General features: G+C 37.5%; 2 protein-coding genes across 4 annotated transcripts; one reads left to right on the forward strand and one right to left on the reverse strand.

Moving 5' to 3' along the window:
* Positions 1-32,687: 32,687 nt before the first annotated feature.
* DYNC2H1 (dynein cytoplasmic 2 heavy chain 1) lies at positions 32,688-221,715 on the reverse strand. The gene is made up of 89 exons (XM_075050027.1): positions 220,026-221,715; positions 217,370-217,540; positions 216,223-216,358; positions 215,780-215,898; positions 215,068-215,212; positions 214,043-214,275; positions 213,650-213,784; positions 213,442-213,555; positions 213,136-213,247; positions 212,837-212,961; positions 211,335-211,510; positions 209,786-209,981; positions 208,515-208,610; positions 206,526-206,678; positions 206,317-206,415; positions 203,585-203,724; positions 203,265-203,493; positions 202,671-202,798; positions 201,288-201,403; positions 199,906-200,033; positions 196,671-196,820; positions 195,700-195,905; positions 194,697-194,852; positions 194,491-194,605; positions 193,935-194,105; positions 193,366-193,748; positions 192,480-192,612; positions 192,272-192,389; positions 191,992-192,104; positions 191,783-191,902; positions 189,464-189,614; positions 187,732-187,934; positions 187,047-187,229; positions 186,653-186,835; positions 186,271-186,494; positions 185,340-185,455; positions 183,132-183,331; positions 182,227-182,491; positions 181,703-181,910; positions 181,193-181,322; positions 179,654-179,809; positions 178,336-178,595; positions 177,420-177,666; positions 176,513-176,664; positions 175,836-175,980; positions 174,465-174,567; positions 172,835-173,002; positions 172,576-172,700; positions 171,158-171,406; positions 169,584-169,692; positions 168,737-168,850; positions 167,760-167,902; positions 165,594-165,675; positions 164,126-164,280; positions 162,309-162,446; positions 159,217-159,330; positions 157,492-157,652; positions 157,227-157,350; positions 156,330-156,451; positions 155,552-155,638; positions 154,091-154,217; positions 152,172-152,313; positions 151,518-151,627; positions 148,389-148,487; positions 147,044-147,167; positions 143,993-144,156; positions 142,586-142,705; positions 140,056-140,190; positions 139,145-139,288; positions 137,349-137,438; positions 133,566-133,631; positions 130,015-130,065; positions 127,839-127,916; positions 126,561-126,692; positions 124,568-124,640; positions 118,125-118,285; positions 113,368-113,493; positions 109,943-110,053; positions 107,722-107,877; positions 105,631-105,706; positions 103,384-103,595; positions 101,442-101,546; positions 81,250-81,366; positions 67,833-68,042; positions 64,875-64,964; positions 46,748-46,857; positions 46,314-46,395; positions 38,400-38,516; positions 32,688-33,303 (listed from the first exon to the last, which is right to left on the reverse strand). The coding sequence occupies exons 1-89, from the start codon at positions 220,224-220,226 to the stop codon at positions 33,145-33,147; spliced, it is 12,921 nt and encodes a 4,306-aa protein (XP_074906128.1). The 5' UTR covers positions 220,227-221,715; the 3' UTR covers positions 32,688-33,144.
* DCUN1D5 (defective in cullin neddylation 1 domain containing 5) lies at positions 221,639-236,992 on the forward strand. 3 transcript variants are annotated; one of them, XM_075050030.1, is made up of 8 exons: positions 221,639-222,067; positions 224,927-225,018; positions 228,162-228,232; positions 228,627-228,718; positions 234,655-234,763; positions 234,857-234,961; positions 235,816-235,918; positions 236,675-236,992. In XM_075050030.1, the coding sequence occupies exons 3-8, from the start codon at positions 228,191-228,193 to the stop codon at positions 236,728-236,730; spliced, it is 507 nt and encodes a 168-aa protein (XP_074906131.1). In that variant the 5' UTR covers positions 221,639-222,067; positions 224,927-225,018; positions 228,162-228,190; the 3' UTR covers positions 236,731-236,992. The 3 variants fall into 3 exon arrangements, with proteins under 3 accessions (XP_074906131.1, XP_074906129.1, XP_074906130.1); XM_075050028.1 differs by lacking the exon at positions 221,639-222,067 and adding an exon at positions 222,078-222,233; XM_075050029.1 differs by lacking the exon at positions 221,639-222,067 and adding an exon at positions 222,305-223,023.
* Positions 236,993-266,698: the final 29,706 nt, after the last annotated feature.

Below are 266,698 nucleotides of genomic sequence, written 5' to 3' on the forward strand. Positions count from 1 at the left end.
ATAAGCACAGGCAGCCATTCAGATGCAGACTGGAAGCTTATCAGAAGGTGTACACCCTGGAGAGGTGTACTCAGCTTATCATTAATATGGTCACGGTGCTCACTGCATGTTTTTTAGCTCACCTTTCTACCACAACATGTTTTCACACAACTGGGCCCATGGCATGGACAGATTCATAGCCCTGGCTAGGTCCCTACTATTACACCTCTCTCCCAAGTTCACAAAAATCAGTATGTTTTATAATCTGTGTCCTTGTATTCCTATTTGTCTCTGGCTGTAATAGTTAAGTTTCCACAACTGGTAACATGTCTTAACAAATTTATTGGAAACTTTTCTGGTCATGTAACCTCTGGTGGAAAGTATCATGGGTTTAGTCCTTTTTGCTCCCTTCAGGGGTACTTCTTGGGTGTTCAGAGGCATTTTAAATTCGGTCCACAGCTGTGTGTTCAAGACGTCAATGCCCTGAGCAGAAGGCATGCCATCCCATACTGTGTGGATGGTGGTTGCTCTCAGATTCTGTGGATTTGCATATCTTGCCAAACAACTATTACCATAAACTCAATATGGCTGGTGAACTTTTATTACGGCAGCATATTCAACTTATAGGAAGGCTGCCTTTGTATTTAAATGGCTGGGGTGGTTGTTAAAGACATCTGTCTTACTGTGAATGCCTTTCTTCCCTCCAGGACAACACTGCCAGAGTCTTTGAACATTTGTTAACCAATAAGTGACTTATTATCATAAAATATTGTGGAAACTATTGACTGAAGAAAACTAAATCTTTCTTAACATATAATCAAGAGTTCAGTGCAGCAAAAATAATTTAATAATTATGAACTGACTGAAGAGATAATGTACATTATATCAATTCTCCAGTAGATACTGATTACAAAGGTTATCAGATTGAAATTCTCTTGTGTGTATAATAAACCAGGACTGCAGTAGTCTCTGAGACAAGTACAGCTGCATAATCCAAGCTGACACCTGTTTGGGTGCACTATCAGAACTCGTTCCTTAAATTCCTAGATGCTGGTCTAAGATGTTTATTCACATCCGTGAGCACTGAATGAACAATTACCTCGCAAGACAGGTGTCCATTAGCAAAATGGCATGCCTCATTTGGCCTTAAGCATGGGTGACAGCTAATAAAAGCATATGAACATGTGTTATGCATATATATGCCATAAGGCATAATCCTCTTTGCTCCATGCAGAAATATTTCCTATTGCCCTGATTATTGTGAGTGCTAGAAAGTATTTCAGCATGGACAATTATGTCCATAACATCTGTGTCCAGGCTGGAAACAAGCAAATATTGCAGAGTACTATTCACAAACATCCATTTAGAGGTTATTCAGTTCCTGCTGTCTATTGACAATATGAGCCATATAAAGACAATTCACTGACACATGTTGCTTTCCTGCCAGCTGTCTCAGTAGCTGCTGCTGGTCCCTGGCACTGAGCTAGGACCGACAAGTGGCACAAACAATGGCTGATGCCCCTTCCTGGTGCAAAGCTATAACTCAGGAAGCAGAAATTGTTTCTCCGGGCTACTTTCTGAAGCAAATCACAAATGGAGCATCTACCCAGTAAAACAACAAGTCGGTTTCAGCATTCGTGTCTGATTTCTTTCCCAATGCAGTAAAAAGAGATGCGCAAACACCTTCTAATATGCTCCCTGATAGGAAAGATACATTTCATTTTAAATCTTTTATGTGACACAATGTTTCACCAAGTAGATCATAAAAATTTAAATTACTTAAGAGGACAAGATATGCAAGTGCTATGAAGCTTACTGAGAGCTTGTACAAATGTGACTCTGTAGCAGACTTTTGGCTTAGTCAATTGCTTTCTGTCTCCCAGAGAAGAGCTCTTCTACCTCAGAAAGGCTCCAGCAGTGGACATTGATTTCAGCTGCATCTCTGCAATACAGCTAACTGTGATGAATGTGTCAAAGCTGATATCCCCGTTGTATCTGAAAGCAAGCTGTCTCAAAGCAGCAACTGCAGAGCTCCTGCTAGATGAGTTTTCCATTGCAAAACAAGGAACTCTGTTTATCTAAAGCAATACAGTATTTTCTTCCCAGCTGGCCAAATTAACAAGCCTATGGAAGCGTCTATCTTTCAGACACTTTGACAGCAAAGAATTACTATTACTATAGGACACAATCTCAGTAAAAAAGAAAAGCATAAGAAAACATCCTTCATGTCATAAAGTTGGTTTCTGCATCTGACAGTCCAAGTTAACAGCCTCTGCCTCTCAGCTGTTAGATTTTCTAACAGTCACCTTCAAGCTTTCTCCAAACATGTCCTCAAAATTATGAAAATGTCCCCTTAACTGGTCATAAACACTCCATGGCATCGACTTCCCACAAGCTTTCCACAGATGAACGACTACAGAAAATAAATATATTGGCCATGCCTATGCAGTATTCATTATGATCAATATTCTTTCACAACTTCATTGTGCTCTTTATCTGTATGCAACACTATTGTACATTATATTTTGATTTTACACGCGGATCATCATGGCCTTCTGGGTTTGTGTGCAGCACTTAGCAAAATGGTAAATTAATTCACAAAGTCTTGCCAGATGAGGATTCAGTAGTAGGGTGCTGTGGCTTGTATGGTCATTGGAGACACAGAGGCAGCTGATGACCAGCTCCTCCAGTAGGGCTTGACAAGCATCTAAAGGTCAGTGTTCCACAGCATAGTGCTCTTGAGCATATTGTAGACCTTATTCTTTGTGTCATCGCAGCTGTGGTCTTTTCCTCAACATCTTGGTGCACTTCTTATTTGTCTCATTCTTCATTGCCATTTTGGTTTCGTGATTCTTCGCTTAGCTTCCAGGCATCTTTCTACCCTGCTGCGCGGATCACTGCCTATCTTGATGTCCTGATCTCAGCCTATAACCTTGAATAATAAAGGACAAGGGGGAACTGAGAAGCTATTTGCATTCATCTAGTAGAAATGGAAGGGAAAATGCTGAGAGGAGACTCACAAGTGAGTATTCACAGAGAGACCAGGACTAGCCATTAGCTTGGGAGCAGAGGCCGCTCTGCTCATGATAACAGGGAGGTCAGTGAAGAAGAGGAAGCACCAAGAGTTGCTCTCAGGAAGCTCCTCTGTCTGCAGCCAAAATGTGCAAAGGAGGGTGAGTGGTGGTGCCTGGAGCCACCATGTGTGGCACGAGGAGCTGGTGGCTCTGGTCTTCCAGGTCCTCACCAGCATGGAGGGCAGAGCCAAGCAGGGGAACCCAGCCAGATGGAGACCCTAGTGCATGAAAACTGCAAAACAGACTCCCTGTTTCCAAGAGATCATGCAGATATATACATATATTTCCCTGAAACTGAGGCACAGACCAGACCAGAAGTGTGCTTGTTCGGAGCACAGAAAATGTAACTACCAGCATTGCGATTTGGAAGGCTTTCAAAACTGTTCTAGCTGGAGGCAGATGCCACAAGCCACAGAGTTTAATAAAACAGTCCTGACCCAAGGTTTACAGCACTAAACTGCACACTTGAGGCCAGATTAGTAAAAACAGATGGGCAAAATATAAAGCTGCATAGACTAATTGGGCACCCTGTTGGTGGACACTTCCTGTAATCAGGGGAGTTTTGAATGACATATGTTTATCTTTTTCCCCTCCTTGGGATACTATTTCATTATACACAGTAATGAGACACCTGGCTTGGTGATTGCTGGGCTGAAAATCCTTACAAGGATTTTCACCTGCTGTGTGCAAACTTTTCTATTGGTGAAGCATAGATGCTTTACCCTGACCACTCTCTGGAGCCTGACAGAGGGCTGGCTGTCTGGAAATCACAGTGATTGGAGTTATTAGCATTTGGGAGGCATCTCTGCCTTGGCTGAGAAAGGCAGCTGGAGGTTACTTTTTAGCCAGGGAGGAAAGGTAGAGTAGGAAAAGGAAGAAATGAAGTGGAAATAACTTCAGACATGTCACAGACAGTCCAGATAGATAGAGGCACAGCAGCAGTGAATGATGGTGTTCACAAGACTTCAGCTATCACCCTTGTTTGGAGGTGAGAATCCAGCCATTTGGGTGGCCTGCCACTGCTCAGAGCAGCCACAGCACTGAGCCAAATCCCCTCGGAAATCCACATGCAAAAAGCAGACCCCTTCCTCCAAGAAGGTTGGGAGCACTGAAGCCTTCGGGTGGAGGTTTTTGATCTCTTAGTGATTCCTAGACCTTTCTGTTCATATCTCCTGTTCAAGCAAGGGATCCTGTGATGGACATTTGCAAAACTGAGTGGCCATTTCTGACACCTTAAAAGATATTTCTCTCTTCCTGTGGCACAACCTCAATCCCACCACACATCTGATGGTTTTGTATGGCTGGAAGTACAAGACAAGTCCATTTATACCCCTGTCCATTTCCTTCTACCTTTACATACATGTTCATTACACGTGGTGGACACAAGATCCTGCCACCTGCCCTGGGTTGTGTGTCAAATGTGAAGCAGGGCAGGTCTGTATCAGTTGCCACCCCTGAGCACCAGTGGGATTGCTGATATAAGGCTCTGGAGAGGCGCTGGCTCTGGCCACAAAGGCTAAACAAAGCTCAGCACTGGTTGAGTTACTGGAGACAGGCACTGAGTAATCATGTTCCTACCTGTATAAACTGGAATCAAAAGTGAGTTATTCAGTCAGTGGAAATAAATGGATTTTTCCAGCTGGTGTGGCTGACGTGTACTGTGTATATCACATTTATATATCTTCCTTCCACCAACCAGCTCCCCTTTCAATAATCAAGCTCTATAGCTATAACAATTCTACTGACTGGAAAGAAATGTGTGTTCACAACATGCACCAAGAGATAAATCCTGATACAGAACTGGGAACACATTCCGTGCATTACATGTGCCAAAGAAGTAGGATTTATTCGGGTCATTTATGCTCCACTGGAGTGGAAAAAGGAAAAAAAATAGGCCTTGCTATAATAAATTGGAGTCTTTGAGTCCTGCAGAGAATAATCCCTATGCATCGGCTAACAGGGATTGCCATCCATCAAGGCAGCAAGGGGTAGCTTTGTAGGACAGGTCTGTTCTGGTCCCACAGCCATGTGTGTACATTACCTCCTTCAGACCCCGATGGGTACCTACCCTGATCCCTGCTCCCTGCGCTACTCATCCCTGCGGCAGCCCCTCATACAACCATGGCCAGGACTCTTCTCGTGCTTCACAGGAGCACCTCCTGCAGCCTGTCATGCCCTGTCCCACATGAGAGCCTTTCTTTCAGGTCTCTGCCCTTTCTGGACAGGCCACTTCAAGAGAGTTCAATTTTGCACAAGTTATTGTTCATCCTGCAAAAATGCCCAGACCCTGCAGAGTGGCCATTGTCCCATTTGGCTGTGCAGCCGCAAAGCCACAAACTCTTGTGATCTAAATAGAGCAATGAGGAGAGAAAAGGGCAGAGGAAGGGGAGCGCAGCAGGCCAGAGCTACAGCTGAGACCAGAACTGGCTTCAAAGCCACCACCATCCCTTCCTACAAAGGAAGAGAGACTAAATTATAAACTTCTGGGAGTTGCTGCCTCCTCCTCTGTCTATCCTTAAGGCCATGAGCTCTCAGATCAGAAAACACCCCTTCCTCGGTGTTAAGAAAACAGCTAGCACATTGTGGCTAGTGCTACAACTACAGTGGTACCCAATATACATCTGCAGGCACCTGGCTGGTGTTTCACAGCTGCTGTAAATAAACAGCCTGTCTATCTATACCCTTATGCACCAGCGTGTTTTGTTTCTTCATCGCACTTAAAATTTATCGGCACTAAGGAGGGAAGGTTGAGGGAGAAGAACAGAGCAGGAAAAAAAAGGCCAAAGTTGCGTATTTGTGCTTCACCATCAAACAGAATAAACCTGTCAGGACATCACAGGCTGCCTGTCCCCACACTGGGAGAAGGGGCAGCAAGTTCACCTTGTCTCTGATGGGAATAGCATCAGTGGTGCTTTTTAACCCTGATGAGATTGCACTTTCCCCATGAGACACTGAATGAGGCCAAAACAGCAACAAATTATCATGGAATGCAGAAAGGCAGGTGGGGAGTTGTGTTCATGGAAAATTCAAACAGCTCTGTAGTGTTTGAAAGTGAAAATTAAATGTATTTTTCTGGATTACTATCAGTGTAGTAATGTATGTACAGTTCCAAAAGGACATGATCTTTAGTCTTTCATTGTGAAGGTATTTTAGATAGGAAACACCACACTAGAGTGTAGATTTTTACAGTTTTTGAGTAAAAAACAATAGACTTCTAGGACCATGCATTTCAAAGAAATTCAAGCTACACAGGAAGTCATCAATTCTGTATTTGCCATTGCAGCTATCTACTCTACTTCTCTATCAAAACAGGGAGGAAGAAACAAGAACTATTACACTGCAATTAACACAGTCCACTCCTGGGAAGGGACAGTGCCTTTGAAAGAGTGAGGGAAATGGTTGCACAGCTCCTGAGTGTCTGGTGACACTAAGCTTCCTGGTCTTTCTAGGTTGCAGCACTTCATACACATGTACTTGGCATTGAGTTTCCATATTGTCATAACATAAGAAGTCCTGGGGAAGGATGGTTGGATACATCATGACCCACTAGGCACAGAGAATTTTAAAACTCCTCAGCTGATGAGCCAGTCCTAGTCTGGCTTGTTCTCCCTTCAGCCCATCAGCCTCAGTGGTCTGGCCAAGAAAAATGAACAGTAGATACACGGATATGCAGAAGTGGATGGCATGGGGAAATGTAAAAAATTTCCATTTCTTTGTCATTTTTTCTATAGAATGGAAGTGAGAGATCTATCTGAAAGTTACACACTTTGAGAAGACATTGCGCAATATCCAGGCCACAGGATGGAGAACAATAGTAGATGGCAGAGGATCAGCAAAGAAAGGGTGAAATACATAGTAGCACAGGACTTGGGGTGACCTTCTGGGACACTGGTTGTAGTTGGCAACAGTCCCTGTAATCTCAATCCTTATGGGATCACAATCCATTCTGAAATGCGGAAGGATGTTGCCATTGGAGACAAAAGATTTCCCAGAGACCCCTTGCTCTTGCAGTCAGAAACCCACCAATTATTCTGTCTGATCTTACTTACAGCCACATAGGTTGCTGTTTGTTCATACAAATCTTCTCTGCACTTGTTTATCCTTCCCTCCTACTACCCCTAAGAAATACCAGCCCTAAGATTGTTTTTGGAAAAAATCTTACAGTGGCATGCGCTATTACTGCAAGTTTCATTTTATGCTATTTCGTCCTTACCTCCATGTGTTCAATCTTTTTCTCATTCAAAAGTGGGTTTGGTTTTTTTTATTCTGCATGCTCTGATGTATAATTGATGGTATATGGATGCTTAGGCCATGCTTTCCCTTTTTCTTAAATGGAAGTGCTGTGGGGTTTTACTTTCTGGGAAGATATCTGAAAACAAAATGTTGTAGGAGGAAGAGAGATTAACACAATGCGATACACAGCTTTGAGGTGGGAAATGCAGTTTAAGTGTTGTTCACATGCAGGCATACATCGAACTGCAGCTCAAGTTCAAAATTTATAACAAATACATTTAAATATATATGTACTCCATAACCAACAGTTTTAGAGACACAATTAGGTACACTGTTTAGAAACACAATGGATTTGAAATGTTGTCTTTTCTTTCTAAAGAGAGTTGGAATTCAACCTTAACATGGAATGTGCAAAACCACACAAAAGGCAAACTGATTCACACTTCGTCATTGCATGTTTGTCCCTAAGACAGTAAACATATTAGCCAAAACAATAAATGGCAATAATAATCAAAGCAGATATTCTGAATATTTGTGAATGTCCTGATACTTCTGCCTTGCCAAAATCAATAGGAAAGGCAGAGCATGAACAGAGCCGAGGTACAGCAGTGGCTCCAGTACAGCTGACAGAATCCAGTTGCACTGCAGGAGCAGATGGCCCAATATAAACAAAAAGAGTTGTCAGTGTTTTCAGATAGATACATCTGACTAAGCAGCCACTGATGTTTTTTTCACAATCCCCCTCCAAATCAAGTTAAAACTTATAAATCTGCCACTAGTGAAGAAACTGCTCCATTCTTTATTCAGTCCCAGGCACAATGGCTTTTAGAGCAATCCAGATCTCTTCCCCAAGGCATTATGATGAATACAAAGAGCCAAGAACATGCACAGGTTGGGAGGAGATCTCTGAAGTTTTTCATGGATAACTTGTGTCCAGGCCTATACCGTGCAGTTCAAGGTCTGCTTTTAGCATGGGTGTCTCCACAGGCTGAGGTAACTAAGAAGCATCAGTGTCATTAAGCAGAATCCAAAAAGGAGTGAGAAGGTTACCATTACTCATGCTTTGAGATCCTCCCAACAGAAAAGCAGGGCTTTCTCAAGTGAATTTGATAATAGGATCAATAGTGAAACACTGTAGTTTCTCTTCTGCCATATCTTCTATGCATATATTACCTAGACAAATTACCCCAGAAGCAGGAGACTAACACTGTTAATCAGGATAGCATATTAAATATTCCTGATGCTTCGGGGGGGGGGGGGGGGGGGGGGGAGGAAGTCAAATGTAATTGTCTTGAGCAGAATATATTTCCATAACAATGAAATCTCAAAATCAGTCCCCTGTTCATTTCAGCAAAGGAAAAATTAGCATACCTCCAGATATTTTGGGTCAGTGGGGATACCATTATAACCTTCTGAATCTGCAAGAGCCATTTCAAGGTGTATTGTTTTATGATGACTCTGTCACTTCAATGTGACAAAATGGCATGGGTTTGAGTTTAGACCAGTAGATAGGGATTAATCAAGCTGTTATTCTTTCTGTTGTGTACCACCAGTGGAGGCTTTTAACTAACCAGCTGAGAGACTTACAAGTGTGGAAATTGGTTTTTTGCATATTCATTAAGAAGGGGAATTGTTCTCCCTTAGCAGAGCAATCTGCATGACAGTAGAAGACCAAAACTTCCAGTGGAGTCAGGCGAACAGCCTGGTTACAGCTAAGCCACATCTCTGACAGTGGAAATGAGAGTTTGAGTGCCCTGGGAATCTGAACTAGTCCGTAAATAAGGGGATTTTCCCTGCAGACAAAATACCTGCAAAGTTCAAAGGGACAGCAGGAAGCATTACATTTTCTCCTGAAGCCATATAAAAATTAGGTACAAATAGAAAGATCTACTGTGTGCTCCCATCACCTGTGACATGAGACACCATCACCTCTGCATCTGGAGAGAATAAATTTGAGAGAGGCACAAAACCCCCTATCATCTTTACCAATTTCCAGGTTAAAACACTGACATTCAGGGAAGAAACTTTAAGCTGCTGCTGGAAATTTGTGATTGGGCTTGGGGGCAGAAGAAGGGGAGTCTGGGCCTCTAGAGGAGACAGCCTGGTAGACACAAAGTCTGGACATCTGAACCAATTGCCTGAGATAGTTACCTTCACAATCTGCCAAGGAACAGTCATCACCAAAGCAAAGGTGAAACCATCATGAAGTATGTCTGACAGGTCAGATGAGCTGTGCCCTAAAACAGTTTGTGTGTCTCCACTACCCTAGCTTCCCTCCTAGTGCCAGCGTGAGGCCCCGCTTTGTAGAGATCTAAAATTTGGTGAGATAAATGCCACTTTATCCTTAAGTCCAAAAATGAGCCTTGAGATCCTCAGACAAATAGACTTGTGGTCTTTCTGCAGCCTCCTCTGATACATTGCAAAGCCACGTGCTACACGTGCCTGTAGGACACGATGTTCCTGGGCTGAGGTGCGGACAGAAATAGAGGCCCTGGACCAAACCCTGCACAGTACGTAGAAAATCATTGAATTCAGAGATAATTGATGATGAAGACAAGTTTAGTGCATTTGGTAGGTTTATATTTTTCTAAGTCATGGCTCAGACTGGGCCTTGAGAGTCTATTCTTCAATGTCAAATCCTCTAGGAATATAATTTCCAGAAATGTTTAATGACTATTTAATAACAGCTGCATAAAATATCTCTGATCATATTTTAATATTCCCAATGACAGAATTGTTCAGCACTGAAGTATTTTATGGTTATAAAAAATATATCACTCCTTTTTCACAGAGCTGCCCTTAAAGCAAACCCTAGCCATGCAACATGACCCTCTCCTCCTGGCTGAAAGGGCAGCCCAGATCTAAGCCACATGAAGCAGAGGGAGGGAGAGGTGCTTTGTCTGTTCATAGGAGCTCACTGTGGCAAAACCTGTGACTGGCTTTTTAGAAAGGCTGGAATATGTCATCACTTAAGCATTTGCAAGCGGGCAAGTGAAGACAAGATATAGGTAATGAAATTCCTTGCTTGAGGGTACCAGCTGATCACCTCTGGGGTACAAGGCAAGAATTTACCACCCCAATGGCTGCCTGAAGAGCCCAGAGCAGATGCTGACAGGTGTTACCGGAGTGCTTGGTCTTTCCTTGAAACATAACTTGCTGCCCAAAGGTGGGATACAATCTCTGCAGGAGGTTTCCACACCCCAGTTGCCTCTAACCTTTCTCTAGCGAGCAGCCAAGGCAAAGCTGGCACAGAAGGTACCACCACCACCTCCTGTTTGGTTTATCTGAGCCTGCCAGACATACAGAGGGCTCCCCTTTGTGTCTGCCAGGGTTGCTGCTCTTCTCCCAGCTCAGTCTGGCTGCCTTTTGCTTTGGTTTTGGTCGGGGAGCCGGATCCCGCTGGCACCTACACCTGTGAGTTAACTTGCCTTGCAAGAGGTATGTGCTAAGTTCACATGAACCGAGCTGTTTGCTTGTGGAGGTGTGATAATACTGTCATGACTTCAGGGCAAGAACTGTCTCATTTAGAAGGTCTCATTTTTATTTAGTCAGATATCTCCCGGAGCCAGCTAATGGCAGCTCCCTGCTCCTGGGCTCGGAAAGGCTTGGGTATCACTACTGGCCATGTACCCCATTTTGTGCAGTGGCTGTTGGGGTCCACACTTGTTCATAGGGACACCTGTAATAATCCTAAATAGTTTCTGGTCCTAAACAGGACTACTTGCAGGTCGAGCATGCTAGGATGTTTGCAGCCTTCAGGTGGATGAAGAAAATTCATTAAAGCAATTCCCTTGTGAGTGAAATGTGTATGTGTGTGTCTGTACGTGCATGTGTGTATGAAATAAAACATAAAGGAAGAGAAAATTTACATGAGTTTTCAGATCACTAAAAGCCAGTTTCTGGTAATCGGATTATCAGCCCAGTTGACTCAGATTCTCAGCTTCTGCAATTTATTGCTAGTTTTAACAGCTGCCACTCTTCTTATGATCAGGTTCCTGTGATAAATAAAAGTAAAATACATTCTTAAAGCACTTTGCATTCCTAAAGGGGATTGAAGTAATCCTAAACCTTGTTATATTTCCATTTTTAACTGAATTAGTGAGCCTGTTAATATGTGCAGCAATTAGCCTTTTCCTTGCAAATAGAGATGTTTCTAGAAGAAATCTTTTTTTTAAATAAGTCTATCCTCATCACTATTAGGAAACCATTTTCTCTACATTAATTACATTTGCATTTAAATTCCATTTTGAATGGGCTTCACCAGTCTGAGACCCTTGAAGTGCAGCTACTTCTGAGGAGAAAGCACCCATAAAAACTATTCAGTCCATTGCAGAGTATTGATAGGGAAGAAAATTCTGTTGAGGGTCTTGAGGGTTTATGCCTGTTCTTGCAAGAATTTTTATAGGATATTTATGTCTATTTGGAATGAATATTTTCTAAGGCTGTCTATAACAGAACATTCCATGCAAACCTGGAGGTTTCAGTTTATCTGTTCTGGCTACTTTCTAAAATGGAACCATGTCCCTCTAATTCTAGCATTTATGGTAAGTCTGAGTTTATGTACAAAAGCATTGCTAAGTTCTCTGGTTAGGTATCAATCATTTTATTTTTACCAAAGAAAAATGCAGAACTGCCTGTTTCTAAAGTATTTCTTTATGCATTGTTTTTTTTAGTACAAGTTGTATATTAATTACAGAGAATTTACTTGTACCATTTTTTTAAGTGAGGTGAGTGATTGATGTGACTGATGCAACTCATGTGGACTTCTTCCTTGCTGTCTTGCAGGAAGAAACAGGGCATAGAATCCTCTCCTTTCTGTATGTGGAGATGCTTGGTCAGTCAGCTGCACAGGAAAGCTATTGTTTTATAGATTCTTATAGTACCCTGATCTATCATCCTTTTCTAATAGCTGTCTGACAACTTACACTTAATGAGCCTTACAAGGCAATACCAAAATGAGCATGGCTCCTGTCTCATCCTTTGAACAGCATCCAGACCACTGTGAAGAAGTGTTGTAGTTTGATCCTGGTAGGCAGCTAAGCCCCAAGCAGCCGTTGTCTCATTCCTCACCAGTGGGATGGGGGAAAGAATTAGAAGGGTAAAAGTGAGAAAACTCATGGGCTGAGATAACGACAGTTTAATAGGTAAAGCAAAAGCCATGCATGCAAGCAAAGCAAAACAAGGAATTCATTCACCACTTCCCATGGGCAGGCAGGTGTTCAGCCATCTCCAGGAAAACAGGGCTCCATCATGTGTAACCGTTACTTGGGAAGACAAACACCATCACTCTGAACATCCCCCCCTTCCTCCTTCTTCTCCCCAGCTTTAGATGCTGAGCATGACATCCTATGGTCTGGAATATCCCTTGGGTCAGTCGGGGTCAGCTGTCCCAGCTGTGTCCCCTCCCAGCTCCTTGTGCCCCCCCAGCCTCCTCTCTGGTGGGGTGGGGTAAGAAGCTGAAAATGCCTTGACGCTGTACAAGCACTGCTCAGCAAAAGCTAAAACATCCCTGTGTTATCAACACCGTTTTCATCATAAATCCAAAACATAGCACCATACAAGCTACTGTGAAGAAAATGAACTCTATACCAGTCCAAACCAGTACAACAAGAAGATTCAAACATAGCTGCAAAGAAGAATTGTCACTGTCTGAATGGATGCAAGATGGCTCTGCTTATGTAACAGAATAGCAAAGCCTATCTAGCTGACCTGGCTATTGTGTCTGGCAGTGAGAGATAAGATTAGATAAGGCCCAGAGTATGAGCACCCCACTGGCTTATTAAAATTCCCTTTTCTTCAACATGGTGTTTCAAATGCTGAAGAAAAATATTTGTTTGGAAAACTAGTTAAGTAGAATAAAGTGGTCCCAAAAGTGAAAATACAAAGCCCAGTAGGACCCCTAGAACAACAAGGACTTGCAGTCTACAGATGCCAAAAAGGAAGAAGTTCTGTAAGCCTCAGGAAGTACCTCACAGTGGTACTTTGCTCTTGCTGTTTATTTAGAGAAAGCTGTTATTTGCCTTTTTGGTGGCACAGTTAAATACTCAGAGGGTCTGTACAGCTATGGAGAATAAAGGATCTCTAAAGCAAGTTTGAGACAGGTCAGATGCATGACCAACTGCTTGAGTCATGATTAGTCAGAGACCAGAAGGGGAAGGAGACGAAACAGTCTTTAGCACTTTGATATATCCACTACCAGATACACAAATGTTATCTTTTTTCTCCACTCAAAAAAAAAAAAATCTTCAGTGATTTTCAAAAAAAATTGTGTAAATTTACTATCTTGGAACACTTTGTGAATTCCCAGCAGAGATCATAGAATGATTTGGGTTGGAAGGGACCTTTAAAGATCATCTAGTTCCAACCCCCCCTGCAATGGGCAGGGACACCTTTCACCAGATCAGGTTACTCAAAGCCCCATCCAACCTGGCCTTGAACACTTCCAGTGATGTGGCACCCACAACTTCTCTGGGCAATCTGGCCCAGTGTCTCACCACCCTCATCATAAAAAATTTCTTCCTTATGTCCAATCTAAATCTACACTCTTTCAGCTTAAAGCTGTTGCCCCTTGTCTTGTTAGGGCCTGGTAAAAAGTCTCTTTCCATCTTTCTTATAAGTCCCCTTTATATATTGACAGGTCACAATGAGGTCTCCCCAGAGCCTTCTCTTCTCCAGGCTAAGCAATCCCAGAGATGGTGGCTCTGTGCCCATGGTGCAGAGAAATGGAGTATGATGGTGTCTTTGCAGGTGGAGACATTAGAGTCTTGCCTAGGGAAGCAAAATGAATGGGCTGGGGGTTTTCACATACTGAGCAAGACAAGCACACTTGCTCCTGCCCAGAGCCTGGTTCTGAGATCCCTAGGTGGGGATGGTCCTTTCTTTCACCCCAGATCCTGGTCCTACACTGAAAAAGACTGACTGACCTCCTGTGCAGATATAGACTGTGGGATTGTCCCAGGCAATGTGCTCCTTAAGGGCTGGCTACAAACCCAGATCAAAACATCTGCATCCATTCAGAACTTGCCCAGTATCAGCTACATGAGGCACACAAATCTGTGGGGACATGATTGCTCTGCTGTTGCTTCCTTGTGGCACTGGGAAGTGCACAGTGATTCCCTTCAGAATACCATGTTAGGACAGAAAGAGCATTTTTGAACAGTTACTTGTGAGCCAGCCCTCCTTTGGTCTGTTTGCATGGGAGACACATGGCTGTATTGAAAGGAGTCTGAATGGGATTTATTTATTCATGTGGTCTCTGAGAGGATCAGTAGGTATCTCCTGCATCGAGCCACTGAGGACTTGTCCTGTCACATTGTCTGAATCAAAACACAGCTGCTAAACCTGCATGACATCAATAACCTCAGTGAAGCCTTGTTGGCTTTGATGGAGCAAGTGGACATGACATCAGATGCCAAGGATTTGCTTGTCATCTCCATTGTAGCTTCACTTTGGGATGCTTGCTGGGCTACAGAAATCTGTCACAGACTAATCTGCTTGGGATGTCAAGGAAGCCAAAGCTGAAGCCTTGATGTATGAATCTTCTGTGCTGATAACTCTCTGCTGAGCTTTGATGAATGCATAAAGAGTTGGCAGATGAGTGGAGCTTTTGATTAACTGTGCTAGTCTATGCACACTCAAGCTTCAGTGAGATTGTATATTGTCAGCCTGCTGTCTCCTGTGTGCTGAATTCTCATTTAAGCTTTTGTATTTAACTAGAAATTCTGATTTCTCTTTCACTATGGAGTTTAAAATGAAGTTCAAATCAGACATAATTTACAGCATTATAAAAACTGTGTAATATGTTCTGTCTCTGTAAGTAGCTTTAAGATGGAATTACCTTTAATGTTTATAACTTCTTGTATTCACATTTGCATTAATGCATTTTCCTTAACAAGATAAAAATATTTCTCCACTGAGCACATCCATATGGAGTTGTGGTTATGAATTTTTTTGTCCCAGGTAACAAGTTCCTCCATTTCTGCAAAAAAAGAAGTTAACTTCTGCTTTTTATAGGGCAACTTGAATGTAATTGAATCATCCAGACACAGATGAAGACTTAACAATCACTAGGAAGATCAGAATTTAGATCACAACATGCAAAGAAGAATAGATGCATCCTGAGCAAGGCGAACAAATATACAGCAAATAATGTATTCCCAAACCTATAAGAGAAGAGAAACAGTGCATCCTGCTCTTCTTGTAATAATGCTGTTTACTAAAGCGGTGCCTAGACAGCCACCAAGATGAGGAACCATTATCCTAATCATGGACAAATATAATAGGTTGTACAATTTCTATTCTGCTTTGCTTGTGTACTGAAAGCAGAGTGAGGCTGTAGGAACGAGGACATGTAATATAGAAATAGTCAACATTGCAAGGTGCAAATATACCTCCAAGGTGCCTTGCTGGGGTTTATGTTTTCATTTTGTGGTTTTTGGTTTTGTTATGCTAAATATTGGACCTGTTCTTACAGTCCTTAGTTTTCATCAAGTTTCCATTCAGTCAGTGTGTCAGACTATCTGCTGGTGAAAACCAGCCTGGCTTAACTACGGTGTTTTCCTGATTTATATTAGCTGGAGTACAGCTCAATACATTGTACAGAGACTTTTCAGAGCCAGCATCAGATCTCATTTTTGTATAATTGTGTTGACTATAGGAGTCAATCCAATTTACAACCACACAGGTGAGATGGCACCCTGTCTCTGACCCATGAGCTTATACCTCTTTATACTTGACCTCAGCTTGTCCCTATGATTGCAGTAAAGCATTTGCCTGACAAAGAACTATATGGCCTCATCTGCTGTATTCTTATGTACAGTCTCCCTAGCTACTATCTGTTTTCTCCAATAAAATCACTATGGAGCATTAACTCATTAGTATGTGTTATTTAATAATTATTATATATTACAATCGTTCAATAATTGTAATATATTATCTCACTGCTCTGTCTTGAGACCCCTCTTTTGGTGTCAGGGATGTTCTGTTTGTAGGAATGCCATCTCTTTCAATTATTATTTGTGTACAGGAATCCTCTAATCTATTTTTTTAGTTCAGTTAAACAGAGCATAAAATCTAACTCAATACAACATAAAACATAGCAATAGAGCAATTTGTTAAGGCAAGTCATCTTCATGGTATGATACTCCTGGAAAACAAGGGACAAGCCGGGGGATAGCAGGCACTGGGGTTTACCTGCCATGTTTTGCATTCCTCAATGAACGTATTTCAGAGAAGCCTCTCAGCCTCTTTTCACTCCTTTTTATTATGATGGGTAAAGGTAGCACTTATTGCCTCCACCCTTTCCTGTACCCTTTCCTGTTTCTAAGCCATGCAGGACTCCAGTCAAAAGTTATGGTCTGGGTGTGCTGGGGGTTTGCTGCTGGTGTGGTTCTGCAGCCTGATGTATCGACAATGTTTAAATATGAGTGTTCACAGCCTCTGTACATCCCATCAGCTGTTCCTTCTGCAGAAATCCCCAAGAGGTCTTTAGGAAGAATTGGTCACAACTGAAGGGTTTTGAAAACAGAATTTCCACTGTCCTTTATAGGGACGGTGCCATTTACCACTCTTTCTGGCAGAATGCCTCTCTGTGCCCAACAGAACGAGGAGAAACCAATGAAGTGAGGCTGAAATCTTTCTTTTATTGCAATGGGGATCTCCCAAGTTTTGAGACAGACGTGAGGAATTAAAGAAAATACATTCCAAAGCCAGTTCATTTTATCGATGTTGGGATTAAAAAGACATTAAAAGGTCTGTCTTCTACTACCAAAGCTTGATATGCATGATCCATCTGCTTTAACAGTCACCCGTCTCTACTGAAAGGTGTGTGAATGATTAAAAGGTACAGAAAAGACAGCGAAAAAAAGGAAAAAGAGGAAAAATCCCACACACTTTGAGCTAACAAAGGCTCTAGTTGGCTGCTTTTGAACATTTCCAGTACAGCAGTCTTCCATGATTTTTAAGGTGTATTTCAGGGTGCATCCTCTCATACTTGGGGACCCTGAGCTCTGGTAACAGCTTTCTTAGCTGGTGATCGTCCTTTCCTACCTTACTTATTTTAAGTTATACCATCTACTTGAAACGTCATCCCTTTTTATAGAGTTTCAAATAATTTCGGTATTTGTCTACTTAAAGTGTCTCTTCAAATTCTGTGATTCTATACTTTAATTATCTGTTTAAAAAAGAAAAAAACATTAGAAGACTACATTTTTCTACAGTTCCTAGTACTTTGGTTACTTTGTTCAACACACTTTTAAGAGGCCAGTTTTTTCATAAGCACTCAGTTTCTTGGAGCAGCAGTCCCCTCAAAAGTGTCTTGGTTGAATTAGTAAATGACATTGATCACCATGGACGTGATGCATTTTATATAAATTATTGCTCTCAAAGTAAGGTGTCAAGACATCACAGCTGGCCATTTAGGCTTTATCTAAAGCACTTGGAGAGAAAGAAGCATCTCTTTTCAGATTGTAAAAAAGGCCTTTTACTGAAGACTTCTTGGAGGAAAATGTTTGTAAGTTCAAGAGATGGTTCATGCCACCTACCTTACATACTAATTTTAGCATAGGATGAAAGGACTGCTACATCTTCACTTAAAAAAAAAAAATAGGGCTGTAAAATAGAGGTGAGCGAAACGCAGTCACAGGGAGTGTTTTATGATAGCTGGTGCCAAAGCAAGCTGCCCTGCCACCACTCCCAGGAGGCCAGGGGATGTGGGGCAAGGGTCTCGGGACCAACAGCTACAGCAGGATTTTAGGTCACATCTTGACAGCTGAGGGTGACTTGCCAGGACAAGTGAAAGCCATACCTAGTCCCAGTTTGGACCAGCTAACTTGGTTGGAAAATACTCAAATACAGATGAGAGTAATTTTGTGTAGAGAAGAATACCCTGGTATTACTCTCAAGTAAAAGCCTGTGTCAACACTGCAGCAAAACCATGGGAGATCTGGGGTTTGCTGAGTACCAAATCCTTATGAAATCCTTAAAAGCAGAAGGTGGGATTTTTCATAAGGTTCATAACTCCAAAGGATTAGTGAGCCTGAGGCACTTCTGAAGCCCGATTCATAATTATAAAAATATCACATCCCATATTCTGAATTCTGAAGGGAAACATTAGTGTCCGTGGTTTCAGGATTGTTTCCTGTACTTTGTTCTGTGGACACAGCTATTTTACTAACTGAATTTGAAATTTCTAATAGTCTTCTTCTCTGTCTGAAAATATATATTTTTTTATATTTCTGGTCTAGCACCTCGAACAGACCCAAAATATTGTAGTAATCTGTAGGAATGAAATAGTATGAAAAAAACAGGGCACATGCCCTACAAATACAGTGAATACAACCTATCTCCTATCATAAGCCTGTTTCTCTGCACAGTGCTACTCATGCTAGTATAATCTGAGCAAAGAGTTCAAAGCACCACATACTTTGGAGTCATAAGCAGGTAGACAATTTATACAGAAGGGATCTAAAATTGTAGTCGCACTTTGGAGGAAAGGCTACAATATGTACATTCAGAGTGTCCAGACTCCGGAAACCAAATTCTCTAGTGACAGAAATGGGTCCCCAAAGTCCACAAAAAATGTACTCATGTATCTTGGGTTAAATCAAATCTCTCTTTACAAAGCAAATTAATTTTCTTGACATATTATTTTAGTGTTAACTGCTTGAAGATACTATTTTGAGATTGGATAATATGTAAAAGAAGCTGAATTAGGCTCATCCTAGATGTTTCATTTAATTTATTTTGGTATCCTTTTAGATATGAAGAAATAAGTTTAAATTTCAAAACAGAAAATTCCTTTGAACTGAGGAATAAAATCTTTTGCATTGCAGCTGTCTTAAAGGGACACTTTAAAGTGTAAAATAACCTTTTTTAATCTTTGGGATCGTTTTCAATGTACTTTCCTTCTCAGGAACATTTTGATTCTAATGAATCATCATTTTCCAATGAAAAAAAAAAATCAGCATAAATTTCTTAATCAGCCCCATGAAAAAAGAACCCAACCAATAAGTTCTGCTGTTCACCACAGCCATGGCCCCCACTGCACAGAGCTGTTTAAGGTTAAATTACTTCAGTGAGGCGTTTTGTCAGCTGGTGTGAACTAGTACAGTTTCCCTGAAGACAACAGAGACACATTGATTTACAGTTGCTGGGAGTGTCCATGTACATTTTCCAAGTTTTCCATGGCACTTTGCTAGGTCCACCCCTTCTGGTGATTTATGTGAATGATGCTCCCCTAGACAGGTCTTCAAGGTGCATAATGGAATATAGCTGACAAATAATTTCTGTGATAAGAGATCTACTGTAAAATCTCATATGGATTAAACAGCCTACGGAATGGTCCAGGCCAAAGATCCACCTCCCAGTCCTCCCCTGTCTCCAGCAACAACCAGCAGCAGATGCTTTAAGCTGAGAGCAAAGATGGTCGGTCCTTCAACAGATGTCTCTCTCCCTTCTTGGCCTTCCAAGAAAACCACCACAACGGTCTTCTATGCTTTGGAAATGCCTTCTGTAATGTTAAAAACAGATAATGCATAATATGCTGAGGAAACAGATAACATGTTTTTGCAGTTCTGGCAGAAAACATACCTTCCACCTATCCTCATTCTCTGTTAATCCATTTCTGTTCTGTTAAAAGATTGGAGCCTGGCAGCAGTGGGAAAAGGTGTCTGCCTGCTCTGGGCAGCTGCAACCACTGGGACATGGAGGGGACCTTCCACCTTGGAAACAATCAGATCTTTGTAGCTGAAGGGACCTGGAGAATAGGGCAAAGAAAGCAGACAGAGGTCAGGGACCCCGCTACACCACCAGAAACTGGCTGGCGTCTGTAAAGAGCTGTATTGGGTCTGGCTGAGATGGAGTTAATACTCCCCACAGCAGCCCTCATAGCACTGTGCCCTGCATCAGTAGCTAAAAAGGTGTTGATAGCACACCAGTGTTTTGGCTACTGCTGAGCAGTGCTGGCACAGCATCAAGGCTGTCTCCCCAACATTTTTGCCTTCCCCTCAATGGCAGGCTGGGGCAGGGCAAGATCTTGGGAGGGGACACAATCAGGACAGCTGACCTAAACTAACCAAACAGATATTCCATACCATATGACGTCAGCTCAGATATAAAAGCTAAGTAAAGGGAGACAGAGGGGGGGCATTTTGTCTTCCGGAGCAACCACTACGCGTACTGAAGCCCTGCTTCCCGAGAAGTGGCTAGACATCGCCTGCTGATGGGAAGTAGAGAATAACATCATTTGTTTTTTTTCTTTGCTTTCGCGCGCGCGACCTTTGCTATCACTGTATTAAACTGTCCTTATCTTGACCCACGAGCCTTTTGTTATATTTTCTCCCCCCCAGCTGAGGAGGGGGAGTGATAGAGCAGCTTTGGTGGGCACCTGGCATCCAGCCAGGGTCAACCCACCACAAGAGCAAAGGGCAAAGCCCAGGCCACTGGATTTGAAGGAAAGTCAATTTTCTTGAGAGGTCCAGAGAGAACTGTGTGGTGCTATTGCAAAATAATTAAGAACTTAAAGTTTCTTTTATCCTGAGTATTTTTGCAGAGAAAATAAGAATTTCTCTGCAAAACATCTACCTCTGAAGCAGTTCCATCTGTAGGTGGGAATGTAATATGATCTATTTAAAAATAACTTTAAAACAAAAAAAGTATTTTAAAGATAAATTTAAAGCCAACATTGCTTTAAAGTAAAATTGCAAAAATAAGAAAGTATTGGCTTAATGGAACTTGGCTAACTCCCCTCATCTAATGAAGGTTATGGATAACCTCTAATATGATATTTGGTTTATCTTGTCAATGAAGGAACACTGGGATAGTGCTGTTCAACAGGATGTGAACCTTGTGGGAAGCAATTTACTTGAGTATGTGGACATCAAATGAAATAAAAAGTTGATATGGTGGTGCCTGAAACATTGTGACCACCTAATCATAAAAAAAAAAAAAAAAAGGAGGAAAAAGATAGTTCAGAATTCAGAAAAACTTAGGAAAATACCTTGAAGATGATTAGATGGAAAATAAATTTTTTCTATCAAGAGACTCTGAAAGACTGTTATTGTTTTGTTCAGGAGGGAATTATTAAAAGGGGATATCATAAACATGTATAAAGTAGAGAATCTAGAAAGAAAAATCCAGTTTCTCACAAGTATCTCTTGGGCTCAAAATTTCAGACAACACAAAGAACGTTTGTACATACATACATATGCATTACAGGAATATTCAGGGATATAGTAGTTAACATAGCATCCCCTGGAAAGGGAATGAAATATGCCCTTTGTAAAAACTGAGACAACCTTTAGTCTGTAGGAAAGAGAAGGAAACTTAAACAGCTTTACTGTACTGCTTTCGCCTGTTGCTGGGTACACTACCATTTTTTTGGTAGTATTTGATAGTGGCCACTGGCCAACAGTGGTGGCATACTGGATCAGTTGGTACATAGTCCTGATCTAAACCAGCAATTTTCACCTTCTATTCAGGCCCTGATCGGGTGCTTCCTAAATTTGACTTATCTTTGCATTATTCTGCCGCACAAGTATTTTCTGTATTGGAAGGCATACAATTTTTCATCAAGTTGATATTTTTAAACTATGGATTAAATTTGACTCTTCAGGGCAGCTGGCATGATACCAGTGGCTGACTAGGTCTTCAGACTGCAATTGCATCAGATTCAAGTAGTGAAGCGCTCTCTAGTATTTCTCAAGAAGCATGGCAGATTTATTATTTGGGATTCTTCAATTATTTTTAATTTTTTTCCATTTCATTTTTAGATTTCTTTTTTTTCAATTTTATGCTGTTTTACCATCAACTTTTTACTGCTTTGTTAATTGCCTGTTTCACTTGCTTTTTGGAAGTCTGCATCAACTTTCTTATACTTCAGTTAAGGCTGGTTTCCAGTTTCACCAGTTCCAACCTTTTCATTTCCATCCAATGAAAGAGAATGAATTCAATGAATAGTAGAATAAAATATATTTCAAACATCTAGTTTAAGCTATTTAAAAATGAGCTTTACAGCGATTAGTTACATTGGCATCACAGACACATGACAGGGTAATTTTGACTTGCCTGTGGCAATACAAATTTCACATCTCATCAGCTCACTCCTAGAAGCAGCTTTGTGCTAGGAAGCGATCAGCTTGAAAGCTTCAGGTATCTTCCTTGTTACTTCAGGAGTCCATGAGGAAGTGCAGTCAGGGTACTTTTATTCATATTAATTCCTATGATTATGTTGTTGCTGCTCCAGGTGATCCCTAGAAGCAGGTGTGATACAGTCTATTCTTTTATATGAACTGGATCATAACTTGCAAGATAAAAGATTCTTCATTCTCCCCTAACACTTATTTCAGTTAAGTTTTCCCTCATTTTAACTTACCTTAATGGCCAACCAGATACCAGATGAATCAGTGAAAGAAAAGAAGGAAGGAAGGAAGGAATCGAACAAACACATTCATCTCCCTTCTTACTGTTAATATGCCTTTGCACCAATTATTTGACAAAGCAGCAGTATCTGCAAAGTAAATATTGGTTGCTTACCTCTTTGCCACCTTTCAGGATGATCAATTATTCAGCATTTGAGAGAGTGGCACAGAGGGCACACAAGTTAAGAGCTAACCTACCCTTGGGGACAGCATACCTGAATGTAGTAAAAGCAGCAAAATTAATGCAGATTTCTCCTTGAAGAAGTATGCTGTTGTACTGAAGAGTGACAGCAAATATCCTGGCCTGTGATTCCTGCTCTGGTAAAAATCAAGTAGGAAATAGAGATCCTCGGCTGTTGTAAAATGGTACAACAATACTCCCTCTCTCCCTCCCTCCCTCCCTCCCTCCCTCCCTCTCTCTCAAGCTTTTTGTTGTACAGCTTGGTTCCTTTTTCCCAACTTCTCCCACATTGTGCAAGTCTCTGTACACTGTATCAAATTATTTTCCTGACTCCATCATAAGTTTAAAGCTTTTTTAAAAGTTAGCCAATGGTTCCTCTAAAATATGACAAAAAACCCTGCTGACCTTTCTTGATTTTAAAATAGTTGAGTATCAAATTTTATTGGTTTATAATTTCAGTAAGTTTTGCTTTATGGAGGACTGTTAAAAAAAGTGAACTCTTCATTCCCCTAGAACCACAGCCCACTTAAATGATGGGTTAGACATTATATTGAGTAGTGAGGCAACATTATGCTTGAGTTCCTTGAGTTCCTTTAGGACTTTTGGATGAGGACCATCTGCCCCTGACAACTTGTTACTTAATAGTCATTTTCTCAGTTTCTTCTAAAACTTCTTATTTTGCCAGGTCAATTTAAGGTGATCCCTAAGGCTCATCCCTGAGAGAGAAAGAGAGAGAGAGATCAGTGTGGGAACCTCCCTCAGCTTTTCTGAAATGAATATTGATGTAAAGAATTTAGATTTGTGTTGTGGTCTTATCTTCCCTGAGTACTCCTTTTACACTTCAGCCATCTAATAACTCAACACTCTCCTTGGCAGATGTCCTGCTTCTGATGTGTCCAGAACATTTATTTTTGTCTTTATGCCTTAAGGTTCCTTTAAATTGTTTTTGGCCTGGCCTATTATGGTTTTACATTTCATTTATCTGTTTATTCTATGAACTGCTTCATTTTCCATTGACTTACCCTGAACTTGTTGATAGCTTATGAGGCAGCACTAAAACTGAAGGACTTGCAGGTCATTTCTATATGGAGCACAAAGTAGAAAGAGCAGAGTGACATTATTTTCTTACTGTAATTTATACACTTTTCTTGGAACAATGAACATGTAACTAATCCATGATTCTTTGGTTCAGTGATAGAAGCATAGTAAAATTCAGGTTGGAGAGGAACCTGGGAGGTCCCCAATAGCAGGGTCAGCTCTGAGCTCAGAACAGATTGCTCAGGATTTTATCCAGTCAAGTGTGGCAACTTCACAACTTGTCTGGGCAATCTGTGCCGTTGCCTGACTGTCCTCATGGTGAAACTATTTTTCCTTATATACAGTTATAACATCCCCTGTCATCCTGCCATGGAACTTGATAGCCTCTTTGTAGGCAATGGCAAGCTGTGAGTAAGTGTCTCCCAGCAAAGCTGTCTCTTCTTCAGGCTGAACAAGTCTGGTTCCTTAAGCCTCTCCCCATAAGGCAGGTGTTCCAGTCCCTTGAGCCTCTCGGTGGCCTCCACTGAACTGTCTCAAGATTTCCAATGTCTTTCTTGTAGTGGAGGACTCAGAACTGTCCAGTCGTTCTTGAGCTAAGCATTCCTCTCTTGCCTCTGCCAGCTGCTGGCTCATGCCACGCTCTCTCAACACTCAAAAACAATTTTTGGTGTCTGAATGCTGTTTGCAGCTTCTAAATATTCCACAGTCTTAGCCAAAACCAGCCATGGAATCTATGGCTATGTCTCAGATAGGGGAGCTAGGAGTGTGCCCAAGTTACCTTGTCGACATTCCCTTGCAATGAGAGAAATGGGTTGCGCACCAGGCACTCCCTTGCATCCTGAATTCTACAGTAAAGAGTAGGGAACACGGACACTGGATTGCCATATGATGTAGCTTAGTGGGTAAGTGTAGGTACTACCCATACGATGTGAAAGGCAGTGTGCAGCTGCTGAAAGTACAACTCCAAAAGGACTAATGAAGAAGTCAAAATAGGATATTAGCTACTTACTAATACCCTTATAATGCTTTGAGAGGCAGTCCCTGTCTTTATTTAAAAATTTTGATCATAGCTTTAAGGTGTGACTTCCAAAGTGAAGTGCCTTCCCTAGACAATCCTACTGATGAGTTTGTTTCCCTTTTATTCTGAAGGGCACAAAAACAATGATCACATTTACTTAGGGGCTCAGTTCCTGCTGCTGATACTTCATGCAACTCTGACTACAAGAGGAATTATCTGTGTGAGAGGATCTTTCTTTAGTGCAAATGTAATTTTCAACAACAAATTATGGCATTTAACCTCAGATGCCAGAAGGAAAAGTGCAATCTCTCCTTCCCATGGACAGCCTGCAAGGACAGTGCTTCAGGAAGCCCAGTGAAGTTACTCCTAGAGAAAAGGCTTGAGAGAAAATTTTCTTGATCCTCTACAAAGAGCAAAAGGTTAGAAAAGAATAAGAGGTAGTTTCATGTAGACGATACTGGAACACAATTGGCCAGTGTCTCTTTTCATTTAAACTCCATTGAAACAGTAACAGATCACAGTGCTCTTTATGATAGATACGACTTTTACTCCTTCACATCTCTTTGCATCCCAGCCCCTCCTTAACTCATCAGGAGAATTCTTCCCAGCGTTGATGGAACCATGAGTGAAACTCCTCTTGCAGGGGACATAGGCTGGATGTCCCAGTGTGTTACATTGTGTTCAAACTGATGAACAAAACCTGTTTCTGGATAGATGAAAATCAAGTATGCTCTTAACAAAGGACATTTTGTGTTTTCCCAATGCCTGACAGTTCCTTCCAATGAAGAAAGTTCACACTGAAAAAACCTCAACTACAAACATTTTTTTCTTGAGGATACTTTGAAAATCCTGAAATTATAGTAAATATAGGCTGGATCTTGACTTCCAGTTTTCTGGCTTTTTCTCTGACATACAGTCTTCTCATGATTTGCAGAAGTTATTTTTATAGATGCTAACTATTAGAGAGAGTTACAAAAACTAGATATAACTAAACTGCTGTCTTCACAGTATCGGTGAGGTGTTTGGTGTATCTTTATTGTGTTGGAAATATACTGGAATTCAAACATCCTTTTAAATTCTAGATTACTAAGTTTTCTTCTCATTTTTCATACACAATTTTTTTACAAAAATCATAAGGAAAATATTTTAAAGCCAACTGACTAAGAACAAGATGGAGTGGACAGGGCGGTATCAGTAAACGATATCGGGATTTTCACTCATTTCATCCTTACTGGAACCCAAAGGATAGAAACATCACTTCAGAGACCTACCTACAATGAACTGGAAGGCTCAATATCTACTGGATACTTGTCTTCCCTAAAATGGGTTTCCTGTTCTCACATCACAGTGTTCCTGATACTGGTAGCTTAAATGGCTCCTCTTCATGTCTAACCATTTCACAGGATTATACAATCACAGAACAGCTGAGGTTGGAAAGCACCTCTGGAGATCATCTAGTCTTACCCCACTTCTCAAAGCACAGTCATCTAGAGCAAGTTGCTAAGGACTGTGTCCAGTTGGGCTTTGAATATCTCCAAGAATGACACTCCACAACCTCTCTGGGCAAGCTGTGCCAGTGCTTGGTCACCCTTAAAAGTAAAGAAAAAAAATTATTACATTTAAATGAGATCCCAGGCATTTCAGTTTCTGCCCATAGCCTCTTCTCCTTTCACTGTGCACTGCTGAGAAGAGTCAGGCTCCATCTTCTTTACTCCCTCCCCTCAGATATTTATACACACTGATATAAGCCTCCTGAACCTTCTCTTCTCTAGGCTGAACAGTCTCAGCTCTCGCAGCCTCTCGTTCTATGTCAGATGCTCCAGTCCCTTAATTACCTTCATGGGCCTTCTCTGGACTCACTCCAGCATGTCCATGTCTCTTCTGTAGTGGGCAGCCCAGCACTGGACCCAGGACTCCAGATGTGTCTCACCAGTGCTGAGCAGAGAATGATCACCTCCCTCGACCTGCTGGCTATGCTCTGCTTGATGCAGCCCAGGAAGCTGTCGGCCTTCCATGCTGCAAGGCCATACTTCTCCTCACTGTTCCTTCTCATGCAGATACTGAAGATGTACAGAAATAGCTGCAAACAGGCCAGAGAGGTCAGTCAGTGCCTTATCCACTTCCACAACCAAGGCTTCTCTAAGTATCAAGAAACTCACTTGGTGAATCACTTATTTCTAAAAAGAAATACACCACAACTAGCTATAAGCATTTTTTTGAGACATAGCTGCTTATTCAGCACCGCTGATAAGAAAATTTCCTTTGGAACAGACTGTTGATGCAATGTTATATATACTATAAATTGTCCTTACCTTCCAAATCCCACAGTTTTCTGCGCCAGCCTCTCACGAGGTTCTAGACCACAGTACCATCTAGTGGCAGACGTTGATATGACCGTGCCCATCACAAAAAAGCTGTTAACCTTTGACATTTCTTAGCAATCTCATTAGAGAGAGAGAAGTGTATGAAAAGCCCTCTTATGCTTGGAAATAGTACCATGTGGGATAGCATGAGAAGAACTCACCTTGTCAGAGACTGAGAGGAGTTAGACAGCTCTGATGATGAAATTGCCTATCTGGTATGCTTCATAAGCATGGTTACTAACTATTTTTCCCAAAGATGATCTGTTAAGAAGATGCTTGTTTGCTGCTCTAAAAAAAGTAAGTGAATCTAACAATGGGTGAAGATATGAAGAATATCTCTGAGACTTCTTTTGAAGACAACCGGGTGGAGCTTGCTTTCTCTTGAGATGCAAAGTCAGTAGTAATTTTGACACACTCTTCCTTAGAAACTGCTCCCAGTCAGAGTATACATATCTGACATTCGTCTTGGGCATCTGGCTATTGCTGTTTAGGTAACTTTGTTTACAGGATCATCAAGGTAGAATGAACACTGGGCAGTATTTTTTTTTTTTTTGAGTATAATTTACACTATACTCAAATTATACGTGCTCTCAGTTAATTTATGTGTTGAACAAGAACACAGTAATGCAGATGGTTTTAATAACAAAAAAGTAGAATAGCAATGTATTGTAACACAGCGTGAATACCCAAATTCTTGTATTGACTAGCCACTCATACCTACAGCACCATTCTAGAATCAGCCTGTGAAAGCTTTCTAGATATTCTATCATGATTCTTTATGCATTATAAAGTGTTTGAATAAATTAAAACAAATTAATTTAAATTAAAAAAAAATAAAAAAGGAAAAAACCACCCCAATCTCCACAAAGACCATACCCTAAGAACTATTCCTCAGGCAAACCACAGTCCATATTAAGAGTAATTATTGTTGTGAAGCTGTTCAAATAAGTAACACCAACTTTATTCTTTGATTTTCTAAAATACAATAGTGAAAACTCTTCTGTTTGTACCAAACCCACTGAAAGTGAAAAAAACCCAGTTCTGATGCTTTCTAGGCATCTTACATAAAGGTGATGAGAACTAGAAATAAGAAATCTAGACCTTAAAGAGAGGCATTTCTTGAAACACATCAATTTAGTGAGCTCTGCTGTAAGCAGCTTCAGTGGCTGAAGTGAAAAGCAGATAGATACAAGAAACAGTGCTGAGCTGTGCAGCCTCACAGACAGGAGGTGATGAGCAGGGGTGAAGGAGGATGGCCCCTCAAGCAGCAGAGTTTCCAAGGAAGCTTCTAATACGTGAAGAACTCAAGCGCACTCACAAAGTTGTACACCTTCAGAGGAGAACGCAGTGTAAGGACCCACAAAGGGTGAGCTTGTTTTCTCAGATGTGACCCACTTGTTATTTGTCTTCAGACTCTTCTACATGTAGTTTCTTATTCACACTTTTTCTTTTCAAAGGATTAAAAATGGAAAAATTAAAAAGATTTAAAAATGGAAAAATTAAAAAGATTTAAAAATGTATATGTAAAATTTTATATGAGAAGTTCTAGTTCTGGTCAAGCCTGCAGATTTTTAGCATGATAATCAATATTAAATGTAATTTATGTAAAACCATTTTTGTCGATGAAAGACAGTCTATCAGTTTAAGAGGTCGTATAATGATTCATATTTGATGCTTTTGAGCATGGAGTTCAGGTTTTTTTCCCCTTTCAGCTCCAACAATTATCTAGCTGTTTTGGGAGAAATTACTGCTCTTCTGAGTGCTGTTCTCTGAAAGCTGAAATAAAGAAATGGAGGGGGAAAGACTAATTTGCACAACCAGTTCTATTTGTACTCAGCATAACTTGCATAACTTCCCTTCCACTGCAGCATTTGGATTTTAATGAAATTCTAAAAATGTTCAGGAAAAAAATCTTAAATCAACTCTACAGAGTTTTCCCTTACCACTACAAACATTTGAGGTATTCTATCACAATCATAGGTCTTGTTTCTGAAAGGTAGTTTACCTCAAATAACAACAAAAAGTGAGTCTGACTCTTCAACAAACATGTATTCTTCTGTTTGGGAGCATAGCATGCTCTGTGACAGTAGACTTGCTGTGAACTTGCTAAATGCACCAAACAGCATGTCTTCCAATGGATGGCAGCACCAATGCCTGATGAATATTTGACTGCTATAAAGTGTAAAAAGAAGAAAACGTTCCTTTTAAAATGTAAAATAAATGCATTTGTAAAAAAAAAAAAAAAAGCTATTTGTATTTTAAACACACTTATATATTACAGCACAATCTTCATTATTTTCAGAGGTTTTGTTATTCTTTAAAGGTTTTTTTCACTCAGCAGTTTGCCTCTTTGATTTCTATTGATAACAATTTGCACTTGCTCAAGATATGCCTCTTTCTCAAGTCTTCAGAAGAGCATGTTTATAGAGTAGTAACATGTGTTCTCTAAGATCTCTTTATAAATTTTTAGTCTTACAAGTTCCTATACCCTTGAAACTGAATAGCAGAATAGACTCGTTGAAACACTAGTCAGACCACTAAGGCATTTCTGATGCTTTTATTTCTTATGTTTCCTGATTCATACTTCTGAATGGCCTATGCTTGTGATACAGCTGCACTTTGGTGGTAATAAACACTCTACAGTCTGCCTTTTACTACCAAAAATATCATTCCTATGATATACCGTAGTAGTTATCTATAGTATCTTTCATTTAGATTACAACATTGTGTGGAAAGAAAGCACATCGTACAATGCATACAGACAATAAATATCAAGGAACACATGAGAAATAATCTCTTTTTCCTCTTTAGGTCACCTGGGAGCCTTCCAAAACATCAGGGTTATGACTAGAGTTATGAGAAGGAAAGATTAGTGAATCAATTAGTCAGAATAAGTATCAAACATCCTGCTTAACACACAGTGAACATAATATACAGCTCTCAAGATTTTTGTGATGATAATATTACATCATTAAAAATCTACTAGATTTCAGCTGCCAAACTAGCTTGAGATTTACTTAAATCAGTTTTTTGTCCTGTGCTAAAAAAATAAACACATCAGACACCTAGGAAGAGAGCTCCTTTCACATTTGTAACGTAGATCAGTCTAGATGAGCTCCCAAAGGACTTCTGCCCAAATAAAAATATAATTCAATGCTCTAGGTATAGCCAAACATTAAGAGGGTTATTTCATATCACTCATGGAAGGACTCAGAAAGAGCAGAGGCCAGCAGACATTTCTGGTAATGTGGAAGGGCTCTAAACCAAGAGGTGAATCAAACAAAAGGAGATTTAATCAAGCTGGCTAACAGTACTTTCTACTCACAGAAAGAAGGCACTCTGACAGAAATGCATGAATGAATGCATGTCCTGAAAACAAAACTTTTGGTGGTGTGAGCTGAGAAATATTCTGCTGTTCTAAATCTGAGGCAGTAGCAGATGATAGATACAAGAGGTAATGAACCTCCACAGCAGAGACTGGCCAGTTTGGAGGGGTTAGGATACAGACAAGTTATCAGTAAGAAATTGAATCAGTTCCTGACTCTGAAATAGAAATAAAGATCGCGTGGTAGGTCTGGAGGTGTCTCTTTTATATCTGTTTTTTTTGTGATAGAGTCAATATCTGTATATTAATAGAATTAGTAAAGACTTCCTAACTAAATATATAAAAAGAGGACACTTGAAACCAGCGGCTCTAAATAATATTCGTAGTTACGCTTGGCAGGATGGAAGGCATCTTTGAAGCTTATGATTAGAAGAGAAAAACTCAACCCAAACTGAAACATGACAATCCCCTCAATGTTCTATTAATGTTTTATTTCAGGGTTTCTACAACTCATTACAGTAGCTTTTTATTTCCCGTAACAAGCAAGACTGGTCATCAAAACCACCTTCTGCATTGCTGGTCTCTACTTTCTGTGCAAGGTAGGTTAAAATATGATGTCTCTTTTCCAGGTATCTTTGCCCTAACATAGGGAGTTACCTGAATATCTGTATTTCTCTACCTGTCCACAAAAGAGAAGCTGGAACTGGTAGGAGCCAATAGATCCCTCAGTTTGGAGAAATACGAAAGCTAAAATCCAATCTGCTTTATGGAAATGTGTTGGATCCAAAAGGGAAGCTTGCAACATGCTCTTTACATGTGCCTAAGGGAATTGAAAGCACAGTTGCTCTCAGTAAAACTTTTTTCCTCTCCCAGTGATGTTTTATCAAGAAAGCTTAGTATGACAGAATACTTTCTCTGGACAAATTACCCTCTAAATCCTTACAGAGCTTGTATGCGCATTTATACAAGTGCTTTCTGTTCTGTTGGAAACTTTGTCATTTTCTCCCAAAATTTTCTTCGCAGACAACTATTTCTAAACTTGCTACATTTTTATTCTTCAGTGAATCAGAGTCAAATGTATAAAGGAAAACAAGACAATTATCTGAAAATTATCAAGTAAATCTATTCTGCTTTAGATAGGATTCAATTTTAAAAATGTATGTGCACTTGTATCAAATCATTTTAGAACATCTCTTTATTAGAAGAACTAAAATGGGAAAATTTGCAGATAGAAGACAAAAGACCAAGTTTAAGGGATAAACAATAGAGCAGAACAGAGAAAAACACTTTCTTCAGGAAGCTAACCTAGAGATGTGGCCAATCTTTTCTCTGCTTTCCTCCCTCCCTCAAACCACCAATGTAAAATATCAAGCAAGTGAAATACAGTCTTAATTTAAATACTACTTTAAAATAGATATAAAATCTATCAGACATATCAATGCCAAGACATCTGTTTTGTTTGCTAAGCAAACTTAGAAAGTGTTTTTATGCTTTTGTCTTTTAAAAATATCTTCATGAGGTGACTCTGTAATTGCAGTTAAAAATCAGGCACTTTCAATTCTTATGTTGAGACTTCATCATTCTTCAGTAATGCTGCTTCCTGCTGGATTTGGGGTTTCCTGCTTCTATTGGGATTTTGTCCAACTGCACACCAAAGCTATGGCAGCATCCCAACATGATACATCATCAATCAGTGAAATCAAACTCGAGTATCCTGCACTAAGAACAAGACTCCAGGGGTCTCTCACATCACAGACCAAAAGCAATATTATATCCCTCTGCTTATCACTTAACAACTGGGTGAGAACCTCTTTTGTTTGTCTAAGGAATTGTTTGTCTATCTTGGGGATTTATGTTCACATTCTTACTGGAATTTAGTACAGATTCACAAAATGGTTTTTTTTCAGTAAATTCTAAATAACAACCACAATGGTAGTCTAACTGAATTTGTAACTCCACGTGAAGTTTATGAAGCTCCTATTATTTACTACCAATACAAAGAAATATGATTACAAGTAAAACATCATTAAAACAGACTGAAACATTTATCCTGACTTTTATATTCAAGTAAAACATTCAATTTCAATTACAACAGGTAAGTTTTAACATTTTATTTTATTAAATAATGGAGGCATAAGAATAACAGTTCAAAAAGGATCATGAAAAAAACTGATCAAAGAAAAAATGCTGACTTCGAATTTATATTCAATATTTATGGGCAAAACATAAGAGATTTCAGCAAGTCTGAGAAAGAGATACAGCACATTACTATCTAGAGAAACAACCCAAATTAACAGTTTGCTAAATAGTGCCATGTTAACTTTTACAATATCCCACAAAGATACTATGAAGTTCTATTTAAGTAGAATTATATATTTAAAAAAATAAACAGGGGAATTTATAAACCATTGCTTTAAAAATGTATAAGCAATGAAACTAAAGTTTTCTTTTAATAAGAAACAACTGAGATGTTTAAATGATTCTTAACTTCAAGAGTTAATTTAATGCAGTTTCAGATTACTGATTTTTTAAAAATAAAGCAGCGCCACATTGAATCCACTGGTCTTGGTTTCCTCCACAAGGTACATCAATATTTGTCACCACACGGTCTCTCTCCACGCTCGTGTAGACTGGTAAAGATATGCATTCCTCTGGAGAATATGGACCACATGCATCCTGTCAACAAACAAGTACTTAGTTATCACTTAAATAGACAACAAAACATGAGAAAGGAAAAATCTCCAATGATACAGTATCTAAAGCTGGATCTTAAGATACAGTGTAGACACTGCAGCCTTGGACAGGCAACTCTTGGTCCAGGCTACAAAGGAGAAGCATTACTAACAAAGCAGAGACTTCAGAAAATTTGCTAGACTACCCCGTAACTAAGCCTCTACTTTTCTCTCCAGTTTGTTAAACTGAAAACATGAGACAGTATGTAATAGGGGTGATCCTATCAACTACATATAAAAATCTTCTTTCAGCTAGAAATCCCCAACATTACCTGTCAAAAGCTTCTGCAAACCAGGGGCAAAAGAAGTGTTGAAGAGTTCCCAGAGGGGAGAAGGCCCCTCGGGAGCACCAGTGCTGTCCTGCAGGGAGCTGCTAACCCGGGTGGGCTGGAGCCCCGGGGCAGGCAGTGCTCTTGGGAAGCCCTGCTGCTGCACCTCCTCCCTCCGGCAGCCTAACCCTGCTGCTCCTCCCGTAATGCAGCCCCGGTTCTCATCCATGTCTGAGATACTTGCACGTGGGATACTTCAGGAACTGCGCCAAAAAAACCCTTACCCCACACTTTCCAGGCTACCATCTGGAATTAAACAATGATTTCTAACATCAGTGAATCCAAATATAAAAATGGTTCTCTGATACAGAGAGAGCTACTATACCTTACATTAGAGTCTCACAGGGCCCCCACTTAATGCAGGATATTAAGAGGAACCCAGAAGTATTAACCACAATTTAGTTAGTCCAGGACTTAAAACAAACAAACAAGCAAAGCCTAAATTCCCTAGTACTACAAACTGTGTGCACTTTCGATGCAGTTTCCTCCTAGGGCTTTGCACAGGGCATTGTCCCTATGCATGACTACAGAACTGAACTCAAAGACTCAGTCTAGACTTCCTATAGCAAGTAATTTGGGATTCAACCCATGATGCATTTATTTAGTGTAAATAATTCAGGGTTTGATTCAATTGATACATATTAAGCATGTTTTCTGTCATACTCAAAATCTCCTTTCCTGTCAACAGGAAAACGTCAGGATTTTCAGGAACCAAATAATAAAGCAGCACACTCATCAGAAGGGAATTTGAAACAAAAATTAGGGTCTTTTTAATGTAAATCACATCAAATGGATCGATAGGCTGAGGCCAATTGTATGAAGTTCAATGAGGCCAAGTGCCAGGTCCTGCACTTTGGTCACAGCAACCCCACGCAGCGCTACAGGCTTGGGGAAAAGTGGCTGGAAAGCTGCCCGGTGGAAAAGGACCTGGGGATGCTGGTTGACAGCAGGCTGAGTATGAGCCAGCAGTGTGCCCAGGTGGCCAAGAAGGCCAACGGCATCCTGGCCTGTATCAGAAATAGCATGGCCAGCAGGAGCAGGGAGGTGATCGTCCCCTGTACTGGGCACTGGTGAGGCCGCACCTCGAGTCCCGTGTTCAGTTTTGGGCCCCTCACTGCAGGAAAGACATGGAGGTGCTGGAGCATTTTCAGAGGAGGGCAACCAAGCTGGTGAGGGGCCTGGAGCACAAGTCTTATGAGGAGCAGCTGAGGGAGCTGGGGCTGTTTAGTCTGGAGAAGAGGAGGCTGAGGGGAGACCTTATCGCTCTCTACAACTAACTGAAAGGGGGTTGTAGTGAGGTGGGTGCTGGTCTCTTCTGTCAGGTGGCTGGAGATAGGACAGGAGGAAATGGCCTCAAGTTGAGGCAAGGGAGATTTAGGTTAGATATTAGGAAAAATTTTTTTACTGAGAGGGTTGTCAAACATTGGAATGGGCTGCCGGGGGAAGTGGTTGAGTCACCAGCCCTGGAGATATTCAAAAAGCGAGTAGACGGGGTACTTCAGGACATGGTTTAGTGGGCATGGTTGATGGTTGGACTCGATGATCTTGAAGGTCTTTTCCAACCTAAATGATTCTATGATTCTATGAAATGTGAGTTAGTGAAGCTCCAATATTAGAAAATAACTAAAAACAGGAAAAAAGGAAACTTGCAAACAATAACTATTTCAATCACTTTGCCTTGCATGTCAAGTGTAAGCCATTTCTAAAGAATTTTCTTGTTCCTTTTGAAAATCAACTTCTCGTATCTTTTGAACATCAGTGTTTAAATCCTTACAAAAGGTCTGTGCACTATAAGAGTTCTATAGAATAACTTAATAATCAGAAGCTGGTCAAAAGAACTCAGCTGTTCTCAGAAGGATTATACTTACCACAATTACCCCTTGGTTAACAATACTGAAGAAGACATAATGGTGGCCAGTCTGAGAGTAAAATATTAATCGGAGAATTTAAGTTTTGCCAAAGCTGGGAGGCCAAAAGTTGCCCAGTTTGCCTTCAAAGACCTCTTTTTACACCTTTTTGGGTCAAAATAGCTGTTCTCGTGCCTTTCTCAATCCTACTGATGTTTTAAGGAATGACATTATTCGAGGGTTAAAACCATTCTGTGAAAGTCTTTTTGAGCCACAAATCCTTATGTCCTTGGCTTACACACAGTCCAAAAATTCTCTGTCTAGACTGCCTCACACATAGTTCCATCCTGCTTAGTGACACCCTTCACAGCTTGGGATCTATCAGTGAATTAAAACTGGAAAGGACCTTCACAGTTTAATGAAAATAAGCATCATGTTAGTAGCTCAAAATACTCCATTTTGAGCACTGCAGCATTTTGAGGGAGTTCTCCCAGAAAAATCCTGTAAGCTTTTTTTTTTTTTGAGAGAGAGAGTTCACTTTATTTTAGTTTGGTTGAAAATTACCTCAAAGCATTGCATTATAAATATATGGATTTTTGCACATTAGATTTCATAAGAGATATTTATGGGGAGAAGAAAACAAATTCAAAACCTAAGAATCCTAAGATAATATGTTCTACTTCATGCACTCTTCTCCTAAGGACAGGATAATGAGACAAGAGGAAGTGCATAATATCCCGACTCTGCCTTGCTTTCTGAGCACAGTGTTTGATTGTGGTCATTTTTTACAGTGAAGCCCACAGCAAAACAACTTAAGGGCAGATCAATTCAGAAATGCTCTCCTTAGAGATACTTTATATCTAAAATCTGGGCAGTTGACAAGTTTTGGCCTGTGTTTTAAAAGAATTATATTTTTTTCCAACACTAAGACTTCAGTTGCTATTAATTTCAAATATGAGGTACACTGGAAGAAGTTTAATTCACTGATTATTGAACTATCTCACTTTTATGTTTTATAGATAAAGCTCTCTGCTGATGTCACATATTACTTCTGAATCTTATCTTTGAAGTTTAAAGAATATAGACAGTTATTCAGAAAAACACTTAAGCATCTGTTTTATCTCTAACACAAGACGAATGGTTTTCAGAACAAAGAGGGTTACTTACAATCCTCATTTTCAGAGTGCATAAGATAAACATTTGGTGTTACCATGTAAAACTATGTATATTACCATCCTCCCCTGCTCCCCCCCACCCCCCTGTGTATATATTAAGATGTCTGGCAATTCCATATTTATCCTATTTACTTTCAAATAAATTAGAAATCTGTTTTATTTCTCTGAACAAAAAACTCCTTGTAAACTACTAAAGAACTGAAAAATCTTTCACTGGTCAACTTTGTAACAGGTTTTGTGGTGTTTCGTTTTGGTTTTTTTTTTTTAATTTTCAGTATTTTCTTTCCCATCAAAGATGAGAGCAGTAGTGCAGATGATGGCTAGTATTTACTTATGTGTTCAAAGTCTAAATCATGACCATTATACTTCTAATGCTGTACTATAATATAATGCTATTCCCTTTGCTGGGAATAACAATGAGGGGGAAAAAAAAAAGTTGGGGTAGAGTAGTGTGTTAGTAATGGAGCTCCTTGCACAATATCTATCACAATATACCACAAATCTCATCATCACCATAATTTATAATTAATAAACTCAATTCTAACTGAAGTTTCAACTACTTGGGTCCAGTGAACTTTTTTCTTTAACATTCTTCTAACCAAACCTAGCCTACTCAAGAGAGAACTCTGCAGAGTTCTCTAGGTTGCTGAATAACAAACTCCTCTAGTTAATAAATTCATTTGCTTGATGAGTTAATGTCTACAGGACAGGGTAAAAGGTGACATTATTTTTCATTTTTTATATACTGCTAGTTTTATTTTTTGTGATAAAGTGGAAAAAACCTGCATCCACTCTGTTTCTCACTTTCTAAATTTACACTTGATTTTTGGTGTAAAAGTCTTAATTTATTTTCTTTTAGAGCTGTCTGTCCCAGAGTTAGCAGTCTAGGCTGTCTCTAGAGTCACATCTAGACAGAGATTTATCCCAGTTACCTTATGATGGGATGGACTTCCTGAGATGCCTATCTTACTGAGACCAAAGAAGGAGCAACTAAGTCATACCAGGCAACTAACTTTTAGACAGAGAAATTTAGATGAGATGAATTCTACAATAAGCTTTCTCTGAGTTATAAGACTGTAAGTATACGAACTTGTAATTCCTACACATCCTTGAATAAGTTCTATGTAACTTTTTCCTTTATTTATCAGAGATTGCTATTACAATTGGAGAGCAGAAGCAGTAACAATTTTTACTGTTTGGATTACTTCACTTTCATCTTACATAGTTCTGCAGACATTGGTTTTTTTTTAAATTAGTGTAAGTAGGTGAAATGCTTTCTTTGCTTACAAATCACATCATATTCTCTATCTTTTTATTGCTATTGCATTTTAATTTAATGCTTAAAATGTGAAGAAAATATATTCTAGGAATGAACTCCCAAACTCACGTATACATTTACTAAATACACTTTTGAAAATATGTTAATGTTTTTTAAAAGACAAAGAAAAAAAGGTATGACTGAAACAAAGCCCTTGTCTTAATCTAAACAATAGAAGCTAAAAATATTGACAAAATGATAATAATTTATTGTTTTCTATAAAAGAAGTAACTGCTTTTCCTATTAAAGACAGGGATTTTTATTTTGAAATGAGGGGGAAAACAGGTCAGCAACATCATACTGAAAAGTTACTACACAGAAAAAAGCAAATTATGGGTCTTGAAAGTTTAGGGCTTTAAATAATTTAGTACCTGTGGAATCCAGGCCATGTAACAAGGGAGAACAGATGACACACTGGGAGAATCATGCAGATTTTCTGAAAGTCGATTTCCATCAAAACTGCAACCTTCCAGTTGTAAGCCACTGATCTGCCGTGGAAATATAAAATATTCAAACATATATAACAGACTTGAAATATCAGTAATGATTACACTGTGCTTTAATAAATGATCACCCTTTTTACTGTGACCAGATTTTTAAATAACAGGAAACTAATTGTTGTAATGTTCTGTGTGAGAATAGGAAACATGATTTAAAAGCAAGATCTGGACCATGCTTTGGCGTGAACTTCCTCTGATTTGGATTCACATTCTTTGAAAAGTTGGAGAAAAATACCTGTAAATTTCATCATTTATGAAACTGCAGTTGCCTGGCATTAGATTAATGGAAATATGATAGCAACAGCCAAGTACACAATCATTACAATGTCAAGAAGAGAAGAACAATTACTGAAATAAGCATGACTTCCTGCTTGGAAGTCTGAGCACAGCTTTCAAAGAATGGAATGTGCAATTACACAGCTTCTGCAGAGGCAAACAAAATATATTGAAACAATATGAGAGAAGATTTTATTTAACATAACTCAAGATTTCTTATATAAACTGTTGTTTGGAAAAAATAAATAAGAATCCCATATGCTTCTGTAAGTAACTATGCAATGCTTTATATGTAACATGTTTTAAGTGCTTTCTTTTAATTAGTAACTACTTTCAGCCTCTGAGCTAAACATTCTCTTTTTTCTTCACTTAAGTCCTGCATAAAGTAACGACAATGATATCTAGTCTGCATTTCTTCCAAATAAAATTTTCAGTATCTGTTGATCATTTTATTTTCCCAGTACAAATAATAATAGATTGCCAGTATAAATAATAATAATAATAGTCAGTTTGGCCTGCTGAAGTGAGAACTTCAATTTCAGCAATAATAAAACTTAACTCAGTAATAACTTTCATGCAGCTTTTCAAAAGACTAAATCTTAAACTGCAAGCAGATGTCTAACAGAAGATACAACATGAAAATCATCTGTTATACTATCATACTAAAGCCCTGAATTAAATACATTATAGCGAGGTAGGCTTTCACCAAATGCAAGGTTCATAAAACAGTGCTAGAACTAGGAAATACAATGCTGTTGGAAACTGGAGGAGTGACCACATAACCAGAATGGAGAAAGGTATCACTTTCTAATACATTTTCTCTTGCAAGAAATTTTAAAAAGCGTAGTGAGTTTTAAGAAGTGGTTAAAGTATGATGTTACAAAGAAGATCAGTATCATAGAAGATGTAATGGAAATAATTTGCTTTGGTAATTACAGTATTCTAAAATTATTTATTTGACAAGAAAAGTTGCAATTAAACAGTAATACAATGGGGGTCACTGTCATGCTTGAAAAACAATGCTTTCCTCCCAAGTGTTTTTTTGTTAATACTCTACTAACAGTATACTAGCTAAGATTACGTTTTGCATTTTTAATAACTCATTATTCTTTTGATTGTAGTCAAGCATTGCAGTCTTCAAACATTTGCTTCTTTAAAGTGGTATTTCTAACGCTGAGCTGAGGACTCTTCCTTACAATGTACAATATGCATATATACATATTCTAATATGAAAAAAAGGTTATAAAAGATTGCATTTTAAAAAGCTATAGAAAAAAGCTGTGTTTCACCTTGGTCAGACAGTGACCAGAGAAGTGGCAACATTCTTTGAAACAATCTGTGCTCCATACAGACTAGGACTCACAGTAAAGCCTACAAAACCATGGATAACCTGAACCAAAACCAAATGGAAAGCTCAGAATAGTATGAGTTTTTCTCTAACTTCCACAAATTATTATAACAAGGCCTTAGTGAAATGAACTAAATTTTTCAGACTTTCTGTTTGGAACTGCAAAAACTTTTTTTCTCCTTCAACTTCTTGTCAAAAGCTTAAGGTCTCTTCATTATGAAAGTGTGACACTCTTCTCCCTTCTCCTGCAAAGATTAATGTGATCTTTCCTTTGAATCTTCCCTAAGATTTTCAGGTCTGTTGCTTTTAAGTTACAGTGTTAACATTTGATTTCTTTCCAAATTCAAAATCTCTCCATACAGATAAGATTTTGGAAAAAGCTGGCTTTATCTAGTAAAACAGAAGTTTGGGTGTCAATAGTCTTTAATGATAGCCTATATACAGTCCAGTGTCACTTCTTCTGTCTTGCAAGAACAAATATGTAAAAAAAATAATTGGAAAAGGCACAAAAGGAATAAAGTCTTACTAATGATTATACTGAGGCTTTCCCAAAGACTCCTTCCTACTGCTCTCTGTTGTTAACATCGATACTTAAGGCCTTGCTTTATTGTATGCACAGGTTCTAGGTCACACTTTATCTCACTACAGTTGTGACTGAGTGCTTTCAAAGCTCTTATTTATCACTATTGCACAAATATTAGAAAGATTAATCTCATACGTTCTTCTTTCTGCCCTTCCTGCATTCTGCAGAGATGTTTGTTATGGAGTTTAGTTTGATAAATATGTGAGTTTGGCACAGTTATTGAGGAAAGACTAGTCTGATGAAGAGGTTTTAAAATTTATTGTTACGGTGTTCGAAGGCCTGGCCATCCTGAACATCTCTAAAAGAAGTTTCTATAGAAGTGGGTCACCTATTGAAAAATCCGTTTCTACTGCACATACATTTCTTCTTTTGATATTGGCAGTTCCTTTGACATTATAGTTATGTAAAATAACATCATTTGATCTCCTGGAAAACTTCAAGCAATCATAGAAACTCTTTTGAAGATGAAGACCAAAATTTTGACTTTGATTCAATATTAAAAGACACTGAAAAATATAAAACACTGGAACAATGTACTTTCAGATACTGTTTGGCTGAGTACTCCCATAGCCATGTTCTCATTTCTATGACAAATGGTGTAGAGGAACTGCAACTACTATGAAGGACATGGATTTCACAGTATTTATAATTAGCATGCATAGTATTTTTGCATTACTCAGCTCAGAGTAATGGCTGGAGTTGACAGTAATTTTTAAAATTTTAATTCCTACAAAGTATTTCACATTTTGCAACTATTGGTACTCGTTCAGTTTCAAAAAAGCTATTGTTACACATTACAGATTATGTTTCTTTATGTTTCTTCTTACATTTGTAGGAAGTGTGCTGATACCATGGTCCAAAGATCTCTGTTTCCAAAATTTCAAATTCTCTGTAATTAATTTTTCTTTACTATTTAATGCCATAATTTCCCATCAAAAGATAGAAACTACAGCAGACTTAACGAAGTCGTATTTACACTTCATTACCTCTACAGGTATTTCAGTGTGGAGGTATACTGCAAAAAAAGACCTCCTAGGGTGCCTTATAACAGTATTTCTGTCAATTGCTAGGAGTATAGTTTTGATATTAATGCTAATACTATGTATTTCAATATTATAGTATTGCAATCAATTTTTGTTTTTCATTATGTATATGAAGCTCTGCCCAAGCTCATAGCACTTACTACCCAAAAAGTCTCTTACGAAGTTTCTTCCTTTCTTTCATTCTTTTCCACAATAACAGAAAATGGAATGCCAAAAGGAATGACTACCTGCTTTTGTACAACAGCACAATCAGTGCACAAAGCAAATAGAAGAGAAGTATTTGCATATTAGTATGTGATTATATTGCAACAGCCATACATTTTCAGTACCGTTTGTTAAAGCAATCCGAAGTGATATTAAAGAAGGTGTAATTTTATAGAGAGTGATTCTAAATCAAATGTTCACCATATCCTACTAGGAGAAATCTACTCCACATCATACGTCTAAACTATCACCTGAATTAACACTGATAATTTAACATCAGATTTGATAATCCACCCAGATTCAGGTGTATTCTTGGCCTGACTGAGTGCTCCTCTGCCTACTTTGTAGTTACACCGACAGTTCTAGCACTTCATACTTCTAACTTACAGATGATCACACGGTATATTATTTGAAATTTTTGGCACACAAAGATCATTCCACATGTCTACAAATGCTGAAGCACAATGCCATTTTTTAAAAGTGCAGGAAGACTGAAAAAGCATTTTCATCATACAGATCATAATGAGATTTCCACCTTCTTCTCCTTTTCAGAACAAATTCTAAGCCATCAAAAATTTTTAAAATTAAAGGCAAGAAAAAAAATCTCGAAGAACATGTCTTCAAAACAGTCATTAACTGACAGTGTGACTAAGAAAATTATACAAAGTGTGTGTGAATCTTAGGTTTAAATTCAATATTCATCTGCATTCCTAATTGTTCCAATCCTTCATCAAAGATATTCTATTAGAATAATTAAATACCCATTGATTCAGGGACTTGAGCACGACTCTCCCATATCCCAAAATGGAGTCCCCCAACCATGTGAGTACAGAATCAAGTCTCTCAGTGAAAATAGTCACACAAAGTAAAATAGCACCATTAGCATAAATTGAGACTGATAAGCCTCAGAATAGCCTATACTACAATGTGGTTCTTGTAGGGGATATGAGAGATCCAGTTTTAAACCTGTAATCTGAATCGTGTGAAGAAGTCAAATGCAGTATCAACAAATCAAATCTCCTGACAAAAATAAATCATATTTACTAATTCTACCAATTATTTTATCACAATCTTTCTGAGTCTGAAGATCTATCATACATAAGAAGAGAGTGTCTTAGCAAAGAGAAATGAATGCAGGTTCATGCCACTTTGACAATGAAGACCTGAAAGTTGCCAAGGGGGAGAAAACCAGCAGGATTGGGTATACCTGAGTTTATCTTATAGATGAAGAGCTGTATGATCAGGCAGGTTTGAAACTGAAACACAGTAAATCATTATGAAAAGAAAACTTCCAAAGGGAACAAAAAAAAGGTATTTGTGCAGACACAACAGTATGTCTATGCATATATACTATTAACTGAATACATTCTTATGGATACATATGAATACAGGATGCCAAGAAACATTTTACATTTATTTCAGTTATCTTATTCTGCACACAGCTGAAATGGAAACAGATCTCCTTTCACTTATGAACTGAATTTTTAAATGGGAAAAATTTCTTAGTTGTCTTATCTGCAGAAAGAAGGATATCCAGTGAGGAAGTAACAGTTAAGTATGAGGCTGAGATACACAATTTCAAACTTGTAGTGGCCTAGTTCACTGAGGATCGTATGTATTTAACCAGATCATGTGTAGCCTAAGCCAGCAAAAGTAGACCTGTTATTTTTTTTGCTAATAATTTTCACCTTGTTTTTACAACATCCTGTTGTGATTACAATTTGTTTTCTTCTATTTCATTCCTATGTAAGATTTGCTATTCATGTACTATACTTGCTATAGAAGAGATCTTACCAGCTCTGGTGCTTTTATACAATGATGATACCACCTTTAACCAAGCAAATAACTGGTGTTCTTCATAACAGCATTGCATAAACTTAACTTATCTTTTGCATAAAGTCTGGAAAAATCTTTAAATAACTCTGATACCCTATGTCTCCATGATAACTGTTTATTTAAACTTCCAAAATGTGACAGGTTTTAAAAAAAAAATAATTTTACCTTCAGGCAATTGATCAAAACTACTGTGGTAGGACCATAGCAATTGTAAGTTTTCTCCGTCAGTGGAGAAAGACAGGTATCTCCTGAAAGCTGTTTAACCCATTTAAGATCTGTATTGGTGCATGTCTTTCTTCATTGACAAAATAAGGCTGGTAAACTCCAATTTCTGATTTTAGTAACTAAAATCAGGTGGGATAAAACAGGGTCCCAGCCACCTCACCACAGCATGTGTTTAAGGACCTACCTATTCCGCTGATTGAAATTTTTTTTGAGTCCCTACTCAAAATAGTTCCCCATTCTATAAGGTTAGCCTGAATTCTTGACTTTAAATTTACCAGTATCAAAATTCATATTGCTCATGTGAACCAAACTTAACATGCAATCAGAGGACACATTTTAGAGGATGATTTTTCTGAACCACTGACATTTTTATGCCCTAGTTACAGTCCATGTGGTATTTAGCTTTACTAATGTGAAAGTTTCTCCCCAGTTCTCCAAGACCACAAGGAAGGACTCACAGAAAGGAATCTAAATATTCAGCATAGCAAAGGGTTCCAGAGCCTTTCTGTACATCAAAGATTCAAAGGAGCAGTGAAGATTCTGGCAAATACTTACTAATACAGATTCACTGAATATTGCTTTTACAGAGGAAAGGATAATATTCAAATCAAGTAAGTAAACTTAATAGAATTCCTACCTTTCGTTAAAAATAACCACTCACCTAACTGCTTCTACTATTCCTGTGGCAGAGAATTTGCTCTTAAACAAAATTCTCTTTTTATTTTTGATTTCTCTTGGAACACAAGACTCATTCTCATAAAGCAATAGAGAATACGTTAACATTTTGCCTACATAAAACCGTGACTGCTAACAGTGTATTCCAACTAATATTACCAAAAATCTACCACATAAATTTCCACACAACAAAGAATAATAAGCTTCAATACACCTAACTGGAGTGTTGTTATAAAACTCTTTCCTGTAATTACCCTTTAATTCTTTAGTTTCCAAGCAGCTATTTCAATCTAGCAACTGTAAAATATTGTAATATTTTTTAGCATATGAAAATACTTGGATAATATTATTCACACATGGAATTCAGGTATCTGACATTGACTTCTGATGTTTTTCAAAGATAGTAGGATGGTTTTGAAGAAGTCCAGGCTTCTAGGATCTGCAGCTGACAGTTAGCCTGAGTTTGAATGAGTGGTCTGAGATGTGAAATTCCATTTTGGCTCACTGCTATGGACTTAGAAGTCTTGGCTGAATCTGGAACCTTAGAACATGTGATTTGCAGGCTCCGAGGTTTATCACATCCCAGGTTTATCCAAGGGGACCAAACTGCCCTAGAAGTCCCTTGGTTTATTTATCTCCAGGTTCTAGACTCCCATCTGGTTCTCATTAAATGAAGCAGGCAACCATTACTCTTATTTAAATACCAAGACTGAATAATTTTCTAAATTATACTCTCTAGTTCCAACAGGAATTAATTCATCAAAGTTCAAAAGACTGTATTGTATGAAGGTCAGATTGGATGATTACAGTTATCTTTTCTGGCCTTACAATCTATTAATACTTTAGGAACATGAATTCTTACACATTCAGTATTAGTAATTTTAGATAGTGTCAGCAGCCAACCCAGAACCCTAGTATCTCCCACAGCCTGTGTCTGCCTGCATTATCAGATTAGAGAAGGTGCCCTGCCACTTGCTTTCTCCCTCCTAGTCTAGCAATCTCTCTGCTTTAGCTGCACATCAGCACATAGTCGCGTGGCGAGTGCCCTTACTTATTCACCCATGTTTCTGTAAGAATGCAGTTTGAAGTGCTGTGCTCTTTGCTGAACACAGCACTTTGAGCTGTGCAGTATCATCATGGGACCAGCATACCCATTGGAAGATGTAGCATAGAAAACTTATTTTGTGAATTTCCTACAAAATTAAGTATAAAAAAGGTGCAAAGAGAACTGGATTCAGCCAAAGTGGCAGTGCCACCTGAAATGTTAAGAAGCTAAACTGAACCATTTGAGGATTCATCTCTGCTGTCTAAGCAATCAGTAGTGACTTTATGGTTGCTGGCTATAGTCCTAAGCATCCGTTAAAAAACTGTTGGGTCTTTATCATATAAAAACCTAGTCATATTATAGTTTACTTTGGTTTGTTTACTTCCTTAGAAGTCTCTTTTCAGCGATACCACTAACCAGCCTTTGTATGTCAGGTACACCAATATTTATAGCTCAGTTATAGATAGATAGAAAGTTTATGGACAGGTGACTTGGACTATGCTAATAAAACATCCTCATAAAATTCTAGTAAAACATCTTAGCAGAATACCTTAACTTGGAGTTTGCCTTCCTGTATTCGCCCTTTCCATGATGCTGTAAATTTAAGGCTATCCACTGAGCAGCTCATTATTCTGCAGAGGAAACATATATACAGTAAATCTTAGAGACATATAACAACATGAAATGAAATACAAAAACAAACCCCATGTATTTTCAGTGTGTACCATACCATACTAAGTCTTACTTTGAAGAAAAATAGATTTTTAATTTCATCTAAAATAAAAAAAAAATAGTCAGCATTTAAACAAGTAACTCACAGCTATTCTACTTCAGTGCAAGTAATAAAAATGAGATGACTAATGACTAATGACAGCAATTGATGTAATTTGTTGGACCTGTGTCCTGAAAATGAAATAACCATCTTCACACATAGGGAGCAATAGCACATTAGCACAAATAGGTAGATTATTTTTCCCTTATTACCGTGCAGTCTCCTGGCGTAACGCATTAAGAAACGTGTCTGCATGAAACAGTTCTGAAAGGTCAAGGGTGTCTGACAGTAGCTTCTGTTTCTCTGCTTTTTCTACCCAATTCTAAAAGAGGGGGAAAAAAAAAAAAAGGAAAACAAAGAATCCTGAAGTTATTGCCTGATTTTTTAACATTTTGTGTTAATGTGGGTTTGTCAATTATTATGATTAATGAAAAATGTTTGTGTAAATATAGTGTAACCTCAAAGATTAATACTAATTTCAATTATTTCAAACTGGTAAACAGAAAATTAACACCATTTAAGAGTATAAAGAAAACCAGCAGTTTATGTGCAATGTGACTCATCCATTCTAAACAAACTTCTGTTCAATTCTTTGTACAGTGCAGTTCACTTGTACAATGAAACTTTTGTCAAGTTTCTAACATTCTGTTGAAACCCTGTTTCACCTTTACTAACAGTAGACTTCATGTTTTCCACCCAAATGGTTGTCATTACTGTCTTTGCTTTACTAAGTTCAGGTAAATAACTGCATTCCTTTCAAGTATGCTTTAAGATCATTCTTTTGTGTAAACTGCATATTAAATTCAAGAAACACCTGATTTTCAATCTGCAGTAAGAGTTTTTATAAGTACTTACCAACAATTCATTTAAAAATATCTCTTAGTATTAGGTTGATGCTGCCATTTTTAGTATATTAGTTTGAGACATGAATTCACAGAATTTCTGATAAGATAAAAACTGGCCTCCGTTATATTTGGTAATAAATGAAACTAATAGAGGTGGGGGGAATAGCTGGCCTCAATGATGCTTACAGAACACATGCCCCAACCTGCTTGTTTCACTCTGTCTTACATGCAGCTATGAAGCCTGTCACTAGGAGCAGCAAGCTTGGAATTTCCCATCAACACAAAGCATTATGTGCCAACATGAGAAAGACACACGTTGCACCTTGCAATCTTGATAAACCATGTGTCTTAAGTAATGAAATCTGAGTTTGATCCTCAAAACACTAACAATCTCAGACTAAAGAATTTGTTATCTTCAGACAAGTTATTTAGGTACCTGAGTGGTTATGCAACAGTCCACACTCAAGGGCACTCAACACAACACTCAAAATCCTTTGTTTTGAAACTTTTATACCGTACATCTTTGGTACAATTTCTTTACATGGTATAGTCACAGTCCTGACTATAGTACTGTAGTACAAACGTTAAGTTACTGTACAACCTACTCTGTAAGTAGTTGCAAGCCATATGCTTTTGCACAGAAAGATTAATGTTTAATACTAAACCAGAAAATAATCAGACTAGGATTCCACATTCTATCACTAAACAAAGACAAATAACGCTCCTTTTTAATACCAACTACTAGAAGATTATGAAATTACTCTAGTCACTGAATAAAAAATCTTGGAAGCTACACTGTCATTACACAATGCACCTGCCAGGCACCCTATCTGCCATTACACAATGCACTTGCCAGGCACCTAAAGTACTTAAAAAGTACTTTACTGTATTTTTCGAGCTGCTGACAGACAAATAATTCCACAGAAGCATCTTGGAAGTAACAAAATCATCCAAAATACAATTAAATATCAGTCAGTAAATTTTATTTTGTCAGTGTCAGACACATCTCCACTTCAAACACTGAAGTTCAAACAATGTTCAAACACTTAATCAGTGATCTTTTTATCTGTCACATCACTGATTATGAGCCTTCAACCCAAATGATTATGAATCAGTTAGGAGATTTTTGCTTTCCATTTTCATTAGCTAAATGTACACACTTAATGACTCTTGTCTGCATGATTCTTTTAATGACTTATATAACAGTCTCTTTTATCATATAGCAGTAACTCTGCATTCTGGTGAGGACAGATTTTGTAAATTGTTTTGTGTAATAAAAGTAGACACAATCGTTTCAACTTGTATTTAATATAATCATTCTATTGCTGTCATCAAATAAACTTTTAATGTAACTGCTAAAGAGAAACACTGTCAGGAACATAGATGCTTATATTCGATCCAATTAAAAGACCAGTATGGGTGATATTAATTCTGAAGTCATATAAGTAAGTAGCACTAGGAAATACACAATAACAAAAACTTTCACTAGATCACAAAAGCAAAGTTTGTAATTGCTTGTACTGCTCTACATAAAGCTGAAGGTATAGCTAATTCACAGCTGTTTAATAAATAATTTAAGATTTAAATGCAATAAAAATGATAATAAAATGTATTTTACAACACAAGTGTAAAAAATATCGCTATGCTTATTCTCCTTTTTGACTTATATGACCACATGGCTGCACGTTAGTGAAGTGCTACAGTCTCAAAATACAACACCACTATATTAAATGGATTGTTTGTCACTAGTACATCCACTACCACTGCCATAACACTTAGAAGAGATCAGGTCTTGAAGGAAAGGAATTTTAAGCTAAGCTGCAGAAAGACTGAAGCGACTTTTCTTGAAAGGGAGAAATCCTGTAATAGATTAGCTACAGTATCTTCATCTCCCTCTTCTATCCCAACTCCAATAAAAACATACATGGACTCCATTTGTCAAAGTGATGCAAAGTTGTTTGACTTCTTATTGATCTTGGATGGCCATGTAGCATTTCAGACTTCTTCCATCACCAATGCAGTAGAAAACTTTGCCTTTCCTGCCAGGTAGGCCAAAATAATCCATGCATATGTCACTTGCCAGCTGGATTACACCGAGAAGGCTACTATCATCTCCAAGATGGTGTAAAATCTAGCTACTTGTCTCTTTGTGGCTCAGGCCAATACCCATGCTCTCTCAACTGCTCCCTCACTCCTACCTCCCATAATATGGTCTTTAACAGGTTTACTGCAATTCAGGATTTGTTTTTCTTCAAAACAGCTAATAGTCAAGATCTAAACTCAATAAAGGCAGCTTTCAGTGTATGAATTAATGCTACATTTTTCATTAGATATGGCAGCTATAACATCTGAGAAAAGGCATATGAAAGCTGAAATGTTGTATAACTTGTTTTAAAAAATAAATTCACATTATATCAATAATTTCTATTATACCAATAATGTGGTCTACAAGTCCAAATATCCTAACCCTGAAAAGATTTATATTACAAAATAAAATTAAAAAAATCTATCATACTCTCTTCTTTGTAACTGTTTATTTCAGTATTTCAATATTTCATTATTTCAATATTTCCTGAATCTTTCAATATTACAATGAAACTGGAAATTGAAGTTTTAACTGTGCATGATAGATTAATTTAGCATATGATGATTATAAATATAATATCAAAACTTATCAGCAATACCCAAAATGCTTGCAAAGCAATACCTAGCAGCATATTTCAAAACTTCAATTAATGTGAGGCTCTGTTTGGTATAATAAAAGGAATTTTTTTTTTACAAAAAGAAATCTCTAATTGCAGTCTCAGGTGGTTCAAATATTTTTTCATGTCTCTTAACATCCAAGAAGCATCTATTCCATCTTCAGAGAGAAGGCTTTCGTATCTTCTATAATCCCAAAGCAAACTGAGCACCTCATATTGAACAGTGGAAGGAATAAAGAGGCTGCCAGATTTTCACATTATCATTTATACAACTTCAGGATCACAGAACTCCTCTACAATGAATCAAGTACTTTTCCTTCAGCTGTTTTAATTCGTTGCAAATGTAGTCTTTTCTACTGTTTTTCTGTTGGTGTGGTCCCAGAAGAGAGATATTGAATAACATACAAATCACTATAGAAGTGATTTTATTTTCTGTGCCTAGATGGAAAATTGTATTCAGTGTTATATGAATATGCATAGCCAGAAACCATAGAGTACAATTCTGGTTTTTCACTCATTTTAGAGGGATTCAAAGTTACTAGGGAAAAAAAAAAAAGCAGGACTTTTTGGATAAGTCAGAGCAAACAATGGTGAGTAGCACTGCTAGTACTAGTACATATTCAGTTAACCAAAGTTCGGATTAAGGCAAAGGTCAACCAAGCAGTTATGCTACAGTCCTATTTTCCTCACGGTGCAGCAGCTGTTCCATAGGTGTGGTCCTAAGTGTTGGCATTCAGTAGTAAATGCCAGCAGAAGTAGTTGTATTACACTCCAAAGAAATGAAATAGAGGTATTTTTTTCTGGCATTGAGCACAGAGGGGGTAACGCGTAGCTTCTCAGGAGCAACTGGCATACAACATTTGCTTCCTTGTGGTAACTTTTTTTGTATGTGTAATCTTTGAGTTATTATTCTTGAGCTAGTTGTCCTTTATTAAATGAACATGTGAATATTGCAGTAATTCAGGTATATGATCAGGTGTTGGCACATACTATCTTTCAAATGGTAAATCACACAGGAATTTTTAATTTAGAGTCTTATTTTTGTTTTAAAATAGTTTTATTTTCTTTTCTCTTTTTTTTTTTTTTTTTTTTTATTTTAGACCATGCAGACCAAACCTGCTGGTTAGTGCTTTAAATAAAATACCTTTATTTCTTTATTTTGGTTTGACATGTCCCAGAAACCCCGTTCGTTCAGGAAGTCTGAGTACTAACACGACAGCATAGTGTTAAGCATAAAAATTCTGAGTCCATTAGCATCAATGTGCTAGCTAACGATGTGCCAGAAGCAGATGTGCAGCAAGGCATAGCTGAGGGAAGCATTAACAAATGTAATCTCATTCCAGTTACTGTATTAATTTATTTTTATCAAAACAGGAACTTAACTTTCCATGAAATGCTGTTTCCTACATCTAATAAGGATACCAGAATGATGATGCTGCATAAGAACTCTAACATCATATTGAGAAGTTCGTGATTGATGTATGCCAAAAATATCTACTTTCAGATATTTCCTATATGGTCACTAAACACAGAATCCAGTTAGACAGTACTCTTACACTTCATGCCTTCTAGTCTTTTCTTTCTCCACAACTGAATAAATCAGTTACTAGGTGCTAGATTGCATTTGCAGTTATGTAGAGTATAACTGGGTAAGGAAGCGTAAGAGCTAGAGCTATTCCTTGGTAGAACCAGAAACTACAAAATGTGCAGAGCAAAGGGGACAAACATTCAAAGAAACTTCAGTGTCTTCTCCTTCTGAAAGAGATTAGAGTCCTACTTCCCACCTCCACTGGTAAGAGGTTGCAGGGGAGGGAAAACAGTGGCACATAATATTAATTTGCAGATAACAGACAAGACTGCCTACCATAATCCTTGGACAAAGTCAGAACTACATCAGACATAATTCCTCTGCAGAGCTCTAGAGCAGGGATGCTGAAATCTAGATTGTGATGGTGCTGGTGTGACTAAACACGGGTACAGAATAGTCAATGTATTAGGTGCTAGTAATGACGGGATGCACTGCAGTGATTTGTTTTATAGTACCAGTTTGAAGGCTATGTTACACACAAGGAGAGCTTATTTCGCTATGGTTCATTTTCTCTGGTCAACATCCCATGAGATACAGATTTTCTATTAAGCATCTCCCTCACAGACCTTGTTCCTCTTCTGAAACAATGACCCCTCGGACTGCAGTCACCAGTCTCTCTCTTCTTTTTTTTTTTTTTTTTTTTTTTAACTGTTTACCAGTCATTTATTTTCTGTTAACACCCTCTCTTGAGGCTGTCAAAATTCAGAGAAAATCTCTCAGCCATGCCTGTGTCTCAGAACTCTCCTCTGTTAGCAACTATTAAGGCTTAACCTAACTCTCAGATCCGTATGCCATGGTTATCAAACACACTGAAGCAATCTAATCAGAAATTGTTTAACTCTGTGGGGTACATATCCCAAAATATACCACAATGAAAAGGCAAACTATTTTTCTAGAAGGAAAAAGAGATCACAGAATGCAAACAGTGGCTGATACAACCCCAGTCTAAGCAAAGGAAGTGTATGATTGCATGGCCATGTCTGTGACATGGCATCCTGGGACACACTATGCTGGCCCACGCTAAAGCTACTTACACTCCACTGAACAGAACACTGCAACATAGGATTACTGCTGAGATTATCAAATGGTTTGTTTAACAAAGCATAACTTTGTGTAGACACGGAAATTAATTAGGATTTTTTTTTTAGTTGGTGTAATAAGCTGGTATGGATTGTTGTTTGTTCCTACATAGTAAAGCCAAGGCATTTAGAGTTAAGGCATCTCAAGTATAATATATGAGTTATTTGAAGCCCATAAAGCCTTTAAACCAGAATGGGAAATTTTTTATTGTGGCCAACCCCAACAGAACAGCTCATCATTAAGGCTGTAGGTGTCTTTCAGATGTCCTGCCACACTTGAGGGCTAAGAGAATACTGAAGAGCAGTAGTATGGCATGAAGCTTCATTCAAACCTGTTCTCAGGAAGTAACCCAGAGAAAGAGATGTTATGGAGTAATTTAGGGAAAAAATATTGCACACTTTGTTAAACAGCACACTCTTTTTTATTTTTTAATTGCATTTTTGTTTTCTTTTTTTTAGATACAATGGGTTTAGTTTTAGAATTATTTCTGTTATAGAAATAATTCATTCATAAAATTAAACAACTGGAAGCAATAATATCTATGTCATTTTGATACCTACTGGAAGAAATTTTGAAATATCCTACAGTATCATGGAAACATAGAATAATTACAGTTGGAAGAACTCTGGAGATCTTCTAGTCCAACTCCCCACCCTCGATGAAGGGCCAGCCCAGGGTAGGTTGCTCAGGGGCTTTTTCAATGATACTTTAAACATCTCAAATGATAAGAGATTCCACAACCTTCTCTGGGCTGCCTGTTCCAGTGTCTGACCATGCTGAACATGATTTTTTCCTTCCAAATGCCTCATCAGAGTTTCCTTTCTTGCAACTTGTGTCTGTTTTCTCTTAGCTGATCTTAGTAAGTGCCACGATTTATGTCTAAGCAACACATGAAACATTTGAAATTTTCAGGGCATATAACTAGATATATCACTACTAAATATTTAACATTTAAAAGAGAAATACTACACTGAAGTGGCACAAATCAAGTGCATATTCATTAGAGCAGATCTGACCCAAAAGGTACATTAGAGAAGTTCTAAATTATAAAATTGTAGACTTTAGGTTGAAAGGGACCTCTGAAAGTCATCTGATCTAATCACAGCTGTAAGTAGGGCCAAATTCAATGTCAGTTTAGGTTGCTCAGGGCATTGTCTACTCTACTTCTGTATATCTCCAAAACTAGAGATACCACAAACCTCTCTGTGCAACCTGGGCAAAGTTTTTTTCAACCAAACAGCCAAAAACTGGACAAGCGCTTCAGATGTGGCCTCAGAAGTGCAGAATAGGAAGAAATAACAACTCCCTTTGACCTTTAATAAGCTCATTAAGAATTTTGAATTTCTATGGTATCATGATATCATGGGTGACACATATTTTTAACAAATTTGCAGCTAATAAGCAACACAATTTTATTTTTATTATTCTAGTAATATCTTACTGTATTTTTTACTTGATGGGTTCTTCTGTTGATACATTCAAATCATCAGTTTTTACTTTCTCAGTCTGATGAGAATAAAATATGTGAATACACATGACTGAATAAATCTTTTTTCTGGCTTCATAATTTCCATATCTGAATAATGAACAATATTTCGTTTAGTTTTAAATTATTTACTGCATTTTGCCTGATATGCAGATAATTTCAGTTGATTAAATTTATCACATGGGATCATGAAATATTAGAAATGACACTGAAAATGGTAATTACAGAGAACCTAAAAGAAAATACATCTTATGTGTAAGGAAAAGCATACATAACACTGTACAACAGTACAAACCTGGTGGGAATTTTGGAAGTCAAGCTCAGATGTGGAGGACAGGTTCCTCATTGGATCATAACTCTCTTAGTTCAGAGTGACTACATGGAATTAACAATATAAAAATATCACTGCCTGCAAATGTGCTTTTACACATTCTCCTCCATGTAACGGCACACATTCTAAGTGAGTTGCTATTTATAGCATTCAGTTGAATACACTGGGAAACATACTATAGAGCAGAAGGGTATTTACCCTTCTTGCCTTTAAGCTTCACGTACATGCCTAAAATGGGGATCTAAGCTTCCTCTCACTCTTAAAAACTCTTCTCCTTTGACACAAGGTTTGGAGTTTTTTTTCCTCAATTACTTACCTTGCTGAGCATTTAGAGACAAAGACCACACCAAGAAGAACTCTACTAAGACCAAAAATACCCCCAAACCCCAAACCAGAATGCCTTTGTGTTTACTCCAGTTTTAAAACACAGTCATGACAACAGAGTTGCTGAATGCACTTGCATCCTGCAATGGTTGCTTTATATGAATGTGAATTCCCAAGAGTAAAACTACTGCACACACAACAGATAAACAAGGATTTAGTCAAAAATCACTGTCATGAAGTTTTCCTTCACAAACTAAATTTGAGATGACAGCTCTGAAACTTTAACAGCTCTGAAATTTTAAAACTTTTTTTATATTTGTACAGGAGAACAATATGAAACTATGTTATCATTTCAACTTCAGCTATATGGATTCTCCTTCAAAGAGAGAAAGATAGGTCAACATGCAGCTATGTTCTGCCTTCCCCCAAGGAAATGCCAAAAAGATTGCTAATTAGGGATGATGCTTGCTTGTGGAATGGCAATGTGTTTCTATTAGAAAATGGGCTTACTTTTTAATATATGTATTTGCAAATAGTATTTGTGGAATAGTTATATTGTGTTACCACAAATTAAAATCTCAAATCAAGAGATGAAATATTTTGTAAACTATTCACCAAGCCAGTTCCCACCAAAACATCTACAGTTCAAAACAGAACCATGATCACATCTAGTTACTTTTTAGTTAAAAAGCTGTTTTATTACTCTAAGAAATTTATTTCTATGTATGCATGTATCACTATGAAATCACAACTGTAAATTAAACAATAAAGGATTTTTAACAGATTGCTTATTATTAGTAGATACAATATTTGTGTCGATATAGTGGTGATCAGAAAAGCAGGTTACTGCAACCGAGTTGTCTAGAAAAAAGCAAAGGAGATTGATGGAAAGTACCTGCAAATTGGTGTATTAGCATGCGTTGCAACCTTCTCATTTATTAATGGCTGGAATTTAAAATTACCAAAGTCTTTGACAGCATAACATAAGGAGACTCATTTTCATATGCAAATGATAACATCCTTTTCTACCACTTGTACTATAATTAACCTTTTTTTGCTTGAGCTTTTGTCAGACAAGACTATCCATTTTACTGTGCCTTCTCTTTTGCACACAGCTTTGTCCATGATAAAGGAAAAGAGATACAATGAAAAACAAATTATTAGAAACTGAGCAATCTACAGTTTAAATTTTAACAATTTAAATGTTTACTGTTTATTAATGTTTTATCATTGTATCTTTTCAGATTGCTTCTTGTATTGTGAAAATGTATTCTGTAGCTTAAAGAAAAAATCAGTGAATGGTAATTATTTTATTAGATTAAATAAAGTATATCAACTACAGCTTTAAATCTTATACAATATATGGTACAGTTTCTTGTAACTTACCAAGTATATAAATACTAAGTTGCATCCATAAAAGAAATACAGAGCACTAAATCTAGTTCTTTTAAATTTAAACTGTGGTTAGAAAAAAAGATCACTTTCTTTAAAATAAGGTAACTTCTCAGAAAGTGCATAGAGACAATGACCTGGGTTTTTCTTCTGTTTTTTGCAACACTTATAAAAAACTTCTTATAAGTGATCATCTTCTGCAATCAATATTCTATAATCAGACAGCTGAACAACTTGATAGTGGTACGATAAAAGGATGCTGCTCAAACTTCTGCTTACAAGGTAGTATTTAATAATTAAAAAAGAATAGCCATTCTCTCAAAACATGCTTAGAATTCTGAGAGTTTAATCAATAGGAGTTGAATTCTGTTGAAACAGATTACTTTTCAAAACATTTAAGCCTGATGTTTATAGAAAAGCCTGTAACTTGTGGATGCCTCAATTTAACAGAGCATCTAAGCTTCATTGGGATTAAGCTTCGACAACTCACAATGAAACCAAACAAAATGCAGGTAGAGATGTCTTTCTTTTTCCAAAGCTGCTTTTTAAAAACTGTTTTTCCATGCATAAAGGAAATTGTTTTCCTAAAACTTGAGATAATCCTTGCTTGTTGACAACCAAAAAATATTTCCATTTAAAACAGCAGAGTTTGCAGACTTAGTGTGAAAACCCACTGTATTCTGCAGGAAAAGAATAATTTCACTACAAGAAATCGTAATTGCAGTACCTCTGGGAAGTAAAGTCTTGAATTGGTGCACAGAACAAAAAAGAAAACTTAAGGGATCCTCCCACCTCAGGCACCCATGCATTAACACAGCTTTCTGTAAGTCACAAGAGAACACAAACTCTCTGACTTCACTTCAGCTTCTGCTTTAGCTTCCTTGGAAACTAGACCTTATTTTCAGTGGACAACACCTATGACCTGTGCAAGCCTGACACCTTCATCTTACTTGCCGTGTGGCCTCTTCTTTGGATAGCGTATCTTTATAAAGCACTTCTAATCTACACTGGCCACTACTTAATCAATACAATCTAACTGAAACAGTGATTAAAAAGGGACATGATACAACAGCTGGATCTATCAGAGCTTCAAATTTGCCTATTACATGAGAGACAAAGAAAAGATCTACATTTTTATAGTAGTATTTGCAAATTTCCAATTTTTACCAAGCAGTTATCACTTAGATAAAAGGTCTTGAAAGATGTATCCTGGCTGATAAATTCTGAACAAAGTGAAATCATGCTGCAACATGATGGGAGCTGTGGGAGCCAATTAAGGCTCAGTTTCATAGCAGATAATATTAGGCTGCAGTTGTATTTTTGTTTTGATATTCATGACAGCTGAAGAGGAGAAGCCAAGAAAAGCAACAGTAAAATGCTAATTCTTCAGAATAAGGTGGAAATTTGCATTCAAATAATGGAATGGGTGGATTTAAACCACAATATTTTTATGAAATTTTGTGCTTTAATATTAGAATACTAAATCTGAAGTATTCTGCACTGTACAGATACTTAGGTAACAGCTGTTCAAATAGAGAGAGAGTGATGAGAGGAACAATGACAAGGTGGGGAATGCAGCCAACCTAATCCATGTGAATCAGCTACTCCTAAGACCATAAAAGACAAACCGTTAAGCTATTGTCGCTGCTGCAAGATCTGCTAAGGCAATCTATTAGACAAAACTCTGAAATGCTATACAAACTAAGTGGGATTACTTAAAGGGGTATAGGTCTTATTATGGAGTGCCAAACTGGGTGAATTTGGGAACTGAACATGACAATTCTGGGATTGTACAAGATTTATTATGGGATATTTAAGGGAAGGACCAAAGGTGGGGAAAGGTGGATGGGTGACAAACATGAATTGGAAAACAGAGAGAGAGGTATAAAAGAGAAGGTTGCATGTAGGGAGGCTGCTGGTCAGTACACTTTGTCCAAATTTGCACCTGATCACCAGAGTCTCTCCTATCCTTTTAAGCTCTATTTTTAGCTATTTTTTGGGGGCAAGTGTGTTCTTGATATGGGGGAAGGGAATCCACTAGCTAACTTCTAGCAGTACCAGCCAGAAGGAGGATAAGAGGTCTGGGAGCTGTGTGCTGCAGACTGAGGGATTGGAAGCAGGACAGTGGAGAGACCAGAAATCAGTGAGACTTGTGAATAGTGTTTTCCTTGATCAATGAACCCCAGAAATAGGATAGGGCTATTCGTGCTGTCTGTGTTTATGCAGCTGCCTGTAAAGGTACCGTCCTCCTCTGTTAGCCTGAGTGTGGTTGGCTGTGTCTGTACAGAGCATGCAAGAGTGCCTATTTTTGGATTCACGCTCAGCCTCTATTTCTCGGATTTTATGTGCATACCATCTATTTTTGCATTAAGACTGATTTATAGGCTGGTCCTCAGAGTTCTTGAACTCAGTGAAAATTGAGAGGGTGCATAGCAAGCTCACTACCCTGGACTTCAGGGGAGCAGACTTCAGCCTCTTCAGGATCTGCTTGGTAGAGTACCATATGATACAGCCCTAGAGGGAAGAGGGGCCCAAGAAAGCTGGTTAACATTCAAGGGTCACGCCCTCCAAGCTCAGGAGCGATGCGTCCCAACAAAGAGGAAGTTAGGCAAAACCACCAGGAGGCCTGCATGGATGAACAAGCAGCTCCTGGACAAACTCAAACACAAAAAGGAAGCCTACAGAGGGTGGAAGCAAGGACAGGTAGCCTGGGAGGAATACAGAGAAATTGTCTGAGTAGCCAGGGATCAGGTTAGGAAAGCCAAGCCCTGATAGAGTTAAAACTGGCCAGGGATGACAAGGGCAACAAGAAAAGCTTCTATAGGTACATCGGTGATAAAAGGAAGACTGGGGAAAATGTGGGCCCTCTCTGGAAGGAAACAGGAGAACTGGTTACCTGGGACATGGAGAGGGTTGAGGTACTCCACAACTTCTTTGCCTCAGTCTTCACCAGCAAGTGCTCAAGCCACACCACCCATGTCACAGAAGGCAAAGGCAGGGACTGGGAGAATGAAGAACCAGCCACCACAGGAGAAGATCAGGTTCGAGACCATCTAAGGAACCTGAATGTGCACAAGTCCATGGGACCTGATGAGATGTATCTGAGTCCTGAGGGAACTGGCAGATGAAGTGGCTAAGCCACTATGTGTCATATTTGAGAAGTCGTGGCAGTCTAGGAAGTTTGCACTGACTGGAAAAGGGGAAACATAACCCCCATTTTTAAAAAAAGGAAAAAAGAAAGACCTGGGCAACTACAGGCCAGTCAGTCTCACCTCTATGCCTGGCAAGATCATGGAGTGGATTCTCCTGGAAACTATGCTAATGCACATGGAAAATAAGCAGGTCATTGGTGACAGCCAACATGGCTTCACTACGGGCAAATTGTGCCTGACAAATTTGGTGGCCTTTTATGACAGGGTTACAGTGTTGGTGGATAAGGGAAGAGCAATGGATGTCATCTACCTGGAATTCTGCAAAGCATTTGACACTGTCCTGCATGACATCCTTGTCTCTAAACTGGAGAGACATGGATTTCATGGATAGATCACTCGGTGGATAAAGAATTGGCTGGATGGTCACACTCAAAGAGTTGCAGTCAACGTCTTAATATCCAAGTGGAGACCAGTGATGAGTGGCGTTCCTCAGGGGTCGGTACTGGGACTGGCGCTGTTCAACATCTTTGTCAGCAGCATGGACAGTGGGATTGAGTGCACCCTCAGCAAGTTTGCCAATGACACCAAGCTGTGTGCTGAGGTTGACATGCAGGAGGGAAGGGATGTCATCCAGAGGGACCTTGACAAGCTTGAGAGGTGGGCCCATATGAACCTCATGAAGTTCAACAAGGCCAAATGCAAGGTTCTGCACATGGGTCAGGGCAATCCCAAGCACAAACACAGGCTGAGCGATGAGTGGATTGAAAGCAGCCCTGAGGAGAAGGTCTTGGGGGTATTAGTGGATGAAAAACTGAGTATGAGCCAGAAATGTGTGCTCGCAGCCCAGAAAGCCAATCACATTCTGGGCAGCATCAAAAGAAGCATGACCAGCAGGTCGAGGGAGGTGATTCTCCCCCTCTACTCAGCTCTTGTGAGACCCCACCTGGAGTACCTTGTTCAGCTCTGGGGCACCCAACATAAGAAGGCTATTTAAGACAGGCTGAGAGAGTTGAGGTTGTTCACCCTGGGGAAGAGAAGGCTCTGGGGAGACCTTACAGCAGCCTTCCAGTACTTAAAGGGGGCCTACAGGAAAGATGGGGAGGGACACTTTATCAGAGATTGTAGTGATAGAATGAGGGGTAATAATTTTAAACTGAAAGAAGGTAGATTTAGACTAGATGTAAGGATGAAGTTCTTCACTGTGAGGGTGGTGAGGCACTGGAACAGGTTGCCCAGAAAAGTTGTGGCTGCCCCATCCCTGGCAGTGTTCAAGGCCAGGTTGGATGGGGCTTTGAGCAACCTGGTCTAGTGGAAGGTGTCCCTGCCCATGGCAGGGGGTTGGAACTAGATGATCTTTAAGGTCCCTTCCAACGCAAATCATTCTATGATTCTATGAGTTCCTTGGCTTTCTAAGAGCAGACTTTCTGCCTGTTATTAGTGAATGAAAATTGAACTTTTTGCCTACATTCCTTGGGTGTGAAGGAAGAATCCTGTGTCTCCTATTCCCAGAAGGTTTTCTAGTAGCTTCAGCAGGCAAATTCCAAGAGTTCAAACCTCATATACCTTGTGTGACCAATCTACCTTTCTGGGTACCTAATTGTTGAAACAGAGGAATAGTAAGGGTTCCAAAACAGAAACAAAGTCATTCTACCTCTAATAGTAAAAGAGTAGTAAAATACTAGAAATCTTATACTAGGGGGTCAAACTGGTATTGAAATTAAATATTACTACCCTAGATTTCACTCAGGATGGAAGGGGACAAGAGATAACAGCATCCCAGAGATATACATACAAGTCTCTTGATATAATACGAAATATAACTTTTTTATACACTATATTAGGATTACTTTATAGACAAACACACATTTTCAACAAAAACTTTCATAACTTATGCAAATAAAGACTTTCAGTATTCATAAACATTTCCTTGATTAGAACTCTGAAAGTAGTGCTTATGATTCTGAGGTCAGTCTTCATTTTCAGCATGTGCTGTAAGCCTTTTAGCAGCTGTCTGACCAAACAGCCATCTAAAGGGAGAACTGTTTTTACAGATGACTTAAAAGCAGCTCAGTCCAAAAGAATGAAATAAATATTTTCATTTAAAATTTAAAGTCTTGTTGGAATAAGAGGGGTTTTTTTTTGGAAGAAGTGAAATTAATCTCTTTATTTAGTTCTTGTGGAAACAAAAAGTAAGTTCCAATCTATTGACCTGAAACATTTTTTCAATGTTGATATTCATCTGACATTTGCCTGGGCTGCTGTTTTGCCTCTTAATAGCTGTAGTTCTGGGTCTCTTCTCTCTCTTTCTCTCCTGCTGGTATAGCTAAGAGAAGACACTTACCTACAGACTGGGATGGACTTAAATTCCTTTATACACTGATGTATGTTATTGCTAAGCTATATTCATGTACCATGAGAGAGGGAAACCACAGAACACATTTAAGATGCCACCATGAGGAAACTGGGAGTATAAGGGTCAAGAATTACAACAAACACAAAGATCTATGATGATTCATAAGCTTCGTATCTTAATGTTGATAGCAAATAAATCACTGTAGACAGACAAGCTGAAACACAATATTGTAAAGTTCAATGTCAGCCTTGCTAATTGGAAGTATTCAGAACTCTTCACCTTAGAAGAACGTTCAATACACAAAATTATTGTTTTAATTTAAAGCAAAAGCTAACATGCAAATATCAGAACTTCCACCTGGAAAGAAATTACATATTTCCATCAGATCTATCACCACAACATAATACACAGCAAAAAATCGCTCTATTTCATTTTGCATGTACTGATTTGTTCACACTTTAAGTAGGCAGATTTCCTTTTTCTATTTTGCTTTTAGTGAGTGAATTCAGACCTGAGAAATGCAACACCTGTTGTTTTTCTGTCTGTTGTTGTGTAATGCACTCAGAACATCTTTACACTTCTATAAATTCTGCTATAATTATTCTACCATCTGGCCTACATTTTGGGTTCCTCCTCATCCCCATTAAATGTTTGTAACAAAGCAGCTGCTTTTATTATTTTCTGCACTGGGAGCAAACATCTTGACAAGGAAGCCTTTAACTAATAACCTAAGTAAGTAGAGACTTACTGCATCCTTAGTAGATGCAATCTTTCAGTACAACTTGGATGTTTCAATGTCTCCTATTTTTCTCTTGAAAAATACCTAAAACAGATCTGTCTGAAACGGTGAAGGCAGAAGTCAATATCTTATAGTGAATGAAACAGAGGGAGGTATGAATAATTATAAAAAAATGATGGAGTTGGTCTTATAAAATTAAACCAATCAAAAATATGTCCTTTATTGAAATAGAAATCTGAAGATAACTTTCAGAGTTAAGAGAAAGCCTTTATTGAAGCCTTTATTGAACTTTTGAATACTAAATCTAGAATTAACTAATGATATACTACATTTGTAAAATCAATAATGAAAAGTTACAAAATAGGAAAGGTAATTAAAAAATCATCAAGGCTAATAAAAATCTTGGTGTAATATGTACAAACATGAATTGGAATCACATTTAAGGAAAAAGATGATTCAACTGAAATTAGAAAGAACATTTTTCTGGTAAAATACATACAAAAATAAAACCATAGAAACTGTATTTCAGATGTGATCTGACTAGAAGCTTGAGAAGCAAAATGGACTGATATTGTGTTATTAAGAATTGCTTCAAATACAACTGTATTACATATTTGACATTAAAAAAAATATAACAAATATAAGAACCAGTATCTGGTCATCTGTCACTACCTTCTATTGTCACTAACAAAAAAATTTACACAATTTACTGCTTATGGATACCATTAAATATCTACTGTAAAGCTCTGCCTTTAATAATCTGTCCCTCTCTTACAGTAAATAAGTGTTTAAAATTGTAAATGATTTCTTCATAATACCTTTCATAAAAATGAGTAATCCAAATGTACAATTTTTTCAGCACTTTGAACAATGAGAATGGAAGATTACTATCATGGTAATATAATGCAGCACACTTGTCAGTAGTTGACTGGAGTAATGTATGGAAATAAAAACTTTTTCAATATGCTTGGTTGAAAATTATCTATTACTGTTAACACTAATTTCATCCTGTTACACTCTGCTACATTATCTCCACTTTGTATGGGAGGTGCACTCCACACAGAAGCTTGAACCGTAATCTCAGGCTTCCATTTAAAAAAAATCGTATAAGTTAAGAAAAATTGCAAGCAGTTTGGTCACAACAAAATAAAGGTAGAAGTCACAAACTGCAAGGTACTCTTGAAGATTGCAAACACTGCTGACTCAGCCACGAATGATGCTTTTTTAATAATAATATATTACAATAATCAGTCAAAAGACAGAGGGGACTAAGTTCAACTCTAGTTATATGACCAAATAATTTCTGAACATGCATTATCATTTGTTGCTATATATATTTACACTTTATTGTTCATAATTTTAGCCTTTTTGTGAACAAAGATAAAGAAAAAAATGAGCATTAGCCAAAAGAAATGGTTTGCATAACCAGAATGTTATTAATACTTTGGAAACATCCATTTGATAGTTTCTTTAGAAAAAGTAATGCCTAGAAATCATATGCCCCTCAAATCTTCCTTCTGAATATGACAGTCAACACTAATGTTCACAGAAATCTTCTTCATATCCCATGGGACAAGATTGTGTTAATCAAGGTCAAAACCAGCAGCTTTCTATTTACTGCCTGGAGGTAATAGAAGATCTGTCCCTCCTGAAGGAAACATCCTCTCTGGAAGGTTCTCACCGTTTCCTCTCTATGCATCCAACATGATGAAATCTGTTTCCTTAAATACTAATTAATTTAGATAAATTACTTTTTTGTCTGCCTATTATCTTAAATATACCTCTTCTGTCAATCAAAGTATAGCTAGATTTACCTTAACTAAAAATTATCTTCTCCACTGTCAGACTTCAGATTGACAGAGTTGTCAGACTGCATCTTCTATTATAGCCCCTTGTAAACCTGGAGAATGCAGATATTTTCTTTATTTGCTTCAAAGACTAGTCTTCTATGAATTTCTACGTCTATCATAATTGCTTCACTTTATCTCTTTATACGTACCTCTCTACCAGATTAAAGAGTGTTTCTTGACTTAGGTGTAGATTCATCTGAGTAAATAAATCTATCTTTATTCCCCACAATTCATCAGAAAGACTAATGACTAAAATCTAAGATGTAAATCTATTGTGAAGTGACTAACCACATTACTGTATTTAAAGTTACTGACTTCAAATTGCTCAGTCTGCTGTCTTCACATTTCTCATCTATCTTTACATTTTTTCATGCCTTTTCACACATCTAAAACTCTTTGGGACTTGAGTTTGGAAAGGCCTACTGTAGTGCAATTCACATAATATCCCATGTCACTGAACACCAACATATCGAGGTAAAATGACTCTTTAAAATTACCTGTATAGCAAGTGCTCGAGCTACAACACTTCTAAGATATTGTAAAGGATCTTCTGGACCTTCCCACTTGCTTTGCCATGAGACGGGACACTGAAATATAAATATATTTACTGAAACTATCCATTTTGAAACCATCATCACTACATTTTAAACTAGCAATTTGAATGAAATTAAATAATCTGGAGATCAAATATATTTACAAAGAAAAAAGGCAATACATGTAATATAATGATCAAAGCATACAACCACTAATAGGAAGGTCATACTCCTGCTAATGCTTTATGTGGTCCGCAGAGATACAGTGGTCACGGAGAAGTTAACAAGAACCTCTGCTATTCAATAACGAAACATCAGTAGGTTCCGCAAACACTTCAAAAAGGCTTACACTGATTCTTTCTTGGAAAGCCACAATGCCATCTTTCAACTGCAACCACAGGTTCCCACTCCTTTGCTGCTGTGTTCTCAGACTTGAACATGCAGTTGTGTGGCTCTGTGGCAAAATGAATCTGGTACAATTCCTCCACAAGATTACTTTCTCATCATCTTAAAGTGTTTGTAGAACAACACCCGAGAATAAAATCCTGCAAGACCTCCCCATACAAATTTCTCATAGACTTCAAAAAGAAAGGCTTAAAATATCCTCTGTTAGATTTTCTCCATATAAAATAAGGATAAAAACATTAATTGTAGCTACACCACAGGAATCTGTAAAGCACACTGAAACTGACTCTGCAAGATTCTCCTGCTTATGTGAAAGAGAACTGATGTAAATCATTACCTATGGAATATTGCACAATACTAAAGATGCCAAGCAGGCCTAACAGTTTATACTGTTCAACATTTACAGTTGCATTTTCAAGAAGGTTCACAATCCAATAGCATATGTGCTGAACAGATTTTCAAAATCTGATCACAGAAGTTTGTAAGAAAAAGTGTCTTTCAAAGTAAATACTCCATATGTACCTTTCATAGGTAAAACCCAGGAAATATTTGCATCTGAGGACACTAATTAATAATGAAATGAATAGACTAGAATACATATAAGACAATTAATAAAGCATAATTAACTGCATGCTTTTTTTGCATAATTATGATTTTTTAAAAAGTTTTTGTATTTGAAACTATTATCCTTGCATTTTTGCAGACTCTTTTTCTAGATATGCATTTACAGGCAGCTCACCAATGTATCATTTGGAAGGCATTCATCTAATGTTGTTAATATATCACTCTCAATTACTCTAAGTTTAAAGTTATAGCTTATCTAATTGTTAGTATGGAAGCGTATTTCAGAGATACACTAACATATAAATTTTGTACAAATAAGGCACGTCGCTGAAACCGCTAGAAGTCACATTTATTAAGTTTCATGTTTCTATTGGTAATCTAGCAGCTTCTTCAGGTGCTATAATCTTAAAAGAGCTACAATCTCCGTGCTTTTAAAATATAAGTTTTTTAAAATAGTCCTTTGTTACATAACGCATGACCACACTAAACTAAACAAGAACAGTATAGAAAATATATGAAACAAACCACTTTAAGATGATAAATATAGTGACGCTTAGCTGCCAGGAGGTTTAGCTGCCATGCCAAGAGCATGGCATTAGCCTCTCTGAAGGGCTGCTGAAAAAGATTGCTTTATGGTCACAATCCAATAAAGTGATCTGTGTCAAGGTAAGTGGGTAAGTAAGCAGATGAAATGCCAGAAACACTGTTCAATATATCAGGAAGCACTGAACTGATATCTGTGAGAGAAAAAAATGCATAGAAACTTTAAGCACATTTTTGTGACAGTGATCAGCTTCATAGTTCCTGCTGCTTCCAATTTAAGAGTACAGCTTAAGCACACAAGCAAGCCATGCTCTCTTGCTCAGTAACAAGAAATGTAACAAATAAAAAAAAATGGCCATTACATGTATCATTTGCATTCACTGTGACTTGTACTCAGCACCAATTTCTACCACACAGTCAAAACGTGTTTAAAAAGGCAATGAGCTTGCTAACATGAAAATGTTAATTTATTCTAATTGTACTTCAATTTTGCTAACAAGTGCTGTCTTGTGAATCTGAAAAGACAAAGAATTTAATTATTGTTTTAATTAGAAATTTGATAGATCAATAAATGGATAACAATCTTTTTAACAGTACTTGTTCCTCGCATGAAGATAAACAAGATGTTAATAGGAATTATTGTTCATTGCAGGGCCAATCTCAATATCCACGTATCTGAATTGACACAACTTATCAATTGCTGCCAGTGAAACAAAACCACAGTTTCACATCAAAGTTTGACTATCTTTGGAATCCATATTATCTAGCTATTCATGACAGAACATGTAAATTTGCAGTCACTAATTGTACCAGTTTATAAACATGCCCAGTTTGATGCCAGAAAACATGGAGAAAGTATATGTACAAATTTTGGTTGCTCTTCTTGTATATCAAGAATATAGAGTGAGATGATAGGTTGGTATGATAGGCACAGCTTGTCTCGTGTAATATGGCAAGAATTCGTCCTGAATAAATACAGAGAGCAAATTGTGATTACAACTGCAGTAAAACTTAAATTTTAAGAAACTGTAAAAACTAAGAAAAGGGTCAGATTTCCATGTTCTACTGGCTAATATATCTGACTTATCTAGCATGATTTGGTATTTGAAATGGAAGTAGTATTCCACAACTTCTAATCTTATCGGATTTGCCCTTAAGAGAAAGCTTGATAAAAGTATAATATACTCAGAAGCTTCTGCAGGTACTTCAAGCAACATTTTCCTGGGTTTTCATTCCAGAAAAAACATGGTTCTGTTTTAGTCCCTATCAATAAAAGAACCCCATTTTAGAGTCTCTGTCAATAAAAGAACTTAGAGCAAATGATGATGTGAAAATATGTATCAGAATTTTGTTCAGTTTCCTTGGTTTTTTTCATTGCTTATAATGTAAATTCATGACAAAGTAACTTACCTTCTGATTTAGCAGAGCACTTGCTAGTCTTTGTACTTCAGAACTCAGTAATGAAGTACCTCTGATGACTTTACTTAAAGAAGCAAGTGACTGATGGACACTTTGCACAAGGCGAATGGCATTGAATTGTTCCAGAGTAATGAATGATAAGATTGGGGATCCTTGCTGCTCCACAGGAGTAGATAACTTCTGATGAATCAGGTTAGAATTCTAAAAAAGAACACATGATGTCCAGTTAATAAACTCAGGGAAACTATTATGTTATACAGTGTATTATTTGTTTAATTCATAATACTTCATATGAACCTGTGAGCCTTCAGGTAATTCAGATAGCCCCTCTTTTCTGACGTTGGATTAAAACTGTAGTGATACTTTCATTGTCCATGAGATGTTCAATAAAGGCACCACTCTTCTGAGACAACTCTGTCTACCCAGTTACTTCAAAAGTACTGGAATTTCTGAAAAATCTTCACTTAGCTGTATCTCTGCTTTTAGTATTTGTGTTAATGCGTCAATATAAAAAGCAGTAGTATACTCAGCATAACAAGATTGTATTGGGTACTATAAACCATGCTGTCAGATATAGCTCCTGCTTTGATAAGACTAGTTCAACCTGGAAGCAAAATAATAAATACAAAATAAATATAATATTACATGTAAATCCTGAGTAACTCAGACTCTGAGAGGTACTACTGCTCTCACATTGACATTTTTATTACTTACTTCCATTCCATTACAGCCACTGAAAATCCAAATTTATTCAATAATTTCAAGAGATGGTATCATTTTGCAAGTCTTAATTCATATGCAGCTTATTACATAAATATGTTTTAGCATGTGTTCTGAAACTGTCAACCTGACATATGACAAGATGCTGCACTGAATTCCAGATATGGAATTTAAACCTTTATTGGAAAATTCTACAAGACACAAGTGCAAAAAGAAAACCCTAGCCTTTGGGAAAAAGCTGTTTTGCTATTTCAATTTCTAGTAATTTATTCAAGGTAAAATTAGATTTTACTTTCTCTGAAGTATCTCTTCTTAAAATAACAAGTAGTTTTGTCTTTTTTTCTTTTGACTTCTTTTCTATCCATTACAGAACACACAGGATGTCTGCCTCCATAATCATTCCCAGGCACTCTAAGTTTGTCAGAACTTTCACATGTGTTTTGTTTCAAGCTCATACTGCACTCAACTACCAAGTAAAAATATGAGAAAAGCTATGTGCAAGAGTCATACAGATACTTTGGTTTATGACCAACAGAAAAATGAAGGATATGGTTTTCCCTCCCACATTATTAAAAAGGTATACAACAAAGTTACTTAATGTTCAAAGTGTAAGAAACATACAGTATTTAGAAATGTTTTGTATTTTGTCTTTGCATAAATCCTGAAATCATAGTTCCAATTTCACTTCAATTTTTCCGAGACCATAGTTTGTTGAGTATATATAACATGTAATATAAAACTAGTAGAAACTAGCTGATAATTTCTTATTGGAGTATTTAATTGCACAAAAAAGAACAAAGACATTGCAACTTGCAGGCTTTGCTGTCTTTCATGTATACTATCTTAATTCACGAAAAACTTACTGAGAAGAGAAGGCCTCTAAGTTCCTCAATACTGTCCTTTACATAACAGTCTCCTAGGAACGGCATATTCATTTAATCACTCTTTCTAATGCTTTCTCCTGAGAATTTGTTAAAACAACCCATCTGTCATTTTTATAGGAAAATTAAACATGAATACCAATATCAGCTGATACATTTAATGTTCTATTACATTCCCTTAAAATCCATTATGTATATAACTCATATCAGCTTTAGAAATATCCTCATGACCTGCTTCAGAATTAAGATGAAGAATTCCTGAAGTACTGAGTGCTTTTCCTAATCGTAAGAAACTGAAAATATGTTCTAATCTTTAACATTAAATACTATATTATGCTACCAATATTAAATTAGGTGTATTTTGAGACTTTGATCATTTTCCCTCTTTCACTTCTGTACTTGTTACTATCTCAGTACAATATAAGACTTCATATAGTCTCATCTAAGCTGTTCCAGAGCTTTTTCTTTGTTACCTTCCTAAACTCAAGCTTTTTCAAACTCCAATATGTTCTGAAAATTGCCTCCTCAGAAATGTAACAAATATAATTAAAATAAACTCATATACCTCCACTAGTTCTGCATTCGATTCAAAATTCAATTTTGGTGGTGGTGGGTTTTAGAAACCTCCATTGGCCTTTTGATATACTTATTCTGCCTCCTCCTTTGAGTCTCTCTGCCTGTTATTTTAGATACTAGCCTCCCACTGTTCATTACACAAAATTTTCATTGTTGAAAATACAAGAAAGAATAGCACTATATTTTTGCTTCACTGATTGTCCTTGGTGAAAAAAACATTGTTCTTTTGTTAAAGCTGAGGTTCCTAATGTTTTAGATAAAAGAGCAACAACCCATTAATTTTCAAAACTACTCTTGCAATTCTTTTGCAGCATTATGAAACTTTATGAAAATAATTAGTCAGCCTTCAATTTACAAACACAACAAAAGATAAGGCAGGACACATCATGAAAGCTTATGATCATATATATTCAGCAAAAATAATTTTGAAGAAGTTGCTTCCAAATTTTTATTATAGGTGGGCCTTCTAACTTTCATGGAGGTACTAAAGGTTTTCGCTGAAACAAGGCAGAAAATGCATCTACCTTACAATAAAAATATAGCACTGATTCCTCTCTCTCTCTACTCATGAGAGATAACCATTTGGACATGATGAAACACTTATGCAGCCCCATTGCATCCTGCTGGTTTTGTGCTTCTCTGAAAACTATCATATGATGGCAATGCCTGAGTTCTGTTGGGCAGTGATTTCCTACTGATCCAGTTATGTGACAATGAAGTGCTTATATAGGTCCTGATCTACACTTTGTCATGGCAGAAGGCTATGTGGGAAGAGACACCAGGACAGAGGTTGGTTGAACTGCTCTGACAGCCCAGCCCTGGCCAACAGGCTGTAGTGAGCCATCCTTCCACATTAAGGAAGATTTTTTTTTAAATTTGTGTAACATTTGTTCGACAAGTTATTCAGTGATGGCTTCATTTTTTTTTTCCAGTAAACAGTCTTTCGTGCAAAATTATACTGAGCATCTGAGTATTTAGGGTTTTTTTAACTTAATGGCAGGTTTGTGAGAGTTTAATTAATTCAATTAGTGTTAAGCTGTTATTAAATAATGCTGAAAGACACTGCAGAAGCAGTTTTAGGACAGTATCCATTACAAGGGTGTTTTCAAATTAAGCTAATATACATGAAAATGTCAAGAGATTCTGTATTAGTCCAGAACAGCTAAACAGAAAGAGGAAGATTGCTTGCGTAACTTTCAACACAGGAGTGCACTGATCTGAACCAGATTTTAAGTATCCATTTCATTTAAAGTAAAATTCGATGAAAAATTCCAGACTCTGCATTCTGGCTGGACTAATAAACCATGGATTAAGGAGAGGCAGTTTCCATGATTCTATTGTTATGGATAGACGAAGAATAGAAAACTCCCCAGCTCAACAATTTCAGAATGTCTGAATAATTGGTAGTAACATTTAACAGGGCTTTGCAAAATGTACGCCACTGAGAGGAAAAATGAGTCCTGCAAATTTCCAGAAATATTTCTGAAAAAGTAACAACATTTAAGTCCTCCTTACTGTATTAATATATAAGAATTATTTCCCATTTCAAAATGTCTAAAATGGAAGCGCCATCTATATCTGCCATTTTTGCTATTTGGCCACAAAGACTGTGATAGCTCTGAAAACTGAGCACAAAGGACTACTATTCACAGAATCACAAAACAGTTGAGGTTGGAAGGAACCTCTGAAGATTGCCTAGTCCAACCCTCTGCTCAAAGCTACAGCAGGTTGCCCAAAACTGTGTCCGGTCAGGTTTTCAGTATCTCCAAGGATGGAGACTCCACAGCCTCTCTAGGCAACCTGTTCCAGTGTTTGACCAGCCTCACAGTAAAAAAGTTTTGCCTTATGTTTAAATGCCATTTCCTGTATTTCAGTTTGCACCCATGGCCTCTTGTCCTGTCACAGAACACCACTGAGAAGAGCCTGGCTCTGTCTCCTTTACTCCTTCCCATCAGCTGACGCACACTGGTAAGATACTCCTAGCCTTCTCTTCCGCAGGCTGAACAGTCCTTGTTCTCTCATCTTCTCCTTGTATGACAGATGCTCTTGTCCCCTAATCATCTTAATGACCCTTGATAATCCTTGGAAATTGTTTCCAAGATTATTTGCTCAATCACCTTCCCAGGTGAGGCTAACTGACCTATTGTTCTCTGGATCCTCCTTTTTGCCCTTCTTAAATAAAGGAGTGACATTTGCTTTCTTCTAGTCCTCAGGAAGCTCCCCAAATCACACTGATATTTCAAAGATAACTGAGAGTGGTCTCACAACAGCAGCAGCCAGCTCCCTCAGAGTTCATGGGTGCATCCCATGAGGACCTGTGGATTTGTTTGTATTCAGTTTGTTTAAACTCTCCCTAACCTGATCCTCTTCCACCAAGAGTAAGAATTCCTTGCTCTGTACTTTTCCACTGCTTTTGGGGACCTGGGACTGGCAAAGGCCAGACTTAGCAGCAAACAGAGGCAAAGGCGGCATTTAGTTCTTCAGAGTTCTCCTTGTCCTCTGTGGCCAAGTCCTCATTTTCATTCAGTAGTGGGCCTACATTTTTCCTAATTTTCATTTTGTTGCTGATGTGACTGTAAAAACCTTTTTTGTTGCCCTTCTAATGGGTTAACAGCACCACACCTGCTGCTAATTTACAGGCTGGAAAGTTAACTCCACCCCAGCCATACCTGGTTGTGGCGGGTTAACCTTGGCTGGACACTAGGTGTCCACCAAGCTACTCTATCACTCTCCTCCTCAGCAGGACAGGGGGAAAAAATAAGATGAATAATCTTGTTAGTCAAGATAAAGGCAGTTTAATGAAAAAAAACATAGGCCACATGAGGAAGCAAAGCAAAACCAAAGGAGATTTACTTTTTACTTCCTATCAGTCAGTTTGGGCCAGCTGTCCCAGCTATGTCCCCTCCCAACCTCTTGCCCACCCCCAGTCTACCAGCTTTTTGCAGGGGTGGGGGGGGGGAACCCAAGGCTGGGGAGACAGCCCTGATGCTGTGCAAGAACTGCTCAGTAACAGCCAAAACACATCAACACCTGTTCTAGCCACAAGTACCCAAGTACAAAGCACAGCACTATATCTGCTGCTGTGAGGAAAGTTAACTCCATCCCAGCCAGACCCAGTACATCAGTACAGCCCTTCACATCCCTCGCCAGATTCAACTCCAGATATGCTCTAGCTTCCCTAATCCCATCCCTGCATGCTCAGTGTTTCTGTATTCCTCCCACAACAGCTGTCCCCTCTTCCTTCTCTTCACTTTTTTTTTACATTCAAGTTCTACCAGGAGCTCCTCGCTCATCTATGCAGGCCTCCTGCTGCCATTACGTGACTTCCTGCATTTTGAGATTGACCACTGAGTGTAGAGGAGGTATTCCTTGAAAAGCAACCAGCTCTCCAGGACAGCATTCCAAGGGATTCTTTCAAGCAGGTCCCTGAATTGGTCAAAGTGTACTTTCCTGAAGTCTAGGGTTGTCACACTGCTTTTTGCTTGTTTCCTGCCTCTTATGATCCTGAGGTCCACCATCTCATGGTCACTGCAACCAAGGTTGTCCCCACTCTTCACATCCTCAACAAGTTCTTCCTTCTTGGCAAGTGTGAGGTCCCACAGAGTGCTTCCCCTTATTGGCTTCTCCATGACCTGAGTCAGGAATTTGTCATCAATGCACTAGAAAACCTCCTGGACTGCTTGTGCCCAGCTACACTGTCCTTCTAGCAGATATCAGGGTGTGTAAATTCCCCTGCAAAGACCAGGCTCTCAGAATGTGAGGCTTCTTCCAGGCATGTGAAAAAGGTCTCACCTACTTCTTTCTGATCAGGTGGCTTGTAGCAGACACCCACCCTAATGTTAAATTCTAATCCAAATTCACAAACTCCCAACTGGCATGTTGTACATCTCTAGGTAAAGCTCCATGCATTCCCACTGGTCTCTCACATAAAGGGCAACTCCCCATCCTCACCTTGCTGGCTTTTCTTTCCAAGAGAACCTGTATCCATCCATGGCAGCACTACAGATGTGTGAGCTATCCCACCATGTTCCTGTGACCCCTATAAGATCATAGCTCTGCAACCGTATGCAAACCCCTAATTACTCTTTGTTCCCGATGCTGCATCCATTACTGTATAGGCACATCAGAGAGGCACCCCATCATGGTGACTTCCCAGAAAGGGTGTGAGAACTTTCCCGATAATTCCGTCAGGTAGGCACTTCCTTGTTTATATGGACACACTTTAGATGGTCCTTCTTCAGCTCTGTTTTGTTGATTTTGTTGATGATGATGTTTACAGACATACTTTGCCTGCCAACCTCATCAACTACTTCCTCCCATAATTTTCAGTCATCCTCTCCCTACCTTGCTACTTCAATTTTAAAACTCTTCTCACCAAGTTGGCCAGCCTGTTGGCCCCACTTAGTCAGGTGGACCTTTTCTCTTTCAAGGAGGCAATCATCAATCCTCAAAAAGTGTTCCAGGATCATAAAAACAAAAACCCTGTTGCTGACACCAGCTGTGCAACCAGTTGTAGGATCTGTCCACTCCTCCTCATGTCCTCCACCTTCACTGTAAGGATCAAGAAGAAAAAACACCTAGGCCCCCATGCCCTTAACCACCACGCCCAGACCCATGTAGTTATGCTTCGTATGCTCCATGTTACCCCTGCCAGTATGACTGGGGCTTATGTGGAAAAGCATGAAGGGGTAATAGTCTGAGGGTCAGACAAGCCTTGGCAGCCTTTCCACAATGTCCCAGATCTGAGCCCCTGGCAAGCAGCAAACCTCCCTAGACGACAGATAACATCAGAAGATAGGAGCATCCTTCTCCCCACAGCAGGGAGTTGCCCACCACTATTCCTTACCGCTTCCTCCTGGTGCTTCTGTGTGGATCAGGTTTAGCTGGCTTGGGAGCTTCATTGGACAGAATTCCCAGCCTCTTGTCAGCAATGAGGGCACTAAATCTGTTCTGTAAGTGCAAATTTTGAGATGGAGAAGCAGCCTTTGCTCCTGGCGCCGGAAGTCTCAAGCTTCCAGCCTTTGCCATCCTGTAAGTCTTCACTTGCTATCCCAACAGACAGACTCTGCCTGCACCACCTTCAGGAAAGTTGGGGGCTTGGCTCTTCAAGCTCAGTGTCTCAGAAAAGACCCAGCTAATCTACTTCTGATGCTGCAAAATCTGCTGACCTCCTCTCACAGCTCCTTTATTTGATGATGCAGATCCTCAACAAGCACACACCTCCTGCAGGTTAGACAACCACCTCCTGCTGCCCCAGCCTCAGGAAGAGGCACCAGGCACTCCCTGCAGCTCAAGATCTGCACTCTTGCATCCTCCTTCTGGAGCTCTGTCCGAGTCAAAGTTGTCATCTCAGAGGGTCCATTGCTCTAAGAGCAGCTGGGTGGGGACTGTGCCCTGTGGCATGTCACTACCATTGCTGAGAAGGTGTATCCTCTGCTGAGCAAAGTTGCTGGTCTCTGTAAGCTCTTCTGCACAAACTGCTCTGCCAACTGCTGTGTGCATTTGCTGCCTGTGTTAGCTGCACTCAATACTGTTGATTGAGAGATTACAATTTGCACTCATGAAAAAATACAAATATTATTTTACATATTTTAATGTGGTAAGATTCTTCAGTGGGCACATCACTAAGAAGTTAAATAGTCCATTTACAGATTAGTGAAATGTTGGCCCATATTAGGTAAAATTTTTGTTTTATCACTGATTTCTGAAATTCACTGACTACATAAATTCTACATTCTGTCAATTTAGCTGTATTATATACTCTAAATTATTTAGACTGACTTTTGTAGGATGAAACACTGATGTTCAGTACAAAGAAATACCCAGTCAAATGCTGTCTATGATTTTATCTAAACTTGGACACTAGATTACAGAACACAGAAGTGATAACCATACGGTATTGAAAGTGTACAGAAAAAAATATGTCCACACTTAAAGACTATGACCAATTATTCCAGTATAAATTGTACAGGACAAACCTATGTCAAGTGGTAAATATTGTTATGCTTCATAATCATCAGCACTTAGATGTAAAGTAACTATTTTCAAAGTATTTGTAAGATAATCCTTTCTGAGTTAATCCTTGATTTACATACTCAGCACTGGAATAAAAATGTTTAAAAACATACTTAATCTTTGTCTACATATTAACAAGCTTCTGAGCATTTTTTGCCTCTGGAATAAAAAGTAGCTGATTTTAAAAACAGCGTTGAATTTATAAATAGATTAGCTAGATTCAGTTCAGACCTATACTGGGTACTTTCTGAGTTTCAGTAGTTTGAAACAGGTATTCAACCATTGTTTCCAACTACCCTTTGTGATAAGTACATTTGACAGGTAGAAGACTAATATTTGCCTCTTCTAAATAAAATGGAAAGTATTGTCAGCATCTATCCCATCTGCCTCTACTTTACTACTATCTGTATCCAACAGATAAAAGAAGATAATAATAACAACAACAACAACCTCATGAAGTTCAACAAGCAAAGTGCAAGGTCCTGCACGTGGGTCAGGGCAATCCCCAGTATCAGTAAAGGCTGGGAGATGAAGGGATTGAGAGCAGCCCTCCAGAGAAGGACTTGGGGATACTGGTGGGTAGAAAATTGGACATGAGCCGGCAATGTGCACTTGCAGCCCAGAAAGCCAACCATATCCTGGGTTGCATCAAAAGAAGTGTGGCTAGAAGGTCAAGGGAAGTGATTCGCTCCCTCTACTCCACTCTTGTGAGACCCAACCTGGAGTACTGTATCCCAGACAGTCCAGAGAAGGGCCACAAAAATGATCAGAGAGCTGGAATACCTCTCCTATAAAGACAGACTGAGAGAATTGGGGTTGTTCAACCTGGAGAAAAGAAGGCTCCGGGGAGACCTTATTGTGGCCTTTCAATACGTAAAGGGAGCTTATAAGAAAGGCGGAAAAAGACTTCTTACCAGGGCCTGTAGTGACAGAACAAGGGGCAGTGGATTTAAACTGAAAGAGAGGAGGTTCAGACTGGATGTAAGGAAGAAATTTTTACTGTAAGGGTGGTGAGACACTGGGACAGGTTGTTCAGGGAAGTTATGGATGCTCCATCCATGGAATTGTTCAAGGTCAGGTAGGACAGGACTTTGAGCAACCTGATCTGGTGAAAGATATCCCCACTCATGGCAGGTGGTTGGACTAGATAACTTTAAAGTTCCCTTCCAACCCAAACCATTCTATGACTCTATGATTCTATAACAAAGAGTCTGCAGTTGAAGGTAAATGCTTCCAAAACTGAGGGGGAAAAAAAAAATTTACAGACTTCAGGAATAGTTTTTGTGATTTTACTTCTTCATACCTGGGAAATCATGTTAGCTCATATTCTGTGCTCATTCATGCATAAATAAAATAATGTGTGATTGTTAACTTAAGCAGCAGTTCAATTATTTTCTTTGTTCCAATTCCCAGGTCTTTATTTAAAACTTCTGAAAACAAACATGATGCCTTCATTGAGCTATCAATAAAGAATTCGAATGTAGAACTGTATGCAATGTATGTGGACTTTTTAAAGATGCCTAGACTTTTTCAAAGCTTATAGGAAGTACTAGTTGAACAGACTATGAAAACTAATTTTAATAAAGGACATTATTATTCAAATTTTTTGAAACACTCAAGCAAATGTCCCCCTCAAAAACCCTACACAAGGTCAGAGGCCATCTTGTTCTAAAGGAGATCTTCAAAAGATAAAGAAATCAACCTGCTAACAGCATAAAAATGTTAGAAAATCAAAGAAATTTTAAGGTAATATAGAATCATAGAATGGTTTGAGTTGGAAGGGACCTTAAAGATCATCTAGTTGCAACTCCCCTGCCATGGGCAGGGACACCTTCCACTGGACCAGGTTGCTCAAAGCCCCATCCAACCTGGCTTTGGCCACTTCCAGGGAGGGGGCATCCACAATCTCTCTGGGCAACCTGTTCCATGCCTCACCACCCCCACAGTGAAGAACTTCTTCCTTATGTCTAACCTAAATCTACTCTCTTTCAGCTTAAAGCCATTACCCCTTGTGCTATCACTGCATGCCCTTGTAAAAAGTCCCTCTCCAGCTTTCTTGTAGGCCCCCTTTAGGTACTGGAAGGCTGCTATAAGGAAGGTCTCCCCAGAGCCTTCTCTTCTCCAGGCTGAAAAACCCCAACTCTCTCAGCCTGTCTTCACAGGAGAGCTGCTCCAGCCCTCTGGTCATCTTGGTGGCCCTCCTCTGGACTCAATCCAACAGGTCCGTGTCCTTATGTTGCTAAACACAATATTCCAGGTAGGGTCTTATGAGAGCAGAGTAGAGAGGGAGAATCACCTTCCTTTACCTGCTGGTCATGCTTCTTTTGATGCAGCCCAGGATATGGTTGGCTTTCTGGGCTGCAAGTGCACATTGCCGGGTCATGTTGAGCTTCTCACCAACCAATATCCCTGAGTCCTTCCCTGCAGAGCTGCTCTCAATCCACTCATCAAGCCTGTATTTGTGCTTGGGATTGCACCAACCCATGTGAAAGATATTGCACTTTGCCTTGTTGAACTTCCTGAGTTTTTTTATAGGAGTCTTTTATTTTAAGATATTACAAGCAGTGAAAATGTAGGTCAAACACAGATGCATACGGTGACTGTACAAATACTGGGCAAGGAGAGAACACAGAAATATTCCATAATTCATTTTCCTGTAGTTAAAATTAAGCAGAAGAATAAATAGGCACCACAGCCTTGATTCAGGCAGACACCTAGTGACATTTGAGATGTCTCATTCTGTCTCTATGTGCTACTCCAGCAGTTCACAGGTCTCCTGCAGATTCTGGGTTATATCTGCCAGGCCATGAATATTTGATGGTTTCTTTAATAGTGCTAGAAGCCTAATTTTTAGGAAATCAAATTAAGTCCTTATGACAGCATTGATTGAAGAGAGCATTTTATATCTCTAAAGAAAGTTCTCGGATACAGTGTGGTAAAAAATGGCTATTTTCAAATCAACAAATCCAAAAGTCAGAAAGAAACTAGCTGCTCAGTTCTCTGAACCGGACAAGCTACAGGGTAACTCACAGGAGGAAACTGAAGAATGGCAGGATGGTCAGTGGCAAGGGATTAGCCAGAGTTTACCCAGACTTTATATATCAGTAAGGCTGATGCTAATCCTTAGCAAACAGATTGGTTTTGTAGCTAAACGAGGCCTCCTGCATACACAGAAGTACTGCGTGCTAAGTACAAGATTTAATTAATATTAGCTTTTTTTGAACTTAAACATAATACAGTAAGCATAGCAAACATTATATAAAATTTTTGTATCCAGTGGTCCTGTAAAAAAAAAAAAAATTGCTCTTGCTAGGAACAGGCCACACTAACTATGTCTTATGCTAACTGTGCAAGGCCCCAGTACTGGCCTTCTAGACTTGTTATCAACTTGTTAAGAAAGCTTGTTGTTTGAAGCGGAATTCAGTACCAGGTGTCTCCTGTTGTGATGTGAAGTTGAAGCATAGCATAATAGCGAAGGTCTTGAAAGTATGGGCACACGTTGAAAAGAGAACTATGAAAAACAAGCTGATGGTCACCTAGTGGTCATTGACAGAGAGCAACATTAAGAACTGCCTAGACTGCTTTTGCTTTAAGACAAGAAGACACAATTAAGCAGGAAAGAAAAACAGCCAAGTGACACAATAAGGTACTTACTGCAGCCTGAAAAATAACCCCATCTAAGCATCACCCAACCTGTAGTTCAGGAACAGAGGTAAAAGGCTGAAAAATCATATGAAAGGAGATCTCAGATTTGAGGGTGACAGCCAGGGAGAAAGATGAGGCCTGCGTCAAGTCCAGCTTCCCTTGTCAAAGAGGTCTCAGGCTTGATTACCTCCACCTGGGTGACTAAGACCATCAAGGACCATAGCCACCATTGGTGAGTATGTGGCTTCAGCTTCATGGTACTGCATACTCACAGCTAATTTATGACACAAGGTTTAAAGAATAAGTGATTTGAATTTGCAGTGCTAATAATTAATAATGATAAAGAACTAGTCATTAGCAATGTGTGCTGTTAATGAGTATTAATGTAGTGCAGTTTTGTTTTACTGTTTAAAACTGGCTTCATGTATCATTCTTCCAAACACTACAATCAAAATCTCTAATTTTCTGATTGTTTATGTATACACATATGCAACAGTTTCATCTAAGCTTTTGCAAGGATGGTTTGCAGGCCTAAATGTATATTTAGCTCTAGTCAGTAAGATATAATGGAAGGTGTCCCATTGAAATATACTGCTTTTTCTTACAGGATCACAGACCTGGTTAACAGCAGTCTACGTTCAGAGGCCACAGATTTCAGCATGAAGTTAGTTAGTACCAAAAGATTATTTTGACAAAAACATGATGTATCATACACTTAGCATGGATTAAATGAGAATTTAATGAGAGATTTAAAAATGTAATTGCAAATTCTCATGTGCACCTCATGTCACTTCTTTCTATGTGGTTATCTGAGTAAGGGAAAGGCTTTTCTCATTCCAATATTGTTGTGTACAAGACATTTTTAGGCCACAATGTCTGTGATCTATTACTTATCACTGAGGAGAAAAATAATGACCAAATGCCTAGGTAGGCACCTAGCATGAGGTGAGATGGATTCTTCCCAACTATGCGTAGTATCTGCGTTTCAAAGAGAATCCGCACATGTTATAGCTAAACAGACACCCACAATAAGAATTCAGTGGTTGGAAATCAAGCTTTATAATATATGTAAAAAAACCCCACCAAATCGAACCAACTCAGAACAACGAAGGAACAAAAAGGAAGTGAGACTGGATATTGTAAGCATTGTAGCAAGGATTTTAATGAATCTCAATTTAAAGCTAGTACCATATTTCAATATTATACAGGAAAGCCTTAATTTAATATTCAAAATTATTAAACATTGCTTTGTAAATATTAGAGAAATGAAGAGACTAAATTCAAATCTAAAATATATTAGTGTTCTTCTTAGAAACACACACAAGATGTTAGTCTCATGTCTTGTGAGTGTGGTCTCACCTCCATATGGAGAAAAAAGTGATAGCCTGTTATCCCACATACAGACTTCATAGCTTATTACATACATGTAACATTGTACTTCCCACCTCAAATGCATTTAATTTTCTTTTTCACTACTTATATTCCAATATTCAAGATAGTTCCATAGACCTTACTTTTAATGTAGTTACTGAGGGAAAAAAGTTGTCTTTTCAAATTAGTTGCTTTCCTACCTGATTAAGTTTCTTCCATAGGTTGAGAACAGGAGAAAGTTCAGTAGACCATATTTCTCTATCAAATTTGCAGCCAGCAGTTACTGACCTGCTCAGGATCCGAAGCTGTGAAATGACCTGAGTGATGAGAATACAAATGCAATCTTGAAGAAGGATAAACAAACTTATTTTAGTACAAAAATGTGATACAATAGCAAATATTTTTCTATGGACTAGACTCTTCTGCATACTTAATTACTAATCATGATCTATTCAAAACATAAACAATACCCATATCCAAATATAGAACATACTGGAGCCTCATTCATATTAAGCCCAAAACAAACAAAAAGATCCATATTTTTCTTATCACAGTCACTGTCTTTTTCAACTATAATTTAAAAACTAATAAGGTGTAAAATTAATTAAAAAGCCTCTTTTCCACAAAATCTACAGAAAAAACTCAGGCTCTGCCTTTAACTAGGCTTCATCTGTAATTGAAAAGAGAAACAAAAAAACAGAATAGGTAACCAAATACATATAGTACCTACCAGGCATCAAAATTCCAAGACAATTATACTCAATGCCTTCTGATCTCCCATGGATCTCTTACTTACTTAGATATTCACGCTACCTCAAATTATTTAAATGCACATTTATAGTTTAAAGCAAGCAAGCAATTAAAAGAATAACTGCAAAACTTTCAGAAAGAAGGGGAGCTTCCAGTTCATTATGTCCAACTGCCTTTTATTGTTAGCAACCCTGGTAACTCCACACATAAACTGATCAAATATATGTATACATTTATAAAGAAAGAATAGTGAAATTAAAATCCTTCAGTGATATTGCAGCCTGTCCCTTAAACTGTATATAAACCCCCTGGTATATTTAGGTATTTTAGCAAAATTTTAGATATTTTTCTCAGTGCATTTTTTGCAGGACATGTTAGAGAACAACTAAGTAATTCTCTCCTCTTTTGCTTGACTTCAGAGAATTGAACTTTATAATAAAATATTTATTAATTGTTCAGAAGTACTGGACTATTTAAATGTTAGACAGAATAAGGCAGGAAATCAAACTTTCTGCTGGCTTTTGACTTATTTTCTATTCTTGAAAGATATGCAATGATATAGTGTTTCCTTTTGTTTTTAATTTTCTTTTGCTGAAGCAAACAGCAGCTTATTTATCAACTTCGATATGGACTATGAAATGCTACAAGATCATAGTACACTGAACCATTTTAACTTATATAACATTTACTATCATTTTATTCTTATATTAAATGTCTTACAAGACATAAAAGATAAATCTACATGAAGTATAAACATGTAAAATCTATCTGTATAACACAGAATCATAGAATCATTTAGGTTGGAAAAGACCTTTAAGATCATCGAGTCCAACAGTAAACCTAGCAGTGCCAAGTCCACCACTAAATCATGTCCCTAAGCACCACACCTACACATCTTTTAAATACCTCCAGGGATGGTGACTCAACCACTTCCCCCGGCAGCCTGTTCCAATGCTTGACAACCCTTGCAATGAAGAAATTTTTCTTAACATCCAATCTAAACCTCTCCCCTGCTGCAACTTGAGGCCATCTCCTCTTGTCCTATTGCTTGTTACTTGGGAAAAGAGACCAACACCCACCTCGCTACAACCTCCTTTCAGGTAGCTGTAGAGAGCGATAAGGTCTCCCCTCAGCCTCCTTTTCTCCAGGCTAAACAACCCCAGTTCCCTCAGTTGCTCCTCATAAGACTTGTGCTCTAGACCCTTCACCAGCTTCATTGCCCTCCTCTGGACACACTGCAGCACCTCAATGTCTTTCTCATAGTGAGGGGCCCGAAACCGAACACAGTATTCGAGGCGCAGCCTCACCAGTGCCAAGCACAGGGGGACGATTGCTTCCCTAGTCCTGCTGGCCACTCTATTTCTGACACAAGCCAGGATGCTGTTGGCCTTCTTGGCCACCTGGGCCCATTGCTGGCTCATATTCAGCTGGCTGTCAACCAACACCCCCAGGTCCTTTTCCACCGGGCAGCTTTCCAGCCACTCTTCCCCAAGCCTGTGGTGCTGCAATAGGTTGTTGTGACCCAAGAGCAGGACCCAGCACTCAGCCTTGTTGAACCTCATACAGTTGAGGTATGAGCCAGCCTGTCCAGATCCCTCTGTGGAGCCTTCCTACCCTACAGCAGACCAACACTCCCACCCAACTTGGTGTTGTCTGCAAACTTACTGAGGGTGCACTTGATCCCCTCGTCCAGATCATTGATAAAGATACTAAACAGAACTGGCCCCAAAACTGAGCCCTGGGGGACGCTGCTTGTGACCAGCCGCCAGCTGGATTTAACTCCGTTCACCTCCACTCTTTGGGCGCAGCCATCCAGCCAGTTCTTTACCCAGCAAAGTGTATGCCCATTCAAGCCATGAACAGCCAGTTTCTCCAGAAGAATGCTACAGGAAACAGTGTCGAAGCCTTTACTGAAGTCTAGGCATAACCCACAGCCTTTCCCTCATCCATGAAGCCGGTCACTTTGTCATAGAAGGAGAGAGATCAGGACCTGCCTTTCATAAACCCATGCTGACTGGGCCTGATCACCTGGTTGTCCTGCATGTGTCGTGTGATGGCACTCAAGATGATCTGCTCTATAATCTTTCCCGGCACCGAGGTCAGACTGACAGGCCAGGACTTCCCTGGATCCTCCTTCAGGCCCTTCTTGTACATGGGTGCTGCATTTGCAAACCTCCAGTCAACTGGGACCTCCCTGGTTAGCCAGGACTGCTGGTAAATGATGGCAAGCGGCTTGGTGAGCACTTCTGTCAGCTCCCTCAGTACCCTTGGGTGGATCCCATCTGGCCCCATAGACTTGTGTGTGTGTCTAAGAGGTGTAGCAGGTTGCTCACCATTTCCCCTTGGATTATGGGGGCTTCCTTCTGCTTCCCGTCCCTGTCTTCCAGCTCAGGGCGCTGGGTACCCGAAGAACAACTGGTCTTACTATTGAAGACTGAGGCATAGAAGGCATTAAGTACCTCAGCTTTTTCCTCGTCCTTTGTCACTATGTTTTCCCCTGCATCCAGTAAAGGATGCAGGTTCTCCTTAGCCCTCCTTTTGTTGCTACTGTGTTTACAGAACCATTTTTTTTAATTGTCTTTTATGGCAGTAGCCAGATTAAGTTCTAGCTGGACTTTGGCCCTTCTAATTTTCTCCCTGCATAACCTCACAACGTCCTTGTAGTCCTCCGGAGTGGCCTGCTCCTTCTTCCAAAGGTCATAAACTCTCCTCCTTTTTTTCCTGAGTTCCAGCCAAAGCTGTCTGTTCAGCCAGGCCGGTCTTCTTCCCTGCTGACTCGTCTTTCAGCACATGGGGATGGCCTGCTCCTGCACCTTTAGGATTTCCTTCTTGAAGAAAGTTCAGCCTTCCTGGACTCCTCTGCCCTTCAGGACTGCCTCCCAAGGGTCTCTCTCAACCAGGCTCCTAAACAGGCCAAAGTCTGCCCTCCAGAAGTCCAAGGTAGCAGTTCTGCTGACTCCCCTCCTTATTTCTCCGAGAATCAAAAACTCCAGCATTTTGTGAACGCTGTGCCCAAGACAGCCTCCAACCATCACATCACCCACAAGACCTTCTCTGTTCACAAACAACAGGTCCAGCTCCTTCCCTAGTTGGCTTCCTCACCAGCTGTGTTGGGAAGTTATCTCCCACACATTCCAGGAACCTCCACGACTGTTTCCTCTCTGCTGTACTGTATTGCCAGCAGACATCCGGTAAGTTGAAGTCCCTCATGAGAACAAGGGCTAGCGATTGTGAGACTTCTCTCAGCTGCTTATAGAATATTTTGTCTGCCTCTTCATCCTGGTTGGGTGGTCTATAACAGACTCCCACCATGATATCTGCCTTGTTGGCCTTCCCTGATTCTTACCCATAAACACTCAACCCTATCATCACTCTCATTAAGCTCTAGACAATCAAAACACTCCCTAACATACAGGGCTACTCCACCACCTCTCCTTCCTTGTATATACCTTCTGAAGGGTTTATAGCCATCCATTGCAGCCCTCCAGTTGTGCGAGCCATCCCACCATGTTTCCACGATGGCAACTATATCATAGTTTTCCTGCTGCACAATAGCTTCCAGTTCCTCCTGTTTGTTGCCCATGCTGCGTGCATTGGTGCAGATGCACTTCAGTTCGGCTACTGATCCTGCCACCTTTTTGGGGGGAGAAGCCCTAATTCCTAAGTGGCTATTCTTAGGCACTTTCATGGTTTCTAACACATCAATAAACCTTGCATCTTTGATGCTGCACGGATCTCCATCCCCTGCCTCCACTGAAGGGGAGACTGAAGGACCTTGCTAGCACACCATCCCTCAAACAATGGCATGCTGCCCTCAGGCTGATCTCCAGCAAGCCTGGTTTTATCCCTTTCCCCCTTCAAATCTAGTTTAAAGTTCTTTCAATGAGCCCTGCTAACTCCTGTGCAAAGATCCTTTCCCCCCTTTGAGATGGGTGAACCCCATCTGCTGCCAGCAGCCCTGGTGTTGTGTAGACCGATGTGTGATCAAAAAACCCCCAATTCTGCCAATGACACCAGGCTCAGAGCCAGGTTTTGATCTGCTGGCTCTTCCTGTTTCTTCCCTCATCATTCCCTGCAACTAGAAGGACAGAGGAGAACACTACTTGTGCAATATAAAAGCAATCACCAATAATGGTTTGTTGAAAGAGGGGCGAGAAGATTATTCAAACCATGAGCCTTTGTAGAAGCTGCCTGTTTTAACTAAGGTCAACTAATCATAACAGTATTTATATAAAAAAATTCAACAGAGTAATTTATTTGTGAACAGTGCATCTAATAACTATGAACAGCATACAGGAACTGCTACTGAGTATCTTCTCCACTCTTAGTGGAAAATTCATACACTGTGGGTTTTTTGCATTGTCAGCACAGAAGAATATAAATTGCAGGTATTAATAAAGGTGGGGTAGTCAAACTTAAAATGTCAATATTTATTTACCTAGTTATTCAATTAATTGTGCATCTCAGCTTTTTAATCTACTGCATACTTTATGGGTTTCTGTGGATATATGCTGCTATGATATTGACCAACACATTATAGCAAAAAACCCACACATTTAGAGAAGTGAAGAGAGATAATGAACAGAATGGAAAGCAATAAACACAATGAAAGATCCCATGTGGCTTCATATGGAACTACTAGAAAGCCATGTTTGACCTGAAACATAAAACAAAAACTCATGGAAAAATAAAAATGAGGAAATGTCATGATTTTAACTTTTCCCTCCCTGGAACTTAGATAAAAACAGATTTCTAGGAACCCAAAATCTATTTCTGTTCTTTACTCATGTACACAATGAAGAAAGAGTCTTGTCTTCAGTAATTCACAACCACTGCAAAAACTGCTACTTCACGAATACAATATATAATAAACACAGGCTTATATCTAAGTCTTGTATTTATTTCAGAGGTAATCTATCCTACAAATCATACAACAAAATCAAATTTGGAATTTGGAATATTACAATTTGGAAAAGAGGAAAGTAATAAAGTCAAAAATATATTGTGAAATTCTGTGTCACTGAATTAAAAAAAATCTAGGATCAATCATTTCTGAACTAAATATGATTACTGCTCTAAGAATACAAAACAGAAAAGATCTGCTAGTCAGATAACTGCTATTTTTTTCAAGACTATGGAACAGATAAAAGGATTTTTATTTTTGTTCAAAAAGCTAACAAACTCCTTTCTAAATCCACAATGTCAAAGCAGATACTCTACTGCCATCTACCAGTTTTAAAAGGATGTAGCGTTAGCACCAAAACCACTTCAATGTTTCATTTCTCTGAATGAAACAATATATCTCTTTACAAAGCTGTTCAAGGAGATATTTCTGTTTTTATAAGACTTTACAGCTCTAACTAAAATACAATGTTATAACATAGTCACTTTGGTAAATATTGGAAAAGTAGTAACTCAGTGCAATGCAACTATGTCTTCATTGTGTCAAGACAGGGAAGGGGTTTCAGTTTGATATGCCTTCTGACAGAACTACATGCTTCCATACTGTTCCTTGTAGTTTGGCTGCAATTAACTGCATGGCTGTGAAAGTAGTCTAAGACTGAGCTGCCAGTGAAACCTCTCTGACTTTCAGTCTGTCTATGTCCCTTGCCTACAAGAACAGGGTCCATGGAGGTTGTTAGGATGAAAGTACTTTAATGGCATTCATAACCAAATCATTCATACTGCACGTGGATGAGTAAGAAACAGTGTAGGTCTACACTTGCTCTTTTGTTGTTCCCTCAAGACCACCTCAAAGCTGCACTTTCACTCAATGAGGATGGGAAGTAGGACTGGACTCAAGACAGAGATACCTGCCTTCTTAATCAAAATACAAAGCAAACAAGGGAAAGACATTGACACCACCTATGTCTTCCTTTATACAGAAGAGGATCATATACCTTTGACACCAGGAAGATCCTCTGTAGAGCAGGGGTTCAGTGGAGGAGGGAAGAAAAGCAGCAGGATGCTGCAGATGGACACCACAAGCCCACTACTAACCCAGTCAGTATTCTAGTTGCACCTTCTCCCAAACAGTAACTAGGGGGTTTACTTTGTAGAGGTTTCCAGGATACATATTACCTGGAGAACATGATGCTAAAAGGAAGGCCAGAAGACATGGCTGACCTTAGCTAGTTATACACCCTGACAAAATGTAAGAAAAACAGAAAACTGCAACCTGTTCTTAGAAGACAACAAACTTCTCATATGCAGAGGACCAATATATTCTCATATATATATAGCACCAATCCTATGGGAATTAATAAGGCTACTTGAAGCACTGCATTGATTCACTGCAATGGTAAAGAGCTGTGTTTTCTGTTAGAGCACAGTACTGTGGCTTCCACTCCATTATGCAGCACAGCACGTTTCTTTCATGCAGCGCCACAGTATATACAGAATACTCCCCATATTTTAAAAATTCTTGTTAAGTACTCAGATTGCTCAATTGCAGGTTAATAATAAATACAGTTTGTTATTACTCATCAATTTCTTCTAGAGCCTATTAGTCATGTATTTGTGATGTGGGATGCGTTTAACAAATGTCAGTAATTATATGCTCTGCACAGCTCATACAAGGGTTATATAAATGCTAAATTTTTTTAAGAAAATAGATTTATGTTCATCCTGACATCTACAGCAATAACACAACAAGTTCAAGATTAATTTCAATTGCATGCTTTTCAATAATTATACCCATATTACTCTATGTGGCATTATTAGAATTATGGAGGAGCAGTAGATATAAAATTAGGTACCAGTGTTCAGAATCCCATTAAGCTAGATTTTGAAAGAGAAGATTTAGTCTGTTGACAAACACACAAGAAGGTACAGCTATCATTATATTACAATTGTACCTTGAAAAATAACCACACACCACAGCCCCGCTATTCTATATACAGTAGGAACACTGCAGTCAGATGTATGACTGTAATATCGGGTGGACATACTCAGCCTAACTTTTCTTTAGCTGACTTGGATAATATCAGCAGTGGAGACTTGGTGTATAATCTCAAGCATGATCCAGCAATCTAAGTGTTCCAGGTGTACTTGCACACCCTCCCATACACATGCTGTCTCTGTTGCTGTTATTAACGAAGTTAAAACCAGCACTGGAACCATACTACAATCATATATCTGACTACAGTTTTAGGAAGACAGAACGCAGTTTTAGTCTAAGTAAATAAGATATGCAAGGAATGGTGAGAAGAGGTACAAAATCTATCAGTGACTTGCTGAAAATAAGAGCAGGTCAGCAACTAATTTAAAAAAAAGAACCCAAGGACAAAATGCTGTTTTACTGAAGTCAGTGAGATCACTGCAATTACATTCAATGAGGCAAAATTCACTTCATGTTTCCCAACCCTGGGTCTTATTCTGTTTGCCTTACTAGATTGCCCTACAGTTTTCCATTATTAGTTTACTATTAGTTTTAACTCAACAAGTATTCATTGCAAAATAAAAAATAGCTATAAAAAAAGATAATTGGGGTTTTTTTCTACTAAATTTCTAAGTTTCAAGCACAGACAGAAGAGTAACAGTAATTATTTAAAATTAATACTATATTTAGCAGCTACACTAAGGTGTGATGTGCTATTCCTTTTGACTTCTAATGTATTTCATTGAAGAAATTGTTGTTTCTCTTTAAGCAATCACATCTATAAAAATAATGCATTCAGTATGAGATTTCTGTGCTAGTGTAATTTCTGTAGAGTCTACAGTTAGGCAACGTGCTTTTTGCCTGATTTTGCAAACCTGACTTTGTTCAGATATCATAGTTTACTTAAGTCAACCTGATGTAATGTGTGAATATTATTTCTGTATTTTGAGTTTCTGCTAGAACAAACTCTTATGTTTTCAAATGATTCAGCTGCCATTCATGACGAGTCTGAAATGTCATGGTACAAATACGTGAAAATATGAATACAGACACAGGTCATTTCTACACACTTTTAAATATTCTCTAGAACAATGTGCATTCTAGTCCTGTACATATCCAAATTGATATTTATAGCAGTGATCTGCAAGAGGACATTTTTATCGAGTATGAGAAATAAAACACACAAGCTTTGTACTATGTCAAAGAACTGCATCAACAAATTTTTCATGGGAATTATATCTTAAAAGCTTGAATAAAATTCATGAGAGACTGCTAGCTTATAAAATTTTAACTCAAATTAAGACTTACCTTTCAGTAACAAAAGCCCTTTTAATACCCTTGTTTGTAACTGTATATATTTTTATTTCAAAATGTATGTTAAAAAGCTGTATTATTAATGATCACATTACTGAAGAAAATTTCTAAAGTGCTGGTTAACAGTCAACATTGCAAATTCAGGCAGGAATTATTATATATATATATATGTTCAGGATAGGCATGAGAAACTGCAGAGTTAAGATTTCGGACTTTAGGAAAGCAGGCACTGGTTTATTCAGGGAACTGTTAGCAGAATCCCATGAGAAGTGGGCATAAGGGAGAGGGAAAATTGAAGACAGTATAGCGGACAGCACATTACTTTCAGCTGATTAAAAAGGGGAATAAAGAAGTATTTTTGAGTGAGCTTCAGAACAAATCACCTCATTGTGCAGAAAGACCAGGATTTCCAGCAGAATGACTGTTGGGGTAAGCAGTGAGTGTCTCAATGGATTGCAAGACAAAAAAAAGGAACATATAAGAAGCAAAACCAAAGACAGAAAAAGAAAGAAGATAAAAGCACTGCTTGGGCACTTCAGGATGAAATTAGAAAAGCTAAAGCCCAGCTGGAGATAAGACTAGCAGGGAACATTAAGGGTGAGATGGGTTTCAACACATATGCAAAATTTCAAAGAAAACATGGGGCATTTGAGGAATCCAAGTGATCATAAGCATGAAGTATTCAGTGGCTTCTGTGCATGGTTTAGGAAGGAAAGGAGCAGCTAATAATGGGAGACAAACAGTCTACTTAGAGAACATGAATATACTCATACATAAACATGGAGTTAAATCCAGCTGGCGGCTGGTCACAAGCAGCGTCCCCCAGGGCTCAGTTTTGGGGCCAGTTCTGTTTAGTATCTTTATCAATGATCTGGACGAGGGGATCAAGTGCACCCTCAGTAAGTTTGCAGACAACACCAAGTTGGGTGGGAGTGTTGGTCTGCTGTAGGGTAGGAAGGCTCCACAGAGGGATCTGGACAGGCTGGCTCATACCTCAACTGTATGAGGTTCAACAAGGCTGAGTGCTGGGTCCTGCTCTTGGGTCACAACAACCCCATGTAATGCTACAGGCTTGGGGAAGAGTGGCTGGAAAGCTGCCCGGCGGAAAAGGACCTGGGGGTGTTGGTTGACAGCCAGCTGAATATGAGCCAGCAATGGGCCCAGGTGGCCAAGAAGGCCAACAGCATCCTGGCTTGTGTCAGAAATAGAGTGGCCAGCAGGACTAGGGAAGCAATCGTCCCCCTGTGCTTGGCACTGGTGAGGCTGCGCCTCGAATACTGTGTTCAGTTTCGGGCCCCTCACTATGAGAAAGACATTGAGGTGCTGCAGTGTGTCCAGAGAAGGGCAACGAAGGTGGTGAAGGGTCTAGAGCACAAGTCTTATGAGGAGCAACTGAGGGAACTGGGGTTGTTTAGCCTGGAGAAAAGGAGGCTGAGGGGAGACCTTATCGCTCTCTACAGCTACCTGAAAGGAGGTTGTAGCGAGGTGGGTCTCTTTTCCCAAGTAACAAGCAATAGGACAAGAGGAGATGGCCTCAAGTTGCAGCAGGGGAGAGGTTTAGATTGGATGTTAAGAAAAATTTCTTCATTGCAAGGGTTGTCAAGCATTGGAACAGGCTGCCAGGGGAAGTGGTTGAGTCACCATCCCTGGAGGTATTTTAAAAGATGTGTAGGTGTGGTGCTTAGGGACATGATTTAGTGGTGGACTTGGCACTGCTAGGTTTACTGTTGGACTCGATGATCTTAAAGGTCTTTTCCAACCTAAATGATTCCATGATTCTACTTAGATCAGTGAAATCCAGATAAGATTCATCCACGGCTGCTGGCCCATGTGATGGCAAGGCTGCTCTTCACTGCATAAGAAAAATCACAGCAGCAGAGAAAATCCTTACTGCTGGTAAGGGTAATATTATGCCTGCCTTAAGAAACGGATGGAGGATTCATGGAATGCAGACTATTCCACCTAATCTCTGTCCCTGGAGAGATCACAGAACACATCAACATGGAATCCACTTCCAAACGCTATAGGGAAAAAGAAGGCAATTGGAAACAGCCAACATGGCTTTACCAAGAGCAAACAATGCTTGATCAACCTGATTGCCTTCTGTGATGAAATGACTATGTGAATGAGGGAAGAGCAGGTGATACTGCTAATAAGGCTTTTGACATCATCTTCAATTGCATTCCTTTTTTGGAAGCTGAGGAAGTATGGACTTGAAGCATGATCTCGAAGAATGGGCTGGGTGGAAAACTGGCTGTATTGCTGGAGTCAAATGGTAGTGATTAAGGGCTGGACATCTGGCTGGCAGCTAGTGAGAAGATAAGGAAACAAGGGTTTGATACTGGGGCCCGCACCATTCGATTTCTCCATGAACAACTTGGATGATGGCACACAGTGCACATGGACAAAGCCATAGACAGTGTTGGCAACAGTTCCACTTAGAGAAGGAGGCTGGACTACATAAACTCCAGAATGCCCTTCTAACCAGCATTTCTATAATTATGTGATCTAAGAAAACTTTCTAACCAGGATTCCAATCCTTTCATGCCAGCTTATACTGGTGTGCATGTCTTTCCTTCTGTTTCTCATGCATTAATTTTAATTTAAGATGGCATTTACATTTTTAACTTAATTTAAAAAAAAAACAACCTGTCTTAATCTCAAACTGCACTCTTGAAAAGTTCCTGTTAGTGGGCAAGTAACAGGTCAGTCTCACAAGCACACATTCTTCCATTAATGTGAATGATGGCCTTGCCTAAGGATGCACCATTAGTTGTGGGAACCATTCACTTGCTTTAGCAGTTGAATAAAATAAAAATGATAACAAACAAAGAAAATTTGAAATGTGTTGGTCTTTCACTGCCCTGGAAAACAAAACAAACAAAAAAAATCTGTTTACTAATTAAAAAAAAATCCCTTTTTCATTTCTTAGCATTTCTAAGAAAATTATCAACATCTTTGAGACAAGCACTATAACCTGCATGCTTTAAGATGCTTGAATTTTCACTTCTTCCTCCTGGACTCTTCAATTTTAAATTGAATACTTATATATGAAATGAAAGTGTAATAACTACATTTGGATTGTTACAACACTCAATGCAGAAATGGGAGAAACAACTGTTTCAATTCCTGTCCCAATGAATATCGAATTTTTCAAATAGTCCAGCTTCCAGTAGAAGAGACACCCTCCCATTTCTGCATAACGAACAACCTGGTAGTTATGGCAGTTTTCTTTCATCTCTTAAATGATCATTAAAATGTTCATTATACAATTTTTAGAAATGCTGTTGACATTATTACAGAGTTTGATCCTAAGTTCAATGGATAGAAATAAGTACTTCCAAAAGATGATTCACCCCCTTATTTTAGACACCTGTCTAAGAATGGCACAAATTATCCCCTGTAGCTGCTTGTCCTTCTTTAGTAACAAAAAAAATGGATAACTAGTTAAGATAAGGTGGCTAATATTCATATGATTCAAGACATGAGATGAATTACACTGGGGCTTCTTTGTTTTAACTTCATTTGGCTTTGAATCAGGCTTATCATATTTTTCTATCACAGCACCTAGACATTTAAAAGAAAAACAAACTCACATGAAATTATTCCAATACTGAACAGGGGAATTAGAAGTGGCTTGAATCAATAAATACATCACGAGTCTTTTCTAGTGGGATTTAAACAAAATATCCTCTAAGACCTGAACTACAAATCTGACAGAACCTCTGTGTATTTCAAAGATACGCTTTTACTCCACAAAATCTGGTTTTAAAATACCATTGACTTGTGGGAAATGTATAAAAGAATAACATCTAAATAAAATATTGGGTATTAACACAGGAGGTATTTTAAGAAATACTAAAACACTAACTGAAGAGAGTATTAGTGAAGGAAACAGGATTTCACAGGTCTACATAATTCACTCTATGGCAGGTAGGAATGTGTTATTCTTTGGAGATGGACTGTAACATACAGGAAGCCTAGGTAACCATTAGATTAGGCACCTAACTCTGAGAAAAATAAAGCTTTGATAGATGAATATCATCCTTAGTATAGAAAATATTTTTTTCTGTTATGCTAGTTTATCTGCCATCCTGTAATGAATACCCAAAAGAGTATGTCCATACTGGTAAATAAAAAGGGAAGTTTGTGACGGAAAAGGCTCCTCCACTTGCAGATGTGCAATTGCAGAATGAGTAGAAACAGGTGAGGAGGAAGGAGTTCTATTGGGGAGGCATATGGACTGCCTGAGCCTGACTCATGGATCAGTACCCGTGCCATTCAGAGAAAGTGGCAGGTGACCATGGACATGGGGACCCGGGTGGTGTTCTCCCCGATTCTGCTTGTGAAGGGAATGGGACAGGAATGGATGCACGTGACTGTGCAACCAGGTCACAACATTTTGTGGCAGAGCTGGAATGTTGTAGACATGACTTTGGCTTTTACAGCTGTGACACCTTGTTTGAGAGAGAATGACAGCTAGGGGCAGACAGAATTCATATGACAAAGTGTAACAAAAGTATCAGCCAACAGGCTTGCTACTAGCAAGCAGAGCTTTAAACTACAGTTTGTCAGGCAGAGATAACCAAGTCCAAAGAGAAAAGAGGGGGCAGAAGGTCAGAAGAAAGCACCTAGAATATAGCATGATGGGAAAGGCATTCCCTTAAACGTGTCAAACAGCAAGTCAGTTATCTTGTTAACAATACAAAGAAGCACATTAAAGTTACAGGAATTGTTAAATTCTTTATGGTGCCTTCATGAATACCAGATGGATTCCATAAAGACATTTTGAGATTAGTTAGATGGGACAGAATAGCAGAATCAATTATTATCAAAAGAGCTGAGATAAATATCCAGGATTAAAAGACAAAGGTGTATCTCAGGGAACCACCATTCTGCAATTACTTTCAGATAATAAAAATAATGGAGCTGCTAACTGGGAGAGGTGAGAGTGATTCCCATCACTCAGTCTGAGACAAAACAGGTGAAGACAAGCATGCAGCTGGGTTTGAGAGAAAGATATCCTGTAAAATTAAATTATCTTATATCCTCTACCCTGCCACAGAAAATACTAGTTGGATTTGGATTACATTTGAGACTATAAAATTTGTCTGAAACAGGTTCCTAAAGCAAGTAATTTTGTTGCAAAATCTGAACCATCAGCACTGCAGAGTATCACTGGCCTGGTTCAAAAGCAAATAAAATTAGAAAGGACAAAATATAGGAGAAATACTCCCAGCAACTTCAGTTGAAGTGAATTGGAACCCACTTATTTGAAGTTATAAGTATTCACAGTTCAACATTTTTAATTGGTATATAAAACCTAGAATTAAATAATTTTATAGTATTTCATTGAAAAATTGGTAAGACACTACAGTCTGTGGACTCCTCAACAATCTGAAGCTCAAAGGATTATTTTACATTTGTGATGCCCTTAAGCACTTTGAAGATGTGGTGGGTTGACTTTGGCTGGTGGCAGTTGCCCACCAAGCTGCTCTATGACTCCGCTCCTCAGCAGGACAGTGAGGGAGAAAATACAACAAAAGGCTTGTGGGTTGAGATAAGGACAGGGAGATCACTCAGCGATTGCCATCATGGTCAAAACAGAGTCGACTCAGGGAAATGAAATTTATTGCCAATCAAAATCAGAGTAGGATAATGAGAAATAAAATCAAATCTTAAAACACTTTCTCCCATCCCTTCTTTATTCCTAGGCTCAACTTCATTCCCAACTTCTCTACCTCCTCCCCCTGAGTGGTGCAAGGGGATTGGGAATGGGGGTTGCGGTCAGTTCACTATATATTGTCTCTGCTGCTCCTTCCTCCTCACTCTCTCTTCCCCTGCTCCAGCGTGGGGGCCCACTCACATGAGACAGTTCTCCACGAACTTTAAAAAGTAAGTTTCAATTATGCATAAACAATCACCCCCCAAGAGGTCCTAAAAAGTGAACTTCAAGTCCACAGGCTTGCTTTCCACTTACCATTACTGGGATGGTGGACACAGAAGAATCAATGTGCTGTACTAGTATACAGAGAGACTGTAACTATCCTTTTTCCTTGGATGGTATGTGTGAGAAAGTGTACTCATTCATCCATGAAAATACCGAAAACAACCTATTCTTCAACCTTAGTGAGACTTACCTGTCTCATACAATAGTCTCTGTGAAGCATTATGAATCTGTACATGTAAAAGAATGCTGAATTCCTGATGCAAGGTATTATTAAAATTATTATACAAGGTATTCTATATAGAAATTAGCATTAAGCAAACTAAATGCTAGCCATATCGATTATCACTGGCAGTCATATTTGAAGAGTCTTGGATAACTTGCCAGTTACTGTATGGCTTTTTTCACAAAACGCTTTGCTATATTATTGGAGAATGTTTAGATTTACCAGTCAGCTGATCATACATAGCTACTAGTTATAGGCTGTAGTCATTTGCTGGCATAGCCATTCGACAGGATTTGATGGGATCACACAACACTAACAGCAGGTTTTAAATGTTACACTCTCTAAGGAGTGCCTGTAATGACTAAGCCTGCTGTGCAAAGAAAGGACAGAGACAAAACAATGGCTCTACATTTTCATTTCATCTTCCTAAGGTGGTTAATGGCAATAAGTCGTATTAGTTGCAGGTATGCTAAATTCTGCACAGAACAAGATAGCTTTTAGTGCTTTTCTAAGCTGTAAAAATACATACACAGGCCTGTCCATTTGAGTCTGTAAAAATTCTATTTATCACCTATGATAAATGTTATTTTGACCAAGACACTTTATGTATGGTTCTATTAAAAGTTACAATAAAGGATGAAATTGGTTCATAGGAATTCATAAAAGAACAGAAATACGGTCCCAAGAATAAGAGACAAGTACACCAGAAGCAAAAGTCCACTTCGCAAGAAGATGATTGGAGAAAGATCTAAATTTTCTCATCCACAGGGAACCTAAACGAAACCTTCACATATTGTGACTGCTCTAAACATTGGTTATAGGTTAGACTGGGAGATTAAACCACCTGAATACAGGCCAATATGCAGGAAAAAATACAGTGTTTATCAGATCAGAATAAAGGAGCATGACTGTAACTGAGTGGTGAGAACTCTTGCTGAGTGTGAGGAAACTTGAGTTGCAGCTGTACAGAAAATCTCTACCTGGTGTAAAGTAGACAGGATGAGCTATGCTGACTCCTGCAGCTACACTGTCAGCTGCGTTCTTTTCTATTTTAACTGCGCTGTTCTGCAGAGAAGACATAGCAAGAGACGTGAGATTACTGATGACCATGTTCAACCTAAGGGATGTTGTGTCAAAGGCTTGTTATAACAGTAGGAAAGGCAGAACTGAAGAGCCACAGTGAACTCTAGGCATCCAGCCTCTAAAAATTTATCTAGCTCTACCTACATAAAGCAACTAAGGACAAAATCTAGAAAAAAATGTAAGTCATGTTGCTGAGAAGATCACATCTATTTAAGTCAAATATTTTCTTAAAACCAAAATGGCTCTTACCAGTGTGCGTGCAGTATTAATACTCTCTGAATTACACTACAGAACATCGTAAGACATAATTTCTAACAATTCAATTAGTAATTACCAGTATTAAAATAATGCAGGTAGCGATATTCAGCTTTTAAATTAGAATTGAAGTTCTCTGCTGGAAAAAAAGAAAAGCTGTGAATATAATCAGTATTTGCAAGGTTACTGAAAAAAGTCCATTTCTTTTTAGTGCTGTTTTAGGTCTACCCAAACATTAGCAATGCAGTAGGTTACAGCAGAGATCTCTGCATGACTGCAAAATGCTGCACTGTGCTGCAGCAAATTTCTGCTAAAGCAAAGTGTGTTGCTGCAGCAATACAAACTATCATTCCTATACATGAAAAATAAATAATATTCATAGAAAGTCTACATAAAATCTACATTTCTATTATCTAAGCATTCCATCTTGTGTAGTGAAATGATGCCATAAAATGGTATCAGATTTCTTGTAACAGAATTACATTAGTTTAACTTAATGGTTAATAGAATAGATCATAGTGTTACCTGTTTTAATACTTATTTTAAAATACTCTGAAGTGATAAAAGATTGCTAACTACAATTTACTTAAAATACATGTATATCTGAATGATTATTTTAAATCTCTGAGCCTAAACATATGACTAAAGTCAAAATTGCTGTCAGCTGGTTTAAACAAGTAACTTCAAAGTAGGTATGTTTTAAAAAACCCTACTTCCCCTAATCCTGAGTTCAGTGGTGTAGATGATACAATTCTGTGCATCTCTGCATAAGGAAGATGTTAGTAAAAATACAGACTAAGAAATGATAATGGCTAGTAGATGAGAAACTATATGGGATAGCAGACATAAATTATAAGAGAATATACCACATACTTAGCACAGAATCAGTGGAGCAGTGGACATGGTATTAAATTTCACCTTTCTGGTGCTAGTGACATGGTGACTGAGCTGGTAGCAACTTATTTCTCACTACCTTATTCATTCAGCTTTTCTCTGCTTTAGCTTGGTTATGGATTTATGAGAAACACTCCTGTTAGAAGGCCACCATTTACTTTCAAATTATGAACCATGGTATCACCTATGGATCTAACACAGCTGCCAAACTGTCAGAAATGGAATGGGATTAGGATTCATAGTTACACAGAAACACAGTTTAAGAAAAATCTCCCATTTCTGTTATTTAAATTGGCTAAGACTTAAAGAAGTACCACAAACTATTATTGGAAGGATGAGGAAATCTCTCATCTGACAAAGAAGCAACTCACAGAGTTGTAACTACAACAGCCTCATATTTTCAAGATTATAATCCATAGTTTATAGATTATAATCATTGCTATGACAGACCAGTTCAGTAGAGTGTGAGTCTGCATTTAAATGCATTCATTACCTATTTCACTTCACACAGGAACTCTGAATCTATTCTGAATTCATGGAGGTTAACTAAGGACTTATTTTCAAATAGTAGTATTTTTAACAACTGCAGCTCTTAACAAGTTATGTAAGTGTAGCTGAAATAAAATAATCAGCAGTCTACAGTGTATCAGGCAGAAACAAAAGCATGTAAAGATGATGTTTATGTAAAAGATTTTAAGACAAAACCAAACAGAGCTGCATTGACTCTTGGTGCATTTTTTGGCTTTGTAATAGAGGAGTTCTTGAGCTCAGTGTATTACCTTATGCACCCTCACCCTACTGATTTGTCTTTATATAGCTTTACAGTTTCATGTGCTGATAATAAAAAAAATAATTTGACTATGGATAGTCAAATAGTCATCCATAATACAGCTATGGATTTAAGTGAACAGATATATTTAAAGAAATTTACCAGTACTATATTTGATATTCAACAAATGCAATACTGAAAGACAATTTTTAACAGAGCAAAGGTCTTGTACCAATAGGAAATTTCTGCATGGAGCCCTTTTTAGATAAGCGTGAGCAAACAATTAGATACTTTTTAAAAAAATGTAATTCTAAGTCTTGAAATTATAGGGAATTCCAGTTATAGGGAATTTCCAATTTATTTTGCCAAGAACGGTTGGACCAGATGATCCTTGAGGTCCCTTCCAACTTGGTATTCTATGATTCTGTGATTTAATTTTATTCCCCCCCCATAACTGGTCCTTATATAAGACAGCGTGCTACGGCTGTGCAGAAGATTAGAGAGGCCTTAATATACAGACCAGTTCACTTCACAGCTCTGATATAAGATTCTCAATTCAATCAACGTCCGTGTTATCTGACGTAATTAATTTACCAGTCAAATAAACTATGCTAATCACTAAAGATGAACTCACAGACTTAACTAAAAAGCAATGAAAAAAAAATAAAGAATTAAAGCTTTGCCTTAAAGTCCTAAACTTGCTCCATATTTGAGCTAAAAGGTATTAGAATGCCCAGCAAACCTGAATAAACAAAAGGTGGACTTTCACCTGCCTATGAGCATTACCAAATTTCAACTCAAACTGAGGTACAGCCACTTCTTAGTCGAACTCCTCCCCAGACTCTAGGCCTTAGTGGCTCAATTCAGTTGTTACACAGAATGCCATTTGAGACTCTGTATGTTATCCAAGAATATGTCATGGATAGGCAGATGTGACACAGCACCTTCAGATCTATGCTTTACTGGATCAGGGTAAACAAATAGTGGGAATCAGTTGCTTAAACACTGGCTTATAGTGCCATTTTGCCCCTGACTTCCAGTTGCTGGCCCAACAAGAATACGTGTTCTCTTGGGTCCTGTGTCATATTTGGCAGCTCCTAGTAGATGTCTTAAATACACTAGGGCATCTCCAGGTGATACAGGATACCAATTTTTAGGCAACTGAATTGACACCTAAGGGAAGTGATAAAATACTAGCAATGAAAAGCTTTGTCCAACAAAGCAAACAATGTATTGATGATGAAGACATCCTGAGTTCAAATCACTCCATCTTTTTCCTTCTCAGACTGACAAAACAGAAGTTATGAGGAGAATGAGAGAGATACTCAGTATTTTCTGGCTCCACAAACGGTGAGGTGAATAGCTGCCCCAGCTGTGCCATTAACAGTACCCAGCATAATGGGTGACCCAGGTCGCTTACCAAGCTGAGGCTTCTACATGCAACTCTAAAACGAATGGGTGAAAAACCTTTGATCACTGTCTATTATTCCAGCACTAAGATAACTGCATTCTCATACATTAAACTTATATTCCAGTCTGGACTATACTGCAATTAAATGATAGCTAAGAACTCTTGACTATGAAGTAGCCATCTGCCATATCTTACAGCTAAAGCAATAATGGAAATATTTAAAATTAGTGAATCTTTAAACTAAGACCTACAAAACCCCTGTATCTTACTTTTCATTATGTTGAGAGTTTCATTATGACATGTTTAAGTATTTATATGCTATTCTTCAGTGAGAACAACATTTTTTTTTTTCACAATTTCACATTTCTAATAGTAAAGGTAGAATTCTGACTGCTGGGAGAATTCTTCAGAATTTCTCTTTCAGAAAAAGCATAAAATATGTTATCCATATTCTATCTGTCAAACTATTATATTAGGATTTGGTGACCAAAACTAAAACCTTAACTTTCAGTGAACAGCAGCTGTAAGAACTATCTCATTGACAGAAGTTAGTTTAACAGTATAAATAGAACTAGTGAAACTACTTACCTACGTGGATACTCTTCAACATGAACTGAATTACATTATTGTAAACTTCCTCAATAATTCTTTGTCTATTTAAGCCCTAAACAAATATCTTTGTAACAAAAGATAATTGTTATTATATTAAAATATTCTACAGTTAAAAGTCAACATATTCCAAAAATTCCTCCATTTTTTCTGACTTTCTTATGGAAATTCATATTTATGAACAGGTGGTTGGATTCTCTAGCTTATACTGGACTCAGAAAAGATTCACAGGTCAATGAAAAACGTAACTTTACCTGGGAACTGATAATACGTTGTGATGAACGAGCAATATTAGCAGGCAGGCCAAAAAAGTCAGGTTTATCATCTTCTGGAAGGCTTTCAATAATATTACGATAATCCTGCATTAGAAGAAAAGAATAAACACAACTGAGGGAACTTTTTGTTCAGCTCATGAAATTAACAGTGTATGCTGAAAAGAATTTCATTAAGTGCACTGCATAACACAAAGATCAAAATAAGTATATAACACATGACATATCTTGGTAATCGTATTTATAAATGTCTTAATTTCATTTATAAAAAACAACCTTATTTTATATATTGTTTCCACTCTAAAAGAGCAAAAAGCAATTCTGATTACAGTGATGCTATCAACTGAAAAGAAAAATATGCTAAGAATGTCTCTGAAAAGTAGTTACAATACTTTTTACAATACTACTACAATAAGTTGAAAACTTAAAAGTAAGATTAATGAAAATATAAAAAAGAAGAAAGAATTCAGCATTTGGAATTTGAATAATAGAGTATAACATTTTTAAAATGAAGAGCACTCACTTCTATTTAAATCTATGAAGATATTATCACTCAAAGAAAGTGAAATCATTTAGGTAAAAATAGGTTTGCATGATCATTGGAGATGCAGTGTAATAGTCACCAGTGATGCTGCTCTTGTACAAAACAGAAAGAGGCCTTGCAGACTAAGGTAGACTAATGGTGCTGGATGCCTCTTTTATTGTGGCTTTCAAGGCAAAAATATTTACTATTTGAAAGTCTGTCTGCACCCTATTATGTTACATCATGTGGATTTTGTCCTTTGCTTGTAGGAGCATGTCCTAGGTTGTGCATGATTTACTTTGACACGGAATCTCACTTCAGAGATAACAACAGTAGCAGACCTCTACACCAAACACTGACGGAACACTATTTAGTAAGAGATATTACTCCAATTAACTTAAGTAATCACACTTACCTTTATTATTAGTGTTCTACTATCAAAACTGCTTGCAGAAAAATATTTAAGACATAAAAGTATAAACTCTCACATAAATAATCATATAAGAAACTGAGAGATATTAAATGCAGTGCAGGCAAGAAGAAAGGTTCATCTATTTGACCATATTATCTACAAGAACAGAGACCAGCCTAGTTTGTTTATTCCTTCCCTCTTTATGCTATTAACTCAGCACATCTGTAGAAAATAACCATCATATTTGAAGTAAAAAAATAAACAAAACCCAAACCTAAACAGTCAGAATCTGGATAGAAAATGCCAAACGACAGCAATTTATTTTAACTGGCATAATTCCATTTACATGAACTCATATTAAAGGTCTAGTATGGAGTCCTACATTAAAATGCAAATGGATCTTAATAATAGTAAGAACAACAATAGTATGTGAAAGGATAGGGAGAGATTAGTTCTTTATCCCTCTTGTTTACACTAAAGGAATACTAAAGAAGAATCAGTATCCATATTTATGTCCAAATAAAATGTCATACACCCTCCATGGCATGTTAGCAGATTATGTCAGATTGTTAATATATTTTCTAAATCAGAAGATATATTTAGATTTTCCTATTTAATTCAGAAGTTATAAGAATGTTTAGCAGTCTGTACAAAAGTGCTATTATGCTAATACACTAAGTTATATAAAAACGTAATGATATCCTTCTTTGTCATAAATTGACCCAATTTCTTTTACTCAGTTATTCATAGCTATGCTGCTCTGCACCATAGTCCAATCAGATATCATAAAAACAGAGACTGACCAAACACACTAGCAGAATAGTTCTAACAACTTAAGAATTAGTGCTCCACACAAAAGAATTCTTAAATAAATGGAGGTATCCTTTGGACTGTAACTTTGGCTTTCTTTGTGGAATTATTTCCGAGAATAATTATTGAAAATAACTTATTTTAGTTTCTATATTAGGTGACAGAAGATGTATACGTACCAAAATACTGCAGGAATTCGGTAAAGACATCAAATGTGGGAAGCTAGTCATCTTCCTGCCTCTAGCATTTAAACTGCCAATGACTCGTGAATTGAAAAGCTGCTCCAAGTAGGACCGAAGAACTCTCATATCGAAGTAATTATCTACACGGCCTCCATAAATTGCATTTTCAAACAAGCCATGCACAAATTCCCACTGAAAATCTTTGGAACCTATAAATTAATTAATACTAGTTTTGTATCAATGGATATCAGTGCATTGTAAGCATTTCTTCTTGTTATTACAGTTCTTCAGTGAAATAAAAATATATAAACATATCAAATAATTAATTTCTGATTGTTTTTCTTCTATATTACCAAGTAATAGAAGTTGCAGAAACTTCAATGAGTTTGTAAATATTTGTCATTGATAAAACAAACACTTACTGTGTTTAAAAATGAGTTATTAGAAATATTACTTAAGTCTTGAAGTGCTTTTATTGTAGATAAACCAGTTGGTTATATGCATTTCAGAAATTATGCTATTAAAATTTTAATTATGTGCTCCTTTGTCATAAATAAAAAGAATTTCCATTGTTCAAAATTTTATACACTATTTTGTTTCACAGTATCATCTGATCTCATAAAATAAACTGATTGATTGAACCAAAACCAGATCATGCTTGAAACAGATAACATTACAGGAAATGTCATCTTTCAAACACAAAGAGGTGCAGACAGGTACTTTGTAAATCATTATAAATAGCACAACATAGCACATAAAACTAAGCATGTTGCTATTATTTTTCTGGTCAGATTGATGTTGCAATTAGATTACCCTGACTCAGCTATATCCCACAGGTTCAAATTAACTCAGTTTCCCTCCCTTCTACCACAGTTGTCCAAAATAACTACATGGGACGATGATCTACTTATACCCTACAGCTTTCATGTGCAGGTAAAACCTTGATCAGAAAGGTACGTCTTAAAAGTCCCTTGAAAAAAGGAAGCAGCAATTACTTTAAGGGGGGGTTTATTGGTAGTAACTGTTGTTTCCAAATATTTCAATCATTCCTTTGTAGATTAATGATTATAATTGATAGTTAATGATTCAACCTCTTTATGTCACTGTATGTTTCAAGTCTGTGTAACTAAGGTCCAATTCCAGAAGTGCTAATCACCCATAAATCTCATTTAAGTCAATGATCATAATTATCTCTAAATATCAGTTCCTAACTTTACTTTGAAATTATGCAAAGACTTAAAAAAAATTACCTTTTTCGTATTAACTAATATTAAGAAATGACTATGCTACTTAACAGAACAATGAAGTGGGCTCTATCTAACAGTGAGTTTCAATATGAAGAATTCATTCATATTCAATTCATTTATTCAATATATGGGGGATTTCACACTGGGAAGGAACAGAGGCAGAAGACTTCGTCTTCCAGGCAATCTTGTATTTCCTATTTACTCCTCTGGAATCTAGAAGCTGAGCAGGATAGTTCTTGGCACAAAGAAATCATTGGTTTACCCAACCTCCCCAAAATGGAATTATGATTTACCAGTGTTTCTAGCTTTGCTTACTCGTGATGAGCTTTGCAGCATCTCCACTCTTACCTGAGTGTTGCAGAAAGATAAAACTCTTCATGGAACATTTCCACTAATGGTGAAATGGGACAGGTCCCATTTGAACTCAGGGTCAGATGGCACAAGGTGGCTTGCATCCAACCATACAGGTAAACTCTCTTTTGTCCTAAAATAAAGTAAACTGCTGCCTGCTGGAAAGAGTCTCCAAGCTCTGCTATCTCATAAACCATGCCTCGTCACTACCTGCGAGAACGCATAAGCCAAATACGGGAAAAAATAAACCTGATCGTGGAATAGATTTGAGCCTGTGTCTGGCCCTTATACCAATACAGACATATCCTCAGAATCTGGATCTACATCCAGAAAAGCCTAATATGCCTAAGCACAGCTGATTCAGGGTCAGACTACTTCCCATACTTAAGTAGTTACCTAACTACCTAATCATGTGTTTATATTTGTGAAAATGTTCCAATGAAGATTCAAATGCAAAAGTTAAACACCTTCAAAGCAGTCTTTAAATAGAATGGCCCCACTCCAAACTCCAAAAGAACAATCATGAAAAGTAACCAATTTATAAAAATTACTGTGAAAGTTTTTAATATGCTAAAAGTGTTAAATGAGACACATCAGAAGGTTTATGCTACAGAGGTGAGAAATCTTTCCTTAAGAAGTGACTTACCCTCAAAGAGTCCATCAATAATGTCAAAACCAGCACGGAGATCAGATAAAGAAAATTCATAAAACTTGGTCCAACCCTATCATTAAGAGAAATCCAAAGAATTTAATTAGTCACACAATGATGATCATAAAGTAAAATAAAAATATTATGTGGTTACTGAATATTGTATAATACTTAATACTGAATGAAAAAAGAGACAACCTAAGTCCTCTAAAGTGCCTTTTTGGAAACATTAGATGGAGGTAGTATAAAAAACATCAGCTCTACCAGGGCACTGAATTTTACATACTTATACAAACTAGAATCCATCGAGTATGAGGAATGTAAACTTAAGATTATTTTATTTCCTAACAGTATTTACTTCAACTAAAACTTCCTGACATCTGTGACTAGATCATGCACTGAATTATGATTTTATTTCTGAGGGCTTTTTTGTATTTCAGTTTCCTTTGGATTTTCCGAAATAGGTTTGATTCTTCAAACACAGTCTACATTATACTTTCATCATCTTACTCCTTAATTCATGTAATTTCTATACTAACTGAAAAAATTATAATGAGAAAAGCAAGTACTGCTACTATTACAGCAAAAATGCTGACCACCACATGCATATTTTAATCATTCTCAGTTTGCAATTCCTTTCTGTTCTTGGTGGCATTTTTCTTTATATAGCATTAATGTGTAATGTCTATGTAATTCTCACAAAAAACTTTCAATGTAAATGGATAAGTATAAATAAATATTGATATATGATACAGAACTTAGGAAATCCAGATCTCAAAGGTATCTCCTCCTGCTCTATCTTCTTATGGCTGTACCTTTGCATATGGATTGTATCATAGGAACAGGTGCATATTACTCATGATGAGAAATGTGCAAATGTGTCATATAACATACACATGTCCATGAGAGATATAATGCCAGGTCAAGACTGCAGCTGCTCCACAGATCACACGCGAGCTATCAGCCAGCCACCCTGAAGGTCATAAACTGGAAAGATGTTGCAGTCTCTCAACAGTGTTCACGGGTTTTTTTTGACAGATCTGTACATGGACCCAAACCAATCTGAAATCCATTATAAAATACAAGAGCTTCTAGCAGGGATTAACTGCAGTCCAACAATGTTAGAAACTGGTAATTTTAAGCAAAATATAAAACTATCACTAAGCCTGCACATGAGACAAACACAGTTACAGTGGAATTAAGAAGAAAGCAGTCATCCTCTCTTGTGTCACTTGGAAAGCTGGTGGTAAATGAACATGAATTTGAACAAAGCCAAATGAGAGTTCATGTGTCAGATCAGTACTTTAAATATTTTCACCTATTCTACTTCTTGAACACCATATTCAAAGTCTGTTACTGTGTGAGACAAACAACCTTATCAATCACAAAGTCAAAACTAGCAAAAAACGCTCAAACATTCCAGGCTCTGCCAGATCAAATCTTTCAGATGACAGGTTAATTTCACCCCTAGTCTAAATAAAAGAAACAAGACATAGAACAGTGTGTTGACTGGGGTTTTTCTTCCTGTTTAATTTAAGCATCTGCAGCCAGAAAGAAATGTTTGCTTTAAACAGAAATTTATCTAAGGAAAAAACACATCACAGTCTCTGAAAACCATTATAATCCTCACAAGAAGCACGTAAATTCCCTTGTTCTTCCTTCTCCTTGAATAGGGTTTGTGTGCAGAAAGAGTAGACAATGTCGTCTCCTCCTTCCCACCAAAGTATCTCTTTTCTCACATCTTCCATTCAATCATGTATGTTTCCAAAATATTTTTCCTGTCCCAAGCAAACAGAAGTCACAGAATCTTTTCCATGGGATGTCTCTCCTGCATCAGTATCAGTTAGTACACAAATCACAAAATAACCCCATGCAGGCAGGAGCAATTTTCAAAGGGACAGGAATTTAGTCTGCCAAGATCCTATTTTGCAATGAATTCAGAGACAATACTGAAGACAGGCACCAGAAGTATCCAAGTTTTTCTCACCTCTGAACATGAACCAACATATACCTGATGAAAAATATGTCCAAGTATAAAAGCTAATAAATGGGGTAAATTTTTAAAAAGGTAGCAAAAAATCCAATTACCTGAGGAATGTAATTTCTTCTTTCTTGGCATACAGCATGAAACCATGCTAAACAAAAGAGAGAATGTGCTCGAGACAAATTTCCCTTTTTATTAATTTGCTCTGGTGTCCAAGATTCATAGGTACGCAACAGATTCTTTTTGAGGCCTGGAGGTGCCTGCATTGGAAGGAAAAACACTGTTCTAGACAGAAAACCTGATACTTCTATGTACTATTTTCCTAAATTCTAACTTATGTTTTATAACTTAATGAAATGACAAACAGTACTTAATAAAACAAAATTTAACAGGAAAAAAACCTGCTTGCAAGAAGTGGCCTAACAAAAGAATGATCTTACACTGAAAATAACTTAAACATACTGAAGGAAACTGTAACCAAGACCAACTGATAGGACTGAACTACAGTAAAAGAACTTAGTGAAAGAATAGTACTCTATGAAAATATGTAAGCATAAAAATAAATTCAATTTTTTCAAGAACAAGAACCTTTCTTCTGATTTTACAAGCTCAACTATCAACTACCATTTCTGTGATCAGAGCCAACTCGCCTTATGCCATCACTGCACTCTGTTAGCTAGCATATAGATACGGTATTTATGGATGATAAAATGCCAGTTCTCTGATTTAAAGGTAGGTAATGTTCACAACCAGTAGAAATAACTGCAGTTAAAGTGTATATAATAACAAAGAATACAGAACTTAAAAGTAAAAACAACTGACACCCAGCCATTTTCAAATTATTTACAAGTGTGAAGGCAAACATAAATTTTAGAGAGAATTGAAATACATTTTCATATTTATAATGTTCTTTCTTCTTTTTGAAAAAATAATGGTTGTTAATGTTTCCATAAGATTACCATAGTTGCATATGTTGCATAAACACACTTGTGGCAAATAACTGCAAAATACTGTAGTCAACTGATGATTCTTTTTTTAAATATCTACATCTTGAGTGGTAACAGTTAAGGGACATACCACAAACATATAATAATCAAATATTGTAAGCCAAGTCATTGGCTATCATTGCCCTTTCATGGTAACAGAATATTTGCTACAAATGAAAAGGTAACAAAAGGATTTAGAACATTGCATCAGTGTGAAGTTCCAATTATTCCAAAGATAGTGGGATCAGCAACTTCAAGAAGCTAGATGAAAAGAAATGTGACAATCCTACACGGTCCTATAATTTCTGTACCATTGAAGACCTCAATATAAGCAAGAAGGTACCCCAGAAGTTTAAAAATACCTGCAAGTCAATATAAAAGTATAAAAATTTTGGCTTCTTGAAAGTCAATGACATTGGACTCTAACAGGTCAGACCTTCTTGGTTTAGCTGTAGGCAAAATCTCCACACTCCATAACCAATGGAATAGTTAGTAGCACCCCTATCCATGACTTTCATAACAGACATTAATGCATAAGTGGGCTAATGATTAGAGCACTTTCCAACAAGTTGGAAGAGCATGGTCCCAGTTATTCCTTAGGTTCAGCTATTTTCATAAAAACATAGAATCATAGAAAGGTTTGGGTTGGAAGGGACCTTAAACATCATCTAGTTCCAACCCCCCTGCCATGGGCAGGGACACCTTCCACTAGATGAGGTTGCTCAAAGCCCCATCCAACCTGGCCTTGAAAGCAAAGCTCTCAATTTTTAGTAAAGGCCTTTAACTATATGTTCCGCTGTATGAGCGACTTTTCTGTTGAAAGGGTCCAGAGAATATAAAGCTATGGGGCCAAAAATTAAAATAAAGAAGAGAAAGTGTGATGCTGTGTTCTTCAGATGAGGACATTCATCAAGAAGGAGGAACTCCTTGTTCTTCATCCATGTTCCAGCACCTGTATAGGTTTTTGCTTTTAAGAAACACTGATTAAATGCATAAAAGAATTTGGAGCACAAAACAGAACAAATACTTCCCCAAGGTAAATTTATTTTCAGTTCAGACTTTCAATTGGGGAAAAACTTCTGGAATTAAATTTTACAAACTTTCCCTTTAAAGCACAGCTGCTGCAAATTTCCTCATATACATTACAAATGATCATCAAAAATCTTTCAAAGTAAATCCATTGCATTTTTGTATTACATCCAATTAAAATATAAGGCAAAACCATTTATTTAAATAGTCCGTGTTATCCAAACTTTATTCTATCTAAACATATAATTTACTATACATCCAAGTTCATTCATTGTAAACATGTAATAAAAGCTTTCCAAACAGATCTTACTTCATAAGTTATTTTCAGACTTGATTGAAGCAAAATCGGGGTAAATTTTTGATGAACTTCAGTAGTAAGCCAAAGGCGAAAGTTTGGTTGAGGTTGTAATGTATTCAGTTCCTATTAAAGAGATGTTATATATTGAAGCAGGTTTTGGGTTGTTTTTTTTTAATATATAGAACAGTATTTACAAAATTATAATATCCTAAATTAGAAAGTTAGGCTTGCCTAAAAATTCTTTAGTTGTTATTACAGGTAAGGTTATTCAAAAGACTATAGTTCAAGGTGTATTGTCTCCACACATTCTATATGCTCGCTGTGCTCAAGTTCGAACTTCATCCTAGCTGTGTCAGTATATTTGCACCTCCCCCCCAGATCCTAAATTCAGAGCATAAAAAGTCAGCATAGCAGTTCTTTCCTTCTTTTAAGTAAAAAAAACACCAGAAGGCTATGTCTAAAAAAGATGAAGCCTTGGAATATGGGCTGCATATCAACACCAGATCTCAATGACTTTCAACAACTGTATAGCTATATTAATTTCTTTTTCTTCAAGTGTTTGTTGTATGCACACTTCACGTATCATGATCCATAGAAAAGTGAAGATAGGAAAATGGAGTTCTAAGAGAATAAATATTGTCAAATGCTATTTCAAATATAAAGGCTTCACAAAAATATGTAATTACTGAATGTATGAAAACACTGCTGGTGCTTTATGTGCATCTGAAACAGACATATTTTCCACTGAAGATACCAAAGTTGTTTGACAACTGACTTGAGAACAATGTCAACGTTTTATGTATGTGTCTCGGAAAAAAAACATAGATCAAAAACCTCTGAACAGATGTTCTTCATTTTGATAATCTCTAAAACATAATCATAATCGTTTTGTTTTCAGTGTTTTTAGTAAAGGAGAAAATTCCGTCAACCCATTAATTGTTCTGCTCTTTAGGCAAAATGACAACTATATCTGGTACCTAGAACTGTATCTGTACACAGAACTGTTGAGGTCGGAAGGAACCTCTGGAGACTGTCTAGCCCAACCCCATGCTCAAAGCAGAGTCAGCTACAGCAGGTTGCCCAGAACTGTGTCCGGTCAGGTTTTCAATATCTCCAAGGATGGAGACTCCACAGCCTCTCTAGGCAACCTGTTCCAGTGTTTGACCAGCCTCACAGTTAAAAAAAGTATTGTCTTATGTTTAAATGGCATTTCCTGTATTTCAGTTTGTGGCCACAGCCTCTTGTCCTGTCACAGGACACCACTGAGAACAGTCTGGTTCTATCTCCTTTACTCCTTCCCATCAGCCAACACACACTAAATAATAGGATTTCCCCTGAGGCTTCTCTTCCCCAGGCTGAACAGTCCCTGTTCTCTCAGTCTCTCCTTGTATGACACATGCTCCAGTCCCTTCATCACCCTTGGGGCCCTTTAATGGACTGGCTCCAGTATGCCCATGCCTCTCTTGTAGTGGGCAGCCCAGCACTGTACACAGGACTCCAGATGTGTCTCACCAGGGCTGACCAGAGGAGAAGGATCACCTCCCTTGATCTGCTGGCAACACTGCCTAAAGCAGCCCAAGAGGCCGGTGGCCTTCTTTGTCTCAAGGGCACGTTGCTGGCTCGTAGTCACAGCTTCTTACCCACCAGGACCCCCAGGTCTTTTCTGCCAAGCTGCTGTTCAGCCAGTTAGCCCCGGGACTGTCTGGGTGCCTGGAGTTATTCCATTCCATGCAAAGTACTTGGTATTTCCCTCTGCTGAACTTCACAAGGTTCTTGTCAGCCTACTTCTCCAGCCTATCAAGGTCCTTATGAATGAAAGCACACCCATCTGTTCTATCAATCAACATTACTCCCAGTTTTGTATCATCTGTACTTGCTGAGGATGCACTCTGTCCCATTATTCATGTCATTAATTAAGATGTTAAACAACATTGGCCACAGTATCAATGCCTGGAGCACACCACTGATACTGGTCTCCAGCTGGACTTTTTTGCCACTAAAAACCCTTTCAGCCACACAGTTAGGCCAGTTTTCAACCTACCTCACTGTGGTACAATCAGGTCTGTATTTCATCAGCTTGTCTATGAGGATGTTATGGGAGACAAACTAAGATATGAAAATGATCCACAGCCTTGGAAGCAGGAGATTTCAGAAAAGAAAACAAGGGAATTTACATGATCTTTCAAGTGGAATCATCTGCAGCATGCATCCTCTGATACGTCATGTTTGGCTAAAAGACAGCTAAGGGCAGTCACTTGTCAACTGTGAAGGTATCATCTTCATACTGATAAAGTTCACATTGACCAGAAGAAGTATTTCATCTTCTCAAATGGAAAGATTGTGAGAACTAAATTTATGTACCTGATTGGAACTGAATTATAAATATGCAGATCTCTCTTAAGAGGATGTTCAAACATTATGAATTACACAGCCTCACACTTGCTAATGGTATGCAAAACAGACAATGGGATGTGCCGAGTCAAACATCAGCAAAATTCAGTCTGTATTAAGCTCAGCAAGAAGTTTAACACATTCAGTATTATGTTCTTGTGGAAAGAATAAGAAACCTCTGATACATATGAAAATTTTAATACTTACAAGATCTGAAATTTTATAATTAGTAAGAGGCTTACAAACCGTTACTGTTCACCATCATATTCAGACTAGATGACACATATCAGTGTTATCTTGCTTTGTCTTTCCATTTTTTTAAAATGGATTACAAGAACATTAAAGGCACATGCATGCCACATAGTCATTGTTAGACAGAAGATAGACTCCAAGTCCATGTGCATGGAGTACTCTTTACAGACAATCATGAGACACTGGAAAATTAAGACTGCAGTAACTGTTGATAGGAATTCCTCACCTTTCTTTTTTTGAGTTAGTTTATTTTGTAGATTTCAGAGTGATATACATATTAAGTCACTTTGATTCAGTTAGCAAGTTAATGATTTTACATGCCATAAGTAAAAGCGTGTTCCTATAAAACATTAGACATTTTAATTTCAAAATAGAAAAAAACCCCTAGTGACTCAGACACAAGCTACACTTAACAAAAAAGAACTACTAAAAAGAAAGTCCTAGAACTGAAAAGAAAAAAAAAAAAAGTAAAAAAAAAATTAAGCATGCATAGATTCAGAGTTCAGCAAACGTGGGCAGTACCCCATAAAGTATCAGAAGTCTCAACAGGAGTGTTTGTTCACTCATTGTGGCAGAAATACTCTACATTGTATGAAAATTAAAGTGCTCACGCAAAGGAAGGAGCTGCTTAGATCTGAAGCATTTCACTTTATTTATGACTGAGAAAACTGCAAAGGTTTATTTTTAAATTGTTGATATTTTAAACATCACCATGGAAATGCCTGAAATGCTTCAGAACTGTTGCTTACTAATTTTGTCTGGTTCCAAATACATTATTCTCTAGTTACCCTCACCTTTTCTAATACAGGAAGCCAAGATGTAACAAGATGCAGGTTCTTTAAACACAGCCATTCTCCATTGCGTGCACATTCTTTTAAAGTTTGAATAGCCAAGTCAGCTTGGCCTTGGCCCATTGCAATCTGAAATGACAGACACAGTTGTATCAGGAATTCATCATACCTCATTTAACAGCTAAATACAAAATCGTGTGTTTCCAAGTTAGAGTGCATATGTAAAAAAGAAGGTGTGCTAAAGATAACCAGAAATTTCCCTAATGTGACTGGCTACTAAAGTAGGGAAAAGATTAAGGAAAATGTAGTTTTTTCTTTGCAACCTATCTAACCAGTTTCTTAAGAAATGACATTACCTAGTCTTTTTATTGAAAAAACATACATCATTTGGTGGCAGTGATGGTATTCCCTGGGAACTCAAAAAGTAATTTAAATATCAGTGACTAAACTGTATTATTGCAGAACTGCTGATATGACAAAACCAAGACATAAATGAGAATAAATTTTCTTCTGACTGTAAGTTAAGAGTACTTCCTTTGAAGAGAAACACTCAATTTCATATTAAGATGAGTGAAAAACTAAGGCTGCTCTCTTTCCAACTGGGAAATATGAATAGCTTAACAAACAGTCCTTTCTTAATTTGTTATAGTACCATACTGCTGCTAAAATAAATTTGGATCTTCAAATGGAAATACAAAGATTCAAAAGTGAATTTTCAGATAAATTGGTGAAAATTGAAAATAAAGAAAGGACTTGTTCTGTGGCACAATTACTGCAACAATTGATATTAAGACTATCTGTAGAGTACGTTCACCTTAGTTCTCCCTTAGAGTCTAACTGGAAGCTAAACATAACAAAAACCCCTGAACCAACCAAGTTTGAAAGGAAGTGGTCTTAGCTAATCTGAAAAGCTTTGTCTTGGCATTACTGCTATAGCAAAATAGAACTATTGTGATTATTATGACTTCATCAGATATCCTTTGAAAGGAAATCCATCCTGTCTTTTTATCCTAATACCGTACTGAATCAAAGAAACTTGAGGCTTTAGCTTTATATGAAGATAGAGATATCCTTTGCCTAAATAAAACTGAGCATAATATCTTGAAATAATTTAAAATAGCCAACAGAAGATAACTAAAAGTCACCAGACAATATGTTAGTACACCACACAAATTTAGTTATGTTCTTTATCCCATATGAGAAATAATTCAACAGAGAGGAAAAATCTGATTTTCTATGTTCTATCGAAATTAGAAAGTGCAGGAAAAAATAATAACAACAAAATATTCTCATTAGTAGTACAACTTTCAGATGATTTGAGCGGTACTCACCGCTCCTTAATCAAATACCACACTGTGTTACATTTTAAAAGTCCATCACGTACAGGATATTTAAGAGACAAACACAAAAAGCCATGTGACAGAGTAAGAAATATGCATTCTGAAACGTTCACAGCTAGATAAACTGGCAAGAGCATCTAAATCTTTACAATTTGATGGGAATAATATATTCCATCAGTGCACATTCCAGGAAAGGAACAACTTCAACGACTATTCAAAAGCAACATTAAACCTGAGGTTTTCCATTTCTATGCTAACCAGTGATCAGCTAGATGACAACTCCTCTCCCCTGAATATTTCTAATGACAGAATGAAATAATGTTTTACAGAAAGGTATAGAGCATATTGGTACTGTGTATTAGGAATATTAGGAAACCACTTGTATCATAGAATAATTTGAGTTGGAATGGATCCTGGAAGGTCTCTAGTCCAATCTCCTGCTCAAAGGAGGGCCAGCTATGAAAGGTCAGACCAGGAGCTGAGGGCTTTCTCCAGTGGACTCTTGGCAACCTCCAAGGATGGAGACTGAACTGGGAAATCTATTTGACTGTTCTCATCATGAAAAAGTTTCTCCTTACATCCAGTCATCTATCTCATTACCATTTATGCCCACTGCCTCTTTCTACCATGCCTGATTGCAAAGAGTCTGGGTCCATTTTCTCAGTGACATTCTTTTAGGTATTGAAAAGCTGTTACTAGGTCATCACAAAGACTTCTCTGCTGGCAGGGTACAGCGCTGGCTCATGTTAAGCTTGTCATCTACAAAAACCCTCCTGTTCTTTTCAGCAGAGGTCCTCCCCAGTCAGTCAATATATTCCCTGTAGCGTTGCAAGGGCTTCTTCTTTCCCAGGGCAGGACTTTGCATTTCTTGAGTTCTGTAAGGTTCCTGTCAGCCAAGTAAAGCCAAGGAAAGCCACGAGCCCACTGCTCGGTGGGGCAGGGCACTTAGTGACAAGGCACATGGAAAAGGTTAAGGTACTCACTGCCATTTTAGTTGGAGGTTTCACTGCTGAGGCTTGTTCTCAGGCCTCCCAGGTCTCCCAAACTTACAAGCAGGAGAGAAGCAATACCCTCAGCAGAGAAAGAGAGATTTAGGAATCACTCAACACACTTAGAAATAAAAGAGTCCACAGGATGAGATGGAGTGCATCCAAGAGTGCTGTGGGGCCAGCTAACATCACTCCTTGTTGTCATCTTCAAAAGGTTACGTTGATCTGGGGTGTTCGATGATGAAAAAGGAAAATGTCGCATTTATCTTCAAGAAGGGCAAGAAGAGAAAGGTCTAGGTAGTTACAGGCTGGTCAGCCTCCACTCAGTCCCTGGAAAGGTTATGGAGCAAGTCCTCCAAAGAAGCCATTTCTAAACACACAAAGAACACAGAGGTGATAAGGAGCAACGAATATAGATTTACCAATGGCAATGACTCGTGCCTGCTCGTCTTCATTGCTTTCTATGATGAGGTGACTGCCACTGTGGATAAGGAGGTGCTAGTGAATGTTGTATACCTTGACTTTAGTAATGTTTTTGACAGGGTCTTCCATATCCTCCTTATGACCAAATTGGAGAAATAAAGGCTGGAGAAGTGAAAAATAACATAGGCAGAAAAATAGGTGTACTGCTGGTCTCACAGAATGTTTAGTGGTACAGAGTCCAGCTGGCAGCCAGTAACTAGTGGTATCACTCAGAGATCAGTGCTAGAGAAAATACTGTTTAATGTCTTCATCAGCAATGGGTTATGTGACTGGGTGCACTCTCAGCAAGATAACGGGTAACACCAAAGGTGGGGGTGTGGGGACCGTGAGCAATAAATATGTTGGAAGGCAGGTTTGCTACTCAGATGGACCTGAATAGGCTGGAGAAACAGGTTGGCAGTTCCTGAAGTTCAATAAGGCAAATGCAAAGTCCTGCACCTGGGATGGAACTACCCTGTACACGGTACAGGCTGGGATCTGCCTCAGAAGCAACTTTGAAGAAAAGGAGGCCCTCATGGACAACAAGTTGAATATAAATCAACAATGGGCCCTTGCAACAAAGGCCGATTCCATAATGGGCTGAATTAGTAAAAGCTTTCAGCAAGTCCAGGGAAGGGATCCTTCCCCTCTCTTTGGCACTTGTGAGACCACATCTGGAGTACTGTCTCCAGTTTTGGGCTCCCTAGTACAAGACAGACATGGCCATACTGAAGTGACTCCAGAGCAGACCACCAACATGGTCAGGGGACACTGAGCAGGGTTTTTTTAGCCAAGCAATCAGGAGACCTTCTTGCTGTCTACAACTACCAGACTGAAGAACACAGAGGAGACAGAACCAGACTCTTTCAAAGGCACATGGTGATAGGACATGAGTGATTGCACACAAGTTGGTATATGGGAAATATTGATTCAATATTAGGAAAAACATTCTCCTGTGAGAGGGGTCAAATACTGGAACAAGTTGCCCAGAGATCTCCATCCTTGGAGGGGGGAGCTCTCCGCTCTGAGCAGGGGGTTGAAGTAGATGATCTCTACAAGTCCCTTCCAACCTAGGTTATTCTATGAATTTAACAGCTACAGTAAATTTCTTCTTAAAAAAAAAGTCATTTTCAACACCCCTGCATAGATCCAATTTTGAAACAGACACAGAAAATATAAAGTGATTTCTTCACAGTACAATTCCTGATTAAAATCTACTCAAGGAGAATTATCTTCACCCAGTTCAGTTTTGTATTGAATGCAAAAAGGTAAGAAGTTGTATACCATGACAAAAAACAACTGTTATATTGGCTGGGAAAATAATTTTGTTGTTGTACGCCTATTCCTGAAATCTGAGGGCTTTCCTGCATGGTCAATCTTAAACACTTATTTTTTTTTAAAGACTTGAAATGTAAGAGTTCTATTCAGGAACTCCCATCAACAATTAATTGGTTAACATTTACTTGTACAATTTCTCAAAATATTTTACAGATTTTCACAAAATGCCAAAGTATCCACAAACACCGAACATCTGATTTATGTTTTCTGTTGAAGAAAGAAATACGCAAGTCCTATAAGCAGAGGAAATTATGAAGTCTAGTTTTCATTGGTTTTGTTCATATTTTGATTATTTCACACCTAAAAAGATAATGTTTCAGCATGTATAACAATTCTCAGTCTCTTTTGTTCTCTTCCATCTATCTTCTCATTTTTCCCTTCTCCAAGTTGGAGGAATGCCTCTCACATGGATCCTGCTTCTGTGAGGATCACTAATTGTGTGTCTCTTCTCCAACCCATTTTGCCAATGAAATCAGAAGTTAGTGGCAAGATAGGTAGGCGTAACAAACACATAGACACCAAACTATGCTTTTACATACTAACTTCCTTAAAAACCAAAGTAAAACAGATACTACTACTGTAAAATTTTACATATTGTGGTTTTTAATCATTATGCTTATCTAAGACTGACCTGATGGTAGCACTCAGTATTTCTTTCAACACTGGCAAGTTCTTGCAACTCTTGAGAAGGATCAGCACCAGGAGAAATAATTATCAGGATGGGCTCAATTTCCAGAGTCTCTTTATACAGACGTTTCAAATTCAGAGGTGATGGAGATAATTCTTTTATTCCTAGAATGAGAATTATTATGGAAATAAAGTGACTACACAGGATGGAGTGGTTAATTAACCACTTTGAAGGTCATCTGGCTGTCGAAGTTCTGTTCAATGGAGACCATAAAACTGGTCCTATGATGAGAAAAATTTCGTTACAATATGCAGGTAGAAGGCACTCTACATTGATAAGAAAAAGACACAAGCACCAAAATGGTGCCTGGACTTCCATCTTGACAAATATAAACTGTAGTAATGTAGTCTTCAAGAAAACATACAAAAAGAATACCTGGAATATAAGAATATGAGAAGCTATGTTATTTGCTAAAACTACTTGTAGCGTGTATGTCCACATGCAGAACTTCTCTCCTGTAGTGTCCTGAGAGCCTTAATTATTAGACTTTGACTTTACACGGTTCTTGGTGCTACAATTATTTTAGTCTACTATTCACTTTAATATACAAATTAAATGTCTAGAATGTTGACCTAGTATAGGCAAGGCATTTATATACCAGCGCAAAGCTATGTGTATAAGTGTATCATAAACTTGAACCGTGTTAAGCACGTATTTTCAATGCATGTTTAGACTAGTCCTTAAATAGTGAAGTGTTAGGTGCAATGGGAAATCACAACATCAAGAAAGACAGAAGAGCCCAAATCAGTGATATCTATGCCACACGTACTAAAAGACGCAATACACATTTTCTTGAAGGCACAGCCTGCTTTCAGACTTGAGCTATTATCTCCACATAGAACAATACTATATAATTTGAATATAACAGGTCAGGCTGGCAAAGGTTAGTATGAGGTCTGGGTTCTCTGCATGTATCTGGACAGAGACTCTAACAGATGCAACTAAACAGATAAAATCACTATCAATCAAAATGCTTTAAAAAATTGAATTAAACAAGACTAATATTGGAAAATATTTTAATTTTACATTCATTAGGCATGCAGAGGTAATATAAGCAGAGGTAAATATATAAACTGAGGCCATAAGGCAATTGATACAAGCAGCTCCCCTGATGAGTTCTGCTGCTCACTGCCAATAAGCCCTAAACCCTAGAAGATCCATAAAATGACATCGAAATTAAAGAAAGGCTGTTCAGTGCTGGACTGAAGCATGCTCAGTGAGGAAGACTCTTCAGGGACTCTTAAGTGTAAGAATCTCAAAAATGTCTGACAAACATCTGCAAGTTGTTTCTCAATGAATCCTCTATTGGCCAAATTTATAGAATCATGGAATCATAGAATCATTTAGGTTGGAAAAGACCTTCAAGATCATCGAGTCCAACCATCATCCATGCCCACTAAACCATGTCCTGAAGTACCCCGTCCACTCGCTTTTTGAATACCTCCAGGGATGGTGACTCAACCACTTCCCTGGGCAGCCCATTCCAATGTTTGACAACCCTCTCAGTCCTATCTCCAGCCACCTGACAGAAGAGACCAGCACCCACCTCACTACAACCCCCGTTCAGGTAGTTGTAGAGAGCGATAAGGTCTCCCCTCAGCCTCCTCTTCTCCAGACTAAACAGCCCCAGTTCCTTCAGCCGCTCCTCATAAGACTTGTGCTCCAGGCCCCTCACCAACTTGGTTGCCCTCCTCTGAACACACTCCAGCACCTCCATGTCTTTCCTGTAGTGAGGGGCCCAAAACTGAACACAGTAAAATTTGGATGCATTTTCAAGGGCCTGAAAAAAGCTTACACTTTGAATGAAAGCTGCCCAGCATACTAGCTTTCTAGTCATTCCTCCAAACTGAGCTTATAGTAACATTTTTCACAAATACAAGCTACTCCAGATTTAACATTCCCTTCACTAACATAATAAATGGAAATAACTAAACTACTGGCAGGGAGGAGAGAAAGAAAGAAAATAGACAGATTAGCTAAGAAAAAAAATGAAATTATATATAACTAGAGATTGGTTTGGGTTTTTTCAACTCAGTCATAATTGAAGCTACCTGAGTCACTCTATGCAAAAAAAGAAAAGTATCAGGAAATAGAACATGACAGCATTCTCTAGGGTAAGAATGTTTGTTTTAGTTAGTTTTCATGAAAGAGTGTTTACAATGCTGAAAATGGAAGACAGTATTATGCGTATAATTAGAAAATCCAATATCAAATGTTTCTCTTTGTGGATGAGGACCACAAAGAAGAGGTACTTGTGATGCGTTCTGATATTTGGCCTATAAACCACTGTCTTGCACCTTAAGCAAGGTCCATACTGAGTTGTATTCACTGTCACTATATTTCACTGTTGAAATATCAAAATATAAATGTTTCATATTAATTTAATATAAATAATAAAACATTACATAAAGCATTAGAACTTAATCACTAGCTACATAAGCAATAAAGATACATTGAGAAACTTAACATCAGATTTTAGATCAAAATTTAATTAAAAGTAAGGTTTTGGAAAGGTAAAATTTAACTTTTATTAACTTTTATTTCAGCAAAGAAAATAATTTTGAAAATCTTCACTACTGTTTCAAATTCTATAAAGAATACAGGACTAAAAATATCTGTTGAAGTCAACAGGCAGCAGGGATACAAAAACCAAACGGAGATCTTTCTGACCACTAATTAACATTGTGGAATGGGCCTCAAGCAATGCTGCAGATATTTGTTATTACATGGAAATGCAGAAGAGATGTACAAGGACGTATAAGACAAATTCATTGGGTCTTTTAAGTACTGTGTTATTACTTCCAGTTGAGAAACCCTGGAGACATAAAACACTGGTCACCGCAAAAGGTTTTAATATAAGCTTGTGAAGTTCTTATACCCTTGCCTTGTCATTTACTATTTGTCATTGACAAAGACAGTAACACGCTAGACAGAGCTCTCCACCTGTTCCAGCATTCTTAAATTCCTGTTCCTAAGACTGCTTTGCTGCTACAAACATGTGCATGGAATATACTACAATCAAGATAAACCAGAGACTGTTGGCTGTATTATTATTTTTAGCAGTGCAAGCAGAGGGCACACAGATTCCTGAGAAGCTTAACTGATTAGGAGTTTTGATATCCTACAAAACTCTACGTTAACTGGGGACTACTACTTTGCCTTGCATTAACTTGGGGATAGAATAAAAAGCTATAATTGGGCAATAGATCAATGTGTGTATACCTGCAACTTAAGTTATTATAATAACGTATTTATGGTAATGATGCTAACTTAAAAGAGGTGCAATTGTAAATGAGTAACTGCCTAGCCAAATATATTGTAGGACCTTTGAGATGCATCATTTAGAAAATTAATACAGTGGAAGTATTCTTTAATAAAACAGGCTGGTTTTTTAGACATTTGGACACAATGTTTAGAAAAAGCATAGCTATGCTGAAGGTGCTTTTTGTTTTAAGGAAGCTCAACAGAAGTGAAATATATAAAATCTAGAATACAGCCAGGATTATGTTTAGAGAACTGGAGGGAAAAAAAAAAAAAAAAGAAAAAGACTCCAGTGTTTTCAGGGTAAATCAATAAGCACTCATATTCAAAATAATAACTATGCAGTCAGAGTGGGAATTCCTGACATACTTTCTGCCTCCATGTTCTGTTCTGACAGAATTTCTTAAATCTTACTATCCAAACTAATATCCTGACATGAGAGGAAAAAGGATATATGAGAGCAAATAACTTTTCAGAAAATGTCTAAATTGGAGGGAATCAAAGGGGAAAAAAGAAAGACCTGACATATAAATACAAAGTCTGGCACAGGATGTAAACTTCACATTTTTTATAAACTGATGAAGTTTCCATAAAGTCAATGAACAACTTTTCACAAAACTTCTCTACTAATGTCAATGCAATTAAATCAATTTACAGCAGCTGGAACTTGAACTCAAAGTGCTAGTTAAGATTCCTTCTGTTGGTGATCTGTACACAGAAAAACAATATAAAAATACCAGTAAATATATTATTACTATTAACAATTCCAATACAGAAAGCAGGAGAGATTTGGTTTTTTTTATTTTGGCAAGTAATTTTATTTTGGCCTAGATGCAATGTGACCATGAGAGCTCTGGTCTACTTTATAGAAAAAGGCCTGTGAGAATAAAATACAGACTAGTTTAGTCTGTACTGATTTTCCTTCTGTGTATCCCTATGTTTTTTTTGAAGAACATGAAAATGTAGCTAATTAAAATCAAGTCTCTTTAAATACTATTTCTGATGTAGCCAGACTCAAAAAACTAAGTTAAAGCAGATATGAAAAATACCCAACTCAATCAGTGATATGGAATGATTTGGGAGTATAGTGTCAATATGATTTTTGCTAACACGGTGCATTTCAGTATAGCATGTAAAATAAAGAAATAAGCATACTTTGGGTGCCCACAAAATACATTTACAGAAAATTCTTATGAACTTTATCTTCAAAAGAAATTATTTTAATCCCCCTTCATCCATAAATTTAAAAATATATATAAAAGATGAAAAAAGGAAAAAAAAACATATCTGGATAAAACAGAAGTGGAAAGCTTTCTTTTAGGCTATTATAGCTCTTTTGAAACTCATTTTTCTCACAGGAAAACAGCCAAAGGAGATTGGAAACTTAATGGTTCCCTTTTGAACTAAGTGGAACAGTTTGTTCAAGAAGTTTCAGGGCAAGGACCCTGAAAAAGACATGGTAGAAAAAAATGGGAAAAAAATATTCATAGACTCATGACCCATTTTATTACTTGGAAAGTGCCAGTCATGATTTATGACATGATCTCAAAATCTCACTGATATGCATAAAAAATCTGTGGATGAAACCTTGCCTACAGAGTCAATGCTATTCTGCCTTCCTCAGTGAGGCTGTAGTTTCATTCACCAAATATCATTCCTTTGTGGAATGCCTCCAAGGAATTGGTATCAAGACAGACCTAAACGATTTATGCAGTACATTAAGATTTGGAAGACAGTAAGTGGGTGTGAATAAACTTACTCTGCATTCAGGTCTCTGCTCGGCTTTGAGCCGCACGTACTGCAGATCACACTTTTCATTTGATTCCAACAGGCAGGGACCTTGTCAGCGTGGGACCTATACACTCGCTATGATGAAAGTACCCTCTGTATCTACTAATAATGTTTGACAGAGCAGGCTAACTTTACTCCTGAAAATACCAGCGTTGGTGGCAGACATGGAACCAATTTTGACCAACAAATAATGCCCACAGGCAGACCATAGAGAGGGAGTAAGATAAACTGTCACACAAATGTCATAAAAACGTAAGAGTCAGAGACCTAAACTTATACCTAATCTTATACTAATAAGAAATGACACGTATGTCAAGAACTTAAAATTACCACAGTCGTCTTTTTATACAGAACTCATCAATTGCATTATCACGCAAAATCACCTATCTCAAGATCATTCAAACTGTAGATCTTCACAAGCACTGGAAATGTAAGTCCAGCCATATTACCCTGGCAGCCTATGAGTGAATTTTCCAGGTTCATTTTCTACCACATTAAAACCAGCCTTTGCCACTTACATTTAAAGTCTTTACAATCTAGATCCTTTCCCTTCTGTTAATCGCACTTCTGTCCTGACACTGTACCACACTAAAAACAACAAATTTTGCCTTGTCTGTGTAAAGCAGAGGGTGACTTTTAAAACTACCCCAATAAGACACTCATAATTCATCTTCCATATGTGCATTGTCATTAACTGCTAAAAAGTGAAGGAAGGCTTTGGTACGCTGTACTGCAATATTAAGATTATTTGGAATATAAGTCCCAAACTTTGAATACAATAGAACTCAGAAACAAACAGATTAGAACAAATAGAAAATCACAATATTGAATCACTCTAAATCATGTATATTTCTAAAGACAGTAAAAGTTGTATTACAGTCCAAGAGACTGACAAAAATGATTGAAAATATGAAACAGTCTTTTGAGATCCAATTTACAAATTCTCAAACCTAATGGTTTTTAAATGGTAGATGACATTAAATGAAATAATATTTTTGGAAAATTTGTGTCTTAAGGAAAATGCTACAGCGTAAAACTTATAGAAAACCAGCTATCCTCCTTTCTTAATTATTCCACTGTTCAAGAATTCATTAAAAGAATCTGACAGATATTTTATTATATTTTAAAACACTATGCAGCATAAACCAAACCATTTTGAAAGCACTTTTTAACAATACTTTACAAGAACAAAATCAGCAATTCCATTTACAGCGTGTTTTCAAATCCTAAAACATAGGGATTCCATAAGAACTATAAACTAAAAGAGAAACATTGGACAAAAAAAGTATTTAATTGTTGTGTGGAATGTTGAAAATGGTGAAAAATCAACTTACCTAGGGTTTTACATGCAAAAAAAGCCATGGCACTCTGTAGCCTGTCTGGTCGGACAGCCTGGACCACAAGTACCTTCAAATAAAATATATTCAGGGGAGATGAGTTTATAAAAGTATACTGCGATAAATTAAAAAGCAAGACTCTCCTCAGAATGCTGAATTCTTTAAACTTCTCTTTAGAACAAAGTTATTTTCTCTGAATATAGACAGCTATCTGATCATTCCTTTCCAAGATAATCTAATGTAATTGTTCCTTTGTAAGTAGCTTGCCCTATTAATAGAATCAGAAGATAGATCTACATCCAATGTCTATTTATAAGCTGGAACTTTTTTTACAGTGTTTTAGAGAAAAGGTAGCTATGTGGGTAGCTAGAATGACAGAAAGCAAACTTAGCTTTATACTGGTAATCTAAATTCTATACATGTATTTGGGAAGTAATGTCCTAACTGGAACACTAATGTTTCTGATTTCAGTGCAGTATCAAAGAAAAATAATCAGTATTGAAAGACTTTTGTTTGTTTAAGCACACCTTTAGCGTTTTACATCTGACTTCTTTTTCTGAGACATTCTGACTTTCAAACCTCCTAGTTCTGCAGATGCTTTTACTGTTCTTCAAAAGACTGCAGAACATGAACAGCTAATCAATTCAGACACAAATTAAATTAGCAGTTTCCCTACCAGCTACCTCTTTTTCAGTTAACTTCCTGCAAATGTTCAGTGCAGGCAACTGCAGGTAACTAATGCAAATTCAGTAGAAATGACTTGTTAAAATCACCACCCCTTCTCCTACACCCTTACTTGCAGATCTCTAAACCACAATTCTGAACCTACCATCACATTCCTGTTTCCAAGTCTGTAATATCTGTTGTTAGTTTCGGAGGAAAAATTTAACTTCACTAAATTTTTAAGAAAGTACTACTTTCTAAGCCTGAGATTACACTGAGTATGACTGCACTATTTTTAACGTACAGTTTGAAAGAAACTAACTTATGAGTGGCATATAAATCTAACCAGGTAGTTTCAGTATATTTCATCAACAGAAACACTCTTAATACTTTCTATGCAAGGAAGTAGATATGTAATATGCTGATTATTGCAGACTTATTTTCCTATAAATGCAGAATTTTTGTGAAAACACATCGCACACATAAGAAATGCTCTTCTGCATTTCATCAAGTCAAACAAGACTCGGACAAATTCCTTTCTAAAATGGTTTGTTCCTAAATTCAATGCATGTTATTTTAGAAATTCTCCTCCTCCACAAAAACTCCAAATAGAGAGCCCCTAAGCGCCAACCAGCATGAAACATTGTCTTATACCCCATCCCTTTTTGGACAGGCCTTCATTTTATATGAAGTGACTTCAAATGAAAAATCATATCATCATTTGAAAGTAAGTAACAACACCCTTTCTTCCATAAACACAAGAGGGATGACATTTTTCTCTTCCAGAGAAGGATCCCCAGGCAGAGGAAGGAACTTGCCTCTCCCACATTTTTGGTGAGTTCTTTAATCACCAAGTTTTCAGGAATAGTAGTATTTCATGACTACTATTCTAAAAAAGCAGTGGCTGCTACTCTGTTTTGCGGTTTTCAGTAAGATGTGTGAGTTTGCACATTTAATGATGAACTAAATTAATGATGCTCAACAAGCTGGCAAATTCTGCAGTAACAAAGCAACAATGAAAGAATTTTAATACCTATTCATAAAATTAATTTTGTGAATAGTAACAAAGAGCTTGTTACCTTACAGGGTATGCTCAGTTGCAGCCAATATGCCAACACAAAAAAGACTCAGATAAGATAGAACTAAATACGTATTATAGAAAAAAAAAATCCTTAGACTAAATAAACTAGTTAAGCTGTAAGACAATGTAGACACTGTCACTACTTATAATTCAACCAGGCCTGAAGCCTAAATTCCCAAGATGTAAAACTTACTTGCAATGCTGAACTCATAATTATTTTAAAATAATTTAATATGAAAAGATTACCTGCTGAAATAAGGAAATTCTTTTTACAATAGTAGATGGAAAGTCTTGTTCACACACAGAGCTCTGAGAAAAAGTGTGCCACAGATCTTCGTCTTCAAAGCAAAGTGTCTGATAGAGAGCTGGGAGAGAAATCTACAAAACAAATAATGCATATTTAACAATAAAGATAACAATTTGGACATTGTATATTTTAATTAATTTCCAAATACCAGTATGACCCTAAACCTGTAAATACTTGTGCATATCACATAATTCAATTCTATCCTTGGAGTTAAAGAAGAAAAGGGTAGATTTTAAAATTAACTATTTGTTTACCTATTCCCTGGAAACTCTAAGCCTGTAATGGTTCTATCTTTTTGGTTTTAAACTTCTAGGTTCTTTGTTTTTAAACTTTGGACTCTACCCAATTGTTGTCCTTTCTTTTAATCATGACCAGGTCCTTTTTCTATCAGTACATGTTACTGATTCACCCAGTTACTCTCACTTTCTGTTTGTTTGTTTGTTTTTTTTTAAACCCCTAACAATCATGCTTGCCACACCATTATTGCAATTGCTCCTGATCCCTGGCGAAGAGAAACGAAAAATAATGAACTCTGGATTTAGCAGCAAAAGACCTTGCCAAAGACCAGTCAAGGTACTCCTTCTTGCTGCTGAGCTACATGCAGGAGGAGATGAGCCTAAGCCAGAATTTCAAGCACTAGTATTTTCATTTTGTTCCCTTCAGGATCAGAGGACTTCAACCTTGACTGTTGCAGGATGATCCAAAGCAAGAAAGTGTTTTTTGTTTTAGTTTGAAATTACTTGATCTGAGAAATAACAAACTCTGAAATACCTTTAAAGATGTGCATGGAAATCTGATAAGTAGAAAACTAGTTTCCCAATTAACACTTTATGGTTTTTAATACAATAGGAAGTGGTTTTGAAAGTCATTACATATGAGAAACCTGCAACTTAAATATTCTTTGCAATTTTTCCTCTGCATATTTTTCTATCTATAAAAGTTGTAGTACCTTGGGTAGGCTTACAGTATTTTCTAACCTCAGTAAGATGACAGGTTCATTCACATGCATTGAAATTCATTATTAGATGGGGTAGAGTTGTACATGAAAAGGCTCAGAAAAATGAGAAGAAATTTAAAAAAACCCAGTTTTTTCAAGTGGATATATATTAAGCCATGGTTTCTGGAAGATAGAATAAACAGTTTAAACTAACAAAATATTTCCATCTGACAAATATGAGGCCTTTTAAGTTAAATTCAACCCACCACGTGATGTATACCTTTAAAGATGCTACTGCCCAGGCTCGGTCCTGTTCTATCCAAGAGGGAATCTGGTCACGAACACTTCTTTGTGAATCCTTATTGAAGCAAGTTATGTTACACAGATAAGTTACACAATTTTTTATGAAACACTATATTCAGTAACAAGATTGCAAAACCCATGTTTTTAATAAAAATAGCATTCACCACAGGAATCCTTCTGTGGTCTTTTGCTAAGTTCATAAATGGTGTAACAAAACAAAAGCTACCAATGATTTAAATTTGAGAATACTGTTCACATTAACATTTGCTTAACCACTTGAGCCTGAAAATATTTTATCATTTAGAGTATCTGTATGACACACTCAACTCTAAGTAGTTTTCTTTGCCATTAAAAACAAGTGACCCAAATGACTGGCTCTCTGCATATGCACTCTGAGCAACGGACTTAAAAAAATAACTCCGTTGCACATATTTGCAGTCATGAAGAAGATGGTTCTTCACACAAAGGGCAATTCTGGGGTAATTCACGAGGCAAATCATCACTTCTGGACATCTGTGCACTGGTAAAGTTTGGCCACAGCTCTATTTTTCTGCTTCTCAGACGTTGGGGATGGAGGAAATTCTAAGGATGAACTATATAGCTTAAGCTCTAGTGGAATCTCTCTATTCACTATATAATTTTTTATAAAAAAATCTTACAGTATGCATTAACCAGTCTGACAGTCTCTGTATGGAAATGTACTTGGATCTCTCAACCACTGAGCAACTTCAAAAGTAATCTTAAATGTTAAGCAGAAAAAAGGAAAGCTTTCTTGTGAAGGTATGTCTCAGCCATGAGTTATGAAGTCTGAGAAAGAACAAAGCTAGGAAACTCAGAAGCAATTATAGGAATAAACTTGAGATGGGTCTGCAATATATATTCCAGTTAGAATTGGGGTTGAATCACGTATGTCCATAATCTTTCAAAAATATATGGGTTGTGTGTTAGGTGGGGGAAAGGTAGGACTAGTATTAGATTCCATTATAAATCAGATCTCATGTAGCTTGAAAGTGACCTACAGCAAGAAAATACTTGACAATCACCAAGTTCACTGATATTTAATTGAATTATAAGGACTCCATAGAGATGAAGAGGGACTTCTATATTCACACTGAAATGCTAAACTTGTAGAGTCATCTAAGGGCTAGAAAAACTGGGAATTTAAGGATCTTTTTAGCCCCCAGCTGCCTAAGTAAGAAAGCCTGAGTAATACATTGTGTTTTAAGTGACTTGCTACTTCTGCCAGCATGCATGTGAACACAGCTGGTGTCATGGATATTCTAAAAACAAGGTACTCACACTGGTCATTTTCTTGTACCATTGGATGTACAAGATACCCTGATAGATATCTAAACAAGGCTAAAGGTTAAAATTACAGCTAAGCCTGATGGAAATGAGCTAGCCTGACCCTGAATGAAGAAGGGGAGACTGAAAAAGAAGAGGCAAAGACTGAGCTCATTATTCCTGATTGGGCTCACGTTTCCTAAAAACACTTTTCAAAACCTTTGTCAAAATATTTGGTTCAAAGAAGGGCTATAATGGATAAGACTACAGAAAGCTTAGCTTTTTTCTCTACCCTTTTCTACTGGAAGGTTACTTGAAAGTATACAGATTCAACAGAATTGAGGGACACTTAGTAAACTACAGCATGATTGGTCAGGCATGCAACAGAAGCTTCTTAAGCTAGCTCTGACACCTAGGAAAATACATAAATACATCTCCAGATGTAGAACTCTGAGGCTGGGGAACAAAGTATGTCAAATTTCGCAAAGTGTGTGGACAATTCCAACAATCCATACAAAAAGTACAACTCATATATGATACCAGGAGGAAGAGGGATTCAGAAACACTGATTTTAGTTACAGAAGACGGCTTAAAACCTCCTCAGTCATACCACTGAAAAAACAAATTGTAATCCTGGTAACAGAAAAAGGAAAAAAAAAAAGCAACAAAGGCAAAAAGTTATGCAAATTAGAAAATGAGTTGCCATGTTCAAAAAGTTTTTATATTTTTATATTACTATCTGAGAAGTTATTTGTTCTTTTAATGTATGAATACGATTAATTAAACAATATGGTAAGAATACAACTTTAACTTTTCAGAATTTAGGTAAATGTTCCTTATTTCAAGATACACAAATAAATGTAGCTTACGGATTTTCTTACGGTATCTCCAACGATCACACCTGTAAAAGTCTCCCATTCCTAGGGGGAATAAATGAACAACTCAGATAAGTCACAAGACTTCTTTAAGAATAAAGATTAATCTGTAGTAGCATGTAGGCAAAACAGGAAGATAAACAAATTAAAGCCTAGATTCTGAAAGAGTTATAAGACATTTTTAAAACTCTAGGTAATACTACCAGTACATAACTTCTTTTGCAGAATCCAAGCTAAGTGACTGCCATCCTTTATTAGAAAAAGAAACAAAAGGAGAAGCCCTATCCTTCCTCAGCACCCACAGCTCCTACCCAGATTGCCTAACTGTAGACGACCAAGAAATAACACGGGGCTGGCAAGGACACACATAGTGCCTGATAGAGTATCAGCAGCCCACACAGAACAGATAACTACAAAATCTACGTCTCAATAGTGTTTCATGTTATAGTATCCTAAAGATGCAGTTATTAGAACAGGAGGAATACTTAATATAATAGATTGGTATTATGAATACTTTGGTTGCATTAAGAAGAGGAAATGTAAGTTGAATTTATGTACAATTAAATCTTTTAGACTTGGTATTTGTAACCAAGAAAATAGCTTTTAATCATTTTAAGACAGATCAGTTAAAAACATACTAGAAATTACATAATCCTGTATTTGGAGGTGGTAAGAAGTATACTAAAAAATCTTTGTAAGTATTGGAAGTTTTAAATAATCAGTATCTATAATTCTATGATAAAGAAATTTTTTTTATTGTTAAAGACAATGGTAACATTCCAAATGAAAAAGCCAATCAACTAGTACTACTCCGATACAGACCACAGCATAGCTTTTTGCACCCATCAATCTAGTTGAGTCCTGAAACAACTCTCTCTTTCAATTACAAACTGATGCTACTCTCCCAATTACAAAGAAAATGCTCGTGCACAGAAAAATACATGAAGGCTCCCCAGTTTTAAAACCAGAAATCATGTCATAATTCTATGAAGAAAAGCAGAAGTATAATGCGTGTAGACATGTAAAACTACCTCAGAAAAATCTATACATGTTGGTTCAGAAAGAAAATGTCTCTACTAAGAGCCAAACCATTCTATAGTATAATGTTGAAGTTGTACTATATATTTCTCATCACTATGCAAAAAAACTCATAAGTGCAGAAGGTTGAACTCTTCAGGGACAGGGACTTAGAATACTAAACTCTCTAGCAGCATAATAAGCAACTTCTAGCCTCATCACATTAAAAGCTTTAAAATAAATAACTTTAAAGGAACAACCACTTCAGCTTCATTTTCCTCAAGAAATATTTTGCACACTCTTTTCTTAACAATTTAATTAAAATAACTTCTACATTTCAGAGAAGTAAGAAAATAATTGATATTATTTGCCTGTTTTAATTCTTGAGTACTCAGACACTGCAGGAATGTGCGCTACATGTAACCTAGATTAAGCTGGTTAAGAGCTCTAATAGCTGATGGAAAAGCATGCTAAACAATAGCAACCAACACATAAAGCAGTACTTACAAAAACTTAAGAAGCCTAGGCAGCCAGGCTTTAATTTACTCAGAAAACTATTTGCAAGTTGCTGCCTTCATGACTTTATAAACTCAAGGACTAGAAAGATAAAGCAAGATATTTTCAGAAGCTGAAAAGAAGTAAGAAAGATGAATTAGGGAAGTTCTAATATTGAAGAGTAGCTGGGGTATGCCTCTACCAACAAGATTAATTTGAGTTAATCAGGCAGCTTCATTGCGGAAAGACTGTGGGGTTTCACCTGGTCAATCCATATGTCTGCAATAAAACTACATTGCATTCATAACATCAAAAAGTTTCAATGAAGCTTTCTTAAACCTGGTACCTTAAGCCCACGTCCTTCATATAACCAAGTTCCATTACTTCCTTCAAATGTATTATCTGATTTTTACCTTTTGCCCTATAATGAACTCTTCTCTAGCAAATTGACATCTACTACCATTTGTTACTCTTTCTGGTCTTCAGCTTCTAGTACAGAAAGCCATAGCTTTGTCTCTCCATTCCATGCAGGTATTTTAGATAATTAAATATGTCTTGGCTCATGCTAATCAGCCACGTTTAAGCAATTGTATTGAGTCAATTGTGCATATTGTTCTGCAGGCAGACTTTATAGGATTAATTTCACTACACTATAGACAACTATAACTTTGGCATCTACCTCTCAGCCAGCTAGTCTAGTCTGCCTGTAAAGGCAATGGAGAGAAATAAGCAATTTCAGTGGTAAACCATCTGACCTATTTTCCAAAATTCATTTATGATGAAACTAACTGCTTCTTTGACAGGTCTGGTTTTTTCCTGTTTCCTGCAAAGACAGTCTAGGATAACCTGCTCAGATGAACTTTAACAGGTGTTTTAATTTTAGTTACCAATTCAATCACTACTAAAAGTACCATTTTACCAGAAACATATAAATTCACTATGAACCTCCACGTTGGACAAAAGCATTATCTAACACCCAAAGACAGGAACATGCTATTACTGAGATGTGTGCTGCCCTATGGAAATAAGCGTTAGCAGTACTTAAGCTCTGCCGCAATTTTGTTGGGAGTAGGGTAGCCTCTAAACAACAGGTAAATTCCCCATAAATTAGGCATTTTCAGATTAGGCCTCATTCAGACCATTGTCAAAAATGTCACACGACATCTCTCAATTTTTCGTGAATATGCTAGTTATGCAGCACTGGCCTGAAAAACTGAATGGACAGCCATTTTTATTAAATGTGGTTTGAACCTATATCAACTGCATCCCACTATGCTATCAAAAATATAAACCATTCCAGGATGAGTTCATCATTCCTGTCAAAGATAGGCCACTATGGTTCAAAGAATCCAATGCTTATGGGGCCAGACAACAACATACAAGGACACTCTCTGTACAGCGCACTTTTGAAGACACTGTTGCAAATGAGGATGTTAACGATCACTGGTCCAGGGATTCCTTAGACACTGAAGAATCAATGGCTGAAATGCACAAAAGATAACTTCATTACTTCATCTTCCAGGAAGACTCTTTGCTTTAAGTGTCTTCAACTGCAGGTTGCAGAATCAGACTTTTACTAATTTCTGCCTAGGTCTTGCACTTCTTTTCTGCATTTCAATACCAAAGCACAATGCTCATGCAACCCTTGGCCACAGTGAAACAGGTGTGTATCCATCACTTTACTTATAAAGGAATGCCTGTATTTAACTGGAAGGATGGATAAATGTCTAGCCACATGGTGGCAGGGAACACTGATACAGCACCTGCAAAAAAATGGAAGAACCCTCCATAAACATCTTATTCAGACACCTATTTAAAAGGCAACCATTTACCTACCTTTCTCATGGTAATTTTCACTTTGAACCTAATAAATATAAAGTTGACATACAAAAGTAACTATCATAGAAAAATAGTAGCATATGAATCTAAAATCCTCAGTCCTACACTTCCTGACAAAAACTTTTTGTCTACTTATTTAGTCTTCATATTACATTTAAGTAAATCATTTGGGGATTTTCTCCTCTAGCACTTACATTCTCTTGAAAAAGTTCAGGGTGCATCCCTCGTACAAAATGTAGAGCAAACATTAGCTGATCAGCCTGAAATAAAAGCAGTAAAAATGTATTTATATGTTCATCAAAAGTCACCTTTCTGGTTTTTTTCTAAGTAGCAATATTTCATTAATAAAACACCTCTAATTCCATAGTAGTGACTTAATGACACATACCCTAATTCAAAATTGCTACATACCTTTGTAACTTGGAGACAAACACTAACCCCAACTGTGTATCTAAGTACATCTATATTCAAGTGAAGAAGAAAAAACAGGTACTTGTAACAAAACAAACATACTAAACAGAATCCCGTGGTTTTTAAACTGTGCATAGGAAATACTTGAAATCTTCTTATAGCAAATTTTTGAAACAGAATTTAAAACCAAAAAAAAAACCAAAAAAAAAAGAACTGTAGCCTTCTGACTTTTTCCTAGGTCTGTTGCATCGCTTGAATTTCAACCAGTCTCTGAGCACTGGAACAATAAATCAGGAATAAGGATTTAATAGAGCCATAGAATAAACCATGCAAACATTCAAGACAATAGTTTTTAAAAGAATATTGGCTTGTTAAAACCGGGATTCCTATGTCCATACACAGAAACTTTCATAAACGCATTTTACCAAAGCTGTGCTCGAAAGCGCAGACTACTGTGTAATGAAGTCAATGTGAAAAACTGGAAGCTGACACTCCGGAAAATCAGGACCTCTCAGAAACCTATATTGAGGCTTCCAATTTTCAAAGTCTTGCAGTAATCTGGAAAATGTATTTTATCAGACAATAGAGATATACTCATATTTTCTCTCATTAAAATTTTAAGTAAGCATAAGGAAGGTGGTACCTCTTTTCCTTTCAAGAAAGTGAAACATAACTGAAAAGCATAAAGCACAGGTGAATGGGAAGAAGAAAAATCAATGATGCATGGGATTGGGTTAAGTCTGCAAAGTACAGGCATCTCAGCCAGCTGATAAACACAACACACCTGCACTGCTATAGAAATCAGTTCTATTCTTGATGATGATGTTTGAATTTTCCATGGTGTGGTTTCCCACATACATGCCTTATGTGTACGTCAAAATGACAGCCTGATTGTCCTTAGCTTCAGAGAATTACCACTCTGAAGAATATTAAATTACCAAGAATACTACTAAAAAATTATTTGCATGGGACTTTTCAGAAGGGACAGGATCAAATATGAGGAAGCATACTCTAGGAAAAATTATGTATGTGTTATAAGATGAATGTTTGACTAATATTGGCTTTCTCATCTCAATGCCTATTATATTTTTGAGACCAAAATTACATAAAAGGGCCAAATTATTTTTGTTTTATCTTCATTATTACTGTTTTCTCAGACGGATGGCTTTTTACAAGCCTGACACATCAGCTCAGAAACAGACAGATATAACAACATAGAACAAAAACATGGAGTAAGGATGTTTGAGATGTTCATCATCTTTGGGATGCTCATGTGCAGTAAAAGTAACTTCAACTGCATCTGTATTTCAAATAACACAGATGTATTATTTAATAATTTACCCAGTGATTAGGTTCCAGAATTATGGTTGACTGACTAAACGGACATACATGGCTTAGAGACCATGTCCATACTAGTTTTAATTGCCCTTGGAATGACTGACCTTGGAAACTACCAAAAGGCTATATATAACTCAATTCATAGGAGCCACAGCTGCTTTAAACTGGATTTGGGTAACTGCAGAAATGCATGATGGCAGTCACAACAAACTCTTGGCATAATTTGTATCTCTATGGATACCGATACATAAAGTTGTTGTTTGCTGTTTTAAATAGTTCCGTTTTATTAATTCTTTCAATTACAAAACCATATGGTACAAAGTATCCCCAAGGATACAATTAAAGAAAATAAAAGACATTATATTTTCTTTTTGCATGTATTTACTATTGGTTTTGTTACAGGGGTAAGACTGGAGAGCAAACAGGCCCCAACTAGCAATCAGAGTCAAACTGTGCAAAGCACTGAAGTTCTCTTTGTATTGATAAATAAACTATGTCCATGAACATCACATGACACTGAGAACAGCTGCCATGGAATGGCTGAAGTCTGCACCATTTGACTCTTTCATCTTCTCAGACAAGGTCTGTAAGCAAATCCAAATCCAAACTGCCTATTAGAATACTGCCTGGATGATTTAGGATCCAAAACTTGAATGGGAATTGTTTGGAAGAATGCTAACTGGCCCAGGCCAAACTTATGACAGCAACTATTTTGACAAATTAACAGTACAGGTGTGCCAGTTCCAGTACTCAGGAAAATTTCTTGGCACCACTTCACTTACTAGCATACATGAAGTCTATGTACACACAAACATAAATATTAACCACAGACAGACAAATAAAACCATCCTTTCCAATTCCAACACACTTAAAAAGGCATAAACTCTATCAGCTATTCCACTTATGAAGACACTAGTAAAGCCTCAGTGTCACAGTAGTCTTTAAAAATTTGCATGGATAAAAGGCAGAATCAGCAGTGGATTGCTGATGGCGTGAGAAGTTTATTTGTTCTCTCCACTATCAGAACATGATACTAAGCCAGATGGACCATTACTCTGAAGCTGCACGGTAACACACTTTCAGTATTTTCTAAACTCAAATCTGACCATTCACAGTGAAAATCTTTCCTACTAGAAATCTCTCTGTGCCTTCCTTTTGAAATCTTTAATCTTTTCTGATATATAAAAATAGCTGTCTTCCAATATTCAAAAGATGTGATGACTTATTGGAAGGCTTCACATAGTCCTGACTTCAAACACAGACATTAAATTATTTTGAGACTATTTCATGAGAATGCACTTGAACTTTGATAAACCAAAATCCTTAGAAATAACTGCTACCTCTGCATCCTCAATATAGTGTTGCTAGATTAGGGGGAGAGGGGAGAAGGTGTAAAACTTTCCAAGATCTCTCCATTCTCGCTGATTAAACTCCAGACTTTCATGATTTGTACTACTGCTCAAGTCATCTATGCAGACCTACTATGCATTCTTCAGCCTATACTATGAGACAAACACCCACTGTTATGACTGTTCCATGTAAAAGTAAAACTTAAAATTGAAAGTGAAAGGCATATCTATCCTAGGTTTTCTCCAAGAAAGCAAGAAGAGAAAAGCCAGCTGATTCAAATACAGAGCAAACAAGAAAAACATTAAGAACATTATATGGAGGAACAGGGGAACAGAGAGAAACAAACAACCTAGCAGAGGTAGACACCTGGTGCAGGATGTGAAAAGAGAAAGGAGAGTATTACAATGGGTTTTTTTTGTTTCCTTTTTTTTTTTTAAAAAAAAAAGAAGAACAAATAATCACATAAAATCTTATCATGACAACTAGGTCAAACATTCATACTTAGGAATGCCAGAAATAAGAGCAAACAGAGTAACAGCGCTCAGAAGACTGCCAAGCCTGGGACTGGCTATGAAGCCAGAATGAGGCAGAGATGAGGAGCCAGAGGTAAAGCAGAAATAGGACTAGACTGAGAATAGCCTTGTCCATTAGAAAACTGCTCTGTGGAGAAATGTGCATAAGAAGTCTTAATTCTGTCATACCCTAATTTTTAGTCCACCTCATTTTGCATGTTAAATATTGCAAGTGTAATTTTTTTGTATTGTATTACATATGTACTGACACAATACTGCTTATTTGAAGTAGATCAAATGTTGGTTGCTGAAAGAATACTCAAACCCAGTGCACTGTATAAAAGCCAGAAAAGAATACAATCTTACCTTAAACAAACAGCGACAAACATATTCATACACTGTATGTTTCAATGAGCCAATAAGTGACTTGATTCTCTCCTCAGTGTTACTTGAATCCTAAAAAGAATGTTTGGATTTCAAAAATTCATGTAAAATTCATGGATGTAAAAATCTTTTTATGTACCTTGTAAATTTCAGCAGAATGACACAAATAATCTGGACTCTATGTGACACTTACTAGTTCTAAAAACATATTATTGAACTCAGCTGAAGTTATCAATGAGCAGACAATAAAATGAGTTCATGCTGAAGCATTAAGAAATTAATATTTTGGCCTTGGATTTTTTGACTGTGAACATTATACAACATTATATATAAGGTAAATACATAGAGAATGAAATAATAGTTTCTTCTCCTAATATAAATATACTTGAAATCTCAATAGTTTTCACTTGGTAAAAAATTGCTTATATATTAAATTACTATATTTAATGTTATTAAACAGGTATATTGACATTAAGTGTAGTTATTAAACTTTCAGCCAAATTTGGCCCTACTGAAGTAGAAAATAATAAATATACTCTGCCTCCAAAGCTTACAGACTAAAAGACTAATTATAACAGGAGAAAACTGAAAGATAGGATAAAGGAAGAAAAAAAGTGTGTGTGTGGGAGGAATGTGAGGGATGTAACAGTATGAGATTTATCAGAAACAAGTTCCTCTCTACCATGCTGGAATTTGAAGAGATGAGTTTATAAAGGAGGACAATTTGGACTCGTAAGATGATTTGACTAATACCTTTCCCATGTCTAAAAGACAGCTTGGGAAAAATGAAGAATTGAATAGAGGAGAAGAAAAAAAAGGAAGAAATAAAGAAACCAGAACCAGAAGTTGAGCTTTAAATAGGTAACATAATAGGCAGGAAGAAAAGAAGTTATGAAAGAGTGTGAAAGAGCAAGAACTTAGAAGCTCATGTTGTGGAAAAGAAGTAATAGGTAAAGAACTTTAAAGAGGGCAAGTTTGCATAGTCAGAACCATGTTACTAGTAACGACTGGAGTTGCAGTAAAGTTGTAAGCACAGATGCCAGAATAAAGGGGAATCCAAAAGCGACATGATGAAAGGCTGGTGAATGCCTTTTTAAAGTGGAAACTAAAAGAAATAAGATGAATTTTGGAGATGCTGAATAAAAAGAAAATGCGTCGTTACTCTAAAGAGTGAGGTGACAAGGAATAAATCCACAATTCTTTCAGTAAGAACATCCTGGCCATATATATAGAAAAGATGGAATATTTTATATTTCTATAGAAAATAGAAAAGCAAAAATTGCATTTTCAACAAGACAGACTGCATGCATGCTTACAAACTGTATAAAAGTAGATAAAGCTTTGATCTTCCTTCAGGTAACTGAACCATGTAAAATATAGGTCTTTTCCTATTCTACCTCTTACTGATAGAACTAGCAGTATTTGCAGATTATATCATTAGTTTGTTTAAATAAAGCCTTCAGTAAAGTTATAATCAACCTTATTTTTTCTAATTCACCTCAGACAAAGAGCAAACCTGAAATTACAAATAAGAGTTACTTTGGTTTCGGATGGCACAGCAATTTTACAATTTACATGTAACATTACATCATTAAAAATTCCATCTGCACATATTCTGAATAGCTAAAGAACAGTTCAGCATGACTAATTATTATACATTTCATCATCAATTATTATACATTGTTTTCTAAAAATGTCCAGAGCAACTAACAAATTCTGAGGATCAAAGCAGATTGATTCTTCTGCAGCATTAACAGCTTCAGGAAAAGAGAAAATACCTGCTCGCTTTGCAAAGCCCTTTGGAAAAGCCGCAGGAAAGCCGCCAAACTAAACCGGTACATATTATTAATTTTGGACAAGTCAGAGATAATAAAGTACATCTTGCTGGCACTCTCAGCTAAAGGGAGATAGGCGTCCCTCTCCTGCGGATAAAAAATCCATACATCTATTAACAAACCAGGACATTACTGCCATCTACCGGTTATCGCATAAACATATATTCATCCCACTGAAAAAACATTTGGATGACTCGCACTGCTTTAGAAAACTGAATCCTTTCCCATTCTCCAAACTGAGGGACATGCACTCAAGACTTCAACACTGTCTTTAGATTTCAAAATTGGAAACAATTTTAGCAAAAAAAATCTTTAAATTATGAAGAACATTTTGGAAATTAATCTCTAGAGCACTGAGGCCTCTTCCTACCACAGAACATGTCCCAGAATTCAATAGAAAATTTTAAACTAAACAAATTAAGAACACAGAGGAAAACTGTAATATGTTACAAAAACAGCATGCAGATGGATAGCATCACCAATCATCTAAATTTTTGCAATAGCAAGTGATATATATTAAGTAAGAACATCCATATGAGCCATATTGTTTGCAATAGTAGATGGCAAAAATAAAGTCAAAACCCATTACTTGCCAATAAGTCCTTAAGGAAAATTCCTTTAATTCAAACTGGCAGACTTTAAATTGTGTAGCTATTCACCGTGTGTAAAACAAAGGAATTTAATGACTGAAAATACTTTCTGTACTTGCATATTCCAAATATCTTTTACTCCAAAAAATTAATTTAGTGTGTTACTGATCATATACTCCTGTGGATGTATATACCCACCCTATATAGAAGATGACCATTTTTAGCAGTAAAAAACAGCAATCAAAGATTAAAAGAGTCTTCTACCTTATCAATGAAACTCTGAAGTCTGTGAGATTCAGCAAGTGATTCTTGGATCAGTGCACTACTTGCTTTAGTCTGATTCAAAGATTCAATCAGATCCTTATTTTCTAGTATATTGCCTTGTGATGTTGCAAGTGTCTGTAAAAAAAAAAAGTCATCTATGTTACATTAAAAAAGAAGCTGTAAAGTAAGCATTTTAGAAGCTGTCCTTCATTCTGACCTGTACATATTTCTGAATCATTGAATGCTTCAAGAGTGCTAGAAAGAGGTGGTTACTCCAAAAACTGAGATGTTGTTTTAAAGAAGCATGGAAAATAAGAACAAACTCAAACAAACCCAAGAACAAACTCAAACAGTCCAGATAGCCAGGTTCTGAAACTTAAGTCATCAGCAAGCTTTTGAGAATGATTTCTATGATCAGAGTCTTACACGCTCATATTCCCATGGTAAATACAAATTAGGGTATTTTTTTTCTCTTTGACTACCAGTTTGACCTGAAATTGGCTACTTGTAATAACTTCCTGTACCCAGTCATTCATATATTTATTTTCCTTCATAAACATTCTAATATCCCCTATACAATTTAGTTCTCATTTCCAACTAAGATGAATATTCACAATTACAACAATTTCAGTTTTGTAATCAGAGATCCCTTCAAAATCCTTGCAGTTACTCCGCATTTTCCCTGAGTTCTTCTGTGCAAACAATTACACTTCTAATAAGAAATAGGAAAAGCTTCAATGATTCACTATTATTTAAGGTTTTTTACTAACGTTCAGTAAATATACTTCAATACAATTTTTTAGTAAGACAACACCACAAAATTTGCTTCTTGTAAGTTAAGTCAGTTCTGAACAACTACCTGCAGGACAGCATTTCAGGATATTTGGAGGTAGAGTTCTCTAGTTGAAAAGAATTTAGGACAAGATCATCTGTCTTTTCAAGGAGTCCCATTTTGCTATGATGAATCATAGTGTGAGCTATGAGGTAGCCACAGCATGTACAGCTTTACTCCAAAGCTTTCGGCAGAAAACCAGTACAGTACTTCAGATGGAATGCTAATGTTGCTTTAGGATTAACTTGAATTGAGCTAGATCACCTCCAGCACTGACTTCTTTGTTGACAAAGTCCACGTAGCACCTGTCAGTTTCCACTGAGCTTTAGGTTTCTTTCTTCAGGGTCAAAGAGTATTCTGATTTCAGTGCTAACAAGAATGCCAAAGCTGAAACCAACCTCAGTATTAATACTTCGCCACTTTTTGTTGCAGATATCTTAGGCATCAATTACTTGACATTTTGCATTTGACAATTCAGATTGGACAAACGTGAAAGATTTTGGAGTTCCAAGATCACACAAGTAGTTATTTCTAAAAAGTGGACATTTTTTTGTTGCATCTCTGAACTCTCAGCTTCTGGTAGACATTAAGATGTTAAACAATGATCAATTTTGAATATGGAATTTTGTTAGAGAACAAGTTTCCCTCTGCCTGTAAGAGAAATCTGCCCCATCACAGTTTTAAGAAAGGTTTGAGCTAAGTTTTTGAGACTTAATAGGGAGTTTAATAGAGACAGTAAATTTGGAAATTCAAATCACATTAGATAATTATGTGCAAAATTCTAGAACTGAGCTATTAATGGCCAGTCTAATAAAGTTCAATTTATTACTTTTTGAGGAATCTGTAAAAACAATTAGCTTATGCTCATGTCTTTTGTGCTGGATACTGCAAAGTTCTATGGCTCAGCTACAGGGTTTTGAGGCAGCAGGTCAATCTCCCTGCATCTATGACATTTTAGAAGGAAGGAGGATTTGAGGATCCATTCCTATGGACATGAAGTACGGTTTCTGTGAAATCCACGACAAAATGCAAACAAAACAGGAAACAGTCCTCTTCCTTGGAAGCTACCTTTTCTTATAGAGCTGTACAACTGTTTCAGAGCTCAATTACCTTCATTCAAATAAAAAGGTAAACTTAAAATCGAGAATATTAACTTTAAATATGAGAAAGGAAAATGTTAACTATAAGAATATGATAGTTCATTACTAATAAACAATTGTGGAGGTTTCAAGTTTTAAATGTCTCTCAACAAATCTTTCCATTTTCTACAGGGGATTTTTCTTTCAGGTTTTTTTTCCTTTCACAACACAGAATCATTTCTCAACTTAAGAAAGTATCATTTGACATGATTCATGACATTAAAAATGCAGCATTTTTTAAATAATTTGAAAAAGAAATAGTATAATTTTTAACAAAGTTTTCTCTCTTTTATTGCATTAAAATTAATCAATCTAAACCACAATTCATACATTTAACTTTGATGATGCTTAATGTATTGAAACATTACAGTTTCATGACAGATGTACATATTTTATCTACTTTACTCTCCAACCGCGCCAGGCTAATAATGCTACTATTTTCTCAAATAAAAAATTCTGAGAGTTCATTATTCCAATACTTTCACCATCTTCATTCAAACACATAATAGTATGAACACTTATTCATCTAACAGATATAGAAGAGGTAAATTTATTTTACCTCCAAAAGAGATTCCTCAAGTTTAGCTAACTGTATCTTCTTATCTTCTTCTTGTTGTAACAGTTTTGTCTTCTGCTCTTCCAAATCAGGCTTTTCGTGCTGAATTGTTAAAGCCAAAAGCTAAAAAGAAAGGAGATTATTCAACAGGATAAAAAACACTCTAACATTTCATAATATATATTCATTAATTATATAGCATAATATATACTCATTAATCATATAGCAGTATATAGTCTATATTTTGGAAAGGAGACTTCCAAGGGTTTACTCAGTTGCACCAGACATCCAACAGCTTTAGATCTATGTAGATATCCAGGATATCCTGCAGTGGCAAGTATAACTCAGGAACTACTGTGGAACTTGCTCTTGTGTATAATGGCAGATGCAAGCCAGGTGAGATACTCAAGGACATCTCAAAAGGCACTGGATCACTTTATTAAGGACACTGATTCACACCCTTTTATGCTGAGACCTAAACCTTTGCACCTCAATCTGAATCACATCTGTGTTTAAATGATCGGCAGTCTTCATTAGTGTATATACTGTTATCAGGTATAAAAAGAAGCAGGTAATAGAATGCACAAACCGGAAAGAATGGTAGCGAATTTCTTTCTAGCAAGTCTACCAAAAGTCAAACCCCTCTCCTGCCAACAAAGAGAGAAAACAAAAAACAAAGCTTTTTCTTCTGTATTTCCACTTAAAGAGGGGGTCAACTCACTTGGTTACATTGTATGATATCGATTCCCTATGTCCAGTGGAGGGAGGAAATCCATATGGTTATCCATGCTTCACATTTTGAATTATATCTTACTTATCAACATCTTATTTACATCCTATTCTAAGCCTTTTGTTAGTTTGGAAAAACTTGTTTCATACCAAAAAAAGAGGGTTTTTTCTCCCTTAAATTTATCTCTTTTTTTTTCCCTCTTCCAGCTGTGTGCTACATTTTGCTTCCTAAACATTACAGAAAAAAACTCAAAAGCTACTAGCATTTTTGAGGAAGTAAAATACATAGCTTTTTGGTTTCATTACATCTTTCCAGTACACAAAGTATCTTGATGCTAGCTTTACTTTCTAACTAGGACACTGGAGGGCAATAACAGAAATATTTCCATGGTACCGTAAATGCATCTTGAACAGAAAACAAGCTTAGGAATTAATCTGTTGCAACTGAAGTCAACGAGACGGTTTCCATTTTCTCTGTTGGACTCACTACTTGGTTCCAAAGTGCATAAAAACAAGATTTTAAAATTTAAATTTAGTTTCAGCATTAATTTTACTATTTATATTTGTGTGCTAGAAAATACCTCCATGACCATTAATGCTAACTGCATCATAGAGCTTCTTCCAGAAGCTGGATGTAGCTATGAATGTCCACTATACACTGTTTTTATTCTAAAAGCCTACCTGTCCTCTTAAGCCACTTCCTGTTGTAGTAAAGTTTACTTCTGTAACAATAGAAGAAGCATCAGGTGGAATGAAGGGATTTGGATTCCTTGTCGATAGAAAAAGACGGAACTCTTCATTATAATCTATCTTTTTTTCACCTATTTGTATAGTGTAACGGGGTCCTGTAAATAATAAATAGATGTTATACTTACTCTGATTGGAACATTCTAGAATTACCTGAAGATAAAGGTATTTGTGCAATACTTTATGACCAATAGACACAAATATATTTTATAAAATTTATGTATAAATTGTTTGGAAAGAAAAATAATTTTTAAAAATTTAAGCACATAACCTATCCTGCATCGTTAAACAAAAAAATGCAGCAATATAGCCCTAGTGTAATCAAGTTACATAGTGAGAATATTTAATACACCGGGGCAATTGAATTGTCCTTACCCAGTACAAAAAGCATAAATGGCAAAAAATGGACTTGAAGTAAAATTAATACTAATGAATCTTTGAAATTTTCAAACAATGAATAGGAGACAAAATACCACTGGAGAATCCCCCATTTGTGTAAGAATCCTGTCATAATCGAAATACATTTTCATTTACACTTCCATATAGGTACACCACTCTACCAAAATACACTAGCCATAATTACATATTGGCTAACTAAGATGGTTCAACATTTTCTGTATGTGATCCAAAACCATTAGATTTCACCTCTGGATCTGTTACATTTGTAGAAAGTTGATGTTGCTGTACAATCATAATTCTATCAAAATATTACTTTCTATGATAATTGTTATAGAGAAAGTCTATGAAACTAAAGATGCTGGAATATCTAGTCAATAGATTGAAAGAAAAATATTCCATTAAGAAATACTCCATAAATTTATCTTGTTATAAATACATTTAATTTAATCACAGTATGAAAGAAACAATTAATTTATTAAATTTCTGCTGTCATAGTTTCAATCTCTGTTTATACTCCTAATGTTTTGACATTTCTCAATACGCCTGTCACAGAATGAAACTATATGTATGGCCTCTCACCACACTCCCTCCAGTACAGGTTTCCATTCTAGCAGGGTCAGAAAAGAATAGACTCAAACAATCACAAGACTAGAGTAAGATTTTGCCTCCTGATACTAAAAAACAAGGAAGACCAGAATTATAAGATGAAAAGTTTCAAAGTGAAAATTTCTTTTCCAGAGAAATTTCTGAGGTGGCATAGTTAGGTGCTTCTCTATTTTTAGCACTGTGAGCAGATCAGAAATTCTCTAAGTATAATTCTCTTGCTAAAACACTGGTAGAGATGAAAATCTCACACCAATTTTGTTTCTGTGCCAAGGATCAGAATAAATTTTAGGCCTATGCTGTAAAAACATCAAACAGAAAATGGAAGCTATACAAAGACAAATTTATTGCAGTATATATATTCACATTTTTCTTAATGCTTCATTCCAAGTAATGAAAAGATGTACAGTCATCACAAGCAAAATAATGCAGACAGGCCCCCACCTCCACGTTTTGACAAAAAGGAGTGTGTGCTTGCTTGTGAAGTAACTAAGATTCAAATAGTGACCCATTCTCCCTTTTCAAAAAACAGGTCCCTAGTTTGGACTTGCACAGACCTAGCATTAACACAGCTCATAAACATGCAAAAGAGGATGCCTGAGTGTTACGAGCAATTTCCCTGAATAAACTAGTATATTTCAATTTAATCTGCTTTCTCCACAGTTCTGCAGACACATTCATCTCTTAAGTTGATTCCTTGAGTAAAATCAGCTAAGATGCCTGTAATACTGTATCTCTGATTTTCGAAGTTCAGCAGAAGCTAGTGAAAAAAAAGAAGTTGTAAAGATGTTCTACCTAGCCTCCTACAAATCCCCAAAGTCACCACTTTGGTGGTGCTCTCAACTCTTACTGAGGATAAACAAGCAAGCACATGTGTAACGGAAGAATTGATTTAAGCTAACATTTTCTTGTCACTGAACAGACATTTCCGATATAGGAGACAAATATATCTAAGAACTCTACAGCATTGACACTTATTTTTACCATGGATTTACACTTAAAAGAATTACTGCTACCTCACCCACTATTAGATCTCAGTATTAGATGAAATGACAGCAAAAAGGATTCTTGAGTTATTTTCAGTGCCCAAAGTTCACACTGTAAATTACATGCACAGACTGTGGTACATGCTGAGGATTCAACACTTGAGGCAGAAATGTAATTATTAAGGATAACATAAATATACTTTAATTACAATAATTCAGAAAGTATTTAAACATACTTTTTAGTATTTTTTAATCCACTCAATTATTTTGATATAATTTCAAAATATGCAACATAATTCAACATAATTCATGCTGAGATACTTACATCATTACTATCTATCTTTGCTACACTTTCAACACAATTTTTCATATCCGCCTTTTTTAAGCAACTAAATCCAAAGCAGTTATATAGAATTATATAGAGTAAATTATCTCTCCAAACCAGAGATACTATAAAATGTAAATTTTTTTTTCCCTTTCATTGCATCAGTTAGGAAGATGCCGTTCACCGATTTCCACCATTTTGCTGATCTCTATGATCCCCTCCATTTCAAAGTCACATCAGGGACAGGCCTGTGTGCCTTCTTTAGTTTTAGGCAAATGAAAGAGAAACAGCAACACCAACATTCTAAAACTCTGATTTCTAACTGCACAACCAGTTGTGCAATTTCTGGTCTATGTATGGCCCAAGTTCCTAATTTCAAACTCATAGTTTTACTTATCACTAGAAATTAACTTAAAATTTAAATTGTGAAGAGTTGATAAAACCACTTTATTCTAATTCCAGTCAAAAAAATTTTCAATATTTTTCCACTTACTAAACAAGAACATATCTCCAACATATTTCATACACTGAAGTGTTAGCAGCAGGTTAATGTTAAAGAGGAAAAAATTACACAATACTCACGCTTTCAGAAAAATTGAGTTTTATATGATATATATAGATCTAACCTACAAAAGCTTTGAGCAAGCATTTGTAAAGATCTTGGTCATTTACCTTGAGCAACAAGATCTTTTCTTAGCAACGGGTAAAGTACAGGCTCCACTCCATCCATTTCCTGTATAATAAGTGTTTTCCCAAATCTCACTGCTAGCTCAAGAGCAGTTAGGAAGTTGGTGTCCTGGGCAAATAAAAAGAAAGTCCTTTGATTCATGTTTTTTTGAAATAGTAACACTTTGGAATTAACAGGAAGACATTATACCAGGAGTCTGAATCTAAAAATCAGTAATATAGCTGAAAAATTCTATTACAAGCATCATACGGTATTTCAGGGTTTAGCCACAAGTGTTTAAATAAGTTTGATCTATTGAGCTACTGACATACAGGCAACCTACTTAACATGCCTAGCTCTCCAAGTGCTGTACCAGAAGAAACCAAGTCTATCATAGGTCTTGGGCCATCTGTCAGGAGCACCTGGAAGTCCTGGCTAGTTAATGCATCTCAAATGTTATTAGGTAGCTATGTCTCAAAACTGAATCAAGACCTAAGGGCAGGATTCACATTGATATTAAGGTATCTAAATGCAATCGTTTGTATGTAGGTGTCTAAACATGCATATCGTGTTTAAGATTTCATTACAGTCAATGGAGATCCCAGACAATGCAGACAACAGAGCCTAAAAGGTATCAAGCCAATCAGCTAGCAGGGGAAGCATTAAATTACCAAAAGATATTTATCTAGTACCATCAGAGAGAATCTAAAAGGCTTGCACAGAGCTGGCAGGGATCTGTGGAAGACCTACCTTCTGTTGAAGCTGTATCTTGAGGACAAGGCAGGGTTCAGTAAGGGACTTTTGAATGGCACTAGATGCCTGACTACGTGTGTGCAACTGTACCAAGCCTCGCCACCCATGTAAACAGTGACACGTAGACAATTAATCTTGGGTACCTTAATCTCAAACTGAAATTCAACCTACTATTTCCAGTGTAGATAATAAAACACAAAAATCCTAGGGAAGAAGTGTATACACACTCTTGAAATCCAGTGAACTGCAACCAAGAATACAAAATACCTCCCTGTTTACAAATCTTTTACTATCTCCCCTGCAGCAGGAAAAACCGATATTCTTGGAGAGTGCAGCACAAAGAGGCAAACCTGTAGAAGTAATACCAGATGTTGATCATCCAATTTTAAATACTCTGATCTCCTCCTTGAGTAAACAAATTTTCAGTATCATGTAAGAATCATTGTAACCTAGAACTCTGAGAAAGTATATGCTGCATGGAACATAACCCCATTTTTGTTGACTGCTATCACACCCCTTTAAAAACTGGTCCCCAAAGTCTGGAATAGAGCAAGCTCAAGCAGAACAGAATTGTAAGACCAAGAATAAATACTGCACCTGTTGGTTAATAACTTCCAAACGTGATTCCTTCAAATGTGTCTTCAACCATTCAGTAGCCCGGAAAGAAGGGTCTATCAAAAATGGGCAAACTTTACTCTAGGGGAAAAAAAATAAATATATATATATGTATTATTTTTTTTTACTGAAATCTATTTTGTTTAAGAATAAAATTGAATGGAGTCCTTTTTTTTCTTCCCCAAACTAATGGTTTAGTAACTTTAAAATCTTTTTCATTAACAAAGTGTTTAAAGAAACAGTAACTGCCTAAAAACAAAATGACAACAAACAACAGTAGAAGGAATTTTATGTCTTTTATTTTATTTCTTCTTTTTAAAAAAAAAAGACCAAAACTCTCAGGTGTTTGCCCTGCTAAAGTTAGGCAGTTCTTCACCTTCTCTTAGAAACAGGAGTCTCTATTCAATTAGTATAATCTACAGCTTTTGCTATTCACAACTGCTTTGAAACTTTGAAGAAGAGGTGTTATTTTTCCTTTTTCTTCCTGTAGTGGCAAAGGTACATTACTTCTGGGTTTGGACCTCAATGCATTTTAGAAAAAATAACGAATATAAGTATTTTGCATGCATAAAGATACAAATAACATTTTACTTGTATCACAAACAAATCCAGATCTCAGACTTGCAAACACTACAATGTAGATTATTTTGGTGATACTGCCTAGTAACATGTATACTGACAAGACAGCAGGTTTTCACTTTAATAAAACCTTTATTAATGTGTGGTTCTCATATCAGTTCTGTGAAAAGCTTCACTATTTTATTATATTATATTAAGAGATGTTATGCTATACACATTGCTTTCTAAATGTTGAAACATTAACCACTGATATACTAATTATGTAAGTGCTCAAAACTTATACAATGGTCACAACACAGAGTGATCACAGAGATGGTAGTTAAGTGGGGCAAGTGAAGAGAGACCTATTCACAGTTGACATGTGCATTTAAGATTTCACAGAATCACAGAATGGTTGAGATTGGAAGGGACCTCTGGAGGTCATCTGGTCCAAAGCCCCTGCTCAAGCAGGGCCACCTAGAGCTGCTTCGCCCAGGACCATGTCCAGATGGCTTCTGAGTATCTCCAGGAAAGGAGACTCCGCCACCTCCCTGGGCAACCTCTGCCAGTGCTCAGCCACTGTCACAGTAAAAAAGTGTTTCCTGATGTTCAGACGGAACCTCCTGTGTTTCTGTTTATGCCCACTGCCTCTGGTCCTGTCACTGGGCACCGCACCACTGAAAAGAGCCTGGCTCTGCCTTCTTTGCACTGTCCCTTCAGGTATTTATAGACATTGATAGATCCCCCCCCGAGCCTTCTCTTCTCCAGGCTGAACAGTCACAGCTCTCTCAGCCTTTCCTCATAGGAGAGATGCTCCATTGCCTTAATCATCTTTGTGGCCTTTCACTGGACTCTCTCCAGTACATCCATGTCCCTCCCATAATGAGCAGCACACAACTGGACACAGACCTTCAGCCCTGGCCTCAACAGTGCTGAGTAGAGGGGAAGGATCATTTCCCTTGATCTGCTGCCAATACTTTGCCTAAAGCAACCCAGGATACCATTAGCATTCCTTGCAGTAAAAGCCCATTACTGGCTCATGTACAACCTGGTGTCCATCAGGACACCCCCAGGTCCTTTTCTGCAAAGCTGTTTCGCAGCTGGGTGGCCCCCAGCACATGTTGGTACATGGAGTTGCTCTTCCCCAGGTGCAGGACTTTGCAATTCCCCTTGTTGAGCTTCATGAGGTTCCTGTCAGCCCATTTCTCCAGACTGTCAAGGACCCTCTGGGCAGAACTTGACCCTCTGGTGTATCAGCCACTCCTCCCAGTTTTGTGTCATCAGCAAACTTGCTGAGGGATTAAACATGTATTTTCAGCAGTTCTCTGGTTCAGTCTGATAGAAGAACAATTTCAGGGTTGTTTCGTTGGGTTTTTTTAGATTCCGAGTCCTACTATTCCCAATGGGGTAACTACACAGATCTCAAACTGGAAGACAGGGAAACGCAGACAATATCCAAGCATCAAAATATGATGAGCACAAAAGCTTGAGAACTGTACTGCAGATGACATTGCTAAAATACCATGTCCAATTCCAGTTTTGAAAGGATGCTGAAAAAAACTACACAAAGAAACTTATCTGAGCTGAGTGAGGGCTTGACAAAGCTCTTCAGGCACAGTGAAATTTTTAAAAGCTCAATATATTCAACTACAGAAAAAGATGAAAATAAGATTTGATTATAGCATATAAGTAGCTTTAAGGGTACAAAATGCTATCTATTGATGAGCTTTTTAATCCAACTGAGAAAGGGTTAACTAGATCGAACATCAAGATGATAAAGCAAGACAAATTTAAATTGGAGAAAAGGCTGTAACTGATTTGAGAGAATCAAATCATCAGTCATCGAAGCAAACTACCTGTGGCAAATGCAGATACTCCTCATGGCGTTAAATCTTTACTTTCTAGTAGATCTGATAAATGACTACATCTTAAATACAATATTATGTACATAATTGTGTGATTGCATATGTATATTTATTATATATTATACATCTATATATAACTATATGATAAAACTGAATCATAATTATAAGCATAGTATTACCATTCTTTCCTCAAGTCTATTAGCTATTGGCCTTAATTTAATGGCATTTTGTATCCTATATCACAGACCTAATCTGATGAAATCTGAGGGTTTAAAATCAAGATGTTTTGAAATGTATCTGCATGTAGCCTTTTCCTTTTTTGAGAAAAAAAGTATTAGAAATGATATGTCAAAGTGAACATACATAGGACATAATCTTCCACTGACTGTATTGGGTTAATGATTAGTCACTTTTTAAGCCTGAATAGACTGATACCAGGTTTTATCTTTTCGACATGTGGAAGAAAATTGTAAAAGCAAAAAAGAAAAACACGTATTTTCTTTAACTGTTTTTTTTCCTTTTGCTACAGAATACCCAGAGTTACAGAAGTATTTGTTTCTCTGTGTGTGTTCTGTGGTGCTAATAAAATAACACAAATGAAATAGTCCAAAATTCCAGAAAGATGCCATGTTACTGAAATTTGTAGAAATTTAAATACTTCCAAGACAAGACAAAAAAACAAATTTACCTGCAAGACTACAAGAGCATTTTCTATTGAAAGGTCATCTGAAGGTAAACCTTCACTTTTCCAAACTAACTCCTCACTTTCTGTACACAGGAACCGCCGTAAATCGAACTCTGATAAATGAAAGAGTATAAGTTTGTGCTAGTATTTATAGTCTGCGTAATTTCTAAGCATTTACCTCTCTATATACAGTGGAGACTCTGTCTAACACAGTGCAGGTAGGTAGATTTCCCTTAAATTTATTATTTTATTGCTTGAACTTATTACTATTAACTAGCTGATGTTATAAAAAATATTTAATGGTGTTATTAACACACATAAATAAAAATGATTACTGCAAAAGCAGAAGCATTCAAAATGTATTGGCAAATTTACAACAGTTAATGTGAATACATTCATTCATGTAAACTTTTCTTTTTAAGCAAGGACTATGGAGCTAAATCTTAAGAATTTGTAAGTATTTATAATCTTAATAATTAATAGGATAACCCTAATAAATAGTCAGTCTGTATACACAAGTATTTATTGAGTAAGAAAATTTTGTCACTTTTCATTTGGGGACAATTGAGACTGTTCGTTAGAACTCATTGGCATTTCTCACTTCCTCAATCAAGCTTAATTACTTATACACACAGACACAGACACAGACAAAATTACTTTCAAGGCCTGCTGATTTGGTCCATTCATCCAAGCTGGTTTTCCTCCGATCCTCGGGAGCAGCAGAGAGATAGGTAATAAATGCAGCTGCTAACTGAGCTCTTTTAGGCAACGTAGCCAGTTCATCTGTTATCTCTGACACCTTAAAAAAAAAAAAAAAAAGTACAGATTGTATAGGTGTACTGCAAACAAAAACTATGTTAATATTTCTCATCGGTTACTAAAAAATCAGAATTAAATTTGCCTGCTATTGAGAATACAGTTGAGACAGTCTCTCTTCTTGCATTTCAGGTATCTATACCTAGCTAAGCCACAGCAACACACACATGAAAGTATGGGAAAAGTTCTTTTTAGCTCTGGGCTAGAGCATGGACAGATGTTTCTGAGAATTCAGCTACTAAATTTCTAAGAATCTGATGAACAGTTCACCTTGTCACTTATAAGCAAATGGGTAAATAGTATTATAGCAAGAAAAATAAGAAATACATGACCCTAGTCACAGTCAGCTAGTGAGTACCACTTGCAATATGTATACAGATACTAAATACTATATGTATCTATTACACTTAAAAATGCGATTTGCTGCAGACATACATGGTAAAATACATTTATCATTTATCTCCAAATAATTTATCTGCACTACATCACCACTGCTTTGAAATGTTCCAGTATTTTGGAAAAAAACAGAGTGTATCAAAATAATATATGACTGCCATAATGGGTTTGAAAGTACTGCCACTTTTTCACTTTAATCAAACTGACATTAAAAAAAAAAGTCTGATACATGAACAAAAAAAGCAACTTTTTATTACTTCCTCCTTACTTTAAAAGGAGATGAATACTGCTTTTTCACCATCCTTAATATGGGATGAGTTCCTGACTACTATATCTGCCAGTTTGGTCCAGAGCATACCATTAACAGATAGTCTGAACTTTCCAAAGACAGGGCTAATGTACCAGAGTGAGAATCTGTGAGGAATCACTTTTAGAAGCATTTAAACTCTGGGGTTCAAATATACCCAATCCTTACTATAGCAGATAGAAGAGCTGTAAAGCTACTTTAAGAGGAAAATCTTCCATTTCTTTCCATTATGCTGGTCAGCCTACAAGAAGGATTCACCTATCCCTAACTTTGGTTCTTCAAAATGCAGGAATTCAGTCTAATTGTTTAGGCTTTTTTCAGTGTCAATGGAGAGACAGGACCATGTTTCTCAGCAGGGAGATTTTTTCCATTTTGAGATACCCAAGATAGCTTGGTATCACTTTCCAGACGTGACAGCTACTTTCAGCTTATATATATATATCTTGAAATTTTCCTTTCTGTTTCAGACTGACGAAGGGCCTGTGTGTCCAAAGGCTTGCCAGTTTCTCCCAAATATATCATTTGAGCAAGTAAGATATGCTCACTTTCCCTACTTTAGAAGCAGAAAAGTTTCAAACACATAAGTGAAGACTTCAAAAGCAACCCACCATTTTGGGTAGGTCTACATTTGCATTTCCAACATGGATGCCATAAAAGAGATAATGTTTTAAGACTATGATTGTTTAATAGCTCCCCAAAATCTGTCCCTTTTAATTGTATCTCAGTTTGGAGGGTCCAACTGCTGACGTGTTCAGCCATCATAACAACTGTGTTATTACTGTGATTGAAAAACGTCGAAGAACATTGTATGTTCTATATTATATACTGGGGGGTTTTTACCCATTCTGTAGCTATGTGATATAGGTAAGGTTAACTTGTACAGTGAAGTAAAAGGAAGTTTCAGAAGGAAGAAAATCTTCTACTTCTAATGAGAAATCAAATATAGGCACAGTTAGGAGACATGCAGAATGGCAATAACTTACATTCTCCAAACAGTGCAAAAATTGTATTTTCAAGTTATCAGCTGTAAGATGTACTTATGAAAATTTTCACTAACCTGGGTGCTCCATCTTTTGTGTTCCCTATCGAGTTGATTTATCAGTACTTCTGCAGCTTTCAATGTTTTCTGGGCTTTACTTAGTTCTGCTTCAAGTTTTGCTGCTTCTGTTGTTCTACTCTGGAACCTGTAAAACAACTACTGTTCGTAATTGCTATCATGCTATCATGAACTACTTAACTTAGGGACAGTTATTTTCAAGGCTGTTTAATTGACTGGATTTGTAATGAATTCCTCCCCTATTGTTCATGAAGAACACAGCTACAATTCTTTTTTATACTTTCTGCTTCTAATTGGCAGATGAGCTTGTTAGACTTTTAACTAACAAAATTTAAATAGATGCACAGGTGAGATTTAAAAAAATATTTGCAGTATAGACTATAACATCTGAAAATCATTCCTCCTTCTGTTTAAACAGCCTGACTTGATTTTAGTGATTGTGTTTCATTCTGCACTTAGGCCAATAGCAGGCTCAACACCATACTACACATTTATACATTTTGGTAAATTTAATCTATGAGACCCTTAAAGGAGAATATTGCTAATTCACACGGATGACCCCAGTTCAATGCACAGTACTCTACTTTGTAAACCACCATGAAGTAAGAAGCTGCCCCAAACAATGGGCAAGGTTTAGGTATTATTTTGCAATAGTTAATATCTAATTAACTTAATTAATATTTAATTAAAATAATTAATGCATTTGATAAATATATTACTTGAAAAAGGTGGGTTAACTGTAATATATAGTATCTAGTTAATCAAAGACATCACTATATAGCTGAATGACAAGAATAATTCTCCAATTTATTTTTTTTTTTGCAGACTACAAAACATGACTTTGAGTAACATGCACATATGTCAGGTTGTAAAGTATCTCCTATACCAACTACCTAATAGAAACATCAAACTAAAAGACTTGGATTAAACTGAATTTGGAGGAGGTACAAAGGTTCACCACAGTAATTTTTATGCCACTGTGAGTCATGTACTTGATGAGATGCTAAGAAAAAAGGAGATCACTAACTAGCTAACTGTCAGAAAAGTAGGCCATCCTAAAAGAAACAGAACTGCCTTTATTCAAGCTGTGATCAGTAGAAGTCTTGTATAGGAATGTTTCCAAAGTCCTAAGGAGACATTAAAGTCCTCTTAGATTTAAAAGGTGAGAGATATACTGCTTATCTTTGACATCTATAATGTCTACACTAAAGGCTTCCAACACAGTCAGTAGTGAGAAGCAGGTACTTTTAAGGAGCATTTCATCTGATTGATGAGATGGAACTGTATTCTAACAGTATTTATATATCTCCACTGAGTGTATAGATAGCCTAATTACCGCTACTTCCGATGTAAATATCTTGCAGAGCAGGGAGTTACATTTGGTTATATAAATTTTATTATTCATACTATAAAATCATCAATGTTTTTATTTATATCTTGAAATAAACAAACCTAACTTACTTATCCTTCAGTTCTGACACTTTTTGACCAACAGAGTTCAGAAGAGCTTCTAACTTCTGTTTCCTGTCTTCTGTTTTCTTGAGATTACTACAAAGATGTAACATTTATGTTAAGACTAAGGATCCAAAGGAAAAGAAAAAAGAGTAAATGTAACAGGAAAGTCATTTACACAGAGATAGTTCAGAGATAGTTCTTTCTTGTGATTTATATTAACAAAAATCTGTTTTCACATGCAAAAGTTCTGACTACTTCTCATCACATAGCTTTAAAAATGGAAAGCAAACACTCCATTCAAATGTATTCTTAAAGATCAGAACAAATTCTTCCAATACAGAATTTTAAGACCTGACAAAACAAACAGTATAGATTGTTCAGGTTATAGATGCTCATAAGAGTATGTAATATCTTTTTGTTCTTAAGGAGAAACTAATTATGCTTGGTACATGACTGAAAAAAGAGGAATTATAGGTGTCAAAATATCACGGGTTTCACTGACGGAATACATTTTCAGCATATCTGTGATGTTCACTGACACATTTCAGCTGAGACAGATAACTTGTGATTGGCTGGAAAATATCCAAGGCATAGCTTCCAGGAAAAACAAAATATTGCACACTTACTTTTTCTGTCTCAGCATGAACATTTTATTACCTATGGATGAGGTACAGTTTCTTGTATCTTTTGTTTTTAATAAACATCAATTCCTCCTTGGCAGCTTTAGTTTCACCCACCACCACTGGAATTAAGAACATTTATTTTGTAACAGTGTCTAACTTACGCTTCCAAGCCAGCCTTTTCTTTTTCCAAAGGCTGAATTCGTTCTAGAACATGGGAATACTGGACATTGGCATTTACCCAAGCTGCTAATGGAGCAGCTGCAGCACTGGCACGTTTAGCATTCTGAAAAAATCAGTAACAGTTACAAGAAAGTTCCTTGAAGTATAAAGTAGACGAGATAAATACAAGATAAATAACTGCAATAGATTTATGAGTTATTGACTGAAATATGCCAATTAGCCAGCTCTTCTACTGAACTGATCTTTTAAATTGTTACTAAGAGATTACATTGTAGGCCATCAATCTGTGTAAAAAAAAAAAAAAAGGTACCTTTACAACTATGAAGCTTCACTGAAGTTAGTAAGTTTTAAACTAGTGGATAATTTATCAGTGTGTTTCTTTTCAGGGAACTACAACTTTCCTTTTAAAGATAAGGAACTAGTATTTAAGAATTCCTTTTTATAACTACTGCCAAATCAATTCTCAAAGATCACCCATACATTTAATCATTATTGGTCCCCCTTTTTTTAATTAAGTGTACTGTTAAGACTTACTGCTACAAGGAGGCCAGAAGGAGCCAGTTACAATTCCTTGATCTGAGTTCTAATTTATACCAGTGACAAGAATCTCTGAGGACTTGACTCTGTAATGACTTCTCATCCCACCACTCCTCAGTCACCAACAAAATTCTCAGTTAGAGGCAGTACGCAACACAGTAATCTCTGCTACACTTTTATTTCTTTATACTGACAAATTCTGTAAGCAGAATTCATCACTTTTTCTCTAATTTAAGTTCATTCTAAAAATTATGTTGGCAAATCAGACAACTGAGTCTCTTTTTTTTTCCTTTTTTTTCTTTTTGTCTTTTTTCATTTTATGTAATGCAATCAGGAAATACCTTCGGATCAAAAGATGTTCTGTTTTTAGAAAGAAGTTCTTCAACACTCTCTCGTATTTCTTTTGGAATATTACGGGCATCAAAGGTTGCTATGTCCTCCCTCACACCTCTTTTGGCCAAGAAACTGTAAAAAGAATTAAATAACTAAGAGGTTATTTCCCTATGAAACCAAAGAATTCTGCACACATGTTATTTCTGAATGTAATGGAAAGTATTTCATATTATAAATTACTCTTTAAGTTTAAAGCTTAAATAAAATCCTCACCTCTTCATGCTCACCCATGATGTATCAAAAATCCCCATCAGCCGTAAAACTCCTTCTAGTATGTCTCTGATTATGTCAGGGGGCATCCGTAGTGACCGGATTTCTGACAAAGACTCTGGCTTTATATTTCCAACTGCTAATTTAGCTTCATTAACCAGTGGCTTAAAACATAATAACACATTAAGAAAGAGATGAGGATACAAGAAACTGAACATTTGCCATTTCAGTTTTCATACAATTTCTTGTTCTTTTTACATATTTTATCACCTAACCAACCGCCATTGATGTATATACTTTTCACGAGGGCATGTAGAGATAGGACAAGGGATACTGGTTTTAAACTGAAAGAGGGTAGATTTAGATTAGATGTAAGGAAGAAGTTCTTCACTGTGAGGGTGGTGAGGCACTGGAACAGGTTGCCCAGAGAAGTTCTGGATGCCCCATCCCTGGAAGTGTTCAAGGCCAGGTTGGATGGGGCTTTGAGCAACCTGGTCTAGTGGAAGGTGTCCCTGCCCATGGCAGGGGGCTTGGAACTAGATGATCTCTAAGGTTCCGGCCATCCCAAACCATTCTACAATTCTATGATATTCACATGCACAAGTTATTAAAAATTTGCCAAGTGATAATAAATATATTTCCATATAAAACAGCCTATTATAATCCTGACATTCCCTAACTTTTCATTCAGCACTTTAATTCATAAACATTATATAGATATTAGTATCAATCATGTTTGCTTGCTCTTTCATTGCTTAAAAGTTCATTGTCATACAGGTATGTTTTAATAATTATGCTAATTACTATTTATAGGCATGCCTGAGGATATCTTTGTAAAGATACGTAGAAGTACAGGTCACAAAAGCTTTCTATTTTCAGTAGCTAAACAAATCCAGACAGCCGTTGCCCTTATCAACAAAGCAACAAAATGATAGGAAAACAGAAGAAAGTTAAAGATTATCATTAAAGACTGTGTGCACCTTGCACATGCTTCATATTTATCAAAGACCACAGAAAGGGATTTACCCTAATCCTATAGTTCTATGTCACTTTCAATACAAGGTTATAATTCCTTGGTACCTATGATATTTAAAAGGAAAAAAATTAAGTTGCTGTACTTTCCCCTTATTCTTCAGTACATTTTTAAAATGGATGGGGTGAAAAATGGAGACAAAAAGCAATGACTGAACACACGTACCTCCCAAAAAAACTGATGCTTAACAGCTGTAAGGTCTCTTGAACAAGCAGCTTGTTATAGTGCCATTAGGATATATAATTTTCAGACTTTAGTAATAGCTGGAAATTCTCTCTCATTAAACTATTTCCATTCACCTGATAGTACCAAGCCCTATGATATTACCAGCTTGACCAAGGCAGAGTAATGTAGTTGGCCTATATAAGATACTAGTAGTTGAAAAACATTCCATAAAATCCACAGAACTCAGCTCTAGACCATGGCAGCATAGAAATAGCAACTGGAGGTAACATTTGGCCTGAAAATTCTTTCTGTAGTTAGGATCTAATAGAACACAAATGCCAACAACACAGTCTAAATCTGGAAAATACAATACTGTTTTCTAATGCATAAAAGTTTTAATATCAAAATAATTTAAAGCAAAATTTAAGAAATGCAGGGATAAATTTTGCAGAACCATTTTGCATGGCAGGATTTCAGTAAGTCAAATAAAATCAGACGGCAAAATCTTACTTAACCTTATCAGCTCTTACCTGAACCTCTTTTAGTTCATCTTCAATTTTTCTTTTTCTTTCTTCTATTTTTGCAGCCTCTTCTGCTATCCTGTGTTTTATTTTTTCCATTTCTGTTTTTTGCTCACTAGCACTCTGTAAAAAAAAGAAAACATTTAGAAATTTTATTCCTTTACATCTATCATTTCTTTTAGTCTTGATTGTAATATAATTTGCACAATAACAATTACAATAAAATAGCTGAGACTATTTGATACTAGACAGGTTGACTAGGTAACTAAATCATATGGAATAAGCATCTTTTGCTTTTACTGTGTCTCCTTCCCTTTCTTTATCACAGACAAGATCTGTATCTCTATTTTTTGAGGCTCATTATGATCCTTTTCTCTCCTTGTCCCTGATTTTCCATTCCTTATCAAGATGTCAGTCCTCCTCTAAAAGGATAAGAGTGACAGCCTCTGTAACATTCTTAGTACATTTGAAAGTAATATCTTCCTGCCATTGTCTTTGTAGCTGCTCACATTTCTGTTTCTTTCATGACACTATTAAAACCCTGCTTTTCTATAACGTTCATAAAAACAGCAGTTTTGTTGGAACTACAGCCTAGTAGCCTAAAAATACTAATACATTATTTACTTGTAAATTTGCACCCATCTGTCTGTCAGGAAACCTGCCTTATGTCCTACACATATATTGTAAGCTGCGTTTACATAGGTTTTTTTTTTCCTGGATTTGTACTGTGCCCACCATAGAGCAGAGAGTACCTATTAGCCATCTCCAGGACTCCTAAGCACTTCAGTACAACAAGAACTAACTAGTATATAAAACTACAATAAAAAAGGACCTTACATATCCTGAAGTTAAAAAACAAAAAAAAACCAACAAAAAAAACCACATACAAACAGGGATTACCAATACCAGTACCAAAACAAGTAATTGAGAATAAATGCATAAAATGCATAAAAACCTAATATTGTAGGCTCAGTTCACCTAAAAGATACAAGACAACAAAGCCCAGAGTTTACATTTTCCCTGCATATAACACATTATTATAGTCGAGCTAAGTTGAACTTGTAGCAGAAGGTAACAGATGTATATAAGCAAAGAAAACCTTGAGATTAACAACAATCTTTCTGAGAACTTAAGCCAAGCTATAGACCAGCATGTCATTGAAGATTTGTGGTGGGTTGACCCTGGTTGGATGCCAGGTGCCCACCAAAGCCGCTCTATCACTCCCCCTCCTCAGCTGGGGGGGAAGAAAATATAACAAAAGGCTTGTGGGTCAAGATAAGGACAGTTTAATACAGTGATAGCAAAGGTCGCGCGTGCGAAAGCAAAGAAAAAAACAAATGATGTTATTCTCTACTTCCCATCAGCAGGCGATGTCTAGCCACTTCTCGGGAAGCAGGGCTTCAGTACGCGTAGTGGTTGCTCCGGAAGACAAAATGCCCCCCCTCTGTCTCCCTTTACTTAGCTTTTATATCTGAGCTGACGTCATATGGTATGGAATATCTGTTTGGTTAGTTTAGGTCAGCTGTCCTGATTGTGTCCCCTCCCAAGATCTTGCCCTGCCCCAGCCTGCCATTGAGGGGAAGGCAAAAATGTTGGGCAGACAGCCTTGATGCTGTGCCAGCACTGCTCAGCAGTAGCCAAAACACTGGTGTGCTATCAACACCTTTCTAGCTACTGATGCAGGGCACAGTGCTATGAGGGCTGCTGTGGGGAGTATTAACTCCATCTCAGCCAGACCCAATACAAGATTACATTCAAATCCATACAATATTAGCTGCGTAAAACTAGATTAGACACTTCATGCAAATCTACATGTACTGAATGATAGCTCTGAATGAGAAAACCTTAAAATTCAGTTGTAGGTCAAAATCCTTGCTTAAGGCAAGTTTAAAAGAAGATTAAAAGAGTCTGCATGTACTAGAGCCCTCTCACATAAACTAGAACATTTGAAGTGACATTAATATGTTAGAGGGTACCTATATTTTATGCTAATCTAAATAATCAGAATTCCACTGTGTTTTTTCTGATGTCAGTGGGCCCATCATGTTTCATTGCTTTTGGCCTATTTGATTTTGTCCTACAATGTCATATTTGCTACCCATACAACCTGTAACTCTACTGGACAACAGCGGACGCAGATTTAAATCAGAAATCAGGGAAAATGGCATAATAAATTCTTCAAGGCCAGCAGTGAACACAGCAAGCCAATCATCATTACTCAAATTCATGTACAGTAGGCACATAGAGCCTAAAAGTATTAAAAATTGCCAACAGAAGTAGACTCATAAAAATGGGAAGTAATGCACCTTTAAAGCACTATGAACCAAATGGTTTGAAAGAGCAAGCATCTACTTTCCTGCATACAGAGAATGTCTTTGTCACTGAGCTTCTTTATTTAAGTTTGCTTCAGACCAATCAGACTACACCAGTGACAAAACAAACAGTTCAGTGACAGCAGATTCACTAAGGCTTACCCTACATTTATGATTCCCGGAAGTATCAATGTAGAGATCTATTTTCTGCACAATTATTTTACTTAACTGAGAAAACACTATAAAAGAAAACAACTTCCTCAAAAAACAGGTCTACCTGTGAGCTGAAGAATAAAAATTCAAGGAGTGATGAACACACAGGTATTACTTAACCTTCTTTGAAGTTAACTTCAGAGGACCAGACCTCATGAAATACATACTTTCTAGTAGTCCACAAATCTAGTTCCTGGTATTTGTTACTTAAAATAGTGCTGCTTGTCAGTATTTTGTTTAAAGTTCCTATCTGTAATAAACACAAAATGGATCAATTTGGATTTATGAAGTTCTAGGAAAACTTTCAGACTAAACTACAGCAATAAATTCTACTCAGGTGCAAAACTTCCACTGATCTCTTCCTACTCAATCAGTTCAAATATGATTTAAATTATATAATACTCTGTCCTGTTTCAAGTTTATTCAAGCCTCAGGGCTCATGCATTCCCTTAGGCAAATTCTTGTAAAAGCATCAGGTTTCACAGCCCTTGAAAGGAATACAAAGCACAGGCACTTATGGAGATCAAAAATAGAAAAGTATCTATTTTTCACTTTTGATGTGATTGTATACAACACCTGCATAGATACTGTAATTTCCTGAAGGGCAGCATCAGCCTCATCCTGCTTTGTTTTGAGTAAAATGCTTTGTTCTCCAGCTTTTCTGTTCAGTTCATCTACCAGGGCTTTAGCTTCATTCAGCTTTGAAACACCTGCCTATAAAAGTTTAAAAGAAGCAGTTATTTAGCAATGAATTTTAAATGGATTTAAAGGAAGGCTGTTTACAAATACTATGCACACACTAAGAGTGATGTAGAATAATATTCTTAATTTTTTTGTGTTCCACATTTTGTCAATATTATTTACATTTTCTTAGCATTATTTAACCCCAAAATGAGACTGTACACTTCTAGATGTGTTGCTGTAAGATCTATTACTACATCAAAAAGCTGAAAACAAAATTCTTAAAATAACAAACATTTAATGGAACAGCAACTAGTACATAATCTTTTTCTCATTAATTCAATAGCATTCAGTTAACTGATATTAATTCCATATATCTTTTCTAAAAGCAAATCTACAAAAATTAAACAAATTGAAACAAATTAATTATCCTATTTCTACATATTTGTACATTCTCTAAATAACATAGATGCACATAAAACAAAGCCTCAGTTATGCTTAACTATTTTCTTTACTCACACTTTCTAAATTATTTGCTCTATGGTAATCAGGTAGTAGAATTATTTCAAGATATATTTGAAAAAAATATTACCTGGAAGATGTTTTGATTTAGGATACACATCTCTAATTTTCATGCAAATGATTACTTTTATTTAACCAGAGCATTTAACAAGTAAATGAGTGTTTGTCACAAACAAACCACAGCTACTTTCTAAATAAATAAAAAAGCAATTTATATCATTACAAACGTAAATCTTCTTAAATTGCTTACTACAGTGATGGAAAAATATTGGCAGACAGAATAAAAACAGTGTAGAATACAAGGCAAGGAATTCATTTAGTTTTGACAGATGCTTTAAGAAGAAATACAACTTTACTAGTGTGGTTTCAGAGTAGCAGCAAGGGTCACTGGGAAAAGGAGCTGAAAGGAAAAGGAGAAGGGTAAAGACAAAAAGTAACATGTCCTCAAGAATCATACAGATGTTTCCAGAAATATACTGGTGGGAGGGAAGGAATTATGACTGGAAAGATAACAAATGGGTTTCAAAAATAAGCATGTTATGCATACAGAACAGGAGTAAATCAACATCTGTGAGATAAACTGCATTTGGTCTAGAACTGTGTAAACGTTTGATTTGCAGAAAAGGAGTTTGAAATCAATTCCAAAACACAAAATGAGAGAAAATCACAATAAAGGGAATCTTGGCCAAAGCTACACAAGAGCACCCTGAGGTTAAAGATAACAGCTTGTTGAACTAGGACACAAGAATCACACAAAGCAGGAAGTTGCTGTAGAGATATAAAGAAAGGGACAGCATATGGAGATACATGGGGAAAATTTATACAAGCAGAGGCAGGACTTAAATTGATGGAAAGATGATGGGTTGTTTGCAACACATTTCCAATACATATGGGTGAAAAAAAGGGCTTTCAAGTACTTTTTATTCTTCCGAGAAAACATACCAAGTCTAGTACTTTCTTGACTAAAAATATTAATGAAAACGAGAAACCACCTCTTCTTTGAGGTATTTGAACAGAGACGCGTATTAAGATTCATACTATTCCTCTCCTGAAACCACAGCATGAGCATATGCCAACAGAGGACACCTCACACAACCACCTTAGCAGCTACAGCCCATTAATAAACAAGGCAATTCCAAATATGAGAGTATTTTGAAAAGACATATGTTAAAAATGTTTTAAATACATACCTGCAAGTGGTTCTGCCTTTTTATCAGCTCTTTTCTTTTACTGTTATTGATGGTACTGTATATATGAAGGAATGTCATATACCGGCTAGGCGTTGCTCCATACATTTTACATGATTCATGGATTGCCAGAAATGACTTCAGAAAATCAGAATCACCTATACAACATAGTTTGTTACACAGATAATAATATACCTATTCTTATCTCACATTAAAATAACTAAAGAAGAGCAATAGAATATGTTTTTTGAGATATAAATTAAGGGCATTCAAAATATCACAAAGAATATACTTTTTTCAAAGTACTCTGAGGAAAACAACATGTAATTACTTTTGAAATACATATTCCTCAGAAAGGAATACACTGAAATTGTTTCAAAGCTGCAAAATATTTCACTGATGTTTGGAAAAGAAGGCAAAATTAATTGCAGATTACTGAGGGCTAATCATAAAAGAAACTTTTATTTTCACAGGAATTAAATTTGATAATACTTGGACTTTTTTAGAAAGGAAGCCCATGTGTTTTTGTCTTCTTCCTTGTCTCTGATGACAGGTAGACTAAAAGGTTTTTCTGAACATTCCAGGTCCTTCAGTTTGTTGAACAGCTTCTCAAAAGAAGCCCAAAGATACTGTAAAATAAATTGTATTAGCCTACAAAAGAAAAAATTGCTGAAACATATCTACATATAAATCAATGTCTTTAATAAGTACTGAGGCACAGATTAAGTACCATGATCTAGGATAAAGATGGATGGTAGCATGAACACTAAATCCTAAGTTTGGCCATTATTCTGATGGGCTGAAATGCCTATTAAAAAGCTATACAAAACAAGAAATCCCAAGTGAACCACTTACCATTTTATACTCTGTTGGCTCCATGACTTCTAAGTGCTACTTAGACTAACGCTTTATAAAAAGTGGCTAAAAGTAGTATTATGCAAATGAGTGCTGGCACTGGTCTCCTAGATTAAGTTTGACACCCTATTTTTAAAAAGGTCAAATTTGAAGTTTTATTATAAAAACAAATTATTCTGAAAAGGGGGCATTACTTACAAGAAATCAGTTACGGGAGATAAGAATTATTAAAGTAAAATGAGCAAGTCTAGGACAAGAATAATGAAAACATATAGACTGAAAAACTCTCAAAATACGAAATGTTGAGGTTGTGAAATAACATCCACATAGAAGGAAGACACAGAACAAACAAAACAAGATGCAGCTTAATCAGTTTATAATACTGAATATACATAGCAATTGCTTGTGACAGAAGAGACTGGATTTGATCAGCCAGGATGTATGCTCCAGACTAATGTTCCCTTGTGCACAATGCCTGCCATGTGACCAATACTAAAGTCTATGAATATGCTAGCAAAAACACACTCAGAGTATCTATGCTATTATCTATGCCCAACACAGGACTGAATAAGTGTTTAATAAGTAACAGTAACTCATGGGTCCACCTAAATATTACCTGAATGTTTTTTCTTAAGTTCCTTATGTGCTTTTCCAGTCTTTTCTTGTTCATCTGAATCATACAGAAGCATTTCAGGTATCTAAAAAAATGAATGTGACTTTTTGTATGAAAATTAGAAACAATGAAAATCTGAGTTAAAATAAAAACCCCTAAATCTTCAATCTAGCTTCCCATTTAAAAAGACTGACTATGATAGCTTTATTCAGAATAAGGTATTTACAGAATATTTATAGCATTGAAAAGATCAATTCTGTCTTTCCCCATCACTGATAACTTCATAACAATAACACAAATAACTCTTACAATAACACAAATGTCAAAGATGTAAAAAGATATACAACTCAACAGGAAATGAGACAGTCTTAAGTACAACTGCTGTGGATATAACACCGGAATTAAACAATGCCTAAGTCTAAGTCTTTTAAGCATTCTTCATGGTCTAAGAGTAGACTTACCTTCATATGTTATCAACTATACAATGTACAATAGTAAAAATAAACAAAGTATATTCAAAGGTTCTGGCATATGACTAAATGATAAGCCTCCACTTAAAAAAAAAAAATCCCTACTGAAGTGAAAGTGAAAATACTCTGAAAAAAAATTTTTAACTGTGGACAGAGCTGGTCAAACATTTTTTCCAAAAACGTTCAATATAACTTGCCATTGAAACTGAACACAATGGCAGGTGGAGGACCCCAGTAACCCAGGCAGAAATGGACACTCTGCGCCATCTGCTCCCATGGGTCTCCCAGGACAGCGACCAACCCCCATGGTCCATGTGTGAAACCCATCATGATGAGTCAATGGGAGAGGCCAGATCACCTTAACAGACTAGACTGAGGGGGTTACTGCACAGGAGTCTTGGGACACATTATGGGATGCAGTGGAACAGCATTTCAGATTGCACAAGACTTACTATGGGTTGGTGAGGCACCCACAGGAGTTGGTTGCCAGAGGGACTAGAAGGTCCAGGCCAACTGCCTGAGAGACTGTAGAGTCTGGGAGTCAAATGAGAGCCAGCTGCATGTGTCTCTGTGTGGGTACATGTACGTGTATCCACCTGTGCAGAACACAATGGGGAGATCCTAGATCCAAGGCCAGCTACCAGACAGACTGGAGGTCTAAGTCCAGTTACTGGAAGGATCCACTGTGTGTGTGTGTGTGTGTATGCACAGTGAGGCAGTCTGTACCAGCAGCTGGAGTGGGGCTGCAGCCTCAGAAGTTTGTACATCCAGATGTCAGCAACTGGGAAGACCAGTAGATCCAGAGGCAATTACTGGAGGGTCTGTGTGTCAGTGCCCAGCTAGTAAGGGAATCCACATTCTGCACATGTACATATTTCCCACTAACAGACCTTCATTGTGATTACTCAGAGAGGGGAACAGGATGATGCCAACAGTGCTGCTTCTGTTTGTGCTCAGGGTTTCTGTTTGTGTTGTTCTGTGTGGCCAGTCACATAAATATATATATGTGCTGTATGTGTGTGTTTGTGTGTGTGCCTACTGGGAATACACGCTCAGCTTCACCACTGGTTCAAGTTGGGGCTGTGAAGCTGTGGCAGCCTTGCCCCTATCAGGCTACTGGATTTGGCAATCTCTTAACATATAAAAGTAATATACATCTTTCTCAAACTTACACTGTGAACATCCCGAAATAAGCAGATTTTGATCCTAAAAAGAACACACTGACTCCATTCCATCAGCAAAACACTTAACAAAGATTCAAGAATAACATAAGGTCTGCAGTGCAATCTTAGATCTACAGCAGCTCATATACACATAACAAACCTATTTTTAAACTAGCTGTCAGGCATACTAGTAACAGCAGATATCATCAGCATAGCTGGCTTTAACATTTTGCTTACAGCATATTTGTATTTTGTTCTTAAATGCTGTGTTTGATCAGTCACAGTAGGCAGCATTTTGTTCATATCAGTCCACAGAGAGAATAAAACATGATGCTACTGGTAGAATAACAATGCTAATATTACTTAACTGTTCTGCAGAATTTTCTGTCTTTGTAGAACTGCATAAATAGATTAAATAAACACAGTGACAATTATTCCTTCACAACTTTAAATATTTTGATCTTATTCACCAAAGCTCAGTTATTTTTGGAGATACTAATTTAAAGAAGTCACAGTTTTTAATTAATGCAGTTTACCTTTTTCATACTGTTTTCTGACCAGGTTTCCATCCACAAAACCTGACATTTCTTGTATAGTGCTGGATTACTTTCACAGTTTATTGTGAAATTTAAATTGGTAGAATCCATGATCAAGACAACATGCAGATTTTGTTGGATCCCTAAGAAAATGTAACATATTAAATATTTAGTAGATGACAATCTGACTACATGATGGTAGATTTATTGTAAATATAACATCATTTACTGTCCTTATTTATCACAAGGTAACGTCTGAAAAAAGGTAGTATTACACCACATCAGACTAGGGCAGGAATGTTTATAAACAGAACTTAAACAAATTAATCTAATATCATGGATTCTCATTATGTATATTACAGTGTATTTTTTTAATTTAGAAGAGCTGACAATATTTAAATAGATACCACTAGTTCTCATTCCAATCAATATAGACCAATGGAATTAATTAGAAGTAGTTACAGGGCCCTTGAATATGACTGCCAACATCTGTATTCTTTCAGTCACATTCTTCTATTTATTTGGAAACTATCTAATCTTCTTGTTGGTCCAAGGAAGAAGCACAAATAATTAAGAAACCTATCTGTAAACCTGCTTATGATTACTCAGATTCCAAAGTGATTTGTAGGAACAATTGACAAATAGAAGAAAACTCTGTTACCAGATATATAAGCTAAACAAACCAGAAAACCATGGGGTCAAAAGCTTTCTTCCTTCTAAATACTTACACGAGCAGATTTCATAACAGCTTTGTAGAACATTCATGGATACAAAATTTCAGACAGAAGAATGGATTTTAAGCTGAAGGTTCTGTGCTCTCAAATATCATACTGTAATCATTACTCCTGCTTGGTTTTTAATAACCAACAAAGTTAAAAATGCACACAAAACAAGGACCGCATTAAAAATTATTTTCCATTATTACATCACTTTTGTAACTTTGTAATGAATTATAACTTATAATTCTGTTCACATACGGCATGTGAAATAGTTGAAAATTGGTCCTGTAAATCCATCTTGTGAAGCTTGATCCTTCAGAGGAGATAGCAATGGTTCTAATTCTTCTATTTTATATAGCCCAGGAACTTCTCCTATTTCAAGAATGAATTTAAAATGTCAGATCAAATATACTATAATTCTTCAAATTCCTTTGAAGGAATCACTTGAATCCTCTGTACAGAGAATTTGAATATGGCAGCGTTCACCTCCATACCTTCATGAGTATCATCCCATGTACTTCATCATTCTTTTTATATGAAAACAACAAAGCAAATTATAGTGATTCAATCTACCCAAAGACAGTGATCCAATACTGCATACAAAACAAATCAAACCAGACTTTGTCATACACCAGAAAACAGAAACATGAAAGAGAGTAGTTATCTAGGTCCTCAGACACAGAGGTTTAACACTGGATGATGGGAATCTGATAGCATAAGGAGACTTTACTGGTGTTCATTTAAGTAAAGGATTCAGTCTATGCAATCTAGTAAAACATTGGGACACCTGTCAATTTTGAAAAAGGAAGCTGTAGAGTAGAATACATTATCATTTTGTTGTTACACTGTTATAAAGAAGTCCTCTGAAATAAGTTACTTGCAACATTGAGGAATTGAAAGCACCCGTACTGTAGGGTAGGCTAAAGGATAGGTAAGTGAACTTCAAGTCAGTTTCTCATGTACAAGCATTCTAGCTAAAACAGTGTAGAAAGCTAACACACACTTCTGGTATGGACATAAAGTGAGAAAACTTCATCTAAATCTGCCTCATTGAGCTAACTCCATGTGGTAAAGTAGTACCGTAATCTTCTTGGACTTGTCTCACCTGAAGACAGTAAACTGTTGATCATCTCAAGGAACGTGGAATGAACAAACTGATAGTCTTCAAGCAGCAATACCACCTGCTGTGCTTCAATGCCTGCAAGCTCCATCACCTAGAAGGAGGGAAGACATTTAAATCTCAGTATATGGAATATATGTATTATTCATAAGAGAATTATAATCTTTCCTTGATTATATATTACATAGGTATTTTCCCCACAGCATCTACACTATTATATATTTACAAAAGATTACTAGGTGATTCAGTTATATGAGATATCAAATATAAAGAACATTCTACCTAGATGTACAGCTTGGTAATGAAAAATTAATGAAAACAGACTCTTTCATGGAGTATATTTACTTTCCAGATGTGACTCAATTATACAGTTGTATCACTCCTTTGTGTGGGCTTAGCTCTAGAATTTTCTTTAGCATTGCTGAAGGTACTGAAAAACTCCTGATTCAAGGTTTGCATTTGTTTTTAAATAATATGTACACTTTCATCAATCACTAAATTTTTACTTGATTCTGCCTGCGAGGACTTGAGGATATTAGCAGATGAAAAACTGAGTATGCCCTGGCAATGTGCGCTCACAGCACAGAAAACCAGTTGCATTCTGGGCTGCATCAAAAGAAGCATGGCCAGCAGGTCTAGGGAGGTGATTCTCCCCCTCTACTCCAGTCTCATGAGACCCCCCCCTGGAGTACTGCATCCAGCTCTGGGGTCCCCAACATAAGAAAGACATTGATCTGCTTGAGAGAGTCCAGAGGAGGGCCATGAACATGATCAGAGGGCTGGAGCACATCTCCAATGAGGACAGGCTGAGAGAGTTGGGGTTGTTCAGCCTGGAGAAGGCTCTGCAGAGACCTTATAGCAGCCTTCCAGTACTTAAAGGGGGCCTACAAGAAAGATGGGGAGGGACTTTTTACAAGGGCATGTAGCGACAGGGCAAGGGGTAATGGCTTGAAACTGAAAGAGGGTCGATTTAGATGAGACATAAGGAAGAAGTTCTTCAATGTGAGGGTGGTGAGGTTGCCCAGAGAAGCTGTGGATGCCCCCTCCCTGGAAGTGTTCAAGGCCAGGTTGGATGGGGCTTGGTCTAGTATGAGGTGTCCCTGCCCATGGCAGGGGGCTTGGAACTAGATGATCTTTATGGTCCCTTCTAACCAAAACCATTCTATGATTCTATGATTCAGCTAGTATCCTATTAACTGGCAAACCATAGTAGAGACAGAAAATAAAAATATATACAAATATGAAAATATATACAATAAAAAAAACTTTCCAATATTCACATAAACTTAGAATTTATGAAGTCCACAACACTCATAAGAACAGCTCTGGTATTCAAAAAAGTAGAGTTTCAGGTAATTACTATAAAAAACAGTACACACATCTAGACACTGAGAACTTCCAAAAATCTACTTGTATCATTTAGACTGTTGGCATTTTGCTTTTCTTAAAATATCTCTTCACACAACGCTTTTGTGTCCTTCAAAATTCCCATATTCTTTTCCTTTTTTTATTAGTACACACCTACAACACAACAAAATGGAAGACACTGAGTGACTTACATATTTAAGATCATTTTTGAACTGCTTCAGCTCATAGCCTCTGGAAATTTTGGGAGTAATCAGAACAGCTCCGTGCATATGACTAACTAAAGAGGTAACTGTTCGTCGACCTACACCACTCCGTCCTGCCAAAAGAAGTGATCCTCCAGGAAAACTCAGAACTCTGTCCACTTTAGACATATAACTGAGGACTTCTTGGAACAGTAAAATCTCTATCTCTTTTTTGTCTCGCCCATAATGAATAATACCCTATTAAAAAAGAAAAAAAGAAAATGTGTTCACTAATAATAAATAGAAGCAGGAAGACATGAAAGCATCAAACATTTAAAAGTTTAGAAAAGAAGGGCTTTAAAGCTTAAAAGACTATGCTGGTATTCATTACAAATAAATTATTTATGTGACAGAATTTAGATACCTTGCATATCCTTTATCAGTAATGAACAGATCACATTACCCCCACCACCAGTATACCCTAGAAGTTTTTGATATACTGAAATAGAAATCTACCACTGACTGAATTAAAATTAAATAATAGACCAGAACAAAGTCTGACCTGTGTCTCTGACTACAGATTAATTAATACATAACTTAAAAGAGTGGTTTAGGCAGCTAATTGCTGCATGATTGCAGATTATGGAATTTCCTAGTGAAACACACATAATAACAGGTCCTAAGATTAAATTTTGGCCTTGTTATACTTAATAAAACCTCATCTTTGAAGCCCAATGTAATTGTGCAGGCAGAAAAAAAACCAAACTCTCTGATTACTGAGGCTGTTGAACTTCATCATTTCCCATACAGTGTACTGGTCACAAGTTAGCAGTTAAGGAGAAGGAGTACTTTCCCATTTACAAGAGCAGTCCATCAAACACTACTAATAAGGGGAGATGATCTCAGTTATCTCATCCTGAAAATCAATCAGCCTAGCAGAGTTAACATGCTTGCATTTCCTCAACAGCTCATTTTGTGCACTTTACTGTTTAAAAGCACGACAAATCTCCAAACAATCTATTTGTATTTCTTCAAACAAAAATTACATTAGCAAATTACAAATTCAGAAAGTAAACATGTAATAAAACACTTTGGTACTCAAACAATACACAAATATATATGCACATCAATGTTTCTCAAAATGTAGTTCATCAAACTGTTGTAAATCACCATATGATATAATGATAGTCGCATATATAAATGCGACTCATGCCTTTTCATTAAAATAACCTTGCTACATGATGCTTTCTACTGACTGCCACAAAGCATCACAAACCTTCCCTCACTTAACCAAATGCAAAAGATGATTCCTTGAACAAGCAGCAGACCCCACCCTAAACCTGGTGCTCGCACGTTACTTTCTGCAAAAAAAGTCTAGAATAATTGCTGTGAATCCTTGCTGTGTATATTCTTTAATCTTGTCTCACTTTTTGAATAATATCTTTCAGGTCTGTTGAGTTTAGCCTGCCAAGTGGCCTCCCATGTGGTGGTAGTGCCTGTCCTGGTGTGATGAATGCCTCTTGACAAGCTCCCCAAGTTACATAGAAGATATCTATGAAAACAAAAGGAAACATTTGAAAGTTTAGGTGCTCAGCTCATATGCTATCTGATTTGATCAGACTGATTTGATTAGGCAGTTCCTAAACAAATATTTCAAGTCTGTGTAGTATGCCTCAAATGGTTTACCTGCCATATTGTCCAGAACATCTGAGCCCCAATCACCTTGAAACACTTTCATCAAAACATTATCAAATACATGAAGTTCTTTCATGCCAACAATTTTGTCACGGAACAAACGACGTGCTTCGTAAGCAACGATTTCCAATACATAGTCTGCAGTTTGCATCAATGATCCTACAAAATTTAAGGAGAGATTATTTTATATATTTATAATAAATTTTACATTTGTCAAATTTTCCATTTCAAAATATGAGATTGAAAATGAGTAAGTGAAACTACATACCAGCAGGAGAGCATCAGTAAGGAAGAAATAAGAGAAAAAGTAAACATTATGAAGTGCTTTTTTTTTTAATTAAAACAAGTTCTCCAGTTTAGTGCCAGCATTCTAATGAAAATGAACAAGGTGTTGCACACAAAGAATAATTAAAAGACAAAATTCCAGGCAATGAAAACAAGAAAATCCAGGACACTTAACAGGGAAGAGAAAGACTCATAACAAATACTAAAATAATAATAAATACCCAAAACAGTCTGTATTATAAAATGCTACTAGAGAATACAATATTCTTCACAAAAGAAGGAAGGTGAGATGAGTAAATGACATGCCATATTGTTCACCACTGAAAAAGCATATGCATATGTCACCTTCAGATACAAGAATGGAGTCCTTAAATGGGCTGAGATTACCCATTCATTGATTGTCAGTGTAGCTTTTCTGACCACATTCAAGCTACATTTATGCCATCTGATGATCCCAGAAAATAAACGGAAAGCAAGCACAACATTTTTACCACTTCCATACTCTTTAAGCAGCCCTCTATGTAACCCTTTAATTAATGTAAGAGCTAAAACACAAATAAGGAGTAATTGCTCATGATCTAGTAAAAATAGCAGTTTTAGAGAAACAAGATTAGAAAGAAGCCTATGCTGTCTATTTGGAAAAGCACACAAAATTTAATATCTTCACAAATTTTACCATTTCCAAAGTTAAGGAAAGAAGAACTTTCAGACTAGACCATAGTTATCAAGCATTCCCAAACTGTGAGAATATTTAGGCTCTTATATAGATATATGTAAACTTTTATACAGATAAGTTTTCTAAATGTTTTCTATATGTTTAAGGGTGGTTATATTCTTCTTTTGTTAAGTAGGTCATAGATGATGTGTATCAGTTGTAGTTCCACAGTCACCTCACCAGGTTTATACAGCTAGATATAAAAAGACAAGCATAAGAGGCAAGTCTCTGGGAAACCAGAAGACAAGACATGCTCCAAAAAACCCCAACCCCAACCCCCCCAAAAAACAACAACAACAAAATGGTGGGGAGTAGGGGGTACACTTCAAGTTCCCATAGTAAAGAATGCAGTCCCAACCTACTAACACCCCATAATCTATAAATAGCTCCCACACATATTTTAAAATATCACTGGAGTTTTTTAAACTTGTTTACTATATGTTATGGAATTAACGGTTAGGCATTTTTACCCTTTACTGAGTTACAGACAGTTCACAGATTTTTAGAAAGAGTACCATAGGTGAATGAGTTGCATGTGGAGTCAACAGTAAGACTAGCATCAATAATAATTTAGGCCATTTTAGAACTGCTTTATCAATGAAAACCAAGTAAGTGACTTACCACCTGCTAAATCATATCTGAATAAACCAAGAACCCACTGAGTAAGAATACGTGGTGTAAAAAGGTAATGACTGTAGTCATCAACTGTGAATTTCGCTCGTACCTAAAAATGGAAGTTAAGAGGAGGGGGGGAAGTGATGTTTTAAAATGTAAAGCACCTGGAAATGTAGTTTTAACTTTTTCTAAAATACCAAATAAATTAGTTTTCTATTTGTTCTATATATTTAGATCTTTTATTAATGTACTCTTTAGTTTTTTTGAAAAGCGCAGAGATGAATTGTTTGAATCTTGTTTTCTGACCACAAAAGATTTTCTCATAATGAGAACATTTCTTCTGTACTGTTTTTGATGCAAACAACTGCACATTTCACCTACAACTGTTAGTGTAATATTATTAGACAAAACACACAATTTTTTTTAAAGCAATACCAAATATAAAATGCAAAGGAAATATGTAAGCGTAGCAAAAAACTACCTATATCAGTAACACTTGGTCACTACAAAAGACTTCTTATAAAAATACTATCTCTTCCCCAGAGAGGATATTTGAATTTGCAATTATATCTTTAATTCAAATAATAACGGCCTTCATCAGTTATTTGGTTCTAGTATGGTGAGATTTAAACTTAGATTTCTTAGAATGTATTGATAACATCATATGAAACTCCTGCTAACTGGTGCATGCTAGCCAGTGACTATACCCACATTCCAGTCATAAAGATCAGTTTTATATCATGGTTCTGTGTAGGTGGGGATATGCATACATTCTTGGAAAATACAGTAAGCACTTACATCCCACCAGTAAGGCTATGTACATGATTAAGAAAAGCAAGTGCTTGAGTGTTTTGCTAGATAGAAGTCCGTAAAATTTTAAGTGGAAGGATAAAATGAACTTGTGTATCTAAACACCTATTTTTAACAGCGTATAATTTTAATAGGTAGTCCTTGATGTGTGTAAAGGACTCCACCCTCATCTATCTCTTCTCTATTCATAATAGCATCCATAACATCTGAGCACATAACAATCTCTGAAGTACACTGACTCCTCATCCATTAAGTAGGAAAACGCTACTATCCACATTTTACAAGTCAGGAACTGAAAGCATAGATAGGTTAAGATGCTTGCCAAAATCATACAAGAAATCCGTGGGAAAGCAAGACCACTTACTGCTTACTCAGTTTGCCTCTAATACCTAGGATTCTCTGCAAATAAGTAGCTGTAAAATTGATACCAACATTATGAAAAAGATATAAACTTGGATTTTAATACTGATAAACCTTTTTATTCTCGTTAATATCAAAAGCTAATTATTAAAAAAAAAATAATCTGAATTCTCCACCTCCTTGAAAAAAGAAATTGAGTTTCCATACCTGTTCATATACTTGAACCATAGATCCTGCTAGCTGATGTATTTTTGGTAAAGAACCCCAAACAGGGTGATTCTTTAGGTTTTTCTGTAGTACAGGTTCCAAGTAGGCACTATAAATAGTTTGCAGTTGGTCTCTTTCTGGATAGCTATAAAGAAAAAAAAAAAAAGTAATCATTATGGACTATCATAGTTATTTTTTTAATTAAAAAGATTCAAAGTTATGCATACAATTACTAAGAAATTTCAATGAATAGCATCTCCATCCAGCAACTTAGTAAAATTATCATTTTACTGCATTAGGCCACCCTCAGAAATTTTCTTAATACATCTGTAAATGTGTTCAAACTTAAAACCACCCAAACAAATTTCTTTTCAATTTCTCTAATTTTGTAACCAAACAGCACCTTAATACAAAACTGCAGAAAGCAGTTTACTGAAAGCAAAATCATCCAACAGGAAACATATTTCAAACACTTCACTATCAACAGGTAGATATAGATTGCTCCTTAGCTGGTTTCTAGTGCCAAGAGGCTCCGAACAGCACCGAATCTGAAGATCCCAAACTGTTAGAAAAGATGAAAGACTAGAATAGCCACATCTTTGTAAAGACTAGATTGAGCAGAGGCCCTACAAACAGAATCTGAGTTCTGAGTGTCAAACTAATTTCCACATACTTACTCAATTGCACAGACACGAACAATAGAAGTAAATCTGGAGGTAAGTTTATGTCTTCCTAATGTTCCTCCAGCAGACATGGAAGCCACAATTTGAATGTTTTCTAAACCAACCCATTCCAGATTTTCATCATAAAATCCTTGATATGTAAGAACCTTTAATAATTAAATAAATATTTCATTAAAAGAAAGCCAACAGAGTGTTAAAATAGAAAATGTAAAAAATTAGTGAGAAGTATACCATTATTACTGTTTTCTTAATTGCCAGAGGTGTACTACCCCTCCCAGTTTGGTGTCAGCTGCAAACTTGCTGAAGGTACACTCTGCCCCATTGTCCAGATTATTAATGAAGATGTTAAATAGGTACTGGCTTCCAACTAGACTTTGTGCCACTGATCACCTCCCTCTGGGCCTGGCTGTTCAGCCAGTTTTCAACACACCTCACCATCTGCGTATCCAGCCCATGCATCAACAGCTTTTCTGTGAGGATCTTTTGGGAGACAGCATCAATGGCCTTAGTGAAGTCCAGGTAGGCTATACCCACTGCTCTCCCCTCGTTTACCAGGTCTGTCATTTCATCATAGAAGCTTATCAAGTTGTTCGGGCATGACTTGCACCTTGGTGAAACCATGCTGACTACTCCTGATGATTTTCTAGTCATTCATATGCCTACTGCATCACAACTCACTGAGGTGAGCACTGTCTGTATTTACGTATGTATATAAGCCAAATAAAAACGGTACCTTAGTTCTGGCTGACACCTACATATTCTAAGTACAAACAAAACTAATGTCAACACAGAAGCAGGATGTTAACTTTAAAAATATTCAATGATAGGTATTTACTACATACACTAAAGTATTTCCAGTATACTTAAAGTCTTCTTATAAATAACAGACATAAGCGTTCACCTGCTGTAGAAAAGCCACGAGAGTGCTTGTTCCCCATTTATCAGGTTTGGGTAGATTGATATCCTTTAAGTACAAAACAAGCCTTTCACAGTCCTTTGGTCTGTATACTCGCCCAGTGTTTGTACTGATTACAATGCAAGTTTGATTTAATTTTTGTAGAAGCTGTTGAGAAGTAGTCTGTGCACTGCAGTGAATGGTAGCAATCTGAGTCGATCGGAGTTGAGAAAATGCATAATGAAGCAGCATCCTAAAAAAGCAAATGTGTACATACATATAAATATAAGTAATACATAAATGCATTAAAATGTGTATCCAAAGATATTGTGTAGTTTTTTAATTAAAATGCATATACTGCATACTGTATTAATGTAATAGTTGATGCATGAAGTTTGCTGAATTAAACATTCTTGCCTTTAAAATTGTAATATTTTTGATTCAAGAAATTCAATAAAAGTATAGCATACAGCTACACAAAACAAATACCTAGCCTAAATACCTTGTATATAGTGATCCAGCCCAACTAAATAAGGAACCTAAGATAGGCGACAGGATGAGCTAAATTCAGTTGCCTGCACACAGGCATCTAGTGCCTCTTGAAATGACACCAGATACCTCATGTGCCCTTCAGCTGTTGCTCCATGACAGCACGGGTTTTCCAAAGGTCCTGTTTCATATCTAAAAGCCTCATTCAGATGTCTTAGATTCATAGTAGCAGCCTGAACCTTCCCTGTAGATCTTCATATGAATTTACCTATTTGCCACTACAGAACGTTTGTTTCATTAGTAACCTAAACAAGTGATATTCTAGCAGAGGTCATATGATAAAACCATTATAAAAAAAATATTACAAACTTTGTCGAATAGCTAGAGGTATATTTTGCTTAAAATCTTGCTTAGAATAGGAAATACTTTTTACCCCTTTCCACATCCTTCAGGACCCACAAGAAGAAATGGCTGCTTATTGTTAAAGTCTAGCCAGGGTCTAAAGTAATCTAAACCTCTTTGCATGTCAGGGGTTTGGATGACAGGAAGTGTTTGAAGATTACTGAAGTCATCAGCTGTTAGATTTTCAGGTTTTTTTAGCTGATATAGCATTAGCTGTCCAGTCCCAGTGTCATAATAAGTGTCCAGTGGCTTCCTTGGATCTGGTGGAGATTCTTGTGCCCAAGTGAAGATCTTTAATAAAAATAAAAATAAAGCTTCTGTTAAATCCATACTCCTAATGACAAGATCTACAATTTCATGATAATCTAAAGAATGTTCAAGAATAATTCTGTAAAATCAAATATTTAATTCTTCAATTTGATAGTTTTAAGGCTGCCTTTGAAAATTCAATCATGTTATGCATATGCTTTATGATTTAAGTCCTTAACTTAATAGTAACGTATTACTCTTCCACATATTACTTTTTCATAATATAAAGAACATAAAATAAACTGTATTTAGCAAAGCTTTATATAAACTTTTTTTTGTATTAGGCAACATACTTAATAATAATCATAAGAATGAGATGACTCCTTCACATGCATCAATAACTAATTCCAGAAACTGAGTCTAAATCTTTACCATCTGCCCTGTACGTATGTTATAGCTCCAGGCTGTCTTTTGGAAGGAACTATTTCCTTCTCTCCAATACAAAACCTAAGTGAGATTGTGGAGATAACTCTCTCCAGGGACAGCCTTCTGTAGACACTCTGGACCAGCAGACCCACACAGTTTTCCAACATTATTCCCCAGTCCTTGTGCCCTCAAGTATCTACACAAAGACAGAACCTCACCCCAGTGCATACAATACATATCTTCAAAATAATGCTGTAAGAACACCTCCCAAGTGAGGTGCAACAAAGCCCTCACATTATTATTTCAAGCATCCTGAACAGAAAAAAAAAAACCACAAAATAAATCTGTATTACATATACACAACACATATACACACACAGAGTCTGCTATAGTGGGTCCTTGCATAAAACAGTATGGACAGAGGCCATTCTGTATCTTTTGCTGCAGCACCAAAGGGTTGCTATCTGAGGTGGATGCACTTAGCAGCGTTATCAGTGACATATGAAACATTCCTTTACTTCTCAGCTATTTCCCTATAGACAACACAGACTGCAAACAAATTAGAGCACAGAGATTCAATTATTGTAAATTTGCATTGTTAGAAGATCACAGAAAATCACTATTCCTACTACATATATTCAGAAATTTTTAATAAACTTGCTGAAAAATATTACCTCTTTTGCAAATTCTTGTCGTGATTTCATGTTGAGATTGCCACCAAGACCACGTAACAAGTTAATAATAAACTGTCCATGATCGGTACAGCCATGAAGATGAGACAGTCCATTCATCACAGTTCCAACTAAACTTGTTTCTACCACAGAGTCATTCTGTAAATTGCAAGTGGTGGTAGATTTAAATATATTCCTAAAAATAAATGTGATGTATTGCTAGCCGACTATTACTCATTGCTCTTTCACACTTCCACAGATGAGGAAAGATCTCAACACTGCTGTTGTTCTACAAAAGTCACTTGACATGAAATTATTTTTAAGCATTGATTTGGAAGTTTTAATTCCAGACTATGTACTGATGTAATTTAGGATAAGCAATCAGAAATTTCCTTACAGATTTTGAGAATCTGTAAGAAATCAACATAACTGTATATTGGAAACCTCTCTCGTGAATGGGTTCTTTATGGATTTTGCTCTTTAACACCAAAGGGGATTTGCAGCCTCAGGATCAATATCATGTTTCTTCCTCTGTATCCACCTGAAGATACTGTAAAAGTCTAAAAATCTCCATAGGTGAAAGAACCAAGATAGGAAATAATACTAAAGACACAACAGGACCATATACATTCCTCAAGGGGAGGTAATGCAGGTCTCCCAAACACTAGCTTACTGGCCACAGCAGTGGGGCTATCTCCTAAATAACGTTTTGTGCAATGTAATCCACTTGTTCAATACAAATGCAACTCTTTCAGAAGAAGGGGAGGCAGGGAAGCATCTAGAATCCTTAAGAAAATCCAGCATATGCAAAACAATTATCTTGATGTACGTCCCAGAATCACAGAATCCAGATAATGTACAAGGTTTTGGACTATCCTTTTTTAATATTGTAATTACATATTACCCTTCGCCTATTAAAACATCTTTCAGTTAAGGTTTTGAGAAGAATACTAAAGAGCTAAAGTTATATACTTAAATCCAGGACACATTAGTGGGAGCTGTTAAAATTCAGCATTCTGAATAATCAGATTACTTTTTTAGATATGCCTCTATCAATTTTTTTAGGTATCTAGCATTACATTTCTCTTCAACCTATTAGAAGCTTCAGTCTACAACATGCAACTTTTCAAATTTTAGCTATTTTTTTGTTATAGACAATAACTTAAATCTAGAAAAACAATTTCTTCACTTTTCCATTTTTTAGTTTAGACATTCAGAACTTTCAGATCTTTGAAAACATATAGAAAAATGTCTGGTATGGAATATTACAGACAGATACTAAGTTTCACAGAAATACATGCATTTCATTAGTTAAAATTGTATTAAATGTTTCAAAACTTTAAGTACAACAACCAGTTTTTGGAAACTGATTAGAATAGTTCCAGTATGACTCTTATTAAGAAAACAGCTATCAAAAAAGTACTGAGACTTTTTTTAACTTAAAATTTAAAAATTAATATGAATGGTATCTTTAGTGTCAAACTAGAAAAATGGATCATCCGTAACAGAAGCTGAAATTTGATTAAGTATTCAGTTACTAACCTTCTTCAAAACCCAGTTTAAAGCCTTTTCAAAATAGTCCCCAATCCAATTTTCAAGGTTATATCTGCATTTTTCAGGCTGACTTCTTAGCCAAGACTTTATCAGAGAATTAAGATCTGTATCTTCATCACTAAGCCAAACCAAACAAAAACAAGAGTCAAATACAAGGCATCCACATCTTCACATAGACAGGTTCAAAGCAACAAAAAATTCTAGGAAAAGTTCAGGGAAATACTTTCAAAAGAATTTCTAACCAATATTTGAGCTCTCTAAGGGTCACACACAAACAAAGAATCCACTATGCCTCTTTCAAGAAGTCTGAGATACATTAGCCAAAAGATTATAAGATGACAGCACAAAAGGGACATGCAACCTAAAGCAAACTTCCCCAGTGATTTGCTTCATAACTGTAAGCAAGTAATTAAATTGTTCCATCCACTGCAGACTATCTTTCAAGAAGAGTAAGTATATATGCTTAATTTAAAAGTATGTAATAGTCCTGTAAGTTACCTCAGAAAGATCATTCCCATTCGAGATACTGTAGCAGGAGAGGCACAGCTAAGGTCATGAGTTTCAAATATAAAGTTGACATTTGAGCCAAATTGAATTCTTTCTCCACTGGGCATAGTCAACAATCTATTGTCGTCCAAAACAGAATTCAAAGATTCAATCCATTCGGGATCAATATCACCATCACAAATTATCCATGAAGTAATATCTATTTCCAGACACAAAAATAAAATATCAAACTGAATAAAAACACTTAAAGAATATTGCCCCTTGCTATTTTAACACTATTTAATACTATTCCTTCATTATAACTTAAATATAAGTTCAATGAAGATATTCCTTACATGCTTTACCTTCTGCTATTTTTGTTATATATGCATCAGTGTTCTCGACTATGATTGTCACCAAAAGTTTTTCTTACCTTAATGCTATCCACAAATAATAACATATTATAAAAATGTAACTAAAAAGAAACAATTTCAGTAATTTAAGCATAATGGTGTATAACTCCCTCACAAACATACCTCGGGGTTCTCGTACCACTTGTCGAGCACTATTTGTAAGCACGCCATCAGACCATTCTCTGGTATCCATGTCAATATGGCCTAGCAACTGATGTCGAGGCATAGCTTTGGGATTCATAGTATACTGTTTCACTACTTTGCCAGTTCTACCAAGTGCTGTCTTTAACATCCGCCAAAGTGTTGATTTACCTCCACCACTTGGACCTACAATAACTACACCCATTCTTTGACGCAGTTGTTCATATAATTCCAAAGCCTTCTTGATCTAGATAATAAAAGAGATAATGGCTATGTGGAGTTGTAAAGCTAAATCAATCATGTCCTTTTTTAATGTTTTTCCAATTTACTTTGCATGCAGTCACTTTGTTTCTATAATTTTTGTTAAACAATAGATATTTGCAGAAGTAATTAAAATTATGATACTAAAGAATATAAAGAAACTTGTTAGAAGCATTTCACTAAATTACTAACATAAAAATATCAGCCCTCTTTGCGCATATTTTTACTGAGAAATCACTGAACCTTTAGTCACAAAACTTCATCCAGCCCTACAATAAATAAATATAAGTGAGGCACAGAACTGCTTGATAAAACCAAATGTTCACATATTTCTTTCACTGTCCAAAACATTTACTGGTGTTTGTACCTGGCTTGAGTGAAACTGTGTGTCACATGTTCATATCTTAAGTTTCCTTGCACTATTTTTCTTTCAGTTACACAACTGATCTACCATGCTTCAAACATCTATTTTTTTATATACATGTAATTAGAATCTATCAGTCATTCTAACTTATTTATAAAAGATTTCTTTCAAAAGTAAACAGAAATGAGGCAAATGAATGTAATATTAATCAGTTCTAATTCAGAATAACTCATACTGTTTTGTTGCTGTAGTTGATGTCTACCTGGGTGCTTATAATTTCCAAGTTTGCTTCTTCAAAGACTTGTTGTAAAGCTGTAGTTAACTCAGCATACTCCACATCTTTAAAGTCAATGCCAGGAAATACATCTTTAACCAGTGCATCAAAACGTGCACAGTCTGCAAATGTAAGCTTTGACATGGTATTAAGCCGCAGAGCTTGAACCACCATGTGACTTTCATTAACTGGAAATAAAAGCAAAGAAACCAGATCAGTTTAAGCTGTTTGTTGGGGTTTTTTTCCTTGGAATATATCAGTGCTTGAGCCCATATTGCTAAGACATTGAAGGTGGAATCACAGTGCAGACTACATTCCAGTTCATGTACCACTCTACTTGGAAGTTAGATGACTGCCTTACTATAAGTATCATATATGCTCACAAATGCATTCCACACAGATATGAGATGGTTATGATGCTGGCCAGATAGTACATAATAGCCTTATGATTAAAGTGGGACTAAAAGTAGCGGTGCAGAATAGCTTACTTGTTAAAGCAGTAATGAAAGAAACTAAGGACCTGGATTCTAGACCTTACTGTGCCAGAGCCAGTTTGAAGTCACATCTCTAAAGTGCATCCTAATTAACTATGAATATTCCAGAAGTAAATACTCTCCACAACTCCTCTTGAATCTGAAGTACCATGGAAATGTGTTTTGGGACAAGAACTAAAACACCCACAAGAAAGCTTTACTCTGCCAGAAAAATAAAAATAGTCATGATGGGAAAGGCACAGGGCTCTGATGTCTGTTTTTTTGCTTTTTTTAATCAAATTACTTTCTCATGTAAAACACATACATTTTCAGAAAGCAAGACTAGGAACCCCAGGTGAAAATCATCCCATGTTTCTGCCCTCCTTCTGAATGCACAATTCCCCCAAACCAGAATGCACTATAGCCCAAATTCAACACAAGGGACAGAAAGTGTCCATTCCCTAACCTCCCTTTTTCCTGCAGCTTTCTCCTAAATGTTCCAGAGGTTAAGGATTAGTATATACCCTTCCCGAACTTGGAAAAAGTTCAAGGTTTTTCATCCTGAACAATGTCTTAAATGCAAATGCTTCTACAGGCAAATTTTTCTAGTTAGCATGACAAAAGGTTAAGAGGAAAAATGTTGACTTTAAAGAACATGATTTAGAAAGGTTGAACTGCTTTACTAAAGAAATAATACAAAATTTAAGCAACATTTAAGAACATGGCCAACATTTTGATAAGCCAAAGGATTTTGACTCAACGATACAAGCAGACATAAAGAAACAGGAAACTGCATTTGTTGGAAACATCTTAAGCTTCTCAGGCTAAGAGATAAAAGATTAATAAACAAACAAACAAACAAACAAACAAAAAAAAAAACCCAAACAACAAAGGAAAAACTCTGGGTTTAAATCATAAGCTAAATCCATCCATCCTGCCTTTGGGAGGGTTACTGAAAATTATATTTTAAACCAGACCAAACAATTTTCAGCAGATTTCACATAACTAAACATGAAGCTAAAATGTCATAGCAAGGAAGAGTGATAGGAATGTGCCCTAAAACACATTGCTGGTAATTCTTCTTTGGCAGATCCAAACAAAAGTCAATTAAAAATTCTTTAAAGTTGTCAGACCATTTGATATGCCACGAGTGGAAAACCATGGCCGTCTCTAAAACTTTTTAGATATATGTTGTTTAAATGAACAAAAAGTAGTAGTTGTGTCCTAAAGATGGGAAATGTCCATCCGTCCCACACTTTTAATTCCCACTCATTTAACATCTAAATAACAGCAATCATTCAAAAAATTCTTAAAAAAGAATACAGTGACCCAGTCTAGTCCAATACATTTCTATCATTTCTACCTGTCCTTATATTTGTCTCTGTCTACCAGTCCGAATCTATTGCCATGTGACAATTTTAGCAAACCTCAACTTTCCTGTCCTAAGCCAAGTGAAAACAAGAGTCTTTGAGAATCACTCAAAATCATCCCAGATTAAAGTCCTGTATCTATGTTCTTATTATATAAAAGCTCAATCTAGAATATGACAAGTCTTTTGTGATGTCCTTATGAAGGAGGACTTGCACAGATGTTTTTTTTCTTTTCTAAATTGCCTCCAGATCCAAGCCACAGCTTCTCAAATCTCCACTGAAGAGGAAAGCTGTAGTGAACAATATCTGTACAATATCCTAAATAATCAAAAGTTTGGTATGGTCAACCTTACTTTCTTGCTTTGCTTCACTTTTCTTCAGCTGATGAAGACGACTGCCACAGCCTTTCAAAACAGTCTTCAGTGCTCGTAAACCCCAATCATAGTGCTGCTGTGGTGTCAGAAGCTCCCTAAATTTAAAAATAGCAATACTGTAATAAGCTTTAGGTGACAGCACCTGAAATTTGTTTGGCAAATGAACATGCTCATAATATAGGTTTGGCCAAAAGAGAAACTGATGAGTATTTGGAGTGCCATCTGAAATGCATTACAGAGATACAAACAATGACACTCAGAAATTTTCAGAGGGAATATATTCAACTGCTAATGTATTTATTATTGTCCCTAACAGCACTAATTAAAACCTCTGAACTTTGTTCTCTCTAATATGCATACTTATAACCAAATAATCACTTGCATTTCAACAATTTCAAGAGTCTAAATTCAACACAATGCTTGTGAGTGTTCATATGCTCACATTCATATTTAGTGAGCATAATGGGAGCAGTACTTTGCCACCTTGAGATTATAGCTGTATTCCAGATATTTTCACACCTGAACGTCCCAATATATTGCAATATTTTTATTTTATAAGTTAAATTATTATCTACAGAGATTTGCATAGTATACCACTCAGAATTAAGAGCTGTACTGAATGTAAAACTCTAGATGACTCCAAACCTGTGGTTCTATGTCTAGTTTTGTTTCTGACACATAGCTTTCTGCAATATCCAAGTCATAAAATATTACAGAAGATTAACAGAAAGTACGTGTAGATTGTATCCCTACAGTCATGCTTTGGCATAGACTAGATGGAGAAGAAACAAGACAGCAGTGAGATAACCACAAACACCAATGCTAAAATAAAAGCAGGAGAGAAGAGAATTAGAAAGGTAACATGACTAAGTCGGGGGGGGGGGGGGGAGGGGCACACGGGGAAGCTTACCTTGCCAGACTAAAAATAGCCACTAATTTTCTACCAAGTATTTTAGCATCCTTAAAGCCTTCTGAATACAAAATCACTTCTGCAATGAGTTCATTGTCTGGATGAGTCATAGCAACTGGCCTGAAAAGTTGTTTGAGGTTATCAGGCAGCTTTTGTCTTCCTCCATAACCTTTTCCAGCAGGATTCAGAGTGATAAAAATTCCAGAATTATGATCCATTTCAACCTAGCATTAGAAGTGCAATGTAATAGCATATTGTCATACGAAACAGTATTGAGAAATGTTGGGTGGACTACGTTTAGTTACAGTAGTCAGTTTTTAAGTTTGACCTAGTTGTTTATAGACTATTTTTATAAGAAGAAAATAAGTAAGTTTTGCTGTACCTTTTTGCCAAGCATCTCACATACAGGACTATGTTTCTTCAATGCATGTTGAATTGTCTGAATCTGCATGGATACTGCAGACAATACAGCTTCCTCAAGTCTATTGAATTCATCAAAACAGCCCCAGGCACCACACTTCACCAAGCCCACAAATATGCGTCCCATTGACTTCACATCAATGCCCTTAAGATTAAAAAGGATACTATCAAAATTCAAATAACAAGAAAATAATGAAAGACTGTCTTCCCAACTATTAAAAAATATGTCATTACAAATAGCCACAAATTTCTAATGGAAACTCACAAATTATCAAAAGAATTTCTAGAACATAATATTCTTTTATGAAGTATGAGCACAGATACCCATTTCCTAAATTATACAGAACCATATTCACCTCATCACAATTAAAGACTAATACTTGTCTTCCAAGGAGTCCACCCAAGGCCTTCACTGATTCTGTCTTTCCAGTTCCAGCTGGACCATATGGATTTCCTCCAAGGCCCAGCTTCATTGCCTGAGTAAGAGTTAGGTAACACTTATCTGTCAAAGGTGTATAAACAAGTTTAGGGGAATTACCCTGCAGAAACAAAACAAATTATATTGATTGGTAGACAGAAATTATTGACAATGTAATTTTATTAATTTCATTCATAAGTCATTAATCTGAAAATATAACACAACAGTCAAGATTACTGTCTCATTAAGTAGATTAATTTGTTTACAGTTATGAAATTTTCCTGATTTTCTATCAAATGTCAAAGCATTGTGCAAATTTTTTTAGAATTATGGAAAAGGGGTCAACACAGATGAAACTGCACTCTGGTATATAAAAGTAGTAAGCATATTAGAAAATATTTATATTATAAGGTAGCTGCTTTACATACAACTTACATTTACCCCATCAATAACAAGAATGAAAATGATTACCCTATCTTTTAGTATTTTCTATGAAACAGTATGCTAAGGACACAACAAAGTTGAAAAAAATGGCAACAGCTGGGAGGCAACCAGCAGGATGTGTGAAATGAGAAAGCGACACATATATAAAAGCCATGAGGTAAAAATTAAAAATACAACACCTGATATTCGTAAGTATATTGGAGTTCAGCATCTACCATCTGAACATAACATCTTTGGTCTCTTATGTAAAATCTCAGCTGCTTCTTCCAAGCCCAGTCTTCAACATTGTGAACCTGAGCTTGATTCAGCTGCTTCACCACATCAATGTTATGAATGATATCAAGAATCAGAGCTTTAAGCTTGAGCTCAAGGATTCCTGATTCTGCAAATAACCACAAAAAAAACCAAAACAAACCAATCACAACAGTGTCGTAAGGAAGATACACATTACCCATTCTCAAATTCATTGTGCTGCTTTCTATTATCAGCAGATCTTATTCAGATCATGTTTCAATTATATATAAAAATATTATTATCTAAAGCAAGCAGCATAAAATCAGATCCTGACAGAGAATGTGAATCATCATGTAACTTCAGTTATTTAGAAGCGATTTTGTCTGCCTCTATGCTCGAGAGAGAGAGGCTTTTCTGGAAACCAATTTATTCCAGGAGTGTTTACAGCTATGTCCACTTCAGTAATCAGTGTGGCACAATCTGTTAATAGATCTGCTGTGGATCTGAAAACCATACTACATGCACTCGGGAGATTTTACTGAGCCTAATTAGGGTGATGTGGAATGAATGTTCATTAGCAGATTGGGTGTGTTAAGTATACTCTGAGAACATATTGTTTAATTTAGTTTCATTTGAAAGAAATCTAGTTTGTGTGCTCCTACACCATTCCATGATGGGAATTAAACCAAAGTAAGTGGGGATAATCAGGCAACTCACTTCAAAATCACACCTATTGTCCAAACTAAAAAGTTACTGTAAATGTATTATACAATAGATGGAATGAACACTCATATAACTGATGACATTTGTCCAATGGCTATAGAAAGAGCACAGAAAGGGAGCTTAGATGAAGAACCACACTTACAGACTGCTGAAGGTAGGTGATATGAATCCTATTCCTAATTAATATACCAGATGTTAACAGTTCATAAATTCTAAACTAGAATTTAATACAGTATGCAGCTATACAAATGTGGTGGAAGATTGTCAACTACATGTCAAATTGAGTCTTTTTATACATACAGGGTAAGAGTTGTTGTCACCTAACCTACTCTATAGAATTTTACATCTGAGGTAGTCATTCAAAGCCTCCCTTCTGGTGAAAGAGATGAATAAGCACTCAAAGGCATAATTATTCTAACCCATTTTGACTATAGAAGATTCAGAAAAATCATGTCTTGAGAATAACTAGTTTATCAGTTTTGCTACAGAGGTACTCAAGAATTATTAGTTCAGATGCAGATGTATACATCTAAGATAGAAAAAGAGAATGAACTACGCAGTTGTACAGAATATATTGGCATGACATAATGTACCTCAACTGCTGTTTGGCCAGTTCCTGTGAAACATAACACTAGAGCACAGTTCAGCAGGTGAGGACAAATTATCAGTAAATATATAAACCAAGAAAACATAAAAAGTTATTAAAAAATTAAAGAGGTTTGCAAATACTTAAATGCTCCAAGATAATATTTAATCTAAATAAACATTCATTATTCACTCTGAAATACTAAATACACTAATCTTGGCAGTAATAGGTGGGTAACTTTATGTAACTCAACCTTATGAACTCAAATTGAGACAGATTTATAAAATTTCCTGTTTAAATAAACAGAATGTTAAACACTATACAACTACATAGTCATTATACAGAATTATATATTATCATTTTTATACCTGTACACCCAGTATCTTCTATACTAGTATCCATGCTAGTATAATGTTCCAGTTTAGCCATGAGTTCTAATTCTAATTGTTGCAGATTATGGTCTTTGATAGCACTTTCAACATCTTCAGTGAACTGAATCTGTTCTGCCAAGGAAAGAATCTTTGGAAGAGAAAGTTCAAATTACATTTTATAAATAGAGAAAACATAAAGAAAAAAAGTTTTTCAATTCATTTGTAATTGCCTATTATGTCTGATATTTAAAGTATTTTACTTTATAATTTTTAAACAAAGCCTTACATTTGCTATGCTCTTAAGAAAAATATAGCCATCTTAAAACCTGACAAAATTTAGCAAAAGCTTGCAATGTAATCTAATACAGCAAGCCCCTTAGCTGTTCTACAGCATAAGGTAGCAAATTTTTTAAAGTATCTTTTCCCATTAATGATATACAGATGGAAACTACCATATTGTAGGCATGCTGAGCCCATATTCAACAGGCTTAGGAGCACCCCTGACTTTTTGTGTCACTGATCTGCTAATACAGTATTTTGTATTCTGTTTTCTAACACTACTTTACGTTCACTGGAAAAGCCCTGTCTGAGCTATGAAGGTTCAGTCAAATTTGGAAGCGGAAAGATCTGTAACAAAAAACTCCACCAGTTATGCCAATCCAAAGTTTCATAACAGTAACTACATTCTGGGAGACTAACCAGCAGTCCTGTGAGGGAGTGACAGACAGGATTACTGAGCAAAGGGCATGTGGTGATGTGACAGGAAGGGATTGCAAAAAACAACAAATGGGGCTTAAGCAGGGTCACCTCTAGCACTTGCATGTCAGCAAGGAAGTGCCTACAAGACAGCATTATGGAGAAATTCCCCAAACCCTCTCCAGAAACTCAGCACGCTGGGGTGTCTCTCTAAAATGCCTGTACACTAATGCACGCAGTGTGGGGAATAAACATAATGAATTAGAGATCTGTGTGCAGTTGTAGGGCTATGATCTTGTTGGGATCATGGAGACGTGGTGGGGTGGGTCCCATGACTGGAGTGTCACAAGGGAGGGATACAGGCTCATTAGGAAGGACAGGAAGGGAAGACAAGGAGGAGGAGTTGTCCTTTACTTAAGAGAGCAGCCGGAATGCATGGAGCTCTGTCTGCAGATGGATAAGCAGCCAGCTGAGAGCTTATGGGCTAGGATTAAAGAGAGGACAGGTCAAGGTGACACTATAGTGGGCATCTGCTACAGGCCATCTGACTAGGAAGAACAGATAGGAGCAGCCTCACATTCATAGGCTCTGGTCCTCATAGGGGACTTCCACCACCCTAATACCTGCTGGAGGGGCAACACAGCAGGACATAAACAATCCAGGAGGTTCCTGGAGTCCATGGATGACAACTTCCTCTTCCAAGTGACAGAGGAGGCAATGAGGACATGTACTTTACTGGACACAGTCAAGTGAAGGGCCACAAATATGATGAAGGGACTGAAGCATCTCTCCTATGAGGAAAGGCTGAGAGAGCTGTGACTGTTCAGCCTGGAGAAGAGAAGGCTCGGGGGGGGATCTTATCAATGTCTATAAATACCTGAAGGGACAGTGCAAAGAAGGCAGAGCCAGGCTCTTTTCAGAGATGTCCAGTGACTGGACAAGAGAAAACGGGCACAAACCGAAACACAGGAGGCTCTGTCTGAACAGTAGGAAACATTTTTTTACTGTGAGAGTGACTGAGCACTGGCAGAGGTTGCCCAGGGAGGTGGCGGAGTCTCCTTTCCTGGAGACATTCAAAACCCATCTGGACATGGTCCTGGGCAAAGCAGCTCTAGGTGGCCCTGCTTGAGCAGGGGCTTTGGACCAGATGACCTCCAGAGGTCCCTTCCCACCAGAACCATCCTGTGATTCTGTGTGATTCTCTCTGCTAGTGGTCAAAATTGCCTAAAACAATTTCATGTTCCTGACTATTTCTGCTTATACAGCTAAGCTTTAGAGACTATTATTTTAATCAGATTCAAAAAGAGCTTTTTTATGTTACTAAGTCTTAGCCACCCTGCATGTAACATTCACTACCAACTAAGATCAAGATTTACATCAAATATAATAAACAGGTGGATGTTAGATGAGGTGCCATGTAAAAGACCTGAGTATTTCAAATGTGTACAAAAGAATTATAAGAACATGTAGTTTTAAGAATTTCTCTATAAATTAATAAAATGGATTTGTTTGGGGTTTTTTTCTTCCAAATCCATATGAATATTTCTTTATGAGAATTCAAAAAACAACGTATTTGGTAAATTTAAGATTACACAGTGGCATTACTGGATCAACTACTACCTGGGAAGGAAATAGCGATGGATCAATTGAACCTTGTGATTTTTTTCCAGCATCAACACAGTCAATTAACATTTTTTTCAGGGTCTCCTTCATCTCCAAAGCCAAACTATTTAGCCACACCTGACAAAGAGATAAAAACACCTCAAAAGTTACATTACAAAATAATTTCTCAAACATGCTTGAACTATACTTGGATGTGATTTTCTTACCTCCACATCATTTGACAGAAGAACTTTATTTCTAAGTGGCACAGTTTCTCCTTCTACAGACTTCATGGCAACTATGTATTTAAAATCTTCATCAAAGCTCACACTATTAATGCCTATTAATCAGAAAATGGCAATGAAGTTATATATTGTTAAAGTCAAACATTAATTCCTTAGTCTAGTAGCCGAAAGAGAGTAAAAAAAAGACTGCAACAGATTATTTAGCTTTGAAGAATCTTATTTCTAAATAAGTACATTTCACAAATGAAGATTAATGCATTACCAGCAAAAAGTTTCTTAAGATGAGACTGGATAACCAGAGGATTCGTGGACTGTCCTAAAATTTCTAGTAAGTCATCATCTCCAACGAAATAGAATCTTGGAAATGCCAAGCGCTTTTCCTATGTAAAAACAAAATAAATCAGTTTTGTTGATTTAAATTAAAACTCATTGACTTTCTTTATAGAAAGCTACATTAATGTCAGCTGTACCTCCAAAAACTCATTCAAAGATCTCTGACATCTCTGAAGCTGGTCAAGTATGGTAATTAAGGTATTTTTTATTCCTGTCCAGGCATTCAGTGATGTTATCCTACTGTCACTCTTGATATCTGACATAATGGATCTTGACAGAAAAAAATGGAATAATTCATAAAACAACCATTGCAATTTTAATCTGCATATGATATACAAGTAGTTACATAAATAAAAATTAAAGCATAGGTAAGTCATACATATATCTGATATATAACTTTCAGATTTCAGTATTAATAACAAAGCATTTCAGAACTCACATCAATGTCTCCAATGTAATTTAATAACTGTTTATTGCTAAAATTTCTCTATCCAAAACAAAGAAAATTCAATTCTTGACTTTTATTTCCTTCTAAGAAGTCATTGTAACTCAAATCAAGACAGATAATGGTACATATCTTTCTACATTTCTAAAACCTCCTCCCTTTTACTCTCCTTGACTTCTTTGGAACAAATAAACCATCTGTTTCTCCCAAAAGTCCATCTGTGTACTTTCTTAACGAACACAGTGCTTGTCTTCCACAAGAAATGATTCTTGAAGAAAACAATTACATCACCTCTGCTTCTGTTGACAAGATTGATCTTGCGTTTGCCTGTCTTGTTCGTGATTTTTGACGTTTTATGCGATTCCTTTCTTCACATGTATCCCATTAAAAGAAACCTACGTTCCCACATTTATTCAGATCTATGTCACTGCCACACATCTATATCTACTGAATTCCTGTTGCTGACCTTCATCTCCATATATATTTCAATTGTCCCATATATTTTCACCATAAAGAATGTTCTAGCCTACACGTGTCAAAGACACTGCAAAAAATAAGTTGCATTCCATAACACTAACCTAAAGTCTTCATCAACTCTGTTAAAACGAGCCTGTTCTTTGGGCAGAGCTCCACGACCAAATATCGGTTCCAAATAGACCCATTTCCTTTGAATTTGGTTTAAATTCTGCAGATACTCATCCAACTCAGCCAGCTTTTTTTCCCAGATGGACACTTTATCTTCAAAACCTTTGTAATATGTAGAGTCCTTGAGGGACTGTAGAAGACAGCGATGATCTCCAACTTGGTTGACTATGTCCTTCCAGTCTTTAATAAGCTTGATAGTCTTGCCTTGGCTATCTTCATAATCTGTTAATGTAAAGACAGCTCCAACTCCCCAGAGTTCAAGCTCACGTAATGCTTCTCTGATTGTGACTTCACCTTGGGCCCGACAATTCAAATCCTATTTAAAAGCATAAATAGATTTCATCTGAAACTACAGAGCTTGCAATAAAATTTCCATTCAAAAATATAACATAAATTCTATTTCTATAGTAACAAAAATAAAAATATGCATACAGAACAAGATATACTATATAAAATCAACCATAAAATAAAATACAGTACCTTTATTTGAAATTATTCATACCTTAAGTTCTGTTGCTCTTTCTATAATGGCGTCCGTCACTTTTAGCAGATCTCCAAATAACAAACCCTCAAGTGTAGTGCCTCGGGGAAGACCCAGAAGACGAAAGAGATCCAGCCAATGGTCTGGAGAAAGATGTTCTCCTCTTAGGTATTTCAGGAGTGGAATTATCATCTATAGGAAAAATGTATGTGAATCCATCTGGTCTTTATGAAAATTGTATCTGTTTGATTACAGAGTGACATGATATTCAAACAAAAAAAAAAATTTACATTCTTAAGCTGAAGTAAATTTTTTTCAATTCCTGGGTTTAATGTTTAGGCATATAACTGAGGAAAACTCACTGCTAAATGTGTGTCTGTGTAAACTGTAATGACCCTCCCATTCACTGTAAGGAACTAAAAGGTTCTCAGAAGTACGTGAAATGTTCAAAATAGTATCAGAAGATATTTTGTTAAATTGTAACTGATTTTATAAAAAGAACTGAACAATGAGCTACAGAATGGAGTAATACAAAACATTTTTTATTTTATACCCCTTTTTGTAATTAGCATCTTACTTTATATTTGTCCACTTCTTTTTGCAACTTTACTGTCATTACAGTATGTTCTTCCATCTTCCTCATTCTGTCATGCCAGTTAAACAAAAATTCTTCAAATAGGTATGTTTTACTCCTGCATGAAAATCAAATATAAAAAGGTCATAACAACACAGTACTACAACCACACATATATGTCCATGAAAAATAAAGTAACAAAATCATACCTAAAAGTAATCCAATCTTCTTTTGCTTTTTCCTGAAAACCTTGATAAAACTCTTCATACAATGTCCACAATTCTGCACAACTCTTAATATCTTGACATACAATTTTTGACAATGAGAAGTCAGGCTCTTCCAATTTAAAATGATGGCATTCTTCACTGAATAAAAAGATCATTGTATTATACATTACATTAGTCCATTGCACATTTATGGTTTAAGAGATGGTATCATATGGAAATAATTATACTTTTTTAAGAAAAGCCATTGGCTTCATTGAAGAATATTGCTGCCAACAGCAATTTCCTTAAAGTCTCCTTCCTGAATAGAAATAATGAATGAATACAAGGGATAACTCTCCTACACAGCGATTTTCTCCCATATTCACAATTGTTTTCCATAAATTTTCATTTCTTTCTTATTTGTGAGAAAAGTGAATTATTTTGTGCCTCCAAAAACAAAGCTTGAAAGAAAATGATTTTTAATCGTTGCTTCTTCCTGTTAAATAGAAAGAATATGCTAATTTTATTTACTATGATATTTAAGTGCCAAACTAAGAATTTAAATAGAAAATTTTGTCCACTTAAGATTTGCAATAATGAGCTTACTGAAAGTAGGCAACCAGTGCAAAAATCCTTTCCTTTCATACAACAATCTATCAGATAGGATACTTACTCAAGAAATGGAAGAAGAGAGCAATTCTTAGAGAGAATTTCAGAAGTCAGAATCAAGACTGTAATGTACAGACTCCCTTACATGAAAGCCTAAGAGATTTCTTGAATTTTTCATTCCAAAAAACTCTACAAAAACTTAGCTTGAGAAATTCACATTATGTAAAATCAACAAAAAGGACCCTGAAAAACTAATGAGATACATGTAATACAAATAAAATTAAATTCCTTATATTATCTGTGGTGTCAAAAATCAGTTAACAATTCCTGAGATACTATTGCTGCAAAAGATTCATACATAAATGAATAAGGTATACATGGAAATAAACATACATACATGAGCTTTTGTTTCACGGTTTCAAGTTCATCAAATTCTTTTTTTTTTTCCTTTATGATCTGAGCACTTTTCTCAAGCACATCCTGGTCACCTGCTTCAATAACATCATCACTTGGCTTTAGCTGATCCCAACGAGCTTTAAACTTTTCTAGGTCTTGAAGATACATATTAATACGTGAAATCACATTTCCTTTTATCATTTCAATCTGTAAAGCAAGAGTTGAAATGAAATTCCTTCAATGGTTTGTAACTATGATCAAAATCAAAGTATCAACTTCAAAACTTGATTGAAACTTGATAACTACAACTTGATCGAAATTAAACTCAAAAAACTTCTTCTCTAATACCCTAAGAAACAGTTCACATTTATTCTTCTGGTTTATTTGAAAAAGGGAGCACTATTTATTTTTTTTTTAATGCTGGTATTTGAGACCTATTTATTCAGCCTATTCTACCTATTTAGCCTGCATCTTATAGTGCAAAGAAAAATTGCTATATTTGTATGGCATATTGATATCTTCAGTAGAACTTCAAATGACGTCAGCAATTTGCCTATGGACTGGAATTACAAGACTTCGCATAGTTTAGCAAAGTTGTGTGAAACAAAAATAACAAGCATCAGTACTAAAAACATGATAAAGTAATAAAAATGCTATCTTTTCACTGTTATCCTGTTTTCCTCAGTTAACCACTGCATTCATTAAGCCATCTCTGTCACCAGAAAGTTGTTTGAGAAAGAAGTACAACAACGTAACATTCATTTCAGCATCAGTTCAACCGAAGTTTCACTTAGTTATTGTTTAAACAGTCTAAGTATTCTTCCTTTAAAGACTCTCCTTCAACTCAGTAATGTTGGTGTTAATGCTGAACTGAGAACATTTATGGACTTAATCTAAGAAAAAAATATTTCTGCAGACTTATTCAAAAGAATTTCAACATTTTTAGATAAAATATTAATCTTTCATTGTTACCTGTTCTGTAATCATAAGCTGGTGGCTTTCCATCATTAATTCAAATTTATCCCATGTAGCTCTTAGGTTACAGATAGTGTCCAAACCTGCACCAGCCACAGTTCGCAAAAGTTTGTTTTTATCTTCAGCCTCTTGAAATAGGAGAAAAACCTAAATTCAAATGGATTAAAAATATGTATGTAAAAATTCAGCAAATCCTATTTATCCAAACTATAAGCAAATACATAAAAATCATCAACTGTGTATGCACAGATTATATGCTTATATACAGCTGCTTTTTTAATACTGTTTATAGAATAACTTTAACACACTGGAAAAAATAGTATCTGAGGTATTTAGAGAAATTCTACATCTTAACCCTGACATGAGATACACGGAAGTGAATGTTTACTATGAAACAGGTAAGTGCCTCTTTCTATATTGCAGAGATCCACTCAATTAGATTTGAGCACAGCAGCAGAGCAACAGAATTCAGTAAATATCTGCATGTGTGTGCTGGGTCTGGCTGGGATGGAGCTCATTTTCTTCATAGCAACTCATATGGTGCTTTTCCTCAGGAACAGGTTTGGCATCAGTCCATCCATGGGAGGTTGTGAGCAATTGCCCACTTGTTTTGTTTTCTTTCTTCCATTTTTCTTTCACTTATTGATCCCAATCCATGCAGTTTCTCACTTTTACTCTTCCTTTCCTCTTCTCCTGTCCCATCAGGGATGGGAGAGGCTGCTCGAGGGAGTAAGGAAGTGAGCAAGCAGCTGTTTAGTGCTTAGCTGCCTACCACGGTTAACCCACAACAATATGGAATAACAAAAAGCAGAAATAGACACACTTCAAATAAACCGAAATTATACTCATATTAAAAAAGCACAATTTTTTTTCACCTGATAATGGGAAAAAAATCCAGTTTTTTTCCCACATACTAAGAGCCAACCAAATTTAAAAAAAAAAAAAAAAAAAACAAAAAAAAAACAAACCAACTTTTAAACTATGTGAGTCAGAAAAAACTGAAATAAACACATAGAGGTTTACACATTTAGCAAAATGTCCTGTTATGTATGTTTTCCTTTAAAAATTAAGAGGTGACAACAGGCACAAATGCTAAGGGACAATACTGTTTTGTAAATTACAGAGAATTAATTATCTTCAACATTCAACAATTCTCCCAGAGTTGCTACAAAATGTAAATACTTATACACAACCTAACACAGTCCTTACTGAGTTAGCAGCCAAACAGTTAAACTGTATCCAAGATAAAGATTAAGCTAAAATTAGATGTCTGTACATGGGCATGTTAAGTGGGCATCTTAAACGCCATTATCACCAAAGAAGATCACTGAAACCAAGTTCCCAATCATTTAATGACAGAGGTTTCCAGCATTACTTGAGATCCCCTACTTTATCCCATCTGCTTTACTTCCACTGCCCCAAAAGTTATGGGTCTTCCATATGTCCTGTGTCACATCTGCCAGCCTTGTACGGAGCTCTCAGATATGCCAGAACATCCCCAAAACAGTAGACACCTATGTATGAACAACTGCATTGAGCTCTTAATGGAGCTAAGAAATCGATTCAGGAGGATCAGTGACAAGGTGTCTACTTTAGAGTGAACTGGATTGCTCTGGGCTACAACTGACTATACTCACTAGGGACTTGATTCAGTTTCTCACAAATACATGTCTAGGGCCATTTGAGATGCCCTAGGGCACTTGCCTGGCTTCCAGTTGCAACTATACAAAGGTAGAGGCCTCCCAGAGCTCCCCCGTTATGTCTGCCAGTCTTGTGTGGATGTTGGATGTGCATCTCAGTAACTCTAGAACTGCACTTTCCAGTTGGGAAGAGTTAATATGGCTTTTGTAGAATTCCACAATTTTGTAGAACCAGAGTTGTCTAAAGGCATCAGTAAGGGTATGGATGAAGGAAATTAAAATTATATATTCCATTTGGGTCTCTAAAAAGCTTTTAACACAAATCCTCACCAAAGGCATTGAAGAATACCTGGTAACTTTGACATAAGAACAAAGGTCCTCGCAGAGATAATTAATTGGGTAAAAGATAGAAACAGAGATAGGAGGAAATGGCTAGTTCCTGCAATAGAAAAAGGTCACCCATGGAGTTCTGTAGGTACCTGTGCTGGACTGCCCAAGGTGTTTATAAGAGTTGGAAAAGGTGACTAACCTGTGAGATGATAAAAGTTTATTGATGATACTATGTTATTCCAGGCATTAAAATAGTTCACCACTAAAGAACTGCAAAATGAACTTAGAATAAATAGTGACTGACAATACCAGTGACAAACAAAATTCAAGTAGGTAACCATGAAGCAACATATGTGTGAAAAAATAAATTTCACATGTACAAGTTGAGTTCTCAGCTAATGACTGCAGTTCAGGACTGATATCTTGGGGTTATGACAGCCAGTTTTACAAAAATGCCAGCTTAATCTCAGCAGTAGGAAGTAAATCAAATGTTAGGAGTCACAAGGGTCAAAAAGAGAATAAAAGAGATAATACTGCTATTTCATCATATAATTCCATGGTTTGTTCATATCTTTAAAATTGTACAAAATTCTGTTGGTCCCACAGAAAAATATTATTGCAAAAGTAGAAAAGACTTACCAAAGGGCAACAAGGATGATCAAAGTTGTGAGTGGACTTAGGTATAAGAAAAGATCAGGTAAACTAAAACTCTTCAATCTAGAAGAGAGATGGCTGACACAGGACACAACAAAGAAGAATACAATCATGTGTCATGAAAAGGAAGAATAGGAACTGATTAGGCCAATGTAAGACTTAAATGGTAGGAAGTTAACAGATGGCAGGTGAAAAAAATAAAAGGAAGGGTCCTTCATGTAATGGGTGATCAATCTACACTCTACCAGTGGATCTTTTGGATGTCAAAGGCGTATTTGCTTTCAAGAGGAGATGAGGTAAGGTTGTGGAAGAGAAATCCACTGAGTGTTACTATATGCTCAGGAGCCACATAAAACTCAAAAAAGGTTTTGGTTGGAGGGTAGAAGTGTGGGAAAACATCAAATATGCTACCCTGACTTTATATTTTCCCCTAGGCAGCTGCTTTATTCTACTGCTGGAGACAAAATACTGTGCTACGTGGACCACTGCTCTGACCCTATATGGCCACTGCATGTTCTAAACTAGTTATATTAAATATGTTTCCATACTAGAAAGCAATTACATTTTTTGATAGCTGTTGTTCTGGATATGATAAAATAGTATCTTACCCCTTCTTTTCGTTCATGTAGGTTTAAATATTTCAAATTGTCTTCTGCTACTTCCTCTACAGTCTGGGGCCTAATCACTAATGTGTCCATGGCATCAGTGAGAAATGAAGAAACATCACATAGGTGAGCTATATAAAGGTGGAAAACAAAGTTATCACGAAGCAAATATTTGTAGTAATAAATATCTACTTCAGATAAATGTACTGTGATACAACATTGTCATAAGATACAATAATGCATGCAAAGTAATTGCTTAAAAAATTGCAGACCCCGACCTTACATGCTGCTTCAACAAAAATTGCAAGTTTGTGTTTACACATAGCTTTTTAAATGTAATCCACTGCATTCAGTGTATGATTTAGACCGTAAGTATCAAAGTCCCTTCTGAGAATTAAACATAAATATGTAAGGCATTTTTTTTATACACTTTCAAAATCTCTGTAGGTCTTTTTCGGGAAAATGGAGAAAAATAGATGTTAAAATTGCTTTTGGGGTTTGGGGGGTTGTTTTGGTTTGTTTTGGTTTTTGAAGAAACTAACTGAAGCCACCCTGCTTTAAACACTGAAAAGATTCACAAACAAAAGCCTGATTAAGCTATAATGGTGTATTTTCCTACCAAGGTACATCTTTTTGGTACTGAGAAAGGAGCTGTACAATTCCAGGGACTAACACATCTTCCAGGAAACAATTCATCTTTCAGGCTCTGGAGAAAATTCACTTTCTGCACAACCCCTGTTCTGTGTTTCCTGTGCTGATTGCTACATTTAAAGCACAAAGTACCGGTACTTCTCATCATATTCACCTTACCCCAGTTTGTCTAGCTGTTCCAGATATAGACAGACCACCCAAAAACAGGGAAGTATTTCACACTCTTTAACACTCTGCATTTTGACAATCTAAGTGACAAGTAACTCTAAGGAATAAGCCTAGATTATTTAAGACTCTTCATGAAGTACTTCAATTTGTGAAAGAAAAATCTAACAATATTTTTTAATTACAACACTTCATGATGCCTCCTTCAATTACCCTCAAGTGCCTAAGAAATTTTCCTCCCTCAAACATCAAATAAATTTTTCTCCCTGAAACAACAAAGAAATTTTCCTTCAGAAAAAAGAAACAAGCAAAACAATGTTCATATGCATTCTTTTACAACAGGAACAGATGTGGCCAAAACAAGTGAATGGGAAAGATGCACAGGGACATCAAGGAGTCTTAGGTTAGGTCTGTAGTGAAAAATTAGTGATATTACTTTCTCTGCACTGTGATTTCTGCAGTTCTCTGTGCCCAGCAGTAAAATATTTCTTAAAAAGTGTATTTACATTAACACAAATGTCCACAAGTACAACAGAAACAAAAAAGTACTATTCATTAAAGTCATTTACCTTGAATAGATTTTCTCAAAGAAATTACAAGAACATCATACAACTTCTGGATGAAATCATCGATTACAGTTTTCACAGGGTTGCAGTTAACAGTTAAACAATCTATTCTGATGGTGCTTCAAGACAAAAGATTAAAAAATAGCAAATATTCAGTAGTATACTTACATGTCAATATCCCTAACATCTATGCATGTCTATAGTTTACCATGATTTTGTAGCCTAATAAGAAAAAATTTCCCTCATAAGCTATGACATTTATTTATAGAATGGGAAAATCACTCATAGTATTGAAATATTTATAACCATTATGCATATATATGCAGTTTTATGGCGACTAACGTCTAATGCTCTGCTCCTCCAAATAGTTAGAAAATTGCTTGATTTTATGTAACCAATGTCACTAAACTCAAAAGGACTACTCCTATACTCAGAAAGAAATTTTTTTTAATTATTTGTACAGTCATGTCTTTAAATCTCTAATTTCCATGAGAACTTACTAACCAAGGCTTCAGTAGTCCCAAGAACATAAGAACAGCCATAGTGAGTCATTTCAAGGCCCCATATCTAACATCTCACAGTGACCATAAGTAGATGTCTAAAGAACACTAAGAAAAAGGGCTACCTTATTTGATACTTTCCCGAGTATCCTCCCTCAACACCAATTATTTTCAACTCACGGCACTTCATAGCCACGTGTGGTTTCTGGCTATAAGACATGTCAGCCAATTTCTCGTCTACTCATTCCAGTCTGTCCTTGAACTCATGAAAACCTTTACTACTCACAGTATCACTTAGCCAACAAGTTCTACCAGTCCATTCTCCTGCATGAAATGTCATCTATTCTTCCTTGCTCTGGACGTGATTCCCACCAGTTTCATTTGAGAAGTCCAACCATGCAATACACTAAATTCCATGTGAATATATGTGAGAATAAAACCCTACACTACCACATCTTAAAATGTAAGTTATAAGAGATAATCAAGTGTTTCAATACAGGAATTATTGCACGTATAAACATTTACGAAGTCTGTTCCTTACTGCCACATATACTCCACGTGCACGGGACTTAGCTAAAATAATTGTCAAAACATCACTGTGTTTTGCAGTATTTCAGAATCAGCCCTGAATTTTGAGGGGGTTTCCCATCATATCAAAGGAAGACATTAGAAGTTTTCAGAGAAGGCTGCGCAGATAAAAGGGAATAAGTGTCTAAAAATAAAACTGAAAAACAAGAATCTAAACATTTTAAAAGTACATCAGTATTTTAAAAACACTTGACATTCTATCCATACCTCCGTGTAAGAAGAGTATTTGTATTTTACTATTACCTTTAAAGTATCTGATAGAATTCATTATTCAAACAAAAGAATAGTTACACCATACCTTGGAAGACGTTCTGCTTCTTTCCCTTTCACTTTTAATGCTTTGAAGTTTTTTTCCCAGTCTTGTTTGCTATAAAGATGTGTCTTCACCAGAGTTTCCATATCTACTTGGCCAATTATGATCCATTCCTTTTCAACATTATTTTTTATTTCATGGAAAAGAAATATTTTCCAGACTAAAAAACTCTGTTTCTCAATAATATTGAAATACGTTAATACTGTTTTCAAGCTACATTCTCTTTAACCTTTGTGTTTCTTCAATTACCTACAGATTCTCTTAGTGCAAAAATCAGGAGGTATAAAATGTTTGACATATTCACACATTTAAGGATAATCAAAACAGATTTTGAACAAGAGTAAAAAGACAGCTATAATACTGAGGTTTCAATGGGAACTGTACATATGCTTCAAGTTAGCTATGTGCTTAAGTGGTTGGCTTAACATGGATGGACTTACTAAGCTTTTTCTTAATATGCCTTGCAGAAAAGGACAATAATGCACAAATGTCATTGCTCAGTTACTTCTAGAATGTCTGAAGCCTAAAATGATACAAATCTAAAAAAAAAATCATGAGTCAGTCAAATATTGAAAATACCTTGAATTGATTAGAAACATCTGTCAGCCTTCTGAACAAATCCTCTGCTTTACTGAAAGCAGTCAGAAACCCATCTGCATTTCTTTCGGTCATAACAGTGAATATAGAATCTTCTTCTGCTTCACTTACTCCCCTAAAATGATTTGGAATGGAGATGAATCTCTTCATTTCTCTATAATATCTAGCTCGTACTTCTTCAAAAGGAGGTCTGAATTGCAACCGGCCTTGCCTAAAAAGTGAAACAAATCATACGAAAACTAATATTTGAATGTAATCTGAGCCAGAATACTTTCTTAGTAGGAAAAAATTATATATCTTACTTGAATGTTAGATCAATATTTATTTCTGGTAAATTCTCATTGAGTGCTTCCAAGCCCATTTGATACTGATGCTCCAGAGCTTTGTAAAGTTGATGATTCCAGTGCTGTCTCCAAGCTTTCATATCACATGATCTGAAACCCTAAAATTTAACAATGATTATTTTTATTTTATTTTATTCCTCAAACCATAATGATATGCTGAAACTGAACACAGTACAATGCCTTCAAAGAAGTATCACACCACTGGAACAGACTCCCCAAGGAAGTGGTCACGGCACTAAGCCTGTCAAGGGTTCAAGGAGCATCTGGACAATGCTCTTATGTCATATTGTTTACTTTTAGGTAGTCCTGCGAGGAGCAGGGAGTTGGACTCAATAATCCTTGTGGGTCCCTTCCAACTTAAGATACTTTATGATGCTATGACCAGTTTGAATATTAAGAAGGTCTAGAACTATTACATTTATTTCAAATGAATATAGGAATAAAAAAAAAATCCAAATCAAATGAGTCTTTATGGCAGTTCAGCATAACAACTTCACTGAGGTTCACTGCCTATTGGTTTAGTATGAGATTCTTCAAGGTTACTCTAAAATGCATGGGACTCTGCTAGAAATAAGATACAGAGCTAGCTGAATGAGACATCTAAACCTGTATCACACCTTTTATTTTCTTATGATATGTAAGCTATCTTTTAAACAGTATTTCAGAAAATTCTTGTGTGTTTCCACAGATCAATGTTAACTAATAAGTAGTTGTAAGGTTTTATCTTAAAGTATTCAGATTTTCATTGGAATCTGCTACACTGCACTGTAAGAATGTATAAAGCTGTATCATACACTCAAGTCTGTAAATGGTCACTTGTAAGCCATCCAGGGATTTTCAAAAGGGCAAGACAAATTAAAAAAAGAAATTAGAAACTTCTTCCAGCTTAACAGGTTCTCTTCTTACTGAATTGGATAGAGATTTTCAGCCAGGGCTTCAGAGGCAGTCTAAGGCTGCTGCAGGAAGCTACACAGTTAAGGTCTGCCCTACAATTCAAGGCTGCCCAGAGGAACTCTTCCAACAGAAAGATTCCAGAGATTAAGAAAACCTGAAATTGTCTCAATTAAGCCTTAGTACAATTACAAATAGGGTTTTTAAAGAAATATGTAAAATCTTGATGACAACAGCAGTAAGACTATACCATCTTGTAATTTTGGATGGTGAAAACAGGATACTCTTGGTTAACTTTTATCACTTCTAGTCAAGGATAAAAAAAAAAAAAGTGACTGAATACAGTTTAGTTAATTTTTCATATAAAATAATCTGTAATATCAAAACAATTTTCAAACAGATCTTAAAATATAGACTATTAATTTTCACACATATACTGACTTCAAGATAAAAATTTGCAAACTAAATTTCAAAAGAAATTACAAACCAAAAGCTGAATCAACATACTTATTAATTATTCATATTATCTTGAGAAGATGGAAAAATTATACGAAAAATACTGCATTTATTTGACTGGCAAATACCAACTAAAATAATCTGGTTTTGCATTAGAAAGGCTAAGAACACCACATCCATCTAAGAATATAGCCCTGTTATTGCTAAAAGCTATAGGAAAAATTAAGCTGACTTGAATAATACCTCAAAATAGCTTAGATGATAGCAATATCATCTAGTTACTCTGATGAGATGATATTCTTAATCATCTTAACTCGATGATCTTAAGGGCCTTTTCCAACCTAAATGATTCAATTCTAAAAGTTGACAGTTGATAAGTGAACAAATACAAATTCAGCTTCTTCATTATTTCAGGCAGAAATGCATTTTAATTCTAAACTTTATACATTTGTTCTATTCTGCCTGGGGATTACTCACTTCTGTACCAATGTCTTTATTTTACCTTATGTTAATGGCTCAGACACAACTGATCTACACGACCTAAGGTTTTCCCGTTTCTTTATCTAACCCCTGTCATCTGACCAAGTGTTGTTGTTCTCCCATTACTAGCATGACATAAAAAGATTATCCTCATCCTCATTTTACTTCACATCTGGCATCAACTAGTACACAGTCATTTTTCCTGAGCTACCTAGTAAATCCTTAACCAAAATTAATTCAATCATGCTATGTTTTGAGTCTGTCGTGGTTTAACCCCAGCCAGCAACTAAGCACCACACAGTCGCTCACTCACTCCCCCCGCACCCAGTGGGATGGGGGAGAAAATCAGGAAAAGAAGTAAAACTCCTGGGTTGAGATAAGAACGGTTTAATAGAACAGAAAAGAAGAAACTAATAATGATAATGATAACACTAATAAAATGACAGCAGTAGTAATAAAAGGATTGGAATGTACAAATGATGCGCAGGGCAATTGCTCACCACCCGCCGACCGACACCCAGCCAGTCCCCGAGCGGCGATATCCCTGCCCCCCCCCTTCCCAGTTCCTAAACCAGATGGGACGTCACATGGTATGGAATACACCATTGGCCAGTTTGGGTCAGGTGCCCTGGCTGGGCATGAGAAGCTGAAAAATCCTTGACTATAGTCTAAACACTACTGAGCAACAACTGAAAACATCAGTGTTATCAGCATTCTTCACATACTGAACTCAAAACATAGCACTGTACCAGCTACTAGGAAGACAGTTAATTCTATCCCAGCTGAAACCAGGACAGAGTCTTAAATCTTGACTACTGTTGGAAAGTCAAATGTTCATAGTTTGCAATATAATGAAACCCTGCCTGTGACTCAAGGCTGGCAAAACCAGTTCTGAGCTCCTGAAGTCCATCTTTCCAACGCTGCTGCTGACAAAGTAGATCAATATTCATGAGCGATATAACCTGTTAAAAGAATTTTAAAGGATAATAAACATATTCATTACCACGTAAATGAAAGAAAGGGTGAAGTAAACTGTAAGAGATATGATTTCAATTTCACCTGGAAAATATACCTTTTCAATGAAGTTTGTGTGCCACTTTCTTAGTTTTCTATTTTCAGTGGAAAGCCGTTCAGCAGCAGCTTGGAGTTTTTGGATATAAGCTTCCAATTCTCTAGGATTATCCCATGTTATTTGAGTTTTTCCTCCAGGACCAGATTTTGAATGCTTGAAAAATATACAAACTTTGTAAGATTTAATGACAACTATAGTCTACCAGCTAGAATACAGGAAGTGATAATATGAGAAAGAAGGTTTTACTCCTAGTAAAAAAAGGAGGACCTTCCTCTCACTACTGCACTAGAGACATAATAATCTGGCAAATCACAGATATGTGAGCATATCATTATACCTACATCAATGCACTGGGGAAGGATTAATGCCAGACTTTTAACAGAGCTTGAAATAAATTCACTGATGTTGAGACTCCTGCCCCACACTCATAAGCAGACATCTTAAGCTGAGAGGACACCTTGAACTCCTCCCTTCTTCTTTGTTCTGAACAGACCAAAAACCAAAATGTGACACTAACAATTGCTATGCAATTTCATCTGTTTATAATGAAATAAATTTTTTAAATTACACTGTAAAATTCCACTGACTTATAAGCAGCTTTGGGGAGTTCCATTTCTCTGGGCTTTTTATCCAGATATTGGGGGGCTTATGCTTTTTGCTAAGTTTACAGTAGAAAATCAGAAGACAAAAGCATCTGAAGCTCCACAGCCAGACCTATTCCTAAAAGTAGGGCAGAAATCATATCAAATAGGAGAATATGTTGTGGCTTTGAACACCTCTGCACCATCACTGTCTTAGGGTCTGCGCACTAACGGATTCTGTGGCATAATCTGCAGGCAGCCCAAGGAAAATTTAAGAGACAGTTTGGGAACTTTTTCCAGGACACATTTGAACCTACATACAGTTTGGTCTGGACTGTCCACCATTTTGTGTGAACTAATCCCAACCAAAACATCCTTTCTACTTTTAGTCCCACTCTTATAGTCTGTCTTGCAAAATAGTTCTCAGGAGCAAGTTTCCAATCTTTTCTGTAATACTTGTTCTGGAGGCATTATTCTCTCGCCCAATACAGAGTTTATGGTCATGCTATAATTCTCCAGCCATTCTCACATTGTAAGAGTGCTGGAAGAGGGTGGAGTGTTTCAAACAGATCAAAACCAGTAAACTGAAATTCATGATATACATGTTTCTCCAGACATAAAATAGATATGGTGTTAAAAAAATGTAGATTTTAGTGTAACTTTTAAGTTCATATTGTCCCTTCAAAGCAGAAAAATGAAAATAAATAAATAAATAAATTCCTCCAAATTGCCCCAAATTCCTTAAAAGAATCTAAAACTTCTTTAAGTATAGTGAACTTCCTACCAATTACAAAAAAAAAAAAAAATCTCTTCTCAGAGCAACTATATTATGTCTGAACACCAACCCACTGTAACAAACTGCATGCATAAGTCAATAATCAGGTAAATCCACAGATTCTTTGTTCTTAATCTAAACCAGAAACTATCCAATTTCAACCTGCCCAAAAACATTCAAAAGAATTACAAAATCCACAGAGATTTAATAAAAGTCAAAACAGCGAAACCATTCCTTAATATGAATTTATCTTCAGAATAAAGTATATGCCATTTTTACTAAAATTGACCAAAATAATATTATTTAGAACTGTTAAAACAGGAGTTACATTACCAACTACTAAGGAATTCACCACATCGTGGTTCATGTGTAAATTCAAACACTAAAAATAATTCCTGAGAGAGCATGTTACGCTAATATCCGAAGTAAAAAGGAGTAAGCAGCTGTTTAAATCATAACATTAAAAAAAAACAAAAGGCCCACTGATTTAAAAAAATGTTAATTAAACAGATGGTGTTGCTTGTATGGGAAGGCTACAGTTAAAAAGTCCAGCAATAAACACAGAAAAAGCAGTACAGAATAAGCACAGACACCACTGAAATTAAAAATGCAAAGAGAGGGGAATTATTTCACCTTAATTATCTGTTCAAATGCTAGAGCAGATTGTAACATCATTGGCTTCTGACTCGCAATCATTTGTTGATCAATAGAATTATAAAAATGCGCCACCTGTAAAAATAGAGAGATTAAATTTACAAGAGCAGATTAAAATACTTATATGCCAATAAGTGTAATGCAGGATATTTCTGAAAGTATTGCCCAATCAATACCATCAAGATATGAGTATTAACTATACTAGGAAAATGTTTACAAAAATAAAACACATATGCAATGCTAATGTGATCCTATCTTTGTCTAGTGATGCATTCTAATAGCAAAAAAGAGTGCTACTTACACGTCTGAGGCAATTATACTTCACCTTAAGTGAAGTTCAGTCTCTGATTTATTATAAGTGGAACAGTGCCATTTCAGAGGCCTTCAAGTATCCATGACATCCACCAGGATATGACACAAGACCTAAAAAACACCTATTTACTTCCAGATTGGCAGCTGGAGTAAGAGGGATAACCTACAACTTGGTTTACCCTACAACTTGGCCACACATAGACATCTAGTGCCTTTTGAGATGACTAAGGTTTTCACTTGGGCACCTGTCAATGATCCAGATGCATGGGCATCTTGTAGGTCTTGTGTCATCTCTGCCTTAGCTCTGCAGATATCTCAGATGCCAATGACACCTCATGTGAAACTGAATTGAGCCTGTGTATCTACATAAGAATTTTTACCAATATATACATATTTATTCTTGCATCTTACAGTAACAGAAGAAAATTTGACATGGTCTTGCAGCTAAAACATAAGCCCAATAAAAACTTATGTAGCATTGAGTCCAATCAAAAAATACTGCCCCCAAAAAACAAGCACACATTCCATTAAAATACTTATTAATATCTTTTCAGTGGAAAACTAGCAATGGTGAGGACAAGCTGGTCCATTTTATGACATCTTCCTTCAGTTATAATAATCAGAAACCAAGACTAAAACCAGGAGATCAATGAATTACTTGTCTTATTTTTGTATATACATATAGTAAATTCACATGGCTTTAATACTATAATTCATTTGGTTCCAAAAGAAGACACATTCCGAAATTCTAAAGCAGTTCTTTATTTTTGTTTTCTTTTAAGGACTTAGTAATTTGTTCAAGAAACAAGTCACTTTCACGCAGACAAACACAGCAAAAAGCTTAACCACACAGTCAGAAAAGATAATAGTCTAGAAAAGTTCTACTACTAAAGCTGAGAAGTCAGAACAGGAAGTTATTATGGCATTTAATCTTATACCTGTTTAAGGATGACCGCCTGCTTACAGAACTTTTGTGCAGTGTTTGCAACATTCTGTATTTTAGCTGGTATGGCAAAACCGAGTGCTGATAGCTGACGTACTTCTCTTAGGAGAGTCACCAAACGATCTGAATAAAGTATGTTTAATGTTCCAAAAACGTGATCCAACTCCATTACTGGACTATTAGCTTGGATGCTAAACCAAAATCAAATTAAACATATTATTGAATATAATTTGATATTCATCCTTTCTTAGGTGCATTTTATAATAATATAACAAACAATTCTAAAAAGTTTGATGTCATTCTATTACGTTTTTCTATGTTTATTAACATTTTAATTTACTCAGAAATTATTCCAGTAACCTTTCTCTTAATTCAAAGTCACTGAAGACAAGAAGAAATTAACAATGCCTATTGGTTTTGCTTGCAAAGTTTTTCTGGCTTGTTACAATAGTTAACATGTAACTCACAGCCAGACAGTATTTCTCAGATACACTGGATTCATCATACTCTCTCAAGCAGGCACTTTACAGGCCCCAGCCTTCAGCACTGCAAAGGGGAAGAAATTCTCAGTGGGAATCAATCCAAGAACCAGGGCTTGGATCAGTGGAACTTTTTGGTATACACAATCAAATGCTAATAAGAACATCAGCCGTTCTTTAGATTTTACTCCATTTTTTTTTTTTTCTACTGTAGTAATGTTTCTACCACCATCCTTCTAGGCTTCTTTCATAAAAACTTCAGCTTTACTAATTTTTTCACTTTTTTTCTCATCTTCTTCTAGTTCCTATATCCATTGTATTCCTTTTTGCAGTGAGCTACCCCTTTTCTTTTCCTTTTAATTAATCTCTTCACATAATTTAAAATCTCACAATAACGAAATCTTATGGTACTAATAAATTAGATGGCTACTATATATTGGAGTGCTGAATCTGCTTATTTGTTATATTTGAGTGTTTTTCATAAAATAAAAGTTTACACATAAGTATCAAGTCCTGTATCCTCTGAAATGGTAGAAAAACTTTTTTCAAAGAAAGCTTGCAACACTCAGACATGCAGACAGAAACCATGTGGCCAATCAATTAAAAAAAAAATGTTAAAATATATTTCAGTATCCCATAAAGTAATTTCATTATTTTGGGGAACACAATTCATGAGGTTTAAATTTATTTTCTTGCCCTTCTTTCAACTGCTCTATTTAGACTGCAGAATTTCTGTTAACAGCCATACTCTAATCTCATCTGATTTCTAGATATTATCACTATATGGATTACAATGTAAAACAAGTAGTAACAATAAGCAAAACAAACATGTCTTTCATTCCAAGTGTTAATAGAAACTGCAAGATTAGCTATTAACAATATCCTGTATACTTCACCTTACCAACCAAGCCTGGCAGGATGATGAAATGATAATAAACTCTTCCATTTTGTTTCTCCATTCATTCTCAATTCTGTAAAGATTTTTATTTCCTTCATCAAATTCTATTGAATTACACCACACTACAGATTTCAACATAAACATTATTTAAACAAGAATGTATTTACCAAAGTCCTAACTTAGGATTTGATAATTCTGACTGGATATTCCTAGACCAATCATCAAATTGTTCTTGTTCATATACTTTTAACTGTTCCAGAAAAGAATCTGCACTTCGATGAAAAGTTTGAAATCCAGGTAAGTCAGACAGAAGAGATTCTGCCAGCTTGGTAGCATCATCCACCTTAAACACAACCACAAAGAAAAGCCTCTTAACTTCCCAGTATTCAATCAGAAAAATCACCACAATAAAAATCAGTATTACAAAACATCCAAGTGGGATTCAAAAACAGATTAAGAAAAAAAATGTGAAACCTGAATTGTGCCCCAGGTGTTCAAATACCCATTACAGTAAATTGGTTCTGAATAAGTTGTCCACCACAGGTGTCTACCACTATTAAGACACCCCAGAGTATCCCACCTGGTTTTTAGTTAATTCTCCATAAAGGTACAGATCTCCCATGCGTCCTTTGGTGTATCTATAAGGTCCATGCCAATACTCAAAAGGTATTTCAAATGAGATTCTACATCTACATGTCGACAAATTAATCAAAACCCTAGTCAATACAATCAGTGAAGATTTGAGAGCAATTAAAAAATTTAGCACAGCCTAAAGTAGACACACAACTGACATCAGCTGAACTGCTCTCTAGGGTCCTTAGCAGACCAAGCAGAAGAAACAACTGTGAAACTTGAGCTGCTGCTGTTCTCTCTGTAAGACACAGAACAAAGCAACACCTTTAAGACCTCCACCCTTTGTCACATTCAGATGAAATGGGCCCTTGAAATTTCTGCAAATCATAGGTGAATGTCAAAAAAATGGGCTAACAGTTATTTTGGGATAAGCAATTTCTATTCTCATTCAAATCTATCGTTATTGTAAATGGCACTTTTGTTTACAGAGAAAACATTTTGCTTTCAACTAGTCAATACTTTCCAAAAAAAGTTCCAGAGTTTCCAACTAAAGTGTAAATACAAACTAACAGAAATAACCTAAGTTAAAATAGAGTCAAATATGTTTTAAACTTATTCTGTTGTAAGAGAACACTGAATCGTTTGACATTCACTTTTACTACAGTCTCTGTAGTAAATTCCCTGGCAGGCATTGACTCAAAAAAGTACTACCAAGAAATCCCTTTGATTTCAAGATTGGCAATAACAAGTGAGAATCAGGATGTCAGAATCTGGCTATCTGTAAATCTTAAATAAAATTTTAAAATGCAAACTGGAGAATAAAATTTAACAAAAACGCTTCCTCTCAGAATTTTGGTCTTTTTTTTGTCAAAAAGTTAAGTTATAAAAGCAGGCAGTTCAGCGTATTATGAAGACTGTCTTCTGGATCAGTTAATAAAATTCAACTTAGCAAGCAGCACCACTGATCGGGAATCTTGATTATGTAACTCTTGGGAAGTCCACAATTTTTCTGTGGGGAATTCCCCACAGAAATCTCAAACACCGTGGTTTATGTTCTATGATAATATTGTGCCTAAACAGTAACGAAATCTGTTACCTTCAGCTCCAGCTGCCGTACCCATACAATATTATTCACAACTTCAGAAAGGTTTTTGCCGGACAGTGGTCCAGAAACATCACCAGGAACACCATGGCATCGAGTTTCAAAGTCTGTCTGATACTCTAACACAAGCAAAAGATTCATGTTAGACCAGAAACCTAACAGAACAAGCTTAAAATTATTATTGTAGTTATAAAAATATACTAGGGATACTGACATAATTCTAAAAGTAAATAAAGAATTCTAGTATTTGCAAAAGAACTAATGCAATTAAATACTTTTAAATACATTTTTACCTTTGACATAATCTTGAAGTCTTGCTAGCAATGTTTCCCTTTCAAAAAGCAATTCTTTGCTTATGTTTGGATGCTTTATCAGCTCCTTATATTTCTGAAATGTTTGAAGAAGCTAGAATATGAAGTTTAGAAAAATTATCTCTTTCTCCTGAAAAAAAATTAAACATATTCTGACAGTACTCATTAGTGCTGTTCACAAGCATTGTCTTTGGCTCTAAGTACTTATTCCTGTGCTCTAAACTGACTACTTAAGAATTCAGTAATTTTATCTTTAGGAAAGTTTTCAGACTACAAAAATACCCATACCTGCTGAGGACTGTCCCGAATTTCTGAAATAAATTTCTTCAATTTGCTTGCTATTTTTTGCTCTGCTGGTGCAATAATTCTTTCATACTGAGAGACTGCTGCTTTCCATAATGGCTAGAGATAAGTTCATATGTTAGTTTAGGACTATCCATATACACCATAAAAAGTCACAGAAAGAATGTGAAGAAATTAAAAATAAGCATTATACCTCTGTGTAAGGATTATAGTGTACAGGATTTAGGCCAGCAAAGGGTTCAAACACTTGGGCAAGATGTAAAGCATTTTGTTCTCCAGCTGGCAAAAAGAATGTAAGTTTTTCATGCAGTGTTCTAACAGTTAGCACCTATAAGGGAAAAAAATATTTAACATATCCAACATATTTTTAGATAAAACTTAGTTTTAGAAGCAAAAAGCACAAGCAGCACATTCCATCCCTCTCCTTTTTACAAGAAACTTTTGAAAGGCTCAGGCAAACATGGATTATGAAATGCTGTCTGACCCTGAAAAGGCTATAGAAGTGTTTAATTCCCTTTTTTAACTTAAAACAATATTGTTTAATTCCGTGTCTAATAAAATAAATGTGTATAATTCAAATCTCTACCTCATCAAGACGTTTGCCAAGTTTGGCTAATGATTCAGGGAAATATTTCTCATTTTTCCATGGATGTAGAGTATAACGTTGCCACAGTTGTCCAGTTAGGTACTCACAAGCTGACACCCACTGCTCGCAAATCAAGATACCAGCTTTTAGATTTTCCTTAACACTGTGAAAAGCATCCTCCCACAAATTCAAAGCTGCCAATTTTCTCTGAACGTATCTACCTAGTGAGCCACCTAGAACACAAAAAAAGTATACAAAAGCAATGTTATGTTTGTTTAAAATAATTCCTTTAAATGCTACACCACGTTCCAATTGTTCCAATTACATTTTTTAAAAAACTATTGCAATGTCTTGATTTCAAACCACACAAATGTATCAATAACTGATTATTTTCTTTCAGATTCAATAAATCTCTTAAATGTCTCCAAGTTAAACAGACGTTGGTCCAACATCAGAAGCTGATGGATTTGGATTCTGGAATCCACACACAAGCATGTGTCTTTATCAGCAGTAATGGCAGCAGCTGGCTACCCCCAGCAATCCTTCCCCTCATGCACACACACATCTGGCAGCAGCAGACAAACTCCCTGTCTTATGCCTGTCTCAGAATGTGGGACTGCTGTCGAGAGAATGAGAGAAGCAACCTCTCTGCACATCTTGCTCTCCCCTCCACCCAGGCTGAATCAAGCCTCAAATGGGGGTTTCTGTAAACAAACTTACTCCTCTGAGAGAAAGATAAGGAGTCAAACAGAAGCAAGACATATCCAGTCCACAGGCTGAAAGGTATCCAACTCCATCTTGTTATTATCTATTATCTTCCCAAACATGTGAAGGCATCTACCAGAACTGGCTGTATTATTGGATACTATAAGGCAAATAATATTCATGGATCATAATTACAAGAAGAAAGCACCTTAATGCTGTAGGCTATCACTGGTGCCTTTAGGAGGAAGAAGGTCTCTGCTCAAAGAGTAAAATGAATCCTTCTCAACTGTTCATTTAATAAAGACTGCATAAAGGTTTACCTATTACATCCAGGAGATTATGCATGCGTGGCTGTGGATAAGGATCATGTTCTGTTTGTCTCCACACACCATCCACAGTATCCTTGGTAGTCTCCACCAAATCCACAACTTCAAATAATGAGAGACTATCCAAGTTGTAATAATCCTAGAAAAAAATATCCTTAATACAATTACCTTGCAACTAGTATTGTAGCAACATTATACTTTCTGAAGCTGGCAATTGCTATAGTTTCCTGGGTTTTACTGCTTAACAAAATAAGGCATAATCCAATCAAAAAAACAAGCATTTGTGTAAGTTTATTCATGTGATGAATGCATTGATATCTGAAGCGTTACACAAGCAAGCACTTTACAGGTGCCTAAAGTTTTGCATGATAGCATTCATTATTATCATCTGCATTTTCAGTTTTCCTTTTTTATAATTTCATGAATCAATTTCTAGTTCACAAACTGTAGTGTACTGTTGTATTTCTACAGCAGCTTCTAGTATTCAATGGTCAAATCTGCTCCCAATCAAATACTGGCATTCCCATTGTCACTAGAAACTACATGAATGTCAGTCATTTAAAGTAAAATTTTGCCTAAGAAAAAAATAACTAAATAGTTACATATTCATATACTTGAACAGATTGTACATATACTGACATATTTCATAAGAGCATTTTTTACTAAGCCTACAAATATATCGCTGATCATACAAAAGAAAACATACTTTTGCAATGTCCTCAAACAGGTCTTTAAAATGAGACGCTCTCTCTTTACTACACCATTTACTTCCATGACGAGCACATTCTATCCAGAACTGAAATTCATCTGTTGGTGTAAGTATAGCTGCAAATAATAATGGAAAATGTTTAAATATGAAGTACATGAATGGTCACAAAATATTTTCAGTCACAACACACTTTCTAAAGCAAATATTTACTGTATGGTTTTGTAATTATCCTTCAACTTCAGACTCTGACTAGATGTAGTATCAAGTTCATACCAAGAGACCAGAGCTAATCATCACTAATTCCAATCTACTCACCACAACCTGTTATATTTCACACTCTGCAGTCACTGGGATAATGGAAGACTGAAAACTCAACCAGTAAATAAACTATTTACTCCTAATTTAAAATTAACTATAAAAGACGTAACTACAAAACAAACCTCGCACATCATCTTCACTGAATTTTGTTCCTGTGTAATTAGGATCTGATCTTCTGAGAACAGTACTCAAGCCAGCTTCAAGCTCACTTAAAAGTTTCTGGAGTTTGGGTTCAAATGTTTTACTCCATCTCTCATCCTGCAATGAAAATTTCAAAAATTGTGACTCACGTGATAGAACAATTACTATTTTCCTCCCATTAATCTTAAAAAAATAATAAATATTCAGATTTAATAGCAGTAACCAACCACATGGTGGGACAATGTAATAATTTCTTTTTCTTAAAGTCAAGGAAAAGCACCTCATTCTTTTCACTTAACAATTCAGAATAATACTGTAAAAAAAATTTTTATCACAAAATCAAAAGTCAGTTGTTGGATTTATAAAGGCACCCTGAAAATGTGTTCAAAATTCTTTGTTAATGAATTCTCTTAAGTTAAATAAGTTTGGAAACTACTTCTATAGTAGAATCTGGAAATTGCTAGAATCAAATATTAAAAGTTATTGTGTTTTTCTAACATTATTTTATTAATATTATGACATACAAGAAATTAAAAATATTTAAATGCTGAAACTCTGCTTGTTCAGCTTATGAAGTACAGCCATGGTCACTGTTTTTGACAAAAAAAACCACAAAGGAAGTATAAATATAAAATCTTTAATGTAACAGAAGGAAAAGCCCCAGAACATTTTTAAAAAAGCAAAACTATGAAAAATGCAGCTGTACAAATTAATCTAGAGTCTAGCACACCTCTCTGCCACATATTAAAGAATCATAGTTTGCATGATACAGACCTATGCATTTCATATAAAATACAAGAATATGTAAAACAAGAAAAGGACACAAGACTCGAATTACTGGTGGAAAGGAGGTAAGAAGCTGTTGTCTCCATTAACCACCACTGCTCAGCGTATTCCATATTTCTATAGAGTCAGGCATATGTATGACCAGAATACTCCTCTCATCCTTACTGATAGGAGGTGAAGTACCTTCTGTAACTTAGAAATTAGAACTATCATCCATTATTTAAGCTCTTAAAATATTTTACTTCTAAAACATAAAGTATTTATCTAGAATAACTAACAACCTATGAAATTTCAATGTTTCAGTATAAATCTACAGAACATTTAAATTGGTATATTGCTCACCTTCAGTAATACTGGTGCAAAAACTTGCCGTACAGCTTGATAAAGGGTGTTAATTGGTGAATCTAGCATAGATGACACAAGAATATTACTATGAAGATTATCTTCTGTAATTACATCAGGTCGCAGCTTAAAGAACACCAACACATTATTCTTTGAATCAGTAGCTTCAATCTGTAATAATCAAGAAGACAGGATTTGTTTAGCAAACTGTCATTGACTACATATTATAATAAATTACGTACACCATTACACAAATTATTTTCATCAAGAAAAAAATTGTAAAATACCATGTTACTCCCTACGGGCTCTGATAACATTCTGGTAGTATCCAATTTGCACAGAAAATGAAAACTTTTATTATACTCATTCCTGAGTTTGTGGGAACCTGAATTCCAATATCAAATATGTAATGCCTTTTTCTTTATAAAATATCTGTAAATACCATAATTACCTACGCTATTTTGATTTTGAAAACTCCACTTACACTTTCTGGGGACAAACCAGAACCTCTACGTTCTGCCTAGAGAAGACTAAGCATCAAGTCTGTATTTTTTGTTGCATTTTTACGCTACATACCTTCAGGAATATTTTTCTACATATTCAGTATTGTTCTCCTGAGTCTGTAAATACATAACTCTATTGCAATTCATAGATTTGTCAAGGACAGAGAAAGGCATGCTCCTTCACCTGTAAAATCATAAGTTGTAACATGACTCTTGTTCCCTTCACAGTCCAACTTATGGGTAAACTTCCAAAAATTGCCATAAAATCAATTATTGAAACTATCTGTGGCTGATGAGAATTCATAAAACAGGAGAACACTATTAAACATTTAATAACACAATAGCAAAATATACACTAGCTGAAATCCCAAATTCTTTGCAACTGTAAACATCTGTGAACTTTTTTTCTGTTAAAAGAAACAGAGGGCTAGTAAGAACAGCTTTCAATCATACTGGACAGTATCAGTTTTACTTTTTTACCAAGTCTTTAGCCTAGCACCTAAAGACATTGTTTCACTGAGGCAACAGGTATATATTATAGTCCCGATACGCATCTGATTTTCCACAGCTGCTGAGAGTGGCTTTGTATGTTAGACAGTGGCTCAGCAGCACAATCCAAAAACTGGTACACATAAATGTTCATTCTTGCATGAACATAGCATGCACTAGACTTCACAGACTACACAGATGATTACACCAGGAGGTGTGTAAGTTACTGGTCCACATGGCAGTTCACATGTTAACAACCCATTACACTAGTCTTCAGTGCAGAAAAAAACCGTCACTGGCGTAACAGACACCACATCCCTGGTCTCACAGCAGAATGATGGGATGCACGTCAAGACCCACCCTTTGCCTGTACACTCTGTGTGGCAGGCACCACACCATGTCCTGATTACATGGCAACATTCACTGGACATCACACCCAACAGTATCATTCGGATGAGTCACTCGCTGAGACAAACACTCAAAGCAGGACATTTCACACAATGAACCTCAGATTTGCTCACAGCTGGACACATCAATCTGCAAAATGCATGATTTGGACAAACACCCACCTTGGGACCTGTCAAATACCATTGAACGTGCCACATATTGGGCCACGTTTTCTGCACAGACAATGGCAACACAAGCCTTCCAGTCACCTGCATGCACCCTTGCCCAGGAACAACCCATACATCAGACTCCACCTGGCATTTGCAGCAAGGGAGCATGCCATTCTCCAGGCTGCATTACGTTCATGCAGCAACAATATACATACAGCACACTGAAACTACATATCAGCATGGGCACAATCCACTAGAAATATATGACTGTCGTGGTTTAACCCCAGCCAACAACTAAGCACCATGCAGCCCCTCACTCACTTCACCCACCACCCAGTGGGATGGGGGAGACAATCAGGAGAAGTAAAACTCGTGGGTTGAGATAAGAATGGTTTCATAGAACAGAAAAGAAGAAACTAATAATGATAACAGTAAAACTAATAAAATGACAACAGCAATAATAAAAGGATTGGAATGTACAAATGATGCGCAGTGCAATTGCTCACCACCAGCCAATCGACACCCAGCTAGTCCCTGAGCAGCGATCCCTCCGCCCCCAGTCCCCTCAGTTTATACACATGATAAATGTGTATGATAGATGTTGCGTCACATGGTATGGAATACCCTGTTGGCCAGTTTGGGTCAGCTGCCCTGGCTCCGTCCTGTGCCAACTTCTTGTGCCCCTCCAGCTTTCTTGCTGGCTGGGCATGAGAAGCTGAAAAATCCTTGACTTTAGACTAAACATTACTTAGCAACAACTGAAAACATAAGTGTTATCAACGTTCTTCTCATACTGAACTCAAAACATAGCACTGTACCAGCTACTAGGAAGACAATCAATCAATTCTATCCCAGCTGAAACCAGGACAATGTCACAGCTGACCATGTGGTCTTCACAGACTCCTGGGCCAGTAATTTATGCGGCAGACACTGAGACCCACATAGATATTTGCAGTAGGAAGATGTCTCCCAAATCAGATACCAGTGTTTTATGACCACTAAACCTGGGCTGGACCCCAGGCTCTGCATCCCCACTCGCACACTGGGATGCGGTGGACACGCTGGATCCACAGATGCCTGCACATACTCAGCTTGACACTGCTGTACCTTGTTGGATGCGGTGAGCTGGGTGCCCGAGCGCTGCACCACGAGGAGGAACTCATTGCCGTCGTCGAGGAAGTTGGTCAGCTCCGGGCGGGAATGGAGCCCCGCGGCCAGGGCAGCGGGACCCACAGCTGGATCCAGTCCGAAGTAGTTAGCAGCCGTGGCTGAAATAAACCGCTTCCTCTTGTCTCCCTCGCCGGCCATGCTGGCAGGACGCACCCCCGCCAGGCAGGATCAAGGGGGGGCTGGGTCCTGAACCCCACGGGAGTACGTGGAGGGCTGACGGGAGAAGACCCAAAGGGCGGGCGGCGGGAAGGCCGGCGGCTCACGCCGGGGTACAGGGCGAGGCCCGAGGCCTCCCGGCGTCCCCGCGTTGCCAAGCCCCGTCACTATGGTGACTGAAAATGGCGGCCCCGGCGCGCTCGCGAGCTTGGTCCGGGGGGCGACGGGCAAGCGCCGCGCCGTGCCGCGCCGCGGCCGCCGGCGGGCAGAAAGGCAGCGGTCGACGCGCTCGGTAATCGGCAGGCACGCCAGCCTGAGGGAGGCGGGCGGGGCAATGCGACGCTCCGCCCCGCAGGGCGGTGCCCTGGCGGCGCGCGCTGCCGGCAGGCCCCTCCGGAGCCGCCTGCGGTGAGGAAGCGGGGGGAGCACCCCCTCCCGCCGGCACAGGCGGCAGCCCCCGGCCCTGCCCGGCGGCTGCCCGGGCCTCGGCCGACCCTGGCGGCGTCCCGACCTGCTGCACGGCTTTCTTCTGGGAGTCTTCGAGGCGTCTCTCCTGCCGTCGGCCGCATGACGGTGTCACGGGCACCGGCGGTACTCGCGGTGCTTCCCTCCCCGCCCCCCCGCCCCGTTACCGATCCGTTTCCGCTAACGAACCCGCGGTCCCCGGGTTTGCGCTGCTTCGGTATCACCACGTGGAGCCCGGTGCGGGCCCGGCCCCGGGGGGCGGGGGGCGAGCGCTCAGGGCTACCGGACGCCGGCCAGCAGCAGCAGGCAGCCGCGGAGGAACGCGGTCCCGCCTCGGCGACACCCTCCCCGCAGCCCCCGGCCTCTGGAGCTGGACGGGGCTTCGGGGGCAGAGGCCTGCGGGGGACAGCTGGCGGACGAGCCGCGAGCGTGCCGTAGCGGTACCGACAACGGACACCGCAGAATAAACGTGAATGGCGAGAAACCGCCACCGCGTTCGTGCTCGGCGCCGGGAGCCAGGGGGCGGGCCGGCGGGTGCTGCTGCCAGCGGCAGGTCCGCCACCGGCAGCGCCTGCCTGTGGTTTCCCGCGGCTTCGCTACTCAGCGCGGGTTTTGGTTATCCGCTCTTCCTTCGGTGCTTGCCAGCGCTTCCAGCCGCTTCCTCACGCCAAGAGGGTCTTCACGCCGAAAAACCCCATCTCTTCTGCCCCCAGCAACTGCTCCTCCACTCGGCTCCCGACCCCTTCCCGCGGCCGCTGGCCCAGCCTCACGGCAGCCTCCACCGCTCCCGCTCGAGGGCCTGCCGGGCGGGCTGGCCTGCCGGCGTTCCGCGGGCTCCGGGAACGAAGGTTCACGCCTCCCCGCTTTATTTTACGGTGAACGCGCGCTGTAACGGCCACATATCCCCTCTTCTTCGTGCTCGCGCTGCCCTCGCCACCGTTAGCCGCCCTCAGAGCCACCCGCCCGGCGACGGGCTGTCCCGCCCCGCTGCAGCCGTGCCCGGCAACGCCGGGGGCGGCGGAGGGCGGGGCGGAGACTCACGGCGGGAAGGGCGCGCGCCTAGCCCCGCCCACTCGGGGGCGGGCCCCCGGCGGCGTCCCCGCCCCGGCGGCGCTGTCATTTCCTGCTCAGCGGTGTCTGTGTCCGGGTCGCTCGCCGTTCCCTAAGCAGTCGCTACCGCCCGGTTCCCCGCTCCCGCCCCGGGCGCGATACCCGCTTCTGGGACCGGGGCGGCGGCGGGGCCTGCCCGCGCAGCGGGGCGGGCGGGCAGGGCCCGGCGGGAGTGAGGAGGAGCAGGGCGGGACGGAGCTCCTCTCGTCTCCTCAGCGCCGGTCTCGGGAGGCGGCGGCCGGGCGACGGTGAGCCCGGGGGGCGGGTGGGGGGGGGGCCTCGGCCGCGGGCCCCGGCAGCGGGGCGGCCCCCGCCCCGAGGCGGGACGATGCCGGTGAAGAAGAAGAGGAAGTCCTCGGGGTCGGCAGCTGCGGCGGCAGACGACACCGGCCTCAAAAAGTGTAAACTCGGCAGGTACCGTCTCGCGGCGGGGCGGGGCGGGCCCGCGGCGGCTGTTGCCGGCTGTCACGTCCCGGGCGAGCGGCTGCGGGGGTGGGCCGCTCCTCCGCGGGCGGGGCGGGCCGGCGGCCCCGCTCCGCACCGCTCCGCACCGCACCCCACCGCGTGCCCCCGGGCTGCGGCATCCCTTTGTGCGGCGGCCGCCGGGCCCGGGGTGCCTGGGCTTCGCACCGGGGTGCGGCGGGCGCGGTGAGGCGGTGGTGGGGCCCGGCCGGCTCCGCGCAGCGCCTCGGTCGTGCCGGCGGGCCCGCGTTTGGCCGCCTGGCTCGGCGCCGGTGGGCACGTCCCGGTGGCGGGGTGTGCTGGTGCGGGGCCCTCGTCGTGAGGGTTGCAGCGGCTGCGTTTGGTTTGTTCGCGCTCGGGAGAAACGCCAGGAACCGCTCCCGTTCCCGGCCGGTTCAGCCTTTCGCTGTACCAATAGGGCCAATTCCAGCAGCGGTCCCCGTATTCAGTCTAAGCTCTTGCCTGGGGTAGGCAGCTCTCCTCGATTTGAGGTTGCCGGTACTCAGGATTTAACTACGTTAAATCATCTCTTCTTTTTTTTGCAGTGAAATGGAGGGAGAGGTCAGCACACTCCAAAACAAAAGCAGGAAAGGTTTTTCTAATAAATACAGGAGTCTGAAGCATCTTGCTCATTAACTACCATAAAAAGACCACTTATGCCGTGATACCTGAAAATTACCATTAGAATGATAAACCATTAGTATGGTGTAGCAGGAGCTTCCGGTGTGGCTTCCCAAAGAAGGCATGCAGTTACTTTCACCTATTAGAACTTGTTACATATGTCAGTAAACCAGTAGTACGACAAACGTCCTGAAGACATAAGAATACAAAGGACTTACGAAATCAATGCTACGGGAATGGCTGTTGCAAGAAACTGTGGCTATTGGCCGTTCTCATAGGTTGACCAAGCTTGAGTTTACAAGTACCTAGGCTTTTATTTTGTTATGACTGTTCATTTTGGATAAGTGTTCCAGAGCTCACTTTCTGTGGTCATTAATGATCTTTTAGTTTCAGTCTCAATTTATTCATAGCCAGTTAATAACCATTCTTGTACCTGCATTATCCTTTATATAACACTCCTCCCTCATGGTTCTGCCTGGTAGTGTATTTGGAGTGAATGCTGTGTTTTCTCATACTTTATTTTGTTAAATTAAACAAGCTACATTCTTCTGGTTTGTAATACCGATTTTCAGCTTCCGTGCTTATCATAGCTCTTCTCTGCATCTGTTCCAGTTTCAGTTCATCTTTCTTAAACACTGCTGACCAAAATTTTATGATCTTAATTTCTTTTACTTTAAAAAAAAATCTTTTGAAAGCTCCTTAACAAAAAAAAAAAAAACAAACTCTACAGGAAGCTAGTTGTCATTACGCAAAAACTATGATGTAAACGAGAGTTCATATTAGCTGATCACAAAATGTTAGATACACGAGCATTTTTGATGTAGCATTCTTATATAGCAATATATTGGTAATATTCTTTAATAAAACCAGTGATTACAAATGGATATATGTTAAACTGGATAAAACCAACAAGCACTATCATACTGTATGGCTCTCTTTAATTCTGGCTTTCAGCACGTTAGGCTTCATCTTGGAGAGCATTGCTTTCTTTTCCAGTGAAGCTTAAATCAATACATGGGAAATAAAGTTGTTTACCACCTCTCAGAACTGAACTCTTCTTTTCCTGCTTGATGTTTTAATTTTAAAATTGCAGTGTAGGAGCTGCATAATTTTAAATCCTCTCATATGATTAACTTTCACCTCATTCTTAGAAATAATCTTAACTTGTTCTAAAAGTCTGTAACTTGTCAACGTACACTCCTTTCAAATACAAGGTGCTGCAACTCCTTACTGACTAAAGATGCTTTCAAGTGGTCAGTATTCTTACTCGAAGAAATTAGTTATTCTATGTATTCTGTTAAAGAAGGATAAATTATGAAAAGTCACTTCCTAGGCAAACTGGGTTGTGTGTCGCATAATGAAGACAATGTGGGAGGGGGGAGCTGTGTGCGCTGAGCAGTTTTAATCTTACCATAGATTGTGTATTACTATTCTGGTATGTGTACCAAACATCTATAGAATTTACATATATTTAGTTACATGTTTAATGTAAACAAATTGACTGAGTTTTCTTCCCAAAGTTGGATGTTTAACTATAAATAGCCTGACTTTTAAATATGTCAAACTCTGCAGCTCCTCTTGACCTAAATGGGATCTGTGCGTATTCAGCACTCTTGAAGATCATGCTGCTTATTAGAGACCTAACTTTAAATGCCTATATATATAAATATATGTAGATAATAAGGCATTTGAATTACCGCGTAGTGATATTTTGACCATCTGTGTGTGGGTTATTCAGCTTAATATCTACAAGATAACAGTACTTTTGCATTTCAGAAAACATAATAGTTGCAATAAATTGAGCTATGAGAGGTCTGTATTTCAAGGTAATTCTATGTTCCAACAAGTGTTGAAATGGGATGACAGTTGCCTTTTAACAAATTCAGCTTCATTGTTGACGTATATTGACTTTGTGAAACAGTTTAAATAGTTTGAACTAATAATAAACAACTTGGAATTTAATTCTAAATTATTTCCTATTTCTCATATTAAAATAACACTTATCATCCTTGTGTTTCTATAAGCTATTGCAGATCACAAGCCTCTGGTAAAGTAATAAGTGGAGAGGAACATTTTTCAAGCAAAAAGTGCCTGGCTTGGTTTTATGAATATGCAGGTAATATGCAATGGATTAATATTTAAAACTATATGGTTTTGTTTAAAGCAAATGAGTACATCAATTATTATTTGCATTTTGCTTTTACTATGCTGATGTAGACATAAAAAATAGGTCAATGTTCGCTTCCTTATAGCATGCACTTGAATTAGTATAGCTTTTACTATCGCCTTTTCAGTAGTTGTTCTTTGTGACTTTTTCCTCTTTACTCTATGCTTTGTAACTTACCATGGCATTCTTTAAAGTGAAATAACTGATGTTGGACAGTACAGTGTTGAACCAGGATATACTGAATGATTCTACTTCCTGATTTGAAATGGGCAAGTAGAAGTCAGGACATTGAGAGGTAGTTTAGATAGAAGTTTATTTATCTAACTAGATATTGTTTATAATCAAGTTGGAAGGATAATTAAAAAGTTCATGATTTAAGCCTCTTGGTTTTCTGTTTTACAAAATAAAATAATAGATACTTACACTGTTTTTCCTGAGAATCTGTCCTAACATTTTTGATAGTGTAAATAACAAATGTTTCATTCAAAAGTGTTAGAAGTAGTCTATTTCAAATAAATCAGGATCGTTATCCAAGTAATAGCTGCTTTCAGTGAGTATGCAGTGTATTTTGCAGAATTTTAGACTATTGCTGCCATTTATTTACCAATTATATGGTTAGAAATTCAGGATCTGTAAACTGTTACTAATTTCTTTTCCTGTCTAGTAACTACTTGAAGTCCATTGTAACTAGTTGGTGATTAAAACTCATTAATGTCTAGTTCTCAGTATGAAATGAGCTGATGATTTATCTGCCAGCAATTGGTTTGAGTATATTTATCAGAACTGCTGCTTTCCTTGCAGTCTTTCCACAGCAATGAACTACTCCTGATTCTAGTAATCTGCTTTCTAATTTAGGTTTGAGGCATACTCTTTTGGAGTAAAGAGTCTTCTTCTGAGGAAAATAATAATTGTCAACTAATTTTCTTCTGATAAATGCACTTGCACATACTTTTAACTTTTTTAAGGCCTGTAAATTTTGTTTTTGTTGTTGAGTCAAGACCTGAGTGTAGGAGGTTATACTTTGTTAGTTAACCAGTAATCAAAATATGCCATGTTTCTAGCATAAAATAGAATTCCAGTGAAATTATACACCATAGGAGATTAAATGTTTCTGTTAAAAGAGAAAATTACATACAGACACACACACACATATCTATAGGAATTGTACATATGATTTCTGGGCCAAAAACACTGATTCAAGTTTATACTTGTCATTACTAGTGAAGCCTTGTATGTGTTTCTCTTCACAAATTAACCTTGTAATTTTTTTAACACATTCTATGTAAGGGCTTCTCAAAACCAGATAGAAGTGTTTTGCCTTGCTTGCTTAGGCAAAATGTTCTTTCCAACATTTTTAAGAGGTAGGGGCTCATGGTCTTAAATGCCAATTGCATTTTATTTTTCTGTAAAAGTAGCTGTTCTATGTTCTCCCATGGGAGACAGTCCTCCCTGAACTTCTCCAACATGGGTCCTTCCCATGGGCTGCAGTTCTTCACGAACTGCTCCAGCGTGGGTCCCTTCTGTGGGCTGCAGTCCTTCAGGCACAGACTGCTCCAGTGTGGGTCCCCCGCAGGGTCACAAGTCCTGCCAGCAAATCTGCTCCAGCGTGGGCTCCTCTCTCCACAGATCCGCAGGTCCTGCCAGGAGCCTGCTCCAGCACGGGCATCCCACAGGGCCACAGACTCCTTTGGGCACCCACCTGCTCCAGCATGGGGTCCTCCCCGGGCTGCAGGTGGAGATCTGCTCCCCCGTGGACCTCCCTGGGCTGCAGGGGGACAGCCTGCCTCACCATGGTCTTCCCCACGGGCTGCAGGGGAATCTCTGCTCCGGCGCCTGGAGCATCTCCTCCCCTCCTTCTGCACTGACCTGGGGGTCTGCAAGGTTGTTGCTCTCACATGTTCTCACTCCTGTCTCCAACTGCCATTTCAGTGCCCACTGCAGCTTTTTTCCCTTCTTAAATCTGTTATCCCAGAGTTGCTACCACTATCGCTGATGGGCTCGGCCTTGGACAGTGGCGGCTCCATCTTGGAGCCGGCTGGCATTGGCTCTGTCAGACATTGGGGAAGCTTCCAGCAGCTTCTCACAGAACCCACCCCTGTAACCCCCCCGCTACCAAAACCTTGCCACACAAACACAATACAATGGGTTCATATTCACTAAAACAATGTTAACATAATGATCCAAGACTTATCAAAATAGCATGTCAACAGGCCTTCTAATAATATTTGGTTACCCAGTAGGAGTCATTTTTGGAACAGGCTTAGCAGAAATAACTGAACCCAGAGAGTGATTCAGAGAAACAAAGAGTTGTGGAGTGTGTCTGTATGTGCTCTTTAAATACGCTTTTTTGCTGCTTTTTAGAGGCTTTCTTTGTGTTAAAATGGAAAAGTGACAGCATGACACTAACTGTTGTGGTCGTAATCAAGTTATTTTCTCTGCAGTCATAAACCTTTTTCTGCTTTGTACATGGCTAACATGCTTAGCATTTTCCTGATTTATTGTTATCACTCTCCTCATGTTACTCAGCATCATAAAACTAACCTTGCATTATTTGAAGATTCATCCTTTTCTGTGTTAGTGCAAACCCATAATGTTAACATCATTGAAAGAGCAATATCTGTAATAGTAGCTCAGGCAGAATTAATTTTTGTTATTGTTGATAAAATAACTCTTTGAAGAACATTATTCATAGAGTAACTTCAGCACAGAGTAGCAGTACCCAAGTTGTCTCAAAAACAATTGACCACCACAATTATTGGAGTTGAGCTGTGTCAGTGGGAAACTCAGTGGAATCTTTTGAAAACTCGCATACACAAACTAAAATAGCTTGTCTGCTGTTGTGGGGAGGCAGTGCACAAAATGAAAGTTCTGGTTTAGTTTTGCTTTTGGTTCATAGTGTTACTTCATATGTAACATACGTGCCCCCACATTGTGGTTGTTAGAATGGTTATAACATAAAAGCTACTTAATAGTGTAATGCAGTGTTTTTAAGGATAGCTTGTATGCAATATAGTTTAATTATTGTTGTGTATAACCCTTGTGAGCAGTGAATGTTACTTAGATTTCAGTCCGGTTTCTTTTTGGTTTTGAAGGTCCCGATGAAGTCGTGGGGCCCGAAGGAATGGAAAAGTTCTGTGAAGACATCGGTGTTGAGCCTGAAAATGTATGTTTCTTGCACGATACTAATAACGCTTTAAAAGGGGGTATTGGGTAAGATTAAGTTCTGTGTAAAACTCTTAACTTCAGTAAGCAAAGGGTTGTTTATCTTCCTGCTTTTAGGAGCTGTTCTAAGATATTTCAGCTGAATATATCAATTATGCGTGGCTGGTGTGTGAGGTTTTGTTTGTTTTATTATAGTAACATTTCATTTTCAGAAATCGAAATTAAGAGAAAGATTGCACATAGCTGAATTAATAAATGGTAACAAATATGAAGTGCAAGCATGTACAACAATTGCTAGAATGTTTGAATGCTTAGAGTTTTCTTCTCGGACATCTAGAAATCAGCCTTTTCTTACATACCGACTCCTTTTTCTTCCCTTGTTTTTTCCCCCCTAGATTATTATGTTAGTTTTAGCCTGGAAACTAGAGGCTGAAAGCATGGGATTTTTTACCAAGGAAGAATGGTTAAAAGGAATGACCTCATTACAGTAAGAGCTTTTTTACATATATAACAGAATGTTCTAATTTTATGTTTGTACTAGTAGCTTAATAATTCTTGCCCTCAGTTTCTTGTGCATTGGCAGTAAGACACAGAAACTCAGGTCTGGTCTTGGTCAACAACTGGAAATAGCTGTTGTTCTTAAAGTTGTGAATCTGATGAGTTCACGCAAATGATGAAGTTTTGTCTAACCCTAATAAATCAGGTTTTGGTGGCTTCTTTTTCTCACAAAAAATATTATTCTAGTTGGTAGACACAAATAAGTAGATCTGGAGATAGCCATAAGCATATCTCAGCACTAGTATTCTAGAAAGTTTTTACTGATTTCTAAGCTTTATAGATGAGGACTGCATTGATAATAATTTTGGTTATTACTGTTATTTATAAGATGGAGGTCAAAAGCCATGCTTAATGCTTAGGTTAAGTAACACTTTCAATTTATAAATAAATTTCTCACTCCTTCTGTTTGTAAGAATTTTTGGTGAGATATCGCTCTGCCCAAAGAGGTTTTTTCTTCCATGAGACTGATCAGCTTTTTGTGAGGCTTAGTTCAGTTGTCCCTTTTTGTTTGTTCTTCATGAAACTACTTACGGTACATGAATGTTTTAAGGGTGACTTGTTATGACACTGCATTCAATATTAAAAATGTCAGGGAGCTACCCTTGCAGCTACAGCATGGTGGGAAAGAGGAGCTGATTTGACCCTTGGAGTTGGCACAGCTGCCTTATCAGTTGTGAAGTGGTTTGGGAAATTGTACTGGGTAGATACCCTCTGGCTATTTGAGACTATGGAGTAAGTGACTGTGGCCTGACTCTCTTGTGCAAATCTTACTGATTTGGGATCGTGCTTCCAATAGATGCCTTGATTGTTTTGTGACTGTCAGAAGCTCTTAAATTTAGTAAGAGCTGGAATGATTAAATTGCCTGAAATTCAGGACGACAGAGATTAAATTCCAGGTGCATAAATTTCTAGATGCAGTGAATGGGTGTAATTTGGTTACTTCTCTGAAGTACTTAATTTTTATGCCCAAATGGGAGCTCTCAAGAGTTAGCCAGTATAGCAGAATGCAAGCACAAAGATATATGAAACCAGGCACGTCTTCAGAGCCAATATTATAGACTTCATTTCTAATAATCTGCTGTGATTAGGAATCTTCTGGAACTTTTAAGAACAGAGCTGGTCATGCTGTAGGTTAAATGTGTTTAAGACAGAAAATATGGTACTGCTGTGCATTTTTACATAAAAAGACTTGTGGTCGGAGCACTTTCCTAAGCCTAAACCAGTTAGCCTGTACATTTTGCTTCCCCTGGGTGTGCTCTAATAGCAGGCTGTAGACTAAGCAGCTGGATCAAGCAGTGGCAGTCACGTGAAGGAATTCAAGATTTGTTGGCTTAAAAAGAGAATATAAATCTGTAGACTTGTGCTGTTTGTGATTACTGGGAAGGGAGGTTCATATTATGGCATTCCATCTGGAATGGGGGAATCTAGTTTCTCTTGAAAGATCTGACAGAAGTTTTGAAGGAGAAGGATTTTATGCTCTTAAAGCAATAGAGTATTATTACATTCTTGCATAGCCTTTTTTTTTTTTTAATTTATGCATGAAGAAATTACATTAAAATGCACTAAAAGCCCAGAGTGTCTTCTAAGTCAGAGTTTTATTACAGAATCCTTATTTCAAAATATGTGAAATGTCACATAAGGTAATTGCATGAGCAGGGTTGGGTGGAATTCAGCTCCATAGTAAGACACCTAAATGTGTGGTTTATATGCTAGAGCTGGACTTCTTAAACTCTTACTGCAATCTTTGGAAATCTAGTCAATGTAGTCGAGCCTGGGGAGGTATTCAGTTTGCCCTAAGACCTAGTGGCTGGTCACCTGAATTGCTCTTATAGTTTGGTTGGCTGAACCTCTATGAATGGCAACACCTACATCTTAGACACCTAAATCTGATCTACAGTTAGCCAATGTTTGGGTGCCTGAATCTTGAAGTGACATTCTTTTGTGTGTGGTTTTATGATACGCTGATGAAGTTTGTTCTTTAGGGAGGAGGAGAAAAATAAATGTGTGATAAGGTATACACTGTCAAAATTAAGGTGGATCAAGCACTAAGTAGCAGCTTATGAGACTTAAACAACTTAAGCTGCGAAAGTGAGGTTTGTAGTATGTCATGTTGGTAGGGTGAACTCTGCCGTGTGTGTGTGTGTGTGTGTGTGTGTGTGTGTGTGTATATTTGAAAACTGGGTGCCTGAATCTAAATTAATCACCTGAAGCTCTTTTCATAGTCAGCATAGAGAAACAAGTACCTCTGCTGGGCAATTTATATCAGCTATTTTAAATGCCTCCTTAGGATGAAATGACTAGCCTTCAGGAAGTGACTGTTCATCTACATTTGCTTTAAAGCCATTGGAGAGTGAATAACTTAGAGTTGAGCATTTAACTTTAGGTATCTGAGTTAAAGGAGAAGCATAATCAGGTATTTGTCAATTGTAGGCTTTGCAGACCTACAAAGAAAAAAAAATCTAGTTACGAAATGAAGGTGAAGGAAAAAGGATTACAATTCATGATTTTATTAAACTCCACGGAAGTCATTGTTTGAACTAGGTAAATACAAGGAATTTTGTGTGTAAGGAAGAGAGACGTAAGCTGCTGTATTGTCGGAGTACTTCCCTCTGGCTATTTTTTTTTTTTAAACCTTAGAATTTGAGTCAAATTTTACATTAAAATTGAGCTTTTAAAAATGAGTCGCCAGGTAAAGAGCAGAGAGACAAGTTAGATTCAAACTGAGGGAAAGATAGGGTCATGATCTCATATTTTTAGGTACAAGAGAAGCCACATGAGAGAGAAAGAGGAAAAAAAAAGCCAGGTTTGTAACTTCTTGCTGTTTGCAGAATTATTAGTAAAACCAACTTATTTGGGTTGGTTTTAATGATAGGCTAATATTAGCTGCTTTTCCAACAAAGCTTTTTGCTTGTTACTGCCTTTCCTTCTGTTAATGTTTGCGAGGCTAACACAAAGCATAAGGTAAATAATTTCTTTATGCCAGTATAGCATTCAGTGTATACTGGAATCTAAACAATTTCTGGTCTCCAGACCTGTAAATCAATTGACATAGTGAAACTATAGCATTGTCCGGGCATGGAAAAGATGTCCCTTTGTTTTCCTAAGCCATTACTTCCTTGGACCTCTGTATCCAGTTACAATATGGAACCTAAATTTCAGAAGATCCTGTTTCAACGCTTGAAGAGAGTGGATGGGCTAGATGGGTATCATTTCCTTTTGTCCATCTGGAGGGCTGGGTGATGGCAGGGGAACTCTTTTGTAGATTAAAAGACCTTCAAACTACTTTATATACTGCCACTAAATGCTTTTGGTTTAATGTTTGTATGCATCTCACTAATTTTTCTTTTTAGTAAGACAAGCATGTGTGAATAATTATGAAATATGAAACATTGGAATATCTGAGTAGGACTTACTGAATCATCACTCTGTCCATGTTAGCTATGCCTCAGATGAACTCTCTACCTCAACAGAAATCAAAATAGGACTGCTTTGTGGTGCTAATTTAAGTTTTGTTATAAATATGATGTAGGGATGCGAAGAGAAAGGTAGTAAGCTAGTGACTAGTTTTGTTGATCTTGAGGTAGCCTTATTTAATGCTATCTTTCAGCAAAGGCAGTTCAAGAAATCACATGCTTTTTCTAGTCTCTGTAGAGGAGTTTGGTGCTAATTCACTTGTGCTAACTAGAAGGTTGTTCTGACTAAAAAAATAAATAGGAAAATTATTCTAAGTATGGGTGACCTCAGCCATCTTGTTTATGGTGCAGCCATACAAGCAGCCCTATCTCTATAAAAGAGGAGTTTGGCAGCTCCTTAACTCACTGGTGTGAAGAAAATCCATAGCCAGGTGTGGAAATGCCTTAAATGGCTTTAACAGAGGTATGTCCCTGCATTGGGCTTCAGAGGATGGTGCCTGTCTGTTTGAGTGTGATCCATTTGACTGTTTTGTTTTAAATAGGTTGACTATAGCTCAGGAGTCTTGAGGCTTAATAATTGCACAGTTTCATACCACCTTTTTCAAGCGAATCACTTCTGTATTAAAATATATGTAGCCAATAGTACAGTAGACAATAACAGGCATTTTACTTCGTACTTAAATTCATGATTATTTGAACAATTTTAACAAAATATTTTTAAGTCATTTAAACATACTGAAATTTGTGTATATCCATGTTATGGTAAATAATCTTAGTCAAATTATATTTGACAAAATATGTGGTAAACCCACTTTAAGTAGTTTATATATGTCATTAGTACACTAACAACATGAGCACTTAGTTAGGTCTTAAATAGGTAGATTTGTCCTCAAATGTAGAGGACGATGTTATTTCAGTATGAGGGTTTGAACATGGAAAGAAGAGACATGAACATAAAATGAGATGCCTTTGTAGCATAGTATAATACTGTTTTGAGGGTTAAATGATAGAATACATAAACCAATTAGATGGCTGAAGACAAAAAAAGTAATTTTTTATTAAATTTACCAAAGCTTTTTTAACAAGATTTCTTTTCAACTTAATGCATGGTTTATTGCAAAATATATTAGTTCTTGTCATCTGAATATGCAGCCTAATTAGCTAATAGTTTTATTTTTTAGCACTGATCTTGGCTGGGACTCAGTGCTGCTTTAGGTAGATGCTGCTAGAGACAAGAAATAACAAAAGGCTCCATCGGCTGGAATTTGTTGTGGCAGCCTGAGAGGGGCAGACAGACATACATGCATACACAGACTAGCAGACCTGAGGAACAGGGAGTATCGGCTGTGGGCAAAGTACGGCATCAAAGTACAGCATCTCAGCAACCTGCTGCGGTACTTTTGAAGGGCGCTTGCTATGGGCTATGGTGACGAGTCCCTAAGGAGCTGTTAGATGCAAATGTATTCTCTGAGAGTCAGGCTGCCAGAAGGGGGGGACATTACCAAAGGAAGTATTTATTTATGTATCTGTATTTCTGAAAGTATTGCTTCTGTCACGCAGGATACAGGGCAAGGTGCGTTTATTATTTTTGTTTTAATCTTAGCAGCTAGTATTTTATAAGAATAAAATGTGATATAATATAACAGCTGTTCTTTTGAGTGAGTCTTTCCTGGAGGATTAGCATGTGTAAATTACATTCTTCTCTGCCATTGTTGGTGAATCTAACTCCTTTTCTATTTGGAAACAAAAGCCCTTGCCAAGTAAAATACGTAGAGTTCTTCTTTTCTGCCAAAAAGTTATTTTTGCCAAAGGGTTATCCTGTCAACTAGCAGACCTGTACATTCTCATGCAGCCTGTAAGTTTTCAGTTGAATAGCTACTGTCTAATCCAGGTGATAGGCTTATCAAAGCTTGTGTTTATCAGTCATAAAACACGGGCAGACTAGTATGTTTTGCAGAGTGCTGCTCAGTCCTGACACTCATAAATATGTAGTCTTGAAGTGTGTTTTCAGGGTTTGTTTTTTTTCCAAAGAGATATGACATAAAGCCCTTATTTACAGCTGGATTTTACCACCTTAATGCACACTGAATACTGTTTTCTCCAACCTTCCATAGTGATTGGAAGATAAGATAGTGCTGGGTGTGAATATAAATTGTAGAGTATGGCATAAAAAGACTACTATTTGAGAAGTAAAGCAGAGACTTTGTATTATATTATATTGCTAATATATTTTTTAAAACTTGCTTACAGAAGCCAGGCATCCATCATTTCAGTAAGCTGCAGATGTTGAGCATATTCAGTATTCTTTAAGTCACTTTCATAGTATTAATCCTGTACAACTGATGATTGCATTTTGGTGATTTTAATTTTTTATGTTTGCTGGCATTTTTTTTTCATTGTCCAAATGTTTTGTTTTGAACTTCTAATATCATTTGGTTTTATTTCTTTTAAGGTGTGACTGTACAGAAAAATTGCAGAGTAAATTTGACTTCTTGCGGTCACAATTGAATGACATTTCATCTTTTAAGAATATCTACAGATATGCCTTTGATTTTGCAAGGGTAAGACTACTGCAGTGTTAGAGAAGTTCTTATTTTAATTATTCAACAAGCTTGTACTTGAGTGGGTTTTGTGCTTTCTTTATTCAACCTTAGGATAAAGACCAGCGAAGTCTTGATATTGATACTGCAAAATCCATGTTAGCTCTTCTGCTTGGAAGAACTTGGCCACTGTTTTCAGTATTTTATCAATACCTGGAGGTACAAGTTTCCTTGACTTTCTGAATGATGGCATAGTAGTTGGGCTGTTCTGTGAAAAGATTTCAGGGTTTGTGTTGTTTTGCTCAAGAATGTATCCATATTGCTCCTCTTCCCTTGCTTGATGTGCTTATGAAACAGTGATATATGTGTCACAGATTCTTTTCTCCCTCCTTGTACCTACCCCCCTTCTTTTATCAAAGGCAACTAAAATTCCATCTTAATTAGACTATAAAGGTAAATTTAAAATTAAATAATAGAGCCCCAACAGTCTCTTCATGTGGTACATCAGTGCTGAATTTCAACTTTGCTTTGTGTAGATACAGTATGTAGGTACCTTGAACTCTAGCTGTCTCTGGAAGATTTTGGTCAGCTCAGCTGCAAGTGACTTAGTCAATAATGTGCACATGTGTAGGTTGTGGAGCATGCTGGGCTTGAGACTCCTCCCTGGCTTCAAATCAGTACTAACGTTGCAAAGTAGATGTCCTTATGATCGTATGGTATTGTACGCTGGAGAAAAGATTATTTTTTAATCATTCATTCTGAAAATACATCTGAGCTAAGTGTGCCCCACTTCAGGGCAAGATTAAAATTTACCAGTTTTTGAAGCTTAAGAGTGGTGACTTTGTGATTCCCTGGTATTTCAATTTTGCTCTGATCCTTCAAGAAACCATTTTATATAGTTTCAGTACTATGAAATATGTACACATGTAGTATTTTAGAAAATGGAAAATCAAGGAAATAATAACCGTTGTTACCCATTAAATGAGTTGTTAGGAACTGATTGAAGATAAAATGAGATGCAGCATTACCAAATGTCACTTGACATTTTAATGTTCTGAAATTATTTTCCCTAGCAATCGAAGTATAGAGTTATGAACAAGGATCAGTGGTACAATGTGCTAGAGTTCAGCAGAACTGTCCATGCAGATCTTAGCAACTATGATGAAGATGGTGCATGTAAGTATTCATAACGTTTGGCTTATTCAGCTATTATTTCAGTATTTTCAATTTGCATAAAACAAATTTCTGTGACAGAAACAATATTGTAAGTTATAAAATATTTCTTCTCCAACAATGCGTAGAAAAACTGTCCTGATAACCATCCATCTTCAAACTGTAGATATTAATCATAGTAGTTTGTCAGGGGTATGATGGTGTACTTAAGCCAACTTATATTCAGTTGAGGATCTAGTGAAGCTGCTTGCTACATGAAACTATAGACTTGCAAATAGAATTATAAAGAGCAAACTCTCATTTTGTACTAATATATAAAAAACTCTAGTTTAACTATGAAGTAGCCTAGCTGCTGGTACTTGGGGCTGAACTCTACACCTGGCTGATAGTCAATCATACTATGACTGCATTAGGCATCCCATTTTGGTCTGTGTTCTAATTATGTGCAATTTTGAAAGCTCTAGGAAGAAATTAGTTGTGCTGATTTACATTACGACCTTATGTTTATGCTTTCCGTTCAGTTCGGTGCAACTGTCAGATGTCAGGAACATGTTTTTCCATAGTTCTCTGTAGTGTTATTTGTGCACTTTTTGCCACCTTTGGATTGAAATTATTGTCATAATCTTTGAGTCTTAATAAGTATTTGATCATAGGATTGACATGGTTGTTACGTAGACCAATAGTTTGAACCTTTATACTTTAAGAGAAGATGTTTGAAAGACATTGGCAAATATAACTCCAAGTTTCATCCATTTGCAGGGCCTGTACTTCTGGATGAATTTGTTGAATGGCAAAAAGTTCGTCAAGCGTCATAGCAAGAATTCAAAAGAAAATGCAAAAGTTTTTTTTGGTGCCCGCCTGTACACAAACTAATGAGAAAAACAAAGGATTGCATTTTCATTCTTAAGAAAGACTTTACAGTATTTTTTTTTTCCTTTTTTAAGGAAATTTTCTTGTTATACGTGATATGGGCATTGAACCACACCTCTTCTGAGACTGAAAGTTGGAGTTCTTGTTTTGAGTCTTATGTTTATAGCATTTATTTCAGAACAATAAAGATTCCAATTTGTGACAAAGGCCTAAAAGTGAAGAATGTCCCTTGAATGTGAGTGTGGTGTCTATTTTTAAAACCAAATCTTTAAGATTATCTTTCTCAGAAGTGCCCTTTGCTATGGATTTTTGAAGACCTTAAAAATGTTTAACTGGCACTGTTGCTTGCTGATGGTATGATTGTCATGCGTGACAAACATTAGAAAGAATGACTGATTTTTGGAGCCCTGGGTGGGAGTGTGCTAATTTGTTTATTAATTATTGGTCATGGGTTGCGCCACAGTTTTCAGCTCCTTGTGGAGACAAAGGCCTTAAACTCTAATTTTTTTTTCTTTTTTCTTTTTTGTTCAGTACCCACCCAGTGGCATGGCATTTAATGGCAGGCCCTTTTAAAGCAGAAAAGTGTAGAGCATATGGCTCTGTATGCAGAATGGCTGAAAACTAGTTGCCTGTACTTCAAATGGTGAACACAGATACTCTTTGGTACAGTAAGGCAGCTTCAAATTTCTACTACAACTTAGTCTTTGGATTGCTTTGTATAAAAAGTGCAATTTATATTTTAAAAGGGAAAGCTGGAAAGACTTGGTTTCGAGCTTTGCTTCTTACATGTTTTAGACTGGAAGCATTCACAGCATGACTTTTTTTTTATCTCCCTGGATGCTTTTCATAATGTAAGTCAAGAAGAGACTATTAAGTCACCTACCTTTTACCTGTTTATAACAGGCTATTAATTTTTACCCTGTTACTCCATCTATTGAATCCAATAACTACTGTGATTTGCCCTTCTAGGTGTTCAGTATTCGTGGCAACCTTTAAATACAGTAGAAGCTTGTCACTGTACCTTCCTGCCCAAGAGGCCCAATGCCACCCTTGAGAAGGAAAGGGATTTTAATGAGTAAATGTGAGAAACCAGAGCAGAATGAGAGAATGAAGCATTTGTAACTTCTACTTTATTATATAAATACGTTATGTAGACTGTGATAATGCCATGAGACTCAGTCAGCGATCGAGGCCTCATTGTGCCAAATACTTCAACCGCTTGAAATAAGAATAGACAATGTAAGCTAGGCATGACTTGAAGATCTTTGCCTCAGGGAAATGACTTCTGTTTTGCACATCCCTTATTCAGACTAACAAGCATGAGTTTTCCTGTCCTTAAGGAAAGCTTTATTCCCAAGATGAATCTTTTTTTTTTCTTTTTTTTTTTTTTTCTTTCTCACAAGGAGGGGAAAAAAAAGACAAGGTGTGAGGAGAAATGAGAAGTGGGACAAACTAGTAGTGTGTGCCTGTGCTCTTGTTTCTACTAGAGGACCACTCTTGCAACTTACTCTTCAGAACTGCTTGCTGTGGGCTGCAGGAAGCAATGCAGTGATGGTCCATGGGCTGTTCTACAAGTCACCTGACAGTGCAGTTGAACCTTAGAAGCTTGGTTCTGCCCAAGTGAAAAAAAGCATTGGGGGGAAAAAACAAACAAAAAACCACCCCAAACAGTTGAGATACTTGGAAGATCGCTGCTTGTACAGTGGCTAGTGTATGCGTGCACGCAAACACATGCGCTACAGCTGTTCTGTTATTCCACCTTTTTTAAGTACTTAATTTTAGGCCTCATGTAGTCTTCAGCAGTTCTCTTCAATATGTTACAAGTTGTCCATTTGCATTACTGATAATTCTGATTTCACTCATAACAGAGTGCCTTTCATTTGGAGATTGCCCTACCCCACAGAAAGTTAGTGCCAGAATGAGATTAACTTCAAGGGTCCCAAGATCTACTGGTAGAGTAAGGTCCTAAGATGCACAGATAAACATGCACCAATTAACTTAGGTCAGGGGAAGTACTGCTGTATACTAAATCTGTGCGGGGGTACTGATTCTGAAATTACTTTCTCAAATTCACTAAAATAACTCTCCTTGCTTAGTATGTTTAGTCCCCATTATAACTGGGAAATTATCTTCCCAGAAGTTTTGAAATACCTGTTAGAAGATGAATATTTTACAGTGTGATTTTAAAAAAAAAAAAAAAAAAATCATCTTTTTTTAGGTAACTGCAAACTGTCGTGAATTCAATTTAAACGAGTTGGTCCTAGAGGATGGTATTAGAGTTTAACAGTAGGAGTGATGCATCTACCAATCCGAGGTGGTCAAGTACTTACCATTAAGGTGTAAGACGCTATGTGATGTATCATTTGTATCTCTGTTAAGGTTTTATCAGTATTCCTATAATAAATCCATGTTTCAGGGATTTATAACTTGGTTGTGTGCGTGATTGCAAATCATCAGTTACTGTAAAATTTTGACTGGGAATGAATGTATTTAAACTACTTAAAATCAATATAGTTTTTCAAATTTGAATAAAATAGGATTTTAAGTTATGGGGTTTTGTGCTAAAAGCTGCAATCAGATTTATTGTTTAAATGTGAACTAATGGCTTGTACAGTTTCATTGTGAGCTGATCACTTTTATTAGCTGTCTTTTATTAAATCACCTTACAGCTTACTGTGGATAAGTGCCAAAAGCTGTTTATTTATTTTACTTTTTTAATTTTGTGCATGTCCACAAGCCAAAACTGAGTTCAGCTAAATGCGTTCTGTAGTCCTTGGACTTTAATTTTGCTTTGCTCAGGTGCACCTCAGTCTATTGAATTAAAAAAAAGTGATACCTTCTTTTTCAGTATTCTAAGATGAAAGTTCACAGTTGAAATATGCTGCCACAGTTACAGCAAATAATAAAATCAAAGGTGAAATGTCTTCCAAAACTAAATCATAGTGGTGTCTATCTCGATGTTATAAACTTCACTTTAATCTCACTTTAATTTCTTGATATTAATTCTTCCTAACATAACTGGGTTTTTTCTAGTTTTCTTAGACAACTAACATTTTTGGGTTTTAAATCTGAAAACGCCCACCTGTTCATGGAAAAAGCCATATTGGTAGTTTGGAATGTAATATTTCTCCTATGTAAAAAAGTGATCTTGAATTAAACAGTCATGTATGTTTACCTATGTCTTTAACTGTATATGTAGTTTTGATCCAATTTATCTTTACTGTTTAAACGTCTAATTCTTTACTAATGGCTGTAATTTCACATTTCTATATAGCGGAATTTGAATTTTGCAATTGAGATTACTGAGGATACAAGCTTGGGACTGCTCACAGATGGCCCGAGAGGGGGCACTGTGGTCTGTATTTCCATTGTTAAGGTTTTTTCATCTCTCAAAAGCTTTGAGCTGATGTACTGATACTGACTGCACAAAAATCGCAAAAGGGATCATAAGTTTAATGTTTCTGATGTCTTGTTCATTTTATAAACTAGTGAACAGTTCTTTCAATGCTATATGTACAAACTTGTACAGGTTTAGCTTTGTTAAGTATCATGAATAAAATGGTATGTAATAGGGCAGAAAACTTTTTTTTTTTGTCATGCTGCCTCTTTTAGATTTTTCTTTTGTGCTTGTATAACTGTTCTTAAAGTCACTGAGAGACTTAGTTCCAGCAAGATGGATCAGTCTAATTTCTTCTAACTTACCCTTACTGAATAATTTCTTGGCTTCTGTGTGCACATGTAGAAAATAGAACTTGATTGCAACTGGGAGCAACAGTGAACACAGTTCTTGATTGTATTCCATGTTATTAGGTGCTGATAGAACGTAATGGTCCTGCTAATTAACTGTCAGGAATTATTCATTGGATGAACATTGTTCCAACAACCTGTTGCAATGCATGTGAATGAAAGGAGAATGAGCTTTTCTCTCTTTCCTGGCCACCCCCCCACACCCCCTCCAGCATATCTCTTGGGTCACTTGTCTGCTTTTAGGAAAGGATTTGGTGTTTTCTAGTATGCTCTTCCATAGGGTCTTCCAGAGCCCGTTACAGAAGCAATCAAAGCCAGCATCCCATCATAAGTTTGAGTTAGTGACACTGTTTTCCTTGCAGATACAGCTTGTTCCACTCTTGACAGTTTCTAGTTGTTGAGGTCCGATGCCATACCTGCCTGAGGACAGTCTTCTCTCCCAAAGATCATCAGTCTCTCTCAGACCTAAGGCAATGCCCGTTTGTTGTCTCCACCGTTCCACTTTATCTTCTTGTGATAATCAAGTTCCCGATGCCTTCCTGAGTCAGTAGGATGCTTAGAGGTATGCAAATCAGGCATCTCATATCTGTATCTACAAGCGATGGCAACAGTTCTGTTGCTTCACTTTATCCTTGTCTTCTGTATTATTATTCTGTATTTCTGTCGCTGTGTGAAAGGACACTGTAGTGTTACGTAGGCATATTAAAGACTGAATGTGTACCGCAACATGATGTTGCCTAGTGTTATCTTACTTTTTTTTTAGTTTTAAACCACTGCCAGGCTTGTCAACAAAATTAAATTAGTTTCTCAGTTTTGTATATCACTTCATCCAGACTCTAAACTTTAATCTTGCTCCTGTTTTTATCTTAGCTAATCAGAATATGGCATTCCCTATATGTTGGGATCTCCTTAGCTTTTTTGCCCCCTGAATAGTAACTGTCCCATGACAGAAGATGCAAGTTACTGAATTTGTCTGTTTTATAGGCCTTACAGTGGACAGGTTTTTATCTTAATGAGCCAAATACGATTTCTTAATCCAAGTTGGTTCTAACATATTTCTGTTGAATGACTTACTACTTCAGGTTATTAAAATGTTATGGTTGTGTCCTGTTCCTCTAGAAACTGTGCCTATTGATAAAGATGCTTTAAACACATAAAATTTTTCAGCTGCTTAAAGTAAATTTCTCCCCTAATTTTAACAATTTAAGAAAAAAATATCCCCATGTTTCAGGGGTTTTGTTCATGTTTGTATTTTTATCAGCTCAGTAGTGAATTAGTGCTGATTGTAAAATAATTTAAAGGTATTTTTGGCTGATTTAAATTCTAGCTAATATACAACTTAGTTTTTTCCTTATTATTTTCAGAATTACTTAATTTATTTTCACCGTTCACTTTATGATAAAGAATTAAAGTGCTAGAATATAGTATTGCCAGCTAGTTTAATTTTTTTCTGATAATAGCACTGCAGTGATTCTTTATAATTTGTTAAATATTAGAATATTTCAGGAAGGTTTACTGTGCCTATTGTAATTTAAATTACAATGAAATGAAATGGTAGATGTGACCTGTAGCCTGCTAACTGTAATCAGCTTAATGTGAAATTATTTTTTGCATTCAAAAGCGGTTAACTTTAAATCAGTTTTTCTAATGAAAGAGGAGATAATATCCTATGATGTAATGCCTCTCCAATTAAAACTTAGAAAGAAATATGATAAACTTCACCAGCTAATATTACATTCTTATCTAGCTGTTCAACATACTTCAGTTTGAACATGGAAAAAATGTTAGTCAGGACAGCCGAATGAATGATTCAGAACACATTTGAGGTAAATCATTATTAATCCATGAGAAACGTAATTATTTTAATTTTTTGCAGATTACAGCAACAATAGGAAGAGGAACATTAGTTATTTAAGAAGTAGGTCCTCTGCATACCTGGCACTTGTTTCTGAGCTATGCTTTTGTGTAGTAGATAGAGATATTGGTTCTACTTGCCTGAATCTACAAAACAAAGAAAACAGTTTATTCCTTTGTGTGTTTGATTTTTGCATCAGGGCTGAGTAGTAATTCAAAGTAAAGACTAGTGCTGGAGTTCCAAGGGCTGGGCATGGGTCGTGACACTGATTTTGCCATGATGTGAAACAGAAATATTCATGGCACACAGGGGAAAGAATAGGAAATGTATGTGAAAATAAAATACAGTCATATCCTACCATTTCTCCCTTTATTTCCATGCTTATTTGTTTAACCAGGGGAGTGTTCTGTCCCTATTTCAAACTTGTAGTTTGTATACATGCACACACATTTTATATATAAAAATAAATACAGAAATGTTTCCCATCTTGTGTTCAACCTGGTGGAGACTGCCCAGAAAGAGTTTGAAGGTGAAAGGAGAATTAGAAAGGACCTTCAGTTCTCCTCAGCTTTCCTATAGAATATGTACATTTTTGGGGGACATGGAGGTGGCTGGTCACCTTTCTGTCCTATGCAAATCTCCCTCAATGGTGGTTTTTCCATTTGAATGAACCATTTGAATGGTTCTGTCCTAGGAGCCAGTTTAAAGTTTTGAATGCTGTTCCCTTCCTGAATCTTCAGTAGGCTTATTCAAGACCTATTGATTTTAATTATATGTTTAGGGTTCTGTTTGGGGTAGTTTTATTGTTGTTGTTGGGTTGGGGTTTCTTTGTTTTGTTTTGGGTTTTTTGTTTTTTGGTTGTTTTTTTTTTTCCCCCTGCTATGGTGACTGTTGGCTTACAGAATGAATACTCTGCTGTGGAAAAATGTCCTCATAGAATTGGAGATGCCAAACCTAACAATGTTCATGGGAAGACAATAATTACTACTGACACTTGAGTGAACCACCAGGATATTTATGTGCCAAGGCCTACCCTTTGCCAGTGTTCCTGACTTTTTTTTGTTTTTTTAATTGTTTATGGAACTGTGATTTTAGGTTGTATATTAAATCACACAAGGATATTGCTGTGCCTATGCTGTACAACTGAGTAAATGATGTACTGAGGTTCATTGCAATGTATAATTCTTAAATGAAATGCTTATGACTTTAATGATGTAGGGTGTTATAGTTTGTGGAGCTTCTTCATGTATTTTTGTGACATAGTGAGTACGATGCATAGCTCAATGGAAAATTGCTGGTTTCTGAAGTCATGGGGAAGCATCTTAAGTGTCGATAGCTATTTGTAAGCAGTAAATAAGGTTCAAAACACAGTTTCATTTGCTATTTTATTTTTTGATGCTCATTTTGATTTCCTAAAGGGTCACTGTTCATCAGGGAACATGTTCATAGTCCTTGTTTAATAACAGAATTAATATTATTTTTCTATTAATTTCAGAGTTGGGGAGGCAGCTAGTGTACTAGCATGTAAGGCTTCAGTTTCATTGTACTAGGTACTGTGTTGTTAATAACACTTTTGTCCCAACCTAGTGACATTACTGTCCTACATATAAATACTGTTCTTATACTTTGCATAGTGCTTGTGTTTTAACTGGAACATTCCTGCAGTCATAATATTAAATATTTTTCCATTTAAGTACATCACCTATAGTTGGTCATTATTCCTTAAAAATGTAATTAAACCAAGAACTTGTTTTCTAGTATTAATGTTACCAATGCAAGAGAGAAAATTACCTCATTCCCATTTATTACTTAGTTTATACATTTCTTGAATGTTTTGCCCTTCTTTAACTCAAAGATTGGATTGGTGTTAGCATAGTTTGTGTACACCAATGATGATTCCAATCAAGTTCTATGATTATTTGGGTTAAATTTTGCCCTTTGGAAGTAAGTAAGAGGGGCCCAGTTCTCCAAACATGCTTAAGATTTCATCCTCACAGAAATTATGTTCCTAATGGTTGACAAGACATTTAATTCAGGCCCTTCTAGCTTAGATTTTATAATGGTTCATCCCTGGATTTTCTGCCATCCCTGAAATAGTGGCTGACTTAACTACAACAGAAGCAGTAAATACTAATTGCTAAGCTTCTGCTGCTTTGAAATACCAGGTAGAAGGCAGAGGAAGTGCTTATGTTTATGTTGGATTGCAGGCCAGGTTTATGTGTGCATCACTTGGGCTACAGTTTCAAACAGGTGTGAGGTTGGCTGTCTTTCCTTTAACTACGTTCTTTTTATGTTGCAGTGAGAAATAAAGATTGCCATGCTACATTATGCAACATCTTCATAGATTTAAAAATGGCGTGGTATAGTAGGCACAGAGAAATAGAAGGAACTGTCAGGCAGCATCTGAGATACTTAGCTTTTGGCTGGTATAGTGCATTATGCAAACAAAATGATTGGATCTGAATTTTCAGGTTTTTGGATGTTTCCTTATGCAGATGCCTAACATGCTACACAGAGGGCGTGTTTTTAAGAAGATCTGAACATCCAAAAAGCTTGGGGCTTTTTCTTTGCAACAGTGTAACTCCCTTGATAGTATTCTGGTGGCTGCTAGGAAGAGGAAGCCATTTAATTGCTGGATGTCTTCCAACTCTAAGAGAGTCCACAGGAGACATGGGACTAGTGGACTCCTATTCCTCTCTTGGATGTTTGTTAGAGATATCATGCTGGACATCAGGAGCAGATGCACTTTGGTTGTCCCCAGCCACATGTGACACCCCACCCCCCCACCCACCCCACCCCCCCCCCGAGACAATTAGCTTCTGACAGATTTGATCTGGAGTAAGGAATTGGTAACTGATGCTCCCAACAAAAGTTTCCTGAACATCTGTGTGTTATGGAAATGTGACATACCAATGCTTGGTAGCTAATTTGAAGGGAAAAACATTACAACAGCCATTTCAAATCTAGATGAAGCAAGACTAGATTTAACCAGCTTTAATAGATTTAATTTGTGGTCTGAAATTGCCTTTTTGAAGTTCAGAAAGCCCCAGGTTACTTTGGTTTTGCTGAGTTAGCTCTATGGGGTTTCAACTGGAAATACTTCCATGCGATATACAACATATTTTGTAAACAAGGAAGTGATCGTGGTTTTACGTAACAATGTAGTGCCAGTAAAATATGGTTGGGGATAGAATTTCTGGACGTAAAAACACGTCTTTTGTTATCAGAGGATGGCTTATATGGTTGCTTTATTTAACATTGCAAATCTGGTTTTAGAAGGAATTTTTACATCACTCCGTTGAATTGAATTTTGCAAGCGCTCATCAGTGTGAACAAGAGTTGCACAGGTGTGTCCTTTGAAATCAATGAGTTGATGCTTTATGTCCCACCAACACACAGAAGGTGAGCAAATTATATCAACTGAAATTTTAGAGCAGCATTATATAAATGGACATAGAAATTCTCGCATATCTATTTTCTTATGCTCTTCTATTGTTAATGGTAAAGCTGGCAGTATTATCAACACCTGTGGCAGCACTGCACTAGGAGTGCAGCAGTGGAAGGCTTACTGCCAGCTAAGCACCAGCATTATTGTTCTAGCAGCTTGCACAGGCTTTGCAGTATGCACAGAGCATCACAGCCAAACAACTGAACATCTCTGAGCTGTGTCATAATTTGTCTGCTCTATACCTCTGTGACTGCAGCCCAGAGATGCCGTACTAGTTCTGGGAACAGCTGTCCAGTGCATGTGGTTTCCATTTCAAAAGAATTTGTGAATTGGTTCCTGTTAAAACATGATTAGATAACTTTTATCTCACTGTTTTCTTCTTATTCCAAAGATATTAAATGTATATTTTGAATGTTTTTGAATGTTAATAAAAATGCTAAGCACATAGATATTGGAAAATACTCACTTTGAAGATCTCACGTTAAACAAACTAACTTATTAAATATAGCCAAAAGAGAAGTCCGATAAATCTACAACACACTGTGAGGTAAGATGTGTTTCGTCATCTAAATGCGTATTTTCTGTTTGTGTAAGATAGAACTTTATATGCACAGAGGAAAATAAACAGGTTTGTGCTAAAGGTTACTATATCTTGAACTTAGATGAGCACTTACAGCATGCCTGTCATGTACTCATCTAATTAATGAGTGAAACTTCACTCTGTACGGACAGCATTGTGGCTACAAAGTTATCTTCCGTTTAATAGACTGATATGCCAGAGGTTACAGGGCAAGTCGCTGCCATATCAGGAGTCTGTACTGCTCACCTGCTTTACTAACCTTTACAGTCTTGCCAAAGCTTCTATGGGTTTTATGCTGGCAGGAAGGCAAAATTAACAGACTTTGATCCAGTTGTGTGGGTGGAATTAGTGCTGCACATATATCTACTATTCTGTAGCCCTCATCACCATTCAACATGATTTTACCCAAGGATAGAGTAGCAATTTTGGCTAGGATTTTATGTTTATTGGCTTACTTTTTCAACAAGCAGAGGAGAGTTTTACATCTTGTATATTTGCCAGTATGTTTTGCCCCCAAATTGTATGTGCTTACTGTTGTTACTGAATGTTCCTAACTGTTACAAACATTGCCAGTGTTTGCTGTTTATGGCCAAACTATAGTGAATTAGCAATATGTTAAAAAGGTAAATTTACAATTTTATACAAACACAACTTTACACAAGTTTGTAGACAAAGGGTAGAAATGACACCCAAAACAAGAAATCTGTGATCCCTCTGTCCCTTACTACCCTGCTTCCTTCCTTTGTAATTGTGTATCTTTCCAGTATATGAAGGGAAAAATCATGAAGAAAAATTTTGGAAGGATGAAATGACGAGAAACTATGACTAGAGGCAAGAGAGTTTTATTTTAATTATATTTTACTGAATAATTTGGAAAATTATGTAGTTGGAAGCTAAGCTTCAGAAACAAGGTGCAATGAACTAAAGCTACAGTATTGCAATACATAGTATCAATGAGTGTTGTAAACAACTTGGAGAAGTTATGCTTGTATAGTTGAAATTAAAATCATGGTTTTCTTACTAGTTTCAATAAAAGACAATAGAAGATCATTCATCTTTCAAGGAAATATTTAAATTCAACTGCTATAAAAGTAAACTGTTTCTGTTTCATTCGAATTACACCTTGGATCTAATCTTTCTCAATCTTTCTCTGCATAAAGAATCCAACGGAAAAAATATTGTACAAAACAAGAACAAAATAATGGTTTCTCACCTAGATAATATGATTAAATCTGTGAAAAATAGTTCAAGCAAAGTTATCTGATGCAAGAGACTGAGAGCAGAGAAGTATTAATAATTCAGTATTTGGAAGAATATTGTTTGTTTCTAGCTACAGCAAGTAAAAAAAAAAAAAATCCCACCAAAATTTTGAACTAAGACTCTACATTATAAATCTTTTACAGGTATTTCAGGCTTCCACCAGTGGAATTGACTTTGAACAACCATTTCAAAAGTATTTTTAAAAAATGAAATGATACACATTAAGCTGAATCAAAATGGAAGGTTTTGTTTTGAAATAATGGCTTTCCCTCTTTTTAAACTCTGAATTCAAAATTTGTGCAAAGAATATATTTTTTTAATCTAAGTATATTATAAAGGACATTAATTATGGCGACTATGTTGCCTTCAGCAATGGGTCTTTATTATATCTGCCATCAGTGCAACCCACTGTTGTGACCAAATTAGAAGTAATCATCTCCCTACTCTCTCCTATTTTTGACTTCAAGGAGAATGTGCCATGTTTTAGAATACTAAAATGTAACAGGTTATTTTCAGTTTTAACCCAGAGGGAGGATTTGGAACTTTAAACAGTGCAGCTTAGAAAGTTGACTTTTAGGTAAATCTAACCAGAAAAGTTGGAGTGAATGCTCATCTGCTGATTAAAGAATGTGCATTTAACAAACATCTTGCATATGCTGCAGTACAGCAGCACAATTTGCCTGTTTGTGTTTTTTAAACTAAGATTACTTTCAGTAACAATTAGATTCACACCTAAATTCTGATCCACAGAATCTTTTAATGGGACAAGAGCCCATCTGACTTTAGGACTGTCGCCTTGCAAAATACATCCTAGAAAATGAGTGATGATTAACAAGAGTCCTGCTACACACTCCAAGAAGTCAATGTCAGAGACTTATCAGCAGGGCTAAGATTTTAAAACACCATTTTCAAACGAGATCTGCGAATGCCATCTTTAGGCTATTATGGGCATGCAGGTATACCTAAAATCAGAGATACAGGAATACATTTGGGGCAATGTTCTTAAGTCCACTTCTAAATATGTTAATGCAACACATGCACAAAGCACAGCTAACTGCAATTAATATGGAAAAATGTAGAGGCTGAGAGAGGCTCTGCAGAGTGAGGTTACTATTGAGAAAAAGTAGCTTTGCATAAATACTCTGCTGTACCCACATAAAAATACTTTAAAAGAAAAAAGGAAGAAATACTACTTCACAGTATTTACAACCGTGAGATTTTAATGCCTCTTTCTAGCTCTTTAGGTACATTTATGTCATTATAGAGTCCTATACAGCTCCATGTAATGGATGGTGGCAGGTTTGCAGAGTGCTGTGGTAGTGCAAAAGCAATGTAGTTTCTTTTGCCCCTGAATTGGACCTTGAAACTCTCTGTGTATCTAGGAAATTAAGCTTCTTCCTGTAGTCATTGGTATGCAAGGTATGTTAGGGAGGTCCTGAAAACACAATTCTCTCAGCTGACATTGCTGTCTGGAACAAGATTAGGGGCCAGCATCTAGATCCACCCAAGCCGTTAGGCATACTTTGGATACCTATGTGCAATATCTAACCTTAGAGGTGACTATAGCTCTAATGGCCCCAGGCTTCTGCTGGTTCCCAAGGTGTCCAAATATCTGCTGATGGGTGTCCCCACAACTGCTGCATTTGACATTTCTGAGCAAGTAGATGCCTAGATCATGTCTAAGCTCTATGGCAGTTCAGAGAGTTGGCACCTATTTTGCTTCTGGGAAGAATATGGGAGGCGTCCCAGATTATACCTAGTTGTTTGAGCCACACACAAAAGACAATCATGAACAGAGTTACTGGTCTTACTTTTGTCCAGTAGCCTAGTAAGCTTACGTGGCTTTTAGGAAAACTCAGATAAACATTATGAACTTAAATATTCATTTGAGCAGGGCTTGGATTTCTGATGAGTGCCCTCTCTACCAAAGGGAGTGTACGCACAGTCTCAATTGACTCCTTCCAAATTCTCTTAAAATCACTTTTGACTCTGACTCATAAGTCCAGTTCAGCAGAAGAAATAAGCTTTATAACTGAACATACTAGCATAGTGCGTCAGCTGAGTAAACAGGTTACATGTGAATCAGAGGCACTGAATGAGTTCATCAGACTACTGGAAGCTAAAGCAGATGGTTCACTGGCTGTTTCCTGTGGGAGATGGCATCACTAGCTGTCCTGCAACCAAATCTAAACAGGGGATGCAGTATCAGCTCTGGTACAGAAGAAAGAGCTACCAAAACTACTTTGTTCATCACTTGGAATTTCCTTGGAGATCTGGCCCAGTCCATCTCAGTTTAATGTCATTCATGAAATAAATGCCCAAGGCCTGCAGAAATTCAGAAACTGTAATAAAAATGGAATTAACAGATTAAAGGAACTGTCACAGGTAAGAGAATGAACTGAGAAGCTTTGCCGTCAGGGAGAAAGACGTGATGCTTTTAACAACAGTAAAAAGAGCGTGATCAAGCATACTTCCTTTTCCATTTATCATTTTTGTATTCTCTTGCAACTTTTTTCTGTTTAGGAGACATACAGACATAGAAAAACCTTTAAGAATTTTTTTTTTCCTTTGGATTGTAGAAAAAGACAGTAAAACAAAAGCAGGAGGAACTACTTCACATGAAGAATCACATCTACCCAGCCTGCTTCTGCTACTCAGATGAGTCTATTTTGGGCTAGGTTGGGTTTCTTAACACTGCTGCAGAGTGAATGTTGCTCAAGTGTGAATTTTACTTGCTATCTCTGTAGGACAAAGTGTTAAATGCTCTTATGGCTTCATCTGATACCTATAAAAAGAGCTGATTTCAAAGAAAATCCTCACTTTGCTTCTCTCTATATGATTTGAAAAATCTAAGGAGCATTTCACTTGTGAAGCTTCCCAATAAACAAAAAATACAAATAGTTTGTCCTCTGAAATAATAGTATTTCCTTTATTTCATGCAAATTTTTCTTTCTAAAGTAACCTCATTATTAGAAAGGTCCTTTTCTGTTCAGAAAGTAAGCTTTTCCATTGTTAAAGGGACCACTGCACATGGATCAGGTAGGTCAGCATCCCTGCATAGACTGTTTGGGCCAGAGTTATTGTTCCAGTTATAAGGTAAAGGGAGACCGTCAAAGTTTTGTTCTTGATGTCTGTGGCATGTTCTGGAGGGAATTTTTCCCCCTCTGTTCCTATATCCTTTTGTTCCTGTGGAAACCACCTTCATAACTTCATCTGAAGTGGACTTGATGCCAAAAAGGTCATGAAAGTTCATCAGTTGTTTATTAGATTTTAAGTAAGAAATGCAGTCCCTATTGAAATTCATAACTCATTTGGAGATGCTTGCTGACAAGTTACATGTTTAATATTTTTCCCAGCCTTGATGTGTCATTGATGTACCACATCAGTCTTTGTTTTGACTAAGCATTATGTAATGGTAAATGTTGTTTATAGTGCATCAGACCTACAATAGCCAAGCCCAGGAAACTCAGAAGGCTGTGGTTCCTTGGGAAATTTTGAAAGGAGACTTCTACAGCAAATGCTGCAAAATGTATATCATTTAACAATGTGCTGTATTAATTTTCTAATGTGTATTCTTTATTGCCTAATATGCACATTTCCTGTAAGAAAGACACTCTTTTCTATTACTTGTTCTGTAACTGAGGCTTTGATCCAGAAGTCACAGCATAACATCATGTGGCCCATGCAATATAGAAATAAATGGGAACCACTTTAGTCCCAACCTGTCTTAGAAAACCCTGTATCTATGAGTGCAGTAGTACCATGGTTTTCACCTACTTGGGTGCTGCACAATTTTATTAAGCATTCTTGTGGTAACTGCCAACTTTTTCATTTCAGGAGTGAGTGATGTCTATATACAACTTGATTAGAAGAAAGCGCTGTTGCGTGTCTCAAGTTACTATCAGTAGCAAGGCTGGGATGTGTTATTCAGCATTATCCCTTCCCAGATTATAAATACCTTTTTTTTGTTTCAAGAATAATTATAGTTGCAAGCCTAAACAAATAGATAAATATTTTATATCCACTTGGTGGTTTTGTTTCAAGGTAAAAATGTTGATGTATGGTACCTCTATGCCACCAAACCTTGACCTTACCTATTCTGCTCTGACCTATTTTTTCCACCGACCAAGTGTCTGCACCTCCTTCCTGTCCAACTTTTGTCTGCTATTTCATTCCTCTTTTAATCAAGACTTACTTTGTGTCCTGCAGCTGAGACCCAGGTAAGTTTATCTATGAGTAGTGCCCATTTTCTTTGTTTAAACCTGGTATGAAATTCTTCCATTGATTCCAGAGAATCCAGACTGCTGTAGTGAGTTACTAAGCTTGTATATCTTCAAAATTTTGTTTAAGCATAAAAATAGCCATGCCTTGTCTATGACACTGGGAAACACTGAAGCTATACTGTCCTTTGCTAAATATTATCTGCCTGAAAACCATGAACTTCATGCTTCTTTTTTTTTCTTTTTTTTTCATGATTTCTCCATTTGTGCATGCAATTTGCTTCTGTGATTGGGTCAAATACATTTTAAGGACAGGAGAAACCAAAATAACTACCTAGTTTTTACCTCTGGATAACATTGGCAATAGAGTTTTACCTAGTGATTCTAGCTATGGAGGTAGATATTCTTTTACCTAGTTCTCCAAGAGTGGTATCTGATGCTAAACAGATTTTTTTATACTGGAGCAGCATTGAAGTGCTGTGAACATTTTCAATAAATTAATTTTTCCATTGTAAAAACAATAAAATTATAATAACAGTGGAAAGAAACCGAAGCAGCCTCCATCCTCCCCAAACTAATGAGTAGCAGTGTGCAAGGAGCCCAGACATGCCAACTAGTTCTTTTAACAAGCATTTTAACAACAGTGGTGAGCAGCAGTTCCAAGAGGGCAAACCACCACCATGGGGGTCTCCTTGCCTTCGGTGTGAAGCCTTGGCCCTGCAGAGCGGCCCACATTTGATCCCATGTGACCCAGTGAAGCTGAACGCCCTCGGTGCCTAAAGCAGGCATCAATGAGACAAACTTACCTTACTCTCCTTTCCCCACAAGCCACTGTTTTTTCCCCTTTTGGTTCTAGTCTAAACAGGAAATAACCATAGCAAAGCTAGGCATAGCAAGACTGCAAGTCTATCTACTTCTGTCTATTTTTGTTGTGATATTTATTTCAGCACAAGGACAAAATGAATGAAAACAGCCTTTTAAATAATGTTTGTGTAGGACAAGCATCACTACAAGACTTAAATAAGCTACTGGACTAAGTCTCATTTCGAAATATGTGATCTAGACACATGGAATTCAGAGCCATATGAAAGCATCTGAATCTGGTAAACCTCAGTAGATAAGCCAGCTTTATGGTTTCTTTGAGTTACTCAGGGATACAGATAAGGTGAATCTCTGTATCATTTTTGCTGTTTCAAGTGTATAGCCTTGACTGAAAGTCATCAGAAGGTAGGCCCCTGGGACCCAAAGTATTTGGAACAGGACACAGAAGTGGAGGTTCCTCAAAGCATCTTGGTACCTAAGTCCTTAAACACTTAGAAATCTGTCCCTAACACAAAAAAAACAAAAGTTGAAAATAAGGTTTAGAATAGAAGTCAGTACCCATTTTTACCTTCAACTGATTGCTGATCATCTAAGAAGGAATAAAAATTACACTGTCTTATCTGGAGACAAACAGTAGGATCTTGTCCCATTGGTCCAGGATTTGCTTCATACTAGTACTTGGAAATGCTGAGAATGCAAAAAAAAAAAAAAAAAGTTTATTACTTTTCCACTTTTTTTTCATGTGGAATATCAATGTGCAGTAGGCTTTTATAACAAAACAAAGTTTCCATACTTGGTGATCTTAAATATATAACATTAAGGTCCTATGATTCTTGTGGAACTCTGCCACAGCTGCTAAAATAAAATAATAATTTAAAACAATCTGGGAATTTGAACACTTTACATACTCACTGCATACTTACATATAGTAGGCTAACTGTGCCACTGCACTATAGGGACTGAAATAAATCATAAAACCAATTTGATGGGCCAGTTAAACCACTCTTCTGTTCCTGTCCATATAGCCAAATTTTCCTGTTGACTTTCCTCCTACATTTTTGAATATGGCATGGCTGTTGCACTAATATAATCAAAATATAGTCAACAATCATCTGGGTACTTTAAAATTCTAGTACTTCTGCAAAATTCCTAGCAGAGTAGGGATGACATTTACAGATTTTATTGTTTTAGAAAACATTCTGTAATATACTGACTTGTGAACTGATTTAAGTGGTCAAACCATGGTGCAGTAGACAGAATTTCAAAGGAAATGGCATATAGTTCTTTCCTTTGCTGATGCTACTGCTAAGCTATGCAGCTTCTGATGAATATGCAACTGATTCCTAATGGAAATGAGTAACAGATAGAAAACCTATATAATTTTGTGCTTTAGGGAAGATTCTGAACAATAATTGAAACTACCAACTTCTATCTGGATACAGGCTATGCAACAAGTGGATTGAGAGCAGTCCTGCAGAGGACTTGGGGGTCTTGCTGGATGAAAAACTGAATATGACCCAGCAGTGTGCGCTCGCAGCCCAGAAAGCCAACCAGATCCTGGGCTGCATCAAAAGAATTGCGACCGGCAGGTTGAGGGAGGTGATTCTCCCCCTCTGCTCCACTCTTGTGAGACACCATATGGAGTACTGTGTTCAGCTCTGGGGCCCCCAACATAAGAAGGACATGGACCTGTTGGAGTGAGTCCAGAGGAGGGCTACAAAAATTATCAGAGGGATGGAACACCTCTCCTATGAAGAAAGGCCGAGAGAGCTGGGTTTGTTCAGCCTGGAGAAGAGGAGGCTGCAGGGAGATCTTATAGGAGCCTTCCCATACCTAAAGGGAGCCTACAGGAAAGACGGGGAGGGACTCTTTATCAGGGAGTGTAGTGATAGGATAAGGGGTAATGGTTTTAAACTGAAAGAGGGTAGATTTAGATTGGATATTAGGAAGCAATTCTTTACTGTGAGAGTGGTGAGGCACTGGAACAGGTTGCCCAGAACGGCTGTGGATGCCCCATCCCTGGAAGTGTTCAAGGCCAGGTTGGATGGGGCTTTGAGCAACCTGTTCTAGTGGAAGGTGTCCCTGCCCATGGCAGGGGGGTTGGAACTAGATGATCTTTAAGGTCCCTTCCAACACAAACCATTCTATGATTCTATGATAATAAGGAAAAGCCCAAGGAGGTTTCCCCCAAAACAGCACACAAAGCAAAAGAACCAGCAAATGGTTCATGAATCAGAAAATTTTATTTCAAGGTCAGCTTCAGAGAGAGAGAGGGAGGGTGGCACGGAGCTCTCATTAGCCATGGCTGTGGGAGCCTCAAGCTGCCTGTGGGACCATGGCAAGGTGCAGACTGGGGCTGTGTGTGCTTCCTTGTCTAAGGACAACGGTTTTGTGAAAAGCTGCAGAAATCTCTGCCTGAGTGGCTGCGGAGGGAGGGGATGGGGGTGTGCCATGGTCTGGTCCTTAACTTACTGTTAGCATCCTTCTAGGAGGTAGGGAATCTCTGGCTGTGTGGCGGCAGAGGGGAGTGTGCCATGGTCTGGCCCTGGCCCTGTCTGGCCCTGGAGCTGTAAAAGGCAGGATAACAAACAAAGGGGCAGATACCCTGGCTCACTATGGGCAACCCATACCCAGGGCTGTGCCAGACTCTCCATGCCTTCACTTGTCAGCATCCTTGTAGAAGGTCACAAATCTCTCTGGCTCTGTGGCTGAGAAGGGGAATGTGCCATGGTCTGGTCTTGTTCCTGTGTGGGTCTGCAGCTGCAAAAGGCAGGTAAGGTGGGTTGACCCTGGCTGGGCGCTAGGTGCCCACCAAAGCCACTCTATCTCTCCCCCTCCTCAGCTGGACAGGGGGGAGAAAATATAACAAAAGCCTCATGGGTCAAGATAAGGACAGTTTAATGAAGTGAAAGCAAAGGTCAAGTGCGAAAGCAAAGAAAAACAAATTATGTTATTGTCTACTTCCCATCAGCAGGCGATGTCTAGCCACTTCCTGGGAAGCAGGGCTTCAGTACGCGTAGTGGTTGCTCCAGAAGACAAAAATGCCCCCCTTCCGTCTCCCTTTACTTAGCTTTTATAGCTGAGCTGACGTCATATGGTATGGAATATCTGTTTGGTTAGTTTAGGTCAGCTGTCCTGGTTATGTCCCCTCCCAAGATCTTGCCCAGCCCCAGCCTGCTGTTGAGGGGCGTGAAAATGTTGGGGAGACAGCCTTGATGCTGTGCCAGCGCTGCTCAGCAGTAGCCAAAACACTGGTGTGTTATCAACACCTTTGTAGCTACCAATGCAGGGCACATCACTATGAGGGCTGCTGTGGGGAGAATTAACTCCACCTCAGCCAGACCCAATACAGCAGGATAATATCGACACACAAAGGAACATTGACCCTCACTCACGATGGGCATCCCCTGCTGTGAGCTCTGCCAGCCTCAGGCCAAGGCTGTCAGTCCCACCTCTCCCTGGCATCCAGTAGACACCCATCCCATGGTGGCTGTGTCCACCAGCAACCACCCACCCACACTGGCAGTGCCACTGCATCATTAGGTTGGTGCCAAGAACTGATGTGCTTTCTGATTCCTTAACTTAGCATCAGCGTCCTTGTAGATGGTAGGGAATCTCAGTGGCTGTGTGGCTGAGGAGGGGAGTGCTCCATGGTCTGGTCCTGTCCTTGTGAGGGTCTGTGGCTCTGGAAGAGAAAGGAGGAGCAGGCGCCATCTGTCATGCCACGGGCAACCCCTGCCTCCCCGCCCGGGCCCAGCAGCCCTGCCCTCCCCTCCCTGCCCTCCTCCCCGCCCTCTCCCCTCAGCCCTCGCTCACCCCTGCTCGCCTCCAGCCTGGGCCCGCTCACTGCACAGGCCTTTTTATACCTGTCCTGGGCGGCCGTGTCACCAACCCCACGAGAAACGGCCACCACCAACCTTCTGGCCACCACGTCACCGGGGGGAGCCGGGGCTGATGTAGCACCCAGCCCTCGGCTGCCCGGGGAAAAACGGCTGTCGCTCTTCAGCCTTGTTAAATGCAGTGGATGGACGAGCCCCACAGCTCAGGCCCGTGGGGAAAGTGGCCAACACGGAGAGCCTGCTGTCACCCCTGCCTGTGTGGGGACAGCCTCTTGAGCTGGGGCTGCAGTCACCTCACAGCCCCTCACCGACCTGTCCCACCCCACCTCCCCGGGGCCTCCTCCTTGCTGTCAGGGCTGGGACAGGGGCAGGTGGAGCTCAGCATGAGGGTGCAGACAAACAAATGTGGTGTCTAAACACTGGGGAGCAATTCAGGTGACCTAGTGCCACCTGGGCTGTCTTACAGCCTGATATCCTAGGGATATACCTGACACTGGCAGGTAGGACATGGGACCTGGGAAAAATGGGTGCATCTCTAGCTCAGCCAGGAGGCGTACATGAGGGCATCTCACATTGCACTAAATGCATATTTGAGTCCCAGTTGTAATGCCTGGAAGTCCGCTGGCTCTGTGCATGGACAGTTAGCGCACACCTGGCTGCGCAGAGCAGCGTTCAGGTGTCTGGAAACAGGCTCCGCAGTGTCACTTCAGGTGCTGCGAGGAGCCTCACCTGGCCTCTAGCCACTACACCAGGACAGGGCAGGGCTGGTGTAAACACAGCACCGTGCTGGTCTGCTCTGCCCGGGCATCTCAGACACCCCACGACCTCCCAGCTGTCATTGGGCATTTATCTGTTAGGAACTGGACACCCTGTACAGATACAGAATAGCTCATGTGTGTAAAGCTGCTCAAGTGGATTTTATAATCGGGAGCTTTTTTTCTCATTTTCGTCATCAATCATTCATGTCTATTGTCATCTAAAAATCTAACCCTCACCTTGGTTACTCATGAGACTAGCATAAGGTCTCAAAGAACATACTGCATCAAACTATGGTAAGACCCAGAGATTTATTCTTTAAGGAAGATTCTCATCAGAAAGAGCAGACTGATGCAGTGGGTTAGACCTGGACTAATCCACAGAGTTCATTAATCCTGATGTTGGCTTTCTTGAGCATAATTCCCTTTCCCTAGCTATCATATATAAACACTTCCTATTTATATGTATGTATATGTTTATAAAGTGTTTGGATTACATATATATATATATATAGTATAATAGAACAACAATAACAATGTATTTTTTCCTGACAATTCTAGATTTGGTCCACTAAAGATTTTGGCATGGGCATAGCTTTATATACATATATCCTCACTATACATATACAAAGTGTTTGTAGACTCAAGGCTTAAGAAAAGAGAGAACACATTTACAAGAGTTTAGGCGATTGAAATCCTTAGTATAGAGAATAAATATTCTAGTAATAAGCTTGAAGTGCAAAACCAGCTGTAATGAAGCATTCTTAATTATTATTAAGAAGCACAAATTAGAATTGTATTATTATCAGGCATATTAGCAAAAATGTTCCAAATGTGAAATTTGAGAAACAATCTCCCAAGGGGAGTCATAGAAGCAACTTTGAAACATTTACAAATAGACTGAATAAAGTATAATAAAAACATCACACTAAGAAATCCTAATGACCGGACAATAAAAGGGACCAGAAATTTAATTTGTGCTCGTACCCCTACAACATTTATTTATTAAAAACAAATTTCTAAAAGAATCTGTTTTCATATCAGTCATATTTTCTCTGTTATTGTCATAACAACATGACAATATTGTCTGGGAGACTTATTCTTATAAAAAAATAGACAACTAAGTCAATTATGTATAAAGACCATGGAAAGTTACAAGTTACTATACGAGGGGACTCTCAGACTAACAGGGTATTCAGGTAGCCTAAAAGGCATAATGCAGAGCTGGTTCCTACTTAAGTCACTAGCAGTTAGGATAGTCTTTCACATGTAAGAAATGTTAGTATAGACTTTCAAAGCTGTTGTATTCCATATAGATATTCCATCCACAAACATCAGTCTTTCCTGGAAGTTTCCATTCAGTATTTGACTTAACTTGATAATTGAATTGTTGAACATGACTGGTCTTAAAAATATGCCAGTGCTTACCTTGCAGCTTGGTGTCAAACATGTAGAGAACTTGAGTACCCGATTGACACCCAGCTAGTCCCCAAGCGGCGATCCCCGCCCCAGTCCCCCAGTTTATACACTAGATGTGACGTCCCATGGTATGGAATATCCTGTTGGCCAGTTTGGGTCAGCTGCCCTGGCTCCGTCCTGTACCAACTTCTTGTGCCCCTCCAGCTTTCTTGCTGGCTGGGCATGAGAAGCTGAAAAATCCTTGACTTTAGACTAAACACTACTTAGCAACAACTGAAAACATCAGTGTTATCAACAATCTGTCTTTGCATACTGAACTCAAAACATAGCACCGTACCAGCTACTAGGAAAAGAATTAACTCTATCCCAGCTGAAACCAGGACACAAGGTGGCTCATTATCCTGTATTAGACAAAAAAAGTAGGAAATTGATCTGTGTCCATGAAGTCCTATAATTCCCAACAAACCAAAGTTCTTAGCACATATGTTCACTGCTCAGTTATTCTTATCATCTCAATATCCTGGGGCCTGGAGCATCCAACCAAGAACACAAGTTTTGGTCAGAGCTGGATAATCAGCTTATTTTCATGCCATTGAGAAGAATGAGGATATTTGGACATCTTACAAGTGATCAGTGTAGTTGTAATTGACAATGACATTACACAGTTGAAAATTTAAGCTCAAAAGGAAAATAAACATGGTATTTTTCCAGAGAAAATTCTACAGAGCTCAGGCTTCCTAAAAACTACTTGGCATAAAATTCTAATTTGGGCAAGGTACGTAATAATCCTTTGTTGGCAGGGAGGATAATCAGATGACTTATGACCATAGTCCTCTTCATCTCTTATTTTTATGGTTTCCATTATGATACTAGCAGAGGACTACCTCTTTGTTGGCAGAGAAGAGCGCTGACTCAAGTGCAGCATATCTGATCCAAGTTTCTGTATCTCCAGGTACCCTTTATGAACAGAAGGGATTGGCAAAAGCAAAGTGAAGTAAAACCACTCACTCCCTCTTGGCAGGCAGCTGGGATAGGCTCTGATTTGCAGCCAGGGAGTTTCTGTCTAGCCTCATGTTTACTATTCACAGACACTCAACCATGAGCTGTCCTAAATTGCAACCACTGCAATTTATGTTTTCTTTTTGCTTTTAGAGCCAGGAGTAATGTGAAGCACAAATCAGAACAATGAACAAACAAAATTAGCTCTATATTGTAAAAGGACAAGAGATATTATTCTGTTACATTTCTGTGTTAAGTAATGGGCACTAATTCCAGGTTAAAATAATTCCTGCTTTGTATTGTTCAATTCCACACAAAGCCATGTGACAACCCCCCAGTTTCAATGTCAGTTGGTGCTTGGCAGCCCATTCCAGAACATTTATAGCAGTGTTTAATGATGGGTTTGGCTTTCCATCTCTAATTGGAAAAATCCTTTTCTTCCGAATTCCAAGGAGCAGCAAAGTCACAGCTCTGTTTAGGGATAAACAGCCAGAATTAAAGATTTACTGCTCATTTTACTCCTCATTCCCTTTTTTTGTGGGATGTATAATCACTTTTCTTATTGCCTGGATGGAATATATAAAGTGACTACTTCTATTATTACTTTTACTACTTTGTATTAGATCCTGTCTCCTCATCCTTTGCCCGTTTGTCCTTTTGGGGCCTGGAACTGCAAATGATATCAATGTGGGTACACCAAGTACTGTGAAGGACAGGGTCAGACTTTGAATTTGTGAAGCTCATAGAGAAGGATCCCACCCTCTTGCATGACTACATAGCTGTGATGACACTCATATTGCTCCTAGAAACACATTCATAATATTTATTATTTTTTAGATGTTGCCATTGTGTCAGGCACTACCAACCTTACCCAAAATAAACTAATTCTGGGAACAGCTGAGAACAAAATAGTGTTCTTTGTTTCATCTAGAAGTATTACAGCCAAAGAAGTAGATGCTGCAGATAGAACAACACATCAGATCCTTCTGGGCTCCAACTGATGGTTTCCCAAAACAGAGCAAACTTAATTAATAGCAGAACCACAGGGCAGCTCTGAAGACATTGGTAAACATGCATTTTATATATTTTTTTACAGTTACTCTTAGATCAAAATTTAGTGAATGTTTGGTTTTTAATATAACACCTGCACTTGCTTCAAAAGTAAGTATGTGATGACAAAGGCTTCCAGGGAAAGAGCTGAATAATGGAAGCTTTCAGCCCAGGTGGGCTAAAGCTAAGATAAAATCTGTTTGCAATACCCACTGCTAAGAAATTAAGTGTTCAGTATGACTCTTATTTATTGAATAAAGTTATAGGTCAATAACTGAGGAGAAAAACATTCCTTCTTGTACTTCTGCCATTTGTATTAATTACATTGAAACACAGTGCATTGAAGAAAAATAATTAAGGATCCACATTATATTCTGTATGCAGTATTCATCATAAAATACCCCATAAGGATAGAAGGCAATGCTACTGCACAAAACTGTGTGCCTTAGCAATCCTAATCCTCTGAGCAGCATGGCTGTCAGCTTCATTATCTCACATACAACTCTGAATCAGTGTCTATGTATTATGAGGGGAAATGATCTGAAATCCTAGGAAGACCAAAGATTAATTTTTTTGTTATTACTGATACATTTTTGATCCAAAACCATTGACAAGATCAGACTGTTAGTGTTCCTAGTTTGATTCATATAAATATTTGCATTTTCTGTGCCACCTGAGCAAAGAAATTTATCCTTAAATGATGTATCAGTATTTCTTGCTAGTATATTAGCTATACTGTAGGATCTATATAACTAAAAAAAGAAAACTTGCAGCTAAAAAAAAGCACCAGCAGCTTCCATAGCACACTGAGAGAATGCTGAAATCATCATCAGATAGAGCTGACTTGCAAGTACTACTCAGCATGCCAGAAAACAGAAGCCAACAGCTGTTTTTACAAATACAAAGATCCTGCATCCAAAATGGCTTCATTTCACTATGACTGGGAGTTTCTGAGAACAATCATTTCATGTAGTCATTAGTTTATTCTGGCACAATAAGTAACCGCATGTTCCTGAGGGAAGTGAGAGCTTGTGATCTTAGAGATGGTATACAGCAATCTGGACTGGTAAGGGTGTAAGAAATCCAATAAATCAAAGTCCATCTGTACATTATTTCATAAGACCCTCCTCAAAATGCCTTCCGGAATATTCATAAATTACAAAATAAGGGAATTTTCACCATCTGTAATAAACAGAAGGAGGGGAAGCAGCAGCTGCTCACAAGTTAAACAGAAGTCCTCCTAGCAAGAAGACACACAGCAGTTCTCTCCTTTGCCTATGACTCCAACTTCAGATTCAGATCTGTGGTGGGAGCAGTGTCCAGAGGCCTGTGGTCACCATTCCAGTATTCCAGTATTGTCACTAACTTGGGTCACCTACTACAAGCCCGCTTTCAGTTCAACAGCTCCTTACTATGTGTTAAGTTCATTGTCTCATCTGAATGCACGTATTTTATGAATCTGATTGAGAGTAACTGGTATTTGAAGCATACAGTCACTAGTAAAATTAAAACTTGTTTGATGATTGCTTTTCTCATTAGTAACGTAATGCCATTTATTGGCCAGAGATCATATAGTGCCTTACTCATGTATGTTATTTATATTAATTATAATTGTACCAACTATGTTTTAGGTTCTGTCACAGAAAAACAAAGACAGCGTTTTGCTTCTTTTAGAGGTTACTCTGTCCTACACTCTTAGATTATTTTCTTAGACTTAGACTATTTTCTCAAAAGGTTGCACCTACCACTTCCTTGATTTTGTTGTGGTCTGCTTTCCTGAAACCAATTATTCTTATTTGAACTGCTTTCATCTCTTCTTTCTTTCCAAAAGTAAACTTATTATCTATACAGCAAAGAGAAAAGCAAGCTGTGGCAAACAATACAGAGTAGCTACAGTTGCTAGGTAATGACCTAGATGGGTGATAAGAACTGTGAGTAATTTTTTAGCTTTATTTTAATCTGAAGCTATTGTTTCATATTCATTTTCACTTATGTGTAAGTGGATGAAACAGTATATTATCATTAATTTCTCTTGACAGTTATAGTCATGGTGTTTTATTTTCACTTCCAGGGATCTCTACAACATTTAAAGGTATACAGAAGAACCTTGTAAAATTTAGTAGGGAAGAAATCATGAGAGTTTATGAAATTAATGCATCTGAGATGTAGATAAATACTTATTTACTCAAATCTCTGTGAAAAACCACAGAGGAATACTTTTCTAGTTGAAAAACAACTAGTGATTTATATTAAATAACTGAACTCCTCTTATAGAATACTAATGCTTCTATAGGATGCTAAATAGCAGATTAAAAGTATGAAAGGGATGAAGTCTATACACTAAGAATTTACTGGAATTTAGCAGTCAGTTGAAATGTCTGAGTGATACACACTAAAAGAAAGGAAGCAAATACTTTGGGCAAGAAAACCAAAAGTAACCTGTATTCTCGTGAAGGCTTTCGCAGGATTTTTAAGGATCAGAGGCAAATTCTGTTCTGAAGATCTCAACTAAATAAAGAAGAAAAGAAGAAAGATACTGCAGGGGATGCAATTTATATGTCATGGAAAGCTGAAGGGCTAAAATGTGCTTTGCTGATTAAGGAGTATAAAGGTGCTGGATCCTTTGGCTTTAATACAATGGATGAAGAAACAAATTACAGTTGACTTGAAATCAGTCTCTCCAGCATGGTCAGAGAGTTGTTCCAAGCACAGGGCTCAGCTCTGAAGTGAAGAATACTGTGGTCCTGCTCCTAGCATGGACCTAGGAGGTCCATTGGCACCCTGCAAGCTCAGCTGCTTAGCACCATGGCAGGATTGATCCCACAACGAAGTATTTGTATAAACCTGCGTTCTCCCCAGCAGTATTGTGTATCTTAAACAGGACAGAAAATGACACAAATTTGAATAAGTATTTAGAAACATGTGCTGGTTCCTCCTGCCTTTTAATGCTTTGTGCGTTAGCATGTTTTTCCTCTTTCCCACAAAGTTGATTTCTTTATTATTTGTTCAGATTACTGTCAGTAGCTACTGTCAGTTCTGCTGTTGATAATCACTATGATGATCAAACTGGGCAAAGTTTATTTGAAGGAGGGAGGTGTATTTTTCAGTTAAACCTTAGTGTGTAACAATAAAAGAAGGCCAAGAAATGCTCTGTTCTCTGGCACTCTGCGGTCCTTACTGGCAGCAGCAAAACCACTCCTAGTGTCATGTTCCTCGTGGTGGACCCTTCCCACGCTAGCTCAGACGGCTGGTCACCTCCCCGCTAAGGTAACCTGGGGCCTCAAGCTTCTTTTCTTCTCTACCCTGACAAGAGAGAGACTTGCTGTCTGTGCCCTCTGAGTTTGTGATGTAAACAGCATTTTTTGTGGTTACCATTCTTGGCAAAAGTGGTTCTTCTAGGAACAAAAACCCCTTTGCTTGGAAAACAGGAAAAAGCAGTGAGAGCCACTCAGAAGAAGTCAGTATTACAGCACCCATACTGTATGGACTTGAAGCCAAGGAAGAACTGCTGTTAGCCAAAAATCTGCTGATGAGTTACACAATGCTTAAGAATGAGAAAAAGATTTACAGGGCCTAATGTCAGGTCTTTGCTCCAACCTTTTCTGCCAGCTCAGCATGCAAACTGAGTTTTTAGCTACCCTGTACAGATTAGGAATTGATCTTGCAGCAAGCTAGTGGGACAAGATTTTGACATGTCAGTTAGTAGTGAGACAGAGAAGAGCACGTGAAGGGATTCTTGCAGTTTATTTCCTGAAGAGGTATGACCCTGCCTCAAGGCTGCCAGGTGAGTTACAACAGGATGCACAGCTCCGGAGAGAGAGCAGATCACGAAAGATTTCAATTTACTGGTGTCAGGCCAGAGTATGCTGACATTGCATTTCCTCCCATCCCATGCTCTCACCTCCAAGCCAGCGTTCTTGAACCTGCAATCGTGACTGTTTCTTCTACCTCTCCCAGTCTTTTCTGACGTAACCCTGTAGGTCTGTCCAGAAAACATGATTCCAGACCATACATCTGTTATATGTCTGCTGGGCAGCCTTATATGCAAGACTGTTCCCAAAAGGCACAGAAAATGCAGGAGAGCCATACTCCTCCATTAACGCAGCCTAGAATGGCATGTCTGCTGCTCTGTGCTAAGCAGCAGACAGCAGCAGACAACACAGGTGTGCCCACACAGCAATGCAGCTTCACCAGTCCTATCCCTCCTGTGCTCCAGTATCCTCACTTCACTTCAACACGACATGATTATATTTAGGCCTTTGCTAAAGGTTATTCCACATCATACAGGGCCTAACTGTAACTGTGATTTTGGGGCTGTGAGAGCCTTCCAAGGCAACTTTTATGACTGATTTATTCGAGTCAATTTTCTGGTAAAATGCATAATCAAAAGTCCAGTTGGAAGTCCAGATAATGCTATTGAGAAACAAATTATGCTTGGGAGCCACAAACTGGAGTAGAGGTCTCAACAAAAATATGATACCCTCAGAGGAGATTGGAGATACCTTCAGAGGAGATTGGAGAAAGCAGTCTATGTTCAACAGTAGAAGATAATTAAGGAAAAAAAATGCTAGAAGTAAAATAAAAGAGAACATACAAAGACTCCATGGGAAATTAACTTCCCTTGTTTAGTACATTTTCCATTGTTCTTTACAAGAAAAATTGGTGTTCATGGTTTTATGGTTTTATTTTGCATGGCTTTCACTGCATTTGGGTAGTAAAGTTCGTGTTTTGTTGTACCACGTGATCAAACCTGCAGACAATATAGCTGATAACACTTCAAGATTTACCTGTAACTAGTGCAAGGTTTCTACTATGAAAACCAGAATAATTAGCTGTCATTACAGAAATCTGTAGTTGCTGATTTCCTTCTAAGACAACATCTTAATAATAAAACATGGGTGAGCTTCCTTTCTGCTCCCCTTCCTGAGCTTCCCCTTCGGGGGCTCCTTGGGAGCACCCTGCTCAGTGGCCATAATGGAGGTGCCTGTCAGGACACGGGGTTTTGCTGCAGCCCCTGGCACTGTCCCTCCATCTCCAGGTTTGTCTCTGTCTGTCACAGGCTTTCCAGGAGCAGGGCTGTCTCTCACTCCTCTGGGTACAAAAAAAACCCACCAAGGCCTCCTATAAAGAAATCCTGCCAGACCCTGCTGCGGGAAGCTGGCTCATTTAGAAAGGCTTTTACTGTCTGGGAGAGACACTGGCGTGGAAAGAAGTGTATGCATATAAATATCATAGCACATTTAGAGGAGTGATAGGAATATATTCCTCTCACCTTTAATTGTGAGAAATCTGACTTTTCTATTTACATTGTCTTTGAGATGGAGTTTGGCCTGGTTGGGGAGGAACAGGGCTGGGGAGGGGAGCCACTACAGACTGGTCCTTAGGCCAGCCTCCATGAGAGAGGAAAGGGGAAATCAAGATAAAACTATCATGAAATTATTCCTGGAAATTAATCTAGAGCTCAGGTAGGTAGGGAGGTACGTTTACGGACTGGGGTGTTGCAAGAAGTAGGTCACAGAGTTCCACACAGACAGGCCAGGAAGCCATTCACATAGCTGTGGTTTGGCTCAGGTTTGCAGACGCCCTGCGACGCGCCCCAGTGACTGCAGCACCTTCTGGAAGCTTCTGCCAGCCCGCGCTGGGCCCGGCGGGGGCTGAGCCACCCCAACCCTCCTCACTGTGGGGCTGAGTTTACCTACAACTGGCCACAACTTCAGCCTTGTTTTCTGCGAAGATTACATAGCTGCCAAATTGTCTCCCTCCTGTCACGAGATGAATAATTTTTATTTAACTGGCTGAACTATTTCAAGGCAAATATTTTATTTACAACTGAGTTGGTAAAACTTGGTAAATTTCCAGTTCCTGAGGACAATGCAGGGGAAAGGCTAGGATTTTCAGTGATGATAGCTTTTTCAATCA

The sequence above is a fragment of the Buteo buteo genome, chromosome 18 (assembly GCF_964188355.1).
Source record: "Buteo buteo chromosome 18, bButBut1.hap1.1, whole genome shotgun sequence".
Taxonomy (NCBI): domain Eukaryota; kingdom Metazoa; phylum Chordata; class Aves; order Accipitriformes; family Accipitridae; genus Buteo; species Buteo buteo.

Excerpts from the sequence above, each read along its gene's own strand:
- DYNC2H1 (XM_075050027.1), bottom strand. The coding sequence starts at position 220,226 with ATGGCCGGCGAGGGAGACAAGAGGAAGCGGTTTATTTCAGCCACGGCT. Across the intron at positions 186,836-187,046 it reads TAGTCTTTAATTGTGATGAG|GGCATTGATGTGAAGTCAAT; the intron begins GTGAATATGGTT and ends TTTAATCTTAAG. Across the intron at positions 155,639-156,329 it reads GAAAAGGCTGGCTTGGAAGC|TAATCTCAAGAAAACAGAAG; the intron begins GTAAGTTAGACA and ends ACATCTTTGTAG.
- DCUN1D5 (XM_075050028.1), top strand. The coding sequence starts at position 222,148 with ATGCCGGTGAAGAAGAAGAGGAAGTCCTCGGGGTCGGCAGCTGCGGCG. Across the intron at positions 234,962-235,815 it reads TATTTTATCAATACCTGGAG|CAATCGAAGTATAGAGTTAT; the intron begins GTACAAGTTTCC and ends TATTTTCCCTAG. Across the intron at positions 235,919-236,674 it reads CTATGATGAAGATGGTGCAT|GGCCTGTACTTCTGGATGAA; the intron begins GTAAGTATTCAT and ends ATCCATTTGCAG.